The sequence below is a fragment of the Oncorhynchus tshawytscha genome, linkage group LG06 (genome assembly GCF_018296145.1).
Source record: "Oncorhynchus tshawytscha isolate Ot180627B linkage group LG06, Otsh_v2.0, whole genome shotgun sequence".
NCBI lineage: Eukaryota > Metazoa > Chordata > Actinopteri > Salmoniformes > Salmonidae > Oncorhynchus > Oncorhynchus tshawytscha.
Window position 1 is genome coordinate 67,970,309 of NC_056434.1, and position 288,358 is coordinate 68,258,666.

The 288,358-nt window shown below is 42.8% G+C and overlaps 4 protein-coding genes and 1 long non-coding RNA gene across 28 annotated transcripts in view; 3 read left to right on the forward strand and 2 right to left on the reverse strand.

Annotated features, from left to right (window-relative positions):
* Positions 1–17,957: 17,957 nt before the first annotated feature.
* Positions 17,958–26,383, reverse strand: exo1 (exonuclease 1). Of its 6 annotated transcripts, none has more exons than XM_024424731.1 (14): positions 25,819–26,382; positions 25,495–25,663; positions 25,213–25,332; positions 24,883–25,006; positions 24,497–24,634; positions 23,792–24,004; positions 23,509–23,696; positions 23,275–23,377; positions 22,725–22,947; positions 22,093–22,321; positions 21,366–21,867; positions 21,110–21,202; positions 20,787–20,980; positions 17,958–18,209 (listed from the first exon to the last, which is right to left on the reverse strand). In XM_024424731.1, exons 2-14 carry the CDS (start codon positions 25,653–25,655, stop codon positions 18,074–18,076), a joined length of 2,424 nt encoding a protein of 807 aa, XP_024280499.1. In that variant the 5' UTR covers positions 25,656–25,663; positions 25,819–26,382; the 3' UTR covers positions 17,958–18,073. The 6 variants fall into 6 exon arrangements, with proteins under 6 accessions (XP_024280499.1, XP_024280495.1, XP_024280494.1 ...); XM_024424727.1 differs by having other exon boundaries at positions 25,495–25,698; XM_024424726.1 differs by having other exon boundaries at positions 25,495–25,742.
* Positions 26,384–26,576: 193 nt separating this feature from the next.
* Positions 26,577–33,139, forward strand: yipf4 (Yip1 domain family, member 4). Its single transcript, XM_024424733.2, has 6 exons — positions 26,577–26,829; positions 29,916–30,069; positions 30,210–30,381; positions 30,789–30,866; positions 31,045–31,158; positions 31,375–33,139. Exons 1-6 carry the CDS (start codon positions 26,772–26,774, stop codon positions 31,510–31,512), a joined length of 714 nt encoding a protein of 237 aa, XP_024280501.1. The 5' UTR covers positions 26,577–26,771; the 3' UTR covers positions 31,513–33,139.
* A 13,488-nt stretch (positions 33,140–46,627) lies between these two features.
* On the forward strand, positions 46,628–200,808 carry birc6 (baculoviral IAP repeat containing 6). Of its 19 annotated transcripts, none has more exons than XM_024424743.2 (74): positions 46,633–47,289; positions 52,260–52,441; positions 55,770–55,907; positions 60,772–60,965; positions 61,128–61,248; positions 61,539–61,621; positions 62,330–62,552; positions 62,873–63,039; positions 63,160–63,218; positions 63,325–64,812; positions 70,538–70,687; positions 71,006–71,231; positions 71,550–71,710; positions 76,707–76,838; positions 77,019–77,150; positions 77,369–77,535; positions 77,911–78,044; positions 78,244–78,405; positions 80,292–80,423; positions 80,539–80,636; positions 80,771–80,918; positions 81,073–81,206; positions 81,315–81,461; positions 81,598–81,785; positions 83,531–83,830; positions 84,044–84,143; positions 89,808–90,022; positions 90,252–90,460; positions 90,646–90,992; positions 92,149–92,368; positions 92,537–92,673; positions 92,818–92,955; positions 93,328–93,455; positions 93,635–93,766; positions 94,091–94,306; positions 94,424–94,607; positions 94,779–94,949; positions 95,618–95,751; positions 96,332–96,485; positions 96,637–96,753; positions 96,864–97,021; positions 97,202–97,328; positions 97,465–97,575; positions 97,762–98,023; positions 98,236–98,807; positions 98,917–99,092; positions 99,271–99,385; positions 99,511–99,705; positions 99,826–100,026; positions 100,470–100,749; positions 100,841–101,097; positions 101,215–101,323; positions 101,452–101,676; positions 102,310–103,195; positions 103,294–103,437; positions 107,755–107,884; positions 112,496–112,627; positions 112,979–113,137; positions 113,730–113,903; positions 125,655–125,854; positions 126,345–126,416; positions 128,241–128,544; positions 129,525–129,742; positions 135,025–135,189; positions 135,389–135,554; positions 161,313–161,550; positions 164,258–164,403; positions 167,141–167,251; positions 168,516–168,733; positions 175,920–176,081; positions 176,703–176,780; positions 184,123–184,311; positions 198,842–198,976; positions 199,868–200,808. In XM_024424743.2, exons 1-74 carry the CDS (start codon positions 47,079–47,081, stop codon positions 200,045–200,047), a joined length of 14,874 nt encoding a protein of 4,957 aa, XP_024280511.1. In that variant the 5' UTR covers positions 46,633–47,078; the 3' UTR covers positions 200,048–200,808. The 19 variants fall into 19 exon arrangements, with proteins under 19 accessions (XP_024280518.1, XP_024280511.1, XP_042179479.1 ...); XM_042323545.1 differs by having other exon boundaries at positions 92,818–92,910; positions 94,779–94,979; XM_042323544.1 differs by having other exon boundaries at positions 89,811–90,022; positions 94,779–94,979.
* Positions 142,259–144,862, reverse strand: LOC112252965. The gene is made up of 2 exons (XR_002953917.2): positions 143,897–144,862; positions 142,259–143,110 (listed from the first exon to the last, which is right to left on the reverse strand). It is a non-coding gene; the product is annotated as an uncharacterized LOC112252965 (long non-coding RNA).
* A 24,186-nt stretch (positions 200,809–224,994) lies between the features above and the next one.
* ttc27 (tetratricopeptide repeat domain 27) overlaps positions 224,995–288,358 on the forward strand; it is a 128,099-nt gene continuing 64,735 nt past the window's right edge. Inside the window, exons 1-9 of the mRNA XM_024424752.2 lie at positions 224,995–225,299; positions 230,462–230,642; positions 232,440–232,569; positions 245,854–245,994; positions 248,204–248,306; positions 262,529–262,693; positions 262,821–262,963; positions 279,984–280,096; positions 286,384–286,450. Of these exons, the coding sequence (XP_024280520.1) occupies positions 225,209–225,299; positions 230,462–230,642; positions 232,440–232,569; positions 245,854–245,994; positions 248,204–248,306; positions 262,529–262,693; positions 262,821–262,963; positions 279,984–280,096; positions 286,384–286,450 (1,134 nt within the window). The 5' untranslated portion in view covers positions 224,995–225,208. The remainder of the gene's footprint in view (positions 225,300–230,461; positions 230,643–232,439; positions 232,570–245,853; positions 245,995–248,203; positions 248,307–262,528; positions 262,694–262,820; positions 262,964–279,983; positions 280,097–286,383; positions 286,451–288,358) is intronic.

A 288,358-nucleotide genomic window follows, 5' to 3' on the forward strand; every position in this document is an offset into this window, starting at 1 on the left:
ATGCGACACCCTCTGCTCTCCTCTAACCTTGGTAAGCTCAACCTGACTCTCTTGTACAGGACATTTCTGATCCCCAGGTCCATGGGCACCCCTACAATTAACACATACCACTTCTTTCCCCAATGCTACACATTCCTTTGTCTCAAGCCCTTCTGCACACTTCTCACACCTAGGAACCTCCCTCCTACACACTGCTGCCATATGCCCATAAGCCTCACATCTGTAACAATGTAATGTATTCGGTACAAAATCTCGTACGGATAACTGAAATATCCTAACATCACTTTGTTGGGCAAAGACTCAACATCAAAAAAGAAAGAAAAGACAATGACTCCTGTTTCACCACTCACACCACCCAATCTGCATCACACCAAATAACAAGCATTACAAACACTGGAAATATTTCCCTTCAGTTGGTCCACTTTTACATTTACCGCTGCCCCAGTAAATCACTCCTTTCAACCCCACCATTTTCTTGAGAGCAAAAAAAGTGTAACGTAGATGCAGGAAGTCAGGAAGAAAGCGTAGTTAGTGAGTTTAATTACGAAGAACATGGACGATACAAACCAAGGGAAGCGTCTAACATGGAAACATAAACAATATTGCCTGGTGGGTGATAACAAAGGAGTGCTATATAAAGGGGAAGTAATTAGGGTAGTGATGGAGTCTAGGTGTGCCTCATGATTAGGGCAGTTGAGGTGACCGTATTAACACCACACTGGTGGTCACAAGTCATGAAGGCAGTCAAATTCTGTGAAGTTTAGTCATGGTAATTAGGCTTCTCTGAAATCTGTGGCTGCTGATGGTCATTAATAGCCTACCAGACGTGTTAAGTGCCTGGTACTCACACTCTTTTGTCCCTCTAATCACTCTGACATCAATGCAAATGTGAAAGAAAATCGGATCTAACACTTCTTGAGAGCCCATGAGGTCTATAGACTAGGCCTACTATATTTATTTCTCAACTTTCCTAATATTAAGCACATTGTTTTTCTTTAGGAGTATAGCCAGGAGTATAGCCTACCTGGCTGGCATGAAAATGAACCACAGGAAAAGCATCCTCCATTCGCTATTTAAGTGCATAGATGACCAAACAGGTGCATGATAATGGTCCATTCTAAATCAAAAACAATTCACACATATGATTTAGCATATGTAAAGACAATATTAAATCAAGAATAGTCTGATGGGTGATAGTATTAGCCAATCACGTGTGAATGATATATTATCTGCTTCCCCCCGGCTTTTTCGAATCATGGTCGCACACCTCATTTAGCCTTGCCCATAGGCCTGTATATATATTTTTTATTTAACCTTTATTTAACCAGGTAGGCTAGTTGAGCATTCATAAGCATCGTGGGAGTTTCAAGTTTGGGGAAGATCATTTTCACCATAAAAATGCACCTTTATAATACAATCATTACATGCATAATCACATTTGTGGTCACTTTGATAATGGTATTTTCGCGCTAATGGAACATACTGGCACAAAGGGGATGCCACTGTGAAATTCGTGGCATTATCAAGTGCTTGTCAAATTGTTAATGAGAGACTATTGAAGTGCATGCGCAAAAAAACAAAGCAGAGCTCATGCCTTTCAAGCGACTTTTTCAAATCATTAGTCTCATCATGCAGCCTTACAATGTATTACACATCAAAACATATAGCCGAGCGTTTGTAGAACAACTAATGAATACATTAATAACTCTTCATTAAGCATATAGGAGTACCTATTTCATTGTTAACCGCTCAACACAGAATAGCCACGTGCACACTCCCTCAAATAATTTGGAGAAAATATTTATTTATTTATTCAGCCTTGTTCAATTGAATTCTTCATACTATAAAATAATGCCACGGAATTCTAAGCAAATCTTGCCTGCTAAATGAACTAGTGTAGCCCACAGCCATTTGGCATAGCCACATCAGGACCTAACATAAGGACAACTCAGAGTATGCTATTATTTTCTTCTGAAATAGACAACATTTTCTTCATATCATGCTTCTTTAGACCTGTCTACAATACATAATGGATTTATTGTGAAGGTGTTGGCTATGTTACATGGATTTATTAAACTTTTTAAAATGTAGATGTTCCAAGTGGCTTGTGTGGAAGCCAGTAGATGGTAAATGTGTTTATGTAAATTAACAGTCAATTACCGTGAGACCGACAGTTATTTGCTTGCGGACAAGAAGTCACATCTCTTCTCCCGATTTGTTTGGCGCGAAGAGCCTGCTCCCTCTGACCAGCAGAAACACAAACAATTATCACAAGGCCATTTTAGCGGAGATCTTCTGTGTATTATGTGATGCAGGAGGGCAAAAAAAGCATCTAACGACGCACTTAGCTGTTCCACAAGTGGTCTGAGGAAGGCTTTGTGCTACGTAGCATAGGTAGCCTAGGCCAACAAAAAATAGAAGTGTGTACTGTATGCAGTGGCGATTTAAGCATGTACATCTTGCTGAGAAAACTCAACAACAAAAAATTAAAGCCACTTACACAACATTAAACAATACGTTCATTTGACTATAACGGCTACAAACAGTGCTCACAAACTGGTCCTACATAACGCTGTCCCAACAGCAGAGTCCCAACACCTTACCACCGCTACACATGGCTATCAGGGGAGCTTTGTTTGGCAGCAAAACATTTAATTAAACCTCATTTACTGCCTTAAAAAAACATAGTTGATATGGCTAACTTGCTTAAACAAATGTGGTTTCTATTTACAATTGTGATGTACAAACTATGGCATAAGGGGAAGACAAGCGGACAAGAGGCAATCATAATTTCGATTAAAACATATGTAGATAATATAACTATTTGTTCAGAACTTTTGATATGTACTGAGACAGAATTCAGAACATGGGCCAATCTTACAGTATTCTCCCTGTACACCAAGTCAGCACTGTAGGATAAATAAAGGGGGCCTATAAGCAGACAATTAAACCTCTTATAATATTCAATAATGACATTTCTCAAAAAGGCTACATGTGCACCACCAAGTCAGAACTTTAGGTTAAATGAGGGGAAAAGGGACCAAATTATTATGGTGAGGCACATGGGCTACTAACAGCTTACTACACAACATACACTTAGTATTACTTTCTTAGCTACAGTATACAAACAGTGCATTCGGAAAGTATTCAGGCCCCTCAACTTTTTCTACATTTTGTTACACTACAGCCTTATTCTAAAATTGATTAAATTGTCATTGTTTTCCCCCCTCACCAAACTACACACAATACCCCATAATGACAGAGCAAAAACGGATTGTCTGCTGGCTGCACCACCATAGAAAGGACTGAGCTAGGCTGAAACACCTGAATTTTGGAGCTGCCTTACTCAAGAAAGCAAAAAAGAGAACATGTTTGTATGCGGCTTTATTAAATCAATTATTATTATTTGTTTACATTGTTTGCAAACTAATATGTGACACGTATTAATGCCAAAATAAAAGGCAAACAGGCAACAACAACAAAAAAGACATACAGTTGAAGTCGGAAGTTTACATACACCGTAGCCAAATTAAACTCAGTTTTTCACAATTCCTGACATTTAATCCTAGTAAAAATGCCCTGTTTTAGGTCAGTTAGGATCACCACTTTATTTTAAGAATAGTAGAGAGAATGATTTATTTCAGCTTTTATTTCTTTCATCACATTCCCAGTGGGTCAGAAGTTTACATACACTCAATTAGTATTTGGTAGCATTGCCTTTAAATTGTTTAACTTGGGTCAAACGTTTCGGGTAGCCTTCCAAAAGCTTCCCACAATAAGTTGGGTGAATTTAGTCCCATCCCTCTTGACAGAGCTAGTGTAACCGAGTCAGGTTTGTCGGCCTCCTTGCTCGCACACGCCTTTTCAGTTCTGCCCACAAATTGTCTATGGGATTGAGGTCAGGGCTTTGTGATGGCCACTCCAATACATTGACTTTGTTGTCCTTAAGCCATTTTGCCACAAATGTGTAAGTATGCTTAGGGTCATTGTCCATTTGGAAGACCCATTTGCGACCAAGCTTTAATTTCCCGACTGATAAATATTGTTTTTGACATTGGCACTTTGTCGCCATTGATGATGGATGTAGTCCTATCCCCCAGCACTAGTGGTAACTATACAACTCGTATCTTTCTTTGTATTGCCTTGTTTAATGTTTCAGTCAACTATGTTAAAGAGGTGTTTCACTAGAACATTTTCCTAGGCATTAGCCTTCACCAGAGACAGTTTTTATGTTGGTTGGATCAGTATTTAGTTTAGCTCATCAGCGAATTCTACTTCTCCCTCTCCCAAAGAAACCCCATTTAATGTCAACGTTTATTATAAATACCTTCAAAAGACACCACCTGTGCCTCCAATCACTGCAATAGTCCTTGTAGTTAAAATCTCTATAAGATTACTTTGCTAAAATATTGACCTAGCCAAATATTTCCCAATAATATTGATCATGTTTTCATTAAAATTCAGGAAGTAATTTTCGATTAATCTGCGCCGGGGCGCGACTTGGGTCAGAGTCAGAACCTACTTACAAATCTTTGAACCAAGAGGAAGAGTATCAACCAGATGACAAACTGAAGAAAACATAAGCTCGAGTAGTTTGATTTTTGTAACATGTTTTAAAGCAAAATAGATTGTTTTGGGGCAATTAAATGACGAGACATTTGTTGCATAAAGTGAGGATAAATACTTAGTTTTTCATACATTCTAGATATAATTGTAAATGTCACATTTTGAAATAAAATGTCAGAAGTCTTAATACTGATCCAACTAACCAAAAAGCTGTCTCTGGTAAAGGCTATTGCCTAGGCAAATGTTCTTATGAGGTTAAAAGTATTTTTCGATGAACCCCCCCCTTTAACTAAGTAACATTTTAATTATAAAACCATTCTCGTAGTCCTTTCTGCCATGACTTGTTGTTTGCTTGATGTACTTCGTTAGCTAGTTTTAGTAGTTAACGAGAAATAGTTTTGTGACTATGTCCTATATGGCGCTCTATTAGTTAAAACACTTCAGACAAATTATCATTGTACTACAATATGCATAAAACATTTATGTTAAATTAAGCAAAATTGCACATGCATACAGTATTTTCTGCTTGCAGTATTGTTACGATGTTAATACACCTGCTTTTGTATTCAAATTGTGACTAGTTTGCATTCCCGCTTTCCAGCTCAAGGTTTGAAGTCATTCTACCATGCTGTCTGGGAGGGTTTTGACAGCTATGTCTTGGAGTGCTCCTCATATTCTGGTCATCATGCTTAAATCAAACACACACACCGTTAGAAACTGTGTTTCCTCTCCTACCATTGTGAGTTTTGGAGATTGGTGTGGATCCACTCGACATGTTTGGGAACACACAATATGACAGACAGAGAAAGTGGATACAGATTCACTCAACCACCTCCTTCTGTCACACCCTGACCTTAGAGATTATTTTTATGTCTCTATTTTGGTTTGGTCAGGGTGTGAGCATTCTATGTTTTCTATTTCTTGGGTGGGTAGTTGTTTTCTGTTTTTGTGTCTGCACCAGATAGAACTGTTTCGTTATTCAGTGTTCAGTTCTATTATTAAATCATGAACACGTACCACGCTGCACCTTGGTCCTCTTCTTCAAACAGCCGGTACACCTTCCAACTTCTCATCTTTCCTACTCCTCATATTCTGGTCATCATGCTTAAACCAAACACTGACACCCTTTGAAGTTGTGTGTCTCATTCGCTCCCTCTTTAGGTTTTTCACCTCTGGAGCAAACCTGGCAACTCTGAAAATATAGAACATAATGTGCTATCATGACATTTGCATGAAATATTTATTCAACTAATAGATTGGTAGACACTATACAACTGCACCTACTCAGAGATACACCTACAATTGAACCTAATCACAGTATATATGTGTATAAACACAAGGACAAAGATTATTTGTACAATTTACAAATTTAGACATGAATAGGGGACATTTTTTAAAGACAAAATCCACCAATTGACACTAGTTGTGGTGTTTTTTAGTCTCATTTAGTCTGATTGGAGGTGTTTCAGACATAATTATTAACCATATAACTATTTGTAAATGTATTTGGTGTGTTGAGGAAAAATCTGATTTCAATGACAAAGTTTTATGCTAATATTAGTGATTACTGCATTAAGTAGGTGAGACAGGGTTAAATGCACCTTTAATGCATCAACTTAAATTGCACAACTAACGTTAATGCTACAAAGTGTTACCCTTATAAGAAATGCCTTCAGTCTGAGTGATAAGGGGACCATATAAAAAAAATGGATGCGTGATGAAAACTCCCCTTTTCCTCGACAGACCAGATCAATCAGGAATATTCAAGTATTATTGTTATATTGCATTAGCTAGGTGTGAATTCTAGAAAACTAGATTAATTTTTTTATGGAGCTACAACCATATTACTGCTTGGGGTGTTCAATTTATTATGCTATGCTGTTACTGGTATGAATACACTAGCTGTAACGTTATTTCTTCTAGCTAGATACAGTAGCTAGTTTACTTGCTAGGTGGTATATTGTCAGTGTTTGTATTCCGTATCTAGTTTCTAGCTAGCTACTTACAAACCTCAATCAACATGGCTCTGATTATTTAGAGCTTAATGAGGATTTAGTCGTGTGTCAGGTACACACACACACACACACACACACACACACACACACACACACACACACACACACACACACACAGACAGACAGTCAGACGTTCAGTTTCTTATCCTCAAATTGAAGTCAGAGTCATGTATTCTAGCTAATATTTTCATTAGATACTGTTCTGTGTTGGTTTTCTCTGTTAATTTTTTAGGACCCTCTAACACACACCAATCAACGTGGCTCTGATGATGCCCCTGAGATGATTTGTGTCAGGTGCACAAACATACGCAAACACATACACAGACATTCAGTTTTTAGCCTCACAACTTGTAAAGTCAGTGTTATGTATTCTATCAAATATTTTAGTTAGATAATGTTCTGTATTTGTTTTCTCCATGTGTTCCTAATTTAGAACCCCCTGACACACCCCAATTAGGACCCTCTAACACACCTCAATTAACCTGGCTCTGATGATTTAGACTATGATGATGCCCCTGAGATGGTAAGTGCCAGGTGCACAAACACACACACATGCACACACACACACATTTGTTTTTCTATCCTTGTGGGGACTTGAGACCTAAACTTGACCCAAAACGTAACCCTAACTCTTATCCTAACCCTAACCTGAACCATACCCTCATCTTAACCCTAACCTCAATAACCTAAATGTTAAGGCTAAAATGTGCCTGGCCCTAATGCCTAACCCTAAACTTAACCCGCAATGCCTAAACCTAATAGTAACCCCAATTCTAACAGTATTCCCAATTGTACGTTTTTCCCTGAACTTAACCACTAAGTCCAAAATTGCAAATGTCCCCACGAGGTCCAATTTGTCAGGTTTTTGTACATGTGGGGACATCAGGTACCCACATGTACACATAAATGTGGCACACACACAGACATTCAGTTTCTTAGCCTCACCCTTGTGAAGTCAGTGTCCTATCAAATATTTTAGTTCGATAATGTTCTGTGTTGGTTTTCTCCATGTATGGGCGGCAGGTTGCTAGATTGACTGCCCAAGCGGACAAGGTAAAAATCTGTCGTTCTGCCCCTGAACAAGCCACTGATCCTAGGCCGCCATTGTAAATAAGAATTTGGTCTTAACTGACTTGCCTGGTTAAATAAAGGTACCCCTGACACACCCCAATCAACCTGGCTCTGATGATTTAGACTGTGATGATGCCCCTGAGATGGTAAGTGTCAAGTGCACAAACACACACAACTCTCAGGCCTTAGCAATCTGTTCTACCTCTGCAGATTTATTATACGTTTCCTTCTGGCTTAAACAAATGTCTAAATATACCTTGCATCTAACTCTTTTCAGAACGAAGAAAGGATTTACCCTGGAGCATCAGTAACAAGCATCACTAACAAATCTAAATATCTCTTCAAAAAGTTTTCTGGTAATCCAGCCCTGACAGCGGTCTCTCATTTATTTTGTGATGAATGCCAAAATTACTTAGGAAAGCAACCCGAAGACACAAATTGCTCACATTGTGGAACGTCCATCAGAGAAACAAAACTTTTATTTTTGTCAATACCTTTTGAGGGTCATTCTGTGAGATACACTGGAGAACCATGGAATATATATTTTGAGGAAAACAGTGAAGGAAGAAGAATATGAAATCGAGGATGTCATAGATGGATGGAAAGATGTACCAGACATTACTGAAAGAAAAGAGGCTACCTGCTGCTGATTTAACATTAACCTGGAATTGTGATGAGTACCCATTTTTAACTCCTCAAATTACTCAGTTTGGCCTCTTCAATTTACCATAAATGAAGTGCCTTACATACATTGGAAAGAAAATGTGATAGTTGCAGGACTTTGGTTTGACACAGAAAAACCCAGAATGGACACCTTTTTAAAAACCTTTTATTGATGAATGTTGCGATTTAGCCCAAAACCCCTTACTTTGGGGAGATAACAGTGGGACTCTGAAGAGGACAAATGTCTTCTCCATGATTTGTTCCTCAGATGCAATTGCCAGGCCAATCCTTCATTACTGTAAGCAATTCAATGGTAGATATGGATGTGACTGGTGCTTGCACCCCAGTAAAGTTGTCCCCAAAGGCAGAGGATATGTAAGATCCTAACCTTACAGTCAACAACTTCAAATTCAAAGATCACACAATCAATTTAAGGATAATGCATTTCACGCTGCTCGCACTGACATTCCGCAAAATGGTGTAAAGGGGTTGTCAACACTGCTTTTGCTTCCATTGTTCAACATTGTGTTTGGTTTTGTGCCTGACTACATGCATTCTGTTCTCCTCGGCATAATTGTTTGAATCCATGGTACATAGGTCGACAAATTGCAGAATTAGACTCTCAACGCTAAATCTCAAGCCACCAAAGGAAATCACAAGAATACCGCGATCACTGCATATAAGAACATTTTGGAAAGCATCTGTGTGTCGTGCATTTCTTCTGTTTTATTCAATCATTGTTCTGCCTGGCATCCTTCCAGTCCCCCCCCAAAAAAATCTACTTACATTCAGCATGCATATTTTGCTTCTAGGATGTATTTGACAGTGGGGCCATATATGAGCTCACATTTCTTTAGTCCTCTTAGTCAAAAAAATTGAAGAATTATATGGACAAGAAAATGTTTCTTTCAATTGTCATCAGCTAATCTACCTTACTGATAGTGTACTGAACTGAGTGCCTCTCTGGGCAACGTCATCTTTTACAGTGCCTTGAGAAAGTATTCGGCCCCCTTGAACTTTGCGACCTTTTGCCACATTTCAGGCTTCAAACATAAAGATATAAAACTGTATTTTTTTGTGAAGAATCAACAACAAGTGGGACACAATCATGAAGTGGAACGACATTTATTGGATATTTCAAACTTTTTTAACAAATCAAAAACTGAAAAATTGGGCGTGCAAAATTATTCAGCCCCTTTACTTTCAGTGCAGCAAACTCTCTCCAGAAGTTCAGTGAGGATCTCTGAATGATCCAATGTTGACCTAAATGACTAATGATGATAAATACGATCCACCTGTGTGTAATCAAGTCTCCGTATAAATGCACCTGCACTGGGATAGTCTCAGAGGTCCGTTAAAAGCGCAGAGAGCATCATGAAGAACAAGGAACACACCAGGCAGGTCTGAGATACTGTTGTGAAGAAGTTTAAAGCCGGATTTGGATACAAAAAGATTTCCCAAGCTTTAAACATCCCAAGGAGCACTGTGCAAGCGATAATATTGAAATGGAAGGAGTATCAGACCACTGCAAATCTACCAAGACCTGGCCGTCCCTCTAAACTTTCAGCTCATACAAGGAGAAGACTGATCAGAGACGCAGCCAAGAGGCCCATGATCACTCTGGATGAACTGCAGAGATCTACAGCTGAGGTGGGAGACTCTGTCCATAGGACAACAATCAGTCGTATATTGCACAAATCTGGCCTTTATGGAAGAGTGGCAAGAAGTAAGCCATTTCTTAAAGATATCCATAAAAAGTGTTGTTTAAATTTTGCCACAAGCCACCTGGGAGACACACCAAACATGTGGAAGAAGGTGCTCTGGTCAGATGAAACCAAAATTGAACTTTTTGGCAACAATGCAAAACGTTATGTTTGGCGTAAAAGCAACACAGCTCATCACCCTGAACACACCATCCCCACTGTCAAACATGGTGGTGGCAGCATCATGGTTTGGGCCTGCTTTTCTTCAGCAGGGACAGGGAAGATGGTTAAAATTGATGGGAAGATGGATGGAGCCAAATACAGGACCATTCTGGAAGAAAACCTGATGGAGTCTGCAAAAGACCTGAGACTGGGACGGAGATTTGTCTTCCAACAAGACAATGATCCAAAACATAAAGCAAAATCTACAATGGAATGGTTCAAAAATAAACATATCCAGGTGTTAGAATGGCCAAGTCAAAGTCCAGACCTGAATCCAATCGAGAATCTGTGGAAAGAACTGAAAACTGCTGTTCACAAATGCTCTCCATCCAACCTCACTGAGCTCGAGCTGTTTTGCAAGGAGGAATGGGAAAAAATTTCAGTCTCTCGATGTGCAAAACTGATAGAGACATACCCCAAGCGACTTACAGCTGTAATCGCAGCAAAAGGTGGCGCTACAAAGTATTAACTTAAGGGGGCTGAATAATTTTGCACACCCAATTTTTCAGTTTTTGATTTGTTAAAAAAAGTTTAAAATATCCAATAAATGTCGTTCCACTTCATGATTGTGTCCCACTTGTTGTTGATTCTTCACAAAAAAATACAGTTTTATATCTTTATGTTTGAAGCCTGAAATGTGGCAAAAGGTCGCAAAGTTCAAGGGGGCCGAATACTTTCGCAAGGCACTGTACATTTGAGGGTAACAATGGAAGTTTGATATCTCTTTTCCATGGAACGCAATGTGTTCCACAACAAATTTGCCAGCTTTTCCTTCTTTGGCAAGTAATTCCCAAACGTCTTAGTGTTTTAGGATTTCACCCAGAGTCAGAGTTCGGTATATTCCTTTCAAAACTTGCAGACAAAAAACTCTAAACTCTTGGAAAATCTGTACCTCTTCACCTCATAGCTTTTGTAAAACTTGCTGTAGAAGAACTAATTACCGGATCTGTCCTATCCCAGCCTGTGGAGTCATATGGCCGATTCATTTATGAACAGATTGTTTATCACACAACTAACTACAAAATCTCAGAAAAAAAGTATAATACCTCATTCGTGTTCAACAATGGATGTTGTGCACAACTGCGGTTATTTTTCTTTGTTAGACTGAATTGCATTTGTCAAACAAACTGTTTATGTCAACCTATTCCCATTGTTGTGGTTCAACCATATGTATTTTAAGCAGACAGTTTGTTCATCAACCGCAACCTAGGCATCTCATCAAAAATAATGTGTGAAAGCTGAGAGGTCGAGATAAAAAAAAAGCTTTTTCTTTGGAAGATATCAAGTGTAAATGTATTTATGTGGATGGCTAGCTTGTCCCTCTGCCAAACACTTATGAGAGAGATTAGTTATGGGTGTATTTAGAGAGCTGGTTGATGTTATTGAGGTGATTGATGAGAGCTGATTCTCATTTGCAATGGTGACCTGGCCAAGAAAAGCATCAACATAATTTAATTCAGGTCCGTCCAGTGTGAGGATATGTTAGGGAAGTGCCGCTTCAAGTTAAAACGCATGCATTTGGTTTCACTGGAATTGAGCAATAGTTGGAGTCTTGGAGATGACAGAATGTGTGTTGTATGTCATTGAATCTGTGTGATTCTAATAGTATTACTCATTGCTAACTTATCAGGGACATGCATCAGTGATGCAAGGGTCATCGCTTATATATTGTACATGTTTTTTTTAAATTAAAATAAATTAACATGAATATTACTGCTCTGTTTTTACTAAGATGCTAAATGTTTTTAATGGTATTAATGTATTGAAAGTATCCATCCCAAAAATTCACACTACTTTAAAAGTAACCTGGCTATACCCATGTTGGCATATAAAATAAATATTGGTCGACTTTCTTTTTTTGCTTGCAGGAAATGTTTTTTCTTTGATAATAGCCTATAGGAATGCTTTCAATAACTTCAGGGGAATATTATAGAAAATAATACAGGAACGCTAATTAAATTCATAAGAATACTATAGAGATACTACATAACATTTATACTACTGAAATCTTATTGGATAGTTTGAAGTTAATATAGGTCAAAAATACATACTATAGAGACTCCTATAATCATTATTTTGTATTTTCATAGCAAAAGAATATCATAGCATACTAAAATCAAATCAAATTGTATTGGTCACATACACATGGTTAGCAGATGTTAATGCGAGTGTAGCGAAATGCTTGTGCTTCTAGTTCCGACAACGCAGTAATATCTAACAAGTAATCTAACAAATTCACAACGACTACCTTATACACACAAATGTAAAGGGATGAATAAGAATAGATACATATAAATATATGGATGAGCGATGGCCGTGCGGCATAGGCAAGATGCAGTAGATGGTATAGAATACAGTATATACATATGAGATGAGTAATGTAGGATATGTAAACATTATTAAAGTGGCGTTATTTAAAGTGACTAGTGATACCTTTATCAAGTCGATTTATTAAAGTGGCCAGAGATTTGAGTCTGTATGTTGGTAGCAGCCTCTCTATGTTAGTGATGGCTGTTTAACAGTCTGATGGCCTTGAGATAGAAGCTTTTTTTCAGTCTCTCTTCCCAGATTTGATGCACCTGTACTGACCTTGCTTTTTGGATGATAGTGGGATGAACAGGCAGTGTCTCGAGTGGTTGATGTCCTTGATGATCTTTTTGGCCTTCCTGTGACATCGGGTGCCGTAGGTGTCCTAAAGGGTGGCTAGTTTGCCCCTGGTGATGTGTTGTGCAGACCGCACTACCCTCTGGAGAGCCTTGCAGTTGAGCATGGTGCAGTTGCCGTACAAGGCGGTGATACAGCCCGACATGATGCTCTCGATTGTGCATCTGTAAAGGTTTGTGAGTGTTTTAGGTGACAAGCTAACTATAGGGTATTAAAAACAACTGTACAGTTTCTTATAGGAATGCTAGTGATTTTTCATAAGGGGTAGCCTAGTACTTTAAAAAAGTGTTATTCAATTACACTTGTTAACATAATTGGAAGATCCTCACTAGTTTTATTATATTGTTGCTGTGTCAGATACTCACACCTGTTACATTAACTACATTGTTTCCTCTCTCCGCTTAGCAAGGTTTGATACAGTCTCTGGCCATGACTAACGTACCGAGAGGGAATGCCGTCGGGCTGCATTCATAAGCAGCCAAGAGAAAAAATATGTAAGTAGGCTAGAGGTTTTACACTTTCAAAAAGGGAATATCTATACTACTGAAACCCTCTATAGTAGATAGATGTATAATGTAATTTGATAAATAAAAGCTAGACTTTGTTTGAAACTATAAATGGTTTATTTGTCTTTTTAATGGCATGAAACAAAGCTTGGTGAGGTGTGAAGAAATTGTAGCAACACCATCACTACGAATAACAAACAGTCTCTTTGAAAAATGTACTTTGCGCTACAGTGTGCTACACCTCAATCAAACCTGGTAACCAGAGTTCCAGGGTATGTCAAAGATATACACTACCGTCTGTATTCATTTGGACAGTGAAGCTAAAACGTTTAATTTAGCTTTATACTCCAGCAATTTTGATTTGAGATCAAATGTCTGTTTTACTGTTTAGAAATGAAAGCACTTCATGTATCTTGTCCCCCCATTTGAAGGTGTCATAAGTATTTGGACAAATTCACTTATAGTGTATTCACTTCTACAATAATGTGGATGCTACCATGATTACGGATAATTGTAAATAATTATGAGTAAGAAAGAGGCATAAATATCATACCCCTCAAAAAAAATGGAACCTCTCACCATTACCAAAAATGGGTGCTTCTAATTTTGGGGTAAGGTATGATATTTATGCCTCTTTCTCACTACTCATTATTCACGATTCATTCATGATTTTCTGTGGTCATGTTAGCATCCGCATTTGGTATTTGTTATTTTATTAGGATCCCCATTAGCTGTTGTAAAAGCAGCAGCTACTCTTCCTGGGGTCCACACAAAACATGAAACATAATACAGAATGACATAATACAGAACATCAATAGACAAGAACATCTTAACGACGGAACTACATACATAAAAAAGGCACACGTAGCATTAATGTAGAAGTGTTCAGAAACACATTCTATTCGGACTCCAAAATGACACAATATATGATGTACCATTCATTTCTGTACAACACAATCCAAAACACAACCAAAACAAATAGCAAATGCATCTAACGAGTTTGTAGAGTCACGTGGTTGTTGTTGTCATTGACTACTTTAATACACTCTAAGTGAATTTGCCCAAATACTTACGACTCCTTCAACTGAAATATATACATAAAGTGCTTTTATTTCTAAGCGGTAAAACATATATGCATGAAAATACCCTCAAATAAAATATGACATTCTGTACTGTCGCCTCATAAAAAACATTTGATCTCCAATCGAAAATGCTGGAGCGTAGAGCCAAATTAAAAGTTGTGCATTACTGTACAAATAAATACAGGGGAGTGTAGTTGTCCAGGTATGCAACAATGTCATATGGAAAACCCACCATCTTGCAATGCAAAAGGGTTGTTTTTTTTGTCTTAACCTAGAAATCGGTTTTGATTGAATAGAGCCCTTAGTTGGACTGTGAAAATGAGTTGCTTAACAGGAAATAAATGTAACACTTACCCACCCTCAGTCTTCAGGAGGTGAGGTCACTGTCCGTTGTGCAATCTGTGGGGTAAATTGAGACTCAAGCACGCCAGGCATTTGGGAGAGCTGAGGTATTTTGCTTTATGGCCGCCAGGCATCTGGGAGAGCTGAGGTATTTTGCTTTGTGGCCCAATGATGGAACGATAGTGTAATAATTCATCTGATAGGCATCTGTTAACAGACAACAATACGCTAGTTTCACAATGCTAATATGCCAGTTTTATTTTCGACATGCAATCTTTTGATTAGAAAGACATTTGGTCCTGTCTTCATGGTATTTAAATACTGCAGTCCACTGCGTCAACAATGAATAAAATAACATTTTGTCACATGCGCCGAATACAACAGTAGACCTTACCATGAAATGCTTACTTACGAGCCCTTAAGCGACAATGCAGTTTTTAAAAAGTAATTAAAGTGTGCTAAATAAACTAAAGGAAAAATAGTAACACAATTAAATAATGAGGCTATATACATGGAATATAACACAGTAATCGAGTGAGAAAAGTAGAATATCCTTCTTTTTGATTAGCAAGAATTGTGAACTACTTATCAGTTCAATCACGCTTTCCTTACTATGTTTTAATGTGATCATGAAAATGCAGATTTTGATTGAATAGGCCAGGCAGTCTGCAAAACACTACAGCTGATAGCCAAGGCATTTATTGTTTTACTTTATACTTTTATAACCTTAATAAATACGCATTTATAAATGATTTATAAGTAGCAGAACTATTTCTAAACATGTATAAGCATTCTAGACCTTACCCTTCATAGGTATTTAAAACAAAACATTTAGAAATATTATAGGTTATTATAAAGTGTTACCAGGATATACATAAATATTACTGTACAAAACGGGAATTGTTTTTCAAATACATTTGAATAAAATGAAAGTTACATAGGAATGAGTTGAGTTACAAAAAGCTACTGAATCATCAAGTGTACCACCCTCCAACAGTGTTTGCTTTCTGGGTTGTTTTTCGAATGCCTCATTTAAAATGGATCAAATCCAGTTATTAACCACAAACTCAATATTTTTAATTTATTTAACCATTAGCAAGGCAAGTCAGTAAAGAACACATTTTTATTTACGATGACAGCCTACCCCGGCCAAACCCTAACAACACTGGGCCAACTGTGCACTACCCTATGGGACTCCCAATCATGGCCGGTTGTGATACAGCCTGGAATTGAACCAGGGTCTGTAGTGACGCCTCTACCACTGAGATGCAGTGCCTTAGACCGCTGCATCACTCAGGAGCCTTATCAAGTGACAATAAAGTAGGCCTACTGTAAACAGTAGAAAAAGTATCATTCTCAGGCACAGAGCCACCTGTGCTAACTCAACATTCAAGGGTTAGCATTCTGGTAGGCCATTTTCAGTAAACATGCATTGTTCATTCTTCAACCATCTTAATTAAGGGTTCACTTCACACAGACCTACCATATTGACATTTCTTATGAGAACCAAACATTCTATGACCATGAACTCAGATTGTGTAATCATTTTACTACATAGGCAAAAGTATGTGGACACCCTTTCAATTTAGTTGTCAGGAATTTTCTGCCACACCTGTCGCTGATGTATAAAATCGAGCACACGGCCATGCAATCTCCATAGGGAAACATTGGCAGTAGAATGGCTTTACTGGAGAGCCTTTCCAACAAGTCAGTTCGTCAAATTTTTGCCCTGCTTGAGCTGCCTCCGTCAACTGTAACTGATGTTATTGTGAAGTGGAAACATTGAAGAGCAACAACAGCTCAGCTGTGAAGTGGTAGGCCACAAATGTGCACAGAACGGGACGGCCGAGTGTTGAAGCTTGTAAAAATCTGTCCTCAGTTGCTAACACTCACTACCGTGTACTAAACTACTACTGGAAGCAACGTCAGCACAATAACTGTTCGTAGGGAGCTTCATGAAATGGGTTTCCATGGCCGAACAGCCGCACATGAGCCTAAGATCACCATGCAAAATGCCAAGCGTCAGCAGGAGTGGTGTAAAGCTCACCACCATTACTCCAGAAAAAGGTGGAAAATGAGTTCTCGGGCCTCCTGAGTGGCGCAGTGGTCTAAGGCACTGCATCACTAGAGATCCTGGTTCGAGTCCAGGCTCTGTCGCAGCCGGCCGCGACCAGGGTTAGGTCGGCAGGGATGTTCCTGTGCCACGGCGCGCAAGCAACTCCTGTGGCAGGCCGGGTGCAATGCACACTGACACGGTCGCCAGGTGTAGTGTTTCCTCCGACACATTGGTGCAGCTGGCTTCCGGGTTAAGGGGGCATGGTGTCAAGAATTAGTGTGGGTTGTGTTTTGGAGGAAGCACGGCTCTCAACCTTCACCTCTCGAGTCCATACGGGAGTTGCAGCGATGGGACAAGACTAACTACCAATTGGATACCACAAAATTGGGGCAAAAAGGGGGATACTTTTTAAAATTTTAAACAAAATCACACTTCTCCACCTGGCAGTCCAACAGACAAATCTGGGTTTGGCAAATGCCAGGAGAACGCTACCTGCCCCAATAGAGTGCCATCTGTAAAGTTTGGTGGATGAGGAATAATGGTCTGGGGCTGTTTTTCATATTTCGGGTTAGGCCCCTTAGTTCCAGTGAAGGGAAATCTTAACACTACAGCACACAATGACATTCTAGATGATTCTGTGCTTCCAACTTTATGGCAACAGATTGGGGAAGGTCCTTTCCTGTTTCAGCATGACAATGCCCCCATGCACAAAACGAAGTCCATACAGAAATGGTGTGTAGAGTTTGGTGTGGAAGAACTTGACTGGCCTGCAGAGCCCTGACCTCAACCCCATGGAACACCTTTGGGATGAATTGGAACACCGACTGTGAGCCAGGCCAAATCGCCCAACATCAGTGCCCAACCTTACTAATGCTCGTGGCTGAATGGAAGCAAGTCCCTGCAGCAATGTTACAACATCTAGTGGAAAGCCTTCCCAGAGAGAGGAGGCTGTTGTTGCAGCAAAAAAGGGGGCAATTCCATATTAATGCCCATGATTTTGGAATGAGATGTTCGCCGAGCAGGAGTACTTCAACAACCTAGAAAGATATTTTTAAATAACAGCCTAAACCTTTAAGAAAGTTGCATTTATTTAAACTGAAATCAATTACATCTAGTCCATAAAAATGCACTACGTATTAACATACACAGTATGTTGTAAAGCGAAGGCTTATAAAACTTGGCATCAGAGGCATATGGTTTTCTGAACACTGGAGATTAAGTAAATATCCTTGTCCGTTTCAGGTGTGAGGGCTAGCACGTTGTCCTTCACTGGTGACATGGGCTCTCCTTTCTTACAGGGGTTTATCTTTGGATTTTCTCTGCAACACAGAAAAACACAATCAATACAGTTCCGATGAAAAGTAGGTCACAAGAAAGAGATGGTTATCATATAATTGGTAAAGCTGTAATCAAGCTTGTAAAAGCTGTAATCAACACTGAAAAATATAAATGCAACAATTTCAAAAGATTATACTGGAGTTAGTTCATATAAGGAAATAAATTAATTTGGCCCTAATCTATGGATTTCACAACTGGGAATATAGATATCCATCGGTTGTTCAAAGATACCTGAAAAAAACTTTAAAACATTTTTTAAAAGTAGAGGCGTAGACCAGAAAATTAGACCGTATCTGGTGACCACCATTTGCCTCATGCATCACGACATCTTCGCAGAGTTGATCAGGCTGTTGATTGTGGCCTGTGGAATGTCGTCCCACTTGTACACGATCCAAAGAATCCCAAACATGCTCAATGGGTGACATGTCTGGTGAGTATGCAGGCCATGGAAGAACTGGGACATTCAACTTCCAGGAATTGTGTACAGATCCTTGTGACTGTGCATTATCATGCTGAAACATGATGGTGGCTGATGAATGGCACAACAATGAGCTTCAGGATCTCGTCACGGTATGTCTGTATATTCAAATTGCCATCGATAAAATGCAATTATGTTCACAGCTTATGCCTGCCCATACCCTCACAACCATGGGGCACTCGGTCCACAATGTTGACATCAGCGAACCGCTCGCCCACACGACGCCATACACGTAGTCTGCGGTTGAGGCCAGTTGGACATACTGACACTTTTTTTCTAAAAACGCCAGGTGGCTTAGGGTAGAGAAATTAACATTCAATTATCTGGCAACAGCTCTCCTGCAGTCAGCATGCCAATTGCACCCCCCCCTCCTCAAAACGTGAGACATCTGTGGCATTGTGATTGGTGACAATTCTGAAGATTTTTAGAGTGGCCTTTTATTTTCCCCAGCACAAGGTGCACCTGTGCAATGATCATGCTGTTTAATCTGATTCTTGATATGCCACACCTGAGGTGGATGGATTAATTTGGTAAAGGAGAAATGCTCACTAACAGGGATATAAACAAATGTGTGTACAAAATTTGAGAGAAATAAGATTTGTGCATATGGACAATTTCTGGAATCTTTTTTTCTGCTCATGAAACCAAGACATTACATTTATATTGTTGTTCAGTGTAGCAATCATTCACTCACGTGAAGACTAGTGGAATCTGAAAACAAAACATATTCAGTACTCTATATAGCCAACAGAAATTAGCAGTTTTGCCACACAACACAATGCCACAGATGTCTCAAGTTGAGGGAGCGTACAATTGGCATGCTGACTGCAGGAATGTCCACCAAAACGGTTGCCAGAGAATTAAACGTTAATTTCTCTTCCATAAGATGCCTCTGTCGTTTTAGAGAATTTGTCAGTATGTCCAACCGGCCTCACAACCGCAGACCACGTGTATGGCTTAATGTGGGTGAGCAGTTTGCTGATGTCAACGTTGTGAACAGAGTGCCCCATGGTGGCAGTGGGGTTATGGTATGGGCAGGCATAAGCTACGACAACTAACACAATTGCATTTTATCGATGGCAATTTGAATATACAGACATACCGTGATGAGATCCTGAGGCCCATTTAAAGGTTTGTCACATGCGCCGAATACAACAGGTATTGAAATGCTTACTTACAAGCCCTTAACTTTAAAAAAAAAGCGTTGTTGGTTAAGTAAAAAAAAAATAGAACAAATAAATAGCAGCAGTAAAATAACAATAGCGAGGCTATATACAGGGGGTACTGGTAGAGTCAATGTGCGGGGCACTGGTTAGTCGAGGTAATATGTACCCGTAGGTAGAGTTATTAAAGTGACTATGCATCGATAATAAACAGAGTAGCAGCAGTGTAAAATTGGGCTATGGGTAGCCCTTTGATTAGCTGTTCAGGATTCTTATGGCTTGGGGGTAGAAATTGTTAAGAAGCCTTTTGGGCCTACACTTGGTGCTCCGGTACCGCTTCCAGTGCGGTAGCAGAGAGAACAGTCTATGACTAGGGTGGCTGGAGTCTGACAATTTTTAGGGCCTTCCTTTGACATTGCCTGGTATAAAGGTCCTGGATGGCAGGAAGCTTGGCCCCGGTGATGTACCGGGCCGTACACATTACCCTCTGTTGTGCCTTATGGTCGGAGGCCAAGAAGTTACCATACCAGGCAGTGCTGCAACCAGTCAGGATGCTCTCGATGGTGCAGCTGTAGAACCTTTTGAGGATCTGAGGACCCATGCCAAATCTTTTCAGTCTCCTGAGGGGGAATAGGCTTTGTCGTGCCCTCTTCACAACTGTCTCAGTAAAATCTTTGATATTGTTGCATGTTGAGTTTATATTTTTGTTCAGTATAGAAATTAGAGACAAGTTTGTGACAGGTCCTTTGAATATAAATTGGTTGTGTTCAAAAAAGGGGAAAATATGAAAGTATGGGGACTACTGTTGAAGGTTGTTATTAGGCCTCATCTATAATCTTGTACAAAAGCAAAAACAATTGAATGGTGTAATCCAGCTACAGGGTTGGACTATGCAGGTTATGATTACCCTCACTTACTTCTTAAAACCAAAGTTTTTCCAGAGGCCACTGATTGTGGCCTGGAGGCCAGGGTTGTTCTCATTGTTGGTGGGGAGTTTCTTTCCAGGGCCTGCAGGCTTTTTACGGAGGCCACTGGCCCTGGCAGGGGCAGAGGGTCGGATCTTTGTCCCTTTTCCTTGGTCACCGGGTTTCATCCGCGGGAGACCTGCCACCTGGTGAGAGAGATGGGAAAGAAAATTATTCACTGTGGGAATATATAGCATGTTCATCCCAGAAGTGTTCTAGCTGCCAAATCTCTGTTGAACCAACATGATACAAAATAGTCCCACAAAGTAAGCTACCTTCGGTCTCATTGTGCTGGATTTCTTTTCATCTGCTGTTGGAGAGGAACTGAGGCTTTTGACAGAGTCTGAATCCTTACTAGAGTAAATTTTCTTAGAAAACAGAACAGGCAGTAAATTAATAAAGCCACTACCTCCACTCATTCAAACCACAACATAAAAAAAAGCCATGCATATGCACCCTCAACTAGCTTGCAATGATGCAAATGTTATGAAGCCTACGCATGACTAATTAGCAGAGGAAACAGTGACATACAGGCCTGGTGGCATCCTCCAGCCGAGTGGGTGGGGACACTTCCACGACATTGCAGGAAGTGTGGTTATGCTGAGAGAAGTAGGCACTGTCCTGAGACGGTGGAGAGTTTGGTGGTGAATCCTTGTCTTCTTTTCCCAGAATAGGGGATGGGGCTCCGGGGGTCTTCCGAGTTCTCTGGCCTTCCTGGCTCCAGGAGAAGCTTTCCTTCTTGCGCTGGAACTGCTGCAGTCCCGAGAGGCCGGATGTGGGTGTCGGGGTCCTGGATCTCTCTGAGGAGCTGCCTGACCAGCGGAACACCCCTAACCCTTGACTGGCAGACAGAGGGGAGGGGGGTGGGCTATGAGGGTCAACAGAGTCATTTTCCTCTGTATCAGCATATCCCCTGATACAATAGTCCTCCCTGGGGTCCTGTGTGACCTCATCCTGAGACACTTCCCCTTTGACAAAAGACTCCGGATTCTGGCTGCCCACCTCACTGGAGCTGCTGCCACTACAGAAGAACCTATAGGGGAATAGATCAACCATTTAGTCAGTATTACAAAACATTAAAAATAAAACAAACTTGTCAAATGTGGGCCAAACATTGCGATCAAGAAAAGAATTGGAAGAACCAGTGGTTTTAGGTAGGTCATTTTTAGTCATGTAAAAGACAAGACGAGTTTGAAAGATTTCCTATATAATTAAATAGCTGTAGCAATGACTAAAAGTGTGTATTATAAGACCATACCTGCTTTGCATTTCCTGCCCTTCTCCACCTCCTTCCTGGTTTCTCCTCTGTAGCAGGGTGGCGAAGCGGTTGCGTGGTCTGGGATGGGTAGCGGCAGCAGTGGCACTGGGCTGGGGGCATGTGGAGATTTGATGGCTCTCTCTGGGTCCAGGGTCCTCCTCCCCTCTGGACCGCTTCTGACCGGAGGGAGAGTACTGCTGCAGCACATCCTGGTCTGAAACACCAGAGTCTTTTGGGAGATAAAGGAAAATCAGAAGTTTGGGTCAGGTCTATAATAAAAATATTCATCAACACCACTTGGAAAGAATGTTGAGGTTTACATTAATCAAATACATTGATAAACTTTTGTATAATGATGAGAAGATTTTTCCTGTTCTATTTGAACATTACATTTTGAAGGTCCACCCAATGTTATATAGGTATAGGCTATTCCATAGAATGACTGATAATGCTTCAGAAGATGAACTGGGATGTTATGTTAACAAAAATGTGTTTCCCCCTGAACAAACCCAAATCCTCTCACACCTATTTAAATGGAGCTGGGTGAATCAAATAATCTTCCCTCCTACGGTGACAGAAAGAGCACCTCTCAAACATGACGGTGCAACAACAAGATAGAAAACTAATCTCACCTTCTCTGGGTCTCTTAACCTGTGTGTTCTTGTGTGGAAGCCTCAGCCCCTGCACACTGATGACCCTCTCCTTCCCCCTGGTTGAGGGAGGCCTCTGTGGAGAGCCCACAGGCTGGGAGGCAGAGAGGGTGCCTGGTATGTAACCTCTGCTCCAGATGCTAGGGTGTGTAGAGGCCCGAGTCTCCTGGCTGTCATTCCAGTCACGACTGCGTGGTTTCACTGGCTAAGAAACACAAAGGGAGGAAGGATTTATATATACACGTTAGTGTAAATTACGTACACTTTAGCCAACTCCTCTATGGTCGTCATGCCATACATGTACAGCATACAGATCTGGGGTAAAGCTAGGTTAAGCACTCTAGCGACAAACACATTGGTAAGTTAAATATTAATACAATTGTACTGATCGACTAAAAATAGCTAAGTACCCCACGTATACAACACTAAGGACACAAGCAAAACAACAACCTAGCAGTACTACTTGTGATGATGAATGAGTAGTGTTTGTATAGAAATGCCTTATGTTAATCATTCTACCTAGTGCCAGTACCTTGACATTTGTAGCATCTGGGTTGAAGTCATCAATCCTCTCCATGGTGTTTATATCCAGGTTACCCAGGGCCACCTGTAAACCTTTGCAATCTCCTAAATTACTGTATTAAGCATTAAGGACAACATATTTTACTGGTAGTAAATGGGAAACCACCAGTGTCTTAATTTCCATTTCGCTACTAATCAACAGGTATAGAGCAGGAGTCAGGCCTACCACTGAGTGAAAGGATACCGGCCAGCGTAGCTGAGGGTGGCAGGGTCCATGTGCTCTGGATAGGGGTTGAGAGGCACCACCTTCCTCTTGATGGGGTCAAACACCAGCTGGTAGAGGAAGGTGTTATTGGCCTTAACAAAGCCGTCAATGTACTCGTCTGGCACAACCACATTCATCTTCAGGTACTGGCCAATCTTCCTTATCACCTGAAAGTACATAAACAAGTTAGAGGGGCCATTTTCATTATAGTTTAATTTCTACCACTGTGCAAGTTCTACTACCAATTCTCATTCAAACTTACCTTAATGATGTCTGGGTTGTTTGCCATCCTCAGCAGTTTACAGGCTTTGCCCAAGCCAATCCCATAGAGTGAGGACAGATAGTCACAGCCAGAGAGAATACACATGTGGCGGAACTTCTCTTCCGTGAAGACGTCACCCAGTGAGCGGCACCGCCCCAGGTGGTTCTGGTCAATCTCTAGACCGTTCCCCTGTTTGTCCATCTTTAGGATCACCTGAGAGAGATGACCAGCAGAACCCATTATGGTCATTACCATAATCCAAGTTGCCATTAAAGTAACTGTCCAGTTAAAACCCATACCCAAATAATGTTGACTCACTCATCCTATACGCGTACGTTGCCAAATAATAAATTGAAAAAGAGAAAAAAAACACTTAAAACCCCCACCTCAAAATTGTAGCTCAAACACACATAAAAAAAAGAAATGCTTGCCATCTCCTGCGGATGAGATGGCCAACCAGAGATCTCACATGAATGTTATTAATGACCAGTGTACACCCACACCATTATAACACAGAAAAGCTGCTTTGTAACTTACTTAATTACCAATAAGGAAACTTATTTCACTCATTTTAATGAATTATTGGTGATATTTCATATAAATCTGGAAAAACCAGACAGTCGCTTTAAAGCCAGATGATCATTGTGACAAATGCACTGCAGAAATTCCACAGTGAGCAGCATTTTAAAGGACCCAATTCTGTACTTTTTTGCAGCCAAACGCCAATAAGTCTGAGTCTTCAGTGATGATAGCCTGTGCAATGCCAGCCTTGTTAAGGAAGGCCAGCTGGGCATCAGCTTCATACGGGGCCACCACACAGTCCACTCCTCTGGTCCTTGCAGCCTAGAGGAGAAAACATCATTTCAGCTGAATAAAACAATTTTAAGCCACCAATTTGCCTCAAACATTAAGCAGTGCATCACAAAACAGATGACGAGTTTAACTGGTTAAGCCAGATTAAACCACTGCACAAAACCAGCAAATAGACACGCTTCATTCAAGATATGCATCATCGGGTTCCAGTGAAAAATACTGAGCAGTAGAAAGCATTTTTTCATCTAAACAGTTTTAGCAGTATTGGAAATATTTACCTTGATGACATCATGGGCCATGGAAGGGGTGACGTTAACACAGCGAGTAAAGCAGTCTCTGGCCTCTGAAATCTTTCCCTCACGTAGGAGCTGCTTACCTTTCTGCAGATTTGCCTGACGACGCCTGGAAGACAGACGTCCGGTCTTACTTTTTTGGGTAAAAATATTTACTCCGTCCTATTCAAGAAACTACCTAGTCAAGTACATGGAAGATTTGATTGAATAAAAATGAAACACATTACAGCAAATACCATCTAGGCCTAATATTAACTCACTCATCACTATCTTAGCTTTAAATAAAATTACAGGTACACACACACACACACTTACTCTCTGCGAGCTTTGTCCACCTCCTGTTTTGAAGGCAGATTGCAGCCATCAAACACCAAGATGGGCTTCACACCAAAAGACAACAGCATGTCCACAAATTTCATGCAGTATGTAACATACCTATGTGAAAGAAAATGCATAGGGTTAGGTAGTTATATATATTAACCTTTATTTAACTAGGCAAGTCAGTTAAGAACAAATTCTTATTTTCAATGGTGGCCTAGGAACAGTTAATAGGGTTAGGTAGTTAATGCATACTGAGATAGCTATAAAACAGCTTACTGGTCAGTTGGCTCCCCTTTGGCAAGTTTCTCTGCACAAGAAAATGCCCCTTTATGAAGCCAGCAATATGTGTCTACGGCCACTGTCTGTCCCTTGTACTTCCTCACACTGATGGGCTCCGAGGCATCTTTGAGGAACTGCAACAGCCCCTGGATCCCCATTTTTTAATCTGGTGATGCCACTAACATTCAGGACAGTTGCTTGCTATATTCATGGAGTGAGAGACCATTTGACAAAACATAATGAAACTAGATTTAGGAGAAAATAAATACGTTACCTCGCTAACGTTAGTTAATCGTAATCTGCATATACCTGCTCATTTACCTGGACATGCAGGGTAGATTATGAATTCTAGCGAGATACTTCCAATGGCGTAGAAACCGACCGTAAATAACGTTAATTAATTCGAACGTTCGTGGATCTTCAAAAACCTACGCCACTCACCAGTGACTGTCAGTGATGACAAACACATGTAGCAAGTTGGCTAAAGTTAGCAAGCCACCTAGCACGGCCACGAACGTTAGTTAGCTAGCTAACTACCTAAACAATATACTTATAAATACATTGTTGGTGCTGTAAAAAAACAAAAGCAAGTTGTAGCTAGCTAACCTTAGTTAGCAGTTCGAACAATTGGAATGAAGTGGGCTAGCGAACGTTTCTAGCAAACTCTGGCTAGCGCATAGCTAAATGAATACGTTATTTTGAAATAAATACATGCATACAAGAATATAAGACAACATTAGCAAGCTACCAACATATTTTACCGCGAATTGAAAGAGCTAACCATGACAAGTAGTAAGCACTGAACGGTAACGAGGCACCTTATTATCTAACAGGAGTTCGCTTTTAGCGGCAACAGTAAGAGTTCACAACGAGCTGATACTATTGGTCAGTTTATTCTGACCAACTATATGTGGGGGAGGGTCTTTGGTCGACAAAAGAAGAAGGGATTGGTTCTCTTTTTTTGGTGTCATGCTGCGTATTGATGGCGAGAGTCCAGCGTCACCTTCCCCCCCCACTAGATGGCGAGCTTGTCTGCTGCGGTGTTAGGATTTTTTGACGTGTCGTCTTTCCCAGCCTCCCTTGCACTTCCTGCTTCGGTAGCTGCCTGTGTGTTTGAGCAAACGATACCTCAACAACAAGATGGAATAGTTGGGAAAATATTGTGAAATCCAGTCAATGACAACGTTGTATTTACTTGTGGCAATCTATTCAATTAAACCCTTTATTTAAATGTCTGTTACTAGGACTTGAAGGTTGTTGACAAAACATCAACAATGCATCTCTCTCCCACCAACGGAGATTTTACTTTCGTCTCATCAACTGAAGCCGAGGGTAATGTTAGCAGGCCGTGAATACTGTCATGTGTTTCATTATATTTTTAGGTACCTACCGTATTTGTCAACACGTCATTCTGCTAGCATTAATTCATTGGGTAACTAGCTTGAGTAAAGTGTTGTCGTTTTTGTCAAGTTACCGTGGTTCAGAGAGATTTGACAACTTTCTGCTGCTACTGTACGGCTAGGCTAACGTTAGCAAGCTATGTAACGTTAGCTATATCACTGAAGGAAATCCACCTAACATATTATTATATTGAAGATACGTGTAATACAAAACTAAACAATTTATTTGGACTAGTTTAACGTGTTTCCCATTGAGTAAATGGTTTTAAGGTCCAATGCAGCCGTTTATCTTAATATCAAATCATTTCTGGGTAACAAGTACCTTACTGTGATTTTTCAATTAAAATGGTCAAAAAGAGACGAATAACTTCTTAGTAAAGAGTAATTGCTAGGGCTGTCTGCGAGTGGTCTGAGTAGGGAGGTGAAAACAAAGGGGCGAGGCACCGTTGACTGCTCCTAGAGTTTTGCTTCAATACTACAGTTTAAAGCTGCAATATGTTACTTTCTAGCACACCCGACCAAATTCACATAGAAATGTACATTATAGATCTGTTCTCATTGAAGCAAGTCGAAGAAGCGGTGTCTGTTCTATGTGCGCTATGTCTATGTGTCCTGTTCTATAGTTTATTTTTTGCGTCTTTTACTTTAGGTTTTGTACACCAGCTGAAAATACAATATTTTTTGGTTATTGAAAATATAGTACAATGATTCTCTACACTGCTTGTTTTGTCACATTAACTGAAATTAGGCAAACTATTTGAATTTTAGCAACCAGGAAATGGAGGTGTGGTTTTTGCATATTGCCCAGGAAGACAATTTCCATAGAGTCACATAGAGAAGTCATATTCAAATTCCTAATAAGATACTTTAGTCATCACCTTTGTGCATAAAACACCCATAGACTTATTCAAATAATTGACGCTGAGGCTGATAAAAAAATAAAAAAACATTAATTTGGAGAAAAAAAACACTGCATCTGAATGTTAACATTTTTAATGTATGATCATCCAATGTTTGCCATGTTTTGGATAATGTGGTGATGTCGCTGCTCGCACTGTTCCCTGTGTGAACGGAACCCTAACCGGCTGCGCGAGTGCGCTATCGTGCATACATTTATTTTGTCCCCCCACACCAAATGCGATCATGACACGCAGGTTAAAATCTCAAAACAAACTCTGAACCAATGACATTCATTTAGGGACAGGTCGAAAAGCATTAAACATGTATGGCTCTCCCCCTTCCAGGATTTTTCATCTTTGAATTTATATGGTGATTGGCATCTACACTTTCATAGTATTACCACGACAACCGGCAAAACAGTTAACCTTTCAATCACCCCTTGTGGGTATAACCAATGAGGAGATGGCACGTGGGTACCTGCTTCTATAAACCAATGAGATGGGAGAGGCAGGACTTGCAGCGTGATCTGCGTCAGAAATAGGAATGACTTCTATTTTAGCCCTTGGCAACGCAGATGCTTGTTGGCGCGCGCAATAATTGAATAACATGGATTTCTACATTTATTTTGCGTGCGCGAGTGTTGTGGTCAGCCTAAGCGCATGTGATGTTGGCCCATATAAAACGGATCCAAACCAGATATTGATGGCCCATGAATCGGCATATATGAATACGAGTAGATTACCTTGAAAACAATGGGCGGACATCATGGACGCAGTCTTCAGTTCTTAGTATACCTCAGTGGGGAAAACTGAAAACAAACCCCCTAAGGTTGTCTGCGCCCGCACTGAAATTAAATTAGCATAATAAAAACATCTACATAGTCTCCCGTTTAAGCTACAGAGATGTTTTTTTGTATCAGATGCGTCTCAATCTACCGCATCCTCTTATGTAGCACTAACGCATCTGCTGGTAAAAGGTGTCAGAGCTAGAGCGGTGTTTGTCATACCATGAGAAATCCCGAAAATGTGTCTTCACAAAATCGGCTGTAGCGTCCAAACGGTTTGGCCTACAAACTATTATGACCCCTCTATGGAAAGATGAAACTCTCACGAACACAATGTTCTCCGTTTTGCTCTATGACCTCCGCAAGACTCTTCTGAGCCAATCTGCCAACTTCTGTCCGTAGCGTCCCAACTGTTTGGGCTACACACACATACTACTCCTCTGTACAAAGGTGAGACTCTCACAAACATGTACATGTCGGTTGTTTTGCAAGACTCATCTGAAGGTCCCCGGTACCAGTTGAAAAAACGAATGGAAGTATGTATGGACTGTTTAATGCCAAAAATGTGAGGTGAAATACATGTAAAAAATATATTTCCTGATCATTCTTATATCTCTGAGTAATAGGACAGACTGGACAGACTGGGGACTATCTGTTATTCAATGCGTTTGTATGGGCTAATAACAGTAAGACCAAAACACATTTTTCATTAAATATTTTTTTAAACATATTTTTGGGATACTTCAAGGCATCTTAAAATTCTAAATCAAATAGCTAAATGATCCTTGGTATGACCTTCTTAAAAAAATAATCAAATAGCTTAGTGGAACACTCCCCGGCTTAGACGGGGCTTAGACTCTGATGGGTTTTAATGGCTGAGGTTTGGAACTATTTTCTTATTGGTCTATTAACTAATTTACTGCCTTGTGATGTCATCAGCCAAGCCTAAATTCTGTCCCACAAAAACAGGCTCATCCACTAAAAGGGCATTATCATTGTTTTCACAATTTCACAGTATTATTCCAACCTCATAGTGTGGAAATATATATAAAAAACATGAATATCACATTTTTGACTGCACTGGGCCTTTAATGTAATTTAGACAGTGTGACGACCACTGGGGGACATGTCTTGCCTTTCTGCATTCCAGAAAGCATTGCCCCCCCATCTTCGGAGAGAACATTTAAGTTAATTTCTTGCAATACTAGACATTTTGCCTTGGGGCAGAGAGACCATTTAGATATTGTAAAACAACATTCATGCAATTCTACTAATTTAGCTATGGGGCAGAGAGACAAAATGTGCAATAATCGTATACATTAAATTCCCTACAGATCTAAGCGGTACGATTGATGCCCCAGATGTTAAATTGAACATGGGCAGTGACAATGCAAAAGACCCATATGCAAACACGTTCCTGAGGAAACGAGGCTATGGCTGGCTCCTGGAAGTAGAAGAGGATGACCCCGAAGACAACAAACCTCTTCTGTGAGTACCTTCTTCAATAAACCCATTCTTTATCCATGTACATTGATATTAAAATGACACTTGATTTGGCCATCACTACAAATTAAATGTGCTGATATCTCACGATGCTCCTGTACAATCTCATACACTTATATGATTAGGGAGGAGCTGGACATCGACCTGAAAGACATCTACTACAAGATCCGTTGTGTGCTCATGCCAATGCCCTCCTTGGGCTTCAACCGGCAGGTTGTGAGGGACAACCCTGACTTCTGGGGTCCGCTGGCTATAGTACTCCTTTTCTCCATGATATCCATCTACGGACAGTTCAGGGTGAGGCGGCAGTTCAAGCTGTGAATTCTTTTGATCTCAGAACATACCTTACATCTGGCCCTTGGCCCCCCAGAGAGGGCTGCTGGTTCAACTAAGTTAGATTTCTTTGAAAAAGTAAATCGTGAACTTCGATTGTAGGGTTGAGATTTGAAACAACATTAGATGCACATGCTGCTCACGCAAACAGGGCTTGATTCACTGGTTCTCTTCACTTACTGAATTGAATTAAATGGGAGGCAGCCTACATTGATATATTTAACGATATAAGAATGTTCTAAAAAGGACTTCCCACACAAATATTTAGTCTTCTAGAGACTTTGGTACAATGTCACAATTTTCAGCGTGTGTATTATTTTGGTTGTTGTTGTGTTTTAATTATTTGTCGCTTTATTTTATTTTCCTATAAGGTGGTGTCTTGGATAATTACCATTTGGATATTCGGCTCTTTAACAATCTTTTTGCTGGCTCGTGTTCTTGGTGGTGAGGTAAGACCCACCAAAGTTTACATTTAGCTGAAATAAGTCGTATTCCTAGTCTTGATGAGGAATACATTTCTCTTACTTGATACTGTACATGCCTCTGGATGTGCATTTGCTTCCTATTACAACCTGAATGATGTGGCGTGCTGTGAAACACTGACTTGCATTGTTCTGTTTTCAATAGGTGTCTTATGGACAAGTTCTTGGAGTGATTGGATATTCTCTACTTCCGCTCATCGTTATAGCCCCATTGCTTTTGGTCATTGGGGGTTTTGATGTTGTTTCTACACTAATAAAGGTGAGCATAGGAGCAAAGACAATCAACCTTTATTCTATCTGATTTTTCTCACAAATGAATCTCTGTAATTCAGCATTGCATGTTTGATTTAACATACACTAACTAACCTGTTCAAAGCTATTTTTACATCTGTATTTGATTATATATTTTTAGAAAGTACAAATGGACTTAAATTAGATATGTGTTCATTAGTTGTTGATAACTGTCATTTTTCAGCTTTCTGGAGTATTTTGGGCTGCTTACAGTGCTGCTTCACTGCTCGTTGGGGATGAATTCAAAACCAAGAAGCCTCTGCTCATATACCCAATTTTCCTTTTGTACATCTACTTCCTGTCACTATATACTGGTGTCTGATTGGACAAATGGCAACAGTGGAACTTTGGTTGGAGAATGACACAAAGCACCGTGAAAAGACACAAGGATTAATTACACAATGAAAATAAGGAGCATGGATTTTTGAAAGGTCATTTTCTCCCTCTTTAACCCTGTTTACAATCCTAGGCTGTGGGGATATAAGGGTGTATGTTACATCAGTGTATTTAAATGTACCCCTTACCTCTGTGCTCAGTAAAAAGCGGTAGCTTATGGTCTAAGCTCGGTGTTCAGATTGAATTGTAATTAGATCGCAGGTTCGCATCATATAAAAGGACTGTAATTATTTAATCAAGGCGTCAAATCTGGTTTTAGTAATCATGGGAGGGTCACAAACATACCAGTCATTGATTTTTGTTAATGCTTTTATTCCATAGAGGAAGGTGGTGCCAAATACAGTGCAAATTTGTTCAATTTGAACCAAGGGGTTAAGAAAGAAGTCTGCCCCTAAGTTTCCCCATTATTGTGTAAGGGAGTGGGCTAAGCATACTGTTATGCATTATTTAGTGGTCATTTCAGCCTGGGTAGACAAGTAGATGGGCAGTTTGAGTGAAATAAAACAAAGTCTACTAAAGTTTGGTGCCTTTCATTAGTTGTTTTATACAGTTGTTTAAAAATCTTTTATTGAACGGATGTATATTTTCAGACAACTTGCTTGTATCTATTGTATGTATTCAGAACATGTTATACAATTGTGAAAAATTACTAGACCTGGAACAATTAAGAGTTATAAAACGCTCATTAACTCACATTAAGGTGGCATAAAATATATCAACATAATTGTCTGTATAACTGTTGTACTGTACTAAATATTTTAAACAACATTCTCATACAGTATGTAATGTGTTATATCATTAATCTGCATGCAAAAACTTAATTTCACACCCAAGCTTTATGTAGGAAATGTTGAATGTTCTATAGCAATTAAATACTTGTCAGGGGGGTTAATTTAGTGATATGGAATTTATAGTGAATATATTATGAATTATTAGCTAAAAAAACGCATTGAAACAATTTTTGAGATTGTGTTATGTTCTTACACATTGTATATAATTCGCTTTTAGAACAATATAGCAAATGCTCAGTTGTTGAAATTTGCCAGTTTGACCTCAAATTTGGCCTTAGTCTTTGTCACAAAGTACATCTGAAATTGGATATCTGAGAAGTAAATTCAAGTATGCATATGGTTTCTAGGGGTAGAGGATGAATGGAAATGTGCATTGGTTTTACGCTAATGCAGTCAAAGCCAATTTAGGTGTTATTGGGGTGGCTGACTTCAAGGGCTTTATAAATGATAAAAGGTGTCTTGGTGGGGTGGGCCTAAACTCACCAGACTGACTGTTGGTCTGTACAGTGGGGGATGTTTGCTGTCGGTGGTGTGTGTAAAGCCTGATGCATGCTTACCAGTCTAAACAGTTTGCGCATATATACAATGACAGAATTTTGTGACTTTGGTGTTAGGCAGGTTTTTTCCGTCTGTTCACGCACACAAATTTTTTTCTCAAGACGAAGTTCAGTAACCAAAGTTAATGCCCCTTTGTCGGTGATTGACCAACAGTACTGAACTATGGACGGGATTCTTCAATAAAGTGTTTGTCATTCAACGAAAGACGAGTAGTTTTAATTAAACATTTTTCACTTGAGAAATAATATCTTAATGTAAAATTGCAGGACAAAAACGGGGCAAAAACGTCATCTATTACAGATTTCTTGATTTATCTTGGATTAAAGAAGACTATTTTAAAGAAGTGCATACTGGCTGTGTTGTGGCTACGGCATTTCAAGGGAGACAAATTGTAATATTGCTCTTTTTCAAGCGAAGGTCTTAAAACTTCTTAGGGCTGCAATCCCGTTAACGGGATCGATATGACAGCCAGTGAAACTGCAGGGCGCCAAATTCAAAACAACAGAAATCTCCTAATTAAAATTCCTCAAGCATACATGTATCTTATACCGTTTTAAAGGTAATCTTGTTGTTAATCCCACCACAGTGTCTGATTTCATATAGGCTTTATAGCGAAAGCACCACAAACGATTATGTTAGGTCACCACCAACTCACAGAAAAACTGCCATTTTTCCAGCCAAAGACAGGAGTCACAAAAAGCACAAATAGAGATAAAATGAATCACTAAACTTTGATGATCTTCATCAGATGACACTCATAGGACTTCATGTTACACAATACATGTATGTTTTGTTTGATAAAGTTCATATTTATATATTTTTTAAACTCAGGTTACATTGGCGTGTTACGTTCACTAGTTCCAAAAACATCCAGTGATATTGCAGAGAGCCACATCATTTTAAAGAAATACTCATTATAAATGTCGATGAAAATACAATTGTTAGACATGGAATTATAGATATACCTCTCCTTAATGCAACCGCTGTGTCAGATTTCAAAAACACTTTACGGAAAAAGCAAACCATGCAATAATCTGAGAACGGGGCTAAAATATTATCCGACTATGTTGGAGTCAACAGAAATCAGAAATAACATAAATATTCCCTTACCTTTGATGATCTTCATCAGAATGCACTCCCAGGAATCCTAGTTCCACAATAAATGTTTGTTTTGTTCGATAATGTCCATTATTTATGTCCAAGTAACTACTTTTGTTAGGGTGTTTAGTACACAAATCCAAACGCTTGTGCAGGTCCAGCCGAACGTCGGACGAAAACTTCAAAAAGTTATATTACAGTTCTTAGAAACATTTCAAACTAAGTATAGATTCAATCTTAAGGATGTTATCATAAATCTTAAATAACGTTCCAACCGGAGAATTCCATTGTCTGTAGAAAAGCAATGGAATGCAGGTCGCTATCATGTGAAATGCGTGTGACCAGGACCTGGTTCTCTGCCAGACCACTGACTCAAAGAGCTCTCATCCGGCCCCACATCACAGTAGAAGCCTCATTCAAGTTTCTAAAGATGGTTAACATCTATTGGAAGCCTTAGGAAGTACAACATAACTAATATCCCACTGTGTATTCAATAGGGGCTGGATTGAAAATCGACCAACCTCAGATTTCCCACTTCATGTTTGGATTTCTTCTCGGGTTTTTGCCTGCCATATGAGTTCTGCTATACTCACAGACATCATTCAAACAGTTTTAGAAACTTCAGAGTGTTTTCTATCCAATACTAATAATAATATGCATATATTAGCAACTGGGACTGAGAAGCAGGCCGTTTACTCTGGGCACCTCTGGGCACCTTTCATCCAAGCTACTCAATACTGCCCCTGCAGCCATAAGAAGTTTTAAGGGAGTATTCGTTTTGGTGTTAGTACACAACAAAAACCTAGATGGACAAAAATAATAAACTTAACATTTACATACTTGGTCAGATCCACATGTTCCCACCGTATCCACACCCAATGTTGTTTCCAATCCTTGTAAGACTACGCTATATGACTTCAAATTTTGTTGTTTCAGTCTGTAGACAGTTATATAAATATATATATATATTTAAATAAAGCATTTGATTCTTCCATTCTCTTAATGTATCATTTGACTAAGAAAATAGCTTCTTCAATATAAGCAACAACATTGTTTTTTATTGAGGCAAGTCAAAGTTTGGTAGCAGTTGGTCAACAGTAGGGGTGGGAACTATGGACAGTATTCTTCGATTAAGTGTTTGCTGCCATTCAACGAGAGGAGCAGCTAGGCCCTACTGTCTGCAGTGCACTACATTTTCATGCACATTTCTTCAGTTGAGAAGTACTGCACTTAGATTAGTTTATTAGTCACATGCACAGGATCATGGATGTAGTTGCAGGGTACAATTAAATTATTATGCTCTGAGATTCAAAAGTGCAGGTAAAAAAATAGAAATGAATGAGACAATACAAATAATAAGCATATATACACATTTACAACTGTAACAATGATAAATATCCATGGGGGGGGATTGCCATAGGGGGAGCAGGTAGCTGACTAGTGGCTATTCAGCAGCCTGATGGTCTGGGGGTAGACGCTATTGATCAGTCTGACAGTTTTTGCCGTGAAACTCCTATACTGCCCGCGTCTGAGTGATGGAAGCGGGGACAACAGGCCGTGGCACAGGTGGCTTTGGTCCTTGATCTTCTTGGCCTTCCTGCAACACCTGGTGTTGTCGGTGTCTTGGAGGACAGTCAGTGAGCACCCAATGATGCGTTCACCTGAGTGTACTATACTCCGTCAGTGGAGTTGCTGTACCAGGCTGTGATGCAGCCTGACAGTATGCTCTCGATGGCGCTCCTGTAGAACACTTGAGGGCCCTTGGGGACAGGCCAAATTTCTTCAGCCTCCTGCGTCGTCTGTGGATCTGTCAGGGCGGTAGGCGAATTGGAAAGGGGCTAGTGTGTCAGGGAGGGAGGAGGTGCACTTCAAGGCATTCAGTTCCCTTTCCCGCTCTTGGGCATGATAGTGGACATCTTGAAGCAGGTGGGAAAACAGCCTGAGTTAGAGAGAGATTGAAAATGTCTGAAAACACAACAGCTAGCTGGTCTGCAAAGATCTCAGCAAAAATGTCTAAATTAATTACAGATTTCTTGATTTATCTTAGATTAATTCAGAATATTTAGAGAAAATGCATGGCTGTTGTTACGGTGGCTCAAGAGGAACAAACAATAATATTGTCACTTATTCTCTCGTTTTTTCAAGCGAAGGTCTTTAGGCGGTATGTGAGCACAAACGTTCGCCTTGCCGAGTTCTTGAAGCAAACTGTATGTATGGGACACCTTTATAGGGACCACCCGCTGGTGGGGTTTAGGGTTTTACTCATTTTTCAAGCTTAGGTCTTTAGGGAGTATGCACGCACAGACGTTGGCTCCACTTTGCCGAGTTCTGCTAGGAGCAAACCAAATCTATGTATAGGACACCTTTATAGCGACCACCTGCTGGTGGGTTTTAGGGTTTATTATTTGGGTTTCTTGCATGGGAATCCATATCCCAACATCAGGCAAGGGCTGTATTAAAAAAACAACAAAAGAGTCATTATATAATTAAGCAATAAGGCACGGGGGAGGGGGAGGGGGGGGGTGGTATATGGTCAATATACCACAGCTTCTTTGGCACCAGCCTTGCTGAGTGCCTGGATACAGCTCTTAGCCATGGTATAGCGATATACCACAAAACCCAGAGGTGCCTTATTACTATTATAAAACTGGTTACCAACGTAGTTAGAGTTGTCAAAATAAATGCTTTGTCATACCCGTTGTATACGATCTGATATACCATGGCTGTCAGCCAATCAGCATTCAGGGCTTGAACCACCCAGTTTATAATGACATATAAAACTCATATCACTTAATTGAATCCATGCTCAAAAGAATACGAAGGGTGAAAGTGCAAGGTGCTATAAAAAAATAAAGGGGCATACTGTTGATAGCAGTGACGAAGGTATAATGCCCGATGTCCACCAGATGTAGGGCTGTGACGATTATGGAATTTTGGGTAACGATTGTCATGCAAATGGCCACGGTTGTTGTCATTGTAATTTGTTGAAAAATGTTTTGAGATTGTCATGCATCTTTGGAAATTAGTTACAACATACCTAATAAAAATATAGCTTTGGTGATACCCCTGTCTCAAAACGAATGGTTTTGAGCACTTAAAACTTTTGGAAATTAAACTTTTCCTCCCAACTGCTCTTAAAATTATTACCAATTTTACCCATTATTTTTGCATTTCGGCCTCCTTGGGTTTTGCCTTTTCATGGTCTTGAGTGGAGTACCTTTTGAACTCTACAGATATTTTTGATCCTACGTACCAGCCTTCCATGAGGTGGCATATTTCAGCTAAATCTCGGCTTGGCAGTGAAATAAGGCTGCATGGTTGCTTGTTTTGGTGGCTTGATCAGAGTAGTAGCACTGCAATTCGACTGAAAGGGAATTAGCAAACAATCAAACTTTACTCAGTGTGGCAGCTGTTAGGCATGGCTGTGCTGTGACTGGGTCAGACATGGTAGGAGATAGTGATGGAAAAGAAAGAGAAGCAAGTATGGAGCTTAGTGGTACAAATAAAGGGCGGAATAGTTTCCAACACCAGTGGTAGTTCGGAGGTAGAGTGTGCCGAGGGTGAAGGACAAGCTAATTTGCGAGGGGATCATGGAGGTGAGGAGGAGCATAAAGTGATTCTGAAGTTTAGAGAAAAGGGGGGTTGGGGCAATGAGTCTGAAAAGGTTGAAAGTAAAGGTCGGCAGATTAATCGGAATGGCAGATTAATTCAGGCCGATTTCAAGTTTTCATAACAATCGGAAATCGTTATTTTTAGACACCAATTTTTTTACACCTTTATTTAATCTTTATTTAACTAGGCAAGTCAGTTAAGAAGGCATTCTTATTTTCAATGACGGCCTAGGAACGAACTGTGGGTTAACTGCCTCGTTCAGGGGCAGAACGACAGATTTTTACCTTGTCAGCTCAGGGGATTCAATCTTGCAACCTTACAGTTAACTAGTCCAACGCTCTAACCACCTGCCTCTCATTGCACTCCACGAGGAGACTGCCTGTTTCACAAATGCAGTAAGCCAAGGTAAGTTGCTAGCTAGCATTAAACTTATCTCATAAAAAACGATCAATCAATCATAATCACTAGTTAACTACATATGGTTGATGATATTACTAGTTTATCTAGCGTGTCTTGCGTTGCATATAATCGATGCGGTGTGTATTGTTGCTCCAATGTGTACCTAACCATAAACATCAATGCCTTTCTTAAAATCAATACACAGAAGTATATATTTTTAAACCTGAATATTTAGCTAAAAGAAATCCAGGTTAGCAGGCAATATTAACCAGGTGAAATTGTGTCACTTCTCTTGAGTTCATTGCACGCAGAGTCAGTGTATATGCAACAGTTTGGGCCGCCTAATTAGCCAGAATATTACGTAATTATGACATAACATTTGAAGGTTGTACAATGTAACAGGAATATTTAGACTTATGGATGCCATCCTTTAGATAAAATACGGAACGGTTCTGTATTTCACTGAAAGAATAAACGTCTTGTTTTCGAGATGATAGTTTCCGGATTCTACCATATTAATGACCTAAGGCTCATATTTCTGTGTGTTATTATGTTATAACTAAGTCTATGATTTGATAGAGCAGTCTGACTGAGCGATGGTAGGCAGCAGCAGGCTCGTAAGCATTCATTCAAACAGCACTTTTGTGCGTTTGTCAGCAGCTGTTTATGACTTCAAGCCTATCAACTCCCGAGATAAGGCTGGTGTAACTGATGTGAAATGGCTAGCTAGTTAGCGGGGTGTGCGCTAATAGCGTTTCAAACATCACTCGCTCTGAGACTTGGAGTAGTTATTCCCCTTGCTCTGCATGTAACACTGCTTCGAGGGTGGCTGTTGTCGTTGTGTTCCTGGTTCGAGCCCAGGTAGGAGTGAGGAGAGGGACGGAAGCTATACTGTTACACTGGCAATACTAAAGTGCCTAGAAAAACATCCAATAGTCAAAGGTTAATGAAATACAAATGGTATAGAGAGAAATAGTCCTATAATAACTACAACCTAAAACTTCATACCTGGGAATATTGAAGACTCTTGTTAAAAGGAACCACCAGCTTTCATATGTTCTCATGTTCTGAGCAAGGAACTTAAACGTTAGCTTTCTTACATGGCACATATTGCACTTTTACTTTCTTCTCCAACACTTTGTTTTTGCATTATTTAAACCAAATTGAACATTTTTCATTATTTATTTGAGGCTAAATTGATTTTATTGATGTATTATATTAAGTTAAAATAAGTGTTCATTCAGTATTGTTGTAATTGTCATTATTACAAATACATTTTTAAAAAATTGTCTGATTAGTCGGTATCTGCTTTTTTTGGTCCTCCAATAATCGGTATTGGTATCGGCGTTGAAAAATCATAATCGGTCGACCTCTAGTTGAAAGCTGCAATAAAATAGTTGATTTGGGAAGTTGTCAATGCTGAAGTGTTAAGAGATGGGAACTTGTTGGTGTTCTGTACGGCTCAGAGGGAAGAAGCTCTCATAGTGAAGCAAATAGGGAAATGTAAGGTGGTGTCGAGCAGTTGGACTGATCATGCAGGGAAGCTGTGGATTAAAGGGGTGACAACAGGTGTACCTGTGAGTGTCAGCACTAAAGAGGTAAGCGACAACTTGAGAGAAGGTGTTCTAGTGAATGTTCAAAGATTGCAAGCAATAAGGGATGGAGTGAGGGTAGATAGCCTGTCAATTCTCTTTCACTTCAAGGGCAGGGTATTGCCAAGTAAAGTAACCATGGGATATGAGTTATTATGTGAGGGCTTATGTACCCGAAGCCTTTAAAATGTTATAACTGCCAGAGGTTTGGGCATCTGGCAGCAGCCTGTAAAGAGAAAGAAGTGTGACGTGTGGAGGGGAGCATGAGTATAGGAAGTGTGGGGACGGTGTACAACCAAAGTGCTGCAGCTGTGGGGGTGTTCTTGGTGTGGCATATTTTGGGTGTGAGGCAATGAAACAGGCAGTGGAAGTGCCACAAGTGAGAATGGAGAGAAGGGTGTCATATGCTGAGGCATTAAGGGTGGTCTAGGTCCAGGGATATACAGGTTCAAGGGAGAGATGGGTAGAAGCCTCTAGATCGGGGACTACGGGGCAGGTGGGTGGAGGCATGCTATACATAGACAAGAGAAAGCTGGTTGACTTTCATAGCAGGAACTATCAACAGCACTGCTAAAGTGGAGTCTAAAACAGAGAGGATTCAGCTAATAGTGAAAGTGGCTGGGAGACATCTGAGTATGACAGGGTTGACATGGGAAAAGGTTTGAGATGACCTCAATCAGCGAAGGCTGGAGTCATGTATTACTGGATCTTAGTTATGGTGGTAATGCTACAATGGATTGCTCGAAGCCTGTTGGCTAATGGGCAGTTCATTGTGGATATGCCAGCTAAGCCTGATGTGATTTGTGTACAGGAAACATGGCTCAAACCAAGGTTATCGTATAGGGATATGTAGTGGTTCGTAGGGACAGAGGTGTATGGGGAGAATGTGCAACCTTCATAAAGCAAGGACTTTCTTACAGGATACTTGGCAAAGGTAATGAACAGGAATATGTGGTGGTGGTGTGGCTGAGAGGAGGGATGCTAGTGGTAGTGAACTACTTTAATCCGTGTCAGATATTGGACTTGGAAGTGCTGAAGAGTGTGGAGGGCCAGGATGGAAATAAGGTAATGTGGTGTGCGGATTTGAATTCCCACAACATGCTCTGGGGGAGGGGCGACGGATGGATGGAAATGGCCAAGTTATGGAAAATCGAATAGAAATGAAAGATCTGGTGTGCCTGATTGATGGCCGAGCGACCATAAGTGATGTAGCCTCAGGGAATGAGCCTGCCTTGCACCTCACTCTGGTATCTAGTGTGATGGCAGGAATCTGTGAGTGGGCGGTATGGGAGGAGTCGACAGTAGGGAGTGATGATTACCCCATATTATTCACAGTAGGCCAGTGGGAGGAAGAGGTGTCAGTAGATGGAGTAGGCAGGTGGGACCAGTTTTAGGAGCTAAGTGAGCAGGTGATGGCTCAGGTGGATACGAGAGAGGATGTGGATTGTGTGAATAACTGGGAGAGAAACGTATTAGTGGAAAAAGCTATTGAGGCTATACCTAAGAGTTCAGGGAGGAGGAAAGCAGTCCCATGGTAGATGGAGGAGTGAGGGGTATGAACAGGGCATTTAGAGTACTGAAAAGTACACACAACTTCCAGCATCAGATTCAGTAAAACAGGCCCAGTCTCTAGTGAGGAAAATGATCTGTGAGGCAAAGAGGTCATGTTGGCGTTGGTTCTGTGACACCATTGGAAGGGCGAGACCTGTGTGAGAAGTGTGGAGGATGATTAAGAGAATGAGTTGGGTCAGAAGGGAGTGGGATTATCCAGTGTTGACGAGTTGGGAGGATATGGCAAAAACAGATAAGAAGGCAGAGATGATGGCCAAAGCATTTGTCCAAGTGCATAGCTCAGCTAATCTGTCAGAGGAGGGGGAGAGAGAGAATGAGAGAAGAGCATCCTGGAGTGCTGGATAGGAGGGAGAATGTAAATGATGTGTTCAATGCACAGTTTACCATGGCAGAGATGAAGAGGGCAATAGGTAAGGCTGGGTTAACTTCACCTGGGGGCGTCTAGAGTGGCGCAGTGGTCTAAGGCTCTGCTAGCCCTGCCACTAGAGATCCTGGTTCGAGTCCAGGCTCTGTCGCAGCTGGCCTCGATCAGGAGACCCATGGGGCGGTGCACAATTGTCCCAGCGTTGTCCGGGCTCAGGAGAGTTTGGCCGGCAGGGATGTTCTTGTCCCATCGCGCTCTAGCGTGACACGGTCGACAGGTATACGGTGTTTCCTCCGACACATTGGTGCGGCTGGCTTCCAGGTTAAGTGGTTATTGTGTCAAGAAGCAGTGCGGCTTGGCTGGATTGTGTTTCGGAGGACGCACGGCTCTCTCGGCTGGATAAGGGACAAGATAAGGTACTGGTGTTGTACAACCGAGTGTGGGAGGAGGGGAAACTACCAGGTAGCTACTGTAGAAGGAGGCAGTAGTTGTACCAATCCGGAAGCCAGGGAAGGACCCAATGAGGCCAACAAGCTATAGGGCTTTAACATCCCATGTATGTAAGATTATGGAGAGGCTAATGTACTTCCTGGAGAGCAGGGGGCTAGTATTGGCAGATCAGAGTGGATTCAGAAAGTGAAGGGGAACTATGGAGCCAGTGCTCTGCTTAGAAGCAGAGGTCAGGAAGGCCCCAGGTGAACAAGGAGACTGTTGTGGCTGTCGTTTTTTGTTGTGGATAAAGGCGTATGATATGATGTGGAAGGAGGGGTTGCTAATCAAGCTTGATATTATGGGGATAGGAGGAAGACAGACAACTGAATAAAGGACTTCCTGTTTGGAAGGTCTCTCCAGGTTAGGGTGGGGAAGTCTTTATCAGGCACGCTACCTAGTGGATAACGGTACACCGTAGGGGAGCGTGATAAGTCCTCTGTTGTTCTCAATCATGATCAATGATGTTTGCTCTCAGGTACGGCTGGATATTGGGAGGTTATTTGATGGGGGCTATTGGAAGAGGGGAAGAAATGTTCCATACATAGTCAGGAAGGTACAGGAAGCAATTGATGAGGTATAACAGTGGGCATTAATGTGAGGATTCAGGTTCTCTGTAGAGAAAACTAAGACAGTGTTCTTGACCAAGAGGAAGGTGGGAGATGAGGTACACTTGAGGTTATATGGGAGAAACTTGGAGAGTTTGGGGCCTTCAGGTTCCTTAGGGTGTACTTTGACATTAAGCTAACCTGGGAAGAACACATTGAGAAAGTGTAAGAAGGTGCTAAATGTGATGCGCTGTCTGACCGGGAAGGACTGGGGGGCATTCCTCATTGAGGATCATGTATGTTGCATTGATCCGATCTGTAATAGACTATGGCAGTATAGCGTATGGTTCAGCAGACTTGACCTCACTAGAAAGACTAGATGTCATACAGGGGCGTTTCGGACCTCCCCAGTGTCTGCACTACAGGTGGAGATGGGGGATATGGCATTGCAGATTAAGAGACAGCAATTGCCAATTAATTATTGGGTCAACCTACAGGGAAATTGGGTGTCTCATACTGCGAAAGGGATTCTACAGGCATGCTGGGAACATGAGCGAGGACCGATCACAAGTTTGGTTGGGTGGGTAATACCCGGGGGAGGGAGATGGGACTATATGTAAGGGAGTTTAGCCCCATGGTAGCTATTCCTGTGAATCCATCATGGCTACTCCCGCCTCCAGTAGTTGATCAAGAAGTGTTGGAGAGACTATGGAAAGATAGGGAGGGGGTTGATCCATCTGATTTGTTTAATAGACATCTGGATACTCTATATCAGGATTATATGGCCATTTAAACACGTTTCAGAACAGCCAAGGACAGGACGTACTGGGTCAGCATTTGTAGTGCAGGAATGTGGGGTGGGAGACAGGAAACGTATTACAGATCAGCTGGCTGAATATACGGTGGAGCTGATGGCTGTACTGTTGACCTTGCAGTGAGTGGAGGAAGTCAAGCCAGACAGAGTAGTTATTTGCTCTGACTCATGTGCACCTTTAGTTCACGTAGCAGACAACACCTTCAGTATGAGGTACTACCTACCTATGGCAGGGTAAGACAAATGGGTATACAGACAATATTTACTTGGGTCCTAGCCCATGTGGAGGGGAACAAGGCAGCTGATGTACTGGCTAAACAAGCACTTAGTAGTGGGGATGGTAATGTTGAAGTTTCAGTAAGCAAGGCAGATGCAAAAAGTCTGATATGGACAGTGGTGGTGCAGAGATGGCAGTGCAATAGAGACACTTAGAGCGGGCATTTATTCAAGGAACAGAGGAAAGTCGGGGAGGACTGCAGGAAGAGACCGAAGAGAGGAGGCTAAGGGTGGGACACTGCTCGTTGAATAAGACTTTAAATGTGAAAGGAAAGCATCCAATAGGAAAGTGTGATTATTGCCAGGAAATAGAGACAGTGGAGCATTGACTGATACAGTATGGGTAGTATGAGAGGGAAAGAGAGAGGCTCCAGTATGAGGTAGAAGGGGGTATCAGGAAATGAGTTTAAAGACTCCAGTTGTGAGGTTGATCATTCCACTGCTACTATTCTAGATGACTGTTGGGAATATACAAGTAGACAAGGCAGTGGTTTTGGTTGGACAGTTGGAAAGCTTGCTAATGTGAGTAGTTTGAGGGAGGTTGGCCCTTGTGTTGTGATAGGCAGTATTCCTCTGTGGTTACTCACAGATCCTGTTGTTGATCTAACCTTGGTAGAGAAAAGAAAAGATTGGTCAGAAGTCAGTGATATAAGAAAACGGGTTGACAATTACATTGGTAGAAGTTTTTTTGCTTTTATAATGCTTTTCACAGATGGATCCAAGGACCCAAATAGTGGGCACCCAGGAGCAGGCATTTACATTGCTGAATTTGATGTGCAGATATCAGTGGAGGCTGCAGAGGGGAGGACGGTTCATAATAACGGCTGGAACGGAGCTATTGGAATGGCCAAAGCAGCAGCTACTCTTCCTGGGGTCCAGCAAAATTAAGAAAGTTTATACAATTTTAAATACATTCACAGATTTCACAACACACTGTGTGCCCTCAGGCCCCTACTCCACCACTAAAACATATCTACTAAAACAAATCCATGTGTATGTACAGTGCGTATGTTAGTGTGTGTGTATGCATGTGTCTGTGCCAGTGTTTGTGTTGCTTCACAGTCCCCGCTGTTCCATAAGGTGTTTTTTTTAAATCAAATTTTACTGCTTGTGTCAGTTCCTTGATGTGGAATAGAGTTCCATGTCGTCATGGCTCTATGTAGTACTGTGTGCCTCCCATAGCCTGTTCTGGACTTGGGGACTGTGAAGAGACCTCTTGTGGCATGTCTTGTGGGGTATGCATGAGTGTCCGAGCTGTGTGCCAGTAGTTTAGACAGATAGCTCGGTGCATTTAACATGTCAATACAAATACAAGCAGTGATGAACTCAATCTTTCTTCCACTTTGAGCCAGGAGAGATTGACATGCATATTATTAATGTTAGCTCTCTGTGTACATCCAAGGACCAGCCGTGCTGCCCTGTTCTGAGCCAATTGCAATTTTCCTAAGTCCTTGTTTTTTGTTAAGAAGGCAGGCACCTGATCTTAGCACACTGCACAATATGTTTTGAACAGTTTACAGTCAATCAGTTTAGTCATCTCAACTTGCTCAACTTCCACAAAACAAGATATTGTTGAGGTTTAGGGTTTAGTGAGTGCCAAATACAATGTTTTAGAAATATTAGGGATAACACATGGAAACCATAGCTGTGTTTGAATACCCATACTAACATACATGAAACCATAGCTGTGTTTGAATACCCATACTAACATACTGTATGCTACATACTTAATGAGTATATATTAAATACTATAAATGAACGGTATCCTTTCAGTTGAGCGTACTATACCTTCAACTGTCTATCATAAATTGATGCTGTTGCTATGCAACCTCTTGTTGGCTTGTTCAATAACAAATTACTAGCTAGACATTTTGCGACTTCGGGTGTGTTCTTAAATTAAATCTGGAATGCCAGAGTGCGCTCTGGGCGTTCGTAAATTCAGAGCTTTGTCAGATTGTCTGTTTGTAAATTCAGAGCGTTTCGCTCTCTGAGCGCACACTGGAGGTTCTGGCCGAGGAGTAGGGTTGATCCGAGCATTCTGGCCTCACAACGGCAGTCAAGCACCCACGCTAACTGGCTAACGTTGGCTAGCTTGCCAGCTACTTCCAGACACAAATGAGAGAACACCTCACTCTGACTATTTTAATCGCCCAAGCAAGAGCTGGTTAGGCAGCTTTCGTGTTATCCAGAGCGTCGGTGACTGTAACTGTGCTGCTGGCAATATTTTTTTTGCTGACGTTTACTGACACCGGCCATATTCAGTATGTGTTGTGAGTTGGTAAATGAATCAGTTATTCTGCGCTCTGGTATGTCCATTGAGAACGCACAATCACTATACCACTTAGCTAAGCTAAGAATGACAGGAATAATCAAGTCAATAAACATTGGGTAGTTACATAGCATATAGTTAATATACTGACACGTTTGGTGTATTATGAGCCAACTAAAGTTAGGTAGTTAGCTAACATACCGGAACATAATGCTGTAATGATAAGCAATGTGGTTCGTTAGGATAGTGTAGCTAACACATTTCGGGCAACAACGTGTAAGGTAAGCCAAAAGAGCTTTAGAATGAGATATATTTGATATTAATGTTCCACTTTGTGGAGGTGAGGCCAAATGTAAGATCAGACCTGTTTTGATAGATGTGTGGAAGATGAGATTGGACTCGGAGCCCTCGGGATGGGGGAAGCATCTATTAGAAGTTAGTAGGGCTCCTTTTTATTTTCTCAGAAGTACGGAGTTAGGTAGGAGGATTTAGAAATATGGAACTAATATTGTAAACCGTGATTGACCACACACTCCACCATAGTAGGTGGCGGCATGCACCTTTCACGTTTGTTTGCGAACCGCCATTGTATAGAAGAAGAAGGCCCACAGTACAGTAGATGGCGGTAATGCACCATAATGTTGGATGCCAATAAACCCCACCGAAGACGAAGAAGGCCGCCTCTATTCTAGTCTGAGCGCAAACATACTGTCTTTCTGTCTGTGGGAGTCACAACAAACACAATTTACAGTGGGGTAATAGTAACATTCACAAACAGATGTCATCCAAAGATATTATCTGTCTGGATTCTGGAGTCAACTCAAGAACATCAACATCGCAGTGCCCTTTCTGGTATCGCGTGATGGTCAAGCACTACGCTTGTTCCGTTTACCTGACGTCCATCTGACAGAGCGACGCTCGGCTCGTAGCTTTCTCAGTACTGATGGTGAATTGCTACTGCTGTGGTAACGGGCGGAGGAGCAGAAGCCGCAGAAGAGTCAGCAGTAGTAGAGGAGCGGTAGTTTGGAATTCAGCTTTTACACGTATTAATCTTACTCGTATCAACGAAGCTCCCTAAAAACACAGAAGGGAAGGGACATTTTAAGAAAGATGGCGGCCGCGGCCTCGCCGGGCTCCTGCTCCTCCACCTCCTCAGATTGGATTGTACTGAGAGACGGTTGCCGTCGTTGCGACGAGGAGGGCCTGCGAAGCCTTTCCTACCACCCGGCCCTTAACGCTATCCTGGCGGTTACTAGCCGGGGGAGTATCAAAGTAATCGACGGCACATCAGGGGCTATTCTCCAAGCCTCGGCCTTGCACGGTAAGTCAGGGTCCAGGGGCTAAGTAACTGTTTTAACTAACGTTAGGTAGTTAGCTAATGTTTAATTATTTTGACAATCACATCAGTTAACCTGGGGTTGGTTAGCTAGCCTTAGTTAGCAAATTAAATAACGTTAGAACGTGAATTCTGACGTTTAGCTGAAGTACGGATTCACGGAACCATGTTAGATCCGATTCCTAACATTAACTTGCATAACCAAGTAGCTAGCTAACGTTAGCTACCTTACTTTCTTCCTACATTAGACTAGAGTTACATCAAAGATACTGGCAGTGGCAAACTAGCTCCTAGCTGTGGTTAACTACAGTAGATAGCTACATGTCTTGACTCTTTCTGTCAAGACATTTAACTAACGTTACTTAACGAATTAACAATCTAACTGGCTAACTGAATTTACTTAATTTACGTGTTAACGATGTATTATGAAAACAGCTCATCAGCTAGCTGACTAAGCTAGGGAACCCGCTAACAGTATTTAACGTTTCATGTCAACATTCAATCAATCGATATTAATAATCCGCATATTGTAGTGCGATTTAACTAATTAACGTTATTGCGTTAGCCAAGTAACTTCCGTACTGTATATCCATCACAACATTACGCCATGTTTGGGTAACATGTAGTTAGCTAGCAAACTAGATAATCAGTGGTAGCTTGCGAACTAATTGTGATGACACGAGTAACTAGTAGCTAATAACGTTAGTCAAGTAGCTAAGCTGTCAAGTTCAAAGATGATCACCCAGCCGTGAGCATGTGGTGTCGCAGTAAATGTTCTTAACAAGCGTGTTAGCAATAACTAGTTTGTTGCAGAACGTTTATCTAGCTAGCTCTAGTTGGTTATGACGTGATGTTGCTATTCGTACTAATACTAGGCATAACGAGAAAGTATGCAATGCCTGTTGGCAATCTAGGTAACTAATAGTATTGTAGCTCACAGCTGTACAATTTTGGAAGGAAATGGCAGACGATAGAGAACCTAAACCCACGCTGATTTAATTTTGACAGTTTGTTTGACGATGTCAAACAATGAACATTATTGGCGTTTGTTCCATAAAGTGACTCGCCATCTGTAGCTAAATTAAATCCAATGAGCAAAAACACCTGGGTGTATTTTGATGCCTTTCGTCTATCGTTAGCTACAAACTGAATCAATTTGCAGAATTGAAGCTCTTCTCCGTTTCATGACTTTGTGTTCACTTCAATGTGTAATGTGCTGTAAAATCACTTCACTCAATGACTTCCCTCGTAGCATATGCACTTAGCTATTTATTTATGAATCTATTTTAACATTGCAGTTGGGACATCGCCAAGTTCTGAGTGGATGTGTTTATTTCTTATGTGTTTGGGTATGCAGTGTGCTGTACTGACTGTTTACAATGTGTGTGTGATATGAATTAATGTAAAGTTTCCATCCTGGATGGACAAAGTTACATGTTATTTTATGACTCTATTACTGGAGGTTAAAAAAGGACACATGCTAGCATGTGGAGCGGCAGGTAGCCCAGTGGTTAGAGCTTGGGGCCAGTAACTGAAATGTTGCTGATTGAATCCCTGAGCTGACAAGTTAAAAATCTGTCCTTCTGACCCTGAACAAAGCAGTTAACCCACTGTTCCTAGGCAGTCATTGTAAATAAGAATTTGTTCTTAACTGACTTGCCTCAAATATATATTTACATTTAACCTTTATGTAACCGGCTGTCAATGACATGTACCTGAGTCTACTTGTTAGTTGAGCCAAATAGCAGTACAAAGAATAACATATTTGCGACTATTAGGCTGTTGGTGGACTGGTATGTTTTTAGTCTTATCGACCAGTTGACTAAATGGGATCATCCCCAATTTTCACTGAGGGTAATTGGTATGTGATGATGAATTCCATTATGAAAGTTAGATTAAGTTAACTTTAACAGCCCACTTTTCATCTAGGTGGCCCTAAAAGTCATATCTTCATCCAGTATAGTTACTACAGTGCATTTAGCATGTAGCCTATATTTTGGCATGTTATGCACCACTGGCATGGACAAATCTTCAGACTTGTCCATTGCTATCAGAACTAAAGAGCGGTCTGTTTTTTTCATCTGATGAATAGACTACAGGCTATTGGTCCCAGAGATGACAGACAGCAGTAGCATTTATTGACAAAGAAAATGACACAGCAGTGTACATGTGACAAATTTGTATTCTCTAGAAATGAGGCATTATATTATTATTCCTTGCACTGCTATTTGGTCTTTGACAGCCGGTTCTTTTTCGAGGCCAACTATGCAGCATCTGTTAACACACTGTGTTGTTGACAGTAAATAATGTGACTGACAACACAGCAGGTCAGAGATATGCTACAAGTGAATTTGAGTTGTAGGCAACATGCAGTTTTCCAATTTGATAATGTTTGTCCTGTGGACTGCTCCTTGGCAGAGTACAGAATTGGATGACGACCAAAGATATAGCATCTCTAGCAAACTAGACGGCTCAAAAGTGCGACCATTTTGCTCACATACGTGCCTAATATTTTTCTGTGCTACCTGGGAACAACAAAGTGCGTAGAAAAAAAATTGCCCAGATGATAATTGTTGCAATGATTACTTCACTGTACCACAGCCCCTGAGTGCCATGGAGAAAACACTGAGCACAGATTCATAACCGTCATACTTGCACCATCGCTACAAAGAAAATGGCTTGTTAGCTCAAATATTTTTCGTTGTGCTCCTAAATTTCTTTGTGCACTCTCACATTTTTCAACTTACTCACATGTGCTCCTTGTAAAAAATATATATATTTTGTAAAAGTCGGCGTACAGCCCTGGCTGAAAATGGATGTCTTGACTTTGGGTCATATGGTTTGGGTGAATACTACATTAGTGCAAGACAAGCTGTCGGTTTTGACTAGCAGAAGTTAATTTGTAGCAGGTTAGGAGATTTTACACAGGTTAGGATAATTAACGTGGCAGGTTAGAATTAGGTTAATTAAGGTTAGGAAAAGTTTTAGGGTTAGCTAAAATTGTCTAGATGTGACTCAACCAGGCCTGCCCTGAGGACAGTCTTGTTTTCCACTAATGCGATTCTGAGCAAGACAAGTGTGGTCATCTGCCATAATTGACAGATTTTTTATTTATTTTTTATTTTATTTCACCTTTATTTAACCAGGTAGGATAGTTGAGAACAAGTTCTCATTTGCAACTGCGACCTGGCCAAGATAAAGCATAGCAATTCGACACATACAACAACACAGAGTTACACATGGAATAAACAAAACATAGTCAATAATACAGTAGAACAAAAGAAAACAAAAAGTCTATATACAGTGAGTGCAAATGAGGTAAGATAAGGGAGTTAAGGCAATAAATAGGCCATGGTGGCGAAGTAATTACAATATAGCAATTGGAATCTACTGGAATGGTAGATGTGCAGAAGATGAATGTGCAAGTAGAGATACTGGGGTGCAAAGGAGCACGACACATAAATAAATACAGTATGGGGATGAGGTAGGTAGATAGATTGGCTGTTTACAGATGGGCTATGTACAGGTGCAGTGATCTGTGAGCTGCTCTGACAGCTGGTGCTTAAAGCTAGTGAGGGAGATATGAGTCTCCAGCTTCAGAGATTTTTGCAGTTCGTTCCAGTCAGCACAGAACTGGAAGGAAAGACGACCAAAGGAGGAATTGTCTTTGGGGGTGACCAGTGAGATTTACCTGCTGGAGCGCGTGCTACGAGTGGGTGACCAGTGACCAGTGAGCTGAGATAAGGCGGAGCTTTACCTAGCAGAGCCTTGTAGATAATCTGTAGCCAGTGGGATTGGCGACGAGTATGAAGCGAGGGCCAACCAACGAGAGAGTACAGGTCGCAATGGTGGGTAGTGTATGGGGCTTTGGTGACAAAACGGATGGCACTGTGATAGACTGCATCCAGTTTGTTGAGTAGAGTGTTGGAGGCTTTTTTATAGATGACATCACCAAAGTCGAGGATCGGTAGGATGGTCAGTTTTACGAGGGTATGTTTGGCAGCATGAGTGAAGGATGCTTTGTTGCGATATAGGAAGCCAATTCTAGATTTAATTTGGGATTGGAGATGCTTAATGTGAGTCTGGAAGGAGAGTTTACAGTCTAACCAGACACCTAGATATTTGTAGTTGTCCATGTATTCTAAGTCAGAGCTGTCCAGAGTAGTGATGCTGGACGGGCGAGCAGGTGCGGCAGTGATCGGTTGAATATCATGCATTTAGTTTGACTTGCTTTTAAGATCAGTTGGAGGCCACGGAAGGAGAGTTTTATGGCATTGAAGCTCATCTGGAGGTTAGTTAACACAGTGTCCAAAGAGGGGCCAGAAGTATCCAGAATGGTGTCGTCTGCGTAGCGGTGTACCAGAGAATCACCAGCAGCATGAGCAACATCATTGATGTATACAGAGAAGAGAGTCGTGATGTAGTTGAACCAGGTTGAATTATCCTGCCTAACACTATCATTTTACATTACAGCATGGAATGAAGTGGTAATAACACAGTTAAAGTCTATAGGGGTGTCTGAGGAAAATGTTTTCATTGTAACTAACATAACAGTTTTAATAGTAAGTTATCCAATAGGGCAATACATTCATTTTTGAGGAGACTGTGTAATTGAAATATAAACAACACAAGTTCTGTAAATTGTTTAGGCTTCACATGGATATGCATTTTTTAAATTCCCGAACTGCAACAACACCTCGTAAGCCTTGATTATTTCTTGATGCTGCATTATGCCAAACAATGATGCATATCCATTTGTTTTCAGTCAGGATGCCCATGAGATTATTGTGACTGTAACTAGCAACTTGCAGTTTACCTCATCAATATTTCAAAAACTAAATTCAAAGATTTAGGCTATTTTAGTATCTGATTTACATGATCGGACAGCAAAAGTCCAGCCAATGCTATGTCTTAGTGGCTAAACAACTCTAACACCCTGATGTTTGTGTTCCTAGCTAAACCTGGAGGCCGTGTTAGGTGTCAGTACTTCCCTGCGGTCGACAAGGTCCTCTTCGTGGACGACTATGCAGTGGGCTGCAGAAAGGACTTGAACGGCATCTTGCTGCTGGACACAGCCCTGCAGGCCCCTGTGGCCAAACCAGAGGACATGGTCCAGCTCGAGCTGCCTGTCACAGAGGTAAGAGAGCTTACAAAACACACTTAAACATGGAAGTGTGCTCATAGCACTCGCTAAAGTTGGCTTTTAAACCCATTGACATAGAATTGCTGACATTAATATGTTTACATGGTATTACAGTACAACACACAATGAACAACAATTATTAATGTTCAAAAACAGTTAGTGCTATTTTAGCTGATTGATCTTACCTTTTGTTTTTAATATCTATTTTTTACTGTTGTGAGTGCAAATTATGACACAGTTATCGATCGTTTGAATATGTCCCACTACTGCAAGCATTGTCTACCTTGCTCTAAAATCACACAAACCTGACGACAGGCATGTTTAGTAATGTAGAAAAACTGGTCCACTGTGAGAGCGCACATGCTAACTGTGGAGAATCCACCACTCCTGTTAATTTGTTTTAATGAGTGTGACAATTCTTGGCCTGTGCAAGTTCCTCAGACTTTCTCGTCAATCATGCATCTCGAGATTTGCAGAAACATTTGAGTGCGACTGTAAAGTTAGGACTCAGTCATTATGCCCCCAAAATAATTAATGACGGTGTGCATCTTTTTTTTCATTGTCTATCTCTGGCTGTCGTATCTGTAGGACCTGGTTATATAACATTTCTAAATTGAACTGTTTGAACACATCGTTTCCCCCTCTGGTTATTCAATATAGCCTACAGACAGGTACAATTGGACCCATTGTGGTATCCCAACCGTTTCTTGAAAAGGCATGTGCAAAGAGACCGCAATTTAAAATTTAATTGAAAGCCTTGTTGTTTCTATTGCTGAGTTGCCAATACATTGTAATTGTAGAATTTATTAATGTAGGCTACTATTAGGGATGTGAACGGCAGGTGAAATTTTGTCCCGAAGACAAACTTTCATTAATGTTGTGAATTATGTGCATTTGTGCAGTTTCACGAGCTGAAATAAAATATTCTTGAAATTTTCCATACGCACAAAAGCTTATTTCTCTCAAATTTTGTGCACAAATTTGTTTACATCCCTGTTAGTGAGCAGTTCTCCTTTGCCAAGATAATCCAGCCACTTGACAGGTGTGGCAAATCAAGAAGCTGATTAAACAGCACGCTCATTTTTATTTTATTTATTTTTATTTTACCTTTATTTAACTAGGCAAGTCGGTTAAGAACAAATTCTTATTTTCAATGACGGCCTAGGAACAGTGGGTTAACTGCCTGTTCACAGTACCTTGTCAGCTCAGGGATTTGAACTTGCAACCTTCCGGTTACTAGTCCAACGCTCTAACCACTAGGCTACCCTGCCGCCCCCCCGCTCATCACACAGGTGCACCTTGTGTTGGGTGCAATAAAAGGCTACTCTAAAATGTGCAGTTGTCACACAATAGAATGTCAGATGTTGAGGGAGTATGCAATCGGTATGCTGACTGAATTAATGTCCACCAGAGCTGTTGCCAGAGAATTGAATGTTCAATTCTCTACCATAAGCCGCTTTCAACGTCCTTTTAGAGAATTTGGCGGTACGTCTAACCGGCCTCACAACTGCAGACCACATGTAACCACGCCAGCCCATAAATGGACTGATGATTTTAAAGTAGAGATATGTGTTCCAACCACGAGCTTTAGTGTTGGAATAATAGACATGTCTCGTTTATTTAGTTCTTTTTTGCCAGCTGCTATACTTTGCCATTTACAATAGTTTAAACCCCCCCCTAGGCAGAAACATTATTTTGATGAAGGCAAATAGCCTTTTCATTATTCTAGGGGCCTACTTTGTTTCATGTTTAACAAAAGCCTGCCCATGAAGTTTAATCTTACACTCTAATGCTGTTAATTGTATGTCTAAACTCCCATTATACAGGTAATAACACCCCGTGGAAATGGGAGTAAACAGTGAAGTGTTATTGAGACACATTTCAGTAGCTGTGAGGCTCAAATAGCACTAGCAGCCTTTCATTTAAGGGGGGGAAAATTAACAAGTAATCCTACGTAACGTAACAAGGCTATAACATTAGTAAGAACCGATATGCATCTTTCTAATTATTTGCCACGGATATGAGGCACTAATTAGTGCAGATTAAAGAAATGATTGCAGTTGATACGGAGCCCTCGTCAATAGTTTACTTGAGTTTTGAGGTCATTTCTTAAAGATTCAATTTCGTTTAAACGTTCACACCCATGAATTTGACCAGGCACTGGAAACTGTTTCCCTTTGCCTGATAAACACTGACCGACATTCTTTAATTATTTATTTATTTAAACAGTTTCTTGTCGTACCAGCCCATCAAAATTCACAGCGAGGTTAGCCAGATCGTTGTAACCCTTGACTGTTGCAAACTCGTTGGTTTCAAAGCAAGGCTTACTTTACTTTATGACCTTTGTCTGTTTTATATGTGCTCCATGTCTAAATCATTACAGGCTGCGCACAGACAGCAGGCCTATGTACTCAGACATATCCTCTCGTCATTCCTCTGAGAGACTGAAGATGTTTTAATCATCACACCACAGGCGCTTTGTAGATCTGAGCACACACTGCCTGTTTCCCAGGATTACTTGCACCTCACAGCCAAGACCATGTTTTGTTCCTCATTGAAATGCTCTGAAGGTGTCCCAATATTGATATTGGCTGCATGCCAGTGCATGTGCCCCGATGTTTTACTGGAGGGGCAAGAGTTGCCTTGTTATAATATTTAGTTAAATTGTTTTTTTCTTAGACACCCCTTTCCCGCCCTGTTGCACAGCTAATTTGCATTTGTTGACCCACCTGCTGAGTGGAGTATCTATTTTTTTCCTTCCCAGTCCTTGCATTTGTAGCTCAGTCTACGAATTTGACCGTGGTTACATGGCATGGTCAGACTGGTTGAAACGATAACCCCTGTGGGCTGCTGCCCTCTGTGGGTATGGCTGTGTGTACTTTGTGCTGCCAGTATTATTGATCTGCCCAGGCTGTTCCTCCTCTCCTGCAGCAGTCTGTTACTGTTAACTCCCACCTGCCTGCCTGCTTTGTCCTCTCTGATCTGCCCATCTCTCCAAGGCTCTATCTAATGAGTATTGACCGCATCTCCATGTCAGCTAGCAGTGGATAATGCTGCATTAGAAGTTATTCAGGAAAATCAATCGTATTACTAGCAAGCCTAGTGAGTTTTACAGGACAATGAGAACAATGTTTTTTAATGTAACATTTGTGAATGGTTTATGTAATTTGAGATCTGAATGGTGACTCATAGACTCTAATGAGTCAACAACAATTGGCATACGACCTTGTGTAAAAAGGTCTTGGTTCCATCAGTGAACCCATTGTGTCTCTACCCCTTGTACTATGGCGTGAGTGTGGATCCCTGTGTGTGTTCCCTGCAGGCTCAGCAGATGCTCTCTGCCTGCCTGGAGAAGGTAGATGTGTCAAACACAGAGGGCTACGACATCTTCATCGCTCAACTCAAAGAAGGACTGAAGAATACCTCACACGAGACTGCAGCCAATCACAAAGTGGCCAAGGTGAGTCACACTCAGCGCTCTGGGAGGAGGCGAACCATGTCACAACTTGCCTACGAACCCATATTCATGTTGTGCTGTTATGGTGTTTTCTGCTGTTATGTCTTTTCACTGCAGATTGTCAGAATTGTCACAGATAATAGTGTTAGACAAATGCACCAAGCAGGTTCACTTCAGTTGTCTAACATAACACATCTCTGTTTGTACTGTGACACCGCAAGTCGTCAATCACCTGTTAGAGAGCATGCCAGAGGTTGAACAAGTTTGTTCATTGACTGTGCAGCAGTGCAAACATTAGGAAATTTGCTTTTGATTATTCAAAACTTGCCAGCTCTTATTAGTAGGGCTGACAGTCAGTTACTGTTATTCTGCTCGCAGCAGTCAGACTTACACGTTCAATGCATTCAGTTTAATGTATAGTGTGCACAGCTCGTTGACACATTCTAATCAGTGCTATGCTAGGGACCTGATAGAGCAGTGTCTGCTGCTGGGCCAGAGCTGTCATCTCCTGTGGCTGAGGTGTTGCTCAGATATAACAGCTCTCACGCTAGGGAATGCCAGTTCTTCAGCAGTGTGTAGCAAAGTCAAAGGAGACTAAAGAGGATGCTATTTTAATTAAAAGGTACTGAGGGATTGAAATGGGAATGCTAATTTGAGGTGTTTAGTCTAGGCCTATATGGTGTCTAGGGCCGTGACGGTCATGACATTTTGGGTGACGGTTATTGGGCAAATGAGTGGTCACAGCAATTTGGTTACCTTTGTTTTTTAACAAGTTTTTTAAACTAATTTTGTCCTCATCTGCTCCTAACTGCATATGCTGCCATAGAAATGTAATGAATAGAACAGGCGTCCCCGTTCAAGTCCATGATCGTATAATGGGTGGACTGGCGGCCATTGCGAGTAGCTTTTGGCGCAAAGCAGGAAGTAAAATCAGGAAGTTTACCTAGGGCTCTAAATTGATATGTTTAGTTGGTAGCACTCCCAATTTAAAAAGAAATTAGAGGGGTAAAAAAGAAACATACAAAATAAGCTAGGAGCACCACATGAAATGTAACTGATTGAGATACAGCCTATATTGGGTCTATATGAATTCTAGCTACTTTATGTTGTGCCCGACAAACACATTTGTTACGCTGTAAATGTATTAGTTTATTATAAATGCTAAAATATTGATACAATTACCTGTCAATGAAATGAGTCATTTGTGGAATATTAGGTTTGTACATCGAGTAAAAGCACTATTTTGGTGAATTACACTGAATTTAAAAATAAATAAATCATAATAATCAGGATTGTGATGACAACGTGTTCATTGCTATGATCATTGATCTCCTGAAGAAGATATCCCTTTTCTTTTCGGTTTGTGCCCCCAAATGTTTGGATATACTGGTAAAAGTTACCAGGTTGTTAGCTAGTTAGCCAAGGAGGTAACATGACTGAACAAAGTGTAAACAAATGGTTAATGATGCGCGAGTAGTTTTAGAATGGCCAATGAGATGGTTTAGGGATGTAAAAGCGGCAATCCGATATTGGATCAAAATGTTGCGCCGGTAATATGGGTCAGATCTTTAAAAGCAAGCCATGTACGCTGTAACGGTTGTGCAACCATGACCCTAACAAATCTGCACTTAGTTGTTTCAAGAGTGCCCTAGAGAAACAAGCATCTGGGATATTTAGTTCATAGTCACACAGTGCTCCCAAAATAAAACTAGTAGCACAGCCAAATATTTTCTTGCATATGTGACCAACTTGGTCGCACTTTAGTGCACAGAGTTCGCATCAATATGTTTTGTGATTTGTTCATTCAACTGACATTACAAAAAATAAATCCCATTGCATGAGCCACATAAGTTATCATTTGAATGAAAATGATGCATTACCCTGAAAATGATTGAATCACAATACCAGGCAGCCATTGCGAGTGTACCCATGAGTTTACCAGTCAAATTGCCGGTGTTAGAGGTTCCTAGCCTTTTTTTATTCATTCTATTTCTATGCGACTCAACTGCACGGGTGCCTGGCCGTCCTTCTGTTTGTTCCACACCAAAAAATGTTAAATGTTCATGACGTTTTATTTTATTTTCATGACTGTTTATCATTAACTGTCAATGACAAGTTATACGGTGATTGTGCCAGCCCTAATCGTGTGATTTGGTAGCCTTCTGCTTTCCTTGATATCGTGTTGCTCTGTGGATGGATAAGTGCGGTTTTGGTTCTAGCAAAAACGGTGATTCATCAATCGGCTTATAATTTCCCCACACACTCCCAAACCAGTTTCCTTTATGTTCAGTGCAGGTCTAACAAAGAGGAAAGACTGTGGTTGTGTGACATTGCGTTTGTCTCTTTGATTATGCGTACATGCGCTCTCTTTCAGTGCCGGTGAGATCCTGAGACCTGACTGCAGTCTGCGACAAAGAGCAGAAACTGCAGACCTCATCGGCATATTTAATAGCCAGAGCAGGGGGACGAGCACCGCTTCTGTCCCAATGCCCACTCTCCACTCTGTGTAATTGAACCTGGGCTAAAACAAATCAGAATGTCAATCTTAAAATCACCCCCACCTCCCTCGATGCATAGAGTTTGGCCAGAAAGCTATCGGTGTGTAATGTGAAAGCCAAGGCACTGGGAATTCCCTATTTACTCACCCCTTTACTTCCTCCTCCAGAATTGGATGTGTATCTCCTGGTATGTGCTGGGCTGCCAAGGGCTGAGGACGCTGCCTTACCACTGCCTCTGTGGGCCTCCCTGCCAGTGTGCTTCTGCAGCAAACCATCATCCATTACACTGACTCCAATTGGAGTCCAATCTGCTAGTCACTGGTGGATGGTGAGGCTGGTCCAAGTTCAACATTAGCCTTTGACTCCCCACGTGTGACACACTCGATGTCTAATATATATGTGTCCTGCCTGCCATAAAACGCCCACAAGAAAAGGATATTTGTTCTTTTACAATTTGTTATGAATATCTTAGTTTATAAATCCACTTCCGTCTCACCATTGTCCTCTGCCTTACCCTCGTATATTGTTGTTTTCCTGCCATGCAGCACAACACCCGCCCTTTGGCTATGCTCCAAAGATTTTTAAACACACCTCTATGTAGAGAGATTAAGCTCTCACTCACATAGGACTAGGTGACCTAGTAGTTCAGTCTTATTTAACAGGGATGTTTGTATTTTTGTAAGAAAATCTTGTTCTATAACCAGTGAGTTACTCCAGACAAGGGCAAATGTTCCATTTCAAGAATAAATAACTTTTCTCCTGGGTAACGTGGTATTTCCCGCCAAAACAGGAAGTGTCGTTCTAAAGCATGTAATTCCAAAGCAAGAGTCATCGATAATCTTGCAAGGTTTTGTTTTATGATAGTTAAATAAATCAACACCTGACAAAGTAGAATGTTGGACAAATACACTTAGGCTAGCATACATCGGGCGGCAGGGTAGCTAGTGGTTAGAAAGTTGGACTAGTAACCCGAAAGGTTGCAAGTTCAAATCCCCCAGCTGACAAGGTACAAATCTGTCATTCTGCCCCTGAACAGGCAGTTAACCCACTGTTCCTAGGCCGTCATTGAAAATAAGAATTTGTTCTTAACTGACTTGCCCAGTTAAATAAAGGTTAAAAAAAATATATATATATTTATTAGCCACGGCATAAAATACATTTAAATGGCAACATAAACTTTGTGTTGACGTTGAAGAAGACACCCAGTAGGCTACGAGCTGAGAAGGGATCTGTGCAGCACAGTGGAGGAAGTGAGGAAGATTGCACATAACTTTAGCAAGTCGGAGGTCTGTGATGGAAGAGTGGGAAAGGGCTCAAGTTCAAATTGGACTGCAGCACACGTTTGGAACAGTCTGGCCGTTATGGTAGATGTGTGTACCTGTCTGCAATAGCATGGTAGGAGAAGCTGTCGCTCGCGGCAATTTTTGCTCGAATTTCATCCAGTGCTTACATCGCCTTGAGGTAAGACTGCATCGTTCTAGAACGTTTTGCCGCTAAACCCCCCCGTTCTCTTGCTGAAGCCCCCTCTACACTTGCATTGCAACACTTGCATGGATGTAGGTCCGGATGAAACAGGCTCCAATTTTGCCCTTGCAGATGTAGTTTTCTTCCTCGGTGACATTAGTTTTATTGAAGCTTTACGCAGGTGAATTAATAAAAGTAGGTAGGCCTACCCTACAGTGGGAAGCCAGATTAAGACATTGCATATAACAGTTCCGTTTCACATCATGCTGTTCATATAAATGATATATTGTAATTTACCGGTTTATTTATCCCGGGGAATGGGTTTGGTAGGGAACTCTTTGAAGTCTCTAACTCGGTTCCCACTATTAAACCCTACCCCAGACATGACTCTGTTTACTCATGCACATTATTTTACCACTGGTTCCATAGCTTCCATTGCTAAGAACCATGGTAGAAGAATCCTCTCCACTGGGCTTCAGCGCCAACCAGCACGCTGTTACATCAAAATCACTTTGCTGTTGCACTATTTCATTTAGCGCCCAGCGATTTATCTTGGTATACCGTGACGTACCTATATTGTGAATGTTTTTTTTTCTTCTCTCCCTTGTATTAAAATAAATACACCAAGGCCTGATATTGGAAGTTTACCCAACGTCCAACCTCGTTTCCTTCTTAACTCACAATCATGTAACCATCCACTTCTGTCCCAATAATGAATTTTCACTTTCCAACTGACCTCTCACATAATTGCATGCATTGTATAATATATAGGAAATAAGGCAAACCATGGTTGTTTAAATTTTATTTGTACCAGCAGGGATGGGATGCGGTATTACAAAAATTCAACTAGGCTCGTTGGACACTGCTCTCTCCTCTTCCCTCTAACACTGTCTGTCCCTCTCCAGTGGGCAACAGTGACGTTTCATCTTCCACACCATGTGCTAAAGTTGGTCGCCAGTGCCATCGTGACTGAGCTGAAGAAGATCAACCAGAACGTCTCTGCCTTGTCTGTGGCCTCGTCCATCATGGACAGGCTCTCCTACCTCTTACCAAGTGCACGGCCTGAGCTGGGGGTGGGTCCAGGGCGCTCTGTAGATAGGTGAGCAGGACCTTAAACCATGACAAACCTCATAATGCACCAGAGGTGTTAAAATGACTCAAATAACCTCATCTCCCCAATACCAATCAGATGTATTTAGTTCCTTTTGTTTTGCCTGTATTTCTGTATTGACAAGTTTGACCCTTGCGGTCTGTCTTTCAGATCGTTGATGTACAGTGAGGCAAATAGGAGAGAAACGTTCATGTCTTGGCCCCATGCCGGGTACAGGTGGGCACAGCCTGACCCCATGGCCCAAGCAGGATTTTACCACCAGGTAGGCAGTGTAAGGACACCACCTCTCCCATCATCTCTCCCTCTAATGCTTGCATAGTGAAGAAAAATGTACATTTGATCCTCCAATTACATGTTTATCATGCACGCACACACTAGTTTGCATGCCGTTTGAGACCCAAGTTGCTGCATGGCACATTATTGCTGATGCAGTATATAGAGGCATAATATTTCTGTACATAAAGTGTAAAGGATTAGCTGTTTTTTTTGTGTATGGCTGAGCTTCATGATGCCTGGCTTGGAGTTCCTTCTTGTTGTGAAATTCCTTTTCTCTCTCTGCAGCCTGCCTCTACCGGTGATGACAGGGCAATGTGTTTCACATGCAGTGTCTGCCTAGTGTGTTGGGAGCCCACTGATGAACCATGGTGAGTCACTCATTAGTGCTGAGCGATTAACCAACATTTCGTTAATTTTGGGGATTATAATAGAATTTAGGTTCAATTACTTGAATTTGTTCATTTCAGGGCTGTTTTTGTTGTCCTAACGAGTCGTTCTCTAGAGAGAAATCCAATCATTCACAAGTGAAATCAACTCTTGAGCTATGTGAGATGCTGGTGCTGTAATTTTTATTAAGCAAATATTCAGCCTAGTTCAGCTCAGAAAGGTGGGAATTAACTACAGTCACCATAATCCATTGCACCATTTTTTTCAGTCTCGGGCACAGGTCAGAGGGGAAGAGGCGAAGCGAGAGGTTACACTCTCAACAAAATCTGTCCAAAATAATCCCAATGCATTTCTATTGGTTTATTTTGGACCTTGCCTTTGGGACAACGACTCCCCTTCTTAGGGCGGAGGCATGAGCATCTCGTCATTATATACACATCTCTGGACGGGCACTTTTAAAAAGCTCTAAAGTCATTGTAATGTCATTATTTTTATATTGCCTTTTAATGCATTTAAAACAAGTCTCAAACCGTGACTACTTTTAAATAATTTAACTGAAATGGAACTGACCAAAATAACTACTAATCTCTCAGCACTCTCTCTCTCTCACACACACCACAGAACATTCAGATCGCACATTCATTTACCTCTAAACAACATAATGACCATGACCTCCGCCTTTTCGCCAGGTCCGAGCACGAGCGTCACTCCCCCAACTGTCCGTTTGTGAAGGGTGAGCACACCCAGAACGTGCCCCTGTCCGTCACGCTGGCCACCAGCCCTGCCCAGTTCCCCACCCCCGACGGCTCAGATAAGATCGCCTGCTACGGCTTCGGCAGCTGCCCCCACTTCCTGGCAGCCGCCACAAAGCGTGGCAAAATCTGCATCTGGGACGTGTCCAAGCTCATGAAGGTAAGGCTGCGCGGCATAGTGGGAAACATGATACAGTGATGACAATGTGAAGGTTTCATCTGGCCCTAGGGGAACTGGTGAAGTCAATATTTCAAAGTAATGTCATTGGGTAAAGAAGTAGAGTTTTGCTGATGTCTGCCTCCATGCTATGCTTTTGGTGTGTGTCTGGGTGGCATGAGAGTGAGTCCTGGTTGTCAGACTTTATTGACATACATAAAACTTATGAAGGCATGAATAAATAATACATGTATCTCTATGTGCCTGTTGTTATTTCTCATGTTTGATTTGAGGATTCATGATTGTTTTTGCTTTCCCTTCAGGTGCACTTGAAATTTGAAATCAACCCCTACGACCCGGCGATCCTGCGACAGCTGATTCTGTCTGGGAGCGAGCAGGCCCTGGGGACCCAGGAGTCCAGGAGGCCCACCTTAGCCTGGCTAGAGGACTCCTCAAGCTGCTCAGACATACCAAAACTAGAGGGGGACAGGTACTACTGGACACACTCTATGCACACCGAGTCAATGAAAGTTTAAATGGAGTTGTGTTAAGTGTATGTGTAAAATAAAGGAAATCTGTTAGGACCTCTTTTTCTTTGTCTCTCTGCCAGTGATGACCAGTTGGAGGACTCTGACAGTGAAGAGCATTCCAGATCAGAGTCCGTGACGGGTATGAAGTCACTCTTCAAATCTTCTTATTCTTTCGGTCCGTAGACTACTTTCTAGGTATCCATAAGATGGCCTATTGCGTTTATTTGTGTCTTTCCTGTTCCCAGGCCACCCGTCCCAGAGGGAGAGCATGGAGGTGAGCCTGGGCGTGACAGCGCTCAGCGTCCTGCAGCAGCCAGAGAAACTCCAGTGGGAGGTTGTGGCCAGCGTGTTGGAGGACACAGTCAAGGACCTGGAGGAGCTGGGTGCCAACCCTTCCCTGGCCCAGGCCAAGGCCGACAAGGCCAAGGAGAAGCTCCCGGAGCACCACAACATTCCTTTCCCCTGCCTGCTGGCTGGAGGCCTGCTCAGTTACCTTGCTGCCCCACTCCCCTCCTCCCGCCGCTCCATGGACGGCCCCCTCAGGACTCAGGGCCCCGAGCCTCTCCATGTTGTGCCTGACCAGGGCCCCATGGAGATAGAGTCCTGTAACCTCACTCCCTTGGAGCTGGGCTCGCCCAACTCGGCTGCGCCCACCGTGCGCAGGACTATGCCCGTGCTCTTGCTGTACAGCTTCAAGGAGTCGGAGGAGAAGTCGTCGGGCAAGGTGTTTGCCCAGATGAACAATCTAATGAGCAAGGGGCTGCACGAGGAGGGCTTCTCTGTGCCGCAGATCATCGAGATGGAGTTTGACACCCACGAGCAGCTGCTGCTCCAGGACCCGCCCATCACCTACATCCAACAGTTTGCAGACGCTGCCGCCAATTTAGCCACCCTGGACGGGGACAAGTGGAGCTCGCTTACGCCGCGGCCGGGAGCCCTGGTGCAGTGTCTGCGGCTTCCCAAGCAGCTGGAGGAGGAGAACCTCTACGTGGACTCCATCACGCCCTGCTCAGACGGCGTGCACCTGCTGGTGGGGCTACAGCCCTGCTCTGTGGAGTCTCTCAGTGCCATCAACCAGGTGGAGGTCCTCAACAACCTCAACCGCCTTCACTCAGCCCTCTGCAGCCGCCGCAAGGGAGAGCTCCAGCCCCTGCCCACACTGGCCAACGGACACGAAGCCCTCGCCTCCGCCTCGCCCCCTCAGACCCCACTCATCCTGCCCCCGCCTGACCAGCAACAGCCGTCCAGGGCCCTGGGAGGCTGTGGGGGTGGAGGCTACCTGGCCCTCTACAAGCTCAACTACTCCACCCGCATTGTCACTCTGGAGGAGGAGCCTATCAAGGTGCAGCACATCAGAGACCCCCGGGACGCCGTCACCTCCCTCATCCTGCTTCCGCCAGACGTGCTGGACGGGAGGGAGGACGACAGCGAGGAGTCCTCGGAGGAGAAACCTCCGCGTGGGTTTAAAAATGGCTCTGGCTGCGGCCATGGGTCTGGTTGTGGACCAGGGACTGGTACCAGCAGCACCAAGGTGAAGCAGGCAGACGTGGCTGGACTGGGCCACCTGGTGATCACCACTCAGGCAGGGTACATAATGATCCTAGACCTTTCCACTTTGGATGTCCTGGCCAAAGTGGAGCCGCCCAAGACGGATGGGACGGTGGATGAGATTGACCCTTTCGTCTCTGTCACCTACTGCTCCGGGACTGACCGCCTGTGCGCTTGCACTAAAGGTGAGGAATGACTCAGAGTCTAAGGCAGAAATGACATTACTTAGATTTCCCAGGTTTTAATGGTGCAGATGATGTTGTACTATCCTTGTAATAATCTGCCAACGCCAGGATAAGTGATTACTATATGTGATACAATAATGAAAAAAGATGACTGTGTGTGTGTGTGTGTGTGTGAGACATGTGAGCGAAGCCTGGAGGGGGTAGGTAATGTGTTCTAGGGAGTCAGGTTTGTTTTTGAACATTTGTGTGGCTTGGTCCACCAGCTGTTTTACAGTTTGCTGCAGGCTGGCATTTATCAAAAGTTGAAAAAGAAACAAGTGAAAGAAACAAATCATTTCACTGTTGGAATAGTATCATGAATTTTTGTAGAATATCCATATATTCTAAATAAATGTTATTATTTGTATGTTTTTACTTGCGTTTTTAACCTGAGCACTGCTGCGCGAGGGAGATAGGCTGCTGCGCTATTGCTGCAGCGGAGCCGGTGTGTGTGTGTGAGATTGAAGTCTGCAGACGGAGGGAGGTGGAGAGAGATGCAGTAGCCAAGGCAACTTGGCTTCAGCCAAGACTAGCTAACTTGTAACTAACTTTGTGTTATGGTTTGCAAGTACTCGGGTAGTGAATTGATGTTAGCTTCAGCTGTAAAGTAGCAAGGAAGTTAGCCTACAAAGCTGGAAGCTACTGTAATGTTTTGTAAACAGTAATTAATAGTTTCTACATGGCATGTTGCATTATTCAAGTATCTTAAAAAAAAACATTTTTTGTTTTGTTTTACCCCTTTTTTTCCCCAATTTCGTGGTATCCAATTGTTTTTTAGTAGCTACTATCTTGTCTCATCGCTACAACTCCCGTACGGGCTCGGGAGAGACGAAGGTTGAAAGTCATGCGTCCTCCGATACACAACCCAACCAAGCCGCACTGCTTCTTAACACAGCGCGCATCCAACCCGGAAGCTAGCCACACCAATGTGTCGGAGGAAACACCGTGCACCAACCTTGGTTAGTGCGCACTGCGCCCGGCCCGCCACAGGAGTCGCTGGTGCGCGATGAGACAAGGATATCCCTACCGGCCAAGCCCTCCCTAACCCGGACAACGCTAGGCCAATTCTGCGTCGCCCCACGGACTTCCCAGTCGCGGCCAGTTACGACAGAGCCTCGGCGCAAACCCAGAGTCTCTGGTGGCACAGCTGGCGCTGCAGTACAGCACCCTTAACCACTGCTCCACCTGGGAGGCCCTATTCAAGTATCTTAACTACTGTGCAGCACGAGTGTGGAGCTAGCATGAATTTGGCCTGCGGGGGATTTTTAAAAATTCTAATAATTTGGATTTAAGACTGTAAAAACCCCAGCAAATCAGCTTCAAATTATTTTAATTTAGAAAATCTGTTTCAAAGTATTCCCAAGCATAATAGAGAGATATGCAGTTGAAGTCTGAGGTTTACATACACCTTAGCCAAATAGATTTAAACTCAGTTTTTCACAATTCCAGACATTTAATCCTAGTCAAAAGTCCCTGTCTTAGGTCAGTTAGGATCACAACTATATTTTAAGAATGTGAAATGTCAGAATAATAGTGATTTATTTAAACTTTTATTTCTTTCATCACATTCACAGTGGGTCAGAAATTTACATATACTCAATTAGTATTTGGTAGCATTGCCTTTAAATTGTTTAACTTGGGTCAAACGTTTTGGGTAGCCTTCCACAAGCTTCCCACAATAAGTTGGGTGAATTTTGTCCCATTCCTCCTGACAGAGCTGGTGTAACTGAGTCAGGTTTGTAGGCCTCCACACACTTTTTCAGTTCTGCCCACAAATTTTCTATTGGATTGAGGTCAGGGCTTTGTGATGGCCACTCCAATACCTTGACTTTGTTGTCCTTATGCCACTTTGCGAGTGTGCTTGGGGTCATTGTCCATTTGGAAGACCCATTTTTGACCAAGCTTTAACTTCCTGACTGATGTCTTGAGATGTTGCTTCAATATATCCACATAATTTTCCTGCCTTATGATGTCATCTATTTTTGAAATGCATCAGTCCCTCCTGCAGCAAAGCACCCCCACAACATGATGCTGCCACCCCCGTGTTTCACGGTTGGGATGGTGTTCTTCGGGCTTGCAAGCCTCCCCCTTTTCCTCCAAACATAAAGATGGTCATTATGGCCAAACAGTTCTATTTTTGTTCCATCAGATCAGAGGACATTTCTCCAAAAAGTACCATCTTTGTCCCATGTGCAGTTGCAAACCGTAGTCTTGCTTGGCGGTTTTAGAGCAGTGGCTTCTTCCTTGCTGAGAGGCCTTTCAGGTTATGTCGATATAGGACTCGTTTATACTGTGGTTATAGATACTTTTGTACTTGTTTCCTCCAGCATCTTCACAAGGTCCTTTTGCTGTTCTGGGATTGATTTGCACTTTTCGCACCAAATTACTTTAATCTCTAGGAGACAGAATGCGTCTCCTTCCTGAGGGGTATGATGGCTGCGTAGTCTCATTCTGTTTGTACAGATGAACGTGGTACCTTCAGGCATTTGGAAATTGCTCCCAAGGATGAACTATACTTGTGGAGGTCTACAATTATTTTTCTGAGGTTTTGGCTGATTTTCTTTTGATTTTCCCATGATGTCAAGCAAAGAGGCACTGAGTATGAAGGTAGGGCTTGAAATACATCCACAGGTACACCTCCAATTGACTCAAATGATGTCAATTAGCCTCTCAGAAGCTTCTAAAGCCATGACATCATGTTCTGGAATTTTCCAAGCTGTTTAAAGGCTCAGTCAACTTAGTGTATGTAAACTTCTGACCCACTGGAATTGTGATACAGTGAAATAATCTGTCCGTTAACAATTGTTGGAAAAATTACTTGTCATGCATAAAGTAGATGCCAAAACTATAGTTTGTTAGGACAAGTCAGTTAACAGTAAATGTGTTGAGTGGTTGAAAAACGGGTTTTAATGTCTCCAACCTAAGTGTATGTAAACTTCTGACTTCACCTGTATGTGATTGTATACAAACGTAAGCAAGGTTTGAAAATGTTTTGGTTAAAAATATATCTGTGCTTCTTGTTGTCAATTTGCAGTGTACAGATTATTTGTAGTTTATGTTACGGCCCACTGACCATCTGCTCAAGAAAAGAATTGGCCTGTGGCTGAATCGAGTTGATGATCCCTGGGCAAGAGCTAGAAAAGAGTGGAGCAGCCACTGTGCACTCGAGCTAGGGGATTTCAGCTGCACTTTCAATCAGTAGATGATGTGAGGCTTGTTTTACAGAAGTACTGAATGTAACAAATTCGAGTACAGAACCCTTTTCTTTCATGTTCTGGTATGGATAAAGTATAGACCTTTCAGTATACTGTGCGACACTTTATAGCTTTCTCCTCATTCAGCATTTTTTATTTTTATGCATTGCATTATTGAACTCTCTCCACTTGCTACACACATTGAGTCACTTTGCCACTTGGTTTGGCCAACATAAACTACAAGCGACATGAATGTTACCGGTAGTCACTAGTTACCAAATCAAATGTATTAGTCACATGCGCTGAAAACAACAGGTGTTGACGTTACAGTGAAATGCTTACTTACGAGCCCCTTCTCAGCAGTGCAGAGTTAAAAAGCAAGTAATAATAAAGGAAATAGTAACAATAAAAACGAGGCTATATACAAGGTGTACCAGTACAGAGTGAATGTGCAGGGGTACGAGTTAATGAGTAATTTAAAGTGTCATGGAAAGTATTCAGACCCCATGACTTATTTCACATTTTGTTACAGCCTGAATTCAAAATGGATGAAATATTTTTGTCCTCACTCATCTTTGCAAATGTATAAACAAATAAAATACCGTAGTATATCTAATTTACATAAGTATTCAATGACTTAATACTTTGCAGAAGCACCTTTGGCAGCAATTACAGCTGTGAGTCTTTCTGGGTATGTCTCTAAGAGTTTTCCACACCTGGATTGTGCAACATTTGCCCATTTTAAAACAAAAAACAAATTATAATATTACATTTTTTTCCAAAATTCTCCAAGTCCTGTCCAATTGATTGCTGATCATTGCGAGACAACCATGTTCAGGTCTTTCCATTTCAATTAGATTTAAGTAAAAACTGTAATTAGGCCACTAAGGAACATTCATGGTAGATTTGGCCTTGTGTTTTAGGTTACTGTCCTGCTTAAAGGTGAATTAATCTCCCAGTGTCTGGTGGAAAGTAGACTGAACCACGTTTTCCTCTCGGATTTTCCCTGTGCTTAGCGCCATTGCATTTCTTTTTTTTTTATCCTGAAACTCCCCAGTCCTTAACTATTACAAAGGGCTGGGGAGGGGCGCCAGGTAGCCGAGTGGTTAGAGCGTTGGGCTAGTAACTGAAAGGTTGCTAGATCGAATGCCCGAGCTGACAAGGTAAACATCTGTTCTGCCCCTGAACAGGCAGTTAACCCCCTGTTTCTAGGCTGTCATTTTCAATAAGAATTTGTTCTTAACTGACTTGCCTAGTTAAATTTTTTTATAAGAAAACCTATAACATGATGCAGCCATCACTATGCTTGGAAATATGGTGGTTATCAGTAATATGCTTGGGGCAAATCTTTGTGTTCAGGCAAAAAAGTGAATTGCTTGTTGCCTTGTTGCAAACAGGATGCATGTTTTAGAATATTTTTTTATTCAGTACAGGCTTCCTTTTGACTTTGTAAATTAGGTTACTGTTGTGGCGCCACTACATGTTGTTGAGCAGTCCTCAGTTTTCTCCTATCACAGCCATTAAACTCTAGCTGTCCCTTCCTCTGAGTTAGGAAGGACGCCTGTATCTTTGTTGTGACTGGGTGTATTGATACACCATCCAAAGTGTAATTCATAACTTCACCATGATCAAAGGGATATTCAATGTCTGCTTTTTATCTTTTTTTTTGCCTTCTACTAATAGGTGCCTTTTGTGAGGCATTGGAAAACCTCCCTGGTCTTTGTGGTTGAATCTGTGTTTAAAATGCACTGTTCAACTGAGGGACCTCACAGTTATCTGTATGTGTGGGGTACATAGGTGAGGTAGTCATTCAGAAATCATGTTGGAACACTTCTTGCACACAGAGTGAGTCCATGCAACTTATTATGTGACTTGTTAAGCATGTTTTCTACTCTTTAATTTATTTAGGCTTGCCATGACAAAGGGGTTGAATATTTAATGACTCAACAAAGGGGTTGAATATTTGATGACTCAAGACATTGCAGCCTTTCATTTTTTATTAATTTGTAAAGAAAAAAATACAATTCCACTTTGACTTTATGGGGTAGTGTGTATAACAGTGACAAATCTAAATGTAATCCATTTTAAATTCAGGCTTTAACAACAATGTGGATAAAGTAAAGGGTTGTGAATAATTTCTGAAGGCCCTGTGTACCCTTGTAACAATGTCACATGGATGTTGTAATTTATAAAAAGCTTTTTCAGTGTTAAAATAGGCTTAATTTTTCTCACAAATTATATTCAAAAGTATTCTAATACCAACGTCTGTTTGAATATTTGAAGAACCGTGCACATCCTAGTTGTCATATGATAAAATATAAATATCTTCAAGCAGGGATGATTGATTTTAAGGGAAAATCCATTTCTTTGGTAGAGCAGTTATTGTGTTAAAATGACAACTATGCAGAAATGTATTTATGCAATCTTTGGATCCATTTCACATTATTCACATTATTTAAGTCTGACTGCAGTTATCTAACCCCCCCCTCTAGGTGGAGAACTTCATTTCCTTCAAATTGGAGGTGTGTGTGACGATGTAGATGACAGCGACATTTTTGTCGATGGCCCCCTTTCTAAAGGGGCTGAACAGCTGTTGGAGGGGGCAAAGCCCTCCTCCAACCCCTCGAGCCCAGGGATCACAGGTAGGAGACACAGACCCCTTTACACTTCACATCTCTGCTGCTTCTCTGCTCATTCAATAACTGTGCAGCCCTGTTGCCTCATTTCACTGTTGCTGACTGAACACCTATGAAATATATTTCATGGATATTGATAAGTGACTAGTCATTGCTTATTGGAACCCTCTTTCCAGTGAAATCATATGCTGATTGACAACATTATACTGTACAGACTGGAATAGCAACAATACATTTTCCGGTTTCATAAGTTCTTTACATCCCCGTGATCTTTAATTTTTTTAATATATATTTTGTACTCTGCCAACCTCTTCTCCCGGTAAGGAGTTGACCTCCTGGTGGACCAAGTGTTGGCTGTGGAGAGCCTGACGTCGCTGGTGGAGCTGACGCGCTTCGAAACACTGACGCCGCGCTTCTCGGCCACAGTGCCGCCCTGCTGGGTGGAGGTGCAGCAGGAGCAGCAGCAGCGTCGCCACCCCCAGCACTTGCACCAGCAGCACCATGGAGACGCCGCCCAGCACACACGCACCTGGAAGCTGCAGAGTGACAGGTACGGACGTGTGGGTATGACTGGGTGGGTATGGGTGTGAGTAGAATCCTTATGGGTATGTGTAGTCCGTGACTCATTTCTCTTAAGTCTATCCACAAACATCACACTATTAATATACAATCACAATGGCTGTACATTTGGAATATACAGACCCATTCTAAATTCCTCATTGAGGACCACACCTACACGTTCCTTTTTAACTTGTATGTTAAGTCTCACATGCTCCTATAAAAAAAAAAAAGTAGCCTAGGATGTCTTGATTTTAGGAAGTATTTGAGGAGGTGAATAATGCGGCCATGCTTTCTTTGTTGTTTGTAGCTCCAGCTGGGACGAGCATGTATTTGAACTGGTCCTTCCCAAGGCATGCATGGTGGGCCACGTGGACTTCAAGTTCGTCATGAATGCCAACATCACTAACATTCCTCAGATCCAGATCACCCTGCTGAAGAACAAGGCCCCAGGTCTGGGCAAGGTCAACGGTGAGGTCACTCACCGCTATCTCTATGTTGCCTTGGCAAATTTTTTAAATATAGTATCTTGAGCTTAGACTATGCAGGACTCCAGAGTAACATTTTCACCTGGTGGCTCTGGTGCCACAAACCTTTTTAGTTTGTGACACCAGCCCATAATTTGGCCACACCCCCAAAAAATATTTTTCACAGCGTCACACAATAGGAAAAATAGGAGTAATAATCTTAAATCAGTCGAAGTGATCTATTAAGAAGTGTGTTGGGCTACTGAGATGGTATTCAATTAAGAACTTAATCCAGCTATTTTCATGAATTTTGGTTTGACAATTAGGCTATTTTTGTTATATTCCAGGGCCCTATAAAATCAGTTTTATTCTTTGCTGGGTTCCGTTTTGTGTTATCCCAAAATCTGTTCTCAGTTTTGTTTTTCCAGGTTTCTGTTTTCCTTTGAGAGCAAAAAACAATCACACTTTTTTAATAGAAAAACAAAATAATGGTTGCTTGAAGTCCACAACAATGCTTAAACCACATCAGGAGAAGTCTGGGATAAATGTGTGAAGTCATTCCAGTGTGCACCTAGCAAGAAGCTGTTTAGCAGTTTTTTGTGGCGCACATGGGATGCCAATTTTCAAAACAAATACCTACTGGGTTGATACAAATAATCATGATATCATTCTGTAAGGCAAGCACAGGCTACTTTAATTGAGAAGGTTTTTTGGGAAAGCCTTTCCATCTACCAGAATACTTTTCATTAGCGTCATCGCTAACGGCTACGCAAAGGACACCGCACAAACAGACGAGGAATTTTCATTCTGTTCAGAAAGTTGCAGGAAATAAGAATCACTGATGCATTCTGTTCATGTCTTATGATACATTTGGGCAAAGGTATGAATTATCAATACATTTAGTTAATTCCCTATTCACTTCAATACATTTTTGAATATTGTTGAATTTAGTATTTATGTCTGGATTCCATGATTCCATCTGCATTGCCTATTTTATAGGTCCCTAGGCTCCAGAGTTTGTAGATGTATTTATTTTTTGTTCAGTAGAGATGAATTTGCCTTCATCTTTATGTTCACTAGTATTACGTATAGGGTAAAACCATTTGAATTCAATCTCTTTTCGACAGCATCCCTTTTGATTTAAACAACTTTCTATATGTTTGCACATAGAAGAAGTGGGCCACATTTTTATTTTTAATTATTTTGTCTTTTATTATTATTATTATTTTTTTACCTGAATGTGAAAACATTCACAAGAAAAATCTGCTCAACGTTGACCCATTTTGCATACCCCACCCTACCATGAGACATCCATGGCTTCATCACTGGAAAAGATAAACAATTGAGGTTGTCATTTAAAAGTTTACAAACAGGGTTATCTATTTAATAATTTATTTAAAACGTTTAATGGTCGTTTGAATAAAACCAGATCAAAGTATGATGACCCAAGTATTAAAAATGAATGTTGCTTCTACATTGACAAAGTTTGATCATAAAGTTACTAGCTCCCTCCCCATGTGACACACTTGGGTTCTGGAGGCGGGATTATATAATTCGGTAGCTAATCTACTGGTGCAACAATTGAACTGTAGGGTGTCAGCAAATAACATGTATGAATAGTGTAAACTTAAAATTTTAAAGATACTTCGATGTTTCCCCTTTCATCTGTGTCTGGTGTTAGCTAATTACTGGCTAGCTAGGTCATCAGCTGGCCTGGAACAAAGGGGGGGGGGTTGTTCAAAACTGGCGCATTTGTCATGTCAACACATCCGTCAGGGCTGCTGTGAACCGCATCACAAGAGGCTTGCCAAACAGGAGATGTATAAAACGCTTTTTGACATCATTGATACAATTTAATTGTTTGAGTTGCTTTGTATCACCAAAAGTGCTTGATTTTACTCCTCACTGCATCAAAGTTTCTTGACATAGGCCTTTCAAAGAACTGTCAGTAAAGGCGCGCTCATGATTATAAGCTCCCTGCCCACTCAAACTTCCTGGTAGTTAGCCATGAGAGAGTCATTTTTCAACCCCCCCAAAAATATTATGGGTGATATGTTAGTCACTGAAAATTATATTTTACATGGGTATCAGAATGACTGTTAGGGATCCTTTTTATTAACACTTTGTAAAAATGTTGAACCTTTTTTTAAGGTCAATTATCTAAACTTGTTAACTCAGATTTTCATATTTGCATATGTTGTAGCTTAGACCCTACTTTACACCATCTGAGGTTTTTGTGTTCTGCCCACCATTGATTGAGACAAAACATGTTGTTTAATACAGGGTGGGTGTCATTTCAGTCAGAAATAGAATGGACCTATCCCCTTAGACTTGGGGTGTGAAACTGGGATCCTTAATGTTAAGAAGAACATTTTTTTTTTGTATCTGCAGAAAGTAAACTTTACAGTCAAATCAAATGTTATTGGTCACATACACATATTTAGCAGGTGTTATTGCGGGTGTAGCAAAATGGGAGTGGGTCAATTTCTGCAACAACTACGAGTGTTGAAGCGCAAGGCGCGACTTCTGTGTTGTTTCCCTGTCTACCACGCTGCTAACTCATGCGCAGATACTGTGTGTGACTGTGAGAGCCAAGTGTTTAATCTCGCTCATCTCAATACCCTTGCCATTAATGAAAGGCCATGCTTTACTGAAGTTACGAGATATGGAAATCCAAGAAATTGCAAGATACAGCAAGTTATTGGGATACACAGCTTTTGATTGCCGCTAGATAGGCCTATAGCACAGTTCTTGCTCGGTCTGCCTGGTGGCTGACCTGCCTATACTATGCCCCTCTCTCTTTGTCCCTTGCTATTAAGGGAAAGGGGGATACCTAGTCAGTTGTACAACTGAATGCATTCAACTGGAGTGTCTTCCGCATTTAACCCAACCTTTCTGAATCAGAGAGGTACTGGGGGTGTCTTTGGCCCCCGGGGAACAGTGGGTTAACTGCCTTGCTCAGGGGCAAAACAACAGATTTCTACCTTGTCAGCTCTGGGAATCGATCCAGCAACCTTTCGGTTACTGGCCCAATGCTCTAACCACTAGGCTACTGGTATTAAAGAGAGGTTGGTGTCAGCTTTCTGCATGTACACAACTGTTCAAAAGTTTGGGGTCACACAAGTGTCCTTGTTTGTGAAAGAAAAGCACTTTTTTTTGTACATTTTAAAATAACATCAAATTGATCATAAATAGTGTAGACATTGTTAATGCTGTAAATGACGATTGTGGTAGGAAACGGCAGATCTTTTATGTTATATCTACATAGGCGTACAGAGGCCCATTATCAGCAGCTAGCACTCCTGTGTTCCAATGGCACGTTGTGTTAGCTAATCCAAGCTTATGATTTTAAAAGGCTAATTGATCATGAGAAAACCCTTTTGCAATTATGTTAGCACAGCTGAAAACTGTTGTTCAGATTAAAGAAGCAATAAAACTGGCATTCTTTAGACTAGTTGAGTATCTGGAGCATCATCATTTGTGGCTTCGATTACAGGCTCAAAATGGCCAGAAACAAAGAACTTTCTTCTGAAACTCGTCAGTCTATTCTTGTTCTGAGAAATAAAAGCTACTCCATGTGAGAAATTGCTAAGAAACTGAAGATATCGTACAGCGCTGTGTACTACTCCCTTCACAGAACAGCGCGAACTGGCGCTAACCGGAATAGAAAGAGGAGTGGGAGGCCCCAGTGCACAAGTGAGCATGGGGACAAGTACATTCGTGTCTAGTTTGAGAAACCGACGCCTCACAAGTCCTCAACTGGCAGCTTCATTAAATAGTACCCGCAATACAACAGTCTCAACGTCAACAGTGAAGAGGCGACTCCGTGATGCTGGCATTCTAGGGAGAGTTCCACTGTCCAGTGTCTGTGTTCTTTTGCCCATCTTAATCGTTTATTCTTATTGGCCAGTCTGAGATATGGCTTTTTCTTTGCAACTTTGCCAGCATCCAGGAGTCGCCTCTTCACTGTTGACATTGAGACAGGTGTTTTGCTGGTACCATTTAATGAAGCTGCCAGTTGAGGACATTAAAGAGCTAAAGATGCTCAAAGTTGACCTATTTTGCGTACTCCACCATACAAAATGACATCCAATTCTTCCTCACTGGAAAAGATAAATGGTTGTGATTGATATCACTTAAAATTGGGTAGGAACCAAATTGTTGGTCAGTGCTTTCCAGGGGACCCTAATTACATAAGAATAGATGTTACATGTATACAAAATTTTTAGGATATACTATAGGCTCTCTTGATTCAGCATACTGTTGCACGAACAACATGCTGTATCACACCCTGCGTGATTGCGAGTACCATAGGGCGGCGTACAATTGGCCCACCATCATCCGGGTTTGGCCGGGGTAAGCCGTCATTGTAAATAAGAATTTATTCATAACTGATTTGCCTAGTTAAATTAAAAGCAAGTTGATCTAGCATCCTGTATTAGTTAACTTTTTCTTTGCCCTAGCTCAGTGCATTAGCTAAATGGCATTAGGCTAGCTAGTTGGCGATCAGCATTAGGAATTCTTGTTAGGTATATTCCAGCTTCTTAAGACCAACTAGCGAGTGTTTTGCAGTGAGCAAGACACTCAAACTAATAGTACAATACAGTAAATGTGAATTCTTATTAAAAAGCAACTTGGATGCAGTGTCCATCTTGTTTTGAGCAGTCGGCAAGGCGGGCGCTTTTTATTACGGGAATCATGAGGATAAGGCACTTTGCTGTTTGATGGATTCATGGTTTTATTCTCCACAAAATACAACATTTTGAATGTGACCAGGTAGAATGTGCAGATCGCACCAGTGCGACAATAACGTTTTTAACTCGTACTGTCAAGTCAAAGGGTCGCAGTCTGGAGACCTGCAATGAAGAGGATTGGCTGCCATAGATAACTAGTCTTTGTGCAGGGAAATATTGATTGTTTCATTTATGATCATGCTTAACACATCTTATTTGCAGATGCCTATTGTCTCAATTAGATTTGTTCTTTTCTTTTCTCTCCAGAGACGGCAGTTGACAGACAGATCTCCTTCCCCTTGTCCCATGTCCTCCATGCCAATGGGGAGAGGAATGGACAGCCACTTTTGCACGACTTTACAGACGACATTCAGTTCATGGACATTGAAGAGACATCAGGTAGAAAGCTGCATGGAAAGGCAGCCAGGGTTGATAGATGCAGTTTGACACTTGATTATTGTGTGTTGGGTTGCCACATTGTAGATGATTAGTGTTACTAGTGATTCTGAGGGTGAAGCCGCAATCCGAGGGGTTCCTCAGTCGAGCAGAAGTTTCATAATATTGCTCTTCCTCTTCCAGGCTCCAGGCTGTGCACTTTCCTAGAAGACCATAAGGAAGATATCCTGTGTGGTCCCGTGTGGTTGGCCAGTGGACTGGACCTCTCAGGCCATGCTGGGATGCTGAGCCTCACCAGCCCCAAGCTGGTCAAAGGTAGCAATATCTGCCAATTTTTACATCGAGTCACATTGAAGAAATCTTACCTTGACCATTTTTGTCACTCCAATATGTGTCTTCCCAACTTTTTCCTGAAGAGCGAAAGAGCAGTGGCATGCAGATCATCTATCTGAATCCCCCCCCCCTGGCAATGTACGTATTGTATGTTAGATGTTTTCAGTGTGTTTTCTGCTGGTTTGTCCCCCTCCCTGCAGGCATGGCTGGGGGCAAGTACCGCTCGTTCCTGGTGCACATCAAGGCGGTGAGCGACAAGGGCATGGAGGAGAGCCCCATGCCGGTGGTGAGGATGCCCGCTGCCAAGCCTCAGAGCAGCAAGGGCCATTCCCTCTCCACCCTGCTGCAGAGGGCACAAGCCACAAAGGTACTGAGGGCAAAGCATTGGAATACTAATGCAATTTTACATCAGCTTATTTCAGTAGTCCTTCTCTGCTGCACACATGAGGCGCTTTTGACTGATTGTACAGTTGTGTAAATTGAGTGCATGGATGGCCTTGATTGTAGCTTTCTCCTTTGTCTCCCTCTGGTGGGAGAATAATGCTATTGCCAGGTTCTCAGTGAGAAGTTGAAAATGTCAAATTGCTTGCATGTGGCTTCCTCATACCAGCAACATCCCATTCTTGAAGGACATTTTCTCTGTTAGTTTACAGCTCTACAATTTTAAAATAGCCCTCTTGGACCTCTCTGATCTAACACTGTACTGTTTTCAGTGTTTAAAATACCCCTCTCTTCCATTTAGGAAAAGGCCTCCACTTCCAAAGCAGATTCTCCTGCTCAGTCGAAGAAACCTGACAACCTCCGCGGCTGCGACCTGCTCCAGGAGGTGTCCGTCACAATCCGAAGGTTTAAGAAGACCTCCATACCCAAAGAAAGGTGCGGCCCTTAGTACCGTTGTTTCACGAAAAACACTCAACTATTGTAAAATTCCAACACCTTAATAAAGTGCGTTATTCCCTGATCTTGCACAGTTTATTGAGAACGGACAAGCATCTTGTTACTTCAATACTCGTTATATCATAGTAGTAAAACATAACTAACTGAATTGTGTGTATGTTGCTCCTGTCTTTTTCAGAGTCCAGCGCTGTGCCATGCTGCAGTTTCCAGATTTCCACGAGAAGCTGTTGAACGGGCTGTGTAAGGGGGCGGACGAGGGCCCTGGCACAGAGCACTCCCAGAGCCTCATCCTGGACTGCCTCTGCTGGCTGGCTGGAGTGTACTCCAACGGACCCTGCAGGTGGGCCTAAGAGGATCAATGTGGGAAGCAAGAAGGAGATGTGATATTCATAGGGATACAGAGATGCTCTATACATGCGTTAAAGAGATCAATGGAATTAGACCAAAACAATGGAAATACCACTCGGGGGGGATTATTGAGACAGCCATCAAAATTAGTCTACATTTAGGCTGTTTATATGTGTGTTTTACACTGTAAGGGTACAAATCGGAGTATAGTGCTTGTATGGATGTCAACCCCAATCGTTCATGTCGTTACCAATCAACTGCATTACACTTATCAACTGCTTCAACTACCACCACCGATTTTCTATATGGCTGACTAGGTCTACACCTGTTGTATTTGCACACGTGACAAATACAATTTGATTATACGAAATGGAGTTCTAAATCTGAAAAGGACATCTTCTAAATATTATGCAGCCTGAAACGGCTAAATATATCCAAATCGGATTTTAATAACATTGTAGGCCTGTTAGAACACACATGTCAGATTTGACAAATATCCAGATTTATTGGCCCCTCCCCCCTCCAAAAAAACCCATACAATACATGTGAATTCACAATGCAGCTGTTGCCAGCAACGGTTTTTGTCCCTTTCAGATGGTTGCATATTGCCCCTGCACTACCATTACTGTACCTCAATTCCACCTCGCAAATTTTGCATCTCACCACCTTCACATTTAACTTCTCAAAGTATTGCCATACTGGACTTCGCTGCTGTCGCTTGCATTTCTCTTCCGGTTTTACCACTGTTAACAACGAAGATGTAGTGGTGGAGATTAGTCTCCAAAATAATTGATTCCTCAACTAACTTACTAAAATGTGATCTTTTTGGAATGGAGGAGACTGATTAGTTGCAACCTTCCGAGAACACAAACACTTGCGTCTTTCATAGCGAGCTAGAGGGGGGGGGCACAGTATAGGCAGATCAGAACCGTGCACTAGACCTGTCGGTAATCAAAAGCAGTATCTCGCGACTTCTTGGTTTGCAACTTCTGTGAATTAGGGCCTATCATCAATGGTCAAGGCTAGGATATATTCCACATTCCACTGAACACACATACTCGCATCATTAGCGAAGAGAAAGGGCAGGCGAGCCAGTAGCCTGCTGTAATTTCATATGAGACAAAAACACCCCCAACCACTCAGCAACACACAAGTACCCTGTGCTCGCAGGACTGGCCCGAAGACAGCTCCGTATCCAGGCGACATTGGTCTCATGAATAAACTAGGATATTCTACAGGCAACAGCCCGAAGACTGAATACACACTCATCATTAGCAAAGAGCAGGGGGAGGGGGAGAGGAGGGGCAGGCAGAACTGTGCGCATATGTCTTGGTCATCTGTATCTCGCAGATCTTGTCTTGCATGCCTCTTTGCAAATTCATCAGAGTAGCCTAAAGTTTGCCTCTTTCCCTCTGGTTTAATTTAAATTACACAACATTCCCCAGGCCTTTTTTAGCCTATTGTCTAGGTCGGCTATAACGGCAAAGAATATGTTTTGTGATAACTGTGATTTTAAATTTTGGGGGGGAGACAAGTTTTTTTTTCTTAAGGTTAATGATCACAATTTTGTTTAAATATTTACCCATAATGTTATTGAAGTGTGTTTATTAATATTTTATTTTTATTTAACCACACAAGTCAGTGTAGAACAAAGTCTTATTTACATTGACTGCCTACAAAAACGCAAAAGGCTTCCTGCGGGGATGGATCCGGGATTAAAAATACTAAATAAAAATATAGGACAGAACACGCGTCACGAGAAGAGACAACACTACAGAGAGAGACCTAAGACGACAACACAGCATGGTAGCAACACAACATGGCAGTAGCACAACATGGTACAAACAATATTGGGCATGTTGGTTCTTTTCCTTCCAGCCTGAGAGAAGGAAAGGAGGCTCTGCTGATGAAAACAAGGAAACGGCTGACCGACATTGTGAGGGTGTGTTTTTTTGAGGCTGGACGGAGTATAGCCCACAAATGCGCCCGCTTTCTTGCACTTTGTATTAGGTGAGTTGGGCTTTTCATGGATGTTGTGACCCATACTCTCATACTTGTTGTTGATCCTTGTGTGATGTAGTAAGTGTGCACATTTGTAACTTGTTTTTGTCTGCTATATCATCAGTAATGGAAAAGGGGAGCCCAGTCAGCAGGGCTTTGGCATGAATCTCCTGAATGCTCTGCTGGACAATATGCCTTACTTGCCTGCAGCAGCAACAGGTGGTAAGTAGAAATAATGTTTTTCCTGATAACACCAATCGTGGCTAGAAGGCTTCTGCATTGTCAACAGCATTGTTTTGGAAGTGCATGGTTTTGCTAGGCAGTGGCATGTGTCGAAGTCTCTCTTTCTCTCTCAGGGTCGGTGTTCTGGTACTTTGTGCTGCTGAACTATGTGAAGGATGAGGACCTGTCGGGCTGCAGCACGGCCTGTGCCTCTCTGCTCACCGCGGTCTCCCGGCAACTGCAGGACCGCCTCACGCCCCTGGAGGCTTTGCTACAGACCAGGTGGGCCTTTTCACCCTCTAGTGTCCTTACACCCCAATCAGGACCTAGAGAAACCAAAAATAACTGACTAATGTTGCCAGAAGAATACCATAGTTTTTGAACCCAGCTGGACTCAGTGTATTATAATGCTCTGCACCATGTGTCTCCTCCCCAGATACGGCCTGTACAGCTCCCCATTCGACCCAGTGCTCTTTGACCTGGAGGTCAGCGGCTCCTCCTGTAAGAATGCCTTCAACAGTAGCATCGGCGTCCAGTCAGACGAGATTGACCTTTCTGAAATTCTCTCAGGTCTGCACCACATTCCACCATATTGCTTACACCTATCCAATTCCTTCATCAGTGGATTCATTTTGGTCTGGGCTGTACTTAACCTGTGTGTGTGTGTGTCTATTGCAGGGAACGGCAAGGTAAGCAGCTGTGCGGCGGCCGAGGGCAGCTTCACGGCCCTCACTGGGCTCCTGGAGGTGGAGCCGTTGCACTTTACCTGTATCTCTACCAGCGACGGCACCAGGGTGGAGAGGGACGACGCAAGCATGTTCACAGGTACCTACCTCAGCTGCTTCTTGTTACTTGTGTAAAGGTTTATTCAGACCCTTTGTGAAACGGAACATTAAACATCTTCACTGTTCCTACTCAGGGATTTTGATTTATACTCCTGACCTTTGCCCTCTTCTCCCAGTGAGCACATTCGGTGTGACCCCGGCGGTGGGTGGCCTGTCGGCGGGCACAGTGGGCGAGGCGTCCACGGCGCTGAGCTCGGCAGCCCAGGTGGCTCTGCAGTCGCTGTCCCACGCCATGGTGTCTGCAGAGCAGCAGCTGCAGGTGCTCCAGGAGAAACAGCAGCAGCTGTTCAAACTACAGCAACAGGTCAGGGACTCTAGTACCCATACAGGCAAACTTACATACGGACATGTCCCTACACACGTATTCACAGACATGCATGTTATGTACTCACACAGGTGCACGTACAAGCGTCTTCTTATCCAAGCCGTCACTATGTGCACAAACACCAATATCATGTGTCAGACTTCATGTACAGTGCATTCGGAAAGTATTCAGACCCCTTAACTTTTTCCCCATTTTGTTACGTTACAACCTTATTCTAAAATGGATTACTTTCTCCCCCCTCCCCTCCTCAATCTATACATAACACCCCAAAATATCAAATCAAAAACAGGTTTTTTGAAATGTTGTAAAAAAACAAAATGACATTTTACTTAAGTATTCAGACCCTTTACTCAGTACTTTGCTTAAGCACCTTTGGCAGTGATTACAGCTTAGTCTTCTTAGGTATGACGCTACAAGCTTGGCACACCTGTATTTGGGGAGTTTCTCCCATTCTTCTCTGCAGATCCTCTCAAGCTCTGTCAGGTTGGATGAGGAGCGTTGCTTCACAGCTATTTCAGGTCTCTCCAGAGATGTTTGATAGGGTTCAAGTCTGGGTCTGGCTGGGCCACATAGGGCATTGAGACTTGTCCCGAAGCCACTCTTGTGTTGTCTTGGCTGTGTGCATAGGGTTGATGTTCTGTTGGAGGGTGAACCTTTGCCCCAGTCTGAAGTCCTGAGCGCTCTGGAGCAGTTTCTCATCAAGGTGTTCTCTGTACTTTGATCTGTTCATCTTTTCCTCGATCCTGACTAGTCTCCCAGTCCCTGCCGCTGAAAAACATCCCCACAGCATGATGCTGCCACCACTATGCTTCAACGTAGGGGTGAAGGCAGGTTTCCTCCAGACGTGACACTTGGCATTCAGGCCAAAGAGTTTAATCTTGGTTTCATCAGACCAGACCATGGTCTGAGAGTCCGTAAGGTGCTTTTTGGCAAACTCCAAGCAGACTGTTGTGCCTAATACTGAGGAGTGGCTTCCGTCTGGCCACTCTACTATAAAGGCCTTATTGGTGGAGTGCTACAGAGATGGTTGTCCTTCTGGAAGGTTCTCCAATCTCCACAGAGGAACTCTGGAGCTCTGTCAGTGACCATCGGGTTCTTGGTCCCCACTCTGACCAAGGCCCTTCTCCCCTGATTGCTCAGTTTGGCCAGGCAGCCAGCTCTAGGAAGAGTCTTGGTGGTTCCAAACTTATTCCATTTAAGAATGATGGAGGCCTTCAATGCTGAAGAAATGATTTGGTACCCTTCCCCAGATCTGTGACTCGACACAATCCTGTCTCAAAGCTTTACGGCCAGTTCCTTAGACCTCATGGCTTGGTTTTTGCTCTGACATGCACTGTCAACTGTGGTACCTTTGTCGACAAGTGTGTGCCTTTCCAAATAATGTCCTATCATTTGAATTTTCCGCAGTTAGACTCCAATCAAGTTGGATAATCAATGGGAACAGGATGCACCTTAGCTCAATTTCAAGTCTCATAGCAAAGGGTCTAAATAATTATGTAAATAAGATATTTGTTTTTATTTTTGAATTAGAAAAAAAACAACTTTGTCATTATGGGGTATTGTGTGTAGATCGAGGATTTTTATTTATTTTATACGTTTTAGATTAAGTCTATAACATAAAATGTGGATAAAGTGAAGCGGTCTGAATAGTTTCCGAATGCAATGTATCAGTGTGATATTTGGCAGTTTTAGCCGAGTAGTAATCCTGTCTGTGTTCGGAACAGAAGGCCAAGCTGGAGGCAAAGTTGCACCAGACCACTTCAGCAGCTGCGGCCTCCGGCGTGGGGCCCATCCACAACTCTGTGCCTTCCAGTGCCCCCGGCTTCTTCATCCATCCCTCTGAAGTCATCCCCCCCACGCCCAAGACCACCCCGCTGTTCATGACGCCACCACTCACTCCTCCCAACGAGGCGGTGTCGGCAGCCATTAGTGTGGAGCTTGCCCAGCTCTTCCCTGGCTCCATGATAGACCCACCGCCTGTCAACCTGGCCGCACACAACAAGAACAGCCAGAAAGCCAAGCCGGTCAGTCACAAACAACTCATTGACGGCAGATAGCCTAGCATTTAAGAGTGTGGGCCAGTAACCGAAAGGTTGGTCAAAGCACAGCAGTTAGGTTTGTGCTTTCACATGAACACCGAGGGACTTTTGTTGCATTTCGTCAATTAATAAAATATTTAAATTAAGAAGTTTTATATTCAAAATGTTTTGACTGAAAAGCGTCTTTGTTTGTTGCAGAACCCCATGGGCAGTGGTCTGGCGTTGGCCCTCTCTCAAGCCTCTCACTTCCTCCAGCCTCCTCCACAGCAGTCCATCATCATTGAGCGCATGCACTCTGGTAAGTACAGTTACCTTTTTGTGCCTTTTTACCTGGATCAATAGTTGTAAATGAAACTCAAGAGCGTATACACTACTTGACCAAAAGTATGTGGACACCTGCTCGTTTGACAACCCTCAAATCATGGTCATTACTATGGAGTTGGTCCCCCCCCTTTGCCTCCACTCTTCTGGGAAGGCTTTCCACTAGATGTTGGAACATTGCTGCAGGAACTTGCTTCCATTCAGCCAAGCGCATTAGTGAGGTCAGGCACTGATTTAGGGCAATTAGGCCTGGCTCGCAGGAGGCGTTCCAATTCATCCCAAAGGTGTTCAATGGGGTTGAGGTGAGGGCTCTGTGCAGGCCAGTCAAGTTCTTCCACACCGATCTCAACAAACCTTTTCTGTGTGGACCTCAATTTGTGCACAGGGGCATTGTCAAGCTGAAACAGGAAAGGGCCTTCCACAAACTGTTGCCATAAAGTCGGAAGCACATAATCTCCTAGAATGTCATTGTAGGCTTTAGCACTACGATTTCCCTTCACTGGAACTAAGGGGCCTAACCCAAACCATTATTCCTCCGCCAAACATTACAGTTGGCACTATATTCGGGCAGGTTGTGTTGTCTTGGCATCCGCCAAACCCAGATTTGTCTGTCCGACTGCCAGATGGTGGAGCATGATTCATCACGCCAGAGAACGAGTTTCCACTGCCCCGGAGTTCAATGGCAACTAGCTTTACACCACTCCAGCCGATGCTTGGCATTGTGCATGGTCATCTTAGGCTTGTGTGTGGCTGCTCGGCCATGGAAACCCATTTCATGAAGCTCCAGACAAACAGTTATTGTGCTGCTGTTGCTTCCAGAGGCAGCTTGGAACTCCGTAGTGAGGACAGATTTTTACACACTACGAGCATCAGCACTCACCGGTCCTGTTCTGTGAGCTTGTGTGGTCTACCAATCTACGGTTGAGCCGTTGTTGCTCCTTGACATTTCCATTTCACAATAACAGCATTTACGCTTGACCTGGGCAGCCCTAGCAGGGCAGGAATTTGACAAATTGACTTGTTGTTATCCTATGACGGTGCCATGTTGAAAGTCACTGAGCTCTTCAGTGAGGCCATTCTACTGCCAATGTTTGTCTATGGAGATCGCATGGCTGTTTCCTCGATTTTATACACCTGTCCGCAACGGATGTGGCTGAAATAGCCGAATCCACTAATTTGAAGGGGTGTCCATATACTTTGTGTATATACATGCATGCATGCATGTATGCACACATACAGTGGGGCAAAAAAGTATTTAGTCAGCCACCAATTGTGCATGTTCTCCCACTTAAAAAGACGAGATAGGCCTGTAATTTTCATCATAGGTACACTTCAACTATTACAGACAAATTTTGAAGAAAAAAAATCCAGAAAATCACATTGTAGGTTTTTTTATGAATTTGTTTGCAAATTATGGTGGAAAATAAGTATTTGGTCAATAACAAAAGTTTCTCAATACTTTGTCATTGCCAACAAAGGGTATATAACAGAGGTCAAAAGTTTTCTGTAAGTCTTCACAAGGTTTTCACACACTTGCTGGCATTTTGGCCCATTCCTCCATGCAGATCTCCTCTAGAGCAGTGATGTTCTGGGGCTGTTGCTGGGCAACATGGACTTTCAACTCCCTCCAAAGATTTTCTATGGGGTTGAGATCTGGAGACTGGCTAGGCCACTCCAGGACCTTGAAATGCTTCTTACGAAGCCACTCCTTGCCTGGGTGGTGTGTTTGGGATCATTGTCATGCTGAAAGACCCAGCCACGTTTCATCTTCAATGCCCTTGCTGATGGAAGGAGGTTTTCATTCAATCTCACGATACATTGCCCCATTCATTCTTTCCTTTACACGGATCAGTCATCCTGGTAACTTTGCAGAAAAACAGCCCCAAAGCATGATGTTTCCACCCCCGTGCTTCACAGTAGGTATGGTGTTCTTTGGATGCAACTCAGCATTCTTTGTCCTCCAAACACGACGAGTTGAGTTTTTACTAAAAAGTTATATTTTGGTTTCATCTGACCATATGACATTCTCCCAATCTTCTTCTGGATCATCCAAATGCTCTCTAGCAAACTTCAGACGGGCCTGGACATGTACTGGCTTAAGCAAGGGGACACGTCTGGCACTGCAGGATTTGAGTCCCTGGCAGCGTAGTGTATTACTGATGGTAGGCTTTGTTACTTTGGTCCCAGCTCTCTGCAGGTCATTCAATAGGTCCCCCTGTGTGGTTCTGGGGTTTTTGCTCACCGTTCTTGTGATCATTTTGACCCCACGGGGTGAGATCTTGCGTGGAGCCCCAGATCGAGGGAGATTATCAGTGGTCTTGTATGTCTTCCATTTCCTAAGAATTGCTCCCACAGTTGATTTCTTCAAACCAAGCTGCTTACCTATTGCAGATTCAGTCTTCCCAGCCTGGTGCAGGTCTACAATTTTGTTTCTGGTGTCCTTTGACAGCTCTTTGGTCTTGGCCATAGTGGAGTTTGGAGTGTGACTGTTTGAGGTTGTGGACAGGTGTCTTTTATACTAATAACAAGTTCAAACAGGTGCCATTAATACAGGTAACAAGTGGAGGACAGAGGAGCCTCTTAAAGAAGAAGTTACAGGTCTGTGAGAGCCAGAAATCTTGCTTGTTTGTAGGTGACCAAATACTTATTTTCCACCATAATTTGCAAATAAATTCATAAATCCTACAATGTGATTTTCTGGATTTTTTTTCCATTTTGTCTGTCATAGTTGAAGTGTACCTATGATGAAAATTACAGGCCTCTCTCATCTTTTTAAGTGGGAGAACTTGCACAATTGGTGGCTGACTAAATACTTTTTTGCCTCACTGTATACATACAGTTGAAGGTCGAAGTTTACATACACTTAGGTTGGAGTCATTAACTGGTTTTTCAACCACTCCACAAATTTCTTGTTAACAAACTATAATTTTGGCAAGTCGGTTAGGACATCTACTTTGTGCATGACACAAGTAATTTTTCCAACAATTGTTTACAGACAGATTATTTCACTGTATCACAATTCCAGTGGGTCAGACGTTTAAATGCACTAAGTTGACTGTGCCTTTAAACAGCTTGGAAAATTCTGGAAATTATGTCATGGCTTTAGAAGCTTCTGGTAAGCTAATTGACATCATTTGACTCAATTGGAGGTGTACCTGTGGATGTATTTCAAGGCCTACCTTCAAACGCAGTGCCTCTTTGCTTGACATCATGGGAAAATCAAAAGAAATCAGCCAAGACCTCAAAAAATATTGGTTCATCCTTGGGAGTAATTTCCATGCCTGAAGGTACCACTTTCATCTGTACAAACAATAGTACGCAAGTATAAACACCATGGGACCATGCAGCCGTCATACCTCTCAGGAAGGAGACACGTTAGGTCTCCTAGAGATGGACGTACTTTCGTTCGAAAAGTGCAAATCAATCCCAGAAAAACAGCAAAGGAACTTGTGAAGATGCTGGAGGAAACGGGTACAAAAGTATCTATATCCACAGTAAAACGAGTCCTATATCGACAACCTGAAAGGCCTCTCAGCAAGGAAGAAGCCACTGCTCCAAAACCGCCATTAAAAAAGCCAGACTACGGTTTTCAACTGCACATGGGGACAAAGATTGTACTTTTTGGAGAAATGTCCTCTGGTCTAATGAATCAAAATATAACTGTTTGGCTGTAATGACCAACGTTATGCTTGGAGGAAAAAGGGGGAGGCTTGCAAGCCGAAGAACACCATCCCATCCGTGAAGCATGAGGGTGGCAGCATCATGTTGTTGGGGTGCTTTGCTGCAGGAGGGACTGGTACACTTCACAAAATAGATGGCATCATGAGGATGGAAAATTCCGTGGATATATTGTAGCAACATCTCAAGACATCAGTCAGGAAGTTAAAGCTTGGTCGCGAATGGGTCTTCCAAATGGAAAATGACCCCAAGCATACTCCCAAAGTTGTGGACAACCTTAGTCAAGGTAGTGGAGTGGCCATCACGATGCCCTGACCTCTATCCTATAGAATATTTGTGGGCAGAACTGAAAAAGCGTGTGCGAGCAAGGAGGCCTACAAACCTGACTGTTACACCAGCTCTGTCAGAAGGAGTGGACCAAAATTCACCCAACTTATTGTGGGAAGGTTGTGGAAGACTACCCAAAACGTTTGACCCAAGTTAAACCATTTAAAGGCAATGTTATCAAATACTAATTGAGTGCATGTAAACTTCTGACCCACTGGGTGAAAGAAATAAAAGCTGAAAAAAATTATTCTCTCTATTCTGACATTTGACATTCTTAAAATAAAGTAGTGATCCTAACTGACCTAAGACAGGGATTTTTTACGAGGATTAAATGTCAGAAATTGTGAAAAACCCAGTTAAAAGTATTTGGCTAACGTGTATGTAAACTTCCGACTTCACTGTACATACAGTGCCAGTCAAAAGTTTGTAGTCATTCAAGGGTTTTTCTTTATTTTTGCTATTTTCCTCATGGTAGAATAATAGTGAATATGTCAAAACTGAAATAACACACATGGAATCAGGAAGTAACCCAAAAAAACGTGATAAACAAATATTTTATATTTGAGATTGTTGAAAGTAGCCACCCTTTGCCTTGATGACAGCTTTGCACCCTCTTGGCATTCTCTCAACCAGCTTCATGAGGTAATCACCTGGAATGAATTTCAATGAACAGGTGTGCCTTGTTAAAAGTTAATTTGTGGAATTTCTTTCCTTAATGCGTTTGAGCCAATCAGTTGTGTTGTGACAAGGTACGGGTCATATACAGAAGGTAGCCCTATTCCCCAAATTATGGCAAGAACAGCTCAAATAAGCAAAGAGAAATTACAGTCCATCTTTACTTTAAGACATGAAGGTCAGTCAATCTGGAAAATTTCAAGAACTTTTAAAGTTTCTTCAAGTGCAGTCGCAAAAACCATCAAACTCTGATGAAACTGGCTCTCACGAAGACCGCGACAGGAAATGAAGAACCAGAGTTACTTCTGCTGCAGAGGATAAGTTCATTAGAGTTAACTGCTCCTCAGTTTGAGGCACAAATAAATGCTTCAGAGTTCAAATAACAGACACATCTCAACATTAACTGTTCAGATGAGAATGTGTGAATTAGGCCTTCATGGTCAAATTGCTGAAAAGAAACCACTACTAAATGACACCTCCAGACTGTTGAAGGGCCATTTTGACCAAGGAGGAGGAGTGATGGAGCGCTCCATCAGATGACCTGGCCTCCACATTCACCCGACCCCTCAACCCAATTGAGATGGTTTGGGATGAGTTGGACCACAGGGTGAAGGAAAAGCAGTCAACAAGTGCTCAGCATTTGTGGGAATTCCTTCAAGACTGTTGGAAAAGCATTCCAGGTGAAGCTGCTTGAGTGCCAAGAGTGTGCAAAGCTGTCATCAAGGCAAAGGTTGGTTACTTTGAAAAATCTCAAATCTAAAATAGATGTGGAACCAAAAAAGTGTTAAAAAAATCAACAATCTAAAAAATAAATTTAAAAAACCCTTGAATGAGTAGGTGTCTAAACTTTTGACTGGTACTGTATGTCTCATGAGTTGTGCCCTATATGGCAAATAGGGATTCATTTGAGATGTTGTTTTGGAAAGCTCTTGTGACCTAAATACCTCCTCTCTTGTCCCAGGAGCGCGGAGATTTGTGACACTGGACTTTGGTCGTCCCGTACTACTGACAGACACTCTGATCCCCACCTGTGGGGACCTGGCCTCTCTGTCCATCGACATCTGGACGCTGGGGGAGGAGGTGGACGGACGCAGGCTAGTGGTTGCCACGGACATCAGCACCCACTCCCTCATCCTGCACGACCTTCTGCCGCCCCCTGTCTGCCGCTTCATGAAAGTCAGTGGCATTGATGCATTGTCTCTGAAGATCTTTGTCCATTTGTCTTCTTTTCTATACCTTTTCTTATTCACAGGTTTCGAATAAGTATCTGAACTCTGGGCACTCTGCGCCGTTATCCATTTTTTTCCCTCAATGAGCATTCTGTGAAAAAATTACTATGTTCCACAGCAGATGTTTTCCTACAACCTAATCCCCTTTTCTCCATCCATCCCACTTCACCCAACAGATCACTGTGATTGGTCGTTATGGCAGCACCAATGCCCGGGCCAAGATCCCATTGGGCTTCTATTATGGCCACACCTACATCCTGCCCTGGGAGAGCGAACTGAAGCTGATGCACGACCCCCTGAGGGGAGAGAGTGACGCGGCCAGCCAACCTGACTTGGACCAGCACCTGGCCATGATGGTGGCCTTGCAGGAGGACATCCAGTGCAGGTCAGAAGGCATACTAAACTATTCAACTAGTTAGCTAACTCTGATTTAAGTTATTTGAGATATATGTTTATGCAGTATCTGCTAGACAGAAAAGCTTTGTCACCAATGGAGATGGACTAATGCTTTGTGGATATAGGATGCAAATTTGACTCCTATGTCTCTTTTGTGCTCACCCTCTCCCTAAGGTACAACCTGGGGTGCCACCGGCTGGAGACCTTACTCCAGAACATCGACCTGCCTCCTCTGAACAGTGCCAACAATGCCCAGTACTTCCTGCGGAAGCCCGACAAGGCGGTGGAGGAGGACGCACGTGTCTTCTCGGCCTATCAGGACTGTATCCAGCTGCAGCTACAACTCAACTTGGCCCACCACGCTGTCCAGAGGCTCCGCGTGTCCCTGGGAGCCGGGCGCAAGATCCTGCCTGAGCCCTACGACCCCCGGGAGCTCATCCAGAACTCATCCACCGAGCAGCTGAGAACCATCATCCGCTACCTGCTGGACACACTCCTCAGCCTTCTGCACTCTAACAACGGTGAGATGTCTGGGGAGGGCCACAGGGTCTGTATCAGGGATGGGCTCTACTTTTCTGAAAAGTTGAAGTTTGCCTAGCCTCAAACCAGTATCCCTCTTTACCTGATAGTCTGTTCTCCTAACAACATCTCTAGGGGACATTGGTAGGTCATTTTTTTTAGAATGATCTGAGCCACACCTCCACACCTCCTCAATACATGTATTTTCCCCTTCTTGCATAAGCCTATAGCATTTTTGTACCTTAGCCATGTTTGAGGCATGAATTCTTTCAAGCCACGAGAAATGTAGGAATAAATTATTTGCTGTTTTTGTCTTCTGCCCTCGCTTGCCTTTTTAAATGAAATAGCCTATGTTTTCAATACGTATTCTGTATGATGTCTTTGAAAAAGTTTAGATAAATACTCGCTTTTCAAAGTTGTTCAAAGTGAACTGAAAGCCCATGGTTCTGTGAAGAGTGCTTAGCAATCTTCTCTCACCCGTCAAATCACTACTGACGCTCCCTAGCAGCTCGTCATACAGTTTCACGAGTCTCTTCTTATGAAAGAGAATAAAGTATTACCCCCTTGCTGCTGGTGTTTCCTGGCGTTATGCCTGCGCTGTCTCTGTACCCTCAGTGAATTCCAAATGGCCCTGTTCAGAGCAGTGGAATGGAGCCTTTCATTTAATTTCCCTCATTATATCCAGCCCTCTGTAGTTCTCTCACTGGCTCTCTGCAGAATAGTGGATTGAGATGTCTAGTTTTAAGGTCTTGATTGGAAGGAAGATGTCTGTACTTTTCTCTCTGAAGTGAAGAGTTGCTTTTTCAAGGCCTGTGGTTTCTGTGTAGTGGTCAGTGTCTCCTCATGAAAGGCCCTTTCTGGGAACTGTGGACTTTGTGGACTTTTCCTCTGTTGAACGCTATTTGATTTAGTCAAGTACGTGTGGTAATTTAATGTTTTTGGCAGTCACTTGCGTTGTACCCCTCTTGCAGTTTCCCTCGTTATATCACGTACCCTCTTAGTTGATATCGCCACCCTTGTACAGTATTTATTTGTTTATATTTAGCTTGTTTCTTTCCCTTAAGTTTTGTGTTTCCTTCGCACTCATCCTTCCCTAGCTCTCATTTGACTGCCATCTTTCACTTGATATCATACTTTCTCCTTGTCCTCCCCCTCTAGGGCACGCAGTCCCGTCCGTGCTGCAGAGCACGTTCCACGCGCAGGCCTGCGAGGAGCTCTTCAAGCACCTGTGCATCAGCGGCACGCCCAAGATCCGTCTGCACGCGGGCCTGCTGCTGGTGCAGCTGTGTGGAGGGGAGTGCTGGTGGGGCCAGTTCCTCTCTAACGTCCTGCAGGAGCTCTACAACTCCGAGCAGCTGCTCATCTTCCCCCAGGACAGGTGGGCCTTTATGCACTGAGGAGCTGTCTCTATCCACTGCACTCCCTTTAGATTCTTTGCACCACACTGACAAACTGTAGCTCCTTGGACAATCATTATGTCCACACTTCCCCCTCACAACACAAACTGGTTACTGCCCATTGGTTACCTATATGTGTCGTCCCTCAGGGTCTTCATGCTCCTGTCCTGCATCGGCCAAAGATCCTTGAGCAACAGCGGCGTGCTTGAGGGGCTACTTAACCTGCTGGACAGCCTGCTGTCCCCCCTACAGCAGCCTATGGCGGCTGCCCATCACAGGACTGAAGGTGGGCTAGCCGGAGGTGGCGGGTCCCTGGGCTGGGGCTGGCAGCAGGGATGGGGGGCTGGGGTGGTCCCTGGCCCCAGCACCGGGCTCCCAGGGCTCTGGACACAACCAGCAACCTATGAGTGTGTGTCTGTGTGTGCGGCAGGTGTGTTGGACGTCCCCATGATCAGCTGGGTGGTGATGCTTGTGTCGCGGCTGCTGGACTACGTGGCCAGTGTGGAGGACGAGGCGTCTGCAGGCAAGAAGCACCTGGGAGGGAAGGAGAGGGAGCGCACCTTGACAGGTAGCGTAGTGTAGGCTAGGGCGGTGTAGCTCTCCAATGAGATGTGCTGCTGAGGACTTATGAGGCCAAGCAATCACGGCACTGATCATATTTATTGTTTTGTCTATTCTATTCCCTGCTTTTTGACTCTTTTTAAAAATATTTTCTAACAGCCTGGTTACACGAGTGATGTTATAGGCTTAGGATAAACTTTTATCCTACTACTCTTTGTCTGCGAGGCTAGCTATAAAATCAACAAGGTTTTATTACAAAAAAAGTATTAAGTTTTGAGAACCACGAATCATATTAACAGGGTAATATTATTGCACATTGATTTGGAACCAAAAACCCAACTCTAACGTGCCTCCCCCCACCTCTCTCCAATGAATCAAGGTAATCAGTGGAGCTTTATAAATAACAGCCTCCAGTCCTCCAGCTCTAACCGCTCAGCCAAAGGCAACAGCAGCCTGGATCGCCTGTACTCCCGCAAGATCCGCAAACAACTGGTGCACCACAAACAGGTAAACGTGTCCAAATCCAACGTCCGCTCTGTCTCAAAAACGTCAGGGAGTTGTGACGTAAATCTGTAAATCTGTGTTAGTCACAGTTATTGTGTTCTCCCTCTTACTACTGGCTTTGCATGAAGTCATGTAAAAGATGGTCTTCACTGTGTTTATTTATCCTGTCCTTTTCATTGTAGCAGTTAAATCTATTGAAGGCAAAACAGAAGGCTTTGGTGGAGCAAATTGAGAAGGAGAAGATCCAGAGCAACAAAGGCTCCTCATATAAACTGCTGGTGGAGCAGGCCAAGCTGAAACAGGCCACATCCAAGGTGAGGATTTCAGAAGCTCTGAAAAGGAAAGTTGGAATTAGCAAAGGGTTTTCCCGTAGAAATCGAATGACTAAGAATGAAATTATTTTTCTCTCATCTTGGTAACACAAAAATATAAATCAAATATGTTTTTGGGTCACCTTTCAACAAGTTATGACCGATCTGCACATGTAGTTAGCATAGCGTGTGCACCAACACACTCACACAGGTTACAAATATGCTAGTTGGAATAGGGATAGATTAAACCATGTGTATTAATTGACTTCCGCTGCCTGAAATCTGCCTCCATCTATTTCTCGCTCTCTCCATCTCTCTCCATGGCAGCACTTTAAGGACCTGATCCGTCTGAGGCGTACAGCTGAGTGGCCCCGCTCCACCCTGGACACAGAGGCCACGGCCGCCAAAGAGGCCCCAGAGGTGGAGCCTCTGCCCTTCACACTGGCCCACGAGCGCTGCATCTCCGTGGTGCAGAAACTGTCCCTTTTCCTCCTCTCCATGGACTTCACCTGTCACGCCGACCTCCTGCTGTTCGTCTGCAAGGTATGCACTGCCAGCAACTTTGATTTGTGTTCCTTGAATTGGGATTGGGTTGGCACTATGTAAATGCATACATTGTCAGAAAGTTGTGCTGATCACATGTCTGATTTGACCTTTCAGGTCTTGGCCAGGATAGCCAATGCCACCAGGCCCACTATCCACCTGTGTGAGGTGGTGTCGGAGCACCAGCTGGAGCGTCTGCTGTTGCTGCTGGTGGGGACAGACTTCAACAGGGGGGACATCTCCTGGGGAGGGGCCTGGGCCCAGTACTCCCTCACCTGCATGCTGCAGGACATCCTGGCAGGTAGGGGTAGCTGCTACAATTCAAGTCACTGTTCAATTCTCATGTCATTGAAGAACTCTGTTTTCTAGCTAAACCTGGTATTCTATTATAGATATGGTGAATATTTGCGTTGCTAGCAGTCTTTAGTTGTTTAATTTCTCACAACACTAACCTTCTGACCCCTCTCCTTAGGGGAGCTGCTGTCCCCAGGGTCCCTGGATGGTATGGACGAGGGGGCGGTGGGCGAGGAAGCAGGGGCATCGTCCTCAGCACGGATAGACTCAGACGACTCCCTAGCCCAGCCCACCCCCATCCCACTCGTGGAAACCATTGACGAGGCCCTGTCTCCGGATATCATCGCAGGTACTCCTGGGACCTCCTCTGTTTTCCAAAGTGCGTTGGTAGGCCAGTCCTCGATCACATTTTACACATGGACCCCCTCACTTATCATGATGAATGCATTTGTGTTAAATTGTTTTTCTTTTTCCCCTTTTAGCTAGCTGCATGTTTATTCTCAGTATTTTTTCTGTATTTTGTGTGGCTTCCTGTTCTGACAATTTTATTTTAAAGGAGAGTATTGAGAGCTTCTCTAACCAGTTTAATTCGGAATGGACTGTTTTGTTATGTTTGCCTTTTTGGATATTGAGTTCCAACAGTGTAGATTTACTGCCTGTAAGATATCAAAATGCTTTAAGGGGTGGTTGTTATTTTCCTCAGACTATTATTTAATTTGTGCAAAAGTTGCAATAATTCATGGTAGAAATCCTGACTTGAGATTGCATAACTGAATTCAAACTATCACAAATCTTAATTCCCTTGACATCATCAATGGGCTACACAAAAGCACATATTTTGTGCGTTAATACCAAGTCAGAATTTTGGCCAAAGTTGTCAGAGCTTGATGATTTAGTGGGCCAACCAATTTTTTGTAGGCCTTAAAATTGCCTAGTAATTTCCTAAAAGAAGGCCTCTGAGGTTTCTGGTTTAGTGTGCTTGCTTGGCAATATTAAAGCTCTTTTTGTTATTCAAAGGTGCTCCACCTCTGTCATCTTTGGAAAAAGATAAAGACATTGACTTTGACTTGCTACAAGACCTCATGGATGTTGATATTGATCCTTTAGATATTGATTTGGAAAAAGATCCCCTTGCCGCCAAAGTCTTTAAGGTACGTAACTTGCATGTTTCAACTGCGTGTTTTCTATTCCACTCCCTTCTTTCTCTCTCTTTAATGCTCTCTTGCATTTTATATTGATTTATTGATAGCATCACCCCCGGGACTCATTGATTCTGCCCAAAACAAACATCAGTTGTACATTAACTTAAATAAACCCCACTGATCAATGATGTAGCTTTTCAAATGTAAAACCATAATGTTCAATTTCTGCTGTAAATAAATACATAAATGTGTGTGTCATACAAAGTTAGTTTTATTGAATCCCTCCCCAGCACCACCTCCCCCTTAGCCCTGCACCCTCACTTCTCCATAGAACTTCCCAATTTAACTTGGCTCAGGCTTTTTGAGTGTCAAAGCAATTTTCTGTATGTAGTCCCAATCAATCAAACTAACGAACTTGGGAAAGTGTAATTCTCTTCACTCTTACTTTTCTTTCTGGAAAAAAAACCCCCTCTGCCATTGCACGCGAAGGAATGTAGTATTTGTGTACATGTCATGTTATACAGGTACCTAGCATCTGAGAGGAATGACTGCGTTTGCGTTTCTCTTGTCTCTCTCTCTCTCCCTACAGCCCATTAGCAGCACCTGGTATGACTACTGGGGTGCTGACTATGGCACTTACGGTTACAACCCCTACATAGGGGGAGTAGGGATTGCTGTGTCCAAGCCCCCGGCTGTTGTCGAAAAGCCTGGGTCTCAGAGTCTCTCCATCTCCGTGTCACAAGGTGAAGGTGCATTTTGTATCCTGATATCATCTCCAAAGTTTAGTCTCATCTCGGACTCCACACCACTGCTCGTCTTTGCACTCTAGCATGTTTCATGTGTGTAAAGCAATACATTCTGCCTTATAACCCTGACCTTTGACCTCTCCCGCAGCTCTGGACGCCCGCCTGGAGGTAGGGCTGGAGCAGCAGGCTGAGCTTATGCTCAAGATGATGGCCACACTGGAGGCAGACTCCATCTTGCAGGCACTCACATCAACCTCCCCTGCAGGTCTACACCTAAGAAACAAATGATTTATAGACATGTCAGTCTTGGAAAAATATTTCAAGCCTGGTGAAACATCAGATGGCTGACCCTTCTGTGTCCCTCTCTCCCGCCAGTGTCCAAGGCATCCAACGGGACAGATGATTCTTTGCTACGGGGGCTCCATGGGGGCTCCCCCCCAGGAAGCAGCCTAATGGTACAGGCCTCCTCCATCCCCATGCTGAGTGCCTGCTTCAACAAGCTATTCTCCATGCTCCAGGTGCACCACGTACAGGTCAGTCACCAACAGACTGTTTAGTTAAGGGTCTCTACTACTCCAGAAGACTTGATTGACTTGTTGCAAATCCCTCAGTTTTATTCATCCCTCCACAGAGCTGGACCATTCCAAGAATATGTTTGTTACCCTGGATTAGTGGATTTGTAGATTCAGTGCTCTCACATGTTTTTGCTTTAGTTGGAGTCTATGCTGCAGCTGTGGCTAACCCTCAGTCTCAACTCATGCTCTGGGGGCACTGAGGAAAGTGGATCTGACATCTTCATGTTCAATGCCAGTAGAGTGCCCACCATCCCACTCAACCAAGGTCAGAGGTCTCCCTATGTCTCTCAATCCACTCCCTTTTCTGCTTAACACTCAAACCATACAGTTTTAGTTTTTTCATATGGATTTGTGTACATGTGTTTGTATGTTAAATTTCTGTCTCTTGTGTTTCAATGCAGCCTCTATCAGCAGTTTCCTGTCGGTGCTAGCCTGGTACCCCAACACCTCCCTGAGGACCTGGTGTCTGGTGCTTCACTCCCTTACCCTCATGACCAACATGCCCTCCAGTGGTGAGTCCACCCTTAATAGGGTCTCACTCTCAAGACACAGTGCCACACCCACTGATGTTTCACATTGAGGATTGTGAAATAGTCAAATGTATGTTGAAGTTGCAGTGCAACCAAAGATAATTAAAACCCAAAGGACCTTCAACAGTACTCCTTTTTAATCGAGTGTGTGTTTGTCCTGTGTGTCAGCAGCCTCCAGCAGTGGGATGGGAGCTCATGAGAGCACGGCCCAGCAGATGGTGTCGGACCCTACGCTGGTGCACGTGCTTGTACGATTCCTCTCTGGGTGCAACCCCCATGGCACCAGCCAGTACAGCTCCCAGGTCGGCCCCACTGCCACCCAAGCTATGCAAGAGTTCCTCACCAGGCTCCAGGTGCACCTCTCTTCCACCTGCCCACAGATGTTTAGCGAGTTCCTGCTCAAACTGATGCACATCCTGTCCACTGAGAGGTAGGTTGTCTAGAGGCATCAAGAGCAGCTTTTTGTTCCACCCCAGCACTTAATAGACATTATTCAAATGACCGCTAGTCATCTTCAATTTATCTGATGTTATAGCCGGGCAGCAACAAAAGCCATCCTTTTGATTCCATCACAATACAGTACACTGACTTGTTGTAAAGTGCCAGCGTCAATGACTCCCATCTCTTCTCGTCTTCCTTTAGGGGTCCCTTCCAGTCAGGCCAGGGTCCTCTGGACGCTCAGGTCAAGCTGTTAGAGTTCACCCTGGAGCAGAACTTTGAGGTGGTGTCGGTGAGCACCATCTCCTCTGTCATCGAGTCCATCACCTTCCTGGTGCACCACTACATCACCTGCTCTGACAAGGTGGTGTCCCGCAGCGGCTCCGACAGCTCTGTGGGCGCCCGCGCCTGCTTTGGAGGCCTCTTCGCCAACATCATCCGGCCCGGTGACGCCAAGGCGGTGTGTGGTGAGACCACGCGCGACCAACTCATGTTCGACCTGCTTAAGCTAGTCAACGCCCTGGTTCAGCTGCCCCTGTCGGGCGACCGTGAGTTCAGCGGGCGTCTGCCCCCGGTGGGAAGCGGGGCGTCGGACAGCAGCGCGTCGGACGAGGAGAAGGTGTGCGGCAGCAAGGAGGGGGCAGCGGGAGGGGCCACCCCTAACCAGGGCCCTGCGGCCGGAGTGGCTGACCTGGTGCTGGCCAACCAGCAGATCATGAGCCAGATCCTCTCGGCTCTGGGCCAGTGCAACAGCAGCGCCATGGCTATGATCATAGGTAGGCATCTGGGCACTTACCTTTTGAAAGCATTATTAATATGGATCACCTATGAGCCGATTTTACTATATTGAAATGTTTGTTATTGATGATACTTTCCTGTCTGTAGGGGCTAGTGGTCTCCACCTGACCAAGCATGAGAACTTCCATGGCGGACTAGATGCCATTTCTGTAGGAGACGGCCTGTTCACCATCCTCACCTCTCTGAGCAAGAGGGCCACCTCAGTGCAGGTTATGCTGCAGCCCATCCTCACCTACATGGCTTGTGGGTACATGGGCAGACAGGTAAGACTGAGCTCAGCCATGACCAAAAGGGCACCATTTTAGATTTTTCTGTTTAGACATTTACTTGTGAAGATTAAAAGATTGAGGGGGAAAAAAACGTAGCTTGTGTAGTACCTCTGTTTGTTATATATCTGACTGTTTGACCCATTGATGCTGAAAGTTTTTAAACCTCAAGCAGTCTTTGTATTTCTCCCAGGGCTCTCTGTCTACATGCCAGCTGTCTGAACCTCTGCTCTGGTTCATCCTCCGAGTGCTGGACACCAGCGAGGCACTTAAGGCATTCCATGACATGGGTGCGCACACCTACGTATATACATACATACACACACACACACACACACACATACATTTGGGGAAATATCCTAGTATGTGGTCCATTAGTCTAAACACATTGTGTTTGTATTTAATCTGCATGCAGGTGGGGTTCAGTTGATCTGTAACAACATGGTGACCAGCACACGGGCCATAGTGAACACGGCACGAAGCATGGTGTCCACCATCATGAAGTTCCTGGACACTGGCCCAGGGAAGGCTGCTGACGGCAGCCTCAAAGCCCGGGTCCTAGCCTCCGAGCCCGACAACGCAGAGGGACTCCACAACTTTGCTCCGCTCGGTATGTGGAGCTTTCCCTTTCGTGTTTGAATGATTTCAGTTTGCCTTGTGTTTTTCCCTTTGTCCTCTTTGATGTCAAAATGTGCATGTGTCCTATTGAATGCTGTTTATCCCTCTGCAGGCACCATCACCTCCAGCAGCCCCACGGCCCAGCCGGCAGAGGTCCTCCTTCAGGCCACGCCCCCTCACAGACGGGCACGCTCAGCGGCCTGGTCCTACATCTTCCTGCCAGAGGAGGCGTGGTGTGACCTCACCATCCACCTCCCTGCTGCCGTGCTGCTGAAAGAGCTGCACATCCAGCCACACCTGGCCTCCCTTGCCAGTGAGTACAGCACCACATAACCCCCTGTGGGGGAAATAGTGCAGAGCAGTTGTCTTTTAATCAGAGACTGAATTAAATATAAACCGTTATGAGAATTTTCTTGCCAATCAATGACACTAGTTATCTAATTGATAGTTTAAGTGAAAACCAGCAGGACTTGCGCCTCTCTGGTTCCAGCAGGAGATCTGTGCCTCTCTGCTTCAGTGCCTTAAGGGCACACTGTCTACTGCCCCTTAAGCACGGTTTTCCTAATGACCCGCTTATTTCACCCACTCAAATATTAACCTACCATTGTTGTCTAGTGCCATTCTAAATATGCAAAAACTTGCATGGATTTTTCATGCTTCTGTGCCAGACGGTACCAGTTGGAGTAAATTTAAGTTGAACATACTCCACCCTCATCTACTATTGCTAACTCTGCAGTCTCTTTGTCCTCTCCGAAGCCTGCCCCTCCTCGGTCTCGGTTGAGATCAGTGCGGACGGGGTCAACATGCTGCCTCTGTCCACACCCATCATCACCAGCGGCCTCACCTACATCAAGATCCAGCTGGTGAAGGCTGAGGTGGCATCTGCGGTGTGTCTGAGGCTCCACCGGCCCCGCGACGCCAGCACCCTGGGCCTGTCCCAGATCAAACTGCTTGGCCTCACCGCCTTCGGCAACACCTCCTCAGCCACCGTCAACAACCCCTTCCTGCCCTCCGAGGACCAGGTCTCTAAAACCAGGTAGAGGTTAGAGTGTCATATAAAATAAAAAAACTTGTGCCACAGCAAATCTCTACCTAACCTGTGACCTTGCCATCTGTCTCTCCCACAGTATTGGCTGGCTACGTCTGCTTCACCACTGTCTGACCCACGTCAGTGACCTGGAGGCCACGATGGCCAGCGCCGCTGCCCCCACTGCCAATCTGCTCCAAACCTGCGCCGCCCTGCTTATGTCTCCCTACTGCGGCATGCACTCGCCTAACATCGAGGCCGTGCTGGTCAAGATCGGCCTCCAGTCCACCCGCATTGGCCTAAAGCTCATTGACATCCTGCTGAGGAACTGTGCAGCCTCCGGCACTGACCCTACGAGTACATAGCCGCCACGTTAATAAAATGCTCATTGATCACATTGTACTCGTTTTAATCTCACAAATAGGTCTTGGCCTTTTGTCATTGTACTTGAATCATTGTGATTTTTCTGTTTAGACCTCAACAGTCCCCTGCTCTTCGGAAGGCTCAATGGACTCTCTTCAGACTCCACCATTGACATCCTGTACCAGCTGGGAACCACCCAGGATCCTGCGACTAAGGATAGGTAAAGAACACTTAACATCTACTGGTGTAGTATTGAGCCTAGTACTGCTGGGTCTATGTATTCTGGATCTGTGAAAGCAGCTCTTGATATGTTCATATTGACCAAGTAATTCCTGTCTCTCCTTGCAGGATCCACGCCCTTCTCCAATGGGTCCATGACTCGTCGCTGGTGGCGGCACACAAGAGGAGTGGGCCCGTGGGCTACATCCGCCAGAGCAGCTCCTCGTCACGGGAGTATGGCCTCGTCATGCCCTCTCCCTCCCACCTCCACGGTGTGGCGGCCATCTTGTGGCACAGTTACGAGTTGCCCGTGAACTACGACCTCCCAGTGCTGCTCAACAGAGAGCTCTTTGAGTAAGTGCTATATTGTCAGAAAATAAAAACTGGTCGGTCCTTTACTCAGTCTAGCTCATCCACTGTGATTATGTACTCTTTGTTTAGTCATGAAAAGCTAAGCAGAACTTTCGCATGCTTTGAGCCATCAGTTTGAAGAACATGAGTTTTTTTGTACCCTGGTGAGAACAGCTCCCTGATGTTTTCAAGCTGTAGATTAAGTCTCTAAAGTTCCTCTCATCCCCATCTTGGTATGTCTTACATTTTACACACATCCTCTGTAAATATGAATACTGCATATATACTCTGTAAACACTTTACATCGAAAAGGGATAACATCGTACAAAACATACAGTGAGCTCCACTGTCAGCTTTAATTTGAGGGTATTTTCATCCCATTTTTAAGTGGTTTACCCAGTATGGATGAAAATGCACTCAAATTAAAGCTGACAGTGCACTTTAAAGTCAGTCATTGTATACTTTCAAATACAAAGTGCTGGAGTAAAGAGCCAAAACAAATACAAATGTGTCAATGCCAATACTTTTGGAGTGAAAATATTCTGAAGGATTAAGGTTTCTGACCTGTTGATTTTAGAGGGATAGCTGTGAGTGTTGCTTGCTTTGTTTATACTGTTGTCCCTGTCTCTCCTGTAGACTACTGTACAACTGGTCCATGTCCCTGCCGTGTAACATGGTGCTGAAGAAGGCAGTAGACAGCCTGCTCTGCTCCATGTGCCACATCCACCCCAGCTACTTCTCTCTGCTTATGTCCTGGATGGGCTTCGTAGCCCCGCCCACCGCCGCCCAGCACCGTCTCTCCATGACGGACGACGGCAAGAAACAGCACGACCTCAGCAGCGCTAATGCCACCACCAGTGCTGGCCTCACTGACGATTCCAAACATGCGCGGCCACCCATCGCCTTGTCTGAGTCTCAACTGACCACTCTGGCTGCAGCCTCCCAGTCACCCGGGGCGATAGAGCAGCTGCTGGACTCAGGCCTGCCCTCTCTGCTGGTCCGCAGCCTGGCCGGACTCTGCTGTGGTCTCCTGGCTGCAGCTGGCCTGCCTCTGCCCTCCACCGCCCAGGCCGAACGATGGCAGCACCATCACAACCACCACTCCTCTTCGTCATCTTCCTCTCAGAGCAGGGCGTCCTTGTCTGCAGAGCTGGCAGCCCCAGTGCTGCGTTTCCTCACTGAGGTTGGGAACAGTCATGCCATGAAGGACTGGCTCGGTGGGCCTGAGGTGAACCTGCTATGGACCGCTTTGCTATTCCTGCTTTGCCACAGCAGCGCCAGCGCAGGGGGAACCAGCGGTGTCCATGGGCACGCGGGAGCTCACTCTGCTGCCTCCGGTGGTGCGTGCTGCCCCCCTCCTCCTCCCCCACCCCAGCCTTCAGGGTCGCGCTACTCTCTGACCTCCTCGACCAGGGGCAGCGGGCTCACCACCCAGCAGAGGACGGCAATCGAGAACGCCACAGTGGCCTTCTTCCTGCAGTGCATCTCCTGTCACCCCAACAACCAGCGGCTCATGGCACAGGTCCGGTGGAATGCATTGACTACACACATTTCCACCCTGACCAACCGTATCTGATAGATTACTAACGTGTGTCTTTGGTGGGCTCTTGTTCTCTGTAGGTGCTGTGTGAGCTCTTCCAGTCGGCCCCCCAGCGTGGAAGCGTGCCTGTCTCTGGCAACATCTCTGGCTTCATCCGCAGGCTCTTTCTGCAGCTCATGCTAGAGGATGAGAAGGTCACAGTCTTCCTGCAGTCGCCCTGTCCGGTGGGTACCAAGTTTCCATAGGCTCTGATCTAGGATCAGCTCACCTTACTTGGAGCAATTTTATTCTCCTCCAAATTGGAAAGGAAAGAACTGTCAGAGTGATGTGATATCCCAAGATGACCACAAGAGGCCAGCCCAGCAGTACAGAAAATTCCTCCACACTCACTTGTAGGCTTTCCCCAGACTGATGCTTGTCGGAGAAACAGCACTGCACCTCAGTCAAAATAATGCTCCATATTTCACCCTCCTCAATGATTAGTTGTCATGCGAGCAGTTTAGCGAGCAGTCATGGAAGGGGGAGAGAAAGTGGTTTCAATTGTCTAAAGCTAATTTCATTTGAACCTCCAGCCTGTCATTGTCCTCATTATTCGGCCCCATCCCGTTTTGGTGATATTAAACACTGTCAGGGAAGGGTAAGGGTCATTCCATAGGCAAGGTGAAGGATGACTTGTGCACGGCATGCCAAAAGGTTCCTGGTTATGCACGACGAGCCAAACATACCTCTAATTTAGGTCATTTGTGTGCTTAATTACACAAGGTGTCCTGGGAATCACATCAGTGAAGGTTAATTATGTATGATCAGTAGGTGATTAATAGCAGGATGGGTCTACATGATAATGTGTTTACACATTAGGTAGGGCTAGGGCTGTGGTGGTTATGATATTTTGTCAGCCGGTTATTCTCCAGCAAAAGACTGCCAGTCTCTCTGTAATTGACCGTTAATTAACAAACACGTTTATAGTTTCCGGGTCTCCACGCATACAAGCCACTGATGCGTGCCTTTGGAACATCTACATTTAAAAAAAAGTCTAAATCTATTTAATATACACATCACAATAAATCCCTTTTATTTTAGTCAGGTTTTAAAGAAAATGTATTTCAGAAGAACAGAATATGAGTTGACCTACTGTATGTTTTTTTAGCTGTGGGTCATGCTGTAGGCTTGTTTGTTTAGCAGACAAGACATGCTTAACTCCCGTGCCGTTATTTCATGATTTTATTGTAAGAATAAAATAATTTTACTTGGCTGAATAAATATAATATTTTAATTAGTTTACTTCAATTAGGGGAGGGGTGGAAAGGTTAGGGGAAAATAATAAAGGAACATATATTTTATGGAAGAGATATATTTAAAATAGTTATGGGGGATTGTAAATGCTGCAGATAATTACATTGATAGAAGCCACAATCTCTCTGCAATATTAATTCTGATTTACCCGCTAAAAAAGTAGATATTTTTCCCATTCCGGAGAGAGTGCTGTTGAGCGTTAAATTGATCATTTGAAACCCGTCATATACGGCAGATTTAGTTATTTTGCAACTTTAATTGTGAGTGATACAAACCTTAGAATGCCTTAGATATCAGCACATATATATGGGCTGCATGGTGCGACTACAGGCTATTGATGATTTGAGAAAGTAGCAAGAAAAGCTTGCCCTCTGTTGCATCAAGCTGCACATACTATTCTCTCATCAAGGTATCATATTTTCACCCATCAGACTATTCTCAATTTAATCTTGTCTTTGCTAATATGTGACATTTGTTTTGATTGAAATGGCCCATTATCAAATGTACAGGGGCCAGGGAAAAATGACATGTCATCGGTATGAGCTCTAATAGCAAATGGAGGCCACTTTCCCGCCTGTTTGTTTTTCAATCATGCCGGGTAGGCTATTCCGGTTTTATAGGGGAGCATATGCTTAATATGAGCAGCTTGGAAATAAATATAGTAGCAGCTGGGATCTCTTCTTTTTAGTGGCACCCATCTAAACTCTGCTTTCACACGCAATTTCATATAGGAATGTCTGGGCTTATAAGAACAGTTGTTTCACGCCACGCATCAACCACTGTTTGAGGAGCATGCAGCTTTTCGCTGCACGGCTGGTGATATTCCAACCGAACTTTGTGTGCCATGGCCTCCCCAACCCTATTCCTGCAGCTACCCAGTGCTTAATTTGGGAAATCAAGTGAAATCTGTTCGGGAACATTGATATTAACATATTTTCACAACGAAACCTTTCATTAAACTGACAGCCCCTTTCTGCGTGCTTGAGAAAGGAATGAAGGAGATAGAGGAGGAGATGAAAATGCACGATAGTGAGAGATTCTGTAGCTAAAGGTAATGGCAGCCTATTAATTATGGAAATACTATTGAAAATCGAATACAAATTCACAATAATTGTAGGCTAACTCTGTAAGCCGCCCTGTACAATCAACAAACCAATTGCATCGCCTAGGCCTATACTTTCTATTGTGGAAATTCTTATACAGAGACACTCGAAGTCCATCTTGAATAATCGTTGTTTATTATCAGTTAACTGGAGCGGTTCCAACCAACTTGATGCACCACAGTAAACGTCTGTCAGGAGTTCTCCCGGGGAAGTCCAGTGAGATCTCTTATGTACAGACAAGTTATATTTGCATGATTTAGCTTATTCATCCAAAATGAATGAATCAACGTTTGCTTCATTCATGTGACTGACCAATACTGGGTCATGCTTTTGACAGACTGATAGGCTTCTTCTCTCTATGCTGAGACCTTGAAACTGAGAGAGCTTTCAATCTCAAAACAAGGGTCTGGGCGTACTACCAAATTGCAGATACTGATAGTGAGGATTTGTGTAATCAGTCACTTTCATGAACACAGAAAACGGTTATTAGAAAAGCACGAACACAGACCACAGAAGTGTATAAATAGAAAAGCACCACCATAACATTTTCCATCAGTTCTTTCCCAGACTCATGGCTGAAAGATTTGGAGAATTGCTTAAGGTAACCATTCTCCAGTATGCATAGAATATAGTCCACAATCAAAGGCGATTTACTAGAATTTGTTTAATTTTGGAGTATAGGCTCGACCAATTATGTATCAAAGACATCTTAAATCTTTTTTGTGTGTGTTTTTCTGCAGTGCATATACAGCAGGCTATGTATTGTATAATGGTGTTGTATAACGCGTATCGACTACGGCGTTCATGACTCATGACTGCTAATGTGGCATTAATACAGTCACTGCAACAGCCCCAGATAGGGCCCTATAAAATATATATTTTTTTTCTTGGTGCAGTTTAGGTTTTCCATGTTTTTAGTTTTTGTCTGTTCATTTATTAGAAAAACAATGCAATTAGATATTCTAAGTCCACAACAATGCTTAAAACACATCAGGGGACCAATATTTTTTATAATTATGATTTTTACAAGTGTGCACCAGCAAGATGTTTTTCGTTTAGCGATGTTTCTGTAGTGGTCATGTGGTTGTAGAGTTTGCAAAACAAATGGCCACTAGATTGATGCAAAAAAATGACACATTCTGCCAGGTAACTGATGCATTTTCATGTCTTATGATGAACTTGGGCAAATGAATGCATTTTCTAATAAATTCAATACATGTAGTTGACTTCCTTGTAAATTCAACAAATGTTTGATTACAGTTGAATTCCGGTTTAATGTCTGGATTGCGTTCTCCGCAATGCAGAATTTATAGGACCCCGAAATAGCTCATGTCAGACTTTGTGTTGCCCTTTACCTTTTTTTTCTTCTGTTTTTTATCCAATTCCATCAGGCCTTTTTAGATTTACAAAAATGTTAATGGTTTACTCTACACTGGCTCAACATTTTTATTTCATCAGCGTTGAAAAGACTCTTAATTTGATTTTTGATATTTAAGAAAGCCTCACTCAATTTCTCCCTAATCTGCTTCTCACTGGAGGGAACTTGACATTTTGATTTGCTGTCAATCTAAAAATAGTGTACTCGCTACCATACCAAGATATGGAGTCTAGAACATTTAGCTTCCTATGAGAGGTCTATCAGACTTGCCTAAAAGCCACCAGTACCTTTTTAAAGGTGCATGTTTCAAACAGCCTTTTAGGTTACATAATCTAAATCTCCTGCCAGGCTAGTGTTTGTAGTGTAGTGATTTTTTCTGGTGTGTGTACTGTGGGGACTGAGTGAAGGAGCTGAATGAGGGGGCTGAGGTTGTGTTTAGAGCTACAGTGAGCTGTCCATTCAACCTAAGCGGCTGAGCCATGCTCTGGCAACACCATGCCTGTCTCCTGCAGGTTGCAGAAAGCAATAGATGTCACCTTCAATGTTGTGCACATGTAACATTCATGCCTGAATGAGAAGCCTTGTTATTTCCAGTGAATGCAGGAGTGGAAGTCTACAGCCAAGGCCAGCTTCATTCACTCCAAAAGTGGCCCTGCATTGTGATCCTGTATCTGTCATCTCTCACTTGAAGTCATGACCGTTCATAACATTGGTGGCAGTGGTGTTTTGTACTTGTACTGTCCTAATACCTTCTCATCTCTCTTCAGCTGTACAAGGGACGCATTAACGCTACCAGCCATGTGATCCAGCACCCCATGTACGGAGCAGGGCACAAGTACCGCACCCTCCACCTTCCCATCTCCACCACCCTCGCTGAAGTCCTGGACCGGGTGTCCGGTACGTCTGCTGCCCCTACCCAACCTGTCACTGTTGACAGTTTGGGCAATTAGTGTTGCAGAATGGAAATTACATTTAAACATACTTCCTTGTTGCCCCAGCATCAACCTCATCAATATCAAGTGGCCCTCAGATAAAGAGGACCTGAGTGTTTCCAGTGCCACTCAGATAAACCCTCCTCCCACAACGACAGACACACAGGATCTAATTTGGAGAAACCCACTTTTCGGACGCTACTCGTCATTCAAGCATTTAATCTCTTCTCACTGGGTCCTTAAATTTGAAAAGGCAGACATATTTGAAGTTTATACCCCATGCCAGCACCTCATAGTCTCACACACACACACACACATACGTGCACACACACACACACACACACACACACACAATCTCCCTGGGCATTAACATTGACCTTTCCAATGCGACTGCTGCGTCCACTCACATCGCCTCATTAATGTCAATGCGTTAGAGCGTCGCACCATATTAGCTTTCCAGCAGGTGACGATCGCTCTCTGATCAATGGCTACAGAGTGGATCAGCTGGTGCTAACTGTGTTTAGAGAGCACGTCAGTGTAAACGTAGCTACACTTACTTAGTGGCACGCCAGTCTCCTTTTCACCTCATTTAACAGGTGAATTATACTGAACAGAATTATAAATGCAACATGCAACAATTTCATAGATTTGACTGAGTTACAGTTCATATAAGGAAAGCAGTCAATTGAATTAAATTCATTAGACCCAAATCTATTGATTTCACATGACTGGGCAGGGGTGCAGCCATGGATGGGCCTTGGAGGGCATAGGCTCACCCACTGGGAAGCCAGAAACAGCCAATCAGAATGAGTTTTTCCCCACAAAAGGGCTTTATTAAAGACCTAAATACTCCTTAGTACCCCCCTCAGGCGATCCCGCAAGAGAAGAAGCCGGATATGGAGTTCCTGGGCTGGAGTGGTTACACGTGGTCTGCGGTTGTGAGGCCTGTTGGATGTTCTGCCAAATTATTTAAAACGACTTGGAGGCAGCTTGTGGTCGAAAAATTAACATTCAGCTCTCTGGCAACAGCTGTGGTGGACATTCCAACAGTCAGCATACCAATTGCACTCGCCCTCAAAACATGTGGTGTTGTGACAAAACTGCAAATGCTAGAGTGGCCTTCTATTGTCCCAAGCACAAGGTGCACCTGTGTAATGATCATGCTGTTTAATCAGTTTCTTGATATGCCACACCTGTCAGGTGGATGGATTATCTTGGCAAAGGAGAACTGCTCACTAACAGGGATGTAAACAAATCTGTGCACAAAATTTGAAAGAAATGCACTTTTTGTGTGTATGAAGCGTTGAAACATGGGACCAACACTTTACATGTTCCGTTTTATATTTTTGTTCAGTGTACTTAACATAAGGCACATATCAATAGGTGGTCCAGGTAAGTCATGACACAGCACAATTGGGGGTGTGGCTTTTTCCTCTCTTGTTCGGTCTTCTCTATTGTTCATCAAGCAAGGGAGAGGTGGATGACATCATGGATTAGCCATCAGATCAACTTTTTGAATGATCTACTCGAAGTTTGCAGGTGTCTAAAAAAAAAAAATATATATATATATATTTTGATCAACTTTTCTTTCTTTTTTTTTACCCTTTAGTGTATATACTTTATTTTATTTATACTTGGGATATCACTTTTCAACAGTAAACTGGCACTATGTTAGACCCACAAGCCTAACATGGTGCAAGTTAAATACCACACACTCATTCCCCTTTATTGCACCCTGCTGGTCAACCCTGTGATTGAAATAGCCCTGTGCAAGCTGCTGGACTCATAGGTTTTGGCCTTTACCAGAACCCCCAAAGTTATTTAAGAAGCACTGAATCCAATTTTTCCTTGTGCGCAAAATAAATAACCCCTCCATTTCCTGAAATAGTCATTGAGTCCTGTCTATAAACTAACCCGGCCTGTCCACTTCTCCGTAGGGGGATGATGTCCACACCTATAATTTCTGGCGCTACCCAGAGGTGCAGGGGTAGGCTCGGTTAAGAATAAAAGTTAACATTTTATTAGTCGTATGTACAGGATACACATGGTATAACCGTCCAATGAAATGCTTACTTGCAGGTTCCTTCTCAACTATAAGAAATAAGATAAGAATACGATCATAAAGTAAATGGCTCAGAAGAATAGAATTAACATTTTAGCTTAAGTATAATACAGGAAGGCACAATCTATACTCCAATATTTACATGTGCAAGGGAGCACAGCAGAGACAGCTGCAAACAGCTAGTGCTAGCCAGGGGTCTTTTTAAAGGAGCCTGCTCTTAGTTGCCCTTGGAATTGCTAATGCCAGATTATCTGCTATCAAGACCATTTTATCTGAACTCTCAGGGAATGGAGGACTGAGATGAGCTAGCTACTTGTCAGCTGATTGTATCTCTAGTTGTTTGCATAGCCTTGTTTGCGCCTATATTAGGGTTGATGTCAATAGTAGAACTTACCGATAGGGGATTTGATTCAATACGGATTTCCAATTTTAGAGTGGAAATATTCACCATAACGGCTAAATCTGCCGATTTTATTATTATAGCTCGAATGAAAAGAAGAATGGATTGTATGGATTGTGATTTAAACAAGAGCTCTTATAGAACCAGGGCACAAATAATAGTAAGCAATAATTTAGCTTTTTATTTAACCATCTTATACAACCTTTTGTTCTTTGAAAATAAATTGTGAATAACTCACCACAGGTTAATGAGAAGGGTGGGCTTGAAAGGATGCACGTAGCTCTGCAATGTTGGGTTGTGTTGTAGAGAGTCCGTCCTAAATCATTTTCCACACAGTCTGCCTGTATTTAGTTTTCATGCTAGTGATAATTTCGATAAGGCACTCTTGTTCAGATATCGGTAAGTGGACTAGAGGCAGGCCATGAAAGGGATAACGAATCAAGTTGTTTGTCATCCATTTTGGGAAATTACCTACGTAAATGCGCACCCAACTAACTCAGGTGCTTCACAATATCACATTTGACATTGTTCGTAAGCTTGAGATCATTTGCACACAGAAAATCATACAATGATGGAAAGACCTGTGTGTTGTCCTTGTTAAGGCAGACAGAGAAGAGCTCCAACTTCTTAATCATAGCCAGAATTTTGTCCCGAACATTGAATATAGTTGCAGAGAGTCCCTCTAATCCTAGATTCAGACGAAAAACATCACCCAGACAGGCCAGTCGTGTGAGAAACTCGTCAACATGGAAGCGGTCAGACAATTGAAAATTATGGTCAGTAAAAATAACTTTAAACTCATCTCAATTAAAAAAAAATGTGTCAGCTTGATAACCTGCGCAGTTGTGTATGTTGTAAAAGCGTTACATGGTCGATGTCCATATCATTGCATAGTGCATAAAATACACAAGAGTTCAAGGGCCTTGCTTTAACAAAGTTAACCATTTTCACTGTGGTGTCCAAAACGTCTTTCAAGCGGTCAGGCATTCCCTTGGCAGGAAGAGCCTCTCGGTGGATGCTGCAGTGTACCCAAGTGGTGTCGGGAGAAACTGCTTGCACGCACGTTACCTCTCCACTATGTCTCCCTGTCATGGCTTTTGCGCCATCAGTACAGATACCAACGCATCTTGACCACCAAAGTCCATTTCATGTCACAAAGCTGTCCAGGACTTAAAAAATATCCTCTCCTGTTGTCCAGTGTTTTGCAGAAGAGGATGTCTTCCTTAATTGACCCCCCCCATAAACGTAACGGACATATACCAGGAGCTGGGCCAGGCCCGCCACGTCTGTTGACTCATCCAGCTGTAATGCATTTAATTCACTGGCTTGTATGCAAAGCAGTAATTGTTTCAAAACATATCCTGCCATGTCACTGATGCGTCGTGAAGCAGTGTTTGATGAAGGCATCATCTGTGTAGGTTTTTTGACCTTTTCCCCCAGCATTTCCCCAGCCATATCCGCAGCAGCAGGAAGAATTAAGTCCTCCACAATGGTATGGGGCTTGCATGTCCTAGCCACTCGGTAGCTCACCATATAAGACGCTTCTAGCACCACCTTATTAATGGTATCTGTTGCTTTTTTACATGTCTTACTACTTGAAAGTCGTCTTTATTCTCGCTCAAACAACTCCCGTGGCTTATTTGTCAAATTGTCATGTTTCGTTTCTAAATGTCTGCACAAGAGTGAAGGGTTCCCACGAGAGTAACGGTTGATGTGATTGGATGTTATTTGACTAGGCTACCTGTGTTTTAATATTGTGTTACTTTGCTGAACACTAACGTTTGATATTTTTATTTTTGGCAGTGAAATAAGGCTACTCAGGCAAGGGCGAAAAAACCACACCCAAATGTATAGCCGTAGTATATCAGACTGTATACCATGGCATGAAAATAATTACTATTTACTGGTCTAATTACGTTGGTAAAAAAATTATAATAGATAAAAACTAATCGCTCAATTTAATATCGGTCAACCGATAAATCGGGCTTTAGTTAATACTTGTGTGCACTTGGCTAGTCGGCCACTGGGGCTATGCATATTATGACAATTAGCACAAGTGGCTTTGATGGCTTGTTGCCGAAGGGTGGTTCTAATGTAATCCTTCCCTCTTTCAGACACCCCCAGTATCACAGCCAAGCTGATCAATGAGCAGAAAGAGGACAAGGAGAAGAAGAATCACGACGAGAAGGAGAAGATGAAGACAGACAGCGGTTTCCAGGACAACTTCAGTGTCGTCGTGGCCTCAGGTACACATTTGGCCCCCTCCTCCTCACAAACCCTCACCGCATCCTTTCCTTCCCACGCCTGCCAATCATTGTGGCTTTGCAGGAATGGATTAATTGATTCTAAAGAACTAATTAGATGGCAGGTATTGTTTTGCTTTAAGCTGGCCTTCCAGCCCTATGTTGCGCTCCTGCCCCCGAATGTAAACGATTGGTCTATTTGTATATGGAAATACAATGTGTAAAATATCCCAAAATATAGACAGTGTTTTGATAAGAAGCACTAGACAGAAGCTCTCACCTCTAGAATCACATACACTAGCATATAAAAGTCAATTTTACATGGTAAATGACTGGAGTGTGTTTTCCTTTCAGGCTTGAAGTCCCAGTCGAAGAGAGCCCTGTCGACCCCTCCTCGTCCCCCTTCGCGGAGGGGCCGTGTGATGAGCGATAAGCTGACAGCCTCAGGTGTGGACCCTTCTGCCAAAACTCTCAGCGTGCCTGTCTTCCACCTCTACCACAAGCTGCTACCAGGTACTGTGTACACACAAACAGCTCCCTTCTCTCTCCAGCACCTTCCCTCCGCCAAGTGAAGCCTGTTCATCTGACGAAGCCTATTCATTGAGCCAGTGTGCCCGAGTGTCCTTTGGCTTGTTCTAGTCTGTGGTCTTGTGACCCTGGGTTGTCAAGGTAAACATAAGTAGCCTTGCACGAGCCCTGGCTTGTGTGAACTGGAACAGCTCATAGGCTCCTATCTCCTGTTTCTGTAGCGTGACGCAGCTTGATGTACACCCCTTGGACAGAATGTTTGTGTATCGAAGGGCCTTACCCCCAGTCTATCTCCTTAAGGCCAGCAAGATCCAAGTTTTACCTAACTCAGGGAAGATATGCAAAGACATGATCAGACCTTTTTTTGCAAAGACAAACATTTACTATGGGCACAAGCAGCACTCCATCCATTATGTCTTGTCTTCACATGTAGTCATTGTTAAATAGGTCACTAGCCTTCATGTCATGTAGTTGTCATGGGTTTTCTGTCCCTCTGGGCCTGGTAGTGTGACCAGAGAGTGACCAAGGTTTTGGTTCCTTACTGTGAACGCTGTCTCATCCCTCCACCCCCCCTCAGGTCAGCCCCTGCCGGCAGAGATGACACTGGCCCAGCTGCTGACCCTGCTTTACGACCGCAAGCTTCCCCAGGGCTACCACTCCATCGACTTGACTGTCAAGTTGGGCTCCAAGGTTATCTCCGACCCCGGGATCTCGAAGACAGACTCCTTCAAACGGCTCCGCACAGAGAAAGGTATGGCAGAGCACATAAGAAATACAAGCGCACACTCTCATTCAAACTTACACTTCATGACCAAAAGTATGTGGACACCTGCTTGTCAAACATCTCATTCCAAAATCATGGACATTAATATGGTGTTGTTCCTCCCATTGCTGCTATAACAGGTGATGGAACATTGCTGCGGGGACTTGCTTCCATTCAGCCACAAGAGCATTAGTGAGGTCAGCCACTGATGTTGTGCGATTAGGTCAGGCTCGCATTCGGTGTTACAATTTTTCCCAGAGGTGTTCGATGGGGTTGAGGTCAGGGCTCTGTTCAGGCCAGTCAGGTTCTTCCAAATCGATCTCGTCTAAACCATTTCTATATGGACCTTGCTTTGTACACGGGATAATTGTAATGCTGAAACAGGAAAGGGCCTTCTCCAAACTGTTGCCACAAAGTTGGAAGCACAGAATCGTTTAGCTTGTCATGATTCCTCTTCCACCAAACGTTAAAGTTGGCACTAGGTATTCGAGCAGGTTGTGTTCTCTTGGCTTCTGCCAAACCCATATTCGTTCGTCGTACTGCTAGATGGTGAAGCGTGATTCATCACTCGAGAGAACATGTTTTCACTGCTCCAGAGTCCAATGGCGGTGAGCTTTACACCACTCCAGCTGACGCTTGGCATTGCACATGGTGATCTTAGGCTTGTGTGTGGCCACTCTGCCATGGAAACCCATTTCATGATGCTCCTGATGAACAGTTCTTGTGCTGTCGTTGATTCCAGAGGCAGTTTTGGAACTCTGTCGTGAGTGTTGCAACCAAGGACAGACGATTTTCTTTTACACAATCTACGTACTTCAGCACTCGGCGGTCCCGTTCTGTGAGCTTGTGTGGCCTACGACTTTGCGGCTGAGTCGTTGTTGCTTCTAGACGTTTCCACTTCACAATAACAGCACGTACACTTGACCGGGGCTGCTCTAGCAGGGCAGAAATTTGACAAACTGACTTGTTGGAAAGGTGATGTCCCATGATGGTGCCACGTTGAAAGTCACTGAGGTCTTCAGGGAGGCCATTCTACTGACAATGTTTGTGAATGGAGATTGCATGGCAGTGTGCTCAATTTTATACACCTGTCAGCAACGGTTGTGGCTGAAATAGCCAAATCCACTAATTTGAAGGGGTGTCCACACACTTTTGTAAATGTATTGTATAACTGCGTGCGCTAACACTCTCCTTCTACCTCCCTGTCTGCCATTTGTCCTCTTGCTATGTAGTTAGTGTGTAAAGTGGGCCCTAAACTGCTCTCTCCATGGGTCCCCTGACAGCCCTGGGTCCCCTGACAGAGGGATTAATGGCTCTCCCCCTCCACAGCCATCCATTTCTCTGTCTGAGCGCTGGGCCTAAGTCTCCTGAGATGTTTTCAGGTGCCATTACTAGTCTGTGTCACAGGTTGCCCAGTGTGAGATGTGCATACTCAAAAGGCACCAGCACAGTCGCTCCGCCCTTTTTCACTGTGTTAAGTAATGGTATAAAGGGAGCAAGTGTGTATCCATTTCTACAATGATGCTGTTGGCCTTCTCTAGCTCTGGGCCGGGGTTTACTTCAGATAGAAAGCTATAATGTTATCATCATAAATTGGCCGGGTTGACTTGAATGTAAGAGAAAGATGGAAATGTCGGCTGCATGTCAGAAATGAATCGGAGCTTGGATGAGGGAATGGAGGCTTGAAAATGGCGTGGGTGCCTCTTAATGACTTCAGCAGTAATAAATACAGGCCGGTGCCTTCAGTCTTTTTCCATTAAGTTTCGTTAGAAACTAATGGAGTTATTTTGGACTCTGCTTTTATCACCTATTATCTTCTGTTCATCCTTCGAAAGAAAAGCTCTGATGGTTGAAAGCTCCCAGAGCGACTTGACTCATGACCACCCAATCAGATTCCACCCTCTACTTTTAAACTCCGTTTTAGCCCCTTGATGTTGTAGAAACGTTTACCCAAGACTCACGTTCTTTGTTAATGTCACTTTAACATCTGTATAAGATGAATGTCTCATATAGATTTTAAACTAGCACACTATGTTTTATGTGGTGTGGTTAGGGTTGTAAAAGGGTCGAAAACTTAACCTGTAAATTTCCTGAAATTTTCCATGGGAAGTTAAGCCTGGGAATTTTGCTTAAATTCATCAAAAAAGTTGTCTTATAACAGTGAACCTTTTTTTGTGGGAAAACATAAGGTAATTCTAGGTCTTGTGGCATATTTTGGTTAAATGATCCCCAATTCAATGGAATTGCAACCCTCTGTATGCACAGTGCATTCTTCCATCACATGTACAGTGCACTCTTCCGTCACATGTGCAGCTGATTCTCAACATTTTGCATGCAAATGAGATGCTATTGAGCCCACACTACTACACTGTCTGAGCCAAGGACTACATTCTTTCTGGTAAGTTTGATTTACAATACTGGGTGGGGTGAATATATTTTATACGAAATACATGATTGTTTGTTAACTAGTAAATAGTAGCCTACAGGAAAGTGTGTTTAAATCATTTCTAACTTGTTAACAATTTCTGCTAGTTAGTTTTTGCTACCATGTTGGTTTTAGCTTGTTGACCCTGCTAACTGAGTGTTAATTCACCTATTTTCATTTTAAAACATTGGTGAAATAAATCTTACAAAGGAGTTGTTTAATCTAGCTGCTTAACTATTTATCTACACATGGAATTGTATTTGGGTTTTTCTTTGATCATTTTCCCCCTAATCTTTACCAGAAAATGCCACAGACACTACCTGATATGTGTAGACATTTCACTTCAGCTAATGTAGAAGGAAAATCTGTGTACATGTGCAAGTACTGCGCCAAATCATATGTGAAGAATGCAACAAAGATGCAGAATCATCTGGCCAAGTGCATAAACTTCCCTCCGCATTCACAACAAGCAACCTCTGACAAAATTCCCTCTACTTCTATTCGAGCTGAAAATGATGAATCAGACGCCTTATCGATAGCAACAGCTCATGGTCCTCCTGGAATCAGAAGTTATTTTTGACTCAATGGAGGAACGTAGAGAAATGCTGATGAATGTCTTGCTTGGGCTGTGTATGCAACTGGTTCACCTCTGATGCTCACAGGCAATGTGTATTGGAAGATAATTCTGCATGTTCTTTGCCCAGAATACACCCCTTCAACCAGACATGCTTTATTTACTCATTTGCTGGATGCAGAGTTCAAGTGAAGGTCAAGCAAATCATAGAGAAAGCAGACTGTACTACCGATGGGTGGTTGAATGTTCGTGGGCGAAGAATAATTAACTACATTTCCACCCCTCAACTAGTATTCTACAAGAGCGCAGACCCGAGGGACAACAGACACACCTGTCTCTCCATTGCAGATGAGCTGAAGGCAGTCGTCAATGACCTTGGACCACAGAAGGTATTTGCATTGGTGACAGACAATGCTGCGAACATGAAGGCTGCTTGGTCGAAAATGGAGGAGTCCTTCCATTGGCTGTGCTGCTCATGCATTGAATCTGCTCCTCAAGGACAACATGGCACTGAAAACAATGGATACACTCTACAAGAGCGCCTACAAGTGAGAAGAATAAGGGCACCACATTAACCTCTAGCTTCGAGCAATCCCGTATCCGGGAGCGTAATCATAGCCTCAAGCTCATTAGCATAACGCAACGTTAACTATTCATGAAAATCGCAAATGGAATGAAATAAATATATTCGCTCTCAAGCTTAGCATTTTGTTAACACTCATCTCAGATTTTCAAAATATGCTTTTGAACCATAGCTAAACAAGCATTTGTGTAAGAGTATTGATAGCCTAGCATAGCATTTAACCTTAGCATTCAGCATGCAACATTTTCACAAAAACAAGAAAAGCATTCAAATAAAATAATTTACCTTTGAAGAACTTCGGATGTTTTCAATGAGGAGACTGTTAGATAGCAAATGTTCAGTTTTTCCAAAAATATTTGTGTAGGACAAATCGCTCCGTTTTGTTCATCACTTTTGGCTAAGAAAAAACCCTGAAAATTCAGTCATTACAACGCCAAACTTTTCCCCAAATTAACTCCATAATATCGACAGAAACATGGCAAACGTTGTTTAGAATCAATCCTCAAGGTGTTTTTCACATATCTATTCGATGATAAATCATTCCTGGCAGTTTGGTTTCTCCTCTGAACCAAATGGAAAAATGCACGCAGCTGGAGATTACGTAATAATCTCGACGGAGGACACCATGTGGGCACCTGGTAAATGTAGTCTCTTATGGTCAATCTTCCAATGATATGCCTACAAATATGTCACAATGCTGCAGACACCTTGGGGAAATGACAGAAAGTGTAGGCTCATTCCTGGCGCATTCACAGCCATATAAGGAGACATTGGAACACAGCGCATTCAAAATCTGGGGTACTTCCTGTATGAAATTTCATCTTGGTTTCGCCTGTAGCATTAGTTCTGTGGCACTCAGACAATATCTTTGCAGTTTTGGAAACGTCAGTGTTTTCTTTCCAAAGCTGTCAATTATATGCATAGTCGAGCATCTTTTCGTGACAAAATATCTTGTTTAAAACGGGAACGTTTTTATCCAAAAATTAAAAGAGCGCCCCCTAATGCATAACTGGTTAAAGCTGCCCAGCAACACCCGTTAGGGTGGTGTTGTCATCATGTTTGACAGTCTACTGGAGGGGAAGGAGTCTCCAGGAAATGGCCATTCACTGGACAGCCCCATCAAGAGGATCTTCCTGGATTATGTATTTTGGGAGAGAGTGGTAAGCAGCTTGAAACTCCTGAAACCTATAGCGGTAGCCATTGTACGGATTGAGGGAGAAAATACCATCCTGTCGGATGTTCAGACTCTACTTGCAGATGTAAGAGAAGAAATCCGTACTGCCCTGTCCACTTCCCTGTTGCTCCAAGCAGAGGAAACTGTAGTTCTGAAATGCATCAAAAAGCGCGGAGACTTCTGCCTGAAGCCCGTACACTCCGCAGCGTACATGTTGGACCCCAAGTATGCTGGCAAGCGCATCCTGTCTGGTTCAGAGATCAACAAGGCCTAGGATGTCATCACTACTGTGTCTTGCCACCTTACCCTGGATGAGGGCAAGGTTCTTGGCAGTCTGGCGAAGTACACATCCATGCAAGGGCTTTGGGATGAAGATGCAATATGGCAGTCGTGCCGACATATCTCATCAGCCATCTGGTCGAAGGGACTTTGTGGATCTGAGGCTCTTTCCCTTGTTGCCTCCATCCTCCAAATCCCACCAACATCAGCCACCTCTGAGCGCAACTGGTCCTTGTTTGGGAGCACACACACCAAAGAACACAACAAGCTGACCAATAAAAGGGTTGAAAAATTGGTGGCCATCCCGGCATGTTTGAGGCGTTTTGACGCCTACAACGAGCCATCCTCAACGAGGTTGGAAAGTGACAGTGAAGATGAGGTCTGATTTTCAAGAGGTGGACATTGAGGAGGTCCAGGGAGAAGACATGGTTGTCTTCCTCTCAGGCTTACAAAGCTTTAGCTTCTAGACTATCATTTTACAAATGTTTTTGGGAGATGCGATGGATCATTCAATATCGGATCATTCAATATTCCCTTTTGCTGTTCAGGGAAGTCATCCCATGTGAAGAGTCAACTAATTTAATTAAAGTTCAATTCATAACTAAATTTAAGTTTTTAATTCATTTGGAAGGATTTAATCATTTGCAATTATGTCTACTTGTCTCCATATGATATGCTAAATCAAATCAAATGTATTTATATAGCCCTTCGTACATCAGCTGATATCTCAGTGCTGTACAGAAACCCAGCCTAAAACCCCAAACAGCAAGCAATGCAGGTGTAGAAGCACGGTGGCTAGGAAAAACTCCCTAGGAAGAAACCTAGAGAGGAACCAGGCTATGTGGGGTGGGCCAGTCCTCTTCTGGCTGTGCCGGGTGGAGATTATAACAGAACATGGCCAAGATGTTCAAATGTTTATAAATGACTAGCATGGTCAAATAATAATAATCACAGGCAGAACCGTTGAAACTGGAGCAGCAGCACGGCCAGGTGGACTGGGGACAGCAAGTAGTCATCATGTCAGGTAGTCCTGAGGCTCAGGTCCTCCGAGAGAAAGAAAGAAAGAGAATTAGAGAGAGAGCATACTTAAATTCACACAGGACACCGGATAGGACAGGAGAAGTACTCCAGATATAACAGACTGACCCTAGCCCCCCGACACACAAACTACTGCAGCATAAATATTGGAGGCTGAGACAGGAGGGGTCAGGAGACACTGTGGCCTCATCCAATGACACCCCCGGACAGGGCCAAACAGGAAGGATATAACCCCACCCACTTTGCCAAAGCACAGCCTCCACACCACTAGAGGGATATTTTCAACCACCAACTTACCATCCTGAGACAAGGCCAAGTATAGCCCACAAAGATATCTGCCACGGCACATCCCAAGGGGGGGCGCCAATCCAGACGGGAAGATCACATCAGTGACTCAACCCACTCAAGTGACGCACCCCTCATAAGGACGGTATGAAAGAGCCCCAGTAAGCCAGTGACTCAGCCCCTGTAATAGGGTTAGAGGCAGAGAATCCCAGTGGAAAGAGGGGAACCGGCCAGGCAAAGACAGCAAGGGATTTTCTTTGCTCCAGAGCCTTTCCGTTCACCTTCACACTCCTGGGCCAGACTACACTCAATCATATGACCCACTGAAGAGATGAGTCTTCAGTAAAGACTTAAAGGTTGAGACCTAGTTTGCGTCTCTCACATGGGTAGGCAGACCATTCCATAAAAATGGAGCTCTATAGGAGAAAGCCCTGCCTCCAGCTGTTTGCTTAGAAATTCTAGGGACAATTAGAAGGCCTGCGTCTTGTACGTGTAGGTATGTACGGCAGGACCAAATCAGAGAGATAGGTAGGAGCAAGCCCATGTAATGCTTTGTAGGTTAGCAGTTAAACCTTGAAATCAGCCCTTGCCTTGACAGGAAGCCAGTGTAGGGAGGCTAGCACTGGAGTAATATGATCCATTTTTTTGGTTGTAGTCAGGATTCTAGCAGCCGTATTTAGCACTAACTGAAGTTTATTTAGTGCTTTATCCGGGTAGCCGGAAAGTAGAGCATTGCAGTAGTCTAACCTCAAAGTGACAAAAGCATAGATTAATTTTTCTGCATCATTTTTGCAATGTTACGTAGATGGAAAAAAGCTGTCCTTGAAATGGTCTTGATATGTTCTTCAAAAGAGAGATCAGGGTCCAGAGTAACGTCGAGGTCCTTCACAGTTTTATTTGAGACGACTGTACAACCATTAACATTAATTGTCAGATTCAACAGAAGATCTCTTTGTTTCTTGGGACCTAGAACAAGCATCTCTGTTCTGTCCGAGTTTAAAAGTAGAAAGTTTGCAGCCATCCACTTCCTTATGTCTGAAACACATGCTTCTAGCGAGGGCAATTTTGGGGCTTCACCATGTTTCATTGAAATGTACAGCTGTGTGTCATCCGCATAGCAGTGAAAGTTAACATTATGTTTTCGAATAACATCCCCAAGAGGTAAAATATATAGTAAAAACAATAGTGTTCCTAAAACGGAACCTTGAGGAACACCGAAATGTACAGTTGATTTGTCAGAGGACAAACCATTCACAGAGACAAACTGATATCTATAAATATATCCAATGCAAAAAAACATGTACATTTTAAATGGTATTAATATTAATTTGCATACATTTCTGTTAATTCCCATATATTGCCGTTCATTCCCACAAAGTTTCCACGTCTGAATATTCCCCAAAATGTGCAGCCCTAGGTGTTGTAAATGTTATTACTGTCACCCCTTCAGAATTGCATTAGACAGGATTTTAGGGGTGATGTACTTTATTTACCCTCCCCCTAGTCATGTCTTGGCGGTCAGTACCAGGGCACACATGATGTGATGGGGATGGATACATTTTGACTATTAGGATATGACAGCCAGCAAGAGCAGTTGATGTCTGTTTGATATTGTCGGCAACTTGTAGATGTGCAAACCAGAGGAAATTGCTCTGCTCTCTTCCGGCCATGACAGAGCCATACCACCTCAAGCAAAGTCCTTCACTTCTACATGTTTTTCCCTTGCAAGTGGAAAAATGTATGACTAAAACTGAGAACATGGTCAATAATCCCACGATTTCACTGGTAGCCTATGGCTGCACAAAATCTTAATGTGCCGCCTCAACCATCTGTGGTACTGAATGCATGTTTATGACGTGTGCTCAGAGAATTGATGATAGCAGGTGATGTGCTGCTCATGTAGAAAGTGTAGAACCACTGCCCTCCCTGGGAGCTGCAAGGGGTAATGTAGTGAAGCTGAACTAATAGCTGACAAAAGCGACTCCTAAGTCAAGGTGTTCGCTCTTACTAACGTGTGAAGACGAGTATTCCGAACTAATCTCATTTTAAAAATTCACTATACCCTGTGATTCTATACCAGTCGCTCGAATCAGAGGTAAATTCTGTGTCGTTTCCACTGGCTCTGCAGTGGGACATTGTTTGCAGTAAGATATTGTTAGCTTTTTACAGAAACCCGCTTTAGTGCTTTTTTTTCTCTTGCTGCAGGCTTGTTTTGCCTGCATTGTTAACAGAGCCCATGCTTGGTAGCACTGTTACAAAGCCCTGTGCCGGTCTCTGTCAGTGTGGATGTTGATTCTCCCCAGTGGCAGTCACAGCCTGTATGCTGCCCCTGGCACCCTGGGGCTAATTAACACGAGCAACCACCACCCTATAGTCCAAGCAGTGGAGCGCATCTACTCCTCCCTGCATCGCACCCTCTTCTTCCGCACCTCAGTCCTATCTGTCAGTCACACTGGATGACTTGTCCGTCCCCCTGTTGGGTGAGATATTTTAAAAGGCAATGACTGCCAATCAGATCTGCCACCCCACTCCTAGAATAGTGGGCTGCTGTTAGTAGTACACAAGATGAGAGGCCGGTGACCTGAGTGTTATCTGCTAATGAATGTGTCCAGCGCCAAACCCATTTCACCAATACTGTCTTCAGCCAGACACTAACCACCTGATTAGGTCAATCATTGTCTTCATCGAACCAATTTAGTTTCACCGCCGTGCTCTCGGAGTTCAGATAATTAGTTGAGGCGTATAGATTAGAAACTGCCTGGAGCAGGCTGAAGCCTGCCAATGCTCTATGTTCGGCACCACCGCTTTCATCTCTGGTCTGGGCTAAAGGAGCACTGCATGGTAAAGGGTAGTGTCCAGTGGACACACATTTTCAACTTGAGGTTGGTTCACATCTTTTCTTGATTCTGACAAACCTCTGCCCCATTGCTCTCTGCGCTTAACTATATACTTGACTGTGCAGTAAAATACCTCTTTTACAATACTTACTGCATAGCTCGCCTACAATTTCCCCAAATAGCTTCCAATACAGTCGCTTCCCAAAACAAATCATTCCAGAATCCTTTGTCTCCAGACCCATTGAGGCTGATAAATGGGGAGGATAGCAGTGACCCTCAGTAACAGTCCTGCCAGAGATGGGGGGGAGGAGGGAGGAGGAGGAGATCTCTTAAACCAGTGCGGTGGCTTTTGACCAGGGGGAGATAACATAATCCATTTACCAGGCTCAGTCCCACTGAATTGAAGACGGGTACATGGAGAGATCCTTCCCCAGCCCCCTTAAAAGCCTTCAACTTCCACAAATAGGCCAGGCCTTTTAGAGCTAAATGGGTTTTGTCCCTCTAACCATTTTTAGGTTTCTAGGTCTACTCCGTAGAGAGAGAGGACTTTAGTGCCCAAAATAACCTTTTAGCATGGGCAGCACCATTGAGGACTTTCACCATTTTGAAGTAGTCAACTGGGTGGGACATCCTATGGCAGGGATCGTCTAGATTCAGCCACAGGCCGTTTTGTTTTCTTGAGCGGGTGGTCGGACTGTAACATAATTACACATTTGTAGACTGCAAATTGACCGCAAGAAGCCCAAACAGTGCTTTCGGTGTATTTAGTCCCATTGAATTTTTCCACATTTTGTTAGGTTACAGCCTCATACTAAAATGTATTAAATTGTTTTTCCCCCCCCCTCATTAATCTACACACACTACCCCATAATGAGATGGCAAAAACAGGTTTCTAGAAATGTGTGCTAATTTATATTATTATTATTATTTATTTTTTAAACATATCACATTTACATAAGTATTCAGACCCTTTACTCAGTACTTTGTTTAAGCACCTTTGGCAGTGATGATTACAGCCTCGAGTCTTCTTGGGTATGACACTACAATCTTGGCACACCTGTATTTGGGGAGTTTCTCATATTCTTTTCTGCAGATCCTCTTAAGCTTAGGTTAATTACTTAGGTTATTTCCTGCGCATGTTTATTTTTTGCTCAGAAAACTTGGGTGGCCAAATTCGGCCCGCAGACCGCCCTTTGGTGAACGATGTCCTTTGAGTTAAGTAAGGATCACACAATTCCATCCAGGTCACCAGTAAGGACCAGCCTATGAATTATACTCCTGAGGAAACATTCCATAACTGCAGGTGGCGGTAAATCACCAACCTGGGCTTTATACCTGTTCAAACACACTCTAGGTGGCAGTGTGCACCCTGTCAGTTTGTTTGCCAACTCATAGAAGTATTAGAAGAAGAAAATTGACGACTTCAAATGGAGATGTCCTCAATGGCGCTGTCTGTGCTCTCAGACACAATGATGTGATGTTTAAGTCTATGGCCTACCCTTGATTTATCTCTTGAACTCTCAGGCTAATAGGATGCACTTGGCGTAGTAAAGGTACTGGAACATTCTGTAAAATAGCATGTTTGTTCTTGAGCAGAATGATAGAATTCCTTGTCGTTCACGATTTGCCCTCTTTCTTGCAGATTTGATCTGATATGCTCCTCTGAAGTCTAATGATTACCCTTTTTCCTGTGCCTTTTTGGTTGCATTTGAAATGTAACCGTAACTCACTGAGTTGATGCTCTTAAAAGTATTCTCTGGGTGGCCCAGTCTCTTCTTGCGGCCTGCTGAAAGATGAGCGCTTCCTTCTCCATCACGTTTCATCCTGATTTGGAATTTCAGACAGGACGGGCCTGTTACAACCCCTATTAGTCACTACCCTCGTGACTGTTTAATTCACTACGAGGAGGAGGGGGACAATCCCTTTAGAGACGGGAGCAATGAATCATTTATTTTATTTTCTTCTCCAGGAGGGTGATGTGCAGCGTTTTGTAGATGACCTATCAATCGACTGGGGCTTTATATCATCATAAAACAGGCCGGCCGTGCCGCAGAATGAAAACAATAATGGGGAGCTATTTTTTACCATTCATCCTCCGTTCCATTTGGTTTTGACTTTGTGTACGGAACCACACCCCTGACGTGCAAACAAGGACAAGTAGTCTGAGACCTTGATTCTGTTTTAGTCCGTGTGCACTTCATCTGGACTGGCATATCCTTTTTCCAAGGACAACCATTAGCACATTTATGCATTCACATATGAAAATAGAAATGGTACTCCATCCCCTTATTTCTGGGAAAACTGGTGTCTGTTTCTCTCTCTCTCTTGCTTGAACTTTATAAATGAATAGTGATAGCTCTGTTTTTTTCTCTCTGTCTTGTAACGAGAGATGAGTTATGAGAGATTTATTTAATTCTGTGTTTGAGATGTAAACAATGGCCCTCTTTGCAGGGCATCCCATTATTTACTTGTCATGATTGGTTGAGCGCGGCACATAGAAAATACCTAGTGTCAGTGAAAACACTCTGCTTTACCCTCCTCCAGTGGAACACTGTGACATGCTGAGTAGCTGTCCAGAGGACGAGCCCATGACCCCGGGAGACGAGTGTCTGGACGCAGCCATCGATGAGTCCCTGCTCGAGACCAAACCCATCCAGTCGCCCCTGCAGGTGTTTGCAGGCATGGGTGGTCTGGCCCTGATCGCTGAGAGGCTGCCAATGCTCTACCCAGATGTCATCCAACAGGTTTGACCACTTCCTATTCTAATAACCACATAACTAACTAATACCAGCACCAGTAAAATACCACTTTCACAACTTGCGTAATTGGGGAGGTATTTAATTGTACTTCTACAATGTTAAGGCCATTTCCCAGATATGTTTAGATATAGCATATCATCTAGAGCTCAACACTTAAGAAATTCAAGCTGCCTTTGCTACATAGAAAGTCCAATGCAGATCTGAAGTTGCCAAAGTAGTGCCTTGTCTCTACTCTGGTTTCAGCCTATAGAGAGGCATTGCAAGTCACTGTTTTCCATTCAGTCTAAATCCCTATTTGTCTCTTCTGGGCTCCCCCTGTGCTACATCATTCCTCCTAAATGAAAGTAAATTGATACTTTAAACGGTAATTGAGAGCACATAGCGACAAGGTGACTAGCTGGAATGGCTTCTGACAGCTGCCAGGTACTAAATCTGTTTTGTTTTGTTATTTTCTCCCCCTTCCAAATTGTTGCAGCGAATTGAATTATTCAGGCAGTCTCCCAGAGCTACTGGTGGTTTGAAGCAGACGCCCCACGAGGGCTATCAAGTGAGATGATTTGTTTTGTACTTAGCATTGTGATGAAAATTAAGCATATACATGATTGGTCATTGATTACTTGACCATATACCTCTCTCAACAGCATATTACATCATTCTGCATTAGTTTAACCCTTTGTGTGTCTCTGGATAGTGTTCTCAGAGCACGCTCTTAAGGCTGTGAATAATTGAGGTGTTCTGCTCTCATCCTGACTGAGACTGTTAGCAAAGTAAACTTAAGGCATTGATGCAGGTGAGGCTTTTCTGTTTACCCAGCAGTGGCCCTGTGTGTTTTCTGATGGGTTAGCCAAACAGCCCAGGTCTGTGTCTTTTGTCCCACTGGTGTTTAGCTGTTTACTTACAGCACATCCTGTTCCTGGAGATCCACTCTGGCTCTTAGTGCAGCTAAGCTTGAATTGATTATATTGATCACAACTAAGCAGAAAATAACTTTGTTTTTCCGAAGTGCTGCCGCTCCGATACTTGCCTTAATCTTAAGGACACTGGGCACAACCTGAAAAAACACTCACTGTAGTAACAGGAGGCCAAAAGTTGAGGGCTGGTACAGTGCCTTCAAAAAGTATTCACTCCCCTTTACTTTATCCACATAATGTTGTGTTACAGCCTGAATTTCACATTGATAACATTTAGACTGTTTGTCAATGCCTACACACAATACCCCATAATGTCAAAGTGGAATTGTTTATGTACATTTTTACAAATGTAATAAAAAAGGAAAAACTGATGTCTTGAGTCATTAACTATTTAACCCCTTTGTTATTGCGGGAGTAAAAATGTGCTTAACAAGTCACACACAAGTTGCATGGACCCACTCTGTGTGCAATAAGTGTGTACCATGATTTTTGTATGACTACCTCATCTCTGTAACCCACACTTACAATTATCTGTGAGGTCGCTCAGTTGAGCAGTGAATTACAAACACAGATTCAACCACAAAGACCAGGGAGGTTTTCAAAATATAACAATCAACAGAATGGAGCTACGCACAGGCAAAACCTAGAGGAAAACTTGGTCAAGTCTGCATTCCACCATACACAGGGAGATTAATTCACCTTTCAGCAGGACAATAACCTAAAACAAGGCTAGATGTACACCAGAGTTGCTTATCAAGAAGGCAGTGAATGTTCCCGAGTTAGTTTGGACTTAAATCTACTTGAAAATCTATAGCAACACCTGAAAAGGCTTGTCTAGCAATGATCAACAACTAGTTTGACAGAGCTTGAAGAATTTTGAAAATAATAATGGGCAAATGTTGCACAATCCAGGTGTGGAAAGCTCTTGGAGACTTAAACAGAAAGACTCACAGCTGTAATCACTGCCAATGGTGCTTCTAAAAGTATTGGTGTGTGTGTGTGAATACTTATGTAAATGAGATTCCTGTATTTAATTTTCCATCAGTTTGCAAACTTTTCAAAAAACATGTTTTCGCTTTGTCATTATGGGGTATTGTGTTGAAGTTTTTTAAATCCATTTTGAAATCAGGTTGATTCACAACATTTGGAGTAAGTCAAGGGGTATGAGTCTGAAGGCACTGTTTGGTTTAATTTATGTTAAACTTGTAAATCAGTTGACCCTCTGCTTTATCCCATCAAGGAAGTGTTGAGTTAGGAGCTTTGTCCCCAGGGCACTATGCCCAGTCTCCCAGCAGCTCTATCGATCTGAATAACTGTTCTCGAGTTCCATATACTCTCTGCTACCCTCAGTGCCCAAAGACAACACATGACATTGAGATCCCACCCGAGTCAGCTCGTCTGTCAGTGTTTTCCATTTGTTATCCTCTAACCCCATTCTATCCCTGGCTCATCCTGTACAGGTGAGTGCTCCGGTGGTGCCCTCTACCACGCAGGAGAAGCCCAAGGACAGCGACCAGTTTGAGTGGGTCACCATCGAGCAGTCTGGCGAGCTCGTGTATGAGGCGCCAGAGACCATGGCCGCCGAGCCGCCACCCATCAACAAGTCGTCAGTGCAGACCATGTCGCCCATCCCCGCCCACTCGCTGGCGGCCTTCGGTCTGTTCCTGCGCCTGCCGGGCTATGCTGAGGTGCTGCTGAAGGAGAGGAAGCACGCCCAGTGTCTGCTCCGCCTGGTGCTGGGCGTCACAGACGATGGCGAGGGCAGTAAGTGACAACTCTCACGCAGCTTCAGGCGTGGTCAGGAAAAACTCCTGTCCCTATTTATGAAGGATTTAGAAGCATGTTCATATTTTGCATCCCCGGTCCCTATGGTGTTAATTTAGAAGGCTGCTTGCATGAACAAACATTCTCAGCCCTACTAATAGCAGTTCAGTTTTCCACCAATGCTCAGATTGACTTTGTCAGGCAGTTGATCTTGCCAAGTTGTGGACCAAGCAGATCGATAATGCCCATTATCAGAGTCCCTGAACACATAGCTGTCAGTGTCATAATATGGGCAATGCATGTAAACCGACTCTTCTAAAACCACCTGGCCACAAGCAGGTAGAGAGATTTTAATCCCTCCATTTACAATTGAGGCACGTTTGTTCCCACTGGTGCAGATCTTCCCCTGCAGTCCTTGAGACCATATCTGTTTGCTGGCCCTGTGGATCATTTAGCCAAAATACTCACACTGGCTTGTTTAATATTGACAAGTCCTACCCCCTCTCATACATTACAACTCCTATCCAGCCGACCTTTGCTCTCATTTGCCTTCATTATTGATGACTATTTAGCTCCCCTCTCCTCTAGGGCCTGAAATAAACCATGTTGTCCTGCAAAAATGTTTTTTCTTTAGTCCTTGAGATAACGGCCCTTAATGATTGAAGGAGAGCAGGCTGCCAGCTTGTTTAGTGACACTGGTCACACAGCACACTGTCAGTCTGCCATTTAATCCGCTGTTGTCTTCTCTGGCCTCATTCTCATGAGTGCTAAATCAATGTGTCCATCCTTTCTGGACAGTATTCCTCCACTTCTCTGTGGTCATCCCTCCTATGGTGGTAATCTCTCTCACCATCCCTCACACGCATATAGCGCTTCATTCATTTCTGTTTTTTATCAAATTCTTGTCATTATGAGAAGATGATTGATATTATCAATCATCTTCTCTGATTGGCTGTTTCTCTCCCCTTCCTTTCTTCCAGGTCATATCCTGCAGAGTCCGTCGGCAAATGTGCTGCCCACGCTGCCCTTCCACGTGCTGCGGGCCCTATTCAGCACCACACCTCTCACCACGGATGACGGCGTGCTGCTGCGCCGCATGGCCCTGGAAATAGGAGCCATCCACCTCATCCTGGCCTGCCTGTCAGCCCTCAGCCATCACGCACCCCGTGTCCCCAACACCAGCGGGAACTCTTCAGAGGTGAAGCCCAGACACTGACCGTGTCCAAAAGGCACTCACATGCACATACACACTTCTGGGGACATGCATGTGTGCTTAATACTCGAAGTGCAGTGAAAGTCATGTGAATTTAAAATTGTATTATCTACGGCATTTTTTAAGTCAAGTCTAGGGCTGTTGCGATGACAATATTACCGCCACACCGGCGGTCACAGGTCATGAAGGCAGTCAAATTCCTTGTGACCGTTTAGTCACGGTAATTAGGCTTCTCCAAGCTCTGATGCTGCTGATGGTCATTCGTAGCCTACCAAACTTGCTAACTGCCTGGTACTCAGCACTCTATTGTGCATCTAATCACTCTGACATCAATGCAAATGTAATCGAAAATCGAACCAAATACATGTTGCGGAACATTTCTATAGGCTATGCAGTTGCGCGAGGAAACCAAGTGATGGCCTCAACTAAAAAGAGGAGCATTCCATCAGCTTTCTATAGGCTAGGCCTACTATATTTATTTCTCAACTTTCCTTATATTAAGCACATTGCTTCTCTATACAACAGGCGTATAGCCCACCTGGTTGGCATTAAAATTAACCACGTGTAAAAACGTCCTCCATTCGCTATTTAAGTGCATAGATTACTTTTTTTTTTTTTGCTGCCCCTGTTTCGAGACAGGTGCATGATAGTGGTCCATTCTAAATCAAATCAAATTTTGCACATTTATTATTTAGTATATGTAAAGGGGAGATTTAATCAAGAATAGTCTGATGGGTGATAATAGACTATCACTTGTGAATGATATAGTATCACTTGTGAATGATGCTGCCTTTTTTTTTTTGCGACTTTTTCTAATCATAGTCGCACACCTCAACCTAGCCCATGGACCGATGTTTTAATAAGGTTTGTATCACATCTAAAGTGACCAAATAACTTCTTAAAATTTGGCACATTTAACCTTTTATTTAACTAGGCAAGTCCGTTAAGAACAATTTCTTATTTACAATGATGGCCTACCAGAAGGCAAAGGCCTCCTGTGGGGACAGGGACCTGGGATTAAAAATAAATACAATATAAATATAGGCCAAAACACACATCACAACAAGAGGGACAACACTACATAAAGAGAGACCTAAGACCACAACATACAATGGGGCAAAAAAGTATTTAGTCAGCCACCAATTGTGCAAGTTCTCCCACTTAAAAAGATGAGAGAGGCCTGTAATTTTCACCATAGGTACACTTCAACTATGACAGAAAGAAATCCAGAAAATCACATTGTAGGATTTTTAATGAATTTATTTGTAAATTATGGTGGAAAATAAGTATTTGGTCAATAACAAAAGTTTATCTCAATACTTTGTTATATACCCTTTGTTGGCAATGACAGAGGTCAAACGTTTTCTATAAGTCTTCACATGGTTTTCACACACTGTTGCTGTTATTTTGGCCCATTCCTCTATGCAGATCTCCTCTAGAGCAGTGATGTTTTGGGGCTGTTGCTGGGCAACACGGACTTTCAACTCCCTCCAAAGATTTTCTATGGGGTTGAGATCTGGAGACTGGCTAGGCCACTCCAGGACCTTGAAATGCTTCTTACGAAGCCACTCCTTCGTTGCCCCACTGTAGGGACTTTTTTGCCCCACTGTAGCAAGGCAGCAACACATGACAACACAGCATGGTAGCAACACAACATAACGACATGGTAGCAACACAACATGGTAGCAGCACAAAACATGGTACAAACATTATTGGGCACAGACAACCGCACAAAGGGCAAGAAGGTAGAGACAACAAGAGGTTTAGAGGCTAACTGCCATACATAAGCAGCTCGTGAGTCAAGTTTCGATAAGATCATTTTCACCATTAAAAATGCAGCTTTTATAATAGAAGCATTACATGCATAATCACATTTGCAGTCACTTTTGATAGCCTACTGCCATGTGCACATTGGTGACAAAATAGCCTTTTATAGTTTATCAACATTTTAAGCTAAATGTTCTGATCTGTTGCATCACCCACATTGCGTAAAAAAGTGTTTTTTTATGCTAGTGGTTCTATTAATTTGGGATCTATTGCATCCCACAACTGTCCGACTGTTTGGAATATTTTTTACTATGGGGGATAGTAGATTGACATAGACTGCTGCATTTGCTGTTATTTGACTTATTAAAATGTAATGTTCCAGAAGTCTGCATCAGTGGCTTGTGGACCATGAGATGTGTGGAAGCCAGGAGATGCTAAATGTGTTTGTTAATTAACGGTCAATTACTGTGATACCGACTTTTAAACTTATTTCACACACAGGCTTATAAAAATAGATGTAGCCTTAAGACGAGATTAAATTGACAATAGTCTAAATGGGTGACTATATTAGGAATTGTTTTGTGAGGGAACGGAGCTTACCAAAAAGCGACTTGAAAATCATCCTACAGAGGTTCATGCATGTCAGATGTTTTGATTTATATAATGGAAAGAGAGGACACTAAGGTTTCTAAAACCCCTAGAGTCCCATTCAAAAGTTTGGACACAGTTACTCATTCCAGGGGTTTTCTTTATTTGTACTATTTTCTACATTGTTGAATAATAGTGAAGACATCAAAACTATGAAATAACACATGGAATCATGTAGTAACAAATCAGTGTTAAGTGTTAGTGTCAAACAAATCAAAATATATCTTATTTTTGAGGTTCTTCAAAGTAGCCAACCTTTGCCTTGATGACAGATTGGCACACTCTTGGCATTCTTGTGGTGGTATTATTTATAATTTCATATACTCTGATATAAACTGGGTAGTTCAAGCCCTGAATGCTGATTGGTTGAAAGCCTTGGTATACCACGGGTATGACAAAACATTTCTTTTTACTGTTCTAATTATGTTGGTAACCAGTTTATAGTAGCAAAAAGGGACCTCTGGTGTTTGATATATTGCCAATATACCATGGCTAAGGGCTGTGTCCAGGCACTCCGTGTTGTGGATGTGCGTTTGAACAGCCCTAACCGTGGTATATTGGCCATATACCACACCCCCCCGGGCCTCGTTGCTTAATTAGAATTTTGATGCCCCAAAGGCGAGGCATTGGCTCGAACTGGGATGCCTTGATGCCCGGCCATTCTAGTGTTAATAGAGCAAGAATGTAAACACAGTTCAAACACACTCCTACTCGTATGTCACCAGATGTCGTTGGAAGTGTGTTTTGCCCATTGCGTCCTCTTGTGTGTTCATGATGGACCAACACTAAGATAAACCTTTATTTGGGTTGGCTTGACAAAGCATTGTGTGACAAATGGTGTCAGCCTTGTCTAATGCTTTTGGCTTGACACGATAGGAGGTTCTCACTCTCCTTTTGTCTTTCGCTCAGAGAGAGACGGGCGATGAGGATCAGTCATGTTATTAATTACTCTACCTGGCAGGGCTTTACTCGGGGCTCTTATGCATATCTCTACTGAGCCCTTGACAAATTGGGTAATTGTTTAGTGTGAATGATAAGAGGCAGGTCTGGCTTTGAAGAGAGACGTGTCCTTTGTATTTTTGCCAACTCCAGGCAGAAGGGAACATCATGAATAGGAATTGAATCATGCACTGTCTGACTACCATGCCCATTAAATGGAGTGATTCTACTTCTATTGAGCTTTCTGCTTTGATGCAACACTCACCTCCTGCTCGTTGCCTTTCAAAGTACTCTGTACCGGTCTCGGACCACTGCGATGCAAAGGAGATGACGATCAACTTGTATCAATCACAATAGGGATTTTGATCACTGGAACCCAACGCCACCAGCATCCAGCAATGCCACCATAAGGGTCCAAGTGCAATATATTTCTTAGGCCTAAATCCAGCTAGTCCGCTATAGATGTTACTTTATATAGTGGGCTAGGCTATTACAGTACTACAGCCCAGTGTTACTGTGGACCGTTTCAACACGTGCTCTCGTCCACAGACCCATGTGGATTTAAGGAGTTGTCAGAGTTGAGGACAGATCTCAGGGGCCGGTGGCTTGGGCGCGGGCCAAAGTCCTGTCACAGCGGTAATGGCCGTCCTTGAGGCGGCGGCCCAGGGGTGCTGCTTTTAGTGGCCGGAGACACGGGCCAGAGCGGGCGGGTAGGCGGGCGGTCAGTCCACTCACACACACACATCCCTCTTTATCTGGGAAAGTGAGCCTCCTCCCTGATTTGATGTTCCAGGGCTCAGTGATTAGTCTCCAACCTCTTATGACGAGAGCATAACTCCACCCCTTGTACCACTGGGAGAGAGTCAGGAATGGGCCCTGCTCCGGCCCAAACAGGACTGTCCTATACAAAACACACACTATTGCCATCTATTAAAATCCAGTGAACAATGAAGAAACTCACCAAAGGAATAAAAGACAAACGGGTCAAAATCCCAGCAGTCTCATCCCACCTACTGTAAAGTCAATGGAAATGCTGAATCATCTCCATTGCGCCCCAGTTGACTGATAGAGTTGACAGTGATCTCTGGTGGCAGAGGTGCATGTACATATACGCAACCTCCATTAGCCGGTAAAATTCCCATAACGCTTGTGTGCACGTCGGGAGCGTTCCTGCGATGTTAAAGATGCGCTGGGAGAGCGCAGCGTTAGCCGCTTGTCTGTCAGCCACTGCCTCTCCCGTAGATCTTTATGACACGCCCACGTCGAGCCTGATGATCGTCAAAGCTGAAAAGGTGCAGTCTCAAGAAACGTTATCCTCTCGTCTAACTCAGACATCCTTTCATATCCATCTCTCTGTTCTCTTTATTCAATAATGCCCTCTGCTCCCTCCCTGTACCACAGGGAACTCTCGTTGTTCAAATATCATACGCACAGCACCAGGTCGACCTTTGTTTAGTCCGAGCATATGCGCTTTCCCTCCGAGACTCCTCTGCCTTTTATTTGACATAATCTCCCTTTCAAACTGCTGGGCATGTGCTCTGAGCTGAACTAGAAGGGCCTCAAGTGTATAATGGCTGCGACAAGCAGGGCTGCATAGGAGTTGGGACTGTGGGTAGGCAGGCTAGTTATGTTAGATTTTTCTACCTGGAAAACCAGCATTGCGCTCTCATTCCACTTTTGATGTGAAGACTGACATTTTGAAAAGGGGAACAGTAATCTTATTCAATCCAAACGTGTAGCCCATGCTGCATTGACAATAACATTTTTAGTCTTTTGATTTCATAAGCTCATGGAACGCTATTATCTTTAGATCAGCCCTATGTTGTCATCACAATGGACCAGTAGACTACACTTTACCCCCTGCTGATTTCATGTGTGGCGCTGATCACCTCCCCTCGTCTGTCTGGCCCCAGCCCACAGTGTCCAGTGGTCATGGAGGGGGCACCAGTGAGGAGCAGCAGCTGTACTGGGCGAAGGGCACTGGTTTCGGTACAGGCTCCACTGCCTCAGGCTGGGACGTGGAGCAGGCCCTCACCAAGCAGAGGCTGGAGGAGGAGCATGTCACCTGTCTGCTACAGGTAAGAGTTCTCTAGGCCTAGCTGGGTGTAGTACATCCTGATGGTTTTCCCACATGGCACAAAGTGTCAATTAGCTAACAATGGGAAGACCTATGCACTTACTTTTACATAAGTCATTGCTGTGTAGTTACCCCAGAGAAAGGCCTATATGTTTTGCTCAAATTGGGTGTACTCCACTTATTCTCCCCCTGTCCGCCAGGTGCTGGCCAGCTACATCAACCCAGCAAACTGTGTGAGCCACGGAGAGGCCCCTACAGGGGAGAGCAGGGGCCACAACAGCAACGCCCTTCCCACAGTGCTGCAGGAGCTGCTCAGCCAGTCCTGCCTCATTCCAGCCATGTCCTCCTACCTACGCAACGACTCCGGTGAGTGAACCCTCTTCTTCTTTAGTCTTCATCTTGTAACTTTCCATGTAGGTTATGGTAACTCCCGTTAAGGATGACTGTGCCTTTAACTGAAGGGGAAACTCGATGGCAAATCCCACAACAATCTATTTGACTGATTGAACATATCAACAGTGCTTATGAAGAAAGATGCTGCCCTTTTCTTTCTATTCCAGTGCTGCATTTCTCAATGGCTTCTCCTGGTCTCAGACAATGTAATGAACCTTTTATTGGAAAATAATGATCGACCAGCTTTTGTTGTCGAGTAGAAATAAAAGACAGTGTCAGGATCAGATGTTACGGGAAACGTAGTAGGCTATTGGATGAGGTGGTCATCTTATGCGCATTGCTTTGTCCTTTCTGCTTCTAGGCTACCTGGTAAATTGCAGTGAGAGCTAGATGTGTGTGTGTGTGAGTTGATCATTGCTTGATGAGACAGCAGATGGAGCTGCAGTATCTTCCTCTGACATGGTGATGAGAAGACCAATTTCTCAATATACAATACATATATTTATCATTCAAAAGAGCCCTGAAATTCCAAGGGATGTTTCAAGTGTTTGCTCGGTGAAGATTTACCAGCTGAATCCATACATACGACACTTACACCCTTGGCTCTCACTCCCTCCCTTCCACAAAGATGTACTTCAGTACTCATTACCAATGATCTCTCTGTGCGTATCACAGGACTTCATATCAGTCAGGAGAGGTCTTGAGTTCCTGGGAGTAGACATTCCTATAGTCCACCACAGTCCACTAAATAATGGCATTGCTCGAACCCACAACTTTAACATAACACTACTTTCAATATCGGAGGGTATATAAAAACTATTACATCTATTCATGCTAAGAGGATATAATTATATAAAACAGGAAAGATATAAAACAGTAATATAAAGTCATTTACAATCTATCAATAGCTATTGCTTCTGTGGTGGTTGACGCTCTCCAAGCAATTTCAATTATATGAATCCATGCTTTCAAAATACCCATCCACTTATAATTCTGTCTTTTCATGCGACAGAACATATACTGTCTAATTTGATTAGGTTACTTGTGACTTAGTTAGGTGGTAATTATTGTGTGGCAAGTGGATTCAATCTTTTGAAGATAGGAACTCATTCTCGATAAGAACTCATTCTCTAATCTATATTGAACCATTTTATTTTATATTTTTGAATATACAACGGACGTCTTTGTTAAAGGGTTCTCAGAACAAATTCTATCTATCAAGTATAGTTATAGAGAAGATGAGTCAAGGTCATTCTTATTCCGAACATGTACCATCATAATTCTACAGTACTGTCTGTGGGGAGTGAGTACTCTGTGATGTAATTGGGGTGTGATGGGCTTTCTGTGAAGGCAGGATACGGTGGTAATCTGCGAAGGTAATCCCTAGTCCCCGGGGGGCAAGGGCTGACCCAGAGTTAACTGATCACCTGGGCTAGATGTTGGCTCGGTCCATTGCTCTGACTAGGTTTTCTGTCTCTTCAGCTCTGACCCTGGGGTTTCCAGAGGGGCATGCAGGCTTGTGTTCTTTCAGTTGGCTGATAACCTCAGTGAGGATACATCCCAAACCCCTCTTAATAGGAGTGTTCAGTCCACCCAACCAATCCCCCACACGTTTAGGCTTTCCACGGTCTGTGAGAGAGTATAATATATTTTCTCTCTTTTGGGGATAGTGGAATCTGTGGTTCCGTCCACATGTTGTGGACATTTTAATGGATGCTTGTTTTTGTCCAGTCATTAATGAATAGAAACAGAAAAATGTTGCTCACGGACCTTCTGCTATTGCCAGGAATAAAATGGAAAGTTGGTACACTGCCAAGGAAATAAAATAACCTTGAACAAACCTTTTCATTGTGTTCGACTTCTAACGACCCCATCACAGGATACATTAGTGTTCTATGGACAGATTATTGGCATGTTTTATTTCACCAATGTGCGTTGACTCACCCCCCAAAATTCTTAAGCTTCTCAAGCTGTTTGTTCTGAACTAAAATTGGCAGGTTGGCCGATATCAACGTAGCCTCCATTCACAAGGACTTTGTGTTGCATATCAGGTGGTGGCAGCTCATAGCTCTGTGTGTATATAGCCACAACTGCCTCTTTGTCCGACGCTGTTAGTGTGTGTGTATTCACAGGAGCGTCTGTGTGCTGGTGTGAATTTAAAGCGCCCCTGGTCTCATAATTAAATAACAAACAGATAAAGAGATGAGTATTGTAATTGGTCCTCATTATCTGGTAAATGTCTCAGACACGGTCACGCGTGGTGTGCAAACATGCAGCCGTGGCTGCCTGCTATTAAGTAAAAGTTTACTGCCTCCTTTTTCATTGTCACACTCCTTTCTCCTGTGTTGTAGTAATGGCAGGAGTTTTTCTGCCATTGAAGTTCTCGGGCGGGCCTCCTAAGCGGCAGAGATTTGTTTTATTCTTCCGGATGGAAAAATCCATTCAGTAATAATTTAAACAACTACCAGATATAAAGTATGTAGGAAAGATAATGGACCTATATACTTTTTAAAATATAATATAGTCTGTGAGAACTAAAATCACAAATAAAAGCTAGACAGTAGAGCTAGAGAATAGAATTTTTTTTTAAAAACAATGTTTTTAACAGTATATATTTTATTTTTGAGCATAATGACACAGCATTAGCCATGGCAAATTGCATATAATTGTAGGAAATTAGCTTTAAAACTGCAACATTCTCTTAGCTCCATGGCAGAAATTGTAGAATTACACGGAATTTGCTTTTAAACTAAATATTCTCTCAGCTGAAAAACTACAAAATTCTCTGATGCAAAAATGTTAAAAAATAAAATAAAATAAAAAATGTATTGTCACACACTGGATATGTGCTGTGTAATGTACAACCAAGATAGGGGCCTCTAAAATGTTCTCTCATATTCAGCTGCGTCCAGGCCCCCTGCCAAACCCACAAACCTAAACTCCTTTATGATGAAAAAAAGCAAAGAAACATTTGCCTTTTAAAATGGACAAATCAATTGACACATTTTAACACCCAATTTAATTACAAATTGTGTTTTTAGTGATTTATCTACTGTGCAATATGGTCAGTTAAGTCAGTTCAGTGTGTGAGCGCTGATGGAAGCCAAGGGCTCATCTCACTCTGTTGTGTCGGCGCCAGCCCTCAGAGCCATGAGCTGTCAATAAATGTCAAGGGGCCCGCTGGTAATGAAAAAGTGGGAAGAGACCTAAGAGCACTCCTGCCGTGTCTCTTTTTTAATAACTTGCTGTACTGAGGAGTGGGGGGATGGGGTGTTCCTATCAAAAAGCATTAAGAGCAAGGTAGGGGGCAAGCAGCCCTGGGAGGTGTGTGTGTGTGTGTGACAGAGGCAGACTTGGTATTCAGTAGGAGTGTTGCCCTGGTGACATGGGGATGATGTTCTACTCTGCCTCATAGGCCAGGATCAACTGTTATAAACCTCCATCTCATTCCTACATAATGCACTGCTTTCACTTTGTATACCATTTACCTTCAAAGCCTTTGCATTTTTTTCCCTACAGTATGCTCGTAGAAAGAGTCATGAAATTCCTTGGAATGTTGGCCTAGATCCTTGCCGCTTGGATTGTGTGGTGTTTTCCGAAAAGTGCAGATACCTTTGCATCATGAATGACACCAAACCCACACACGTCAGTCTTTCTATTAAATATTTTAAGATAAGGCTACAGTCCAAACCCGTTCTCATACCATGCACCATTCATCCAGTGTCGCTACAATAAAAGCCTTGCAACTAGCTTTATAAAAGGGATACCATACTAGTTTACATTAAAAGCATCATTAAGGCTACTACACCACACTGCTGTTTGTCTTCATTCATCCTATTCATCCTCAGTGTGATGTCTAATAGCTGCCTTGATGTATATCTTAGCTCAGCCTGCCCCTGCACTCCTAAGAGGCACCGGGGGGAAACCCTGTTGTGTCCCATTGTTTAGCGTGGTCCCTGTTCCCTCCCTCCCTCTAACCCTCAGTCCGACTACCCGCCTCAGGCCGCACTCATTCCTCCTGCTAATCTCCCAGCTTGGCCGCGCCGCTTGCGTATTGTTCCACATTAGTCATCGGTGTCTTGGCAATCCTTTTGGGACGCATTACGCAGCCGCCACGCACTCCATCACAGGATGTTAAGCCATTAGTGAGAGGTAATACCTTTTAATGTCACTGCGAAACTCATTTATTTTAATTGAAAATGTCCTTTCTCCCCTGGCTCGCTCCCCTCCTACCCTCAAACATAACCCTTCTCCCCTTCACTTCCATCCTTGAGTATGTGCGTTGTGTGTTAGGAACAGCTTGTTCAACAGTATGCATGTAGTCAATGCTTTTAAACAGCTTGTTAAATGGTACGCATTTATTTTATATAACCTTTATTTAACTAGGCAAGGCAGTCTAGAACAAATTCTTATTTACAATGACGGCCAAACCCGGACGACGCTGGGCCAATTGTGCGCCGCCCTATGGGATTCCCACTCACGGCCAGATGTGATGCAGCCTGCATTCGAACCAGGAACTGCAGTGACGCCTCTTGCACTGAGATGCAGTGCCTTAGACCATTCTTTTAACAGATTATTAAACAGTACGTACATTATCAAAACTATGTGGATACCTGCTCGTCGAACATCTCATTCCAAAATCATCTGCATTAATATGGAGATGGTCCCCCCTTTGCTGCTATGAGCCTCCACTCTTCTGGGAAGCTTTTCACTAGATGTTGGAACATTGTTGCAAGGACATGCTTCCATTCAGCCACGAGCATTCGTGAGGTCGGGCACTGATGTTGGGCGATTAGGTCTGGCTCACAGTCGGGGTTCCAATTAATTCCAAACATGTTCGATAAGGTTGAGGTCAGGGCTCTGTGCAAGCCAGTCAAGTTCTTCCACACTGATCTCGGCAAACCATTTCTGTATGGACCTCGCTTTGTGCACAGGGGCGTTGTCATGCTGGAACAGGAAAGGACCTTCCCCAAACTGTTGCCACACAGTTGGAAGCACAGAATTGTCTAGAATGTCATTGTATGCTGTGGCGTTAAAATTTCCCTTCACTGGAACTAAGGGGGCCTAGCCCGAAACACGAAAAACAGTCTCAGACCAATATTCCTTCTCCACCAAACTTTACATTTGGCACTGCATTCTGGCAGGTAGTGTTGTCTTGGCATCCGCCAAACCCAGATTCGTCATTCGACTGACAGATGGTGAAGCGTGTTTCGTCACTCCAGAGAACGCGTTTTTCCACTACTCCAGAGTCCAATGTCCGCGAGCTCTACACCATTCCAGCCAATGTTTGGCATTGCACATGGTGATCTTAGGCTTGTGTGCAGCTGCCCAGCCATGGAAACCCATTTCATGAAGCTCTCAGAGAACAGTTCTTGTGTTGACGTTGCTTCCAGAGGTACTCTGTAGTGAGTGTTGCAACCAAGGACAGACAATATTTACGCGCTTCAGCTCTCGGCGGTCCTGTTCTGTGGGCTTGTGTGGCCTACCACTTTGCGGCTGAGCCGTTGTTGCTCCTAGACATTTCCACTTCACAATAACAGCACTTACAGTTGACCGGGGCAGCTCAAGCAGAGCAGAAATTTGACTAAGTGATTTGTTGGAAAGGTGGCATCCTATGACGGTGCCACGTTGAAAGTCACTGAGCTCTTCAGTAAGGCCAGTCTACTGCCAGTCTGATTACAGCACGCAGTTTGGATTTGTAACGTGTTGTTTTCCAACCATGTGATTTGTTCACTTCTTGTGTAGTTACTTAGGCTGTATTACTAGCTGCTTTATTCATCTTGTATGTCCTTGTCCATATTGATTCAGAGACGATGTGCACATTCACGCGTGTATACACACACACACACACACACACACACACACACACACACACACCACATGCAGGTAGGTGCAACTGACAATTAAAATGTTGTGATGTGCGTTCCAGATGGCAGTCGACACATCTGAAACCGAGAAGATCTGACCCACGCTCAACCTTTCTCGTTAGAATGCAGGATACACATGCTAGTGGAGTTTAAATTATTTCCCCCATGTTGCATGTGACTGGGAGCATGCCACCCTGACCTTTTTGGTGATATTTGAAGAAGCTCAGAATCCTGATAAAGCTAAGTCCTGGAACATGCTCTAAGCATGAAGACATGATGTACCTCTTCACCATATTATGTCTCTTACTGGCATCAATGCATTGTATCTCACATAAGCACATGCTTATGCCTACATTCTCCCACAGAATCCATCATAGATGAGGCTTGAGTCTAATTCATATATTCTCATTTTATTGTAAAAATGTTCCCTATTGCACAGTACATCTAGAGTTTAGTTTATTCATGTGTTTATAAAAGCTTTGATTTTTATACAGAAACTGAATCGCTGACACTACCCTGAAATCAACATGAACAAATAGCCTACATCAAAATAACCGAACAGAACGTGGAAAGAGATGCAGAAAGAGAGAGAAGATTAAGTCTGGCCTTATGTATTAGTAATTGCGAAATGGAGCTTTTTGCCAGTGCCCACAAGTTACTTTCCACCCCTGCGGATGATTTAATCACCACAGCAGACTCTCCTTTTTGTAAAAAATATCTCTCTCTCCCACTTGCCTTTTTATTGCAGATCTCCAGGTGGTCGATTTGAATTTAAATGTGTAATTGTCATTTCCACTCCTTCTGCTCTCTTTGCAGATCAGTTCTTGTGGAGACGAAATAGACAGAGATGGTGTATCTCTCTGTTGTGATGTCTCATATCATGAGAAGCGGTGACTAACACTTTGGTGTGTAGCCTATCTGACGGCAAGCAGCACAGTACATTACAGCACCACGCCATGCCCCTGAAACCATCCGGACCAGTGACGTCAATATCCCTTTGTCAAGTGGATTTTTAAAAAACAGACAAAGGAGATTGGTCGGTAACACTGTCCGTTTCCCTCATTCTAATGAGTCCAAGGTGAAGTTAGTTCCCCTCAGGCTGTGCTGGCCTGCAGCCCAACCCTTTCTATCGCCCCCTCCTGGATCCAGCACAGCCATGGTCCTGATGTGTCCACCAGCTCACTATTATCTCTCTGGTTCATGGCTGTGAGACGCCATCTCCCACGGAACTGTCCACCCTCAATCTGTGTGAGGAAACTGCTCCCCCCTCCTATTTTAATATCTTGTCGTTTGCACCTTTTTTATAACTAATACCTAGTTAGAGGGAGTAGGAGCTTGGCATGTAAAATCCAGTATACGTTTGTTGGGGTTAGATGGAAGCTTGGTTTGTGCCTTGTCGTTTGGGGGGGATCACTCCCACTCTGGCTTGGCTCACACAACGGTGTAGATGTAAACAAAGACAATGACGAAGAGGTTAAGGAAGGTGCCAACGATTCCCAGCAGCGCCAAGATGGACTCCTCCTGCTCCTCCTTGCTCTCTAGCGCCCGCACCTCCTCAATAGTGATGACCGTTGGGCCCATGGCCATGACGCTCGCCCAACCTGGCAAGGGTGCTGCTGGCACTTATCTGCAGAGGGGGAGAGAGACACAGAGGCAGCCCACCTGACATGGAGGCACATACAGAGAAATGAACATTAGAAAAGAGAAACAGAACGCAAGCCCATAATCAGGAGTGAACACAGACAATGGGAATGAATTTAGATGTTGCAGTTTAATGCTGCACTGCTATGATGCATCCAACTCCCCTCCCCACTAGTCCTCTCCTCCATGTGCTTTATACGACACCCTGGGGAAAACTGAACCAAAAAGCCCTCGGCTAGCCTAGCCAACAGAATCCTCAAGAAGAAATCAATGGTGATCGAACAAAACAATAGACATGCACAGCACAATGGAGATTTAACTGCAAATGCCACTGTTTATTACCTGCCGTAGCTGTTGCTCTGCCCACCGCAATAGATTCCTAATATTCGGCATCCCTTACGGTCTATCCGCATTGAAAATGTTTAACCTCCATAAATGTTCAGTAACACTGGATCATGGTTTTAATGAGCCCCTTACAATCCACCCTCTTTTTCCCCGAAGGTGGTTCATGATTCTCTCCCCTCCCCTCCGTCTAAGTTGATTTTCCTGAGCATGATGTCCCTACTGAGCAGTCTGAAGGGAGAGGACAGGGGCTCTGGCTAGTGCCAGCCCTCCAGGGAAAACTACGAGCAGGTAAACCCTGCCACAGCCAGCCAGTGCTGAGAAGCAGGCAGCGCAGAGCATACAGCCAAAACATCACCAGCGTCAACAATAAGCAGCCCCCTCTGAAAAAGGCAGATCCTACCATATTTCAGAAAAGAGACATAATTGAAAGAGAAGAGATGAGTGGTGAAAAAGGTGTCTTACCCTAAGGTGTGTGAGGAGCTGGGTGACATCCAGCATGCTTTTGGGTCCTCAGCGGAGAAGCATGGCCACACACAGGAGCCTGCATTTGGGGGGGGGGCAGGGGGAAGCTGGCTGGGTACCCACGCTCCCAGCGTCACAGAAAGAGGAATATGTGGTAAGGAAAAGAAAAGGAGATCCGGGCTCCAAACTGCGTCTTGGTGTGCGGCACTGTACGCAGACACTGCTCTCTGTGAAAACCACCCCCTTCTTGCCCGGATGAATTCTCCAGTCCTCTGCGCCACCCCCTTGGTTAAATACTGCCTTGGTTTTGGTTGCGGTATTGTCTCCTTTTTGCTTTTGTTATTTTATTCCTCGGGTCTCCACAACCAAAGCTGAAGCACTAGGGGCTTCTTACGCTCCCCCTCCCCACTACTCTCCCCATCCTACTGCCCCACTCTCTCCAATTCCACCACAGCCCCCCTCTTCCTCCTTGGCTCTTGTTGGCTCTTTGACCCTCTTAGCAGCTCAGAGAGAGCCCCAGTCTCTGTGACAAATGTACACGCCCCCACCCCTTCTCTCCTTCCGTCCTTCCTTGCTTCCCTCTTTCTGGAGCAGAGCAATTAGTGCCTTTCAGAGGCGCCTCTCTCTCGCCTGCCGCTGAAACCCGGAGCTACAGCCGCGCATGGTTACTCTGGAGCAGCTAGTGCTTGCGGCAACTACTACCGCACCTCCAGTCCGCTGTAGAACAATCGACTGATACTACAGACAGCCCACGCCACAGCAAGTGTTATTCCAAAGAGCCAGTAAAATCCCAGAGCTGTTTGTGAACAACCGGAGAGCTGGAAAGCCGGAGTGCTGCTGCGTAGCTGTTGCTGTGTGGGTCTGCAGCTGGTGGCAGCTGTGTTGTGGTGGGTCCCCTGTGCAAGACGTGCCGTGGGAGAGCCGTGCATTGCATAACCAAGCAGAGGGAAAGAGGCCAGGTCCTGGTGGCTGTGGCGGCAGGAGGGAGGGAGGGAGGGAGGGAGGGAGGAGGGACTCTTTCTGCCATCTCCTCCTCTTCTGCTGTGGGGGCTGGTTGAGCACCAAACAGAAAGAAAGAGGAGCGAGAGAGTAAAGTGGGGACGGGGGGGGTGAAGTGACCCCTTCCTCAATGCTGCACGGTGGCAGAATGTCTCCCTTTGTCAAGCATAGCTCGACTGTCATACCTGCGAAGGGAGAGGTGTGGAAGAGGAGGGGGAGGAAAGGAATAGGTGGCTAAGAGGTGAAAGGCTGTAGAAAGATGTCGGGCCTCATAACATTTGCGTCATTTGCGCCATTTCAGAAATGTCTGTGCACAGGAAAAAATATTGAATCTTATAAACTTGGTGCGAGCCATACATCACCTTTCCTGTGATAAATCAAACCTGTCGCAAAATTGTGCGAGCGCTAACAAGCATTAAAACGTGATTGCCTGTCAACACATTCTGCAAAATTGATTGTACACTGCTCAAAAAAATAAAGGGAACACTTAAACAACACAATGTAACTCCAAGTCAATCACACTTCTGTGAAATCAAACTGTCCACTTAGGAAGCAACACTGATTGACAATACATTTCACATGCTGTTGTGCAAATGGAATAGACAACAGGTGGAAATTATAGGCATTTAGCAAGACACCCCCAATAAAGGAGTAGTTCTGCAGGTGGTGACCAGACCACTTCTCAGTTCCTATGCTTCCTGGCTGATGTTTTGGTCACTTTTGAATGCTGGCGGTGCTTTCACTCTAGTGGTAGCATGAGAAGGAGTCTACAACCCACACATGTGGCTCAGGTAGTGCAGCTCATCCAGGATGGCACATCAATGCGAGCTGTGGCAAGAGGGTTTGCTGTGTCTGTCAGCGTAGTGTCCAGAGCATGGAGGCGCTACCAGGAGACAGGCCAGTACATCAGGAGACGTGGAGGAGGCCGTAGGAGGGCAACAACCCAGCAGCAGGACCGCTACCTCCGCCTTTGTGCAAGGAGGAGCAGGAGGAGCACTGCCAGAGCCCTGCAAAATGACCTCCAGCAGGCCACAAATGTGCATGTGTCTGCTCAAACGGTCAGCAATAGACTCCATGATGGTGGTATGAGGGCCCGATGTCCACAGGTGGGGGTTGTGCTTACAGCCCAACACCGTGCAGGACGTTTAGCATTTGCCAGAGAACACCAAGATTGGCAAATTCGCCCCTGGCACCCTGAGCTCTTCACAGATGAAAGCAGGTTTACACTGAGTACGTGACAGACGTGACAGAGTCTGGAGACGCCGTGGAGAACGTTCTGCTGCCTGCAACATCCTCCAGCATGACCGGTTTGGCGGTGGGTCAGTCATGGTGTGGGGTGGCATTTCTTTGGGGGGCCGCACAGCCCTCCATGTGCTCGCCAGAGGTAGCCTGACTGCCATTAGCCACCGAGATGAGATCCTCAGACCCCTTGTGAGACCATATGCTGGTGCGGTTGGCCCTGGGTTCCTCCTAATGCAAGACAATGCTAGACCTCATGTGGCTGGAGTGTGTCAGCAGTTCCTGCAAGAGGAAGGCATTGATGCTATGGACTGACCCGCCCGTTCCCCAGACCTGAATCCAATTGAGCACATCTGGGACATCATGTCTCGCTCCATCCACCAACGCCACGTTGCACCACAGACTGTCCAGGAGTTGGCGGATGCTTTAGTCCAGGTCTGGGAGGAGATCCCTCAGGAGACCATCCGCCACCTCATCAGGAGCATGCCCAGGCGTTGTAGGGAGGTCATACAGGCACGTGGAGGCCACACACACTACTGAGCCTCGTTTTGACTTGTTTTAAGGACATTACATCAAAGTTGGATCAGCCTGTAGTGTGGTTTTCCACTTTAATTTTGAGTGTGACTCCAAATCCAGACCTCCATGGGTTGATAAATTTGATTTCCATTGATAATCTTTGTGTGATTTTGTTGTCAGCACATTCAACTATGTAAAGAAAAAAGTATTTAATAAGAATATTTCATTCATTCAGATCTAGGATGTGTTATTTTAGTGTTCCCTTTATTTTTTTGAGCAGTGTGTATGTATTTACTCAGTGGGTTGAATACTTATCCAATCAAGATATATTTGTAACATTTGTAAAAAAAAATATATATATATTTATTTAAAAATAAAATAAAACTCAGTCTTAAAAAAGGACTTTTCAGGCTGTTTTAATCCCACTTTGTAACAAAACAAAATGTGGAAAAAGTCAAGGGGTGTGAATACTTTCTGAAGGCACTGTGTGACCGCTTGGGCCGGGCAATTAAGTTATAACTACCACAGTCATATAGGCTACCCTTGAAAGTACCTTGGCTATGGCATGTTTGTCTGTGAAGGTACATTACGTATTTTTAACACTAGAACTGCCTGGTCTTTCAGCCTAGCATATTTTAAGCTTATTATGTTACTTGTCTTTGCTTAGTATCCAGAGCAATGCTGCCCCGCAAGTGGTCATGTACTGAACACAAAAACAGCGGGGATGTTCTTGGAAGAAGTGATATTTCAAAATCGAGCTTCACCTCTTGAATTGAGTTACTTGACAAAGGTAAGTGTCATAGAATCAAATGTAGAATATGCTCTTTCTGATACTATATACACTGAACAATCATATAAACGAACATGTAAGGTGTTGGTTTCATGAGCTGAAATAAAAGCTCACAGAATTAGTCCATACGCACAAAAAGTTTACTTCTCAAAATATTTTGTGCACAAATTTGTTTTCATCCCTGTTAGTGAGCATTTCCCCTTTGTCATCCAACTGACAGGTGTGGCATATCAAGAAGCATGATCAGACTCATGATCAGACCCACATTCCAAACAAGCCTCTTTGGAATGTGGTCTTAGCAAGCCATGACCATGACGGTCCACTACTTACCTAAAGGATTTCTCTGCTTTGCAAACAGATCGTACCGCTAGTGTAACATACATGTACGCTTGCACAGTTTTAGCAGCACAGCACTCTGCTCTACTTTACGTAGGGCACATTCCAGTGTTCCTCAGAAACCTGGTCCACAGAGAGCTCAGTAATGGGATTTTGATGGAGGTTGGCAAGGACACCACTGTAGATACAGCTGCTCCATAACTTCCTTTTGCCTCCTAGGAAGAAGGGAGACCTGGTTAGGAGGTTGGCACTGGTGACTCAGAGCCCCAACCGTTACGCTTCCAGCTGCCCTCTCATAGGGCGCTGAGGCAGAGACTGGAGGAAGGGGGTGATAGACCTCACCCACGCTCCCTCGCCACAATCCACTCCCAGGGACGACTCAATACTAACCTGGTTAACTTCACTTCACTTGATTTTATGCACATTAACGGTAAACGAAGTGCATGGCAGGTTTTATGAAGACCTATGAATGTCATATCCTGTTCTCAGCAGTTTTGTTGTGGCAGCAGGGAATTTCTAACTGTCATTACCTAGACATCACTGAGCTTGCACCAGAGCGCAGTATTGATTGGTCGTGCTGTTTGCAGCAATGTTGAAATTGCTACCTGATCTGAATAGATCAACTGAGGCTTACATTTGAGTGGATTAATGCATGCTACATTGGCTTACATCTTGTTGTATGAACCAGTTTATTTGTTGTTTGCCTTTTTTAGCACCAGATCACTGATAGCCCCACTCCTAAATTTCTATTAACCTGAACCCTTATTGTCCAGTGTCCACTTTCGAGCCAATGGTAGAACTCTCCTCAGCCCTGGCTTCCTGGCTTTGCGGTGAATGTTTGACCAGCGTTAGTGGATGGTCAAACATTCCATGAGAGGAATGCCTCAAACAGTGATGAATGGATGAACACCTCACTGATCATTTTTTATTTATTTGTTAACCTTTATTTAACCAGGTAGGCTAGTTGAGAACAAGTTCTCATTTGCAACTGCGACCTGGCCAAGATAAAGCATAGCAGTGTGAACAGACAACACAGAGTTACACATGGAGTAAACAATTAACAAGTCAATAACACAGTAGAAAAAAGAGTCTATATACATTGTGTGCAAAAGGCATGAGGAGGTAGGTGACACGAGTGATAAATGATCAGATGGTCATGTACAGGTAGAGATATTGGTGTGCAAAAGAGCAGAAAAGTAAATAAATAAAAATAGTATGGGGATGAGGTAGGTAAAAATGGGTGGGCTATTTACCGATATACTATGTATAGCTGCAGCGATCGGTTAGCTGCTCAGATAGCAGATGTTTGAAGTTGGTGAGGGAGATAAAAGTCTCAACCTTCAGCTATTTTTGCAATTCGTTCCAGTCACAGGCAGCAGAGAACTGGAACGAAAGGTGGCCAAATGAGGTGTTGGCTTTAGGGATGATCAGTGAGATACACCTGCTGGAGCACGCGCTACGGGTGGGTGTTGCCATCGTGACCAGTGAACTGAGATAAGGTGGAGCTTTACCTAGCATGGACTTGTAGATGACCTGGAGCCAGTGGGTCTGGCGACGAATATGTAGCGAGGGCCAGCCGACTAGAGCATACAGGTCACAGTGGTGGGTGGTATAAGGTGCTTTATTATCATTAGGATCCACATATACCAATCAATCCAATGCTGGGAAATTACACGACAATTAATGGCAATTATCAGCAGGGCAAATTCTACAGCATCAGCCTCTACGGTTCCCAGGCAACCAATTTGGAATGACTCCAATTCCATGAGTCAAATTACAACTGTGGTAAAATGATTAGGATCCCTGGTGTTTTGTTTCACCCAGAGGAACGACTTGTTCTCAAGGGGACTGGGGAGGATTTGTTACGGTTCAGATTTTTGTCTTGATTAGAAACAAACAACTTAACTTGATTATGGCTTTTTGTCTCCATTGAATTTGTCCCTAAAATGTATCCACCATCCCAAATAGTTTCATTCCCTGGTATAGATATGCCTACTTGACAAACAAGAAACCAATATTCTCACGCTAACCACTTCTATTGATGTTGCTGAAGCTTAAAAAGTTTTTCAGAAACTTGCTTAGTTAAAAAATGTTCTCAAGATAAAATAATCAATTCAAAGCAGCACATCAGCCTTTAGGCCCCTCTCCCTGGCAGATCTCATGGTTGGTATTCCTCTTCACTTCCCTTTGTTTGACATTTGCTCATCCTCTCATCTCTCCTGTGTTGTGCCCTGCCTGTCAGTCTCAGTCCACTCTGGCACACTCCCCCGTCGTCTCCCTAAGTGTCCAGAGCTGAGGGATCTCCTGGGCTCTGACGCAGCCCGCCTCAACCTGCCCAGCGAAAGCACACTTTCTTTTCTCATCAGGTCTGCCACCATGCGCATCGCTGCTCCCTCCCCATGGACGGAAGACAGATTGGGAAAATAAGAGGGAGAGCGTCAAACAGATTTGGGGGATGGGATGGGATTCATATCCAAAAATGTTTTTGTTTTTTTCGTCAAAGCATGCGCTGAAAGCACAGCACATGTTTTTCTGACGTGCCATGGTGCAGGTACCCCATTTGCACCCCTGTACACTAATTTACATCACAGGGGTGTCCTTTTCTTTACAGGTGCCCTTTTTAAATCCCTCTTTTCACTGTGTGGAGGCGTGGATCCCGCCGACTCCCCTCACTATGAAATACCAAGCGTCAGTCCTGGACTTGTCAGCTCTAATTACAGGGAGAAGGCCTGCTCCTCTACAGGGATAGCAGGGCTCTGAATTGGAAGGAGAGTAATGCAGGAGGTAGAAGGCAATGTGATTTTTGGGTTAGTTAAAATGGAGGGGCTGGCAAATATGACAGGGGTCTGAATTTCTTTTTTTCTTTCTATTGATTTAAACACCGTTTCTTCAACCACCCATATGCCACTGTGGTCATGTTGGAGTTCACAAAGTTTACGCAGCTCAAGGATAGCTGGCTTATTGTAGAGTACTGTATAGTCTTGGAAACTAAAGGGACATATGACCTCACTGATTACAGTTAGCCAACAGTCTTACTGTTGATGGTTGGATTTGAAGTTTATTACCAGCTCACAAGGCTTTACCAATTTTGGGGATTAATATCTGTGGAAGCCAACAAGAAATGAAGTACCACTAAATATGACTATTATAGAATTGGGTAGAGATTACCATACTAATGATGATGATGATAATGAATAATAGTGGGGGAAAATGGCATGAGAATAATGGGACTTTTGGGACCCAGGGTGAATAAGTTTTCCATACCCTCGCACCATTTGAATCTCTTATTGCTTCTCCGAACATATGAAAATGATGCCCCTCTGGGTCGAGACATTACCACAATCAAATGGTTGCATAAGCAGGTTCTCTGGGCTGTCTACACTGATGTTTGGGAAAGGTCTATTTTTCCTCTATGAGAAATGTAAGTCATTACCAACTGATTTTACCACGTCAGCAGCATTTCTACACGCAGTAGGGCCCACTTATTTGGGACTGGTAATTGCTTTGAATAATTTCTCACTAGTTCCCGGTCCAACTTATTTCAAGCAGAATGGCGTCAATGAATACGGGCCTTATATTATGCTCTAGTTTGCATGCTAGACAGCTTTTGGACGATAGAAATAAATAGAACAGCTGATAAAGACCTATTGTCTGGGAGAAGAAGGAAAAATCCCATTGCAAAATAATGCATTTTAACCTATTCATTGATGGAAATATCAGTCGATGGAAATACATTTGACTGGTCATGCTTATCGGTCTATAGGTTAGTTTGAATAATTTAGTGGAATTAAGTTGGCCCGTGTACAGTACATTCGTTATGTATCTTATTTAACACATGCGTAGGCCTACAGCATACGGAGCCTTTGAGAGGAAATGGAAAATCTGTCAGATAGCAAGAGCTGCTGCTGCAGCATCTCAAACAGCAAATGCATAGGCAACGGAAGGCAGGCTTTGTCACTGCGTCACACGTCACTTTGCAATGAGCTGGAGGCAGTGTGCGTTTTTCAAAACGTTTTGTTTGAAACCTGAACGTTTTACTTCATATTATGAGGCATGTCTTACCTTGCTTCAAAGTAGCCGAGCCAAAATCAGACCATATCTGTGGAGGCAATTATTTTATATCAACATTCTTTCATTGTCCAGTAGCCAGAGGCACAATCCTAGTCATATTATCAACCCATGTTAGTTGTTGCATATTAGATCTCCCCTCTTCCAATATTTCAAACTTCCATCTGTCACATGAAAGTGCTTTGACAACCGTGTTTTCCTAATTGCATAATGGAACGAACATTGGCATTTAACCTACTGCCTTGTGCGCAGCAATGTTTAAGCTGAATGTTCTGATCTGTTGTATCAGACTGGTTGCTTTTTAAGGTTATATTTTTTTTAAATGACGTAGCTGGCCTACTGGTTGTGTGAATTTGGGATCTATCGTCTCACAACTGTCCCAGTCTGTTTTTCTATTCTTTCTTGACAAGCTGACCAATAGAACAGTTAAACTCTTCTACTATGGTGATTTTCTTTTGTTGTTGTCCGTTACTCATCTTGTTGACTGAGGAAAAGTAAATGTGGGCAGTAATATCATCTATAAAGTGTCCAATATTTGATAAGGACTGCACATCGTTGTATCCCTGATGTAGGTTTCGCTATCCTGTGCCCCTTTGTAACGTGGGTGCCAATAGTGGAACATGCTTCTACCTTTGTTTTGTAAATGAGTAGATGGCAGGTTGTCTGGTTAATGACTTCAGTGATCAGAACATCCCGTTAAAGGGACATCTGGTTTAAATAATGCGTTTAGTTTCCTGTGGAACGTTGAGATGTGTTGTGATAACTATTGCATGTATTCCATAGGTTTAAGGCAAGGGAGACTCCTCTCTTCAATGTATAGAAGAGTGTGTATACTACTCTTCTGCACCGGTCATTCATAAAACCTTGAATTTGATTTAACTATATGTCCTTCAAAACTCCGAACCCTACGTTGGCTTTTGGATTTGTTGTGCCACATGCTAGCGATCTTCCATGCTGCTCTGTGTTCGTGGTGGGACCTTACGATGAGTTCTGTTATTGCTTTATTGCCCTCTAAGTTTTGTTTGGTCAACTGCTGTTTTCTCCCATGATGAGCTGAAATGGAATGGAAACATGTCCCCTGGAATAGTAACATGTCACTGGCCCCAGTAGTGACACACAATGACAGTGGCAGCCTATTTACTTCTGTTTAGACGACTCAATGTAATCGCAGAGACAGACCAAGGATTCCCTGCAAAGTGGTGTGTAGCATAAACATCGCTGATTTACGTTTTTGCCTACTCAACAAAATGATATTTAGAAGAAGCAAAATTGCCACTAGGCATTGACGTCCTCCCCCATTCCCCTTTGCCACAATCTTATTTGTTTAATTAAATAATACCTGCAAAACACCAGTCTCAACGTCAACAGTGAAGAGGCGACTCCGGGATGCTGGCCTTCTAGGCAGAGTTCTTCTGTCCAGTGTCTGTGTTCTTTTTCCCCATCATAATCTTTTCTTTTTATTAACCAGTCTGATATGGCTTTTTCTTTGCAACTCTGCCTAGAAGGCCAGCATCCCGGAGTCACCTCTTCACTGTTGACATTGATACTGGTGTTTTGCGGCTACTATTTATTGAAGCTGCCAGTTGAGGACTTGTGAGGCATCTGTTTCTCAAACTAGACACTCAAACTAGATGTACTTGTCCTCTTGCTCAGGTGTGCACCAGGCCCTCCCACTCCTCTTTCTATTCTGGTTAATGCCAGTTTGTGCTGTTCTGTGAAGGGAGTAGTACAGAGCGTTGTAAGAGATCTTCAGTTTCTTGGCAATTTCTCACATGGAACAGCCTTCATTTCTCAGAACGAGAATAGACTGACGAGTTTCAGAAGAAAGTACTTTGTTTCTGGCCATTTTGAGCCTGTAATCGAACCCACAAATGATGGTGCTCCAGATACTCAACTCTGAAGAAGGCCTGTTTTATTGCTTCTTTAATCTGAACAGCAGTTTTCAGCTGTGCTAACATAATTGCAAAAGGGTTTTCTAATGATCAATTAGCCTTTTAAAATTATAAACTTGGATTAACTAACAACGTGCCATTGGAACACAGGAGTGAGTGATTGTTGCTGATAATGGGCCTCTGTACGCCTAAAAATCTGCTGTTTCCAGCTTCAAACATGTTGGCTCACTATTTAAAGAAAGATGAAGAACAAGCTGAAGGATGGAAAAATACCAGAGTTTTGGTGCAGGTACAGACGTCTAACGCTACCAAGCAACAACAAAAAACAAATACTTGGAGTCAAAGTATCGATAAGTCGTCCAGAATAATATTGAGATATGGAACTACACCCCCCCACCACCACTGTTTACTACAGTTTTACTACCTCCCCCTCTGTCGGAGCCCTTAACCAACAACTCCGTTTTGAGAGAAATACCCCCCCAAGAAATGAGAAATAAAAGTAACACGTAATTAAAGAGCAGCAGGAAAATAACAATCGCGAGGCTATATACTGGGGGTACCGGTACAGAGTCATTGTGCGGGGGCACCGGTTATATTCAAGGTAATATGTACTTGTAGGTATAGTCATTAAAATGACAATGCGTAGATAAACCGACAATAGCTTATTTTTTTTCTTTTTTTTTTTGTTGCAATCCTCATTTCTGGATATGGCTTAAAATACAGGATCAAATATTGCTATGTCACATTTGCAGAACCCAGCATCATATCTGACACATTTCACTTAGTGCTGGTTTACAGTAGGAGGAGCAGGAGACAGGGAACAGGAGAAAAGGGGCAGGGTGGACTTGGCTTGTTCCTCTTGTATTGAAGCCGCCAACAGCGTCAGTGGTAGAAGAGGAGTGGTCGCCAACAGCACTCTTATCTGGCAGTGTTGTGTGAACACTAATTTGTCAAGTACACAAAGGCGGGCAGTGGCAGCATTGCTCCCTCCCTCCATCTCTTCCCTCCTTCCCAGAAGTGCAGGCCTCTTGTGTTTGCGCACTCATTCTCTTTTCCTTGGTTTCTTATCTCATTCCAAACCTGGAGCCACAGAGGGGGGGATATGTGGCTGCTTTAGCTGAGACATGTCACTGCGTTGGGTTTGGTTCGACAAACAGATGATGCAGCCCACTGCTGAATCCTGAGGTGACCCCTGCCACTAGTTGGAGTGACACTCCTTGTGACGTGTTCAATAATGCCAAATCGAAGGCCACTTGGAGATTAATAATGGAATATTTATTCTACATTTGTGTAATTCATGCGTAAAACATGAAACAAGAAAATGAGCACAGTTTTCATATTGCCATATTCACTATGCAATCTTATTATAAATATTAAATTAATTTTAGAAAAATGTCCATGTTTTTTATGTTGTGTTTGTTGACATCTTTGGCGGAAGTATCGTACAATCCCACACACACTTGCACCCAACCATGAACTTCATCCTATTCTCTTTAATATCCTAAAAAGCTCCATTCCAAGAATAGCTTGCAACCTAATGGCCCATTAAATAGAAAATGTTGAGCTGTGCTGGATCCCTTCATTTTCCATGTCATTTAACTTCCTCAGCACGTCTAAATTGGATAAAGTGACAGTACTGCTAAACTTTGTCACATATGGAAAGGGGAGATGTTGAATTATAACTTTCACAAGGTAGACATGCGTCAATTCTGGGGTCTCGTTTTCTGTGTTTCCCGTCAATGTTAATCACCCACAACGTCTCCCTATCAAAATGACAGCGATAAAAATACAAATGGCTGTTATGTTGTTACATTGACAAAAACAGTGTAGGCATAGATAACATGGCTGGGGTACTCGGAGGGTGCTGTTTTCTTAATGCTTGTAGTTCTGCTTTGTGGACCAGCAAAGGCTTTCCACTTTAAATTGTAGTCGCACATGCATTATGTATGCAGCTAACCCTTGACTGAGTTTCTCAACTCTGTCTGGAGTGTCGTATTTCTACATCACACTTAGCTTGATGTAATATTTCAACCTGTTCTTTGTGTGATTTCTGAGTAAAGTTTGTAATAGAGTATATAAGATGCCTTCCACTTGCCTTGTGGCTTTTTGGATGACGTCTCTGAATTGCTTATTGGTTGTTCCAGCCAGGAGACATTTCAGGTCATCATGTCTTGGCTCCACTGCCACATTCTGCTGTTTTGATCTCGTTCTCCTTAATTAATTGCGTTTGGTTTGCTCACCTCCCTCTCGCCTGTTTCTTTCTTCCTCTCACCCGTCAGTTTTTAGTCTCTTCCTGTCATGATAGTTAGCCCTATTTCCTGCAAGGGCTCGACATCGGGGTGACAGGCTGTTGATGATATGCAGATTATTTTAATGACTGATGCCCAAATAGACTGGAATCTTGTGATGCATACGAATGTGGATTAGTAGCACCAGTTAGGCACCAGTGTTTGAAGGCCCAATCTGTCTGTGGTGTTGACCCTGCCATGCCCACGGCTAGAAGACTGCCAGCCAATACCACGCTCTCCCAGCTCCGATGAGAAGTGGCGTGAATAAAGGCAAGGCACACACTTCTCATGTGTGTCCGAAGCAGTTGTGAGCACTGTTGAGAGAAGCCGATTAAACCAACCCACATGGCAAAATGGAAATCTCCGTTGGTCTCTGACCTTCACAACTCTAGAAAGTACCTGGGATTAACCACCCCTTGGTTAAACTGTTTGCATAGCCATGGTCCTCCAAGTTTCTTTTTCAAAGTAAACCATAATATATTGTTCACCCCAAAACCACTAAAACCATTGTAAGCCGATTGTAAGATAAAGGCTTAGTCTATAGGCCTTGTTTTTAATATACAGTATGCAAAGAGCGTCTCTTTTGTCTCTGGGTGGTTGAGATTCTGTTGTTTTAGAGAATGCATCAGTGCTCCAGTCCATCTCCCCCTGCTGCTCTCTCTCTCTATCAACTTATCTCTCCTTGTCTCTACCTCCCCCTTCCTGCTGAGAGCGATTGGATGGTAACGGTATTCCGTGCAGCTGCAGAATTTATGGTGTTTTGGTGACGTAGTCACTGGCACCAGCGGGAGATTGATGCCCTCTGTGTCCATGTCGCCTCTCATGAGATGCTCACACATCATCCGCCTACAACTCGCACCAACACACACTGCAAATCCCACTGCTTGTGTGTTTCTGTGTGAATCCTGCCCCATTCCAGCCTCACTTAGAAAGCGGGGCAGTGACTTGCTGAGCTTTATTTTGTGTATGGGTATTCCCATTTTAATTCAATCACTTTTTGACAGAACCCCTTTTGAATTGAATGAAATCTAACATACATATTTGCTCACTGTAGAAGTGGGCAGAAAAGGACTTTTGACCTGAATAGTCAACACAATAGAAACATCTATATTCAGTGTGTGCAAATGTATTAAGATTAGGGAGTTAAGGCAATAAATAGGCCATAGTGGCAAAATAATTACAATTTAGCATTGACACTGGAGTGATAGATGTGCAGAACATGAATGTGCAAGTAGAGATACTGGGGTGCAAAGGTACAAAAAAATAACATGGGGACGAGGTAGTTGGGTGGGCTATTTACAAATGGGCTGTGTACAGGTGCAATGATCGGTAAGCTTCTCTGACAGCTGGTGCTTAAAGTTAGTGAGGGAGTAATGAGTCTCCAGCTTCAGCGATTTTTGCAATTCGTTCCAGTCATTGGCAGCAGAGAACTGTAAGGAAAGGTGGTCAAAGGAGGAGTTGGCTTTGGGGATGACCAGTGAAATATACTGCATCCAATTTGTTGAGTAGAGTGTTGGAGGCTATTTTGTAAATGACATTGCCGAAGTCAAGGATCGGTAGGATAGTCAGTTTTACGAGGGTATGTTTGGCAGCACGAGTGAAGGAGGTTTTGTTGCGAAATAGGAAGCCGATTCTAGATTTAATTTTGGATTGGAGATGCTTAATGTGAGTCTGGAAGGAGAGTTTACAGTCTAGCCAGACACCTAGGTATTTGTAGTTGTCCACATATTCTCAGTCAGAACCGTCCAGAGTAGTGATGCTAGATGGGCAGGCGGGTGCGGGCAGCAATCGGTTGAAGCCATGCATTTAAGAGCAGATAGAGGCCACGGAAGGAGAGTTGTATGTTATTGAAGCTTGTCTGGAGGTTAGTTAACACTGTCTGAAGAAGGGCCAGAAGTATACAGAATGGTGTTGTCTGCGTAGAGGTGGATCAGAGAATCACCAGCAGCAAGAGCGACGTCATTGATGTATACAGAGAAGAGAGTGAGGAACTGCAGTTTTATCCCATTTTCTGTTTGTTCCTTTTTAGGTGAGTGATCCTTTTAGAAGTTTATCCCATATTAAGCTACAACATATTCACACGTTGTAGCTTAGACCCTATTTTACATGTAATTTTTTTGTGTTGTGACCCCTATTGGTTGAGAGACAACATGCTCAACATGCTCTTGAATACAGGGTCGGCTGATAAATGAACTAAAATGGGAATAAATTGAAATTTCTACTTTCAAATGGAACCGCAAAGATTGGAGTCCACACATCAGAGAATGTTGACTTGAATGGGAATATCTGTTTTAAATTATGCTGTCAATCAACCATAGGAAACGTATTGAAATCATAGAAGTAGACAATAGAATATACATGACCATTCATTTAAGTTGACGTTCAACGGTGGGGGAACTGGTAGTCATCTTGTTACTAATTACAGTAAAAAAAAAAAAGTCATTTCAATGGCATACCAGCTTTATTGCAGTGATCTGAAGGGATAGGTCCATTCTATTAATTATATTTCTATGATTGAAAGTACACCCACCCTGTATTTAAGAGCATGTCTCAACCAATGCCAGGTACAACACAAAAACCTCGGATGTGAAATGGGCTCTAAGCTACAACATATATGAATATAGAGTTTACGTGTTTTTAGAGCATTGACATTAAAGGTTTAAAAATGACATTTTTTAAAAACTTTTTTTTTAAAGAAATAATAAAATAGTTTGACAACACTGTTTGTACAATTTTCAATGATATCAAACTATATATTTTCCAGTGACGAAGACATTGATCTCTCATGGTACGGTGGGTTATGCAAAATGGGTCAACTTTGAGCAGTCGGGTCCAAAAAGTCAGTTCGTTTTTGACCACTTCCATGGGCAAATATTTATGGAAAGTTTTGTTTAAATCAAAAGGGATGCTGTAAATAAGTGACTGAATTCAAATGGCTTTACACATCTATGTATTAAGTGACAGTGGACGGGGAGGCATTAAGCCTAGTTGAAGGGCCTTTTATTTTAAGGAGCCAATGCAGGGGATGAGTCATCAACGGAGCTGCTCAGGTGGGGCATTAACTTTGAATCACCTAACGCGTCTGCTCTCTATACTAAGCACCCAGCTATACAGCCCCCAAGGAGGACCTTAAATCACACCTACTCAAAGCTATCTGCTCCAGCAGTCTCCAAAAACAAGCCGTGGTCAAGATTGATGTCCAGTTTACTGTAGTTCCATTTCTGTGGGTCTCTCAAACTATTGCTATTAACCTTAGTCTGTTATTTATCCTGTTAGTGCATTCATCTATTGGCCCTGTCAGAATCAGAGAAGGTGGGAATGTGAATGAAATTACTGCCAGGGCAGTCAAATTTGTAAACAAATGCACATTTGATTGCCAATTTAAAGTCAGGGAAGGTGGCCCTCCAATTGGGATTTTTTATGTTAACCTTTGTCATCTGACATAATGATGTTTTGCCTTAAGAGAATGAAGGTCACATAAGACCCATTTTTGTTTCTGCAGCATTACTGCTGTGGTTTGATTTCCAAACCTTATCTATCACCCATTGAAAAATTCTATCTGTCTTTCCTCGTGCAGAGAAGTCTATTTTGTTGGTTGTAACTCAGTTATTACAAATGAAATGATGGTGAACGGGGGACGGACTTGACCATGAGAGTACTAGGAGAATGGGGGGGGAAAGGTTGACATTGAGGAAGAGAAGTTTAGGGGCAACACACACATATCACTGGGCAACATCAGACGGATAGCGACATCTCCCACATCAATCATATCAGTTAGCTGAGCCTAGCGGTAATTGCGTAAATGTATTCAGGGGGATTGGATTCTGTGCTTCGCCGTCCACAGACAGTGGAAAGGATTGAGGCGCAGATTAAAGCGGAGAGAGGTCAACGTTCAAATACTGGGACAGGGACGTTGGGGCCGGGAATTCCAATATAAATGTAAAGCAGCCTGGGAGCCAAAGTTAGGGCCGTCCTGCTCCATTTGAGGCTGGCACAAGCACACGGGTGCGCTCACGTAAACAGTGCCCCACACACATACCTTCACATCCTCAAATGGTCATTCCTGTATGGTCACCGGCAATCTCTTTACACACAGACTGGGTATGTTTTGACAATGATGGACGTGATCTTGGTTCAGCTGTGCTTCTGAGTAAAGAAGCAATAAAACTGGCCTTTAGACAAGTTCAGTATCTGGAGCATCAGCAAGTGTGGGTTAGATTACAGGCTCAAAATGGCCAGAAACAAATAACTTTCTTCTGAAACTTGTCTGTCTATTCTTGTTCTGAGAAATGAAGGCTATTCCATGCGAGAAATTGCCAAGAATTGCCAATCTCGTACATCGCTGTGTCCTACTCCCTTCACAGAACAGTGCGAACTGGCTCTAACCAGAATAGAAAGAGGAGTGGGAGGCCCCGGTGCACAACTGAGCAAGAGGACAAATACATTAGTGTCCAGAAAAATCTATCACGCTGCCTGACTCATTATACAAAATGACACCCTGAGATTCATTATTTTAATTATTTCTTATTTGATGCAATCCTGTATCTGGGCAAAGTGAGGGGTTGCTAGGCCCCAGGCTTTCCTTTTTAGATTTGCTTCCAATGTTGCCTGCCCTCCTGACTAGCTGGCTCGGCTTAATTTCAGGGCCTGGAACACAAGGCTGTTTGAGTTGCGTTCAGGGACACGAGGTGATATTGGGGGAAGTCAGGCGCACATTTGTTTGTGAAGAGTCTAAATTGAGTTCTGGACTTGGTTTTGGCCGCCTCAGGGCTGTTCCTTGTGCGTGCATGTCGTTTGTCATTTGTACATTCCTGGAAATGTAATAATCTTTAAAATCCCCTTTCACCAGCTTGCTACTCACTGCGATCCATTTCTAGTCCTGCTGCTCCTCTCCACTCTCCAACTGCAATCTCTGAGCAATCTGGAGTTCTCTAACTTGCACCCATCTATCCTGTAAACACACACACACACAGGGGTTCACTCAAGGCCATGAGACTGATACTTTCGTTATGTTGTCCTCGCATGTAATCATATATTGAATGAATTTTTCATCTTGGAAATCAAATTTTGATTTCTTAACCTCAAGTGTGTCTTCAGATGCGTCAGTCAATCTTTCTTTTTACAGCAGTGCGTAGTTTGATAGCAGGAGAGGTGTCTAAATTATGTCTGTTTTTATTCAGTTTTTGATTGATCCCGAAACACTATTACCAGTTCTCTGTAGGCTCTTTCTTATGCGTAACCTGAGTTACCTTCCTAACCCCTCGTTTCTGTGTTCTCTTCTCCCTCAGTACTGGACATGGCACGTCATGTGCCCCTGTACCGGGCGCTGCTGGAGCTGCTGAGGGCCATCTCCACCTCCACGGCCCTGGTTCCCCTGCTGCTGCCCCTGTCAGGAGACCCCAGCCAGGAGGAAGAGGAGGAGGAGCGCTCCGAGGGACAGACGTCTGTGGGCATGCTGCTGGCCAAGATGAAAACCTGCGTGGACACCTACACCAACCGCCTCAGGTGGGGACTTAGACGGACAGAGTAAGAATATACAGAACAAGCTAATTAAGTCTCATTTCCCATTTAATCAATGTAAATTGATGGTTTCAGCTGTGCATGAGTTTCAACTGAACAAGGGGAGAGGGTTTGAGGTCCATCTCCGTAGACAGTGAGTGATCAGTGCTAGTGCAATGTAGACCTGACCTGTGGGTCTGTGACCACCCTTTGTAATCACAATCCCACAGTGTGCAGGAAGCCCATGTTATCCCGATTCCCTCCCATACGTCACCCCAACCAGCTAGTGATGGGAAGTTCAGCTTTTTTTACTGACTCAGATCTTTTCAACTCATTCAGTCAAAAGGACTAAGATTATTCTACTCATTTTGTTCATTTGATTTGTCATGCCCATTAGCACACAGGAGGCAGGACCCCTTACCGGCGAACAATGAACTGAAAACTCAAGTCATGATTCTCATTTACCATAGGTGGCTTATTGGAGCTGTTATTCATGGGACTTATGAAAGTGTGCTTCAAACAATGTACGCTTTGTGATTGCTAGGCATACAAACATAATGATTTATGTATACCTTTGAAGTTAGTTCTGGTTGTGGCCGCAACGGGACTAGATTGTGAACAACTCTTGGCGGAATGACTTGACTGCCGTGAGGGAAATAAGCACCTATTGTTTACGGAAGGCAGCAACCCCCCAAACGATTCATTCACGGTTTCGAGTGTTGTTGAGCAGAGGCAGGCTGTCTGCTATGTTTTGGTTCTTCAAAGCTCTGTCCACCGATAACATTCAATAATCAATGAATTGCATTCATTCGATCAATTATTACTGTCTTTTTCTTCTCTATGCTGCCTGCGTGCACCTGATAGACGGTTGATGGTCGCAGCACTTCTCCAGAGCCTGTGAGTCAGAGGAGAGATTATTAATCCTGCTGAAGATTTCATTGAGGCCAGCAGGTCAAACAACCCCCCCCAAATAAAAGATTAATGGCTCATGTCTGTAAATAGAGTAGTTTGCAAACTGCACATCACTACAGCCAGCCCAGTGCTGACTCTGGGCTTGACGCAACGACAGTAGCAGGGACACCTCAAGAGAAGCAAAGGCACTCTTTACCTCTCTCTACCAGGTCAGAACCCTACGTACATCCGCCCAGCCCACGGCATCATCAACATTCCATGGGAACCCAACCCCGTCAATATTTCAATTGTGTCTGGTTAGATATTGACAGGTATCAAACAGTTCCATCTCATGTACGATTCCCAGACTTGCATATTTTTCTCCCTCCCTCCTCCCTGTTAATTTAAGGCTTCAGCCAAGTGAGTTATTTTTAGAAGGCACAGCCCATCCCTCTTAGATGCTCCACCAACAAACATGCTAGGACCCATGACATTGCTTTTGAAATGTACAGGGGAATAGCCCATCGGCCCTGGGAGACTGACAGACCTACCTGGTGGTCTGTACCCCTTCTGCTTATCAGCAACACAGTTAGGATTACAGTCTGAGGATGGTCCAGCGTTAAGTTGTTTCTCTACCCGGGAGGGGGGGGGGAAGGAAACTGCCCTGCTATCAACTCACAGGCCTTAGCGGTAACTGGTTCATAAGCATCATATCTGCAGCCATCACATCAGGTTGGGCTCTGAGCGCTGGTGTCCAGACACACAGAGAGAGTCTAATGAAAGCAGGGCCTCGGGGCGGCTGGGCAGCCACGGCAGAATATTATCGGCATCTTATTCAACGGTCTCTCCCAATCTGTGCCCAGCCTGTGTAGCTGCCTGGCCGATGAGGACGGGTAGTGGCAGGGGTGGAGAGAGGAGTGGGGGGGGGTTGGTGACAGAAGACCTTCGCTAACTGTCCTCGGTGGAGCAGAGGATTCTGGGGCGAGAGAGCAGAGAGAACTTGGCCGCCGTTCAACTTCACAAAAGGTCATGCGGAAAGTGGCTTTATCAGCGACCCCACCACCACCACCCCAGCAGGGACATGGAATCCATTCTTCTCTCAGATCCCACAGCGTATAAGCACAAGGTTAAAGGACTGTCTATACATCCCTTGTGTATTTCAGCCTCCTCTGTGTTTTCCACTTAACACAGGAGTTTTGAAGCAGATACCTATTTTACCTGGGACGAAAGCAGGGAGGTTTTTTCAATGTGCAGTTTAGTTCCGATACAAACCTCCATAGAAATTGGTCTCTCTGCTTATCTAGTTGTGAGGACCAAGTTATTTATGCTGCAAGGCTTCACAAAGCTGGTTTAAATTATTCATAGTAGGTGGAAGGAGGAGAACAGTAGCCTTGCCCCTTCGTTCTGTCTGTCTGAACATTGGGTCCGATTTTTCTTCATCGTGATTTTGAGGTTTCACCCTCGTACGCACACCCCTTTAACAGAGCATGAAAAATGCAGTTTCACTCCGTGCGTGTAGGAGGCAGGGAATGGCAGAGCTCGGGAGCACAATGGGAATTGCTAGTGACATGCCTGGATGGTGCTGGGAATGGGATTATCAATTTTGCTCCAGGATTGTGGCTCACTGGGCAAAATGCTCCTTTTCAGATGGACACAGAAACTCTCCAACCAGAAAATGCCCGACGTGTAATTGTTGCACAGTAGAGCGATGAATATTTCTATTCCCATCAGTAATATAATCGCCCCAGATTTCCTTCCCCAAGACAACTAGCAATATATGTCAATGCAGAATTTTTGAGAGGAATATGATTACTGAACTCTCTCCCTTTGTTCTGTTCTCCAGGTCAAAGAAAGACAAGGCGAAAGGTGTGGTGAAGCCTGATAGCTCAGACCCAGAACCTGAGGGCCTGACCCTGCTGGTGCCTGACATCCAGAGGACGGCCGAGATTGTCTATGCTGCCACCACCAGCCTACGGCAGGCCAACCAGGGTAAGCCACACACACACCTCACTCACTGTCTCTCTGGGCAAGGGCCAAACCTGCAGAGCAGAGGGGATATTAGTCTGGACACTCCTTGGATTTCTACGCACATTTATTGTAATACGTGACACAGTAAAATGTTAACCAGTGTCTTTTTTTAAAGGCTGTCTGTTTCACTGAATTATTTCTGATTTCAGCAGGTCTCAACTGTCTTCCTACTCTCTATTTTTCTCTCGCTACCGCACTCTTTTGTCCTGTGTGTTCTTGGGACAAGGCTGAGAAAATGGGTCTCTAATTTTAGCTACCACAAGTACAAATTTCCTGGGCTGTGTTTGACTAGAGCCCTTTAAGTCTTTGGTCTTTGGTCTTAATTAATGAAAAAATGGCCTGTTTTAGGCCTGATCACCCTGTATCCAACTCCCCATCGCCGCCCCAATTCTCTAAGACGGTGGTTCCCAACCTTTTTTTCAAGTAGCAGGGATACAATTCTTCGGCACACCTAAAATAAAATGTTTGTTTCTATGGCAGAGGCTGTGGTATAGTAAAGCCCAAAGACATAATAAATCAATGACTTTGGCTAAGCTCTGACTTACCGGTGCTAATGATTTTCACAGACCAAGTCAAATTATACAATGACTTTGCTCGTGATGTGCACCCCTCAGATGATAAATAATCTAACAGCCTGAGCGCACTGGACCTGAAACTACGATACAGATCGTAGCCACGTTCCATTTCATGTGTTATCTGACCGACACTAGTGCTCCCAAATCAAAATGGTCACGTTTCTAAGTGAGTGTTAAAGAAATGAATTAAGAATAGGAGTAGTTTCGCAGTCCTCTTAATAGTTCCTCAAGGAACGTGGCACAAAGGTTGGGAACCACTGCCCTAAGTGACAGGTTAAAAGTTACTCCATGCCTCTCACATCTCTCTCTAAAAGGGTTTCAATTTAGTATCAAAGCCCTATGTATGTTCTTTTGTGGGTACCTGTTGTCCTACAGTCCCCATGCAGCGTAGCTGTCAGTGTCCCTACAGTGCAGGGAGACACAGAATCCTCCCCAGAGCCCCGTAGCGCAGAAGGACAGGAGGAATGGGTAGTGGAGATCTGAGGCCTCGGCTTCTAAAACCTGCTGTCAGGGGACTCCTGCCAGCCTTTACTCACCGTTGCTAAAGAAAGCAACCCGTTGATGTGCAGTAACCCCCCCCCCAACTGTGTGGCGCATATTATTAATTTGATTGCCTATCTCCCAGTGGCTCTCCTGTAATCAGCTGAATCAATGGCGCTGTAAGTGAGCATTGTGGGGGTGAGATGCCCAGTTGCCGATCAGTTCTGCCGTCACTTTACCTAAATAAGTCCATATGATAACGGCCACTGGATTCATGTACCACAAGGGAATGGGAGGTATAGGGGAAGGCTGGACTGATGTGTAAATGCTTAATGAGTCATTTAGTCTTTTAAAAAATGCCCATAGACAGGTTAACGAGGAGGCGGACATTGGTCAGCGCTCTGTTCCTACAGCCTAGTATTGGCTGGTGAGACTGGGAAACGGTCTATCGAAGTATCGATATCCAACACTAACGTGCCAATAGAACAAAGTAAATGACGGTATCGACAGCCCTCTTTTTTTTACACCCCTCTGGCATCCTAAGTTTGGTTGTAATAGGCCAGTTAAATGCACCAGTAATTTAATGGGGGGTCACATCTGTCCAGGTAGCGGTATCTAAAGCAGAAAGTGAGAGTGGGGCTGGGGTGCTATAAATATGCTATATGCAGACAGTTAATTATGTTGATGCGTTAACTGCTCTCTAGCCCATCGCTCCACTATGTTTTATCGGTGAGACAATTGGTGGGCGTTTCCATTATCATTTGTCTTGGACATGGTTAAGCTGTTGATGAGACTCTAGACTTTGAAGAAACTGGTGGAAATTCCATGTTAGTATTTCCAAATGATGGCAGATTCATTCATCAATATGAAGGTGGAAATGGGTGGGGCGAATAAGGGGGTGTGACAAACCCTGCTGTTACCTGCGATATTCGGAGATAATCTTGTTGAAGCGAAGAAGAATATGGCTTGAATTTGTGTTTTTGATATGAATCTATTATTTGTCGGAGTGGGTGAGGTAGTTATATCAAGGAAGTGGTGACCTCGGCAGTACCTTATCACAATGTGGATTGTTTGTTTGTCAGTAGATTCATGTAAAGATTGTAGTTCTGGGCCAATGATGTATATCAACCCTGGATTGCTGATGCTATGTAATTGTCCAGTGAGAGGCTTTGAAGCCACCGGTCGGCCATATTGGCACTCCCCTGTATATCAACTCCCCTCCATAGGAGTTAATAAAAGTCTACATTGTTTCAATGAAATGTTTCATTGACTAAATTACATATAAGTATTTTTGTTGTTGTATAGGGTACAGTGACATAGGAATTTTCAAGAAATAATTGTATTCGTCACATGCACCGAATACAACATTACATAATATAATTTACAAGTATGCATTAATTAAGGTGTCTGCAATAATAGAATTAACATGGCAAAACAAATGTAGACATTAATATCTTCTAGAAGTGGTGGACATTAAACCTTGTCAGTCATCTAGTGTGTGTACATATATATCATCGGTCTGGGCCAGCAGCCTGCTGAGATGATGGTGGTTGTGCCAAATAGCGGTAAGCCTGGCTCTCAAACAGGGATAACGTTGAACCTGCCATGGTAACACTTTCATTTTTTATTTCTCCCTCCATCAGAGAGGAAGTTGGCTGAGTCCTCGAAGAAGGCAACAACCAGACCCAAACCCATGTCAATCCTACGCTCACTCGAGGAGAAGTACGTGGCCATCATGAAGAAGCTCCAGTTTGGTGAGTGCTTTAAGTTTGTGTGTTTTTCTGTGTTTGTATTGAACTTGTGGTGCCGGGTGTGGTTTGGTAGATATGTTGGAAACGTGTTTTGTTTCTCTTAAGACAGGAGAATGCTTAGACATACTATTGGCAGGGCCTGTCTCTTCTCTCCTTGCCTGTCTGTTGATTGGTTCCTCCTCAATGCACATAGTGCCCAGAGCACAGCAGCAGCACAGCCCCCCCTCAAACCCCCTACCCTTCTCTGAAATGATACATAACGTAATCCTGCCGCCTGTCTGCTGGGAGGAAGGGCTTTTCTGTCTGTCGCTTCTCATCCTGCCACGCCATGATTGATTACGGGACTTCTGTTGTGCCACAATTGATTTTTGCGAGTGGCAGACGTCGAAAGTAAATGCAAGTGACATGAATGTAAACAGGTTTGCTCTGGTCCCAGTACAAAAGAGCGACGGAGACACCAAGGCAACAAGGCAGGAACCCCGGTGTGCAATATGATTAACATGCAAACATCACTGGCCACGTTGCGTCTGTGAGCGTTGCAAAATAAATGTACACATACTTGTTATTCGATAGTTTCTCCCACACCACTCGTCCGAACGAGCGTCTGCGTAGCTAAGCCCTCGAATAGATCTTGGTTCTATTTGAGGCGCTGCATGTCCCCTCCTTATTGAAGATCAGGAAGATACAAACCCACGTGGATGCTTGGAAGACAAATGAGGCGAGATTTAATTAAAGATAACTAACTAAAAACCTTAACTAGGTTTCCCTTTTTATCTGTGGATTAATTGTTGGAGTAGAGAAACATACGATTTTGTACGACTCCAGGTCGAAATACTGCCATGAAGCAGCTAAAGAACAGGACCATATGCATGTCAGATAAAATAACAACAAATGTTCATGTCCCAGGACAAACTAGCTGTCAACAACTAGCAAGCTAAATGTCCGTGAATGTTTCTTGTATGTTTCGACCTTTAATATAGTGTGTTCACAGTTGGTTTTGTTATTTTAACCTGTGTATCATGATTGCGTCTAGTGTGGATGGACAAAATCAACATGCACGTGTGTGGCCGGTGTCGTCAGTATGGAAGGACAAGAGATGGGGCCATGTCATAACTGAATAGAGACTTATTGCCAGATTTGCTGGGAGGATGTTTGTGTCATGCCTTGTTCTTTGGTGTGGGATGAATCATTTGAAAGTGTTTAAACCTTCTCCAGCATTCCCAGTAGGTATTGACATTAATAACCGTGTGATATCTTTCCCTGGCAGACACCTTTGAGATGGTCACAGAGGACGATGACGGGAAGCTGGTGTTCAAGGTGAACTACCACTACATGTCTCAGGTGAAGAACGCCAGCGATGCCAACAGCGCTGCCCGCGCCCGCCGCCTGGCACAGGAGGCCGTCACGCTCTCCACCTCGCTGCCCCTCTCCTCCTCCTCCAGCGTCTTTGTTCGCTGCGACGAAGAGCGGCTGGACATCATGAAGGTACAGATATTCATCTATGGATCCACTATGATTTTTTTAATGCTCAGTCCACCCATCTAATTCCCTCATGACAATGTTATACATGGAGTAACCAACCCACATTTTATGATTCACATTTTAGGTATTCATCTATGTAAGTGATATCATTTCAATGGTATTCAATGTATATTGTGCAATGAGAACGTATTGGCTCCCTTTCAGAATCTCCATTTTAGCATATTTTTTGACACAATGTGATCAGATTTTCAACCTAAACCTAACATTAGATAAAGGGAATATGAGTGTACAAATACCACCGAAATCTGATACTTATTTCATTTATTGAATAAACAAAGTTTTGCAACACCCAATGCCCCTGTGTGAAAAAGTAGTTGCCCTCTCACTCAATAACTGGTTGTGCCTCCTTTAGTTGCAATGACTGCAGCCAAACACTTCCTGTAGGTGTTGATCAGTCTCTCACATCGCAGAGGAAGAATTTTGGCCCACTCTTGCATGCAGAACTGCTTTAACTCAGCAGCATGTGGGTTTTCAAGCATGAATTGCTCATTTCAGGTCCTGCCACATCTCAATCGGTTTTAGGACTGGACTTTGACTAGGCCATTTCAAAACTTTACATTTGTTGCTTTTCAGCCACTCTGGTGTAGATTTGCTTGTGTGTTTTGGATCATTGTCTTGCTGCATGATCCACCTGCAAGCACCTGGATGGTCGTCAAGACTCCTGGAAGAATGTTCTGTGGACAGATGAGTCAGAAGTAGAATGTTTGGGATTTGGAAGACATGCGTCCTGTTACGTCTGGTGAAACCCAAACACTGTATTCCACAGTAAGAACCTTCTACCAATGGTCAAGCATGGTGGTGGTAGTGGGATGGTTTGGAGATGCTTTGCTGCCTCAGGACCTGGGCAACTTGCCATTATAGAAGGAACCATGAATTGTGCTCTGTATCAGAATTATACAGGAGAATGTCAGGCCATCTGTCTGTGAGCTGAAGCTGAAGTGCAGCTGGGTCATGCAGCAAGACAATTATCCAAAACATATAAGCAAGTCTATATCAGAATGGCTGAAAAGCAACAAATTTGACGTTTTGGAAGTCCAGATGTAAACCTGATTTGAGGTGTTGTGACTGGACCTGAAACGAGCTGTTCATGTTCGAAAAACCAAGAATGTCGCTGAGTTAAAGCAGTTCTGCATGGAAGAGTTGACAAAAATTCCTCCACAGCGATGTGAGACAGATCAACAACTACAGGAAGTATTTGGTTACAGCCAGCCAAAGGTGGCACAACCAGTTATTGAGGGCAATTACTTTTTCACACAGGGGCATTGGGTGTTGCATAACATTGCCTTTTAAATAAATTAAAGAATGATGACATTTTTGTTATTTGTTCACTCAGGTTGCCTTTATCTAATAATAGAATAGGTTTTGGTTGAAGATCTGATAACATTCATTGTCAAAAATCGAGAATCTGAAAGCGGGCAAATACTTTTTCACGGCACTTTATGTGAAAGTGCTTTACTAGAGACCCAATCTGTCTGATACAGAGATGGCCTCAGGGAATGGCCAGATGACGATTTGAATGCTTTCCAATTGAGATGCTTGTTAAAGTGAACAGGGTGTTACAGTACTGTTCCAGTCAAATGGATGCTGCTTGGGGCATTAAACCCGCATGACTTGGGGAAACGGGCTTGGTATCTTGGGACTCTGCATATGGTGTTGATAGCCTATGCTTTCGCATTCCAGTGGTCATTCAGCAACGGCTGTCACAGAAAGTCTTACTCATTTTCCAATGACATTTAATAAATGGCCTTGACCCATTTTCTGATTTAAAGGCAGTCTCATTCATAAATGTCAAAACCCTCATCTGTTAAGGTTCTGCAAAGAACACTACAAACTATTTCCTTAGTAGCACAATGAGAAAAGGCCACAAGTTGACAGACTGGTGGATGTCTAGGGACTCAACTGGAATATTGCCCCCTCATTTCAGGTTTCCCCTGTCCTATCGCTATAGACTGTGCATTATCATTCTTTCACCAGGTGCGATTGCGTCATGCTATCTTAATAGACATTAATAGCTACTCCCTCCAGATTTCCCCTTCTCTGGGAAGTGCACTAAAATGTTGGGTCTGAATGTTCACATGAAAATATACGCACCGCCGGAGTGCCGCTCGGCATGACAACCCTTGATATTGCTACTCGTGGCTGACGCTGCTAAGACAGGGGTCAGGCACTCTCAAACACACATGCTCCCTCATACGTACATACACACACTACCTACCTACAGCTTGTCCACATCCTCTTAACCGTTACTTGTCTTCTCGCACCTTGTTAAAAACACGCCTTGTTTCTACCTCACTCCCCTGCACCAGTGATTTTTTGTTTTGTTTTTTGTTCTTGTTGCTTTTCTAAATGCACTCTGCCTGCTTCTCTCGGCCTCTACCCCTCTCCTCCTCCATCAGCTTGCCGCTCTCTGCAACACTCAGCCTGGCAGCGTCGCCAGTTCTACCCCCTCCCCATTCACCTCTTCATCTCAAAACAGCCACTGGGAAAGCTAGCCTGCCTGACATTTCACTCAAAGACACCTTGTTTGTTGTTGCAAAAACACAGGCCTCGCTTCAGGATCCCTACTTCCTCCCTGGTCTAGATACCATGTCTCTCTGAGCCTGGCCCCCATAGAAACTCTGAATCCTGGGGGTTTTGTTTTTAAAAGGTAGAGCCAAATGCACTTGAAACAAGGTCTCGGTGCAGTGGGTTTCAGATCAGATTAGCCCTCCGCTGTCAGGGCCTCCTGCGAGCAGCTAATGTGGAAAATCACAGCCCCCCATTCGGGCACGCCATCCTTGAGCCTGAATACCTGTGACTCTGTAATAACCCGCTGCTCTGCCGAAGGTCCCCTCTCATCAGCGCGTTTGAGCAGAGAACAGAGCAAGGGGAGGAGGAGCGGGCTTCCTCCTCACATAGGTTTTCCCCTGCATCGATCAGACAGAGCCTCTGATTCAGACAAAGGCTTTTTAGTTCCCGTTCACTGAAAGCACAAGGGTATTCCTGCAGAATTACCAAGATCCCTTTACTATTTCTTATTTGATTATATTGATGATCTTCCCAAGGTTGTGTATAAGGGTAGAGAATTGCGAGGGACCTCAGGATACAATATCATGACACTTGGGTGCCGATACGATATGTATTGCGATTCTCACAATTCTATATGTATTGCAATTCAATATTGTTATTTTATGTTCCAAACATATTGCTCACTATGTCCGCTGCAGAGAGATGAGAGAGCATAAGAAAAAGGAATTTAGTCAAGGAAATAAGTGCTTAAAACATGTTGGCTCACTATTTAAAAAGATGGAGAACAAGCTGGTTTTGGTGTAGATAAGGCCGACTAGGGCTAGCTAACGCTTCCCTACAGTATCAAAAAATAATATTAATTGGATTTCTATAATAGCCATGAACTATTTGTCAGGAAAAATACTATCCTTTTGTTACCTCTAGTGGTAATGGGTGTGTGGTTGAAGAAAAACGTTATAGTCGTGAATTGTCATTAATAGTGCTGTTGCGGTCACAAAATTTTGTCAGCCGTTGATTGTCAAGCAAATACACTACCGTTCAAAAGTTTGGGGTCATGTAGAAATGTCCTTGTTTTGAAAGAAAAGCAAATGTTTTGGTCCATTTTAAAATAACATCAAATTGATCAGAAATACAGTTATAGACATTATTAATGTTGTAAATGACTATTGTAGCTGGAAACGGCAGATTAAAAAATAATAATAATAATAATAAATAAATGAATTATCTACGTAGGCGTACAGAGGCACATTATCAGCAACCATCACTCCTGTGTTCCAATGGCACGCTGTGTTAGCTAATCCAAGTTTATCATTTTAAAAGACTAATTGATCATTAGAAAACCCCTTTGCAATTTTGTTAGCACAGCTGAAAACTGTTCAGATTAAAGAAGAAATGAAACTGGCCTTTTTTTAGACTAGTTGAGTATCTGGAGCATCAGCGGGTTCGATTACAGGCTCAAAATGGCCAGAAACAAAGTACTTTCTTCTGAAACTCATCAGTCTATTCTTGTTCTGAGAAATTAAGGCTGTTCCATGCGAGAAATTGTACATCTCGTACAACGCTGTGTACTACTCCATTCACAGAACAGCGAAAACTGGCTCTAACCAGAATAGAAAGAGGAGTGGGAGGCACCGGTACACAACTGAGCAAGAGGACAAGTACATTAGTGTCTAGTTTGAGAAAAAGATGCCTCACAAGTCCTCAACTGGCAGCTTCATTAAATAGTACCCGCAAAACAACAGGCACAATGTCAACAGTGAAGTGGCAACTCAGGGATGCTAGCCTTCTAGGCAGAGTTCCTCTGTCCAGTGTCTGTGTTCTTTTGCCCATCTTAATCTTTTCTTTTTATTGACCAGTCTGAGATATGGCTTTTCTCTACAACTCTGCCTAGAAGGCCAGCATCCCGGAGTTGCCTCTTCACTGTTGACGTTGAGACTGGTGTTTTGTGGGTACTATTTAATGAAGCTGCCAATTGAGCTCTTGAAACTTTTTTACGCAATATGTCTGACGCAACAGATTAAGAACGTTTAGCTTAAAATGTTGATAAACTATTAGGCTATTTCTTCACGTAAGCGCCACAATGTGCACATGCTAGCACCATTATCAAAATTTACCGCAAATGCAATTATCCATGTAATGCTTTTATTATTAAGGTGCATTTTTATGGTGAAAATGAACTTCCCGAAACTTTAAACTCACGCACTGCTTATGTATGCTAGTTACGCTCTACACCCCATGGGCCTATGGGCTAGGCTACATGAGGTGTGCGACTTTAGAAAAAGTTGCAAAAAACAAGGCAGTTTCTTATGCTGGGCATCATTCACAAGTGATAGTCTAATATTGTGACCCATCAGACTATTCTTTATTTAATCTTGCCTTTACATATACAAAATAATATATGTGTGAAATTTGTTTTGATTTAGAAACCGGGGCAACGGCAAAAAATAAATTTAAAAATTACACTTACAGTTGAAGTCGGAAGTTTACATACACTTAAGTTGGAGTCATTAAAACTTGTTTTTCAACCACTCCACTAATTTCTTGTTAACAAACTATAGTTTTGGCAAGTCGGTTAGGACATCTACTTTGTGCATGACACAAGTAATTTTTCCAACAATTGTTTACAGACAGATTATTTCACTTATAATGAACTGAATCTCAATTCCAATGGGTCAGAAGTTTACATATACTAAGTTGACTGTGCCTTTAAACAGCTTGGACAATTCCAGAAAATGATGTCATGGCTTTAGAAGCTTCTGATTGGTTAATTGACATCATTTGAGTCAATTGGAGGTGTACGTGTGGATGTATTTCAAGGCCTACCTTCAAACTCAGTGCCTCTTTGCTTGACATCATGGGGAAATCAAAAGAAACCAGCCAAGACCTCAGAAAAAGAATTGTAGACCTCCACAAGTTCATCCTTGGGAGCAATTTAGTTCAGTCTAGTTCATTCTTGGGAGCAATTTCCAAATGCCTGAAGGTACCACGTTCATCTGTACAAACAATAGTACGCAAGTATAAACACCATGGGACCACGCAGCCGTCACACCTCTCAGGAAGGAGACGCATTCTGTCTCCTAGAGATGAATGTACTTTGGTGCGAAAAGTGCAACTCAATCCCAGAACAACAGCAAAGGACCTTGTGAAGATGCTGGAGGAAACGGGTACACAAGTATCGATATCCACAATAAAACGAGTCCTATATCGAAACAACCTGAAAGGCCTCTCAGCAAGGAAGACGCCACTGTTCCAAAACTGCTATTTAAAAAAAGCCAGACTACAGTTTGCAACTGCACATGGGGACAAAGATCGAACTATTTGGAGAAATGTCCTCTGGTCTGATGAAACAAAAATATAACTGTTTGGCCATAATGACCATCGTTATGTTTGGAGGAAAAAAGGGGGATGCTTGCAAGCCGAAGAACACCATCCCAACCATGATGCACGGGGGTGGCATCATGTTGTGGGGATGCTTTGCTGCAGGAGGGACTGGTGCACTTCACAAAATAGATGGCGTCATGAGGATGGAAAATTATGTGGATATATTGAAGCAACATCTCAAGACGTCAGTCAGGAAGTTAAAGCTTGGTCCCAAATGGGTCTTCCAAATGGACAATGACCCCAAGCATACTTCCAAAGTTGTGGCAAAATGGCTGAAGGACAACAAAGTCAAGGTATTGGAGAGGCCATCACAAAGCCCTGACCTCAATCCTATAGAAAATTTGTGGGCAGAACTGAAAAGGCGTGTGCGTGCAAGGAGGCCTACAAACCTGACTCAGTTACACCAGCTCTGTCAGGAGGAATGGGACAAAATTCACCCAACTTATTGATGGAAGCTTGTGGAAGGCTACCCAAAACGTTTGACCCAAGTTAAACAATTTAAAGGCAATGCTACCAAATACTAATTGAGTATATGTAAACTTCTGACCCACTGGGAATGTGATGAAAGAAATAAAAGCTGAAATAAATAATTCTCTCTACTATTATTCTGACATTTCACATTCTTAAAATGAAGTGGTTATCCCAACTGACCTAAGACGGAATTTTTACTAGGATTAAATGTCAGGAATTGTGAAAAACTGAGTTTAAATGTAGTTGGCTAAGGTGTATGTAAACTTCTGACTTCAACTGTAAATAGCGAATGGCAGACTCTTTTCCTCTATGGTTTATTTTCCGATCTGCCAGGTTAGGCTATACTCCTGTTGTAAAGAGCAGCAATGTGCTTAATATAAGGAAAATGTATCAATGAATATAGTTGGCCGAGCCTATAGAATGCTTATGGGATCCTCTTTTTAATAGAGGGCATCTGTTTTTTCACGCAATTGCATAGCCTATAGAAATGTTGTGCAACATGAGGTCATGGGCTCTCATTAAGTGTTTGGTTAGATATTCGATTACATTTGGTGTGATTTAGAGGGGCAATACAGTGCTGAGTACCAGGCAGTTAGCAAATTTGGTAGGCTACTAATGACCTGCATCAAAGCTTGGAGAAGATTAATTACCATGGCTAAACTGTCATGTGGAATTGACTGCCTTCATGACTCGTGACTGCCGGTGTGGCGTTAATACGGTCACAACAGCCCTGGTAATTAATTAACCCCTTGTGGTCTGTGTGCTGCAGGTTCTCATCACGGGACCGGCGGACACACCGTACGCTAACGGCTGCTTTGAGTTTGACGTGTACTTCCCCCAGGACTACCCCAATTCCCCGCCCCTGGTCAACCTAGAGACCACTGGTGGACACAGCGTGCGCTTTAACCCAAACCTCTACAATGACGGAAAGGTGAGTCCCATATACTTACTTGGGGTTAAGGGGTTGGTGAGGAGTTGGGTCAACTGCCTAGCTTTTAATCAAAAGGGTAAATATTGGGTCTGTGGTACATTTTAGTGTAACATTTTCCAATCCCTTCATATTTTGGCTTTCCACAAAAAAAAATATGTTGAATTTGAATCTATATCATCACCAGTCTGCCCAGAGTGATCCCTCTGTGGTACCATCAACCTGTTAACTCTCATAGCTTGGAGTGGAGGAGAGAGAGGAGGCTTGACTTGAGTAGCCTTTCCTCAAGACTAGTTTATTTCTGGTGTCTCTCTCTTCCCCTGGTGAAAAGCAGTAAAGGTGCTGGAGCCTGCCACATCTGCTCCTCCTCATTAGGAAGGCTTTGACTGGGAACATCTATTTTCATAATGGAAGGAGACAGCTGCTATAAGAATTACTGTGGGCTTTCTACAGCAGAGATACCACTGGTGGGGAGGCCAGGGAAAATGGCCTCAGCTCTCCCTCTGCTCAACAATGGAGGGAGGGAGGGAAAGAGGGTATGGCTGGGTAGGAGGGCCTGTGGATGTTTACCTGACACTGATCATTCTGTTAACTTTAGTTGTTGATCTGTTCTGTCTTCTTCAGGTGTGTTTAAGTATCCTCAACACCTGGCACGGGAGACCGGAGGAGAAATGGAACCCTCAGACCTCTAGCTTTTTACAGGTGAGACAGAAATCCGCTGGACTATACCACCACCACCCTTTCATGGGTCAGTTATTTATTTATTTTTGCTGTGAAAACCAGCGCCAATCTCATACGTCATTGGGGATGGTTGATCATCAGCCTGTCTCCATTTGACAACAGGGGGTGTGTCAATAGGTAGCTGTTTTGACAGATGCAATGAAGGATCCTCAGTACTATAAACCCGTTAATATGGTTTATGTTGTGTGTTGAAAGATTTGGACACTATAATCGCCTAACTTGGAATGCAGTGGCTGTACAGTAGCATGCTATACATGATGCCAGAGCTCAAGGTCTCTGCTTCACAGCACAGTGTTGGTTTAGACCCCTCAAACTCAACTCTGGACCTCAAAGCCAGTTCCACTGCGTTTTTTCATTTCCCCCCTCTAATCAGGGACTGATTTGGACCTTGGACACCAGGCGGGTGCAATTAATTATCAGGTAGAGCAGAACCATCAGGCTCTGGATCTCATAGAGTAAGAATTGAATAACCCTGGTTTAGACTGACAGCGGTTCTGAACTTGAGCAACGCACAAGACAAGAATTTGCCCCTATCCCTCCCACTAATTGGGCAACTTTTGCAAATGTTTTGTTGTCTGAGTGAGGGAAACGCTGTTAATGAAGAGAATTCAAGGTAATTTGAAAGATGAGACATTGAGGATTATAATAAATACTGCTTTGATGTCATACAAGCAAGCCAAACACTTGAGTCCAAATGTGCACTTCAAATTTCCATATCATAAAGCTCATGTAATATAGTGTCTGTGTTTATGATCACAATGCTTGAAGATTTACAAGATGACATGCTGTCGGTCATAGCCTGGGTTTTTCTGAACAGAATGAGCCTGTTTGTCGTATGGTGAAGAAATTTGTCGGAGAACACTCATCTGAATGCACTCGTGACTGTTCTATGCATACCAAAATTGTAACACTAAGATTGTATTTTATAACTTATACTGAACAAAAATATAAACGCAACATGTAAAGTGTTGGGCCCATGTTTTCATGAGCTGAAATGTTCCATACGCACAGATTGTTGCTCAAATTTTGTGCACAAATTTGTTTACATCCCTGTTGGTGAGCATTTCTCCTTTGCCAAGATAATCCATCCACCTGACAGGTGTGGCATATCAAGAAGCTGATTAAACAGCACGCTCATCACACATTTGTGCCCTGTGCTGGGGACAATATAAGGCCACCATAAATGTGCTGTTTTGTCACACAACACAATGCCACAGATGTCTCAAGTTTTGAGGGACTATGCATTTGGCATGCTGACTGCAGGAATGTCCACCAGAGCTTTTGCCAGAGGATTGAATGTAAATTTCACTACCATAACATCGTTTTCGAAAATGTGTCAGTATGTCCAACCGCAGACCATGTGTAACCACGCCAGCCAAGGACCTCCACATCCGGCTTCTTCACCGACGGGATCGTCTGAGACCAACCACACAGACAGCTGTGGGTTTGCACAACCAAAGAATTTCTGTACAAACTGTTGAACTCGACTCAGGGAAAATCATCTGCTTCCTCGCCGTCCTCACCAGGGTCTTGACCTGACTGCAGTTCGGCGTTGTAACCTACTTCAGTGGGCAAATGCTCACCTTCGATGGCCACTGGCACGCTGGAGTAGTGTGCTTTAACCGTTTTCAACTGTACTGGGGCAGATGGCAGACAGCGTGTATGGCGTCATGTGGGGCAAGAAGTTTGCTGATGTCAAATTTGTGCCATTTGTCCGCTGCCATCACCTCATGTTTCAGCATAATACATAGCCCCATGTCGCAAGGATCTGAACACAATTCCTGGAAGCTGAAAATGTCCCAGTTTTCCCATGGCCTGCATACTCACCAGACATGTCAACCATTGATCATGTTTGGGATGCTCTGGATCGAAGTGTACGACAGCGTGTTCCAGTTCTCGCCAGTATTGTTTATGCATTTTTGAAATGTGTAAACAACAGGAATTGTGATTGCAGGGATGTGTTACAAACAAAACAACTACAACTCTGCTTGTAACGGGAGACACCCGTTATACCTCTCACTCAAACCCTTGTCATTTTTTGCACCTACCCCAAATTTCCCATTAATATTCTGAAGTTACTGAATGTGTCCAGAGGTTGTTGTTTTTTTTCTCTCTCTAGTTAAACAACAAATGCTGCAAAAAGTACAGTGAATTTAAAATGCACATAAAATCAACAGTGCAATGTTTGGATTCAGTCTTGTCAGATTATATTTAGTTTCACCTTTTATTATAATAATTTTCCCATCATTTTCAAAAGGTTCCCTTTTCATTTCTACCATGGTTCTGCATATGCTTTTCATTTTTCTATCCCCATTATTCTAGCCCTATCCAAATAGGCAATCCCCTCTTGACACCCACCACTTTGAGATGGGCTGTTTAGGGGTATTAACACCAGCGTTTGTCATTGACAGCCAGTCTCAACTTTGTTTGTGTTGTACTGGTAGAGGCCTTGATGCAAATCTCAAATAGCTCCCTATTTAATGCACTACTTTTGACCTGAGTAGTGCACTATATATGAAATGGTGACACATGCTAGTCTTAAGTAGTATACTATACTGTATATTGAATATGGTATCGGTCAAGCCATATCCCTGGTGTCTGAAGGCATTGTGGCCAGAAGTTTGTCCTTGCGAGTCCATCCATCAAACATGTCATCCACTGTGCATACGGGAGAGTCATTTTTCTGTATGTATTGATTCAGGAACAAGTCGAAGAGTCCTTGGAAATGGCTCCCTTTTTTAAAATTCTCTCATTTGCAGGATTGGTGAGTTCGAAATCGAGATAGAGACGTCTCCATTGATTATCATTGTAGTTAGTGTCTGCCAGATCGATAATGGAATTAGGAGGCTGAATGGGGGAGTGGTGGAATCGAGTCAAAATCAGCTGACATCTAGATCCGGTGAGCAGGTTGTGGAAGGCACAGGTGGGAGTGTTCAGAGAGTCGAAAGGAAAAGGTCGCCAGGGTCAGAGTTGGTAGACGTTGGCCCTTGGCACTCAACCAGTATCTGTCTTCATCCTCACTAATGGTTGAGGTAAGGATTGAGGTAATCATCATCTATTGTTAGGCTGACATCTACTTGACCGTCAAGGCCAAATGGTTGGAGCACCTTTTGTGTTGTCCAGCTTGGGCTGGCAGACGGGAAGGCAGCCGCCCAGACAGAGTGGCTCTGTGGGTAATATATACTGGGCAGAGTGATGGAGAGTGCCGTTTACCCAGTCTCCTTGAGACGACCCGGGGCATTAATTGAATCGTTACAAAGATATATTGAAGGATTTATTTTTTTACAGAGTGAAAAATTATGCTTTTGTCTTGACGCTCTCTTAAATACCTTTCAAACATTTTCCCGTCAACTTTAGTATCCCGCCAAGTCTTTTCTTCCTTTTCTTTATATCCGAATTGCATTGTGTCCCGCCACACACCACCTGCCAACCCCTCTTTTACGCTACTGCTACTCTGTTCATCATATATGCATAGTCACATTAACCATGTCTACATGTTCATACTACCTCAATCAGCCCGACTACCCGGTGCCTGTATATAGCCTCGCTACTGTTATTTTTCACTGTCTTTTTACTGTTGTTTTTATTTCTTTACTTACCTATTGTTCACCTAATACCTTTTTTGCACTGTTGGTTAGAGCCTGTAAGTAAGCATTTCACTGTAAGGTCTACCTGTTGTATTTGGCGCACGTGACAAACTTTGATTTGGGTTTCTTTAAGCTGTTTTCTAAATGTGCTCTTTCGTCAGAACACTCAATTCAGAGGAGCTAGACAACTACACAGCGAACAATCACTTCAAACTGAAGCTGGAAAGACGGCAAACTAGCTGCATTTCATTTGATTTGAAAGGTGTTTCCGGTAATCAAAGCTTAAGCTTTTATTTCCCGCAAACATACGTAGTGTTGATTGTGGTGAAGTTCTGCCTATGGCTTAGTATGAAATCTAGCCTTAATGCGGAGGTGGCATTGGCACGCACTACACTCCATACCTTTTGATGGTTGCTAAGCAGCGCCCATTACTACTATCCCCCTGGCAGTTCTTAACTTTACAAGGCATGTCTCTTCACCCAGCTCTTCGCATAGCCCACCACATGCATTGTTTTCTTTTGTTTTCTTAACCACAAGTGGATAGATCCATAAAGAATTACTGTGGGAATAAATCAAATAAAATGCTATTTGTCACATGCTTCGCAGACAGCAAGTGAAGACTAACCGTGAAATGTTGGGTCATTTTCCAACAATGCAGAGTTAAAAATGAGCTGAATGGTAATAGTGACACAAGAAATAAATACACAGTGAATAACGAGTAAAAAATAGCATGGCTATATACAGTGCCTTCAGGAAGTATTCATACTAGAGGTCGACCGAATAATCAGCATAGCCGATTTAATTAGGGCCGTTTTCATAACATTCGGTAATTGGCATTTTTGGCCGCCGATTACATTGCAATCCACGAGGAAATTGCATGGCAGGCTAACCACCTTATACGCGAGTGCAGCGTCAAAAGGACCTAGTAGGTTGCAAGGAGCCATGGTAAGTTGCTAGCTAGCATTTACATTTATCTTATAAAAAACAATCAATCTTCACATCATCAGTACACATGGTTGATGATATTAACAGGTTAACTAGCTGGTCCTGCACTGCATATAATCAACGTGGTGCCTGTTAATTTATCATCGAATCACAGCCTGCTTCAACTTTGCCTAAAAGGTGATGATTTAACAAAAGCGAACTGCCAAAAAAAGCACAATCTTTGCATAAATGTACCTAACCATAAACATCAATGCCTTTCTTAAAATCAATTCACAGAAGTATATATTTTTTAAACCTGCTTATTTCGTTAAGAGATTCATGCTAGCAGGCAATATTAACTAGGGAAATTGTCACTTCTCTTGCGTTCAGTGCAAGCAGAGTCAGGGTATATGCGACACTTTGGGCCGCCTGGCTCGTTGTGAACTAATTTACCATCATTTTACATAATTATGACATAACATTGAAGGTTGTGCAATGTAACAGAAATATTTTGACTTAGGGTTGCCACCTGTTAGATAAAATAAGTTTTGTTTTTAGAAATGATAGTTTCCGGATTTGACCATATTAATGACCTAAGGCTCGTATTTCTGTGTGTTATTATTTTATAATTAAGTCTATGATTTGATAGAGCAGTCTGATTGAGCAGTGGTAGGCAGCAGCAGGCTCGTAAGCATTCATTCAAACGGCACTTGACCGCGTTTGCCAGCAGCTCTTAGCAATGCTTGAAGTACAGCGCTGTTTATAACTTCAAGCCCATCAACTCACGAGATTAGGCTGGCAATACTAAAGTGCCTATAAGAACAGCCAATAGTCAAAGGTCTATGAAATACAAATGGTATAGAGGGAAATAGTCAACGCGTCACTATTCCTATAGTAACTACATCCTAAAATTTTTGAACTGGTAATATTGAACCACCAGCTTTCATATATGTTCTGAGCAAGGAACTTAAACGTTAACTTTTTTGTATTTAAACCAAATTGTACATGTTTCATTATTTATTTGAGACTAAATAGATTTTTATGTATTATATTAAGTTGAAATATAAGTGTTCATTCAGTATTGTTGTAATTGTCATTATTATAAATATGCATATACAAATCGGCAGATTAATCAGTATCGGCTTTTTTGGGTCCTCCAATCGGTATCTGCATTGAAAAATCATAATCGGTTGACCTCTAATTCATATCCCTTGACTTATTCAACATTTTGTTACAGCCTGAATTCAATATGGGGGTGGAAGCTGTTCAGGGTCCTGTTGGTTCCAGACTTGGTGCATTGGTACCGCTTGCTGAATGAGGCATCAAGTTGTTACTAACTAAAACTCCCAGTCATCCAATTGTTATAATACATTTGAAGCAATATCCTACCAGCACTGTGGTCAATTTCAGACAAGTGTGGGGACTCGTCTTGATAAATCAATGAATGTCCGATTTTTCTTTTAAACTGAGTCTCCATTTGGATATTGGTTAGAATACAATTAGGCTGTGGAAATATTAGCTGAGGTGAGTGCTGCTCATGATCATCTTGTCTAGTTGGCACATTGATTAATGCTGATCAGAACATTGTGTCCGCATGTTATGTAGCTTAACAAATGGATGATTTTGTTCTTCAGTCGCTTAGTAGCGTAGGCCTACAGTCTTAATTAATCAATGTGATTTCCTTCTGTATATTTGGTTTTCTGGCTGGGCAAATAAGTAGAGGTGGTATAGCTCATCTATACATTTTTCTATCCGGTGTAGTTCTATTATTTTTGCTTGATCGTGTGTAGGCAACTCCAAAAGCCTGCAGAGGTTGTGAAATATGAACACGACACTCACATGCTTTTGAAAATATACATTGCTATTATTTTATCGGTATCATGATGAAGATACTCTCAATGTAAGACCCTACGCCTGCTCCCTAACAAAGCAGAGTGGGGATAGGAAAGCGATCAAACATGAATAAAAAAATAATGGTCTTGCCTTGGGCTCAGTTTCAAAAATATTGCTTTTATGACAACGGTTCCACAGGTTGCCGTGTCGCAAGTTGTGTGGGGAAAATATTATTTGTATTTGTTATTTCTTAGCCAGCTATAAAATATGTTGTCGGTTTATTTCACAAAATATTCTAGGCCTATTGATTTCATGTGCGTGGTGCAGACATGTCGCCTGTAGGCTGCACAGACCAGTAACACAATTCAACTCAAAATATTCCATTCTATTAATTTGAAAATGCATTTTATTATTTTTATCTATGTTTCTTAGGACCTGCCTATTACAAATTAATAATTGATGTCTTTGTGATGCTCTACAGTCAATGGATTGAATAAAATAGACGTCCAGACACATCAGCCCACATCTAGTCCCACTCCAAAACGTGCTGTTGTGCACGGGAGATATAGAAAGCTCATCCCGGCAAGGATGTGGTAAAAAGACTGAATGAATTGGGTTCTAAAAAACATTTCCTGATTTATTTTACAGGCAACATACCGTGAAGGCTGTCTGTAAAGTGACCCCCATGCTTTTTTGCTGTGATGCTCATTGTAGGCTCTGCAATGTTCTCACCTCTCCCACTGCTTCTGTCTCCTCTTTATCTTGTATCTCTTGCTCCCCCTTCGGCTCTCCCCACACCCTCTTCAGTAACCTCCCAACAAGTTCTGGCTATATGTATATTTCCTAATGATCAAATACATTAATCTCTCTTTCTCGCTCTCTTTGTCGCACTCTTTTGTCGTTTTCTTTCTCTCTCAATTTCAATTCTTTCTCTCGCTCTGTCCCTCTCTCTCCTCCAGGTGCTGGTATCAGTGCAGTCGCTGATCCTGGTGTCGGAGCCCTACTTCAACGAGCCGGGTTACGAGCGTTCACGCGGAACCCCCAGCGGCACACAGAGCTCCCGCGAGTATGACGGAAACATCCGGCAGGCCTCCGTCAAGTGGGCCATGCTTGAGCAGATGCGCAATGCCTCGCCTTGCTTCAAAGAGGTGAGCCCCCTCCGCCCTGCTATCAGGCTATCCTGCAGTACCTCACCCTTTCAAACATAGTTAGGTTACCCTGCATGCTCTTTGAAAGGGGTAAGAGTATTACATAACCCGAAGCCTTCCTCCTGTTACTGTTAACCCTCACCTTTCCTGACATCTCAACCAGACCCACGTCAGTGTATAATAATGCCTCAATTCTATTGTAGTAGCATTCTTTGTCATGGATTACCATAACACTCAGCATGCTCCTTTATTACTGTAGCTACCAGCCTCTGCTTAATAAAAACGGTCTGATACAGGCCCAAAGTCCTTCACTGTCCTTTATTACAACAGTGGCAGATAATAAATTCAATGTTGATTAATTCCAAGGCAGATAATATCGGCCCCGTATTTGATTTCCTCCTGTCCTTGACACCGGCTGCGCAGGCTGATAGCGCAGTAGATGCAGTCAGTCACCAACTCGGCCTAGAGAGGTGGAGAGGATGGGGGAGGGGAAGATGAAGAGAGGGTAGAGGGAAAGAAAGTGAAGCAGAGGGAGATTGGGAGGTGGTAGAAGAGGTGTTTCTAATGATTTCCTCCAGGCAGGGGAGGCTTGTGTCAGCACCACATACGTGGCCCCTGTGTGGGTTTTGCTGTCTGATGGAGGGAACTTAAGGCACCACAGCCAGATACACGGCTCTAGTTAGGCTTTTAACATGTGCTGTGTCTAATCACTCACACTGCGAGCAGATGGAACTCAGCACCTGACATTCCACTCACTCTCTTGTTCCTCTTCTTTTCTCCTCTCTGTCACATTGTATCTCATTGGAGCTTCATGACACAGCAAGAAATAACTTCTTATTAATGGCATTGTCATTGGCTTTGCTCTGTCGTTCGCCCCTGTGTGCATGTGCACACACAGCCAACATCGATTTAAAATATTGGATTCTGGGAATGTGGACCTGGATGAGAACACAGAATGAAATTAAGATCCCAGGTGCTTGCTTGCTCTGCCAAGCATCTTGGCTTTGCCAAAACAATAATGTATTTTCCGGTCGCTCTCTACCTGCAATCAGAAGAGAGGACAGGACGTCTGTCTGTGGGCCTCAACCTGAGCATCTGGACCAATGTTTTCCTTTAGCCAGACATTATTTACCAGGCCGTCAGACATGGTGATTAGCCCTGTGAGCAGACCAGACTGGGGAGACAGAGTAGGGATGTGGACCTTTGGAGAGCACTGCCATGTCCTCTATCTCTCATTTGTATAGCGAGACAGGGAGGAAGGCCAGTTGACACTAAAACTGCTGGGCTTTGAAGGACCCCCCCTTCAAGCTAATGAGCAGTCATTTTGCCTGCAACATTCTAATAGTGTAATTTCATATATGCTATTGCAAAAATTATAATTTGGTTGTGTTAATGACGATTTAAGGTAACATTAGAATACTCACCTTCCGAGTGGTGCCGAGGTGCTTGCTGTACCACTAGAGATCCTGGTTCGAGTCCAGGCACTGTCACGACCGGGAGACCCATGGGGCGGCGCATAATTGTCCCAGCGTTGTCCCGTTTAGTGGAGGGTTTTGCCGGCGATGATGTTCTTCTCCCATCGCGCACTAGTGACTCCTGTGGCGGGCCGGGAGCAATGCACATGGACACGGTCGCCAGGTGCACGGTATTTCCGGGTTAAGCGGCATTGTGTCAAGAAGCAGTGCGGCTTGGCTGGGTTGTGTTTCGGAAGACGCACGGCTCTCGACCTTCGGCCTCTCCCGAGTTCGTACGCAATCCCGTGACATGTTTTCTCCAAAGAAAAGTATGAATGACGCTTCCAGCTCATCAACAGACAAATCCCAGGCAGTGTCTCCTTACTCTGTGTGTGCCTTAGCCACTGTATAGTCCCTGAAAGCTGTAGTATGTCCATACAGAGCATTCAGAAAGTATTTAGGCCCCTTCACTTTTTCCACATTTTGTTCGTTACAGCCTTATTCTGAAATTGAATAAATAGTTTTTTTCCTTATCAATCTACACACAATGAGCAAAAACAGTATTCAGATCCTTTACTCAGCACTTTGTTAAAGCACCTTTGGCAGTGATTGCTGCCATTCTTCTCTGCAGATCGTCTCTATCTCTGTCAGGCTGGATGGGAGCGTTGCTGCGTTGTCTTGTCCGTGTGCTTAGGGTCGTTGTTCTGTTGGAAGGTGAACCTTCACCCTAGTCTGAAGTCCTGAGCGCTCTGGAGCATGTTTTCATCAAGGATCTCGCTATACTTTGCTCCGTTCATCTTTTCCTCGATCCTGACTAGTCTCCCAGTCCCTGTCGCTGAAAAACGTCCCCACAGCATGATGCTGCCACCGTGCTTCACCATAGGGATGGTGCCAGGTTTACTCCAGACGTGACGCTTGGCATTCATGCCAAAGACTTCAATCTTGGTTTCGTCAGACCAGAGAATCTTTTTTTCTCATGACCTGAGAGTCCTTTAGACATGGCCTGGTGCCTTTTGGCAAACTCCACGCGGGCTGTCGTACCTTTTACTGAAGAGTGGCTTCTGTCTTGCCACTCTACTGTAAAAACCTGATTGGTGGAATGCTGCAGAAATGGTTGTCATTCTGGAAGGTTCTCCCATCTCCACAGAGGAACTCTGGAGCTCTGTCAGTGACCATTGGGTTTTTGGTCCCCACTCTGACCAAGGCCCTTGTCCCCCGATTGCTCAGTTTGGCTGGGTGGCCAGCTCTAGGACTCTAGGAAGAGTCTTGGTGGTTCCAAACTTCTTCCATTTAAGAATGATGGAGGCCTCTGTGTTCTTGGGGACATGCACTGTCAACTGTGGGACCTCTTACAGTGTATAGACAGGTGTTTGCCTTTCCAAATCATGTCCAAACAATTGAATTCACCACAAGTGGACTCCAGTCAAGTTGTAGAAACATCTCAAGAATGATCGATGTACCGGAGTGCAATTTCGAGTGTCATTTCAAAGTTTTTTAAATTTTTAATACATTTGCAAACATGTCAGCATACCTGTTCTCGCTCTGTCATTATGGGATATTGTGTGTAGATTGAGGAAAGAAATGTAATCACTTTTAGAATAAGGTTGTAACGTAATAAAATGTGGAAAAGTGAATGTCTGAATAATTTCTGAATGCACTGGAAACAACGAAAGCTGGTGAGGGCATTGCTGATGTTGTTTGCTTGAGAAGTAAGGGCTGCTCTCTGTTGACATTTTGTGTTGATAATTGGCATGACGCATTGTCATCGGCTTGTTCTATCTAAACGGTGTCATCCCATCCTCTCTCCTGTCTCACGTTTCATTTGGTGGTGGCGTGGGCACCTGCAGAGTGCGCACAATTCTGGCTTTTTTGCACTTGGGCCTAGGAGGTGTAGATTAATCAGGCTGAGGCTCAGAATCAGAAGAATAATCAGAGATGTCATGAATCATTTCTTCCCCGCCATCTGTTGTTTTCATTCAGATCTTGCAGTAACGCTAACACAGCATGTGCTTCCATTCGTCTTGGTCTTCTTGCCATTGTAAATTACTCACACTCTCACTATCTACTCTAAGTAGGCCAGAGTAGACTGATAAAACTGCTTGGATTTGGTGGACTGATATAGGGTACATAACATTTTGAGATTTCAATTTGAATATACCAATTCAATAGAATGGCCTGTCCTGTTCTTCATTCACAATTGGTGATTAAATAATTATGCATCGCTCGCTTCCCCTCGTTCATCAACTCACCCTTTCTCCCCCTTCATATTTTACTTCATTTATTTAATCTGTTCTATGTGTGAAATTAGTTTAGGTTCAGTTTCGAGGCAATTATCAGGGTGATTTAACAACTGAGCACAGCACATTCCACTGTCAGGAAAAGGCGCGGAACAGGCCCTACTATCTGGAAAAGGAGGGTCAACGGGGGACATCATTCAAAAAATTGGTTATAACTCCAGTTCGGTTTGTCATATTGAGATTCTAACAACGGCATTGTGTTATATAAACTTATTTAGGAAAAGTCAAGGACGGAGGGGGGCATGACTTTAAAAATGTCAGTGTGATATTTTTATTCATGAGCAGTCAAAATGACTGATTTAACGGTTCTAGTGTTAAGTGATAATGCCTGAGAAGCCGGTGTTCGTCTTGGAGTGTCAAACCGTGCTAATATATCCTCCAAACACCGGCTTCGAGAGCATAGACTTTTATGCAATGTGTTAGCAACATGTTCAAATAATGATTGGCCTTTTTTCATAAAACATTTTATTTTGATGAATTTATTAATAATATTTCCTCCTTCCACTGAACAGTCCCGATACAAATCTAGGGTTGCTACCCAAGCTGGCTGTTCCTTCACTCTGTCAGTTAGGTTGCCAGAGACGTGACCCAGTCGAAGTATTTTTGTTCATAATATCTATGAACTCGACTTAACTGCTGACCAGACCGGACACTTCGCGTGCGCGAGTGTCGCAAAATAAATTTAGAAATACATTTCTGCACGATAGCGCACGCGCGCAGCCGGTTTGGGTACCATGTCAGTCGTTTGTTCTAAATGTGTCCCTTGCTTGCAAGCTAGGCAAGTACAGTTAAGTTAGTCACATCAAACAGTGCTGGCAGAATAACAGCAAAATAGCTGCTGCCACTCTCTGTTTATCATATATGCGTAGTCACTTTAACTATACATTCATGTACATACTACCTCAATTGGGCCGACCAACCAGTGCTCCCGCACATTAGCCTACCCGGGCTATCTGCATTGTGTCCCGCCTCCCATCACCCGCCAACCCCTCTTTTATGCGACTGCTACTCTCTGTTCATCATATATGCATAGTCACTTTAACCATATCTACATGTACATTCTACCTAAACATCCTGACTAACCGGTGTCTGTATGTATCCTCGCCACTTTTAGAGCCTCGCTACTGTATATAGCCTGTCTTTTTACTGTTTTATTTCTTTACTTACCTATTGTTCACCTTACACCTTTTTTTGCACTATTGGTTAGAGCCTGTAAGTAAGCATTTCACTGTAAGGTCTACTACACCTGTTGTATTCAGCGCACGTGACAAATCAACTGATTTGATCTGGGTTTCTTTAAGCTGTTTTCTGAAGTGCTCTTTCGCCAGGACACTGTTCATTCAGAGGAGCTAGACAACTACACAGCTAACAATCACTTCAAGGGGCCTCCCGGGTGGCGCAGTGGTTAAGGGCGCTGTACTGCAGCGCCAGCTGTGCCATCAAAGACTCTGGGTTCGCGCTCTGTCGTAACGGGCCGCTACTGGGAGGTCTGTGCGTCGTCCGGGTTAGGGAGGACTTGGCCGGTAGGGATGTCCTTGTCTCATCGCGCACCAGCGACTCCTGTGGCAATCACTTCATACTGAAGCTGGAAAGACAGCAAATTAGCTGCATTTCATTTCGTTTGACCTGTTTTTCTTTTGACATGAATTTGTATTTATCCATAAAAATTGTGCGGATTCCTGATTTCGTCTGGCTGAGAAGAAATGTCTGTCTTATCCTGACAAGTTCATCCTCAATGGGACAGTGGAGATCAAATTTCACTTTTGAAACGATGTTGGAGAGACACACAGCAAGGTTTATACAAATGGTTTTCAACAGCAGAGATATGTGACCCGTTTCAGGAAACTAGGCGTATGTTGTGCGTCACTACTTCAGGTCAAACGAAATGAAATGCAGCTAGTTTGCTGTCTTTCCAGCTTCAGTATGAAGTGATTGTTTGATGTATTAACATTTTTTTTTTTGCCCTTTTTCTCCATTTGAACTAAACATTGTTTTTTAATTTAAACATTTTTTTGTCACAAATGCCTTCTGGAACATGTGAACTTTCATGTGCCTTAATAACAAACTTGTATGCCATCTGTAAGTATGAAAGAATTGTTAAATTACAAGCCTAGTTGGTTAAGCCACAGAAAAAGACAGCAACCTTCGCGCTAGCCATGTCTGTCGGCACATATGCAGCTGACAGGCATGGCAGTTCTGCTTTTAGCTCCTTAGCAACTTTGCAGGATTTTGCCCTGCCTAATATACATAGACCTGGAATCACTGGTCACTTTAATATTGGAACACTCATCGCTTTAATGTTTACATACTGCTTTACTAATTTCATATGTATATACTGTATTCTATTCTATTGTGTTTTAGTCAATGCCACTCCTAATATTTATATTTCTTAATTCCATTATTTTACTTTTTAGATTTGTGTATTGTTGTGATATGTTAGATTTTGCTGTGCTGTTGGAGCTAGAAACACAAGCATTTTGCTGCACCCGCAATAACATCTGCTAAATATGTGTATGTGACCAATCACATTTTAAAAAATATATATATATATATTTTTTAATTGTCTGAGATGAGTGGGCTGGACATGCCGAGAGATGATTTCAGATTGGTCTGTCTTGTAGCACGTTTCTGTCTGTAACATGAGCTGGTCAGTATGTGTAGGTAATCCTTTCTAACGTGTCTTTTTTGAAAGATATCACGTAGTACAACTGCGTTTTGAAATCAGTGGAATTAGAGTATGATAGCTAAGGAGATTCTGGTGTTTGATTGCAAATATGCAGACGGAGTCTAAAAGAGAACACACAGAAGGTAGCTAGCGACATGTCTAAAAAGACTCCACTATACAAGTAACCATTTCAAAAGAATGTTAATGATGTCACTGCGTCAACTGTCGATAGACGTAGCTGGTAAATTCGCTCTGGCTATCTACTCTGATATCAGAGCACTCTCGTCTGAGTGTGCCAGAGTGCAGAATAACTGACGAATTTACGAACACTTACCACCCGTTGAATATGGCCAGTGTCAGTAAACGTTGGCAAAAAAGCGTAATTAGATTGTTCCCAGCAACACAGTTAGTCACCAATGCTCTGAATAACATAAAAACAGCCTAACCAGTCCTGCTAGGGCGAGTAAAATGGTCAGTGAGAGCTGTTCTCTAATTTGTGTCTGGAAGTAGCTAGCAAGCTAGCTAACGTTAGCCAGTTAGCTTGGGGGTTTGACTGCTGTTTTTAGGTCAGAAAGCTCAGATCAACCCTACTCCTCGGCCAGAGCGTCCAGTGTGTGTGCTCTGAACACTCCAAATTTACGAGTGGACAATCTGAAAACGCTCTTGAGTTTACGAACGCACAGTGCGCACTCTGAGCACGCTCTAGCTCTCCAGATAAGATTTATGAACACACCCGTAGTATAAACCATATTTTAGTCTTGAAATGTTTTTTGTTTTTTTTTTGTACATGGCTTCGCGTGTGAATCCTTAAACCGATGCTGAATGGGTGTAGGCAGAGCCCTCCAGTAGGTACCAAAACAGGGGCCATTTTCTCAAAAGTGAGGTTACAAGTTTATCTACATTCAAAGCAGAATTACTTTCCCATTGTTCCTTCGCTGTAGTGTATGAAATACAATTTTGTAGCTCTGAGTCTCTACTTTTATGCAATGTAAAAATCACCATTTCAAATTTTGCTACGTAAAACCGAATTGAGCCAGTCAGTAACAAATGCTAGTTTTAAAGAAAGGGGATATAATGTCTAGATGCTTTTTTACAGTGATGATTAAGTTCATAAATTGCCTGGTTGGGCTGAAGAGACCATAGATTGCGCAGTGAGATGGATCAGTAAATGGGCATTTCACTGTCATAGCCTTAGCCGGTGATAATTTGTGGAATAGACACTGACTGGAATGCGGTGTTAACCAATCAGCATCCAGGATTAGACCCACTCATTGTAAAAACTGAAAAATTATGGAGGCTTGTCCGGGATCTATTTGGCCCCATGTGACCCCATCTCATAGATATAGAACCGTACCTGGAGAAGTCTTCCCGCAAAAAAAGATGTAGATTCTCAACAGGATTACCTGGAGAAATGCATCAAACTAGAGGAAGACATTGGCATAGATTGCCTATTGCACAAACAGAAGAATCCGATGTACTGTATAGTTCATCAAAGACAAATGGTCTCCAATCCTTTGAGGTAGCGGTACTGTTGAAGTACATTGTGTGTGTGAGTGAGTTCAAGACAGACACCCAAACTGTCACGTCAGCTGCTCCCAGTAATATTCCATGCTATGTGGTAGAAGCATGGCAGTGTCATTTTCGGGTCCCAGGGTGAAAATCGTCAGCTTTTGCATGGCAGCAGTCTCTGTAACTAAACCACAGGGATCTGACGTCAAAGCGGCTCAATGTGAAATGGGCCATTGGAGCCGGGAGCTGGAGAAAACGGCAGGTCTCTGCAATACTGCCTTAGTGACATCCTGAAATTCAATTAAGCTCGTGAGACACTCCTACACGATCCTGCGCTGCCCTTTTCCCCATCTGAGCCCATGGCAGAGACAGAACAAATTACCAGCTGCAAACAGAATAGCTGCGGCACGCGCACACATACAGTAGTAATTGTCTCCGTTTTGATGATGCTGTGTGCTCAGCGCTGTCTCTTTCCACTCATGTAAACAGTGAAAGCTGTGACACTGTAGACATATTTAGTTTTGGTGCCAGGGTATTGTGTGTGAGAATCCCACATTTCTATGCCCTATTTATAGTCTGAGATGGAGAATAAAAAGCAACCTTGAATAATGCAGCAGGAGATTGTCAGGTGGAATTAGGAACAACAGGTTGGCCGTTGAAAAATAGATCCTATTTTGTATGTGAGAGAGCGAGTCGGGGGGTCCCATGCGCGCAGCCTGCTCGAGTGTGAATAGGCCATTAGGGGAGGCTTTGCTGTGGCTGACATCTCAAACCCACCACTCCAAAGCGCTTTCCCTCAGGAGCTTAGCGAGACCGACACCACTGTCCTCTCTTCATAGGTCGGTCCACACAAGAATGGAGCTCATTATCAAAGGGCTTTCCCATAGAAATATAATTCTATATCTATGGGGTATTCACTGTTGTGACGATGGGGGAAGTTATGGAGTCCTTTATGAGACCAGCATGTTGTCTTGACCTCTGCCAGCCCTGACCGAGTCTACTATATACAGTGTGGTAGAATCACAATCCAAGGACCTCCCAGAGCAGATGGAACTAAGCTACCTTACGTGTTCATTTATCATGTAAACAAGAGGGGGATGCATCAGTGGATGGACCGCACACACAGTCCTGCTTGCACACCCTGTCAAGGAAATAAGTGATTGTGTTCAGCACACTCATTACAGTGTATTATTTCTGGGTTTTAGCGAGACACCTCTGCCCAGTGGGACCTATTGAGGCTGGGAAGTTGACTCCTCTCTGAAGGACCTGCTAACCCAGCACAGCTTGGTTCAGAATATTGCAGGCTGCTGTATAGTCTCGCTGGAGGTTAAATAGGGCTCCTATGTTGGGTTTCGTGACAGAGAGAGAGAGAAAGCCAAGAGTGGAGGAGTGATGTGCCACAGCTGCCAGGATTTCCATGGCTATGCTGGCAAGGAAATTGATCATTCCCCTAACCTCACATCTCCCCTTCCTTCCCATGGCCCAATTCCGTGGCAGCGACTGCTTGCCTCTGCAGAGTGTCAGTCAAAAGTGACGATGGGGGCTTTAGAATGTCACTGTTTAGTCACCGGATCTGAGTGACTGAGGAGGACCTCGTCTTAGGCAACATGCGGCGAGGGATTCTGGAGGAGTGCTACTGTTGAGCATCTCCTCGTCTCTGTCAGGAGAGGATGACGTGGTGTGCTGGTGAAGATTTGAGAATGCTGACATTAACCGACACAAACACACCACTCGACGCTGGGGCAGTGGTGTTGAAGTCGGCGTGAATAAAGCTGGGCTGTTTTTCCTGTCCCAGAGGCCGACCGTCCAGAGGCCATGCCATCTGCCCGTTTGGGGAAGTAGGCCCTCGTTTCTCTCTCCTCCTGCCCCCTTTGCCCACCCCACTCTCCCACCCCGGCCTCAGTCCCAGCTGTAGTCACACTCTCCCTCCCCCACTGATGCCAAGGCACTTGACTGCAGCTCCAAACTGATTTACCCCTCCAGAGATTTCTGTTGTCCATCTCTACTCCGTTTGAACAGTGGCAGTATTTACGGTGCTGTAGCATAGTAGACCTGAGCTGCCAGAGTCGGCAGAGGAGCAGACCAGGGGCTTAGCATGCAGCAGGCAGGCATGCTGTGTCAGAGGAGCAGACCAGGGGCTTAGCATGCAGCAGGCATGCACGCTGTGTCAGAGGAGCCTCAGGATGGAAAAAAAAATGAGTGGACGGCAGCATTACCTAAAAGGTCACTTAGTTCATCTGTAAATAGAGTACACAATCAGCAGACCATGCCAGTGTGTGCATGTATGCGCATTTGTCTGTTTGTATTGTGTGTATCTCACATGGATTTGTTGGTGTTTTTGTGTGTTCAGTATGTGTCCAGCATACCGTTTACAGGTCATTTGTCAAGACACCCTACTCTGATGGGTACACGTGTTCCATGTTCAGTGACTCTTGGATATGGACACAACGCTTCCATCCATGTGACCAATGTGTGTACTGAAATGCCAAAAGTCACATGTGCAGTGCCCTTACAATACGAAACGCCCCTGGGGATTTAGTCTTTTTGAATTGGTAAGCATTTCTAAATGGCTATGTTAAATGGAGGTCTACCACATAATGTCAGGCCTAGATCTGCCTCTGGGCTTTCGCTTGTAGTATGAGCCCTGTGCACACGTCACCACTGTGGCTCGATATCTGCAAATCTGGGGGAAGTTGCGTAACGCCGGGAGAAAGGTTATAGTTTTTATTTCTGTTTGTTTTTCTGTTTCTGTTCTGTTTAAATTTCGTTTCAGTTCGTTTTAAGACCTGATTTGCTAGTTATATTTAGTTTTAGTTGCTTCGAAATATTTCTATTTAGTTTTAGTGTTGAACAGAAAGCATGTGTGAGGCTAGGAGACATTTGTGTTGTATTGTTTTTTAGGATGTCACTTTTTGCAACCTGGGGGCAGTAAAACATAAGGTGATGGTTCAGGTCATAGGTTAGGTTTAAATTATAAAGTCAATATCAATGTGACTTGAATTTTAATGGAATATCGCCGAGACGGGTGCAAAAAATATGTTGGAAGAAAACTCTCTCGCCCATGTTTACAACAATCCAATGCTCTTTAACTTTAGTAGTACATGTACCTAGAATCACGTTATCTACCTAGACAATCTTTTCCCTGTTAGCGAGTGGTGTCAGAAGCCCCCAACCCAATCAAAAAAATGTATACAGTGCCTGTCAAAAGTTTGGACACCTACTCATTCAAGGGTTTTTCTTAATTTTGTACTATTTTCTACATTGTAGAATAATAGTGAAGACATCAAACTATGAAATAACATGCAGTACTAACCAAAAAAGGTGTTAAACAAATCAAAATACATTTTAGATTTTAGATTCTTCAAAGTAGCCACTCTTTGCCTGGATGACAGCTTTGCACACTCTTGGCATTCTCTCAACCAGCTTCATGCTTTTCCAACAGTCTTGAAGGAGTTCCCACATATGCTGAGCACTTGTTGGCTGCTTTTCCTTCACTCTGGGGTCCAACTCAACCCAAACCATCTCAATTGTGGAGGCCAGGTCATCTGATGCAGCACTCATCACTCTCCTTCGAGGCCACATAGCCCTTACACAGCCTGGGGGTGTGTTGGGTCATTGTCCTGTTCAAAAAAAAAAGATAGTCCCGCTAAGCTCAAACCAGATGGGATGGCGTATCGCTGCAGAATGCTGTGGTAGCCATGCTGGTTAAGTGTACCTTGAATTCTAAATAAATCACAGTGTCCCCAACAAAGCTTCCCCACACTATCACACCTCCTCCATGCTTCACGGTGGGAACCACACATGCAGAGATCATCCGTTCACCTATTCTGCTTATCACAAAGACACAGCGTTTGTAACCAAAACTCTCAAATTTGGACTCATTAGACCAAAAGGACAGATTTCCACCAATCTAATATCCATTGCTCGTGTTTCTTGGCCCAAGCAAGTCTCTTCTTATTATTGGTGTCCTTTAGTAGTGGTTTCTTTGCAGCAATTTGATCATGAAGGCCTGATTTCACGCAGTCTCCTCTGAACAGTTGACGTTGAGATGTGTCTGTTACTTGAACTCTGAAGCATTTATTTGAGCTGCAATCTGATATGAAGTTAACTCTAATGAACTTATCCTCTGCTGCAGAGGTAACTCTGGGTCTTCCTTTCCTGTGGCGGTCCTCATGAGAGCCAGTTTCATCATAGCGCTTGATGGTTTTTGTGACTGTACATGAAGAAATGTTCAAAGTTCTTGACATTTTCAGAATTGACTGACCTTCATGTCTTAAAGTAAAGATGGACTGTAATTTCTCTTTGCTTATTTGAGCTGTTATTGCCATAATATGGACTTGGTCTATTACCAAATAGGGCTAACTTCTGTATACCACCCCTACCTTGTCACAACACAACTGATTGGCTCAAATGCATGAAGAAGGAAGGAAATTCCACAAATTAACAAGGCACATCTGTTAATTGAAATGCATTCCAGGTGACTACCTTATGAAGCTGGTTGAGAAAATGCCAAGAGTGTGCAAAGCTGTCATCAAGGCAAAGGGTGGCTACTTTGAAGAATCTCATATAAAATATATTTTGATTTAACACTTTTGGTTATGTATATACATAAATGTATTTTTGGGTGGGGACTGCGGGGTGTGTCCTTTGCCACTGCTGTTAGGCCTAGCTTATGCATCCCTATCTATTTGAAACATCTCTGCATTTACCCACCAGATTCAGTAGCTTGAAAACCTCTTATTTCATGATTTGTTTTTATTTTAGTTTGTTTTGATGACAAAGATAGTTTTGTTTTAGTTTTTGTGATGAGTTTGTTAATTATTTTATTTCAGTTTACTAAATCGTTTTTTCATGATTAGCTTTCATTTTAGTTTACTATAATAACCTTGGCCGGGAGTAGGAGCACTTTGTTTGTAAACGGCTACGAGGTGACCGTACCGATCACTCTCCCACGTTTATCCACCATTGTGACCTTGAAGGATTCACGGCAATCAGCTGGGGAGCATCTGAGAAATAATTTGAAGTAAATCAAGCAGGAGAGGAGAGAGGGAAGCAGAGCCCAGCCCCATTCTCCAGATTGATCCTGGTACATAACAAACCAGCGGCCATGACAACTAATCCCCCAACAATAGTTGTGAAATGGAAAGTGAAGAGCAGTAGCATCCCGATTTTGTCTGCCACAGAGACTCATGCTGGGATGAGGGATGGAGGGGTCGGGGGGGTTGGTACTGAGGAGTGGTGTGTGTAGATTGACATCACTGACACATCACTCATCGCAGCATGTGTTGGGTAAGGGGGGGGGCTGAAGTGGCTGACTGAGCACAGAGCAAGGCTTGTTGTGACATCAGAGAGACCTGGTGATAAACACTCCCAGACCCACAATGTGGAGTGTGAGAGACTTGACTGAGAAAGCAGCCCTGCTCCATTCAAATAGAGAGCTGCCTCCCAATAATTAAGACTATCTAGATCGCCACACAGTTCAATACTAGGCTACATCTCATCTAATCTATCTAATCTTGGTCTCAGTGGAGAGCCAATTCTGCCCCTCTGTTTTTTTTCTGATTTGGTGGCTCATTTCTTTAGCGGGCGTAAGAAATAGTCATGTCAGTCATGCTTTGTTTTGACAGGATTGATTTACCCATGTTTCTGGATCTGCTCGATCCTATAGTCATTTTATTGTGTTCCGTGTCTACCAGCAATCATTCTGTTATTTGATTATTCTCATTTAATCAGATTAATCTCTGGTAAACTCTGGTAATAGGCTGAAGACCGAGGTTGTTCTTGGTTGTGAGGCATCTTAAACACACGCGCACACACACACGGAGTGTATTGATATTGGAGATCTGATAGCCCCTGGGTTTTTCCATTGCTAATGCTTTTTGCTTATGAATAATTTGAAGTTCCTACTTGTACCCAGCCTCTCAGGCTCTGTGCAGACCTGGAGAACTCAGTCAAGGGTAACGTTGCATAGCACTCCTCCAAACTTTTTCAGTGGAGAAATGGTGCTTATATTTATTAAGTTAACACTGCACTTCAAATCAGCCTGCCTGCCCAGATCCAACTCCCTTTCCAGTCAGAGTGAAATAAGACCAGTCCTCATGCTGCTCCCTGTTGCAGAGGAAAACTTTCAGAAGTGTCGGTGGTGTTGCCTATTCAGAAATATGCCGAACAAAAATGTTTTATTAGTTTCAGTGTCATTGCACTCACCCTTTCCTTTGTCATTTACAGTGTGAACCGTGGGGTATTTCAAGGGATTTTATTTCCAAAGCTGACTGGATCTCACTTCACCATTCCATAATCTGGGCCATTGGACATCGGTTTAGTAATGTTACATTAGGATTATATTGAAGGCAGAACAAAGGGCAAATTTGATTGAATTATCCATGCATTATACTCATTGTCCTCCAATGTGTCATGGAAGCAACATTTACATTTCCCAGCATATTTTATTCATTCCATAGCCTATAACTAGGGCCCGTACATGTGTACAGGAAAAACTCCTGGCCCTACTAAATGGCTGTAAACCAGAAATGAGTTTCAATAATGTTACTGCTGGTAAACGTGCTGCATGTTTATCTGAGACTCATGGCTGTTCTCATCCACAGGTGATCCACAAACACTTCTACCTGAAGCGGGTAGAGGTCATGGCACAGTGTGAGGAGTGGATCGCAGACATCCAGCAGTACAGCAGTGACAAGAGAGTGGGCCGCACCATGTCCCATCACGCTGCTGCATTGAAGGTAAACAAATGCACTCTTCAGCTACAGGAGAACCTTGAACCATATCAGAACGTGGTCCTTCACCACAGAAGGTAACACCTCATCCCCCTTTCACTTACGTTTACACACACAAGCGCACACAGTTCTGGTTTGTGTTAATGAGGTCTGAATTGGTCTCTCAGGGAAACATCCCTTGATGTTTATGCATGGTGGACAGGATTGATTCATGCCACAGCTGGCTTCCCCCTCTGACCGTCTCGAGGCGGCCCGAGCAGATAAGGGACCCGCGTCCTACTTCACTCAGCGCTCACTGGCAGCAAGGCTCCCTTCCTTGGCTGTTAATAGCCACAATTAATACCCAGTGTAAATAATCTCCCAGACACCCTGATATAGACTAAAGGACCACAGCAAGCTGCTCACATTGCTGTGGCAACACCCAGTGCTGTTTTTAAAGCAGGGCCACAGAGTTCTTTGTAGTCCCATTTATCTTCAGGGCTTTTTTTTCTCTTGCTCCAGCAAATAGTTTCAGATTCTGAAATGATGGGTTGATCTTTAGTGCACGTTCTTGATTCCTTTCTCCTGGTATTTTTTTTTAAGGTGATGTGTGAGAAGTGGTCCCTTTTTTCATTACTTCAGTAGTATCCAAGATACTCTGCTTTGGCAGTGAAAGGGCAACTGGAATGGATTAATGTGAGCTCCAAGTGTATTTTAGACAACTTAAATGGTGGGTTTGAAGTTTGTATTGGTTTGAAAGATCGTTTAGTTCACAGGCTTTGTCATTATTGTTGGGAAGAGTATACATCTATTTCCTCATCAGAGCCCCTGTTTGTACTTGCCTCCTCACAGCATATAGTAGCTCTGAACTGAGCCCTATGTGATAACTCTGTCCTCTTTCCCTCTTTCCCCATCCAGAGGCACACGGCCCAGTTACGAGAGGAACTGCTGAAGCTGCCCTGCCCTGAGGGCCTGGAGCCTGACGGGGAGGAGTTCTCAGACAAGAGTGCCGCCCTCTTGGTCAAGGAGCTGGCCAATCAGGACGCGGAGAAGCCGAGTGGCAGCCAAGACGGCACCTGCAGTGAGGGCCCGCTATGAGTCCCGCCCCTCCTTGCTCCCCTCCACCCTAAGCCGCGGCCACTCCTCCTCACAACTATTACTATTGTTATTAAATAGACTTTGACGGCTTCGAAGCACAAGCCACCATTTTGTCAATATTTGTATGTAAGAATCTAATTATGTAATGGCTGAATAAAGAGGACAAAAAAACTAGATGAGAATGAAACAGCTTACAAACCAACAAAAATAAGACAAAACTCCAAACTATGCTATGCCCTTAAGGAAACAGTCGACAAACAAATTACCTTTTTATTTTTACCTGTATAACAGTGTAAACTGTTTGTGCTTTTTTTTTTTTTTTCAATTGTGAAATAACCACTGATTGGTATGTTATTAAATTTGTTTATGTATACATAATGACAGAGGAAATCACTGAATATATAAGGGAACTAGCCTACCATTAGAGAATAATGTTTACTGAATGTTCATTTCAATTGTTTGGACTGTTAGTGCAAGGACAGTTGTAACCAGGAATATATTGGTCGTTCTTTAAGTATACTATTTAAAAGAAAACATACACTTTCCTGAATTTGAGAAATCTTCTGGTTGCCCATTGACATCGCTTTTTTGATTTCTACAGGATCCTGTAAACTTCAATAAAGGCTGAAATATACATTCTTAATTGCAATGATTACTTGTTACCCTTTTTACAGGCTGTTCAAAAACGCTATGAGCAAGTTTTTTTGCCTCTAATTCTCAATGCAAGTTTAATAAATGCAACCTGTTTTACTTTTCCCGGATATATACATTGATCTGATTGTGTAGATAAAGAGTCTGAGTATGTAAGATGTTTGGGATATGTACCGGTATGTGAACGCTTCTGAATGTGTGATTTTGTGCGTATTCAACAATCCCACTAAGATACAAAGCTGCTATGTGCCTTTTATCTACATTGACATCATACCAAATACTTTGAAAAAGTTAATTCACTGATTATTTGACATTTCTACACTTTGATCGTTCCGCTGTGTCTGAAAAGGGTTGATTCCGGTGAAAGAAAAAGCACTTAATATTTTACTCTCTCCCGGTTCAGTCACATACTCCTTTTGGTAGGACATTAAATGGAGCTTGAAAATGTGGATTGATTGTGCAAATGCTTCTTTCTGCGTTGTTGAACACAACTTGGACTTGAACCTCTTAAGGAAAACATGGTACCAATCCACATGGGAGCATAAGCTGCTACTGTAAAGTGACTTGGAAGGCCCAGTGCTTATTACCAGTGCAGGGAAATGGGCCATCTATATGGGTAGAATATTAAACTGAAGTATCTAGATTTCTAGATACTAGTATCTAGATTTTTTCATATATAATAATAATTAAATGTATTTTCTGGTGCAGTTTGTAGCCATCCGCAGCTAACTGTCAGTCCTCTGTGTTCTCCTATACTTACCATAAGATAAGCTTATATCGGCTTGTGCATTTCACTGTCGTGAACCGAAATGACCAAAGTCAACATCCAGCTTGATTCAGTGTGAATTGGTTGGCTTTATGTTGCCTTAGGTGTCTCCTAAGCAGATATACACAGAGTGGACATAACATTAAGAACAATGTCCGAGTATGTAGTTGCTCCTCCCCCTTTGTCCTCAGAACAGCCTCAATTCATTTGAGCATGGACTCTACAATGTGTCGAAAGCATTCCACAGGGATGCTGGCCCATGACTCCAATGCTTCCCACAGTTGTGTGAAGTTGGCTGGTTGTCCTGAGGGTAGTGGACCATTCTTGATACTCACAGGAAATGTGAAAAGCTCAGCAGCGTTGCGCCTGGCACCTACTTCCGTACTCAAAGGCACTTAAATATTTTGTCTTGCCCATTCACCCTCTGAATGGCACACATACACAATGTCTTAATTGTCTCCAGGCTTAAAAGTCGTTCTTTAAAACGGTCTCATCCACTTCATCTACAATGATTGTAGTGGATTTAACAAGTGACATCTAAAAGGGATCACCTGGTCAGTCTGTCATGGAAAGAGCAGGTGTTCATAATGTTTTAGAAACTTGGTCTGTATATCAGTTTATCTTCACAGTTCTATATGAAGACTAAGCAACATTGAGCCTCTGGAACCTTTTCCTGTTATCCCTTTCCCAAAAAGCTCTGCCTTTGGGAATGCCTTTTGTAGCTCTTGTACAGCAAGCTTGGATAAACAGGGATTATGGTGTAGAATAAAGGAGAGTGGATGCACTTCTGTGATTTAGCCCTACCACTATACATTATTCATCCAATGCTTTAAAACTCAGTGAAATAGGAGAAATAGCTACTGGAAAATGCATGGAGAATTAGCAATGGAATGCAATAAGCCTACAGGCTACACAGAGTACACGCAGCAGGGTTTGAATCCATTGTTGGGAATCTGAACCCAAATCACACCAATACTAGACAGGTGAACAGAGATAGATGCAGTTTGTTTTTCTACCAAATGTTTGATCACATGTACCCTGTATTGCAATATATTACCCTTTCACCAATGTTTTGATAATTTGATGTATGCTGAACAAAAATATAAATGCAACAATTACAATGATTTTACTGAGCTACAGTTCTTGTAAGGAAATCTGTAAATTGAGGCCTTAATACATCCTAATTAGTGCATTGGGAAAGTATTCAGACCTCTTGACTTTTTCCACATTTTGTTACGTTACAGCCTTATTCTAAAATTGATTTCTTAGGTTTTTTTTACCTCATCAATCTACACACAATACCCCACAATGACAAAGAAAATCAGGTTGAAATACACATTTACATAAGTATTCAAACCATTTACTCAGTACTTTGTTGAAACACCTTTGGCAGCGATTACAGCCTTGAGTCTTGGGTATGACGCTATAAGCTTGGCACACCTGTATTTGGGGAGTTAGGTCAGGTTGAATGGGGAGTGTCGCTGCACAGCTATTTTCAGGTCTCTCAAGAGATGTTAGATTGAGTTCAAGTCCAGGATCTGGCTGGGCCACTCAAAGACATTCAGAGACTTGTCTCGAAGCCACTCCTGTGTTATCCTATCTGTATGCTTAGGGTTGTTGTCCTGTTGGAAGGTGAAGATTCACCCCCGTCTGAGGTCCTAAGTGCTCTGGAGCAGGTTTTCATCAAGGATCTCTCTGTACTTTGCTCCGTTCATCTTTGCCTCGATCCTGACTAGTCTCCCAGTCCCTTCTGCTGAAAAACATCCCCACAGCATGATGCTGCCACCATGTTTCACCGTAGTGATGGTGCAAGGTTTCCTCCAGACGTGACTCTTGGCATTCATGCCAAAGAGTTCAATCTTGGTTTCATCAAACCAGAGAATATTGGCAAACTCCAAGCCGTCTGTCGTGCCTTTTACTGAGGAATGGCTTCCGTCTGGCCATCATAAAGGCCTGATTGGTGGAGTGCTGCAGAAATGGTTGTCCTTCTGGAAGGTTCTCCCATCTCCACAGAGGAACTCTGGAGCTCTGTCAGAGTGACCATCGGGTTCTTGGTCACCTTCCTGACCAAGGTCCTCCTCCCCCGTTTGCTCTGTTTGGCCGGGCGGCCAGCTCTAAGAGTCTTGGTGGTTCCAAACTTCTTCCATTTAAGAATGATGGAGACCACTGTGTTCTTGGGGTATTCTATGCTGCAGAATTCTTTGGAATCCTTCCCCAGATCTTTGCCTCGACACAATCCTGTCTCGGAGCTCTACAGACAGTTCCTTTGACTTCATGGCTTGGTTTTTACTCTGACATGCACTGTCAACTTTGGGACCTTATATAGACAGGTGTGTGCCTTTCCAAATCATGTCCAATCAATTTAATTTACCACAGGTGGACTCCAATCAAGTTGTTGAAACATCTCAAGGATGATCAATGGAAACAGGATGCACCTGAGCTCAATTTCGAGTCTCATTGCAAAGGGTCTGAATACTTATGTAAATAAGGTATTTCTGTTTTGAATTTTTTTATGATTTGCTAAAATGTCTAAAAACCTGTTTTCGCTTTGTCGTCAAGGGGTATTGTGTGTAGATTGATCAATGTTTTATTCAATCAATTTTAGAATTAGTATGTAAAGGAACAAAATGTGGAAAAAGTCAAGAGGTCTGAATACTTTCCTAATGCACTGTATATTCAGAGCCATATCCCTGTAATGCTTAGAGAAGATCTCATGTCAGATGTGCAGCCAGACTTATTAGCCACTTGCTCTCTTTCAAACATCCAGTTTTGTGTTATTGGAGTGCTGTGGTTGCAGGTTCACCTGCCTCATCTAAAGCCTATTATTTTGGGGTGTTGCTGTAGGCCACCAAGTGTTAAGTCAGTATCTAAATAATATGTGTGAAATGCTTGATAGTGTATGTGATGTAAATAGATGTCTACTTTCTTGGGGACCTGAATATTGACTGGTTTTAATCAAGCTGTCTGCTCGAGAGGAAGCTTTCCAGGGTGTTTACAAATACTACAGGAACAAGATCATCCACATGTATTAATCACATTTTTACTAATACTGTAGAACTTTGTTCTAAAGCTGTATCTGTACCCATTGGATGGAGTGATCACAATATAGTAGCAATATCCAGGAAAGACAAAGTTACAAGAGCTGTGCCTAAAATAGTGTATAAGAGATCATACAAAATATTTTGCTGTGATTCTTATGTGGATATTTGTTGGTCTGATGTGATTAATAAGGAGCATCCGACACTGCACATGATGAATTTAGGAAATTGCTTCTTCCAATTATTGACAAACATTCACCTATTAAGAAACTGACTGTTAGAACTGTTAAGGCTCCATGGATTGATAAGGAATTTAAAAATGGGATGTTTGAAAGAGACTGAGTGGTTAATAAGTCTGGCTGCACATCTGACTTGTGACAAAACACAACAAAATGAAAACTGTATTATGAAGCAAATATATAAAGAATGGAGTACTTTAAATTAAATAATGAGCAGAAATACAAATTCAACTCCATCTTTCAACGATTCAGATGGCTTATTCATGACAAAACCATTTGATGTTGCCAATTATTTGAATGATTGCCCACTTTGCCAATAATGTCAATTTAGGCAGGAAATGTCAACAACGAACAGTGAGTGTATTCATGCATTAAAAAACAAATCATTAAAGAAAATCATAAGTTTGAATTTTGTAGTGTGGGAGAGGTAGAAACATTGTTATCGATCAATAATGACAAACCTGGCATTGCAACTTAGATGGAAAGCTACTGAAGATGGTAGCTGACTCTAAGGAGAGACCAATCTGTCATATATTCAATCTGAGTCTAGAGGAAGGTGTTTGTCTTCAGGCCTGGAGGGAAGCCAAAGTCATTCCGCTACCCAAGAGTGGTATCAGCTTGTTGCCAACTCTTTGCAACCTGTTGTAAAAAATAGTTTGACCAAATACAATGCTATTTCTCTGTAAAGAAATTGACAGACTTTCAGCATGCTTATAGAGACATGTACTACACTGACACATATGACTGATGATTGGTTGAAAGAAATTGATAAAACACTACATCACCAAAAGTATGTGGACACCTGCTCGTCAAACATCTCATTCCAAAATCATGGGTGTTAATATGGAGTTGGTCCCCCCCATTGCTGCTATAACAGCCTGCACTCTTCTGGGAAGGCTTTCCACTAGATGTTGGAACATTGTTGCAGGGACTTGCTTCCAATTAGCCACAAGAGCATTCGTGAAGTCGGGCACTGATGTTGGCCGATTAGGCCTGGCTCGCAGTCGCCAGTCAAGTTCTTCCACACCGATTTCGATGAACCATTTCTGTATGGACCTCGCTTTGTGCATGGCGGCATTGTCATGCTAAAAAAGGTAAGGGCCTTCCCCAAACTGTTGCCACAAAATTGGAAGTACAGAATAATCTAGAATGTCATTGTATGCGGTATCGTAAGATTTCCATTCACTGGAAGTAAGGGGCCTAGCCCGAACCATGAAAAACAGCCCCATACCATTATTTCTCCTCCACCAAACTTTACAGTTGCATTCGGTAGGTAGCGTTCTCCTGGCATCCATCAAACCCAGATTAGTCCATTGGACTGCCAGATGGTTCAGAGTAATTCATCACTACAGAGAAAGCTTTTCCACTGCTCTATAATCCAATGGCTGCAAGCTTAACAACACTCCAGCCCAAGCTTGGCATTGAACATTGGTGATCTTAGGCTTATGTGCGGCTGCTCGGCCATAGAAACCCTTTTCATGAAGTTCCCGATGACGTTGCTTCCAGAGGCAGTTTGGAACTCGGTAGTGAGTGTTGCAACCGAGGACAGACAGAATTTTACGCGCCACGCGTATCGCACTCGGAGGTCCCGTTCTGTCCCGTTCCCGTTCTGTGAGCTTGTGTGGCCTACCACTTCGGGGCTGAGCCGTTGTTGCTCCTAGACGTTTCCACTTCACAATAACAGCACTGACAGTTGACCGGGCAGCTCTAGCAGGGCATCCCATGACGGTGCCATGTTGAAAGTCACTGAGCTCTTCTATAAGGCCATTCTACTGTCAATGTTTGTCTATGGAGAATGCATAGTTGTGTGCTCGATTTTATACACCTCTCAGCAACTGGTGTGGCTGAAATAGCCGAATCCACTAATTTGAAGGGTTGTCTACATACATAGTGTAAGAACATTGTGGGAGCTGTACTGTTAGATTTCAGTACAGCCTTTGATTACCTGTATTTGGTACAAATCATTCCCTAAGCTCTAGACCTCAGCTGAATCAGGTAATGAATGGTGTGGCTTTTGAACAAGTTGATGAGACTAAATTACTTGGTATTACCTTAGATTGCAAACTGTGGTGGTCAGAACATATAGATTCAATGGTTGTAAAGATGGGTAGAAGTCTGGCATTAATGAAGAGATTGTATGCTTTTTTGAAACCACACACCGGAAAGCAAGTCCTGCAGGCTCTAGTTTGTCTTATTTTGATTATTGTTTAGTCATGTAGTCAAGTGCAGCAGCTGGCCCAGAACAGAGCGGCAGATCTTGCTCTTCATAGTAATCAGAGTGCTAATTTAAATACTATACCTTTGCCTTTGATTAATTGAAAATGAAACTCTCTTTTTCAAACAAGCATTGCAGAGCTGGTTACAATGTCAATTTCATCCCCCAGAAAAGATAGAACAAATATAACAACAGATATTATGGTTGAACTGAAATGTGCTGGTTGATAAAAGACCTGTATTTATGGAAAATATGTTTGAAATGTGTATTTTGTTTTTAAATTATATTGTAAATAGGAATGGTACAGTTATGTCTTTCATGGAGCTATCGGAATTGTATGGGAAGGTGTGCTCAATCCAAGATTAAAACCAACTGATTCCAGCATTACCCCAAAAATGGAGGAGGCAGGTGGCAGCGGGAGGAGGTAGGGACCTGGTCTGTCTGCCCAATATAAAGGATCAAAACTGTCAGAGGAACAAAAAATATTATAAATTGGAAAGTATAGCAGTTTAATTTGAGGACCAAGATGTTGACAGCTGTGCAATACAGATTGCAAAATAGCTGGGAAGAGATTTTTGATGTACTGATTCCATGGCACAGGGTTTATGAGTTGATATATAAAATTGTGCAAAATTCAAGACTTTGTGCTTTTCAGTTAAAATTATTGTACAGAATTCTTGCCACCAAATAAATGTAGAATATTTGGGGCATACCATAATCACAGCTCTGCAGAGGACACAGAATCAATAGACCATTTGTTCTGGTATTGACCTCAGGTACGCCTGTTTCTGGTCTCAGGTTCAGGAATGTCTGAAAAAGCATAACATTAATCTAAAATTTAACCTTAGAAATAACATTGTTGAAAGACCGTGGTTATAATATATTTATACTCTTACTGAATGTATTTATTTTCTACTCACAATATGTGGATTCTATTCGATTAGATAGATTCAAATGGTATGTTGAACATCACAGCATAGTGAAAGATATAGAGTATGAAGTGTAGAAATCCGAAGAGGGTGGCCAGCATTGATAGGTGGGATGGGCTGAGGGAACTGAGGGTTGGGATATGGAACTGGAGACGAGTGGGAGTGGAGTTGTTGGGCGGGGGACAGAATGACAGTCAAATATAAAAATACAAAATAAATTCTAAACAAAACAAAAATAAAAAGTCTGTTTGATTGATACTGAGGGGCAATGCAGTTACATCCAATGCCTGTTTGCCTGAGGCTGATGCTGCGCAGGTGCTTGTACGTGCGTACACATGCATACACACACAATCGCATTCAAACATACACGTACACACATGTAAATAGTGCAACACATGCACTCAAACGCGTTCAGACGGCCCTGCTGTTAAGATTTTTATTGTCATTTATGTCCTTTTTTTTGCATTGTTGTTTTCAAATGTTTTCTCTTTTGTTCCTTTTGGTTGAGGGGCAGCTCTCTGGGAACTATGGGAGGGATCTAGGACGGTTGGTGGCCTGGCGGTTGGGAGCTTGGGCCGGTGGCCGATAGGTCGCTGGTTCGGGTCCCCGACTTGACTTGATGAGAAAATGAAAATTCTTGAAAATGACCAGTGTGATTGGTTCTTCTAGGCCGTCAGTGATCCGCTATGTGAGACACTCATATTATCATAGAATCGGGGTTTTGCAAGTAAGGAGAGCGCAGCCTCACAGCTTTTTTAGGTGGGGGTGGTGTGGGTTAGTATCAGTTAGCTAGCAAGTTTGATGGCCAAGGTTATCTTCCACTGTGCACAGGCTTGCTTTCAACAAAAGGTATTCTGTCCTGAAAGAGCCCAGCTCAGTCCTTTCCTGCAGGACTGACTGAGGTAATGTTTCATGGACTCTCCAAGAGCAGAAGGCCAATCCGCAATAGGCTTCCAAACAGACATAATTCAGACTGCAACAATGAAAGTCAACATCTCCCTATAATCATCTCCCCAAGCACGAACACACCCTCCTTTGTATACTTTTATAGAGCAGTAAAAAACAAACATAGTGGTGTCTGGGGATTTTTTTTAATGATTTCTCCTCACACACTCCTTTGGTAATCAATGTGAGAACGGTGTGTGTGTGTTGGAGCATTGGTTTGGCAGCCCGAACTTCAAACAGCATCTGCGCACTGCAGGTGTCACTGCTTGTCTTTAACCGAAAATATTTAGTTTTTTTGGAAACATAGTCTTGAAAAATAGCTTTCATCAGTTGAATAGTAGAGTGTCCTTGACAGGTCTGTAAATTGGAAGCAGGCCTCTGGAAAGTTAAATCAGACTGTAAAAGCATCTTTTGACCGTGGTCTCTCTTCCGTACTTCAAACCCACTCCAATGAGCCCTTTGAAGGGCCTTCACTTTGCCTGTGAACAATTCCATAATGTGCCCAAACACTCGTCTCTTAAATGTCATGCACGAAGAGGAGGATGGGGAAGGGGGGGGGGGCAAATGCTGGAGAAAACAAACCTTAGACTAGATCCTCCAGTGCACTGAGGAAAACAGCCGAGAGCTCTATCAATGCACCATGCTGCTGCTGGGGCTCTGAATCATTTAGACGTTGTTTTTGGCTCATGTCAAAAAGTGGGCTTACTCACTGACTCTATCTCCAGGAGCAGTGTACGGTACAAGACGCTCACTGTAGTAAACCACTGACAGCGGAGAAAAGGTCAGCCAGGATCATTTTCATTAGGATTCAATGTGCTCACCACGATTTAAAGGCTTTGCATGGCCAGTCTGACTATCTGCATCAGCCGTACAGCATTTACTGCGATATGGCCTCTGTGGAAGTCACGGCATTCAATACTTCTTGCACTTCGAGGAGCAGAGCAGAGCTGTTGTGAAGGAAGTTAGTTATCAGGGAAGTGAGTTTGTGTTTACACAGGACCTCCTGCCCCCACCTACCGTCAACCAATCATGTCATTGCGGAACTATACGGAGCCCTCCGTATTGTTACAAAAATTGGTAGGCACACGGCATCGCCATACGGAGCTCGATTTGGCCTCTGCAACCCCCCAGAGGCTCCACAATTGCGTCACACCCTTCATACGGAGCCCTCCGGACATCATTCCTGGATCAAGCATAATTCCACTCTTACTGTCGCACTCAAGGAAATATTTTGTGCAAGGAGCTCTGACACATAAAGGCTGTGACTGTAGTAGTGCTTTCATGATAATTTATCATTAGTGACGTTGTGTTGCAAGGTCATGTTCTTCACTACATCACTACTGTTCTCATCCCATGAAAGATCAAACAAGAATGTAGGGTAATTAACCTATGTCAAGTACAATCCCTGCTCTTACTCCCATTCGAGGCACAGTACTCCACGCTTTGGTGGGGATAGGCAGTGCCTCACCTGCATGCTTCCAGTCAATTCCTGTAACTCATATGCCCTTGACCTGAGCCTTTCCTACTGCATGCACACATAGACACAGACACTAACTCCCTCTGGGAGTCACTTAGCATGATCAAGATAAATCACCCATCTGATTTTAATAAGGAGGAGATGCTTCTAATTCCCCCTAGGACAATACAGAAAGATGACAGATTGCCCGAAAGGTATTAAGTCAAAGGCTCAACATGTCATCACACAACACAACCCATATGGTCACCTGAGTAGTTGTCATGTTATATATGTGTATTTTATTACTTTTTGTCATCCAACCATTCAACCTTGAAACAAAACAGATACAGATATGCCAGTTTCAGCCAACGATGGGTAGCTGCAGCCAAATATGGCTACTGGAGTATGGGCGAGTGTGTGTGTTGAAAGGAGTGGGTGTTTTGCAAGCAAATCTAGTAATTGGGCAGATTTGTCGTCACTCAAGACCGTTTTGCGTGGCTGATTGGGCATGCTGACCTGAGGTGCTTCCTATCAGGATCGAGTCACCGGCGATAGATAATGTCGACATATTTTTCCCATTTCTTTCCCTCCCAGAGTTCCGTGTGTCAAATCGGGGGGCTTGTAGTCCGGACCTCTGGCAGTCTCTATGGGGGTGCCACAGGGTTCAATTCTCGGGCCGACTCTTTTCTCTGTATACATCAATGATGTCACTCTTGCTGCTGGTGATTCTCTGATCCACCTCTACGCAGACGACACCATTCTGTATCCTTATGGCCCTTCTTTGCACACTGTGTTAACTAACCTCCAGACTAGCTTCAATGCCATACAACTCTCCTTCCGTGACCTCCAACTGCAAGTAAAACTAAATGCGTGCTCTTCAACCGATCACCGATCACCGCACCTGCCCTCCCGTTCAGAATCACTACTCGGGACGGTTCTGACATAGAATATGTGGACAACTACAAATACCTAGGTGTCTGGTTAGACTGTAAACTCTCCTTCCAGACTCACATTAAGCATCTCCAATCCAAAATTAAATCTAGAATCGGCTTCCTATTTGCAACAAAGCATCCTTCACTCGTGCTGCCAAACATACCCTCGTAAAACTGACTATCCTACCGATCCTTGACTTCGGCGATGTAATTTATAAAATAGCCTCCAACACGCTACTCAGCAAATTGGATGCAGTCTATCACAGTGCCATCCATTTTGTCACCAAAGCCCCATAGACTACCCACCACTGCGACCTGTATGCCCTCGTTGGCTGGCCTTCGCTTCATATTTGTTGCCAAACCCACAGGCTCCAGGTCATCTATAAGTCTTTGCTAGGTAAAGCCCCGCCTTATCTCAGCTCACTGGTCACCATAGCAGCACCCACCCGTAGCACGCGCTCCAGCACTCCACTGGTCACCCCCAAAGCCTATTCCTCGTTTGGCCGCCTTTCCTTCCAGTTCTCTGCTGCCAATGACTGGAACGAATTGCAAAAATCACTAAAAGCTGGAGACTCATTTCTCCCTCTCTAACTTTAAGCATCAGCTGTCAGAGCAGCTCACAGATCACTGCACCTGTACACAGCCCATCTGTAAATAGCGCATCCAACTACCTCATCCCCATATTGTACTTTTTCTTTTGCTCCTTTACACCCCAGTATCTCTACTTGCACATGAATCTTCTGCACATCTATCACACCAGTGTTTAATTGCTATATTGTAATTATTTCGCCACTACGGCCTATTTATTGCCCTAATCTTATCTCATTTACACACACTGTATATAGATTTTTTCCTATTGTGTTACTGACTGTACATTTGTTTATTCCATGTGTAACTCTGTGTTGTTGTTTGTGTCGCACTGCTTTGCTTTATCTTGGCCAGGTCGCAGTTGTAAATGAGAACTTGTTCTCAACTAGCCTACCTGGTTAAATAAAGGTGAAATAAAAATCAAATAAATAAAAATCAATACTTTTAATACAAAATTAACATTAAAATGTACAATTACTTATGTAATTCGTGTCTGGGAGTAATTTAGCCATTCATTGTAGCCATTGGTGCTCTGTAGAATTGCTATTTCCTTTTTTGTGACATTCCTGGTTTACTCATTATGCTAATAAAGTCTGATTTAATCAACAAATATGATAGTCAGTTTAAAAAAAGGTTTAGGGTACAAGACTGTGTACATATCTGGCTGTGTTGGCATTTCACAACATATCCCATCGAGCCAAGCGGGGAGTGGATGTCCGTTTTCACAGTTCCAAGAACAGTCAGAAACGTCCACGCCAATGACGCGGGTGGATCTCAAAACTGAAATTGGATCCGCGTGAATTAGCAAATAGCAATGATATCCTTTGCCACTGTTGTCTTATGACACGACAGATACTGTAGCTCGAACCAGTCATAGGCTATTCAACAAAACAATTCTTGGCCATGTTCTGTTATAATCTCCACCCGGCACAGTCAGAAGAGGAATGGCCACCCCTCATAGCCTGGTTCCTCCATAGGTTTCTTCCTAGGTTTTGGCCTTTCTAGGGAGTTCTTCCTAGCCAACATGCTTCAACACCTGCATTGCTTGCTGTTTGGGGTTTTAGGCTGGGTTTCTGTACAGCACTTTGAGATATCAGCTGATGTACGAAGGGCTATATAAATACATTTGATTTGATTTGAACGGGGTAGGCCGTCATTGTAAATAAGATTTTTTTCTTAACTGACTTGACTTGTTAAATAAAGGTTAAATAAAATAAAAATGTCCACATACCCACTACTTATCTTTTGACACACCCACTCGCCCATACTCTGGTTGCCATATTGGGCCGCAGCTACCCTCTTCTCATTTCATTAGGGACCGTTCCTTCCATACATTTTATACATTTTGGTTTGACCTGTGATTATCTGGTCTCTGCACTACTAAATAAAATTTTAATAAAAAAGATTACATTTCACAAACACAGTCAGATCACATAGTCATTTGGTGTACAAATTGATTGTGCAATGTGTTTCAGAATTGTTGAATTTGTAAAATGCCTTATGTTCTTCCATCATTTCAGACGTGAAAAAAAACCATGGTCCCTGACCAAAGCAAAACATCATACTATGGAAGCCAAAATGTTTTTGTTTTTTCACATGTCAAGGTACTATCTAAAAATGTTGAGATCCTAAATCCGTTTTTTTTTCGATAAGTAATTCAACATTTCAAGATACTAACTCCAAATGTTGAGATATTGGACCATACTTAAAGTATACAGTATAAACGATGTGTATGCACAAAATATACCCCAAAACGTATGTGCGCCAGTGTTCACTCAAAAGTTGGCATTTATAAAAAATGAATTTGCGATGAGAATCTGCTTATCCTCCAGCAAACTTCAGACCATGCATATGCACAATTCCTAGTGTTTGAAGTATTGCACTGCAAGAAGGCAAAAGTAGCCTAGTAGACTTGTGCAAATGGGGAATATACAATGACTTATTCAAAACAAAAACAAAAAATGCTAAATATAATAACAAGATGCAATCATTTACTATTAGTGAGAAGAGCAAAAATATTTGTATTTTATCTTTGCATTCTAAAATAATTATAAATATGTTTCCCATTATTTATTTCATTTTCATAATCATTGAAGAATAAATTCCTCACGTTTTCGCAGTTTTAAAAATTATATAGATAATACAGACAGAAGAGGTAGAGGACAAAACACACACGGATCCCCTAACAGGGCAAACGCACGTAAACCCCAACAGAGCCCCACCCCAAAAACCAGACTAAAAGCAGGCATGATATAGAATTTGAGTAATATAATCAAATAGCAAAAAAAAATAAAAAAGAGTGATACAAATTGGGTTGGTTTACAGAGTTACGAAATTAACTGGGTCCATGTCTTCTACAAAGGATAGGAAAGCTTGCCAGATATTATCAAATGTAATTGCAGATCCCCTAATGGAGTAGCGTATTTGCATGACTTCCTTTATCCAATGGTTAAAAGTAGGAGGAAACCAATCATTCCACTTAAATAGTATAAGACGTCTAGCTAGAAGAGTAGTGCATGCCATTATGTTGCCCACAGAACTGTTTAGAGGGGCCTCCTGTGGTGCCACTCTGAATAATGAAATAAAGGCAGAAGGTTTTATAGGTCTCTCCAGTATCTTAGAAAACGTCTCAAAAATTGACATCCAGCAATCTGTCAATTCCGGGCATGTCCAAAACATGTGCAATAAAGTAGCAGGAGCCTGCTACTTTATTTAAGTGGAATCTATTTCTGTTCTAATCTTGGGTCATTTTGCCTTTGACCAATGCAGCCAGTTAACTATTTTAAATTGAATTACAGTATGTCATAGACATTTAGATTAAGAATGTATTCTCTGAAGCATACTCTGCCAAATGTAATCTGAAAGTTGTTCACCTAAATCCTCTTCCCATTGATTCTTAAGAGAGTTCAGGGATTCCAGATTGTGCGAGTTTAATAACCTTTGCCCCTTTGATATAAGATTTCACTTTAAAAACAAAATCTAGAAGGGGGGTAGGTGGGCGTGATGGGAAGTGACTAGAGTATGAAGATACGAAACTACGCAGTTGTAGGTACAGTTGAAGTCGGAAGTTTACAAACACTTAGGTTGGAGTCATTAAAACTCGTTTTTCAACCACTCCACAAATTTCTTGTTCACAAACTATAGTTTTGGCAAGTCGGTTTACATATACTAAGTTGGCTGTGCCTTTAAACAGCTTGGAAGATTGGAAGATTCCAGAAAAGGATGTCATGGCTTTCGAAGCTTCTGATAGGCTAATTGACGTCATTTGAGTCAATTGGAAGTGTACCTGTGGAGGTATTTCAAGGCCTACCCTTCAAACTCAGTGCCTCTTTGCTTGACATCATGGAAAAATCCAAATAAATCAGCCAAGCCCCCAGAAAAAACATTGTAGACCTCCACAAGTCTGGTTCATCCTTGGGAGCAATGTCCAAACGCCTGAAGGTACCACGTTCATCTGTACAAACAATAGTACGCAAGTATAACACCATGGGACCACTCAGCCGTCATACCCCTCAAGAAGGAGACGCGTTCTATCTCCTAGAGATGAACGTACTTTGGTGCGAAAAGTGCAAATCAATCCCAGAACAACAGCAAAGAACCTTGTGAAGATGCTGGAGGAAACAGGTACAAAAGTATCTATATCCACAGTAAAACGAGTCCTATAGCGACATAACTTGAAAGGCCATTTAGCAAGGAAGAAGCCACTGCTCCAAAACTGCCATAAAAAAGACAGACTACGGTTTGCAACTGCACATAGTGACAAAGATTGTACTTTTTGGAGAAATGTCTGGAGGTCTGATGAAACAACAATATAACTGCCATAATGACCATAATGGCCATAATGACCATCGTTATGTTTGGAGGAAAAAGGGGGAGGATTGCAAGCCAAATAACACCATCCCAACTGTTACGCATGGGGGTGGCAGAATCATGTTGTGGGGGTGCTTTGCTGCAAGAAGGACTGGTGTATTTCACAAAATAGATGGCATCATGAGGAAGGAAAATTATGTGGATATATTGAAGCAACATCTCAAGACATCAGTCAGGAAGTTAAAGCTTGGTTGCAAATGGGTCTTCCAAATGGACAATGACCCCCAAGCATACTTCCAATGTTGTGGCAAATGCCTTAAGGACAACAAAGTCAATGTATTGGAGCTGCGGTCACAAAGCCCTGACCTCAATCCTATTGAAAATGTGTGGGCAGAACTGAAAAAGTGTGTGCGAGCAAGGAGGCCTACAAACCTGACTCTGTTACACCAGCTCTGTCAGGAGGAATGGGCCAAAATTCACCCAACTTATTGTTGGAAGCTTGTGGAAGGCTACCCGGAACGTTTGACCCAAGTTAAACAATTTAAAGTTAAACAATTTAAAGGCAATGCTACCAAATACTAATTGAGTGTATGTGTCACGAGTCCGACCGAGGGTGGCTCCCTTTCCCGTTCGGGTGGCGCTCGTCGGTCGTCGTCGCCGGCCTATTAGCTGCCACTGATTTTCTTTCCTCCCCCTCCTTGTATGTTTATTGTTAGCACCTGTTAGTTAGTAATTAGTTGGGCTTTATTAGACAGCCGGCCCGCCTGTTTCTTTGTGCGGGATTAATTATTGTAACCTTCGTGTATGAAGTAGACGAACGTGTTTGTTCCTGGTCGTGTATTCTGCTGTACTGTTTTCGTCCTCCGTGTTTGGGGCATTTTTTTTTGAGCACCCAGTGTTTCGTGAGTGTATTAAATAGCACAGTATTGAACTCTGTTTCCTGCATCTGACTCCACACCCACGACACCCGGAGCGTTACAGTATGTAAACTTCTGACACACTGGAAATGTGATGAAAGAAATAAAAGCTGAAATAAATAATTCTCTCTACTATTATTCTGACATTTCACATTCATAAAATAAAGTGGTGATCCTAACTGACCTAAAACAGGGAATTTTTACTTGGATTAAATGTCAGGAATTGTGAAAACTGAGTGTAAATGTTTCTGGCCAAGGTGCATCTAAACTTCTGACTTCAACTCTACCTAAAGAAATGGGATCTAGGAATATTTAACTTTTGCACTAACTCTTCAAAAGATACAAAATCCATACCAATGTCATTCAGTGAGGAGAACCCTTTTCCGGACCAGATAGAAAAGCTCTGTCTCATGATGATGAAGAGAATTTTTGGTTCTTTAATAACGGGCAGAAATTGAAAATTCACTGAGAGCAAACGATTTTGGAGTTTTGGGGGTTGTAGTGTATTTAGAAACAGGCTCAGCTAATGCAGGTTTTGAGCAGAGTAAAGGCACCTAAGGAGGTTGGGCCATTGGATTAAATCTCCAAGGTCAACCATTTCGGACCTGCAACATCAGGGATTTCTGTCATCCAATATAGAATTATTGTTATATTAGCTGCCCAGTAATAATATTGAAAGTTCTCTGCAATATGCTTTTACGTATCTGAGTTTTTTTTTGGTTCCAGAAAAAAGATAGTTTATCTGTGGAGATAAAAAAAAATCTTTAAAAAATCAGAAAGCTAGGAATACATTGAAATAAGTGTAGTAGAGTTAAAATGGTTATTCCATCAAACTTCAAATGATTAGAATAGTACACAACGCAGAACAGAACAACCAGGTTGAGGGTCAGTGGCCAAAGCCCGCGAACAGGGATATTCCAAGTTCAGACAGAAGGGGGGAGTCAGATCGCCAGGAACTTTACTTTTGGTGTCTATTTTTAATTGTTGCGCTACTGGTGCTGCCTGTTGATGTTAGGTAGGCAGCTACAGTAGCTGAATGATGTTAACATCTTCGGGTTTTGTTTAATTAAATGTATTTTATTTCATCTGGTGCTTGTGTCACCTACTAACACCCTGGTACTACCCGTAGCTCCCATTCTCCTCAATCCGAGAAAACACTGAGAAAGAAAGGTGTGTGTTGCAGATTACTCCTTTGTAGAAGTCCATAACGTGAAATAAATAAAACATCTCAAGGTTAATGCTGTATATATTGTTATAAGGGAGTGTGAGACTAGACGAGTTTATTGTGTGAGTCCGAGAAAGCACAGAGAGAAAGAACAACTTGTCAGGTGGTACATTGGAGACTGATGTGTTCCTGTCCTGTCTTTTCACAATACTATTGCAGATCAACATAAAAGCCTAAAAGACAGCCGTGGTGTAGCTCTTCATTTATTGGTTCTCCTGTGGTACATAAGAAACCCGCTACATAAGTATAAAAACATAGGTAATACATTCCTTTTAACAGTGTTAATTCTCTCGCCCAAAGAAAGAGAAAGTCAATCCCAGCGTTCAAGATCCTGTTTCAGGCAGAGTGTCAAGGGAGGGAAATTGGCTTTATAGAGATCTTTGAAATAGTGTGTAACCCAAATTAGTATTTCAATTTCTGTGTACTCACTCTGAAGTGTACATGACTAAAATAAGTTTGCACGGCAGAATGATTAATAAGGCGTCAATTACATTTTTTGTAGATTAACTTTATACCCGGATATTTGACCAAATATCTTTAGTAGAACCTGGATCTCTGGAAGACCAGGTAAATTGTCAGACATATATAATAATATGTCATCCGCATAGAGTGAGACTTCATGCTCTAAGCCCCCTCTTCGTATATATTTGATAGTGGTGTTATTACGTATTGCTATGTCTAAAGACTTGATTGCGATGGCAAACAGCTGTGGACAGAGGAGAACCCTGTCTTGTCCCACGTTGAAGTTGGAGATGGAATGAAAGGTTATTGTTTGTGAGCACCGCAGCCATAGGGGAGGAGTAAAGGACTTTGAACCAGGATATAAATTGGGACAAAATCCAAATTGTTTGAGAGTATAAAAAAAGATAATGCCACTCCACCTGTTCAAACGCCTGCTAAGCATCAAGTGATAACAATATCTCTGGAGTGTCAGATGAAGAGGTAATATAAAGTATATTACAAAGACGTCTATGTTGAAAAAATAAATTATATTTTTTTATTAAACCAGTTTGATCTGTAGAGATAATGGAGGGAAGACGCGGGCAAGAATCTTACATCGAAATGTTATCAAGAAATTGGTAAAGAGTTTGAGGAGAATGATTCCTCAAATATGTAAATCAAGAGAGGAGAAAGTTGACCGATAATTTTTTCTAGAATTTCTTCGAAAATTCGTCGGCCCACATTGCATGGATTGAATTGCCAACACAATCTATTCTACAGAGAATTGTTCTTCCAATTCAGCAGCTATATCAGGTTCAACTGTACGAATATCTAAGTTCTCAAAGAAGGTGTCAAATAAGGTAGCATTTTGAGTAAAAGTTTGAAAGCATGAATTGATCACTAAATGATCGATACATTTGTTACACAGCTCGTCATTTATCTCAGGTATGGTTTGATTTGCGGTTCTCTGACGCAGCTGGTGTGCTAACATTTTCCCTGCTTTCTCTCCATGTTCATCATTTTGGTATCGAGATTTACTAATAAGCTTTTCAGCTTGTCCAGTTGAAAGAATATCAAACTCTTTCGGAAGTGTCAAACATTGTTTCAGTAGGTCTGTGGATGAAGTGTGAATATGCCATATCCAAATCCAAGATTTTATTTGTAAGTTCCCCAATGCGTTGAATATTGCACTTCCTTAATTTTGCGCTGCACTAAATAATTTGCCCCCATAAATAAGCCTTCATTGATTCCCATACTATTGTAGGAGACATTCTAGGGGTTTGATTAAGTTCAAGAAATAGCTCAATTTGAGATGATATAAAAGCAACAAAGGTTTCTTCTGATAGCAGTAGTGGGTTAAGACAACAAAGGTTTCTTCTGATAGCATTAGTGGGTTAAGACAACAAAGGTTTCTTCTGATAGCAGTAGTGGGTTAAGACAACAAAGGTTTCTTCTGATAGCAGTAGTGGGTTAAGACAACAAAGGTTTCTTCTGATAGCAGTAGCGGGTTAAGCCGCCAAGCTCAATAGAAATTCCTAACCTTTTCTGACTGTGATGGTTACATACCTGCGAAAGAGCCTATAAGCCTCCTACAAGTTAGAATAGGCTACCATTCATTCCATCTCTCATTTAATTGGACCCACTTCACAGTAGTAAATATATAAGTTACCACGGTATTTAAAGTATTTTGCTCTGTGCGATCCGAAGCGCAGTTTAACGGCCGAACAGACGGTTTACCTTTTCCATTTACGTTTGTAGGCTACATTTGAATACTGTAATGTCACATTTTTCGAGTAGCCTAGACAATATTTAATATATAAACATAATACATACATCATAACAATTGCACCTTTTCTGGTCATGATGAGTTCATGATCCCAAAGTAGCCATAAAAAAAATGACCATGCACATCTTTCCTTTAATTCGGCCTATTAGATAGGATTTTTATCATTTCAGGTTTTTGCTCTATGCTTCTGAAAAGGAGCACAGTTTATAACATACCGTAGAATTTAACAGTTGAACAGACAATTGATATTTTGCATTGAAGTGTGTGGGATACCACTGTAAGTAGGCCCAATGGTGTAAAGTACTTATGTAAAAATACTTTAAAGTACTACTTAAGTAGTTTTTTTGTGACAACTTTTACTTTTACTCCACTACATTCCTAAAGAAAATAGTGTACTAGTTACATTTTGAATGCTTTGTAGGACAGGAACATTGTCTAAATCACGCACGTATCAAGAGAACATCCCTGGTCATCCCTACTGCCTCTGATCTGGTAGACTCACAAAACGCAAATGCTTTGTTTGTAAATGATGTCTGCGTGTTGAACTGTCCCCATGGCTATCCGTAATTTTAAAAAACAAGAACATCATGTCGTCTGGTTTGCATAATATAAGGAATTTAACATTTTACTTTTGATACTTAAGTACATTTAAAACCAAATACTTTTGGACTTTTACTCAAGTAGTATTATACTGGGTGACTTTCACTCTTACTTAAGTCATTTTCTTTTAAGGTATCTTTACTTTTACTCAAGTAGGAAAATTGGGTACTTTTTCCACCACTGAGTAGGCCTACTGTAGTTTTCATTTTAGAGTAGACAATGTTCAGAATTCTTGGGCAGTGCAACATATTTAGGTTCGGGAGAAAGTAAATGCAAAACATTATTGAATTCAAACGATCTGTTTACAGGTCCACAACAATTTGCAATAGTTTCTGCCAACACCTCCAAAGACATTTGATCAAGTTTGCAATTGCTATTTCCTTTAGATATTTTGTCTTGGATCTAATTCCAATACTTCCAAAATAGGCTATACAGCAAATAAGGGCGTTATTGTCATCATGAAATGTGAATGATGGGTGTTTTTCAGACAGAGTTATAATGCTAGATCCAGTGGGGATTTTTAAATGTAAATCTTGGTGGGGCAAACTCCCCAAACATTTGTTTTGGGGGGATGCATACCAGCAAAGCCACTACACAACACAAAACAATACAGCAGAGTCCCAACAGCAGTCCCAACACCACTGCTACACCTGGCTATCAGCGGACCCTGATAGCGGACCCACATTCGTTTAAGCAAAACAGTTAATTCAGCCTCATGTACTGCCTTTGAAAAAAACATAGCTGATATGGCTATCTTGCTTAAATGAATGTGGTTTCTACTGACAATTGAGATGTACAAACTATGGCAAAGGGGACAGCGAGCGGAGAAGAGGCAATCCGTAATTTTGATTAAGACATTAATGAGCACGCTAGGACGGACGTAGTCAATATAACTATTTGTTCCGTTTTTTAAAAAATGTACAGCGACAGAATTCAGAACAATGGCCGTTCTCGCAGTATTCTCCCTGTACATCAAGTCAGAACCATATAATAAATAAAGGGGGCATATAAGCAGACAATAAAAGCTCTTACAATATTCAATGATTACATTTCTCTAAAACAGGAAATAGGCTACATGTGCACCACCAAATCAGAAATTATGAGGGGAAAATTGACCAAATTATTCGGTTGAGGCACATGGGCCACTAACAGCTTACTACACAACATACACTTAGTATTACTTTCTTAGCAACAGTATACATATCTCCCTGTAATATTACTTAATTTATGCAGCAGCATACAAGACATTTTTGGACTCACCTTGTTGTGCTGTGCTCACTTGAACAGGAAGGTGGTGTGGCGGTCGTTCGTGGGCAAATTTTCTCATCAAACTTTGTCATCAAAGTCTGGCATTCTCAGGATTTATGGTGCTTTCAAGACAACTGGGAACACGGAAAAAAACAAGGTTGAATCATGACGTCAGTGATCTTCAGGTTGGAGCTCTAGAAAGAGGCCAGAGTTCCCGACTTGCAATTCTGAGTTGGATGACCGTTCAAACGTATTATCCCAGTCGGAGCTTGTTTTTTTCTAGTTCCCAGTTGTCTTGAACTCAGAATTCCCAGTTCCAGTGAGTTCCAGTGAGTTTCCAGTTGTTTTGAGCGAGGCAGAAGTCATGCTAGATTGACAGCATGGACAATGTTGAATGTTTATCCTTTTAAGCTTGGAAAATAGACCCTTAAACCGAGACTTGGACCACACACCCACTCCACTTAATAGCAGGCTAGTGATTGCTTTCCTATGCTTACAGTTAGCCACTGATTCCTTCCAAACCACTCATTGTTGAATTTGTGTAATGTTTATTCCCAATAGCCGATGAGCACCGATACATTGTATCTTCATATGACAAGGATTGAAAAAGATTTGCCAGTAGATTGTCGACTTGATTCCTGATGATGACTGCTAGCCTGCTAGCTAAGATTTTGAAAGTAAACTCAGCAAAAAAAGAAACGTCCTCTCACCATCAACTGCGTTTATTTTCAGCAAACTTAACATGTGTAAATATTTGTATGAACATAACAAGATTCAATAACTGTGACATAAACTGAACAAGTTCCACAGACATGTGACTAACAGAAATTGAATAATGTGTCCCTGAACAAAGGGGGGGTCAAAATAAAAAGTAACAGTCAGTATCTGGTGTGGCCACCAGCTGCAGTAAGTACTGCAGTGCATCTCCTCATGGACAGCACCAGATTTGCCAGTTCTTGCTGTGAGATGTTACCACACTCTTCCACCAAGGCACCTGCAAGTTCCCAGACATTTCTGGGGGGAATGGCCCTAGCCCTCACCCTCTGATCCAACAGGTTCCAGACGTGCTCAATGGGATTGAGATCCGGGCTCTTCGCTGGCCATGGCAGAATACTGACATTCCTGTCTTGCAGGAAATCACGCACAGAACGAGCAGTATGGCTAGTGGCATTGTCAAGCTGGAGGGTCATGTCAGGATGAGCCTGCAGGAAGGGTACCACATGAGGGAGGAGGATGTCTTCCCTGTAACACACAGCGTTGAGATTGCCTGCAATGACAACAAAGCTTAGACCGATGATGCTGTGACACATCGCCCCAGAGCATGACGGACCCTCCACCTCCAAATCGAACCCGCTCCAGAGTACAGGCCTTGGTGTAATGCTCATTCCTTCAACGATAAACGCAACAACGTCCCATAGGCAACGTTGTTGCCGGTGATGTCTGGTGAGGACCTGCCTTACAACTGGCCTACAAGCCCTCAGTCCAGCCTCTCTCAGCATATGCGGACAGTCGGAGAACTGATGGACGAATTGTGCGTTCCTGGTGTAACTCGGGCAGTTGTTGTTGCCATCCTGTACCTGTCCCGCAGGTGTGATGTTCGGATGTACCGATCCTGTGCAGGTGTTGTTACATGTGGTCTGCCACTGCAAGGATCATCAGCTGTCCCTCCTGTCTCCCTGTAGCGCTGTCTTAGGTGTCTCACAGTACGGACATTACCAGCCCTGGCCACATCTGCAGTCCTCATGCCTCCTTGCAGCATGCCTAAGGCACGTTCACGCAGATGAGCAGGGACTCTGGGCATCTTTCTTTTGGTGTTTTTCACCAAAATTCAGTAGAAATGCCTCTTTAGTGTCCTAAGTTTTCATAACTGTGACCTTAATTGCCTACCGTCTGTAAGCTGTTAGTGTCTTAACGACCGTTCCACAGGTGATTGTTCATTAATTGTTTATGGTTCATTGAACAAGCATTGGAAACAGTGTTTAAACCCTATACAATGAAGATCTGTGAAGTTATTTGGATTTTTACAAATTATCTTTGAAAGACAGGGTCCTGAAAAAGGGATGTTTCTTTTTTTGTTGAGTTTATGATGTTGACATGACCTGTCCAATCAAAGCTACTGTAGATATAACGTGATTTGACGTAATTGTATCTGTTGTCAATGACCTTGAGCCTTCTTGGATGGGCACTTATGTATTTTTTATAAATGTTTTCTCCCCAATTTTGTGGTATCCAATTGGTAGTAGTTAGTCTTGTCCCATCGCTGCAAATCCCGTACGGACTCGGGAGAGGCAAATGTCGCTTAACCCCGGAATCCAACCGCACCAATGTTATCGGAGGAAACACTGTACACCTGGTGACCGTGTAAGCGTGCACTGCACCCGGCACGCCACAGGAGTCGCTAGTGCACGATGGGACAACAACATCCCTACCGGCCAAACCCTCCCGTAACTTGGACGACGCTAGGCCAATTGTGCGCTGCCCCATGGGTCTCGCGGTTGCGACCGGCTGCGACAGAGCCTGGACTCGAACCCAGTATCTCAAGAGGCACTTTTAATGTAACTCTATGGCAGCACCCTGAAGGGGCTTGAATGTTCGAGCTCCACCTGTAGATTTTGTGGTGACCTCGTGTCCCCATTAGTGACAGAACACTGAGCCAATCAGCGCAACTGGAGAACATCACCAACCCCTATGCTCCGTATTTTCCGCTGGCATCCCCACCACCACAAAAAGCACTGAGCTTGGCTGAAACGCCTGCGTTTTGGAGTTGCCTTACTCAAGAAAGCAAAAAAGAGACCAAGTTTGTATGGTTTTATTCATGAAAACATTTTTTTTACATTGTTTGCGAACTGATATGTGAAATGTAATAATGCCCAAATAACATGAAAAACAAGTGTGGCTCCAAACAAGCGCAGTTTCCACAGATCTGATTTATAACGGGAAACATGGTTATGTATGGCGTGGGCCAAGTTTAAATCTCAATATTTTTGTGAGTGCGAAGTATTTGCAGAAATAGAGTATGCAGATATTTAGTGTAAAATGTACACAATGTTTATGAGGCCCCTGCTGTGCTGATCGCTGCAAAGTGTATAATGGAAATCGACACATAATGCTCCACATAAAAAAAGTATCGACATATTAGGAAACGGGCTTCCATATTCTACTGATTAGGTTTCCCATGATGCAATGCGTATCTGTCATGGCTGCTCACTGGTGCTTCTCACTGCACATGGGTTGAAATGAACAAATGTATACAATTACATTGAAATAGGCTACATTACAGTAGTAAGGTTATATATTGTCAATTTACAATTACGCCGATCCTGGTTGGAAACAGTATTGACTTCTTTGTGCGACTGTTGCACATCGCGTTTTGAGATGGTGCGGGAAGCAGAGATTCCCGTGCTCCGAGGTTTTTTGAAACCAAGCGAGGCAACGGAATGGAAGCAGAATGTTTTCAGCTCTGCAGGTGAGATTACAAATCAAGTATGCGAAAATCAGTGTTGTTATCACACTTTACATGTATTTAGGTGTAGATTTAGATTGTGTTTTGTGAGAAATGTAGCTACAATTAAACGATGGCTAGCTTGGTGGTGGCTAATGTGACGTTAAGCTAACGTAAGGTAACTACACTAACAATGTGTGGAGACATGGCACGCAGTTATAACCACTGTCCGTCGGTTTGTCAATGGTTTGATGTCATTTGACTAATGTGTAATGTCTCACCATGGTTCAATATTAAGGCTACGTGATATGATGAATCGAAGCTAGATTAATTGAACTAGCCAGTTCGCTCAATACAGGTTTGAATGATAACTAGCTACTGTACCAAGCACACTCGCTGTCAACTTGTGGGCGCAAAGCCTAGCTAACTAGAACACCCAGCTAGGTGGGCACTACTAGCTACAAAGGGTAGATCGACAGGAATTGAGTAATTTTAGGCACATGTATATCTAATTGACTGGGTATTGATCTCATACTCAACATTTTTTACTTTGAATATAACCTTACATATAGTTCGGTACCAGCTAGCTAACTATGTCACCAATATACAGGTATCAACTTAGCGAGCTATAGAAGCTATGTACCGATTCTTGCCACATCCCACCAGGAGCCTATTAATTACGCCTATTATTTTGCAAAACGTTTCTTAAACAAACGAAACGGTGAGGGACATACCTGAAAACGTTCAAATTTGGACAGATTAATTTACGTTCCAGCCCTCGGCCACTCATCCCCCCGTGAGGATGCAAATGTACGGTAGGTGGGTGTTTAGCTAGTTCAACTAATCGGTAGCTTTGATCTCCGTAATGTGTGTGTTCTCGATACACTAGAGGCAGCAATAGTGAGTTAATCGCTGTCATGATCTTTCGCTGAACACTGTCAATTTACTGCATTGAAGCTGTGGCAACGCACGTTTATGATAGCACAGTGTGGCGAAGCATCCCATCCCCCATGAAAGAACGTAAGACTCTATGGACAATCACCATGCACGGTCGTTATTTTCTATATGCTCGGCTATTTTCTTGGCATGTATGCTCATCTTTGCTAAATCCGAGGTCACTGGCTTTGCACAATAATCAGCCATGTCGTCATATATTTCTCGCACATCATCCAGGCACAGTACCGTGAGCTGTATCAAGTGATGTAGCTGTTTCATGGTTGTCTGGGCTGGTTTTATGTGCTGTTGTCAGAATAGATATGACTTGATATATTTTTGTCTCCATTTGGATTTAGCAAATTAGGCTATGCCTTTTGAGACATCACTCACCAACAAAAAGCACACTGTTTCTGACATCAGATTGTATTGTAAATGTGACGTTAGCCTGCTTTTCACTACACTGCACAAGTTAAAAAATATATCCATCAAGTCTAAACTCATGACATAGAAATAAATGTACACTCAACAAAAATATAAATGCAACCTGAAGCAATTTCAAAGATTTTACTTAGTTACAGTTCATATAAGGAAATCAGTCAATTGAAATACATTCATTAGGAATACATTCATCTATGGAATCCACATGACTGGGAATACAGATATGCATCTGTAAGTCACAGATACTTTTGGTCATGTAGTGTATATGGACACCTGCTTGTTAAACATCTCATTCCAAAATCATGGGCATTAATATGGATTTGGTACCCCTTTTGTTTCGATAACAGCCTCCACTCTTCTGGGAAGACTTTCCACTGGATGTTGGAACATTGCTGCGGGGACTTGTTTCCGTTCAGCCACGAGCATTAGTGTGGTCAGGCACTGATGTTTGGCGATTAGGCCTGGCTCGCAGTTGCGTGCCAATTCATCCCAAAGGTGTTAGATGGGGTTGAGGTCAGGGCTCTGTGCAGGCCAGTCAAGTACTTCCACACCGATCTCAATAAACCATTTCTGTATGGACCTTGCTTTGTGCACGGGGACATTGTCATGCTGAAAGGAGGTAGTGTTCTCCTGGCATCCTCCAAACTGAGATTTGTCTGTCAGATTGCCAGATGGTGAAGCGTGATTTATATTTCAGAGAACGCTTTCTTCTGCTCAAGTGTCTAATGGCGGCAATCTTTACACCACTGCAGCCGACGCTTGGCATTGCACATGGTGTGTTCGATTGCTCGGCCATGGAAACCCACTTCATGAACCTCCCTACGAACAGTTGTTGTGCTGACGTTGCTTCTAGAGACAGTTTGGAACTCTGTAGTGAGTGTTACAATTGAGGACAGATTTGTACGTGCTTCAGCACTCGGCGGTCCTATTCTGTGAGCTTGTGTGGCCTACCACTTTGTGGCTGAGCCTTTGTTGCTCCTAGACGTTACACTCACAATAACAGCACTTACAGTTGACCGGGAATACTCTGACTTGTTGGAAAGGTTGTATCCTATCACGGTGCCATGTTGAAAGTGACTGAGCTGTTAAGTAAGGCCATACTACTGCCAATGTTTGTCTATGGAGATTGCATGGTTGTGTGCTCGATTTGATACACATGTCAGCAACGTGTGTGGCTGAAATGGCCGAAGCCACTTATTTGAAGAGGTGTCTACATACTTGTGTATATGTAGTGTACTATAACCCCACCACCACCACGGGGCACTCTGTTCACAACGTTGACATCAGCAAACCGGTCGCCCACGCGACGCCAGACACGCTGTCTGCCATCTGCCCGGTACAGTTGGAACCAGGATTCATCTGTGAAGAGCACACTTCTCTAGCATGCCCACTGAAGTAGGTTACGAGGCCTAACTGCACGCAGGTCAAGACCCTGGTGAAGATGACGAGCACACAGATGTGCTTCCCTGAGATGTTGGCTGACAGTTTGTGCAAACCCACAGTTTCATCAGTTGTCTGGGGTGGCTGGTATGCCACAACTTGATACGCTGCACCTGTCATGTGGATGGATCATCTTGGCAAAGTACAAATGCTCACTAACATGGATCTAAGCAAACATTGGCGAGAAATATGCTTTTTGTGTATATGGAACATTTCTGTGACCTTTTATTTCAGCTCATGGGACCACCACTTTACATGTTGCATTTATAGTTTTGTTCAGTTTAGCTAGTCCCCTCCCTGTGTGTGCTTGTAGCAGATATGAGTCTGTTGCACTCGCCATTCTGAAATGTACGCTTATGTATTATGTTTGCTTGAATATTGAGAGGCCTTGGGCAATTCAGAATCATATTTCTCCCATAATATTATGTTTTCCATAATATCAGTTTCTTGACATTGCTGAAATGTATTTGAGAAGCTGAAATGTTATTAACAGTGGTTGAGAGTAGAGGTCGACCGATTATGATTTTAACGCCGATATCGATTATTGGAGGGACAAAAAAAGCAGATGCTGATTAATCTGCCAATTTTTTTCCCCCCCGTGTAATAATGACAATTACAACAATACTGAATGAACACTTATTTTAACTTATTATAATACATAAAGAAAATCAATTTAGCCTCAAATAAATGCTGAAACATGTTCAATTTGGTTTAAATAATGCAAAAACAAAGCCACACCAGATACTGACTGTTACTGTTGACCCCCCCTTTGTTCAGGGACACATTATTCAATTTTTGTTAGTCACATGTCTGTGGAACTTGTTCAGTTTGTCTCAGTTGTTGAATCTTGTTATGTTCATACAAATATTTACACATGTTACGTTTGCTGAAAATAAAGGATTTTTTTTGTTTGTTGTTGAGTTTGAACTTGAAAAAATCAGTTTAGGCATTTTTGATAATTGGCATTAAAGCTTAATGGCTATTATTTTTCATTAACTCATATGTTTTACAACTCTTTAAGCTTTGAAATTATATCAAACTAAACTGTTTTTTGTTTTCAGGAATGATGACATGGATGTCTCATGGTAGGGTGGGGTATGCAAAATGGGTCAACTTTGAGCACCTCGATCTCTTGAATTTTTTGTTTTGGCATTCAGGTCCAAAATGTCACTTTCTGACCACTTCTACCATGGGCAAAACATGAATGGATGGATTAATTCAAATCAATAGGGGTGCCTGTAGCTTTATCATTGGAAGCATTGGCTTTGGTGTACTGTGGCTGTCCCAATCTATTTTCTCCCAAAGTGTGCACTTGTTCACTTCCCTTCATGGATTTGAAAGGACATTACTGGTTTATGGAAAGTCTTTGGCCCATGCCTGCACCAATCCAATGCTTTTACATTTGTGGGTACTAGAGATTGTTGGGATGCACGCTGTGTGTGTTTGCCAGTTTGTGGGGGTGTTTTAGTTTGCTTAGGTTTGCCAGTCTTCTGATACTGTACACCTAGCCTCTCCTCCTTCCCGTTGCTCTCTCTCAGCCCTCACTCATTCCCATCAGTGAAGCGCAATGCAATCAATGCTAATGAGCCCAGCCAGCCTCCCTGCTCATAAAGAACTAATGAAAGCTGTATAGACGCTGAAGCCAAGCACACAACCAATGCATAAAATGCAATAACTCTAGGCTGAGACACCTTGGCCTCATAGATGTTCTCTTTATAATTTAATATTTTGTTCCTCTTCCTCCCCCTTCAGCAATGCCCCTCCAACAGCTATAAGTCTGCATGCACACACCAAATGATCATCTGCAGGGCATTGTTCAATATTCTCATTTTGCTAATGGGAATATGGAGTTGGATTAACAATATGCGAGAAACAATATAAGACAAATGAAAGTAGGTGTGTTGTGGAGGTAAGAGGCCCTTGGAGTGAGGTACAGCGTATGGTCCAGTGGCATGCTTGATTTTCTCCATTCCTGGATGGTAATGGTTCTGGGACAACAATAACGAGATGGTTTGGCTATAATACTTTGAATCTAAACAAGTAGCCTTTTGAGGTAATTTGAATTGGATGTAGAGTTATCTGGGGGATCATGATCCACCTATTTCAAACAATGAGGCTGCACCTTAGTGCCTTTCAAAGCTAATGGGTGTTCCACAGAGAAATGAGACGACGCCATGCAGTCAAAGGAAAAACGGTTCAGACGATAGCAAAATTGTGAATAGCGTCAGAATAACTAGATACTTAGGCTATGTTAAACAATCCTGTTTTGAGCCACCCATTATTACAGATACACACACGACGCATCTCTGATGTCATTGCCATTTTCCTGTGTTACCTCTTTATCTCACTCCTTCTTCTTGTTTGCTTTCCAGAGGCGGGTCCCCTGCTGCAGTCCCTGTTCGATGGAGACTTTGAGGCGGTGCTGCTGAGTCCTCAGGTCCTGGACCTGCTTGGTGGTGGAGACGGCAGCTACGGAGAGTCCATCGATGACTACCTGGAGAGACGGGTCCTGGCCTACCTCAACGACAGCACACAGGAGGACAAGGCTGACCGGTAAGAAACAATAACTGAGTAGGGATCTCATGCTGACACCTTCAATGTTAATCAATTCATTGAATAAATTGTTTTTAGTGCTGGGCTGGAACAAAAGCCTGCATACTCTAGCTCTCCAGGATCCAAGTTGGTGGACACTACATTAGGCTTTATTATAAAGAAGGCTAAATAAGATTGAATATGCTTTCATATAAGCCAACAGATTGCCTTTTAAGTGTACAGCAATATGAATGAATCAAATTATCTTCATGTAATAGACTTTTCTAATGATAACCTTAAGTCTAAACTCCTCAAATTGCACGCAGAGCAGACACTACTAAAACGGCAGTATCAATGAATATTAATTCTGGTAAATTAATGCTCAGTTCGTTGTGAACGGCATTGTGGTACCACTGGCAGCAGAAAGACAAAGACTGTTACACTAGGTGTGTAGTCTGTTTTATAAATGTGCAATAAGCATAAAACACAATTCTATAAGGAATAGCAACTTGTTCTCATTCTGAGAAATAAGGTATGCCACTTGATTTCAACATCTGAACGAAGTGGGCAGTCTAGCATGCTGTTCAAACAGTTGGAAACGGACAGAACGGTGTGTGTGTAACAATTCAACTGTTCTATGTTAGCAAGCGTATAGATCCATGTTGGCTAAACTTATAAAGATCTGTTTACTCGCTAGAATGTGGGCTTGTGGTTAAGAGAGTTTGAGACCAGTGTTAATTCTCTATAATGCCTGCTACAAGAAGTTTGTCATTATTAGTGAAGGTGCGTTTTGAATGGTTCTGGTTAAAATTGTAACAAGTCTATTTTCATATTTTTTTGTGGGTCTTACGGTTTTGGAAGGCTTCTATTTTGCCTAGGTATAATTTCACAAGCCCTGATTTCATTAGATTATTGCTGACTGTTTGAAATGCAGTGTATTTGACCTTTAGTTGCACAACGAAGCTTATTGAGAGAGCATAACAAAAAACATGATATGTATTGTATGAATCACCCATAAATCATGTTTTTTTGTGATGATTTTTCGGACATATTGCCCAGCCCTAGTACACAGTGACTTTTATTGAGGGGAGTGATAGGAGAATTACCAGGCACGGGCTGTTCCCTCGCTGAATGGAGCCCAATGAAGCTTCCTGCTACATGAATTATTAATTTTTAATAAGAACAGCTTAACATCTCCTCCTGTCCCGTGGGAGAATGGGTATTTCAGCAGGTGTTGCTACTCTATCCCCCTCCTGTATTGGATCATTTATTTCGGTCTCTTTCCATTTTCTGCGTTAGTCAGCTAGGTGTGTTGGAGAGGCCTGTACTGTGTGTATGCATAGCTTTAATTGATGGGAAGCAGTTCCTCTTTGCCCTGAGTCTGTGCCCGGACAGCCCAGTCACCCTATTGAATGAGTCCTGCTGTGAGGACTGGAGCAGCCCGCTGTGTCCACTTCAGGAAGGCTGCTGCCCTGATTTGCAGTGTGGAGATTAAATGACCGTATCTTCAGTGTTTCTTTCTCCCCCTTCGTCTCTGTACTGAGCTTGTGGTCGCTTGTTTTGGAAGCCTCGTTTTATTGCTTCTCTTCCTCTGAACTCCCTTTCATTTAGTTCTCTAGCCTTTCTGTTGCTCCTCCTTTGTTCTGTTCCCCATTTTCGTTTTTCTCTAGTGTCTAATAGTTCTGTGCCTTTCCTCTCGTCTCCCTCATTGTTCTTTCTCTCTGTCCCCCAGACTCTCTGCCCCCTCCCCCTACACTCACGGATCTCGTTCCTATTCATTGTGACATTAAGTTCTGTTTCCTTTCTTCTCTTTCTCAGGGAGAATGCCTTGCTGGCCCTGGCGGTGTCCTGCCTGCACCTCTTTGCCCAGAGTAACTGGACGGGTCCTCCTGTCGCCATCCATGTCCCTGACCTGCTTCCTCCGGCCCTGCTCACCTCCCTCACTGAGGTACAGTAACAGCAGGGTTTTTGTTACGAAAATGTGGCACCGGACAACGTGACTGGGAAAATGTTAATTTACTGCCCATTTGATAAATTTACCGGACTCATAGGCATTGGATGTGTAAGAAGTCATGCTTTCTGGTGAATTATTTTAAATGATTGTATTTATTTTTGTATAGACAGGAGTAATTATATAATTTTGGCACATTTATTTTCTTTTACTTCCCGATTGGACCCACCGCTATACCATTTATCTCCTGTCCTATTGGTTTTCATATCAACTTTCTTTCTTTGTCAAGTAGCCAAAGGCACAATCCTATTAGCAATCCATCCTAGTTGTTGTATCTTTAGATTCTTCCTTTTTCTACGTTTCTAAGAGAGATTTTAATCTGTCACATATGCAACCACGGTGTGCTGTTCAGAATGGTATTGTCGGCGCATTGGTCTAAGGCATTGCAGTGCTAGTTGTGCCACTAAAGATCCTGGTTCGAGACCAGCCGGCCTCGACCGCGAGACCCATGGGGCGGTGCGCAATTGACCCAGCGTCGTCTGGGTTAGGGGAGGGTTTCGGCAGGGATGTCCTTGTCCCATCATGCTCTAGCAATTCCTGTAGCGGGCCGGGCACATGCACGCTGACACGGTCGCCGGGTGTAGTGTTTCCTCCGACAAATTGGTCTTCCGGGTTAAGCGGGCATTGTGTCCAGAAGCATTGCAGGTTGGTTGGGTTGTGTTTTGGAGGACGCACGGCTCCAAAACAGTGACGTTGCAGTGATGAGACGAGACTAACTACCAATTGGATACCACGAAATTGGGAGAAAAAAAAGTGTATACAAATATTTTTCAAAAATAAAAAAGTTTTTTCCCACAAAATGCATTTTGTCAAATGTTTGAAAATTAAGTTTCATTGGCGATTACATGAGTTGCATGTTCTGTTAAGACGCATTACCATAATCTTAATGTGATTTGTGGGTGAACACCTTAATGGGTTATCCTTTTAAGGATCCACCCCTTTTTTCAATTTTCCCTAAAATGACTTACCCAAATCTAACTGCCTGTAACTCAGGCCCCGAAGCAAGGATATGCATATTCTTGGTACCGTTTGAAAGTAAACAGTGAATTTTGTGGAAATATAACACAATCGATCTGGTAAAAGATATTACAAATAAATATATTCCCCTACATTCCTTTCACATTGTAATAATACAAATAAAAACAAACTGTTCTTTTGTATTTTTTTTTTTACCATCTTTGAAATGCAAGAGAGAGGCCATAATGTATTATTCCAGCCCAGCTGCAATTTAGAGTTTGACCACTAGATGGCATCAGTGCATGTGCAAAGTTTTAGAGTGATCCAATGAACCATTGATTTTCTGTTCAACATTGTGTCAAGACTGCCCAAATGTGCCTACTTTGTTTATTAATAACTTTATGTTCAAAACTGTGCACTCAAACAATAGCATGGTATTCTTTCTTGCACAAGAGTGTTGTAATAGCTACTGTAAATTGGACAGTGCAGTTAGATTAACAAGAATTTAAGCTTTCTGCAAATATCAGATATGTCTATGTCCTGGAAAAAGTTATTGTTACTTACAACCTCATGCTAATCACATTAGCCTTCGTTAGCTCAACCGTCCCATGGACACAGATCCTGAACAAGTAAAAAAAAAAAAAAAAAAAAAAAAAAAGCCGTATTCTGTAGCGTTAAGATTTCCCTTCACTGGGACTAAGGGGCCTAGCCCGAATTGTGAAAAACAGACCCAGACCATTATTCCTATAGTGTGTGCTGCTCGGCCATAGAAACCCATTTCATGAAGCTCCCGAAGCACCGTTCTTGTGCTGTTGTTGATTCCAAAGACAGTTTGTTGTAACCGAGGACAGAAGATTTTTAGGCGCTATCCGCTGCAGCACTCAGCGGTCCCATTCTGTGAGCTTGTGTGGCCTACCGTTGTTGCTCGTAGACGTTTCCACTTCACAATAACAGCACTTACAGTTGACCGGGGCAGCTCCAGCAGGGCAGGAATTGGATTAACTGACTTTTTGGAAAGGTGGCGGTGCCACGTTGAAAGTCACAGAGCTCTTCAGTAAGGCCAATGTTTGTCTATGGAGATTGCATTGCTGTGTGTAAGATTGTATACACCTCTCAACAACGTGTGTGGCAGAAATGGCCAAATCCACTCATTTGAAGGGGTGTCCACATACTTTTGTGAATATATATAGTGTACCTTAATACCGACCTTGTGCCATACCTGTGTATTTGGTAATTCTGCATTGAACATAAGGGGCGGTGTTTCCAAACACCACTAATAGCATTGCTAACCTTGGGATTACAGACTAACACGTACATGTAAAATCACATAGAGAATGCCAACGAGCGCATTGCATGATAATATATTAAAACTATAGTTCCTCACAGTAAGCTATTACATTTATTATTATTTTTTATCCAACAATCCCCCCTTCGATAATCAATAATCCACGGTGTGAAAGAGCAATGGAAGTTTTAGGGCTACTGCTGCATTGGCCTATAGGCTGAGTTCCATGCACTCATTTCATTAGCTGCCAAATTGTAAGCTTCCTCGACTTTCTAAAATAATTGCTTCCACAATTCCATGGTCGAATTTTGCCTATAGGCTACTTTGAGACACCTCATAATATGAAATCAAACATTCAGGTTTTGAACAAATCTATTTTCAAAATGCATAGTGCCTCCAGCTCACATTGTAAAATAGCGGGTGACATGCTGATAGCCTGTTGCCTGCACTTGATTGGTGAACTACCATTACCAGTTGAGTAATAAAAATAGTAGCTCTTTATAATCGTGCACCAAAACTGTTTCACACGCGATTGCTTTTAGAATTGTTGTGTAATGAATGGGCTTATAAAAGCACTTTTTACTCCAGCAGCAACCAGCTGAGGAGATGCAGGAGAAATCCCGCTCATGTGTTGTGTTGGATAAATAAGATGCATGATGACGAGAGAAAATATACACGGGCAATTTAATTACACTAACTTATGAAAATGAGCAGACTGATGAGCATGACGGAAAATTGTATTTACATTGACTGGTATTTCCATCAATGAATATAAAGCATTATCTTGCAATGTGATTTTTTTTTTTTCTCCTGGTCATTTTGGCCGGGAAGTGTTATCTGCTTTTATTTTTATCAGCACTTGCCAACTAACAGACACCCCGAGTAACAGTAACTCCATCTCCTTTTCTCTACTTAAACTACACGCACACTGCTTTTTAAAATGTATCCACAGCCACCCTTCTCCCAAGGTCAGACCTAGAGGAGCTCAACCTTTTAGACTGTTCTATTTCCCTGAGAAGACTTCACCAGCCCATCAACTGTTTTAGAAGCCGATTTGATTTTGGATGAAAGAATTGCATTTGTGTGGCAGCACTGTGACTCTCTGACATGGTTTGATGAATGGTGAGGACAGATTACCCCTTGTACCCTTTGCTCTGGGTAATGAGGATGTATAGAGTGAGTCTGCGGAGGAAGGGATGAAGTAGTGTTGCACAGTAGAACAGAACCATGGTAATATCACAGTATCAAAATGTTATCATACCAACATTTTAGAGTACTGTAGTACCATTTCATATGATATTATCACATTTTTCATCCCTTCCAATCTGAAGAACCAGTTGGTGCCTGTTATGAAATGTTTCTAAAGTCAGTTTTACTTATAAATTCAGTTAAATTTAAGCAACAGCAACTAATAGTCTTGTATGCACCAGTCCAATAATGTCACTTTCATGCACATCTCACATGTGGTAGCTGTAATCAGCCAGCAGGCAAGCAGCATGTCCTTCCAGCAATCCCTCACCTGCTTCTGTCTGCTCTTCCTACGCCTCTATCCATCAAATCAGTTTTTTTAAATAGAATTTAGCCGTGATGGCGAGTAGGGATGCAGACCATGGTGAGTCTACTGTTACATTTGATACATTGAAGCAGAGTGAGCAAAGTGATATATTGTATCATTTCAATGCTTGGTATAACCAAGTGCACAGGCCAGTCTGTGTAAGCTTTGCAATTGCAAGTTCGCTGTCATGCAGCCTCTGAGTAATAGAGGAAAAATGGAGCATGCTTTTATTTTTATTTCACCTTTATTTAACCAGGCAGGCCAGTTGAGAACAAGTTCTCATTTACAACTGCCACCCGGCCAAGATAAAGCAAAGCAGTGTGACAAAACAAGAGTTACACACAGGATAAACCAACATACAGTCAATAACACAATAGGATGTGCAAATGTAGGAAGTTAAGTCAATAAATAGGCCATGGAGGTGAAATAATTACAATTTAGCATTTACACTGGAGTGATAGATGTGCAAGTAGAGATACTGGGGTGCAAAAGAGCAAGAGGATAAGTAACAATATGGGGATGAGGTAGTTGGGTGTGCTATTTACAGATTGGCTGTGTACAGGTACATTGATCAGTAAGCTGCTCTGACAGCTGATGCTTAAAGTTAGAGGGGGATATATAAGACTCCAGCTTCAGTGATTTATGCAATTCGTTCCAGTCACTGGCAGCAAAGAACTGGAAGGAAAGGCGGCCAAAGGAAGTGTTGGCTTTGGGGGTGACCGGTGAAATATACCTGCTGGAGCCTGTGCTACAGGTGGGTGCTGCTATGGTGACCAGTGAGCTGAGATAAGGTGGGACTTTACCTAGCATAGGCTTATAGATGACCTGGAGCCAGTGGGTTTGGCAACAAATATGTAGCGAGGCCCAGCCAATGAGAGCCTACAGATCACAGTGGTGGGTAGTATATGTGGCTTTGATGACAAAACGGATGACACTGTGATAGACTGCGTCCAATTTGCTGAGTAGAGTGTTGGAGGCTATTTTATAAATGACATCGCCGAAGTCAAGGATCTGTGGGATTGTCAGTTTTGAGGGCATGTTTGGCAGCATGAGTGAAGGAGGTTTTAAAAAAAAAAAAAAAATCAGAATATTCTTCCAAGTTTGGCTGTGTCTAGTGCTAAAAGAGGACGAGTGCACCCTGTGCAGCACAGATTCCCAGGCGTCTTCCCCAAGTTCCTCCCCCAAATCCTTTTTCCATCGAGTCTTTAAAGGCACCAAAGAAGGGTTCTGTAAGTCATGAATGATTGCATATACATCTGAAATTGGCCCCTAGGAAGCTTGTTCAGCTCCAAGATGCTCTCTATAGCTGTATTCGCAGGCCTATTGGGAAATCCAGGTGTGTTAGCTCTGACAAAGTTTCTAGTCTGGAGATAGAGGAAAAAGTGGTATTGGGGGAGATTGAACTTTTCCTGCAGCTGAGAAAAAGAGGCAAATGTATCATCAAAGAATAATTGGGCTAGCGAGGAGAGGCCTAGTGAGTGCCAAATGCCAAAAGCCCCATCATTCAAAGATGGAGGAAATAAAATGTTCTGATTGATTGGGCCTGATAGAGAAAAGCCTCGGAGGCTAAAGGCTAAACGGAACTGATTCCAAATTTTAAGAGACTGCTGTACAATTGGGTTGACACACCTTTTGCCTAGGGACACTGGGAGAGATGAGCACAGCACAGAGGAAAGTGCTGCAGGTTTACACGATTCAGACTCCATCTGGACCCAGAGTGGTCTAGGGCCAGTAGGATCAGTCTGCAGCCAGTACAGAACGGCTCTGAAATTCGCAGCCCAGTAGTATGTCTGAAAATTTGGTAGAGCTAAACCCCCCAATGGCCTAGGCTTCTGTAAATGTTTTCTACCAATCCGTGGTACCTTGCCATCCCAAATAAAATGCATGAATGTTTGATCCAGTGAAATAAAAGATTTTGGAATAAAAATGGGTAAACATTGAAATATAAAAATTTCGGCAACACATTCATTTTAATGACATTAATCCTTCCGATAAGAGAAAGGGGTAGCAAATTCCAAAAAGTAAAAGATTGCTTCAATCTGTCTGCTAGAGCAACAAAGTTTTCCTGAAACAAATTTGAATATTTCCTTGTCACTTTTACTCCCAAGTAAGTGAATTGATCCCGGACAATCCTAAACTGAGAACTTGTAAAAGAGCACTTTAAAGCAGCCTTGTTTACCGGAAAAAGCTCACTCTTGCCTAGATTCAGCTTGTACCCTGAGATTGATCCAAACTTTTTAAGAACAGATAGGGCACGTGGCAATGAGGTATCGGGGTTGGAGATAAACAAAAGGAGGTCGTCAGCATATAGCGAGACTTTCTGCTCCCAGCCCGCCCTGATTATGCCTTGAATGGCATCATTAGAGCGTAGTGCAATGGCGAGAGGTTCGATTGCCAAAGCAAACAAGGGGGAGAGTGGGCAACCCTGTCTGGATCCGCGGTGCAAGGGAAAATAGTCAGAGGACAAGTTATTAGTCCGTACCGAAGCCATGGGGGAAAAATAAAGTATCTTTATCCACGCAATGAATTTGGGGCCAAAGCCAAATCTATAAAGGGCAGCTGTTGGGTAATCCCACTCAACGCGGTCAAACGCTTTTTCGGCATCAAGTGAGACCACCACCTCCGGGTCCTCCGACGCTGGGGAGTACAGTATATTCACAAGGCGCCTAATATTGAAAAATAAATGCCTTTCTCACAAAGCCAGTCTGGTCAGAGTGTATTACTTGGTGCAGCAAGCCTTCCATACGGATGGCTAAAAGCTTAGCTACGATTTTGTAATCACAGTTTTAAAGCGAGATTGGGCGATAGGATCCACATTCCAGGGCGTCTTCGTTTTTCTTTAGTAGTAATGAAATTGAAGCCTGATAAAGACTAGGCGGGAGCTTTGAAGTATTAAGGCACTCTGCAAATAGTTTGAGACGAATGGGCAAAGCAGACCAGAAAACGTCCTGTAAAATTCGGTTGGAAAACCGTCCGGACCCGGTGATTTACCACTTCATTGCAGACACTGCTGTTGCAATCTCCTCAAGTGTAAATTCTTCTTCTAGATAGTCATGGGAGTCTGTATCAATTGAAGGCATATTCAAGCCATTAAAGGAGGAGTCAATCAGCAAAGGGTCTTGAGGGGATTCAGAAGTGTATAGCGCAGAGTAAAATTGTGTAAATTGATCATTGATCTCTTTATGGATAACTGTGGTGGCACCAGACGGGGTCCTTATTTGTGGGATTAAACGTGAGGCCTCAGATTTACGGATCTGATGCGCAAGGAGTTTACTGGCCTAGTCGCCTTGTTCATAGACTTTGTATCGAGCTCGCAAGAGTAACTGTTCAGCTTGCCTGGGAGAATTGGATTGGAGTAGTTGGCGCTCTTTATGCAGATCAGAGGAAGGATCCGTAGCATACTTCTCATCCAATGTGGCTATGGACTCGCTCAGGTCCCAAAGTCGCTGGGAGCGAACTCTGTTTTGGTTGGCTGTATAAGAAATAATTTGGCCACGTAGGTATGCTTTGAGAGACTCCCATATGGTAGAGCAGGACATACCTGGTGTTGAATTAGTTTCTAGGAATAAGGTGATTTCAGAAGAAATTAAATTGACAAACTCCTTATCTGAGAGTAAAATGGGGTTGAGACGCCATTGATAACACATAGGAGGTCGCTGGGGAAACTCTAGTTCAAGCACTAATGGTGAATGGTCAGAGATAACAATACTCTCGTAAGTACACTGCCGAAGGTTAGGCAGAAGTTTTGTCCAAAAAGAAGTAATCAATCCGGGAGTATGTTTGATGAACATGAGAATAAAAGGAATACTGTCTATCTGTAGGATGTAGGAAACGCCAGGCCTCAAACATAGCATATTTCTGAAGAAAGGATTGAATAAGTAGGGCACATTTAGATGGGCCTGTATTTGTTTGTGAGGACTTGTCAAGAACTGGGGACATTTTACAGTTGAAATCCCCCCCTAAAATCAACAAATGAGAATCTAAATTGGGAATAGCAGACAGAAAGGAAGAAATGAAAATTGTGTCATCCCAATTGGGAGCATAAACACTAGCCAAAACAAGAGGGGTAGAAAACAGTTCACCGGTTACTATGACGTATCGTCCCTTAGGATCAGCAATAACCTCAGAAGCTACAAAGGGAGTAGCTTTATCAACCAGAATAGCAGCACCTCTTGATTTACTATGAAAGTTCAAGTGGAACACTTGACCAACCCAGTCCTTACGCATCCTAAAATGCTCACCAGTCCTCAAGTGAGTCTCTTGTAGAAATGCAATATTTGCATTCAAACCCTTTAAGTGTGTCAACACCCTCTTACGCTTCACCGGGTTGTTAACCCCTTTGGTGTTCCAAGAAATGTACTTGATCGCATTATTTCGGCCCCTCTGGGCATTCCCGTTATTCAACCCTGTCATTAGAGCATAGAATGGAAAATCAATGAGCGCCCAAAACCCCCAGAATAACTTGTCTCAGAGTAATAATGTACGGTGGTAAACGTTTGGAAAAAGCACAGAAAAAAACTAAAGACAGAATGACAACATTAGAACTGAACAATTCAACCTGCCCCCCCTCCCCCCATCCCAGACAATACCTCCCCAAACGAGGTACAAGCCTAAATAGAACATGTTCTCTGCGCACAGTATGTCTGTGAGAGTGCGGTCTTAAAGCTAAACCCACAGTCCCGCTCTTTAAAGTCACGTTTTGTTAGTGGATCAAGCAGCAAAAAGAAAGATTTGTATGTTTATTTTTCAAATAAAAAAAGGCGAATCCCTTGTGCAAACGGAATGACAAAAGCACCACTTGTAGATGTATATAATTGTATTCCCAATCTCATAACAGGCATTGAGAGAGAAAATAAATCAAATGTATAAAGGCTCTCAGCCAAAAATCTAATTTGAAGTAAGGAAATCGTAGTAAGACAATCAAAAATAATAGTAATTATAATAGTAGTCTAGTTGACGCTGAGACTGCTTACAAACAATACCAAAAAACTGTGTGCAACGTTGAACGTTTGCTGGGCATAAATGACGCTCAACTTTTAAAATTAAAGTGAGGCCCCAAAAACCGTGTAGCCTCGAGACATTTACTGTTTACTGGGTCAATGCAAACGGATGCAGTAAACAAATAACCACAAATATTTTGAGTCACTGAGACAATGTGTAAACAAACTAAATAGGTGAGCGAGATAAGGCACGCACAACTAGATGATCAAAACATTAGATAACATCAAATAAGCCTGAATAGTTTTGCCAACTATACAAGACTAGCCTGTTATATCTAAACATAATTTTACCACAGGTGGGTTACTTACTATCCACAGTTCGCAAGCAACAGTTGCTGAATTGTGAGCATATTCAAGACTTCTTGATGTGACGTTGAATGTGAGCCATAGCCTCATCCGGAGATTCAAATGTGTAGTCTTTACCCTCATGAGATATCCATAAACGGGCCGGGAATCGCAGTCCATACTTCACACTTGGATGGTCCCGAAGTACTCGTTTGGCCTGTCCGAAAGCTGCGCGTTGCCTGGAAACAGTGGGAGAGTAGTCCTGGTAGATGGAGAAGCTCTGTCCTTGAAAGCTCAGAGTGGTATTGCGGGCTCGTCGGAGGATCTCCATCTTCTCATGAAAAAAGTGCACTCAAAGAATTATGTCACGGGGCCTCTCCCCATCCCGGGGCTTTGGGCGCAGCGACCGGTGGGCTCGATCAATCAGGGGCTTTTCATCTAAGGCAAGAACATCCTTCAGCAGCCCTGAAACAAAATCTGTGGCGCGATGCATTTCCGCGGACTCTGGGACCGATACAAGTCTCAGATTATTGCGGCGAGAGAATCCCTCTAAACTCACACAGCTCTCCTTCACCTTTTTCAAATCCGCAGCTAGGCGTTTAACTTCAGCCTCCAGGGTTGTAGTTAAATCGGAGACATTAGTAGCGGAGGTCTCCAGTGCTGCAATCGTTGTAGTGTGTGACGCAGTTGTTTTGAGTAATGTGATTGCTGGCACAGTCTCGTTCCGCAGGATGGTTAAATCCGCTTTTAAAGTATCAGAAACCTCCTGTATTCTGGCCCGAGAATTGAACCATGTGGCACCCCCATAGACTGCCAGAGGTCCGGACTACAAGCCCTCTGATTTGACACACTGAACTCTGTCTGAGAAGTAGTTGATGAACCAGACGAGGTCGTCATTTGAGAAGCCACGGCTATTGAGCCTGCCGATAAGAATGCAGTGACTGACAGTCGAAAGCCTTGGCCAGGTCGATGAAGACTGCCGCACAGTACTGTCTTTTATCGATGGCGGTTATGATATCGTTTAGTACCTTGAGCGTGGCTGAGGTGCAACCATGACCAGCTCGGAAACCAGATTGCATAGCGGAGAAGGTACGGTGGGATTCGAAATGGTCGGTGATCTGTTTTGTTAACTTGGCTTTCGAAGACTTTAGAAAGGCAGGGTAGGACAGATATAGGTCTGTAACAGTTTGGGACTAGAGTGTCTCCCCCTATGAAGAGGGGGATGAACACGGCAGCTTTCCAATCTTTAGGGATCTCAGACAATGAGAGATGTTGAACAGGAACCAATATACACAGGCAGTTAGGAAAGCAAAGGCTAGCTTTTTCAAACAGAAATTTGCATCCTGTAGCACAAACTTCAAAAAGTTCTGGGACACTGTAAAGTCCATGGAGAATAAGAGGCACCTCCTCCCAGTTGTCCACTGCACTGAGGCTTGGAAACACTGTCACCACTGATAAATCTACGATAATCAAGAATTTCAATAAGCGTTTCTGTGGGCACCAGTTAAGCCAGGTGAGGTCTCCACGTGTGTGGGGTGGGGCAATAGAGCTATCTAAGGCATGTTGAGCAGGACTGAGGGCTCTACAGTGAAATAAAACAGTAAGAACTAGCCAACACAGCAGTAGACAAGGCGTATTGGATAGATGCATAAAGCATTCACAGGTGTCGATCAGGAGAGTTACGACAACAATGGGTGAATGGCGATGAATGGGCAGAGCGGGTCAGTTAGCTTTACAGTAAAGAGAGCATGCACATTTTATATAATTTCACAAACCATGCCACGGGTCATTTTTAAACAAAGCCCAGGTTGTTAATTATTAGTTTGATGACAAACAATGTTGTTCAGTCATGTTACCTACCTAGCTAACAACATTGAATTGACAGTAGCTCTTGCCAAATTTGATTGGCCCAGGAAGTAAGGAAAATGGTCTGCTACTTAGATGTGCTTCAAATGTAGGATTTACTTAGGCCTAATGTAAGCCTAAACTATATCTTTATATCAAAAATCTATCTTTCTGGGTCTTCCTACATTCTGTTTGGGAGCGGTATGTGTTTGTGGGAGAGATAGTGGTGTATTTTTAGACATGTGAACAATGAACCATTATCTCAACTCTAATACCGTGTTCAAAACAACTGAGAACTCATTTGAAATGGTCATCCAACTCCGAATTCCAACTCAGCACCCCGGGCCCCCTCCTAGAGCTCCGTCTTTCTGACCTGAAGATCAGACATGATTTGACCTCGTATTTTTCCGAGTTCCCAGTTGTTTTGAATGCGGCATTACTACTATGCACCATGCGTGTATCTGCAGGTAACAAAAGCTAACGAACTAGGGTCAATGTTGCATAGCTAGCTAACATTAGGCTGGAACTGGCAATGAAAACGAATTTCTGACAATTAGAAACCCATATCTGAAAATGTAGCAAGACACTTACAACTTCTCGGGTTACATGGATGACAACTTCTCCTTCTGTCATGGATGCCATGGTTGCTCTTATTTTCAAGATGTAATCCGGAGACAGGTGTTTTATACAACAGCCTTCTGTTTTCTTTTCGACTTCCTCCACATTTGGCAATCATTCTCTGCTTCCACCGGGCATTCCACCGATTTCAAAACTCTGTTAACTTCTGTGACAACACTGTCGGTCTCCGTTTCTTCCCCAACACCATCAGAAATGAATGCCTGGTTCAATACATGTTTTTACATAATTCAGGCATTTCCTCATCGTCTGATTCATTTTCAGTATCAGAGCGAGTCAGCATGGCAAGGTCGTCCTCCAGAAAAGAGTCAATCACAACTTTTCCCCACTGATCTTTGTCTAATTGCGCCTGTTAATTTCAGAGCAGCAATGTTGAGTGGAAGCAACACCTCAGTTCATGAATTCTTTAAAGAACAAGCTGCTGTAGAACTTTCTATCTGCACATACTGAGCAGCTAATGTTATAGACCGAAGCATGCTACATGGCAGACCAATCCGAAGTCATCTCTCGGCATGTCCAGCCCATCCATTATCTCAGCCAATCATGGATAGCTGTAAATTTAACTTTGTCTTTAGACTGAAATTTGTCTTCCGTATTTAACCCAACCCCTCTGAATCGGAGAGGTTCCCGGGGCTGCCTTAATCGACATCCACTTCATCTGTGTCCGGGGAGCAGTTGTTGTTGGGGGTTAACTACCTTGCTCAAGAAGCAGTGTAAAAGTGTGTGTTTATGAGAGTTTAGTTTGTGTATATACTGTGTAGTATACATGTCACTGAATTTTTCCACCCCTGTGGTATCGTGATACTACTCTGTGTCATGATACTTGGACTGGTATTGTTTGTAAAATGTTATCGTGACAACTGTAGGAGGAATGGGAGAGGGACAGGACCCAATTATGTGAGGGTGAGGAGACGTGATTGGTCGACTTTATCTCACATTACACCAGAGACCGTCATTCTGCTGTTGAATACTTTTCCAGGCTGTGATTCATCTGCCTTGTTGTTTAGAGGACCCTTGTAAATGGAGCTCCTCCATTTATGCATTGTGATCAACTCCATAAGTGCATGCAATCACTAATGTGCCACTGCATTTAGGGGAAAAAAGGTATAAAGTTGCACTTATTGAGTTAATAAAAGTGTTTGTTAAAAGTGGTGGACTGGAGACACAGGCAAGAATCAAGACCTTTCTCTGGGTAAATCACTTTTCCCCTCATACCCACTGTGGCAGAGCCTGGGGACAGGCCACTGCCATGGACCAGAGCTAAGAAGATCTCAGGGTACAGAGGCTCAGCGAGGCAGACAGAGTAAATGGTTCAAACTTAGACTTTATTATGTAATTTACCTACAGAAATGCTTACAGATATAACTTCAGTAACAGTTCTATAAGTTATACCTTTTCTTAAAATGTCTTTTATCCCCAACCTGTCAACTGTCAGCCGATCACACACTCGATTGACTAATGCCCCTCAGCTGGGCTCCATCAGCCTACCAAGTGGGAATGTGCCAGAAAGGCGCTGGAAGGTCGCGGAAAGAGGGTTAGAGTTGTCGTCTCGGGCATCACTTCAGGGGACAGAGCAGCAAAGCGACAACAGATCATGGATCTTTTCCTAAGCCGTATACCAGTCTAACTCCTCTCTGTGTCCTCTCTCTCCCTCCCAGCCTGGGGCCCTGACCTCAGCCCTGCTCAGCAGTCTTCTCCTGGATGGAGAGTCCGTGTACTGCCTGGTGGGGAATCCCTTCCTCCTGCTGCTGGCCAGGGTCCTGCTGGTCAACTGCTCTGCCAAGCTGGATAGCTTCGAGGTAAGCGATAACATAGCGGAGATATCACTTTTTCACTGGACATTAGCTGAAGCTGTGATGGTGAAATGACACTCGTCACGTCCACATGGGTCTCTCCCCGACACAGAAAAATTAGGTGAGTGACAAAGGCAATACAGCAAAGATTCTGGTCAGGGAGACGGATGTGTACTTGACTCCTTCAGATGTGCTGTGCTTGATTTGCGTTTCTCGCTCTAAGCCACTGAAACTGGGAGAATCATTGGATGTGGGTGCAGAAACCTATTCCCGCATTGCCATTCCCTGTCCCCACACACTGTAATGGTTTGGATTTTCACTCCATTGCCAGCACACAAATACATCTCTAGATGTATTTATTTACCCCTACCCCCTCCCTCTGTGCTGAAACTTTGGAATCCTGGTATTCCAGGGAGATTAGTTCACCAGGGTTATTATTCTTGGCGGAATAAAACAATGGGGTGGGTAGTGAATCATGCTTTCTATTTGGGAGCTCCTAACAGCCTGACTACACCGCTTGCGTCACGTGCGTGAGCATTGCAAAAATACATGTAAAAATCTGTTATTCAATTATTGCGCCAACGAGCGTCTGCGTCGCCAAGCGCTAAAATAGAAGTCAGTTCTTTTTCTGATGCAGATCGCGCTGCAAGTCCTGCCTCTCCCATCTCCTCATTGGTTTATAGAAGCAGGTACTCAGGTGCCATCTCATTGGTTATACCCACGTGGGTGACTGCAAGATGAACGAGGTCAGTGGCGATAATGCACCTAATTTATGAAAGTTGCCAATCGCAAGAGAAGAGAAGGCCTGGAGGAGGAGAGATGAATAGAGACGATTTGGTTGACCGTTTTCTGTCTGGATTAATTGTCGGAGTAGACGACCTTGTGCGTTTCAGGTAAAATAACAAGTCCGTGTTTATATCCCAGGACAAATTAGCTAGCAACAGCAAGCTAGCTAAATAGGACAAATTAACTAGCAAGTGCAAACTAGCTAAAGTGTCATAAATGTTTAATGCTTTTCGTCCTGTCCCGAAATTAATATAATTGGTTCAGTTTGTTTTGGTATTTTAACCTGTGTGTTGTGATCGCGTTTGGTGTGGGGGGACAAAATATATTTATGCACGATGGCGCACGCGTGCAGCCAGTATGGTTTCCATGTAAGGCATGTAACTTAAACACTTCCCTTCAGCAGGTTATTCACCTGTAAATATTTTACAGCTGTAATGGCTAAATAGTAGTTATTTAACTCCATATTGGCTGCCTTCGAGTTTCAGAAGCTCACATCCACATCCTAAAAGAAGGCTGTTTTAGAGGGTTCCATTTGCCTACATATTATAACATGCGGAAAGAATGTGTGGTTTGATAAGAAATATTCTAACTACAAGATCCATTCTAGGGATCATACTATTAAAGTTTACGTGACGCGTACACAGACGTACGTACACAGACACACACGTACACTTACCCTTGGAGTTCAGCGGCGGTCTAACTCAAAGGCACGCTGTCTGTTGCCCCCTCCATCCCCCTGTACCTTATTATCACCCAGCTTCTCCACCTCTCCCATCCCAGTCATAAAGAGAGGAGAAGATGGGGCTGTGACGTACATCTGCATATCACCCTCCTCTGATGAGACGGCAGTGTGTGTGCCCGTGTGTGTCATAAGAATATTGATTCAAGGAGGCAGACGATTAACGATACGGCGACACGGTCGGGATAGCCGGCCTCGTGCATCGCAAATGAGAAAGATGTCCTCCCTGGAACGCAAATGGGCTTTTCACATGGTTCACTACCTTTGGCCATGCAAGAGAGAAGGGATAGGGGAGAGAAACACGTACATGGCTGGGAGCTGTTCTTTTCCCTGCCACAGTGCGTTTTGGTCAGAGATGAAAAAAGAGAGTTGGCAACTTTTTGGGCTGTTTCAGCCTCACTTAACTATAGCATTCTTTTGATATGTGTGTTAGTATGTAGGGTCAAAGTGGGTTGTCGAATGTGTTCAGTTCGTTCAGGCACTAGTACTGTAGTTATTTATTTGCTTGTATTATTTAGTTACTATTATTTACTATGGTAATTTAGTTACGTGTGACCTTTATGTATTGGGCCGTTGGTACAAAAGCGCTCACACTCTCCCATGCTCTTTCATTTATTTGTTGTTCTGCTTACCTTCTCCCACACACACTCACTAACCTGTTTCTGTTTTCTATGTTCCGTGTGTGTGCAGCTGCTGCCTTGGTGGACCCTGCGCTACGTGAGCCTACACCAGCAGGTCTTGGAGGAGCGCTCTCCTCAGCTCCTCGGCCTGGCCCAAACCAGCATAGAGAAAGGTCAGAGGTCAAATCTTGTTCATGCACCTTCTGGATGTGTGCCTTGATTGTCATAATTCAACTAAGATGATATAAGGTCCTATAAGCACTTATGTGCCTCACTGTACCACCATGGGGTGCTCTGCTACCCATTCCTTTGAACATAGAAGGCACGAAGCAAATGTTTTTGTGGGTTAGAAAGAAATGGGGATGAATCATGTTGAAATGTGTTTCATTAGAATTGAAGGATTGAGCAAATGTAATACTTTTCTCGAGAGGAAAGGAAATGATTAGAATAAGCCAACTACTTAAATTTTTGTGCATGGCAAGTAATAGTATCCAAAAGAGGCAACATTATTTCCACACAGTATGTTTGTGTTGCACTTGACTACTTGAAAACAAATGTATTTTTTATATATAGTGAGTATACGAAACATTCATTACACCTGCTCTTTCCATGACAGACTGACCAGGTGAATCCAGAACTCAATATTAAGGTGTTCCTTTTGTTTGGCATATACTCGTGCATATTTGCAATCCAGTGTCATATGGCCTTAAACTAGGCTAATCTAAAATGCTAGGTGAAAGGTATATTTATCTCACTTCGGCCATCACCTTTTGTGTGTGTGTGTGTGTGTGTGTGTGTGTGTGTGTGTGTGTGGGGGGGCAGAGTGTGGCAGGGGATGAGCTCACAATGTCTCTGTTGTGTCAGATTTGAAGTGGGCATCGCTCCTCTGAATAGGAGTCTTATTTCATTTGCAGCAATTTTGTGCTGGGTGGGTGACGACGGCCAGGTTAATTTTCCTCCAAATGGACTTATACTGAACCCAAACTGGCTGTGCGCGTGCGTCATCGTGCATACATTTATCTTGTCCCCCCCACACCAAACGCGATCACTACACGCAGGTTAAAATATCAAAACAAACTCTGAACCAATTATATTAATTTGGGGACAGGTCGAAAATCAAATATTTATGACACTTTAGATAGTTAGCTTGCACCTGCTAGTTAATTTGTCCTATTTAGCTAGCTTGCTGTTGCTAGTTAATTTGTCCTGGGAAATAAACATTGCGTTGTTATTTTAGCTGAAATGCACAAGGTCCTCTACTCCGCCAATTAATCCACACATAAAACAGTCAACCGAATCGTTTCTAGTCATCTCTCCTCCTTAAAGGTTATTTCTTCTCTTGACTTTATATTGTGATGGGCAACTTTCATAAATTAGGTGCATTACCGCCACTGACGTCATTTGTCTTTGTCACCCACGTGGGTATAACCAATGAGGAGATGGCACGTGGGTACCTACTTCTATAAACCAATGAGGAGTTGGGAGAGGCAGGACTTGCAGAGTCAGAAATAGAGCTGATGACTATTTTAGCCCGTGGCAACGCAGACACTCGTTGGCTGGTGCGAGCGGTGTGGGTACAATAATTTAAAAACAGATTTCTAAATGTATTTTGCAACGTGCGAGCGGTGTAGTCAGCCTGTTAAAGGAGTCCACTTAAGGAAAACTCAGCTGTAAGCACATTTTATTCCCTTTATCTCTGGACCACCACTACACAGGACTCCTGATTAGGCCTTACCAGAACAGATAGCCTAGGACAGGAGACGAGTACATTAAGAACTTGATTAATAGTGTGATGGTTCAAAGAACCTCCTAAAAATATCCCCCTCAGATGAAACTCCGATGACGTATAGCAAGCTGTTACCTTACCAATCTGTAGGCCTAAACCTTTTGTCCATTGACGCAGTGCTATAATTAGGGATGCCCCCCCCCCCACAAAAAAAATAATCTTAGTCGAAATGTTAAAAGGTGTATTTGTCCATATGTAGACACACCCTATGTGTTTATATAAAATCAACTATACCATGTATTCAGACCCCCTGACCTTTTCCACAATTTGTAACAATACAGCCTTATTCTAAAATTGATTAAATAACACAAATGTCCTCATCAATTGACACACAATACCCCATAATGACAAAATTTCTACAAAGGTTTGTAGACCTTTTTTTCACATTTATAAAAAAACAAACATTTTCCTTATTTACCTACGTATTCAGACCCTTTGTGATGAGACTTGAAATTATTTTTGAAATTATTTCCATTGATTATCATTCTAAAACTTGATTGGAGTCCACCTGTGGTAAATTCAATTGATTGACCATAATTTGGAAAGACACACACCTGTCTATATAAGGTCCCACAGTTGATAGTGTCTGTCAGAGTAAAAACCAAGCCATGAGGTCAAAGAAACTGTCCGTAGAGCTCCGAGACAGGGCACAGATGTGTCGAGGCACAGATCTAGGGAAGGGTACCAAAAAATGTCTGCAGCATTGAAGGTCCCCAAGAATACAGTGGCCTCCTGGAGGAAACCTGGCACCATCCCTACTGTGAAGCATGGTGATGACAGCATCATGCTGTGGGGATGCTTTTCAGCGCCAGGTACTGGGAGACTAGTCAGGATCGAGGGAAAGATGAATGGAGCAAAGTACAGAGAGATCCTTGATGAAAACCTGCTCCAGAGCGCTCAGGACCTCAGACTGGGGCAAAGATTCCCCTTCCAACAGGACAACGACCCTAAGCACACAGCCAAGACAACACAGGGGTGACTTCGGGACAAGTTTCTGAATGGCCGGCCCAGCCAGTACCCGGACTTGAACCCTACCAAACATCTCTGGAGAGACCTGCCTGACCTGGGGCGGCAGGGTAGCCTAGTGGTTAGAGCATTGGACTAGCAACCGTAAGGTTGCAAGTTCGAATCCCCGAGCTGACAAGGTACAAATCTGTCGTTCTGCCCCTGAACAGGCAGTTAACCCACTGTTCCTAGGCCGTCATTGAAAATAAGAATTTGTTCTTAACTGACTTGCCTAGTAAAATAAAGGTAAAAAAATAAAAATAATATCTGTGCAGTGACGCTCCCCATCCAACCTGACAGCGGTTGAGAGGATTTGCAGAGAAGAATGGGAGAGGAATGGGAGAAAGTCGCCAAGCACAGGTGTGCCAAGCTTATAGCGTCATACCCAAGACTCGAGGCTGTAATCGCTACCAAAGGTGCTACAAAAAAGTACTGAGTAAAGGGTCTGAATACTTATGTAAATGTGATATTTCTGGGGGGGTTTGTAATACATTTTCAAAAATGTCTACAAACCTGTTTTTCTTTGTCATTATGGGGTATTGTGTGTAGATTGATGGGGGGGGGAACTATTTCATCAATTTTAAAACAAGGCTGTAATATAACGTGGAGAAAGTAGGCTAATGAGCTTGTCTAATGCTTTCAGCACACTTTGATTAAAATAATTAAGCCACACAAGTGACTCGAGGGAGCCAGAGATCAAGAACGTGTTTTCTGACCCTTACCCTTGGTGCTGGCCTTCTTAAATTCTACCGTTAAGCTCCTGAAGTTGCTGGTAGTAAGTAGGCTACACCATAGGTCGGCAACCTTTTCCATTTGGAGTGCCATTTCTACCGATCTGCGTGCCAGGTATGATTTTCATATGCACATTTTCGTGGAACAGTTTCATATAAATTATTTATGAAGTCTTCATATCTCAATCATTATCATGTGCTTAATGAAAAATCTAAAATGAGCTTATTGTCATTACCAACTATTTGTATTTTATTTTTTATTTAACCTTTATTTAACTAGGAAAGCCAGTTAAGAACAAATTCTTATTTTACTATGACAGCCTACCCCAGCCAAACCCTCCCCTAACCCGGACGACACTGGTCCAATTCTGCGCCAGTGAGGGCCCAAAGTTTCCTGCTCCAGACAGTCACAGCTGTAGACTATTTGCACAAATTATAATAGGTAATCAGGAAGGCCTATTATTACTCTCCCTGTGGGTGGGATTCAAAAGAGAGCTGGAAAGATTTTTCAAATGGGATACATTGAGGAACTTTTGTCATTCTCAATGGATATCATAGCAGACTTTGCTTGTTTGCTGTTTGAGGTGAATAAAAAATTACTTTGAGAAGCTCATTAGTGGTAGTGAGTAAAGACAATCAGAAATACTATCAGTATTCCAAATTGGCACATTTATAGACCAACGTTTGCGCGCAGGCCATGGAGCCTAGGTCGTCTTCTATGTGTAATCACGTGCGCGTCCTTACTCAACATTGACTGGAGCGCTACAAACAAAAGACAATTCATGAATTGACAAATCAAATGGATTGAAATGAACCAGAACGCATTCCTTACAAGTGTAGCGTAGGTTGTTCGGTCCGCAAACATCGTGGCCACTCTGACAATGAGAACAGTGAGACTGTAATAATATATTGAATACATTAACAGAAATTACCCAAACCAAACGAACACTGTAGATTAGAATGGTGAATTTACTGCTGGTGTGCCTTCTCCGCGGCCTCGGCAATGGATTAGTCCACTGAGACAGGCGTGATTTAGACAGTTGTCTTGTGTGCATAAAAAAAATGATAGATATAATATACAGTACCAGTCAAAAGTTTGGACACCTACTCATTTAAGGTTTTTTCTTTATGTTGTACTATTTTATACATTGCAGAATAATAGTGAAGACATAACTATGAAATAACACACTTGGAATCATGTAGTAACCGAAAAGGTGTTAAGCAAATGTAAATTTGTTGAAAGTTAATTTGTGGATTTTCATTCCTTAATGCCAATGAGTTGTTGTGACAGGGTAGGGTTGGTATACAGAAGATAGCCTTATTTGGTAAAATACCAAGTCCTTATTATGGGAAGAACAGCTCAAATAAGCAAAGAGAAACGACAGTCCATTACTTTAAGACATGGTAAGTCAATCCGGAACATTTCAAGTTTCTTCAAGTGCAGTCGCAAAAACCATCAAGCGCTATGATGAAACTGGCTCTCGAGGACCACCAGAGGAAAGGAACACCCAGAGTTACCTCTGCTGCAGAGGATAAGCTCATTAGAGTTAACAGCCACAGAAATTGCAGCCCAAATAAATGCTTCAGAGTTCAATTTCTGCAAAGAAAACAACTGCTAAAGGACACCAATAAGAAGAAGCTTTGCTTGGGCAAAGAAACACGAGCATTGGACATTAGACCGGTGGAAATCTGTCCTTTGAGTCCAAATTTGAGATGTTTGGGTCCGACCGACATGTCTTTGTGAGACGCAGAGTAGGTGAACGGATGATCTCCGCACATGTGGTTCCCACCATGAAGCATGAAGAAGGTGGTATGATGGCGTGGGGGTGCCTTGCTAGTGACAGTCTGATTTATTTAAAATATAATGCACACTTAACCAGCATGGCTACCACAGCATTCTGCAGCGATACGCCAGTTCCACTATGTACAAACCAGATGGGATATCCATTTGTTCTTCAACAGGACAATGACCCAAAACCCACCTCCAGGCTGTGTAAGGGCTATTTGACCAAGAAGGAGAGTGATGGAGTGCTGCATCAGATGACCTAGCCTCCACAATAACCTGACTTCAACCCAATTGAAATGGTTTGGGATGAGTTGGACAGCAGAGTGAAGGTAAAGCAGCCAACAAGTGCTCAGTGTATGTGTGAACTCCTTCAAGACTGTTGGAAAAGCATTCCAGGTGAGGCTGGTTGAGAGAATGCCAGGAGTACGCAAAGCTGTCAAGGCAAAGGGTGGCTACTTTGCAGAATGTAAAATATTAATTGTTTTTATGTTTTACCCATTTTTGGTTACTACAATTCCATATGTGTTATTTCATAGTTTTGATGTTTTCAGTATTTACAATGTAGAAAATATTACAAATAAAGAGAAACCCTTGAATGAGTAGGTGTCCAAACTTTTTACTGGTACTGCATATATATTTGCGGCTTCTCTACTAAAGAAATCTTGGTCAACCAACAGCCTATCGACCAAAACAATCGACCATTTGACTAAATGGGGTCAGCCCTAGTTATAATGCAATGCATGTAACTCTTTGCTTGAGTAGCAATTTTTTGGGAATGATTATGTAGTTATGACTGAATACCTGCATCATTATCATGATATTGATGGCTGACTTTACCTTGAGACATCGTAGAGAACATGACAGGTTTGCGAAGCATGCCTGCTATAGAAGGCCTTGTCGACATTCAACAGCCAGCAAGTCCATGGTGGAGTCAGTCGGTAGTGAGATCTGTCAGTTCAATCCATAATGTTGGAGTTTTTCATTGGTTGAGACTGTGGGAGCACCCACCGTTGATGCCGAGTTGAGACATTTGACTTTTCTACAGACTCTGTCGTTCTGTTATTTTCCCTCATCAGCATGGGGGAAATAAGCGCTATTTCAACAGAAAAGAGCATGTTCGCTCCATTTTTGATCCAGACCCCTAATATGAGCAATTTATTAATTCTCTCCCCATCTCTCACTGCTCTTAATCACTTTATGGAGATTTTGAGTGTGGCTGGCTGGGCCACAGAAATATAATAGCATTTGAAAGCAGCAGGGCTCATGTCAGCATTGACACATCCTCTGCGCTTTATCCCTCTTAAAGATGACATCCCTTCCTCAAACTGACAGCCAACAAAGCACTAACCTTTTTGTTCTCCTCCACTGGAAGCCTGTTCAGTTTGGAATCAGAAAGAGACTGTTTGACTAGGAAATTTGCCAACCAAGACCGTAACAGGGAGGCTGCTGGGGTTTTTCCTTTTTAGACAGTTCTGCAATGTGATGCCTTCATTGGCTCTTGAACAAAGATTGTTTAGGTGGTCTGCGTTTTCAGACTGTTGGTGGGGAAATTGCCGCTAGATTATCCCCGGCTCCCTCTCTGCTGTGTCTGGCACATTGGGTTTGTAATTGCACATTGAATTGCAGTGTAGGAACAGGTAGTCTATTAATCGTTCAAGAGGCAGGGAACCATACAATTATTAAACCCAGAATTAGTCATCTGATTTGGGAAGGAATTGAGCTCTTTGAGAAAGGATTCAAATATACTCTACCGAATAGACCTTTTGGAGTCTTGACTTCAGAGAACACTGCACTAGCTAACCAATCAATTGTCCCCGTATTTTGTGAGCGCTATTCATCTATTGATTGATGTTACCTCACGAAGGGCACCAAAAGCATTTGACTTGATACCATGGGTGTAATCAGTTCTCCAAACAGTTGCGAAACTGTCCGGTTTTCCAACACAAACTGGTGTTTCTATTGGACAGGTTCAGCAAATGGGGGAGACCTACCTGAATCTGTCCAATAAACGCATCATTTTTCATTGCAAAACAGAATGAGTAATGATTACACATGAAAGTGAGGGGAAAGTGTGAAGTTAATGTGCTCCACTTATCTATTTTCAAGAGTTCGCTTAAAGGAAAGATTGACCTATTTTGAATGTTGTAGTTTTTGTTCATCTCTGAGCGATGTTCTATTCCCAGGCTAATGTAATGTGTATCTGAGCTATTGCCGATGATCAAGCAGGCTGATATACAGCCGGTATGATGAGTTTAGCATCCTATGCAGAATGGGTGAATCGTTACCTTTAAAACCTCTTAAGGATTTCCCCCTTTTTTCAATTTTCGCCTAAAATGGCATAAATCTAACTGCCTGTAGCTCAGGACTGAAGCAAGGATAGGCATATTATTGGTACCATTTGAAAGGTAACACTGATGTTTTTTGGAAATGTGAAAGGAATGTAGGAGAATTTAACACACTAGATCTGGTAAAAGATAACACAAAGAAAAAGCCAACTTTTTTTTTTTTTTTTGTACTGTCTTTGAAATGCGAGAGAAGGGCCATAATGTATTATTCCAGCCCATGTGCAATTTATATTGGGCTGAGCCAATGAATCATTGCATTTTATTTTCAAAATGTTGTCTCAAGACTGCCCAAATGTGCCTAATTTGTTTATTCATTACTTTGTTCAAAACTCTGCACTCTCCTCAAACAATAGTATGGTATTCTTTCAATGTAATACCACAGTGCCGTTAGAATTTAAGATTTCTGCCAATATCAGATATGTCTGTCCTGTTTTCTTGTTTCTAACAACCTCAAGTTTATCACATTAGCCTACGTTAGCTCAACGGTCCTGTGGATGGGACACCGATCCCGAAGAAAATTTTTAGTCCTAGGGGCTTTAGTAATGGTCTCTATTTCCAAAATGCATATGTCAGATGTTTATTAAATTGAAGAACTGATAATTTGTTCAATGCAGGAAACACACCTGTTCTTAATTTATCCGGATATTGGTCTATTCACATCAATTAAGTAATAGGCCTACCTGACCTCTTTGAAACGATAGTATTCCGTAAATGTAACCTAATAACGAGTGATGTTGGAGGGCACAGGGTTATTTCCTTATAGCCTATGTTTTGGAACTAGCCTATTTTGACGACTTTGACTGACAATTTATTTCAACTGGGAAGGTTATTTTATCTAGCTGCAGGGACCAAGGGCCTCTGTGTTGAGTGGAATCTGTATGATTTGTTAAGTGTAGTTGGAGGCGCTGGGTTTTCCACCCGGGGCAACAGAAAGAGACATTTGTCTAGCTTTAAGGGGGCGTCTGGGAAAGTGGTTCACCTAGTTGGCCTGCTCTTGGGAGAGGCGGCGACAAGCCCCATCCTTAGTCCTGGAAGAGGAGCCATGGCATCTGTCCTCCCGCTCAACACTAACTGGGCGGAGAGAGGGATAGGGAAAGATGGCGGGAGGAGTAGAAATGAGGGGTAGACAAACAAGTTGAGGAATGCATAGAAATGGGAATGGAGCAACAAATGGAACATATTCAATCCCTGCTGCAGATGGAACTCTGAGATATCTTGCCTCTGAATCACAGGCAGAGAGGCACATGCAGATATGCACTGCATGGTTATATCAGCATGGTCCATTATTACCATTCAACCTTGGTAGCTACACCGCTGTAAATCAAAGCCAGACGGTGGCCACATTCTACATGGCCATTCTGCAGAGCTGGTTTGGGTTGAGGATTATACCTGTATCTACAGTATACATCTATGACCCCTGTGTTTCCCTCTGTATTAGGACCTGCATTTGCATGAAAACGCCTGTTTGACTACTGAGGAGCCTGACCGCCGCTGTATGACTCATACTGGCAGGGACATGGAAGGGAGGGAGTGAGGTAATTGGGTAGGCGGAGGAGGGAAACATCAGCTGCGTTGAAGTCTCTCTCCCCCACCTGGAGGATGAAGTCAGTCAGCCTGCCTGTGGAACTCCAGTCTGGCTCTGATCTCATCAGAACCTAGGAGAGACGGCAGCAAGATGGATCAGCCCTGCCTCAGCGTGCACCGAGGGCTCTGTGTGGGCTGAGGCACCAGGGCATGCTGGTGGGAGTGGGGCATCTAAACATTGGTACTGGTGCCAGGCAGCCCGCCCCCTCAATGGCTATTGTGAGCAGTGCAGCGAAAGCCCTAATTTCCTCAACAATGGGAGGTAGCCCTAGAGAGCCTAGGGCAGGGGTATTGAGGAGAATGGTACTGGCCTTTTTATGTTGACACACTGCAGAAAACCCCCACCTCTCCCACATGCAGTTATGATAATGGTGGATGAGGAGAGGCACTGGTACTGAATATAGCACTGGCTCTTGTAGTGAGTAGCATTGGGATATAGTATTGGATACTCTGACCGTGTGATACATCCTGTCAGTTTGACCGTCATAGAAGTCTGTTTTCCGTGTCTGACACAACACATCGTTCTAACGTCTTGTCTATATGCGCTCAATGTTCCGGCACAATCAAGGACAGAAAACAGCAGATGAACACAGTGGCTTGTGTGAAAAAACCCCAGCTGCTGCGCTGACACCTCCAGTGCCCAGCCAGATCTATGCATCAACACAGCTAGCGTTGAAATCTGCTCCAGTTTGAGAGGTCGCCAGGCGCCGCAGCCAACCTGTCACTGCTGCTGGGCCACTGCACCCAGGAGGGAGTTGCTGATGCCAGTCCTGCTGCCAAACACATTGCTTTAATGTTAAGGACATGTTATGTTTGCCTGTGAGCAGCTCTGCTTATGTTTTCACATAAGGGGATGTCAGATTCTGAAAGCAATCTATCCCAATATTTGCCCTCACAAATGGAATTATGTACCGCCATATTGTGAATTATAGTAACATGGAAGAATTTAGGCTTTTCACCATACATTTTAATAGAAAATTGTTCACTGAGACGTTTGTTAATGGTCATAGTGCATCTTATAAAAATCTAAGTCCTCTATATTCTCCCACGTGATGGTTGATTGAGCATGACTAAAACACCTGAAACATGTGACTCAAACACAGGTCTTGGTTCTCCTGCGCTTTGCACCTCTCGCTGTTGACAGATTGAGTGCCCAAAGCCCCCAATGTTGTGTGAACTGTGAAGAAATGACTTGGCTTTGTTGTTGTGCTATTCCCTTTTGCCCTCTGTGGTGGGTATATTGACTGCTCTGTCCTTCACACTCACTTTCACCGCAGTGCTTGGCAACAAATCACTGGTAAAACACATGGCATATTATCTATTTATGTATAAAGGAGTATCGTTGATTAATTGGTTTTGCCAGGGTGTGCAACAGAGTTTTCCTCTCTTACTACAGCTGACATTTCAGTCATTTAGCAGACGCTCTTATCCAGAGCGACATAGTTAGTGCATTCATCTTAAGATACCTTTGTGTATATATAGTGTAGCTATGTGGACACCTCTTCAAATGAGTTGTGAATATTTCACTGAAGAGCTCAGTGACTTTCAATGTGGCACCGTCATAGGATGCCACCTTTCCAACAAGTCAGTATGTCAAATTTCTGCCCAGCTAGAGCTGTCCCGGTCAACCAAGTGCTGTTATTGTGAAGTGGAAACATCTAGGAGCGGTAGGTGGTAGGCCACACAAGCTCCCAGAACGGGACCTCCGAGTGCTGAAGCACGTAGTGTGTAAAAATCATCTGTCCTTGCTTGCAACACTCCCTACCAAGTTTCAAACTGCCTCTGGAAGCAACATCAGCACAAGAACTGTTCGTCTGGAGGTTCATGAAATGGGTTTCCATGGCCGAGCATGCGCAGGGCCTTCATCTGGCAGCACGACGGATGATTCTGGGTTTGGCGGATGCCAGGTGTACGCTACCTGCCCGAATGCAGTGCCAACTTTGAAGTTTGGTGAAGGAGGAATGTTCTGGGGCTGTTTTTTCATGGTTCGGGCTAGGCCCCTCAGTTCCAGTGAAGGGAAATCTTAACATGCATCTTATCTTAACCTACATCTAAATCTTAGCATACAATGACATTCTAGATGATTCTGTGCTTCCAACTTTGTGGCAACAGTTTGGGAAGGACCTTTCCTGTTTCAGCAATGCCCCTGTGCACAATGTCTATGTGCACCATACAGAAATGGTTTGAATAACTCAGGGTTGAGGTTCTTCCACACAATCAAACACCTTTGGGATGAACTGGAACACCGACCTTGAGCCTGACCTAATCGCTCAACATCAGTGGCTGACCTCACTAACGCTCTTGTGGCTGATTGGAAGCAAGTCCCCACTCCAATGTTCCAACATCTAGTGGAAAGCCTTTCCAGAAGAGTGGAGGCTGATAGCAGCAAAGGGGGGACCAACTCCATATTAATGCCCATGGTTTTGGAATGAGATGTTCAATGAGCAGGTGTCTACACACTTTTGGTCATGTAGTGTAGGTGAGACAACCACATATCACAGGCATAGTAAGTACACTTTTCCTCAAAGTAGTAATCAGCAAAGTCAAAGCTAGGAAAGGGGGGAGTGGGGTGGGTGGGATAAATTGTAAGTGAGTTTAAGTTTTTTTTTTCTCTATCGGGGGTCTAGGTGAGGGGGGTTATTTAAGATACTCTTTGAAGAGGTAGGGCTTTTTGGGCAGGGACACTGCTGTCCTAGCTTCAGAGGAAAGCCGGTTCCCACATTGTGGTGCCAGGACTGAGAAGAGCTTGAACTGTGCTGAGCGGGAGCTTCCCTCCCGTAGGGGTGCGAGGGCCAAGAGACCAGAGGTGGCAGAACTGAGTCCTCGGGTTGGGGTGTAGGGTTTGAGCAGAGCCTGAAGGGAGGTGCGGTTCACATTGCTGCTCTGTAGGTAAGCATCATGATCTTGTAGTGGATGCGTGCTTCGACTGGAAGTCAGAGGAGTGTGCGGAGGAACGGAGTGACATGGGAGAACATGGGAAGGTTGAGGTAGGGTCGTGCTCTACGGATGTTGTGGAGCATGAACCTGCAGGATCGACTCACTGCTTTGATGTTTGCAGAGAACAACAGGGTGTTGTCCAGGGTCACGCCAAGGTTCTTTGCACACTTGGAGGGCGACATTGTGGAGTTGTCAACCGTGATGGAGAGGTTTTTTAGCGGGTAGACCTTCCATGAGAGGAAGAGCAGCTTCGTGTTGTCGAGGATGAGCATGAGGTGGTGGACCAACATCCAAGCGGAGATATGAGTCGAGTGTATCAAGGAGTCAAGCTCCTTGAGTAACTCTCCAAGGGCACCTGGTGGGCAATGGATGAGAACAATATTAAGCTGGAGTCGACAAGTGACATTGACGGCATGGAATTCAATGAGCAGACGGACAGGTGAGAGAATCTCCAGTTAGGAGAAATTAGTAGCCCTGGCCAGGTGCTCTTTGACTACGAGACAGAACCTAGTCAGATGAGGAAAGAGCAGCTAGAGTAGCAGTGTTCTCTGGGATGATCCATGTCTCCATCAGGGCCAAAAGGTCAAGGGACTGAAGGGCAGCATATCAAATTTAAGAAATAGTGGGAATGAGACTGAAGGGAATCCCCCTTGAAACCCCATTTTCTGTTTCACCTTCCCCTTAGTTTCAGGGTGGTTTGAGCTCATTAAGTCAACTTGTTTGCCCATTGGTTTATCCTATTGTGTAGACCTGCCACTAGGTCAGTAGTAGCAGACCACGGTTTAAGATTGTTCTGCTTAATTATAGTTGACCTCTGCTTTAAACGGGAGTTCACTTTTCTTTGTGTGTGTGTGTGTCGGGTGAGTATGAAGGGTGGCAAACAAACAGCCAATCCAAATTCCAGAGATGCAGCCAGTGAAAGACCACACAATCCTGTTTACTACTTTGTGAGGTGTGAAAGGCATGCAGATTGGAAAGGGGATTTTTACAATCCATTTTCTCTTTGTCTCATACGCTTTGCTGTTGGTTTTGAGTTGACACTGAGGATCGGATACAATGTACACTATTTCAACACTGACTGTTATTGTGGTCTCTCTTTGGCCTCTTTCACCCGACAATAACATTTCCTGAGAATGAATAAATCAGTCAGTGTTCATTCTAACAAGGCCCAAATAACAGACCTAATAAAAGGATTAGCAGTAAACCCGTAAAGGTATATGCACATTTGTCCTGTGTTGGCCCATGCTAATCTTGCGATGTCATGCTGCAAGGGTCGTGATCAGTAGGTATGAAATAGAAAACGTTTTGAGGCTAAGTGAAATGGGTGGGGAGGTACAGTATTACCTGATCCGAATATTGTGCCCTGTCAAGGATGTTTGTTTCAGAGCAGATCCCATGCTCCCTGGCAACCTAGCAATGCAAAGGGATTGGTCACGACACCTATTCACTCTGTTTGTTTTCTCCTATCCAAATTTGAAATTGGGTAAGGACTGTTCTTTTCTTCACCTTCACTTTCATCCCCCTCTGTTCCTTTGTCATCATCTTAACGACCGTCCGTCAAGGTGTCGCAGCTCTAACCCAACACTGCTGTTGTGGTGTTATGTTATCCTTCCAAAAGTGCCCCCTCCCGTTGCACATGTCACAACAGCCCAGGAAGCTCATTTCCTGGTGTGAAATAGCTGCAGTGAAGGTGACACACAAGGCGCAGAGTAAATCTCTCTGGCATGGGCCCATGCTGCCTCATAAATGTTGAATGGGGGAACGCGAGGGTACGTGGCGTCATGAATTATACACATTAGGAGCCGGGGATCATTTCCACACCGCGCACAGCCTTGAGCGAGACTAAACTGATAGGACGAAGCCAAAACACCTTTTCTCTTCTCCGCTGTCCATTTGTCTCTTTTAATGTGTCTCCTCGGTCTCTCTCGCTCTGTGTTGCCGACCAATGACCTCATGGTAATGGTCTGCAGGTGCACTGAGTTCTTATTGACCTCTGGATGGTCTTCAATGGAGTTTTAGGAGTAGATGAGATGTGCCGTCTTTTGGTGCTAAAATACGATGTAGGGTGGTCGGTTTTGAGAACTTGAAAGATGTAAAAAAAAAACGCATTTAAAAATAAAAATTTACTCAACTGATAATAGCTTATTAAATCTATGCAAATTATTCTATGTTTAACTGAAATAGGTAGTCTTATTATCCTTTTACCTCATCTTCTCTGCAGTAATGAAGTATGAGTCTCTGTTCTCTGAGGGAACCCTCCGGAACCTGTCCATCCAGTTCCACCTGGAATGTGGCTACACGTCTCTGACCTACTATGAGTACAACCCAGCCAAGGAGCACTTTCAACGGGCCAAGGAACTCTCTGGCCTAGATATGAACATGATAGGTAGGTACAGTAGGCTTGGACCAGTCTCAACATACAGTAACAGCTTGACTGTTTAGAAGGCCTACACTTTTGGTCAGGGAAGTGTATGTGTAACATGGTAATTGGATGAGGTCTTCCCTCCATGCAGGTGCTCTGGGCAAACGGACTCGCTTCCAGCAGAACTTCCTTGCCCAGCTGATCCTGGATGTCAAGCGTAAGGAAGACATCCCAGCCCCTGAGCCAGACAGTGAGCTGACCCTCTCCCCCACCCCACTGGCCAGCCTGCCCAAGGTAAGCACTCTACACCTTTTACCCTCACTCACATTGGGTGGCACATCCAGTGTGATACTCAGTGTCAACAGCAGAGGGGGATCTCCACCCCTCAATAACTGATGTGATATTCTGTAGTGATGGAAGCCTTGGAAAATCAGGACGAAAGTGACTGCAGGGAGAATTCCCATTCTGTCTTTCCCCAGTGAGAAGTTGGTGGGGGGTAGGTGTATTGCTTTCTAGAAAGGCTGTTCGGCCTCATTTGTCAGGTCAGGCGTAGCCAGTGTACATGCTGAGCTTGCCTTTGGCTTGGCGGAGAGGGAGGACAGGTTTTTTGTGGGCTATTTTCAGGAGACCCGTTCCTCAAGTCAGATCCCTAGATACTTGTTTTGAAACTTTATAATTTTATGGCATGTTACCGGTAACCGCATTACTTTCCGTTCATTGGATAATGACCTTAACCTCTGAGACTCACAGTACTGAGAATGGTCCAGTTACCATTAGTACTACCATTCTACCATTTTACTGATTTATGCATATCCCATGGATGGGGTGTGCAGTACAGAACTGGGATATGTTGCGATTCCCTCCGTTTTGTGGGTCACTGAACATGGGTGCAGTGCTATGTCACTGAATCAAGGATGACGACTAGAGCCCGACGATATAGGATTTTTGGGTCTGTTACCGATTTTTTGTTAAGTCACTGATTTACAGATATATCTGCCGATTAGGGATGTTAATCGGTTAGCTGCCGAAAATACATTTGACCGTTCATGCTTATCGGTCAAAAGGTTAATTTGCATCATTTGGTGGAATTGGCCCTGTGTATTTTTGTTACTGATATTTTGTCACTAGTCTATGCTATGAGTCGGCGCTCAGATATTAGCAGTGTCTCCTCTACGTTTGGAGTCCACAGAAACCCAAAACTCATCACAGAGTTAGTGTGATTTTGATTTTTTGATTAGCATACAGAGCTACCAACTTCAGCTGATGCCTACCAACTGTCAGACATCTTGTGCCGATTTTAGTGGCTCTTCATGAAGCCTGTAGGTTACTGGAGTGAAACGTGTTTTTGTAAGCCCAGTCACTGAGCAAGAAATGAAAATTCTAAATGCAATCTTATCGGTCAAAAGGTTAATTTGCATCATTTGGTGGAATTGGCCCTTGTGTATTTTTGTTACTCATCATGCATTTGATTTATCACATGTGCACAGCATACAGAGCCTAGTGTGAGGAGCTGAATAGCCTACCAACTGTCAGACAGCGCGAGAGTGGCTCTTCATGAAGCCTGTAGGTTACTGGAGTGAAACGTGTTTTTGTAAGCCCAGTCACTGAGCAAGAAATGAAAATTCTAAATGCAATCTTGTTAAAAACGTTGTTTGCCACGATTAAAAAGCTATTTTTCCCCACAATCTCAACTCGTAAAGCACGCCTCCCATTCGCCACTGGGATGCGTAGGCTATAGCCTGCCTACGGTTGACTACCAACTCGTAAAGCACGCCTCCCATTCGCCACTGGGATGCGTAGGCTATAGCCTACCTACGGTTGACTACCAACTCGTAAAGCACGCCTCCCATTCGCCACTGGGATGCGTAGGCTATAGCCTGCCTACGGTTGACTACCAACTCGTAAAGCACGCCTCCCATTCGCCACTGGGATGCGTAGGCTATAGCCTGCCTACGGTTGACTACCAACTCGTAAAGCACGCCTCCCATTCGCCACTGGGATGCGTAGGCTATAGCCTGCCTACGGTTGACTACCAACTCGTAAAGCACGCCTCCCATTCGCCACTGGGATGCGTAGGCTATTACCTGCCTACTGTTGACTATCAGCTCATCACCCACCACTTTGTAATGCTAGATTGAAGCAATATAATTGTTTGAAACCTGAACATTTTACTTGACTTCAAATAATGAGGCATGTTTTACCTGGCTTCAAAGTAGCCATGTGAAAATCCATCTGTAGGAACGTGGAGGCAATTATTTTATAAAGACTTCCTCATGCCAGTGTTCCATTGGTTTTCATATCAACTATCTTTCATTGTCCATAGGCCAAAGTGACAATCCTAGTCATATTAGCAACCTATTATTTTAGTTGCTATTAGATTCCCCCTCTAAGTTTCTAATGGAGATTTTCATCTCTGTCACATATGGAACTGCTCACATGAGGTGCGCTGTTTAGGACTGTGTTTTCCGCAAATTGCATTTTGGCAAATGTTTAAAAATTACTGGAGTTACATGTTCAATAATAGTCTATAGTCTTTTGACTGTAAGACGATAGGCTTGCTATTGTTGCATGTTTCCATCAAGTTGTTAATGAAAAATGTCTGGTCCTTGTATGCATGCATGGTATCAGAGGAAGAAGCGAGATGTGTCACTCGCCAAAATCTGTACAATGCATTTCTGTGGGCTTATTCTGGGCCTAAGCTTGTCGCCTGCCTTCTCGCCTTGGGACGACTCCCATTGTTAGGGCGGAGACAAAAGCATCTCGTCATTATATACAGACCCCTGATAGTATTTTCAGTTGGTCACGTCGTTTTACTGTTTAATTTTTATTTTTTATTTACCGTTTGTTGACCGGTTAATGGCAGTCAGTTAAAAAATATATATATATATTTTTAGAGGTGGAATGATTTATTTATTTTTACACATTGTTCTCCGAAGATTAACAGATGCACTAAATTATGATTTCTTAACTAAATATGTAAAATTACATTTAACTTTTGGTTATATGATGACCACCAAAAAGTAATCATATCCTCTAAATACAAAACACTTGTTCAATATTTTTTCTAGAATAATGCATTAGGTTTTGTGCTGAAGCACTACAAGAACACTAATAAACAAGGACAGAATGAAAACTGTCTCAAAGTATATTTGAAACTGCGCTGTTCACAAGTTCAAACTATGCAGTGAAATGCAGTAACAGGCAGTTTGTAATGTCACCACTAGATGTCAGCATCAGCATTTGTATTGAGTAGATTGCCTACGGTGCTTTACAACAATCTAATGTCATGTAAAGAAAAGTATTATGGCAACCCCACAATGAAATATTGTTCCGGCAAATACACGCTAGCTGTTCATTTTCGAAAATGTTTTCTCATGAATGTAAACACATGGTCTGAATCGTAGATATACTCTAACTGTCTTTCTTTTTGCAGATTGTGTATTTCGGGAAAAAAAACAAATAAGCCCACTAACATAATAGGCCCAGATAGTAACTGTGTTATTTTTGTATCAAGGATGAGTTCACTTTGGCACATAAGAAACAGTTTGCTTGCTAGTTAGGCTTTGTCTTGTCAGTAAGGTAGTTAGCCTAACTACATTGCTGGCTAGCCAGCTAATGTTAAGTAAGCATGTGATGAGTACAGGGCTGCTGGCTTGGTGAAGTGTACTTCTGATTATTTACTGGTTGAAATACGCTGTCGCTGGCTTTAGCAAGCTACTCGGTGTCGAACTGCCATGCCCACTCTCTCACGTCGTGACTTACGAGCTGTATGATGTTCATTGAGCAGCTTGTTGAACAAATAAAAAAATTACTGCAAATGAGCAGACATATTTGTTTGTTCTATGTACTGTATATAATAACACATATTTCTATGCAAGGCAAGTATCGGCTGATATCAGTAAACTATTTATCGGTCGGGCTCTAGTGACGACAGGATGCTAGGTGATTGGCCAGCACGCCCGTGGAGCGGCTGTCGGTGCAGGAAAGAGCCACGTATCCAAAGGACCCCGAGAGAGTGGAAACAAGCTGCACTGTGCACGCCTGTCAGCTCTGCATGAATCAGACCCCAGACCCACTGACTCTCTCGGTCTCTCACACACACACACACACACACACACCCCTACCTGATTCTCCATATCCACTCTGCTCGCCACTGCAATGCACCTCAACCCCAGGCTTCATGATCTGAGGAGACTCCTCTCGCCACAGATTTGCTCTCAAGTTCTCTGTTCTAAATTAGATGAATTGTGAAGCTACATTGTATGGTTACACAGATATGTGATCTGGGTAGGCATTCTATCGCTATACTGTACATTTGAGATTTTAGTAATTTAGCAGATGCTCTTGTCCAGACCAGTTTACAATAAGTGAGTTCATCTTAAGATACACTACATGTCCAAAAGTGTGTGGACATCTGCTCATCAAACATCTCATTCCAAAACCATGGGCAGTAATATGAAGATGGTCCCCCCTTTGCTGCTGTCAGCCTCCACTCTTCTGGGAAGCTTTTCACTAGATGTTGGAACATTGCTATGGGGATTCTATCAGCCACGAGCATTAGTGAGGCCTGGCTTGCAGTCGGCGTAACAATTCATCACCAAAGTGTTCAATGGGGTTGAGGTCAGGGCTCTGTGCAGGCCAGTCAAGTTCTTCCTCGCCGATTTCGACAAACTATTTCTGTCTGGACCTTGCTTTGTGCATGGCGGCATTGTCATACTGACAGGTAGCGTTCACCTGGCATCTGCTAAAACCAGAATCGTCCGTCGAGATGGTGAAGCGTTTCCACTGCTCCCGAGTCCAATGGCGGCGAGGTATTTAAGATGCTCTTTCAATGTTTTCGTAAGATGGGCAGGGACTCTCCTGTCCTGACTTTAGAAGGAAGCTTGTTCCACTGTTGGGATGCCAGGACAGAGAAGAGCTTTGACTGGGCTGTGCGGGAGCTGCCCTCCTGTAGGGGAGGGAGGGCAAAGAGGCCAAGGTTGGTGGAACGGAGTGCTCTGGTTGGGATGTAGTGTTTGAGAATAGCCTGAAGGCAAGGAGGGGCAGTAACCCCTTGCTGCTCTGTAGGCAAGCACCAGGGTCTTGAAGATGATGCAAGCTTCGACTGGAAGCCAGTGGAGTGTGCTGTACAGTCTAGGCTTCATCCTTGAATCCATACTCATTTTGAATGGGCCCCGAACTGTGGTGCATGAAGTGTGGAAGATATATTTTTTTGATGAACGATATTGATTTTTGTTTTCAATAGATTTTTGCTGAGATGTACAGCATGGAGGGTATTACTTAGACTGTATTGCGCATTGAATAACTATTGCCCTGCATTACCCTGACCTGAGCTATTTTTTTTACCATGAACCCTTTAACCTGTGCACAAGAATGAAGCATCTGAGCCCAGTAGATTGATTTGAAGATTAGAGAAAGCAGGCAGCTCTGTCATGGACATGGTGATTTTATGATCCAGCAGCATCACGCGATGATCTGACACTCCTGTCCAGGGACATTCTCCAAGCCAAGCATGTGGGCTAGTCACCTGCTGACACTTCAGGGGCTAAGCTATCTTCTGCTGTTTATCTAATCCATCTGACTCTGTCATCATCTCAGCCCCGTCTCTCCCTGCTAGAACAATCAAATATCCAGTCAGTAGAGCCACACAGCAGAGGTGAGGCAGACAGCGCCCAGCTGTTTAACTCTCACCCTGGGCCCAAACCGTGTCACTCCCCCCATGATGAAGTGCCTATTAGAGGCCCATGGCGTAGTGGGTTCACACACACACACTCACAAAAAAAAGTATGGTCAGTGGAAAGGGCCTCTACAAGCACAAGGGGCCCCAAGGTGGGTGTTTGAGACCCTGGTTTGGGCTGAACCCTACCCAACAATGTCAAGGGACAAAGGGGAAGGAGGGTGTTTGCTGAATGTCACACACACAGACGTACTTACAAACATGCAGACTTTCCAGATGGAATGAGGGGGAGAGAAAGCAGAGGGGGCTGTTATTTTGTTTAGCCCCTCTGACCGGTCTGTCTTCAACTTGTGATGCGTCTTGGTTTCCCTCGTATTTCATCCTATCTGCATTTTTCTATCCTGCTGGGGTTCTGCTTGTACCTATACTAAACCAGACTCCACTGACCCCTCTGGTCCTGTTGCCAGTGGTGTGTGTGTGGAGGCTTCACTCATTGTCCTCTTGAACATCTACTGTCAAAAGGACAAACGGTGGGCCACTTGTGTATGTAAACTTGTGACTTCAACTGTACATAGCGTTGTCCGACCAACATATTTTGCTGCATAACATCCTATCGCATGATTCTCTTCCCAACAGCCAAATTGGCAGAACACATTACTCTGCAGCAGATAAAAAACATCAAACCCTTTGACAGGGCTCCAGACTAACATTTTCCCCAGTGCCACCAACTTTTGAGTTGGTGTCACCAGCCCACGATTTGGTCGCACATTTTCTTTTTTTTCACAGCGTCACACAATATAATTTATCATCTTTTGAAGTTATTCAGTGCTTTAGACTGTGTAATAGACTACTGATATGGTAGGCTATTCAATAAACAAGTTGTTTCATCTAACGTGTCCAAGCAGGAATTCATAAAGCAACCTAATCCAAAGACTGTCATGAATTGTGAGTTGAATTGTGAGTTGACAATAAGGTATTATGTTTTACTGTTAAGATAGAGCTCCAGAATTTTCTGAATTTTCCTACATTATTATGTGCGCTAATATCATAGGCTAATGCATTTTGGGGCTTATTCACCACATGAAGAAGTGAATACACAAAACACATTAGATAGCTTGTTAACACTAAGTATAATACCCACCACTAGTAGTCATGTATTAATCGAACAGTAAATATAATACCACCACTAGTAGTCATGTATTAATCTAACAGTAAATATAATACCACCCACCACTAGTGTCACCAAAAGCACTCACAAACTTCTACAGATGCACAATCGAGAGCATCCTGGCGGGCTGTATCACCGCCTGGTACGGCAACTGCTCTGCCCACAACCGTAAGGCTCTCCAGAGGGTAGTGAGGTCTGCACAACGCATCACCGGGGGCAAACTACCTGCCCTCCAGGACACCTACACCACCCAATGTTACAGGAAGGCAATAAAGATCATCAAGGACAACAACCACCCGAGCCACTGCCTGTTCACCCCGCTATCATCCAGAAGGCGAGGTCAGTACAGGTGCATCAAAGCTGGGATTTAGAGACTGAAAAACAGCTTCTATCTCAAGGCCATCAGACTGTTAAACAGCCACCACTAACATTAAGTGGCAACACACTGACTCAACTCCAGCCACTTTAATAATGGGAATTGATGGGAAATGATGTCAAATATATCACTAGCCACTTTAAACAATGCTACCTAATATAATGTTTACATACCCTACATTATTCATCTCATATGTATACGTATATACTGTACTCTATATCATCTACTGCATCCTTATGTAATACATGTATCACTAGCCACTAACTATGCCACTTTGTTTACATACTCATCTCATATGTATATACTGCACTCAATACCATCTACTGTATCTTGCCTAAGCTGCTCTGTACCATCACTCATTCATATATCTTTATGTACATATTCTTTATCCCCCTACACTTGTGTATAAGACAGTAGTTTTTTTTTTTTTTTGAATTGTTAGTTAGATTACTTGTTGGATTATTACTGCATTGTCGGAACTAGAAGCACAAGCATTTCGCTACACTCGCATAAACATCTGCTAACCATGTGTATGTGACAAATAAGATTTGATTTGATAGTAGTCATGTATTAATCTAACAGTAAATATAATACCACCACTAGTAGTCATGTATTAATCTAAAAGTAAATATAATACCACCACTAGTAGTCATGTATTAATCTAACAGTAAATATAATACCACCCACCGCTAGTAGGCATGTATTAATCTAACAGTAAATATAATACCACCCACCGCTAGTAGTCATGTATTAATCGAACAGTAAATATAATACCACCCACCGCTAGTAGGCATGTATTATTCTAACAGTAAATATAATACCACCGCTAGTAGTCATGTATTAATCTAACAGTAAATATAATACCACCCACCGCTAGTAGTCATGTATTAATCGAACAGTAAATATAATACCACCGCTAGTAGTCATGTATTAATCTAACAGTAAATATAATACCACCCACCGCTAGTAGTCATGTATTAATCTAACAGTAAATATAATACCACCCACCACTAGTCATGTATTAATCTAACAGTAAATATAATACCACCCACCACTAGTAGTCATGTATTAATCTAACAGTAAATATAATACCACCCACCGCTAGTAGTCATGTATTAATCTAACAGTAAATATCATACTAACACCCACCGCTAGTAGTCATGTATTAATCTAACAGTAAATATAATACCACCACTAGTAGTCATGTATTAATCTAACAGTAAATATAATACCACCGCTAGTAGTCATGTATTAATCTAACAGTAAATATAATACCACCCACCGCTAGTAGTCATGTATTAATCTAACAGTAAATATAATACCACCCACCGCTAGTAGTCATGTATTAATCTAACAGTAAATATAATACCACCACTAGTAGTCATGTATTAATCTAACAGTAAATATAATACCACCGCTAGTAGTCATGTATTAATCTAACAGTAAATATAATACCACCCACCGCTAGTAGTCATGTATTAATCTAACAGTAAATATAATACCACCCACCGCTAGTAGTCATGTATTAATCTAACAGTAAATATAATACCACCCACCGCTAGTAGTCATGTATTAATCTAACAGTAAATATAATACCACCCACCGCTAGTAGTCATGTATTAATCTAACAGTAAATATAATACCACCACTAGTAGTCATGTATTAATCTAACAGTAAATATAATACCACCGCTAGTAGTCATGTATTAATCTAACAGTAAATATAATACCACCCACCGCTAGTAGTCATGTATTAATCTAACAGTAAATATAATACCACCCACCGCTAGTAGTCATGTATTAATCTAACAGTAAATATAATACCACCCACCGCTAGTAGTCATGTATTAATCTAACAGTAAATATAATACCACCCACCGCTAGTAGTCATGTATTAATCTAACAGTAAATATAATACCACCACTAGTAGTCATGTATTAATCTAACAGTAAATATAATACCACCACTAGTAGTCATGTATTAATCTAACAGTAAATATAATACCACCCACCGCTAGTAGTCATGTATTAATCTAACAGTAAATATAATACCACCCACCGCTAGTAGTCATGTATTAATCTAACAGTAAATATAATACCACCCACCGCTAGTAGTCATGTATTAATCTAACAGTAAATATAATACCACCCACCACTAGTAGTCATGTATTAATCTAACAGTAAATATAATACCACCCACCACTAGTAGTCATGTATTAATCTAACAGTAAATATAATACCACCGCTAGTAGTCATGTATTAATCTAACAGTAAATATAATACCACCCACCGCTAGTAGTCATGTATTAATCTAACAGTAAATATAATACCACCCACCGCTAGTAGTCATGTATTAATCTAACAGTAAATATAATACCACCACTAGTAGTCATGTATTAATCTAACAGTAAATATAATACCACCCACCACTAGTAGTCATGTATTAATCTAACAGTAAATATAATACCACCACTAGTAGTCATGTATTAATCTAACAGTAAATATAATACCACCACTAGTAGTCATGTATTAATCTAACAGTAAATATAATACCACCGCTAGTAGTCATGTATTAATCTAACAGTAAATATAATACCACCCACCGCTAGTAGTCATGTATTAATCTAACAGTAATTATATACCACCCACCGCTAGTAGTCATGTATTCTAACAGTAAATATAATACCACCACTAGTAGTCATGTATTAATCTAACAGTAAATATAATACCACCACTAGTAGTCATGTATTAATCTAACAGTAAATATAATACCACCGCTAGTAGTCATGTATTAATCTAACAGTAAATATAATACCACCACTAGTAGTCATGTATTAATCTAACAGTAAATATAATACCACCACCGCTAGTAGTCATGTATTAATCTAACAGTAAATATAATACCACCCACCACTAGTAGTCATGTATTAATCTAACAGTAAATATAATACCACCGCTAGTAGTCATGTATTAATCTAACAGTAAATATAATACCACCCACCGCTAGTAGTCATGTATTAATCTAACAGTAAATATAATACCCACCACTAGTAGTCATGTATTAATCTAACAGTAAATATAATACCACCACTAGTAGTCATGTATTAATCTAACAGTAAATATAATACCACCCACCACTAGTAGTCATGTATTAATCTAACAGTAAATATAATACCACCCACCACTAGTAGTCATGTATTAATCTAACAGTAAATATAATACCACCACTAGTAGTCATGTATTAATCTAACAGTAAATATAATACCACCCACCGCTAGTAGTCATGTATTAATCTAACAGTAAATATAATACCACCACTAGTAGTCATGTATTAATCTAACAGTAAATATAATACCACCGCTAGTAGTCATGTATTAATCTAACAGTAAATATAATACCACCCACCGCTAGTAGTCATGTATTAATCTAACAGTAAATATAATACCACCACCGCTAGTAGTCATGTATTAATCTAACAGTAAATATAATACCACCCACCGCTAGTAGTCATGTATTAATCTAACAGTAAATATAATACCACCCACCGCTAGTAGTCATGTATTAATCTAACAGTAAATATAATACCACCACTAGTAGTCATGTATTAATCTAACAGTAAATATAATACCACCACTAGTAGTCATGTATTAATCTAACAGTAAATATAATACCACCCACCGCTAGTAGTCATGTATTAATCTAACAGTAAATATAATACCACCCACCGCTAGTAGTCATGTATTAATCTAACAGTAAATATAATACCACCCACCACTAGTAGTCATGTATTAATCTAACAGTAAATATAATACCACCCACCACTAGTAGTCATGTATTAATCTAACAGTAAATATAATACCACCCACTAGTAGTCATGTATTAATCTAACAGTAAATATAATACCACCCACCGCTAGTAGTCATGTATTAATCTAACAGTAAATATAATACCACCCACCGCTAGTAGTCATGTATTAATCTAACAGTAAATATAATACCACCACTAGTAGTCATGTATTAATCTAACAGTAAATATAATACCACCCACCACTAGTAGTCATGTATTAATCTAACAGTAAATATAATACCACCACTAGTAGTCATGTATTAATCTAACAGTAAATATAATACCACCACTAGTAGTCATGTATTAATCTAACAGTAAATATAATACCACCGCTAGTAGTCATGTATTAATCTAACAGTAAATATAATACCACCCACCGCTAGTAGTCATGTATTAATCTAACAGTAAATATAATACCACCCACCGCTAGTAGTCATGTATTAATCTAACAGTAAATATAATACCACCACTAGTAGTCATGTATTAATCTAACAGTAAATATAATACCACCACTAGTAGTCATGTATTAATCTAACAGTAAATATAATACCACCGCTAGTAGTCATGTATTAATCTAACAGTAAATATAATACCACCACTAGTAGTCATGTATTAATCTAACAGTAAATATAATACCACCGCTAGTAGTCATGTATTAATCTAACAGTAAATATAATACCACCCACCACTAGTAGTCATGTATTAATCTAACAGTAAATATAATACCACCACTAGTAGTCATGTATTAATCTAACAGTAAATATAATACCACCCACCGCTAGTAGTCATGTATTAATCTAACAGTAAATATAATACCACCCACCACTAGTAGTCATGTATTAATCTAACAGTAAATATAATACCACCACTAGTAGTCATGTATTAATCTAACAGTAAATATAATACCACCCACCACTAGTAGTCATGTATTAATCTAACAGTAAATATAATACCACCCACCACTAGTAGTCATGTATTAATCTAACAGTAAATATAATACCACCGCTAGTAGTCATGTATTAATCTAACAGTAAATATAATACCACCCACCGCTAGTAGTCATGTATTAATCTAACAGTAATTATAATACCACCCACCGCTAGTAGTCATGTATTAATCTAACAGTAAATATAATACCACCACTAGTAGTCATGTATTAATCTAACAGTAAATATAATACCACCCACCACTAGTAGTCATGTATTAATCTAACAGTAAATATAATACCACCCACCACTAGTAGTCATGTATTAATCTAACAGTAAATATAATACCACCGCTAGTAGTCATGTATTAATCTAACAGTAAATATAATACCACCGCTAGTAGTCATGTATTAATCTAACAGTAAATATAATACCACCCACCGCTAGTAGTCATGTATTAATCTAACAGTAAATATAATACCACCCACCGCTAGTAGTCATGTATTAATCTAACAGTAAATATAATACCACCACTAGTAGTCATGTATTAATCTAACAGTAAATATAATACCACCACTAGTAGTCATGTATTAATCTAACAGTAAATATAATACCACCCACCACTAGTAGTCATGTATTAATCTAACAGTAAATATAATACCACCCACCACTAGTAGTCATGTATTAATCTAACAGTAAATATAATACCACCACTAGTAGTCATGTATTAATCTAACAGTAAATATAATACCACCACTAGTAGTCATGTATTAATCTAACAGTAAATATAATACCACCACTAGTAGTCATGTATTAATCTAACAGTAAATATAATACCACCGCTAGTAGTCATGTATTAATCTAACAGTAAATATAATACCACCACTAGTAGTCATGTATTAATCTAACAGTAAATATAATACCACCCACCACTAGTAGTCATGTATTAATCTAACAGTAAATATAATACCACCACTAGTAGTCATGTATTAATCTAACAGTAAATATAATACCACCCACCGCTAGTAGTCATGTATTAATCTAACAGTAAATATAATACCACCCACCGCTAGTAGTCATGTATTAATCTAACAGTAAATATAATACCACCCACCGCTAGTAGTCATGTATTAATCTAACAGTAAATATAATACCACCACTAGTAGTCATGTATTAATCTAACAGTAAATATAATACCACCACTAGTAGTCATGTATTAATCTAACAGTAAATATAATACCACCACTAGTAGTCATGTATTAATCTAACAGTAAATATAATACCACCGCTAGTAGTCATGTATTAATCTAACAGTAAATATAATACCACCCACCACTAGTAGTCATGTATTAATCTAACAGTAAATATAATACCACCCACCACTAGTAGTCATGTATTAATCTAACAGTAAATATAATACCACCCACCACTAGTAGTCATGTATTAATCTAACAGTAAATATAATACCACCGCTAGTAGTCATGTATTAATCTAACAGTAAATATAATACCACCGCTAGTAGTCATGTATTAATCTAACAGTAAATATAATACCACCCACCGCTAGTAGTCATGTATTAATCTAACAGTAAATATAATACCACCGCTAGTAGTCATGTATTAATCTAACAGTAAATATAATACCACCCACCGCTAGTAGTCATGTATTAATCTAACAGTAAATATAATACCACCCACCACTAGTAGTCATGTATTAATCTAACAGTAAATATAATACCACCACTAGTAGTCATGTATTAATCTAACAGTAAATATAATACCACCACTAGTAGTCATGTATTAATCTAACAGTAAATATAATACCACCGCTAGTAGTCATGCATTAATCTAACAGTAAATATAATACCACCACTAGTAGTCATGTATTAATCTAACAGTAAATATAATACCACCACTAGTAGTCATGTATTAATCTAACAGTAAATATAATACCACCACTAGTAGTCATGTATTAATCTAACAGTAAATATAATACCACCCACCACTAGTAGTCATGTATTAATCTAACAGTAAATATAATACCACCACTAGTAGTCATGTATTAATCTAACAGTAAATATAATACCACCCACCACTAGTAGTCATGTATTAATCTAACAGTAAATATAATACCACCACTAGTAGTCATGTATTAATCTAACAGTAAATATAATACCACCGCTAGTAGTCATGTATTAATCTAACAGTAAATATAATACCACCACTAGTAGTCATGTATTAATCTAACAGTAAATATAATACCACCGCTAGTAGTCATGTATTAATCTAACAGTAAATATAATACCACCCACCACTAGTAGTCATGTATTAATCTAACAGTAAATATAATACCACCCACCGCTAGTAGGCATGCATTAATCGAACAGTAAATGTTTTGTATCATAAAGCTATATCAAATATATTTTGTTGTAAAATAGTTGCTTTTGAGCTCAATAATAGATAAATAAAATGAAACCCGGCTCGCCACAGAAGTCGCTAGAGGAGTCGGTGGAGCGCATTGGGACAAGTACATCCCAGCCGGCCAAACCCTCCCCTAACCCCGATGTTGCTGGGCCAATTGTGCGTCGCCTCATGGGTCTCCAGGTCACGGCCGGCTTCGAAACAGCCTGGGATTGAACCGTAAAGGGAAATCTTACTGCTACAATATACAATGACATTCTAGATGATACTGTGCCTTCCAGCTTTGCGACAACAGTTTGGGGAAGGCCCTTTGCTTTTTCAGCATGACAATGCCCCTGTGCAGCGAGGTCCATTTTGAAATGGTTTGTCGAGATCAGTGTGGGATCGCACAACATCGGTGCCCGACCTCACTAATGTCCCTGTGGCTGAATGAAGCAATTTCCTGCAGCAGCAATGTTCCACCATCTAGTGGAAAGCCTTCCTAGAAGATTGGAGGTTGTTATAGCAGCCAAGGGGTGGCCAACACCATATTAATACCCAGGATTTTAGAACAAGTTTTTTGACGAGTAGTTGTCCACATTCTTCTGGTCATGCGCTGTATATTGTACTCAAAGTTATAATTTAAAGTGTTGTAAGTAGTGGTCTGATAGGTTGTAGCAAACTTCTTGCTAGCATTATCAATATGTTATTAGCCTACCTATATATTGGGATGATGCGCTTTCAGATGTCTCTTGAGGTCATTTCCCATAGAAATGTTGCATTTGGTCTACAGTAAGTAAAGTGGCCCCAAACATGGCCCTCTTTTCAACTGGGAGCTTTTCCCACTGGGAGAGTACCCACTTCATGTGCCTTATTTGCGTCAATGATTTGTTGCTGCCAAATTGCAAATAACACTGAAAGGATCTCAATCATTCAACTTATAGTCGACTTACTCGTCAGATTTGAGTCATTTAGTCTCATTTTCCTCAACCCAAATGAAAAATATTTGTATTTTTAGTTTTTTTGGGGGGTTTATTTATTCAGTTATTGTCTCTTCAATTGCCTCTGAAAGAAGAGGTGTTTGACTAATTTCTGTCACTATTTTAGAAATGAACACAGTACTGGACATTCCATACAATGACTGATCCTTCGTCCTCCTTTCTGTGGGGTGGATCCTGCTTGCTCCCGGGCTCTGCTTCTCAGACCACTAATGCTCTCATTACAGGCTGGGGGGGGGGTGTAAATGGGTTTAATCAAGGCCATCATTAGCCAGAGCTCACTGGCTGGCTGGAACGGAGAGACAGAGAGAAATAGCACCACACAACATAGGCAGCAAGGTGAGGCCCCAGTGGCAATTGACCCAGTCTTCTTCTGAGATAAGACAATGTCAATGGCATGAACAAACTCTTATACCATGAAATACTTACTTTCAATTTGAGCTGAGGAATGCCAACCCTGTATGTGAAATGTAAGAACCAATGACTGTGAGAGGTATGTGCATGGTACAAATACTCTGGATACTGTATTTAAGAAATACCAAGTGTACCCACCCAGTATTACTGTAATAGCGTGCGCTAAGCGTAGCCACACCCTTTCTGTGTACTTTGATCAATTGCCAAGTCTACGTTGTAATATGCAGACAAAGCACCATGTCAGTCAAAAAAGGAATTAGGATTCATTCTTCAACAAAAGCAGGTTCCTGAATTGTGACATGTTTGTTCTGTCCTATGGAACATTGCGTGTCATGCACCATTGAGGGTTTCAGTCAGAGAAATTCAGATAAAGTAGAGGCACTTAATGCAAAAAGACAATCTGGGATTAAGCTCCAGATTTGCCACAGATGGCTGGTTCTTTTATCAGCTGGTGAGGGAAAGCAGACGGAGGTAAAACGATTAGGAGAACATCACAGGGAAGGGGGGAATTACAATAGGGAAAGCAAATGGAACAACTATTTTGGTTTTGAACATTTTAACTGTCTGTGATATCTGGAGTGGATGCAGGTGAATGCATGATAAAACCTCCACTGAGTCAGGCAGCTGTCCTGTAGAAGGCTTACTTTGGTGGGCTGACCTTTGTTTTCCTAAGTGTGGGTCCGTGTGTGTAACCATGGGTGTGTATTCTGACCCAGACACCTGGCGGACAGGTGCAGCCCGTGACGCAGGGCATCTTTAGCTTCCTCTTTTTAAAGGGCCACAGGGAACCAGGAACTCTGGACTTCCAAACCCTTCAAGATGGTGCCATTTTCCTGGGTGTTCCTGACAGTTAAACCCTACACACTGTTAATGCTGGCCAAAGAATTTGGGTGGTGAGCTGTTGGACTTCTTCAGTGTTTTTTGCTTATGTGTGTGCCTTAGACTTGTTTACAAGTCAAGAAATTGGCCAAAACACACATCCCCTTTTGTTTACTGTGATTTCAGTTCACAGTAATCCTGAGCAGTGAAAAAAATGATAGGGGTATGTTTGAGGGGTTGGGTGAGTGCATCCATGTGTTCACAAGCTGTGCATGGCAGCAGACTTTTTTTGTTCTTTTTTTTTTTGAAGCAAGACGTTTCAAATTTTTCTCCCGGATCCAAATCTAAATGGGCCAGCCACATTCCAATTACATAAGACAAAAAAAGAGAAAAGTAACCTGGAGATGCAGAGAGTTAAGGATGATGAAGGGGAGTCCGAGGGGGGAAAAGTGTGAGAGAAGGGCTTTTTGACCGGAGGAAGTATCCATCACTCCCCTGGAAAAGTGATCTCTCAAAAATAAGCCCGGCCTCAACTTTCACTCTGAACTCCATGAATCCATCAGTTTAAGTCACTGATGGTGGAAAACCACTTAAAAGGACTGCCTTACTTTTCTTTTGTCATAATATGCTATTATTTGAAGGATGTGCTAGTAACCCCTTGCTGAGCTGTCTGTTATGTGTTTTGCCCAACAGGACCATGACCTCAGTGATGATACTGTGTTGAACCAGATCAACCTAGCTGAGCCTGGACAGTACCCGATGCCGGACCTCAGCGGTGAGGAGCAGGCCGTTATCCTGGGAGTCTGGTAAGACGAAACACTATGAACTAGTTAAGTCAGTCGCCTAAGCGATCTACAGGGTTAGATTAGTAGTATTCAAAGTAGTACTCAAGAAATAAGCAACATGAAATCATCTTAAAAATCATAACTATGATTTGTGTCTATGGGCATGACTCTTCTAGTCAATTTAGAGCAGGGCTGTCAAGCATCCAGGCTGAATGGTGTTTTGAGTAAAAAAAATTAAAAATATATTTTTACAGCAAGGAAATACATTTTCAGTGCGGCCCTCCGGACCTCGTTGAAAACAGAGTGAGGAGCTCAGGGCAGAATTAGTTTGACAGCCCTTCTCTAGAGTATAGTATGTTTTTGAATATTGCATAGTCAAGGGGTCAATTAGTTTTATTATAACACACTATGCCACTGTAACGGGCATGAGTCAGCATGGTTGCGCATGGTCACGTGATGATAGCCCCGCCTGCGAACTACAAAACCAGTGTCTGACCTCAGCCCAAAAGGGAATTTCCTCTTGGTTTCACAATCTAAGACATTGGTTGCTCCTGTGGGAGACCCGGGTTCATACACTACCCATAATGCAATGCGCCACCCACCCAGTTAGTTTTGATAGTTTGGCTTGGATGGCTAAACACCGTTGTAATTCTAGCTGAAGTATCTGGTTCTAAAAAGTGCTTTGTCATTCATCAAGGAACGAACACGACATCACCGTGTAAACACATCACACTCCGGCCAGCTCAGTGAATATAACCCCAATGGTCAATAAAGGTCACCAACAGTCTCAATGGTCAATATCAAGACGGTTCCATTGTGAGACTAGATGTCAAGGGCTAGGAGGCCATTTTGTGTGGAATACAGTTAACCTTATTGACCCTACAAGGATCAAATGATGGACATACCTATTATCTACATTGCCAATAGCAATCAAGATGTCGTGCTAAAATAAGGATGGCTGTCGAACACAATCCTTCAACTGTGATACAAAAGCAACCCCGTCATCCTCTTATGGCCCATTGATATAGTGGAATATATTTAAGCTGAGTAAAGGAGAAGTTAAACCAGCCACTAACATGATCAGTAAAAAAGATGTACCACCCAAGTGGCAGGCGAGGGATAGGATGGGATGGAGAGGTCATGTGAAGGTCGACAGAGGAGGTAGTTTTGTTCTCAAGGGTGCGCTGGGAGGCCCGGTGATTGACGACAGTGGGCCGAACTTCTGTCCCCGTTTTCACTGCTCCACCGACTGGAAAGATGGTGTGTGTCTGTGGTCTGCTAGTTCTACCACTTTATTATAAACTGTTTTTAGTCTGCCTTCTTGCCCGTGTTAGATTCCTTTTTTCCCTTCTTAAAGTCTGGTTGTCTGGGCCCCAGCCAAAGGGCCTTTTTTCCCTGAGTATAGTTTTTCAGTACTTTTGGAATCGGCCTCTCTCTCTCTACAGGGGAGAGGCCTATTCCAAATAAATTTGATTCAACTTTACCAATGTTAAAATCTTTTTAAAGATGCCTTTTTATTATTTAACCGGATTATGACCGCTCTTAACAGTATATCACTGTTACTATTGCTTCATTTCATTGCAGGTTTTTATGCTTTTTAGGTTGCTTTTTTGTGTGTTCCATTTAGGATCTGTTTTCCAAAGCCTCCATCTGATACGGTTGCTACAGAGTGATGTCTTTGCTCCTGGCGTTTTCTATGCTTTTCTCCCCCTCCCGAGAGGTGTCAAAATGAGGCGATGGTGAGGCCAGCAGACTCTCTCCTCCTCTGTCTGTCTCTCTCTTTGCTTAGGAGTGAGTCAGAGGGATTTCAGAGTTCAGGGAGTGCTCTCACTCTCCGCCTCTCCTCCAGCTCACTGTGACAGATGCCAAGAGCATGAGCGGCACAGGAAGGGACAAAGAAGGGTATGGGTGGGGGGAGGTGGAGTGAGCGAAGGATAAACTGGGGAAAGGGAAGAAGGGACAAGGAGGGGAAAGGGGGTAGGTAAAGTAAAGGGAGAAAGGGTAAGAAAATGAAATGTAGAGAGGGGACGAGATTATTGTAGAGGGAATACTGTGGACCAACTTCATTAGCTGGCATTGTATATCTGTTGCGCGATAGGGGTGGCCCTTGCCCCTGAGCATGGTGGGTGGTATATGCCCCCCCCTTCTGCTTTGTGTCCTCTTTTGGTACTCTGGTGCTTTGCCCCGCTCCTATCTGCTCTAGGGGTGAACCTCAGGGCTGTATTAACCACACCTCTGCCTTGGGTTGGACACAGGGGGAGTATCCGGTTTTACTCATGACTCCTCTTCACCACTTGGCCGTCATCAGTGTTACAATTGTTTCTCCTCGCAAACTCCATCTCTCTGTAAATTCCCTGTACTTCTCTAGAGACGGTCATATCAAAGAGCACCGCTTCCTTCTGCACCACATCCTTTTGTCCCTTCATTTCCCTCCCTCCAATGGGCCCTAGAGGAGACTCCTGGCACACAGGAGCTCAATGACCCTACAGTGCAGAGTCAGCCTACATGTTAGAATACAACCAACCCAGCTACACGTCATCCTCTGGGGCCACATTTTGATGTCTCTCTTTAATTGGGCATGTGTGAGAACGTAGGTTAAGTCTTCATCTCGCCTCGCGCCTGTTAAGTGACTCAATTGTAGGCGTGGAATAATTAGCAAACATAATTCCGCTGGGCTGCGATAAAAATGGATTGACTGATCGTTGAAAATGGATTAACTGCTGGTCTCAGGAGGGGGATTGGTGTGGGTCATGTGAGGGGGTAGCACACCAGCTTCCTGCTTATCTGTAATGGAATACTACACCCGAAAACCCCTGTTGCCATGGTTAATAATTACTTAAACTCCCTGGAATTCTGTGCCATGCAGTTTGGGGTAAGAGAAACCATCCTTTGTGATTTGAATAGCAGACATGTCATCTTTTTTGAGTTTTCCCCTTTAGTCTGCTGTATGTCCAAGGATGCTTCTGACAACTCCCTTCTCTCTGTGGTCCAGTGACCATGCAGAACTGCTGAGAGGTTTTCAAAGCACTTTTTAAAACTCCACCTACAGTACCTGCATAACGCTCAATGTGTATCTCTTCAACCCTCCAAATGACCCTGACCAAATCCCTTTGTTGTCAAGAGCGATTTGTGTGCATGTTTAGGGTGTAGCCGTGGAAAGGAGAGGCGAATTAGCCACAAAACAATGGTGTGAAATTAGTCTTGGCTGGAGGGGGTCTAAATGTGGATGTCAAAGTCAAGTCAATTCTGCACGGTAGCATTTAGGCTTGTTTGCAGCTGCGCGCGCGCACACACTGACACATCCTCTTTAACGGCATCTGGTCAAACATCCCAGAGGAGAAAATGGTGTAAAGGTGATCGTTTTTTGTTGAGGAACCACTCTTGCCAGATTGAATGTCTGGCCTGTTATTTTTGACTGTGTTCACAGACCATCTTTTCATGGGGTGGAAAAGCGAGAGAAAGATGAAATCATTGTACAACACCCAACTCCAATGTATAAGCTTAATATAGTGCACCGATGCCGTGTTTTGTATCAAACACATTCCTCCCGATTCCTTTTTGAGTTTTGTTGCCTTTCCTCTGACTTGATAGGTTGCACAGGATAAAAGGTCACATCTATGCACCAAGTCAAACGGCACAGATTCAATACTAGTCACGTGTGCATTCATCACACACGCGCACGCACACACACACACACACACACACACACCAGTGTATAGACAAGCTCACACTCACATACTTGATACTGCACTTGTGTAGAGTATTGGGAGTCTACCATTTCCAGCCATGTGCTCCTCCTCTCCCCTACCATTCCCAGGCGTAGTGTATCAGCCAGTTCACGCCGTTCCACTGAGATTTGGGAATGTGACCCAGTCTGGATTATCCCTTCTCTTCCCTGGACTTGGGTTACTGCCATTCCTGGGGGCCTGGCAACTCCCAGTCACACCTGCTGGCAAAAAACAACAAAGGAACTAGATGTCAATGGCGCTCGCTGGTATTGGTTTCTCTACATACTGTATGACATTACACAGAATGACTGCACCAGCCTGGCCAAAACCCACTGTTGCCATTTTCCATCCACCTCCCACCCATAATGGACCTGTGGACTACAGGCCTGGTGACAGAAAACAATTACGGACAGCAATTCTGTCATCAAATCCGTGTTTGTAGATCCCCCCCGTTAGTCAGGAAACCAGGGCCAGATCTTTCCTGTTTGCAATTATTCAGTGACTGTTCTAAAAGGTTTTAAGAATAATGTCCGTTACAGATCTGTCCTTCATAATGTACCACTGCGACTTGTATGCTCTAGTCGGCTGGCCCTCGCTACATATTCGTCGCCAGACCCACTGGCTCCAGGTCATCTACAAGTCTATGCTAGGTAAAGCTCCGCCTTATCTCAGTTCACTGGTCACGATGGCAACACCCATCCGTAGCACGCGCTCCAGCAGGTGTATCTCACTGATCATCCCTAAAGCCAACACCTCATTTGGCTGCCTTTCGTTCCAGTTCTCTGCTGCCTGTGACTGGAACGAATTGCAAAAATCGCTGAAGTTGGAGACTTTTATCTCCCTCACCAACTTCAAACATCTGCTATCTGAGCAGCTAACCGATCGCTGCAGCTGTATATAGTCTATCGGTAAATAGCCCACCCATTTTTACCTACCTCATCCCCCCCAAAAAAATAACTGGGGAGTAAATATACCTTTTTTTTAATAAACAAACTGTTCTCATAGAACTTGGTGCAGCACCATTACATTGTCAGAAATTGTAAGTGTAATCAAAAAAGTTCAGTCAACCAAAGGACTAAATAGGTGAAATTGCTTGATTTCTTTGGTTAAATCGAATGTGGAAGAGGAAACCATAACAGCTGTTCAAAAGGAATGAAATATGTAAATATTTTTAGCTGGTTTGGCATGATTCGTGATTTATCATATAAAAAATTCCTTTAAGTGACCGGATTCATTTAGTACTATTGAAGGGTTCCAAGAGAACCCTGCGAACTCTGTGGCTTTTCCACAGGTCACTCCACACACACACACACACAGAGATGGACAGCTCTCACCTGGCAGACTATGCTCAACTATGTTTAAGTGGGAAAATAATAAACACAATTTGTAAAGGAGTGCTGCTTATTATTGAATCTAATTTTCCTGAAATCAAAATCCTCTCTGGTCTGGAAAACAGACTCCCCTAACACCCCCAACTTGACTGCTCCCCACCTGCCAAAACCTGCTCTGGTTTTGTAGCTGGCCACAGAAGTTTCCATTCAGGCTTTGGTTTTCTACCTTTTACGGGTGTATCTCAGTAGTCTAAAATGGCTGCTTGACAAGTGAAAACTAATTCTTTGTAGCCATTCTCCACATTGCTTTCATTTTAGTGTTTTCAGATCAGTAAAATGAAGGAGAGTAAACCACTCTCTGGCCCTCTGCCTTGTCTAGGTCACAGTGTGTTGTGCCCATGGGAGTATTGTCCACCTGCCTGATGCTGATTGGCCAGGCAGGCACATGGCTGAGGGATTGCAAAACCACTCTGAACTGTTAATCAAAAAGAACAAACGCAATTAATTCTGAAACCAATCGCCCCTCAGACGGTGCAGTGATGTACATGTAACTGCCAAAATAAAGGAAACCCCAATATAGTGTCGTATTTGGGCGTTGGATCACCATGAGCCGCCAAAACAGCTTTAATGCGCCTTGGCATAAATTCTTGTCTGGAACTTTATTGGAGGGATGTAACGCCATTCTTCCACTAGTAATTCCCTCATTTGGTGTTTTGTTGATGGTGGTGGAAAACGCTGTATCAGGCGCCGCTCCAGAATCTCATCAGTGTTCAATTGGGTTGAGAACTGGTGACTGACACACACACACACACACACACACACATCCTTAAAACTGAGCCAAAATAATTGGCAATTGGGCATTTTTATACATGACCCTAAGCATAATGGGGTGTTAATTGCTTAATTAACTCAGGAACCACACCTGTGTGGAAGCACCTGCTTTCAATATATATTTTGTATTCCTTTATTTTGGCAGTTAACTGTAGATGAATGTTCTCAGACTCGGGGACAATGAAAGCCCATTCTATCATAGCACAGGCAATTCTGTCTAATGGCCAATGCACTGATGGGTCGTCAACGAAATGAACAGTAGCACTTGACTGTTAATAAATCAATACATAGGAAAATGAATCACGTTGGAACATCAATGTACGGGAGAACACTGTACTCAATAGGGGGAAGGCAGAGACGGGCTTGTATCCGATTTATAACTTCATGTTCATCAGTGTGTCATGTCTCTGTCTTGCAGCACTGATTTCCAGAAAAACAACCCAATCCATAAGCTGACTGAAGAAGAGCTCCTGGCCTTCACCTCAGTAAGTCCTGTCTCACCATGTTTAGTTGTAGCATTTCCTCTGATATGTTGTGAATGTCCTCAACTAAGAAACCTTGCTCCCTGTCTTCTAAATGGGACATTCTAGCTTTGAGCGGTCCACCACTTAAACCACAGCAAATGTTTCATTTTAAGTCCCTTATGTATTTGGTTCCGAGTGAAGGGGGGGGGCGCGAGAGTCACAGAATTATCGGAATCTAAAATATGTTGGAGGCTAGTTGGAGGCGGAGCATGCAGGCTTGTCTTATTGTCACCCTCCCTCTCTTCCCTTTCTCCTTCTCTCCTTCCCTAATACGGGAGTCATGTCCCCTCATCTCACTATTTCCTCTTAATTCATCCCTCCCCACAGCGGGCACTAGCCCCTTCCCCACCCCTCAGTGCTCTGCACATTCCCTGGCAATCTCCAGCATTCTCTATATACGGTTTTTGTTATGGCAGACCAATGCCAAACAACCGTGATAGTTCCCTCAACATTTACACCTTCAATGCATTGTACCAGCTCCTTGTACACTACCTATGCTCTTACGTGTACTCTAGCTTTCTCTTTTGCTCCCCCAGCCTTGTCCTCTCCCCCAGCCCAGTGTCTGAGAGGTATGTAGCTGCAGGTGTGTACTGCTTTGGCTCTCTGCTCTCATCTGTGTTTCACCGCAGGGAGTTGTAAAGGAGAGGGACACAAGGGCCGTGCCTTGGCTGCTTTTGTTGTCATGGCTAGTTAATGTTTCCCCCTTTTTTGTCCACTGGCAAGGCAAATCGCAGAAGTGTGTGTGTGTGTGTGTGTGTGTTTTTTCTGCTTGGAATCAAAGGATGTGGCAGGCATCAAGGCCTCAAGTTGCTGCTTCAATCATATCGTTTCCACATGGAACTCATCAGACCTGCTTTCTCCCTCTTTCTCTGTCCATCTGTTCTTCCTGCACTTTTACAGCAAAATAAAGATGTATATTTTCCTTAGAGTAATGATGCCATCAAAAAAAGAAGAAATCGTAGCATTAAACATGTTGCGTCAATGACCTTGAGGCAAGTAGGGTTTGATTTGCTTGTCGACCTGCACTGTGTCCTGAAGTAACATTTGTGATTAGTCTTGCTATGCCTTCACTCTTTTTCGTCATACTCATAGTGCACCATACCAAAAAAAGCAGCTCGGCACCAAAATACATTTTCGGTAAATGGCAGGTCAACATTCATGTTCCTTCATTGCGATGTCCTAACACCCACCTTGCTGCAATGTTGTCCACTACATTCTACTGAATTGCTTTTTTGGACCCAATGCAAAAGCAATGTCTGCAGTGTAATGTTCTTGTATTCACTGTAAGTAATACAGTATTCCATTATTTTGTTTAGCAGACTAAGGGCTTTTGTGAAGTACTACCTTCTGCCTATATTTGATGCCATTCATAATGAATTACCTTCTCAAATGTGTATGGATGTGACTTATACCTATGGCTATGTTTCTAAATCTCCATCTCCCTTTTTACCTCCGTCAGTTTACATGCAGTAAGTCTACATGCAGGAACTTCATCCTCTATCCCTTTTAACGCTCTGACTGTGCAGTGGAAGTGAGACTGATATCATTTTACCTCTATATTATGGGATCATTTGCTCTATTGTTTGCGCTTGTCTTTGGTTTAATTGCCCCAGCTTTCCTTCATTTATTTCTAAATGATTCCCTTTCCCTTCACCACAGCAACAGAAAGGCGTTTGCACTCATTAGGAGTCCTCCATTGCCTATTATCTGGAAAAGAAGCACTGCTAACTGGGACCTGATTGAAGCATGACATCTCTATATCCTTGGGATGGGGAGAAGGGGCCCCAGTCTCTGGAGTTTGGCACTGAGCCGCTGCACTGAGGAGAATGTCTTAAACAAACAGGGGTTGATGCCATCTCTCAGCTTTAC

What these genes read in the sequence shown, in the direction of transcription:
- exo1 (XM_024424731.1), bottom strand. Translation starts at nt 25,655, where the DNA reads ATGGGGATCCAGGGGCTGTTGCAGTTCCTCAAAGATGCCTCGGAGCCC. An exon ending in ACCCTCAGCTACGCTGGCCG is followed by an intron (nt 23,378 to 23,508) that starts GTATCCTTTCAC and finishes TGCTTAATACAG; the next exon opens with TAATTTAGGAGATTGCAAAG. An exon ending in GGTTAAGAGACCCAGAGAAG is followed by an intron (nt 22,322 to 22,724) that starts GTGAGATTAGTT and finishes ATCTCCCAAAAG; the next exon opens with ACTCTGGTGTTTCAGACCAG.
- yipf4 (XM_024424733.2), top strand. Translation starts at nt 26,772, where the DNA reads ATGCATCTCTCTCCCACCAACGGAGATTTTACTTTCGTCTCATCAACT. An exon ending in CTCATCAACTGAAGCCGAGG is followed by an intron (nt 26,830 to 29,915) that starts GTAATGTTAGCA and finishes AATTCCCTACAG; the next exon opens with ATCTAAGCGGTACGATTGAT. An exon ending in CTCGTGTTCTTGGTGGTGAG is followed by an intron (nt 30,867 to 31,044) that starts GTAAGACCCACC and finishes TGTTTTCAATAG; the next exon opens with GTGTCTTATGGACAAGTTCT.
- birc6 (XM_024424734.2), top strand. Translation starts at nt 47,079, where the DNA reads ATGGCGGCCGCGGCCTCGCCGGGCTCCTGCTCCTCCACCTCCTCAGAT. An exon ending in TCGAGCTGCCTGTCACAGAG is followed by an intron (nt 52,442 to 55,769) that starts GTAAGAGAGCTT and finishes TGTTCCCTGCAG; the next exon opens with GCTCAGCAGATGCTCTCTGC. An exon ending in TAAGGCATTCCATGACATGG is followed by an intron (nt 99,386 to 99,510) that starts GTGCGCACACCT and finishes ATCTGCATGCAG; the next exon opens with GTGGGGTTCAGTTGATCTGT.